At 34.0% G+C, this 225643-nt stretch overlaps 1 protein-coding gene across 3 annotated transcripts; it reads right to left on the bottom strand.

Annotated features, from left to right (window-relative positions):
• Nucleotides 1-50833: 50833 nt before the first annotated feature.
• Nucleotides 50834-195226, bottom strand: LOC118193236 (uncharacterized). Of its 3 annotated transcripts, none has more exons than XM_085808613.1 (9): nucleotides 194960-195226; nucleotides 146607-146672; nucleotides 145028-145206; nucleotides 123170-123335; nucleotides 108758-108870; nucleotides 108466-108652; nucleotides 85723-85859; nucleotides 72500-72657; nucleotides 50834-57548 (listed from the first exon to the last, which is right to left on the bottom strand). In XM_085808613.1, exons 2-9 carry the CDS (start codon nucleotides 146661-146663, stop codon nucleotides 56368-56370), a joined length of 2178 nt encoding a protein of 725 aa, XP_085664739.1. In that variant the 5' UTR covers nucleotides 146664-146672; nucleotides 194960-195226; the 3' UTR covers nucleotides 50834-56367. The 3 variants fall into 3 exon arrangements, with proteins under 3 accessions (XP_085664739.1, XP_085664738.1, XP_085664740.1); XM_085808612.1 differs by having other exon boundaries at nucleotides 194956-195226; XM_085808614.1 differs by having other exon boundaries at nucleotides 195142-195208.
• Between the last annotated feature and the right edge of the window lie 30417 nt (nucleotides 195227-225643).

Genomic DNA, 225643 nt, shown 5'->3' on the forward strand with positions numbered 1-225643 from the left:
TTGAAAATGTTATTTTCTAATGACCACTTCGAAATTCTTGGGAAAGCTGAATGTCAGCTGTAATGGTATAGCTCTCTCAAGTCTTTTCTTTCACTGTGATCCAAAGGAGAACATTGTTTTGTTAATGAGAAGAACTAGAATATGAGAATCATTCGCTCAAAATTTGCCTACATCTGGTTGTTGGTGTATTGTTATGTATCAACTGCCTCTCACCAACACCTAGATGCAGAGATCCCAAATCACATCTCCAAGTCGAAGCCTGAGAACTCTTGTGGAAATTTTCCCAGGCCTTTTACCATCATATCTGCAAACATTCAGGATGCTTCTACAAATTGAGAGACCTTCTGAAAGTTTCAGATGAATGAGAATTCAGAGTCTTCCCGACATGCTCAGGAAATTTTGAACAAAAACGGTGAATGCAGCTATGGAGGAAAAGTTAGTGAAAAAGAGAGAAGCTGTCTCTCTTGTGTTTTCAGCTCTGCCAAGAGCAGATTTTTTTTTTTTTTTCCCCCTGTTTGCTCTGCCAGTTTTTTTTTTTTTTTTTTTTTTTTTTTTTTTTTTTTTTCCTGTTTGCTCTGCCAGTTTAGCCTTCCCTGAATGGAATAACAAGTAGCTGGTATTTCTGCTGTTTAATTTGAGAACTAGTTACTTGGAATGGCCAGCTGAGGTCAAGAGAGGCAATAGGGCGGTTTTCCTTACATAAGAACTTTACCCTGCACTAAGAAACCCTCTTGAGAACTTTAATGCGCAGGAACTTTCGCAGACTTTGTACACCTTTTTTTTTTTTTTTCTCATTCTTACCCTTCTTCAATGAGAACCAACAAACACTATCTTGTAAATTATTTTTGCATAGCCTAAAATTTTAAATAAATTAAAGACACTAACTCCTTTATTTGTGTCAACTTGCTATAGTATTCTGACGGAAATGGCAGCAAGACAGTGGTTCTTGAATGCACATCAGCTTAGTGTTTGGCTTTTCTCAGATCTGATAAGTTTTCATTACTTTTTGATTTCCTGCATGCATAATGTAAAGAGGAGCCACTTTCCCTTGGAAAATCCAGTGTTTTTCGCTTAATGAAATGTCAGTAGCCAAATGAGTGTCAAAGTGCCTGTTTACATCACATCAGCAATGGATGTACAATGATGTTGCAAATAGGTGGAAATAATGAATTCAGTAATTTTCCATCCTAGATTTGCAGTTGTTTTTGCTGTTGAAGTTTTGTACATTGATAGAACAACAGTTTTTGTTCTACCCACATACACTGATATCTGTATTTAAGATACAATAACATGCCAAACAAACACTAATTCAGAAGTCAAACAACAAAAATCAGCGTTACATTTTCAAATTTCACAGGGCTAGTTTCGATGGTTTTTTACCGAACCATCAGCCTCAGCTGCAAAAGTGCAAATGAACCTAATGCAAAGCGCAAATATTTGCGCTTTGCATTAGCAAACGCGGGTCGAAGCATAAGGCATATGGTCTATTTAAGGCATCCTGTCATTTGAAGAAATACAGAGATAAAGTTCAGAGGCAGCTAAAAAGTCCACTAAGGCAGCCGGATAAGCACAGTCGATAATTGTGAGTCCAGTCAGAAATCAGAGGCATAAGCAATGGCATTCTGAATATTCTTATGGCATTATTTATAAGCATTGGCGATAATCAGCTCAGCGTCCTTCCTCCTGACTGACTGACTGATTAGGTATCGCTGGAATACCGCACAAAGTGAGATTTCTCTGGCTCAAGCAATTTATTGCCACATGGGCGCATCAGGTTAGACTGTGAGTACATTAAACCCGTAGGTAGGTGAAAGGGGACTGGAACATCGCACGGTCGAAAATCCAGCAAACATGAACAGACAAAACGTGGTGAGTATACCGTCATAATTCTGTGTGAGAAAGGAAAGCAAATACGAAAAAAAAAAAAAGAAAAAAGAAAAGAAAAATAATATGGGCCACTAATGGTCTAATATTACAGTCCTTCTCCAAAATCACATAATTGAGCGTGTTCAGATTTCACACATGTGCATAGTTAATGGCCTTCTGGTAAAAACTTCTATTCAGCTAATGAAGATGTTTTTCTGTGGTACTTAACTTCAGGTCCTTATGTAACATGGCATTACTTACAAAATAGTGAGCATTTGTGATCAGTCTAAGAATCTTATTTTGCAGTAGCTGCAGCTTATGTAAGTCATTCTTGGTGGCCGTATTCCAGGCGGGTGATACATGTTATAATCGGCCTTATGTTCATGATGTAAACAAGCCATTTTCTGCGTAGGTCTAATCTAGAATATTTGTTCAGCAGGGGCTTTAAGCTATTTATTACTGTGAAGGCCTTTCTTCTGACGTTTGTGAACCTTCCTCCTTCGCGTCTTCTCTGTATCTGAGTTGATCCGATCCGAACAATTATTGCTGGGGTAGCACGCTGTTTCCAGCTCTTGAAGAGTTGCCAAGAGGCACATGACTGTAGTAAGTCTGACGTAATAGTCTATTTGAGTACGGAGCGCAGTAGGCAGGAGGGTGTAGCGTCAGTCACATGATGTCTCTTAGCCACTGAAAAGTCAGAGCGCAGTACGAAAAGTGATTGGATCCTACAGTCATGTGAGTGCATTCGAAGTGAGAAATTGAACATGAAATTAAAAATAAATACTTGATTAAATAAAAATGAAAAGATCTTGATTAAATGATAGAAACTATGTACAAATATACAATAAATACACTAACCACTTCGAATTGTGGTGCACAGTCTTTGGTCTTTTGACCACATGTTCTAAAGTAGGATTATAGTCAATAATAGTTTTGAGAATGTTATACGGGCTATTAGCCATGCTTTCATAAACTTTATGAGCATTAATCAGCATCTGCATGAGCAGGGGATGAATGTCCCCGTTTCTCACGAACCAGAGAGCGTTCGTAATTTCTTTTAAAATTTTGTTTTGCAGGATATTCAGTTTCTTCCTCTCCGATTTTAATCCTCAAGCTGGGGCTGCATATAAAATGGGCCTAATGAGGGAGGTATAAAGTATTTTCTTAATTTTCAAATTCAATTTGGATTTTCTTCCTATAATAGGATAAATGGCCATGAAGGTGGCGTTTTCTTTATTCGCTGCATATTGACTGTGGTCTTTAAAGGTAAGACATTTATCTACTATAACTCTCAGGTATTTGTACATATCAGATTGCGGTATAGTTACATTACTGATGAGAATGTCCGCATTTACACGCATATTCTTTTTATATCTTGTATGAAGAACTGTGCAGCATTTATTTGCGTTAATATTTATTTTCCAAATTTGGCACCAATGGGCTATATTGCTAATATAGAGTTGGAGGTTATTTAAAGCATGTTGTGGATTTACTTATTCAACAAGGACAACAGTAGCATCAGCATATTTTTGAACTATTGAGTTCAATGGTTGAGGCAGATCATTTATATAAATACTAAATAGTTGTAGGGAGAAATTGCTACCTTGTGCTATTCCACAGAACATTCTCTTCTTAGTAGAAAGGGTATCTCTTATCCATACTTGGAAAGTTCTGTTCTTGAGGAATGAACTTATAATTTTCATGAATCCTTCAGGGAGTAGAAAATTAGAGAGTTTGAATATGAGACCAGCTTGCCACACTCGACAGCTTTCTCAAAATCAAGGTAGCATGCGGCAACTGCTTTTTACTTTTGAAATGCAAGGCCGATGATTTCAACTAAATTTAAGATATGGTGAGTAGTGCTATGACCTTGTCAAAATCCAAATTGAAATTTGTCTTTTAAGTTAAACTTTTCCAAGTGTTCGGTCAGGCGTTTGTTAAGTACTCATTCATAGATTTTCCCCATAGCGGGAAGCAGGTTGATCGGTCTGTAACTATTTATTTCTTTGGGGTTTTTTCCAGGTTTTAAGATGAATATTACAATAGATTGTTTCCATTGTTGTGGAAAATAATTATGTCTAATGCAAGCATTAATTATGTTAGTAATGTTTACAACGCATCTAGAAGGCAGAGCTTTAAGTGCTTCATTATTGATAGTATCAAAACCACTTGCCTTTCTTGTTTAAGACGTTTAATAATAGACTTGATCTCATTAGGTGTGGTAGGAGCAATATTAGCCGAGTTACTTCTATCAGTGACATTATTTTGTAGTAGTTTTGCACTTCTTCCTCATGCTCGGGGTCTGAAGACGCGAGTGGCCTGTAGATTTTAGCTTGTTCATTTGCCATAACTTCTGCAATTTCTTCCTCCGAGTGGTAAATAGTACCTGCATGCTTAATAGGATGTATTTTGATGTTTCTTGAGCCTTTTAGAAACTTGCGTATCTTCCAAACTGAGTTGTGACTAATTTCCATTTTCTCGATTTGTGTTCTTGTATTTCTTTTTTAATTCTTCTGTTTAAATAGTTAAGATGCGTTTTATCCCTGGGATGACAGGTGAGGTACCAGTTTTTAATGGCCCTGTTGCGTTGCTTGATGATTTCCTTAATATGGCTTGGAAGAGAGAGTAGGTCCTTATTTTTACACAGAAAAGAGGAATCTTTAATAGTGTTTTGAATTTCAGTAGTCATATTGTAGATTTCTTCTTCAATATTGAGACAGTAATGGTAATTATTTCTACATCTGTAATTATTGAGTTTTTGATTGAATTCTGTCCAATTAATGTTAGTGCGGTATTTGGAAAGAGGAGGGTAAAACCCATAGAAATCAAAGATAATCGGTAAATGATCTGAAGAGAGGTCTTCTATAACTTCAAGAAGGGGAGATTGATTAATGTTCTTTAGGAGTACTATATCCAGAATATCCCCAACACCTTTATTATCAATTCTGATTGGAGTGCAAGGGGCAGCAATTTTAAGATTCTGGGAGATAAGATAGTTATTAAGAATTTGTCCATTCCTGTTGTTCACTCTAGAGTTCCAGCATGTGTTTTTGGAATTAAAGTCACCAGCAATAACTGTAGGTAAATTAGTAGAAGTTAAATTATCCAAATCAATATCGTTAAGAGTATTAAGGGGGTTGTAAACTGATATGAAAAAAATGCTTCGTTAAGACTGCTATATATAATAGCAGCCGTTTTTTCGATATTGCCAGTATTTGGTAATTCATACTCATTAAATTTAATATGACTTTTGATGATTATGGCAGTGCCGCCTCCTCTATTGAGTATTCTATCCTGTCTTATGACAGAGTATCCCGGAATAAAAAAATTATTAGTTACGCAGATGTGTTTCATTAACTAACATGACATCAAAGCTGTATTTATGCAAGAAGTTAGAAGTTTTTGATTTTTTCTTTTTGTTTAGTGATGCCATTAACATTAAAATAAGCTACTTTGAGATAACAATTAGTAGCTGCAATCAAGTTTTTGCTGTCCACTGCAGTCTTAAAAGTCATAATCAATAGATGTGAAGTATTCTATCGCCGCCATTGCGACTTCAATCTTGGTCATTAAGTTCCTTGATTTCTTGAAACAATTTAGGAATTCTTTAGCCTTTTGAAGTTGTTGCCTGACCCACATAAAGAAGGACGTCGGATCTTCCTCTTTCTTTTCCCCTCCATCAGCGGATGCAGCCACCTGCTCACTGGTAGTTCCTGTGGGTACTTCTTTCCTGATCTTATCATCGGATTGTTCCGCTTGAGTACTGATAGATGGCTCTCTGACTGGTAGGGCCAGGAAATCTTCATTATTGAGTTGAGATTTCTTTTGCTCCTTTTGGGCACGTTCTTCTTTTCTTTTATTTATTTCTTTTTGTAGGTTCTCTGGGTGCATTTTGCACCCTTTATACGAACTTACGTGACCTTCTCTACAAAGGGCACAGCGAGTGGTAGGCTAATCTTATCTTGTTTGCATGTGTAACCTTCATGTGGCCCCGCACACTTCTGGCACCTCGGTTTGTAATGGCAGCGATCGTTAATATGCCCATATCTTTGGCACCTGTGGCATTGCACAGGGCCAGGGCGACTTTTGTACGTGCACATCATAATATCTAACCCTCTAAGGGTCTTAATATCAAAAATATTCTTCCCCTCCGGGGTACGTTTGGCTTCCGCCACAAACAATGGTAGTTTGACCACCTGGCCGTCTATGTATTTTTGCACTTGCTTCACCTTTAGAATAGGAATATCCATATCTGCTATTTCTTTACGGATTGATTCTACGTCCGAAGTCCTGGACAATTTTTTAATAATCGCTTTCAATGGCTTTTCTTTATTTAGTTTAAATGTGTCGTATGGAATTTCGCGCTTGGTAAGTATCTCAGTTGTGAGCCTATAATCTTCTTGATCAAACACTCTGATGGTAAAGTGTCACCTACAAAGTTTCCTTTAATTTTACTAACCCGTAAGGATTCAAACTCCTCTTTCATCTTATTCCAATTAGCCGTAAAATCTTGAAGCACAATTGGGGGGATGTGAGTTGTGGTTTTTTTTTAGGAAAGGTAAATCCTTCGATCCTTAGAATGATTATTCTAAATCTCAAAACAAAGCTATAGCACATTTCTTCAGAGACAATTTTGATTAAAAATCTGTGCAAAATAACATCAACAAGAGAAATTTTCTAGCTGTATCTAAGCAAATGTTCTGTGTAACATATTTATGTAGGTATAATATATTTATGATATATTTCATTCAGAGTTTTACTAAACATGCATCACTATTACCTGGCTCCATAATTAAAGCCACAAAACCTTTATACGCTGATCTCACGCAGGTCATGGCTGGCAACTCTAATTCATTTACTCAGGAAAACCATTCTATTAAGAAATTTTGTATTCTCATTATTAAGAAAAATATATTGCTTTTATATCACTTCATATATACTTCATTTTGCACAATATATTACTTTAAGAAGCCAAATGATAGATACGCAAAACTTAGTTGAATAGCAGTTGTGTAAATCATGTTTTGAAATTTTAATATATAATTAGGTCCTTTACTAATGTTGGAAACAAGATTTTGTAAGTAATTATTTTCTTTTCAGGAGACATGCTGTATTTTTGTCTTAAATCTGGCTAGTATTTTCTAGGGAAGATAATCTTTTAGAAGACTTTTGGTTACACTTTTGTTTGATTTATCCCTTAGAAAATGTCATGATGTTCTCTAAGCAATGCTACTAAGTCATTAAGTTTATATCATTATGCACAATGGCAAACGGTATGAGGACGACTAAAGGGATAGGCTATAAGACAGTGATTATTTCTGGGGCTTTTTATTAAATCAGATCTGTAGCTTTCATAAGTACAATAAAATAATATATTATTAACTCTATCTAATGCGTATGATTATATGCTTTATACAGTCAAAAGTCGTTAATCCGGACTCGTCGGGACTTCGGCGATTCCGGATTATCGATTTTTCCGGATTATAGATCATCAGTTTAAATCTCGTAAGATGGCATGCAGAAATTCTAAAATTAAAAATATGAAACCGTAATTTATGAAATAAAGAACAATTATGATCTAAAGGGTATCAAAATTTGCAAAAAGAAAAGCTTAATATTTGTTTGTTTACTTTATTAAACATTTCTTTCAATGTAAGTTGTTTTAAGTTTTGCTTCGTTTCATGTGATAATACTTTCTCTTTAATTCTATTAAACAGACATAACTTCTTGTTCAGTTACAAAGTTCCGCTGTTCAAGTCCTATAATTGCTGTGTCAAGAACACCGACTAATTTGTCAATCGAAATTTTTTCGTTTTCAACAACCTCTGTTACTTTTCTTCGCTATCGGAAGCGAATTATAATGATGAGGAACTTGTTTTAAATCATATCAAAGACGGAGCATATCGAGATGAAATACTACATATGGTAAGGAATTATAAGCCAAATAAAAACATCTGCGCAAGATAAGGATAGTGCTGACAAATCAACTTCCAATTCATTACGCGCGGCGTTCCCCCCGCCGAGCAGCGTGAAATTGATAAACAGATTTCGGATTTCAAAACATACTTTCGCTTTAAATCCTTTGCATGTTAACAAATATATATCGGAAATTCTATTTGATATAATCGAAAGTTTAAGCTTACTTTTATAAAATTGCTCTTACAGTCTGCAAAAAATAATAAGCCGGATCCAATTCGAAAATTAAGGAACAACGCAATCATCAACATTAACTGAAATAGATAATTTTAGCTTATACGTCCATTATACATAAAACGCGCACGCGAAAACGTATTCTGCACTTGCGCACACTCATATGCGCAGTCGTAAAAGGTCTTACGCGCACACGTAAACGCCTATGCGCATGTGTCAACGCGGCGCATGCGCAGAAAGTTTTTAGTTTTGAGGTCCGGATTATAGATCATTCCGAATTATGGGTGTCCGAATTAACGACTTTTGACTGTATAATCTTAAACATTGCTTGAGACCTATGGAAAAGCCACTTTAATAAGAAAGTACTGAGTGCCTTTCTAATTTTACAGCTGACATCACTCAAAACAGTTTTATGTATCTTATCATACACATGAAGTATGTCATGATGCAAAATTTTTTAACAGCATGATGATAATGTAAGTCAAACCTCCAACAACGGACACTTCACATTATCAGATATACCCCATTAATAGACAGTTCCTGATTTCACTGAAGCAGTGAACCATTATACAGATATTTAGCGAACCTGTAACTGTCTAGTAGCGGCTGGTTTTACTTTACCTCACTTTGTTGTAATGAGCATACATGATGTCATTAATTATATTGTAGAGTACCTCACTTTGGAATTAATAAGTTAATGTTGGAAGTGAGGAATCTAAGAACTGGTAAGCGAATAATCGCTTGCGTTCGGTGACAAGAAACAACAAGATAGAAGGGTAACTAACCCCTTATTATTCCAATAAGATTTAACAAAACTTCGCCTGGGAGTGTACAAGCAAAGCCCGCACTTGGACTTGAACTTAAAAGACTAAGAATTAAACTAAAACTAAGATTAACTAAACGAGTATAGCCGAAGCTATCAAGGTTCAATTTGAGTTGGCCCCTTAACTTACTTTACTACGAAGCTTAGCAAGGGCCTGAGTACGGCCGAGCGTAATAACAGCTTTGAGAAGGAGAGTGGCCAAAGAGGCAGACGCGCGTAAATCAGCAACTCTGATTCTCTCTGCCTCAGTAAGTAACTTCGTGATTTAACCCCTTCGAGCCGGGTAGCGAAAACGCGCGCTTATCGCTGAGGCCGGCAGTGTCTTACGCGAGCGTCTCTCCAGGGCCGGGGGCTTTTTTGCTACTAAGCCTAAATTCATGAAATTTCCGAAGTATCAACGCATTGTTTAATAATGCTCTATAGAGTATTTAAACGGCTTATGCTTTATAAATATTTATATATATATATATACTTTAATTACCTTATTTCTTGTTTAAATGCATGTTTTACACATTTTATTTTAATTACTCACCATTTTATGAATTTTAACATTATACATCTGAAAACTAAATATATTACTTAAAATTCTTTTTTCGTATGAAAAATTTGAAAACAGGGATCTACACACAGTCCTACGTTATATTCCTTGCACTCGTAATAACTCATTTGCCGTTTTGGAGGATTTTTCCGGGAATGTGAACAAACGAAGCATCGTCGTCTCATTTTCTTATCAGTCTCTTCTGAACAAAGTTTTGGAAAATGTCTTTCAGGTAATCTTTCAGAATCAATATCTGAAATATTTTGCATCATTTCTGCTATTTCATGCTCTGTTAAACATTTTCGACGCTTCGACATTGCAACGGTAAAAACAAAGAATTCACGTCTAACAAGATCTAATTATTTTCTAAAAACTGAACTGCAAACCGAAATACCCAACGCTTTAGAGCAAATAAAACTTCTCTACTTACAGTAAACAACTACCACGTGCGAATAAAGCGCGATTTAAAGAGACGTCATAAATCACACCATTCGGAAACATTTATTTCCCCGTTTGTTTATATAATCAAAAACACGTGTATGTGAGTCATGCTTCTCTCATTTCGTGTAGAAGGTCTAATTTACATGTATCTGAAATCATATGGACATACAGTGCCATCTTGTGGTAGAAATTATACTTTGAAAAACGTTCCAAAATACTGGTACAAATACGTGACAGTCGGTAGAGAATGGAACAATCCTCTGGCACGCCTGCGTGTCAGCCGGTAGGTAAATGCGTTCGTTGCTGGCACGTATACGTGACAGTCAGCGCGAAGGGGTTAAATACCGCTCCTCCTCATTAAATATTTAGCAAATTCCAAAACTACGTTCTAGCCGGAAGTAGTAAGTTGAAGTTAAGAATTTGACAGGAAAGGAACTTTAACTTAAAATTTAACTGTTAATAAAATTAACATAATCCTTACATAGCTTCCGACCAGACTTTAAATACTCGAAAAATAAGGTCTCAAAACGACCTTGTTTAAGACTTTAAAGTCTGAAAACTTACGTTAACTACACTCTTCCAACTTTTAAATTAACTAAATAACTTTAAAGTTTCGTTTTTAGGGCCAACTTTACAACAATTCTAAAAGCTAGACTAAACCTAGGAAAAAAAAAATTACAATTGATCCTTTCTGGACATTATATCTTGACATACATCTTCATGAATGGTCACTTCATTCTGCTATAATTATGTAAGGTCTTGATCCTTCCATATCTGGAAGGAAATGTCATTAGTAATGCAGTTTACCAAGCTTTTCTTTAAATCCTAGCTTTACGCTTTTATTTCATCCTTTGGCTCTCATGCACTCTCATTCATACTACAATTTTATTTCACCCATGCTCTCCAGCAAATGTACTGAAATGTACTTAAGGTCTTCTATGTTGTGTTACCGCGAACAAAACTACCGCTACACAACACCTAACTTTGTTAAATTTGACACACCAGACCTTACAAGACTACCTACACGAAAACTCTTTCCTAATGTAGTAAGCGAAAGCTTATATTTTACTTTTAAACGTGTTAACTGGAGAGCCTAACATTAAACACACATATATACAGTTCTTCCACAATTCAAATACACAGAGATCGAAATTTATTTTCTGTGTCATTTTACTTTACGATATTTCAACACAAAGATTAAACATTTCTACATTAACATGAACATTTAAATATTTACACATCACTTTTGAATTCATTTTACATCAACAATCATAGTTGCTTAATTACAATTTACCAATATTTACACGAAATCTTAACTTTACGTTAACAGATTTTAGTATTCCAATAGTCTTCCGACTAAACTTATTCACAATTTACTTCTCGCAACTTGCGAGTTCTTAACAAAAAGTATTTAACTCTAGTAGCTTCTCGCCAAATTACTAACATAAAATTCTATGATTACGAACATTTACAATCAAACTTTCGCTATCTGCGATTTAACTTTACTAAACATTCTTAGCAACTTATTACAAGATGATATAATTTGAACTTCAAAGAAAAATAAACCAAGAAATTTTCACTTATCTTTTTCTGTATTCCTGCATCCTGATGTTACAGAACTGTTCAAATGTAGGGAACCTAATGACCTCCAATCTTCTTCTCGAGCTTTGATGTTCCGCTCCGTTTGATTCCACTCTTTTCCTTTTTTTCCCCTTGCCTAGGAATCTGGGACTTTTGCGGGCGGGTTGCGGATTCTGGAATGCCAATTTCCTTTTTTGCTCCGGTGGGGATATCCGTCCTTCAGGGTCTTTGAATCTTCTCTTGGCCCTTCTAACTTGTTGGGCCGGCACGGTTGTGTTTACAGGTCTTTTCTGGCTTTTCGGTCTCCATGTTGGTCCTCCTTGGGCCTCCCTTGTAGTTGTTGATGCTGGAAACTGTGCTTTACGTCAAGTTTTCATTCGTCGTTGAATTTTCTCCTTTCCTGGAACCTTGTCAGCAGGCCTCCCTCTTGTCTGGCGGGCTTCTCTCCTTACTTCCAGAATCCTGTAATAAATCCTGCAATATTTTAAAGTCAGTGCGGCTGTAATAAGGTTTTAAATGATCGATATTTGCAACCAGTTGTTGGCCATTTTCGGCCTTTAAATAAAACGTGGCTTCTCTTATTCTTTCCACCATGTACGGCCCTTCAAACCTGGGCTCAAACTTCGCAACTCTGTTTTCTGGTGCCGATGATAACGAATATTTCAGCTTAAGAACTTTCTGTCACACTTTATATTCAAATTCCCTTCTATTTCTATCGTAATAAACTTTTTGTTTTTGTCTTGCTATATCAGAGCTTTTAATTGCTTCGTCGATAATTTTTTTGAATGTCTTTTAACTTGAATTCTTCTTGTCTCTGTTGTACAAAGAATAGCTTATCCAGAGGCGTTATGATTTTTCTTCGTAAAAATAACTCCGCGGGGGGTCTTCTGCGTAGTATCTTGATTTGCGGTTCTCAAGGCAAAACCTAACTCATTTACACAGCTGTCCCAACGGTCATGAAAATTTTTCACATATCCCCTGATAATTTTTACAATATTCTTATTTACGCGTTCCGCTATATTCGACTGCGGTCTATATGGTACCATTTTTAGATGGCGTATGCCAAGTCCTGTGCACAAATTTTTAAATATACTACTAACAAACTGTTTTCCGTTATCTGATATTACTTTTAGTGGGACCCCGTATTTTAATATATATTTATTTAAGAACGAATCTGCGACTATTTTAGCTGAAGCTCGTTTAAGTGGGACTACTTCTACCCATTTTGAAAAATGGTCAACGATTGTTAAAATATATCTGTTTTTATTTATTTTTGTCCTAGGGTAGGGTCCGAGCAAATCTATGCCAACTATTTCATTTGGAAAAATGGTCTTTATGTTTTTTAAATACCCGGCCGGGCTGTAATTAACATCGTTTATTAATTGGCACGTATGGAACGACTTAACATACGCCGTAACAACTTTCTGTAACTGCGGAAAATAAACCGCTTCGCATAAGCTCTTTAGTGTTTTTCGTATTCCGAAATGTTCGGCAGATGTTAGATCGTGCAACTCCTCTACTTAAACGTAGACTCGCTGAGATTACTGGTCGGTATTCCTGATTTTCATTCCTAACTTTTGTATAAAATAACAATTTGTCGATAATTTCGTAATGCTGTGCCCTATTGCGAATAGCCGTTAAATCTATATGTTCAAATTTTTCAGGGTCTTCTAGGTATGCGTAAATATCTTTAAATTCCGGGTCCTTTTTCAATTCTTCGACTATTGTTTCACGGGACTCAATAACTCCTGAGGTGAGCATAGCACACGTGTTTGTGTTTCCCTCTTCATTAATTTTTATTCGCGAAAGGGCATCGGCATTTAAGTTTTCTTTTCCTGGAGTGTGTTTTATGATTAAGTTGAACTCTTGTAATTTTAAAGTCCACCGTATCAAGCGAGGCGATAAATATTTTCCTGAATACAAGCGACCCACTGCCGCATGATCTGAGTAGACCGTTACCCGTGAACTTCTGAAGTAGACACGAAACTTCTGAACAGCTAATAACACAGCGAACGTTTCTCGCTCAGTAGCGGAATAGTTCCACTGAGTAGCATTCAAGGTTTTCGAAAAAAAAAAGCTATAGGTTGCCCATTTTGGGAGAGCACCGCTCCAGCTGCATAATCGGATGCATCCGCTGAAATCTCTAGACCTTGCTTGCCTTCCGGGAATTTAAGGACTGGGGCATTGATTAGGGCATTCTTTAGTTGTTCAAACGCGGTGTTCGCCTCGGCTGTCCAAGAAAATCTACTTTTCTTTCTTTTTAGCACTAGAAGAGGCTCAACTATTTTTGCAAAGTCCTTTAGGAACATAAGCCCAAAAATGAAGACAATTTCTTTGCCGTATTAGGGGGAGGATAACTTTTAATTGACTTAATTTTTGAATCATCAGTCTCTATGCCCTTATTAGACATTTTGTACCCGAGGTATAGCAATTCCTTCGCCGCGAACTTGAATTTTCTTGCATATATTTTGAAACCGGCCTCGTTAAGTAAGGCAAAAACTTCTTCCAAATGTTTCAAATTTTCGTTTAATGTTTCGCTGGTAACTATGATATCGTCAAGATGAATAATTGTACTTTTACCTAAAACTGGCTTCAAGCCTATGACTTCAAGACTATTTTTGAAAGGTAGCTGGCGCTCCTCTTAAACCAAAGGGCATTCTTAAAAAGGCATAGACGCCTGATTTTGTTATGAACGCGGTCTTCTGGACATCCTCCGGCTTAACAGCGATTTGGAAGTAACCCGAAGTGAGGTCTAGGCGAAAACGTCGTGCTACAAAACATCGTGGGAGAAAACATCGCAAAGAGAAAACATCGTGGGAGAAAACATCGCAGTTCTAAAACGTCGTGGTACAAAATATCGTCGTCGAAAATAAAGCGGTTCAAAAACTCCGCAGTTTAAAAGCATCGCGGTAAAAAATAAAGTATCGACAAATCATCGCAGGACGATAACATCGCAGAGCTGCTTTTTTCAGGCTTTAATAATTGTAAATGGATATTCCCATAATGATTTGTGATCGCGATATGGAAAGAAAGATAACTTTTACTTTCATATTTTTTTATTAACTAATAAATTTTTGCTGAAAAAGTAAGAAGGAAACTTAATACTTAAGAGTAAACTGAAGCAGAACAAGAAATAATTTTCATAATAAGAGTGTTAGATTGACAAAAGTGAAGAAAACTCATAATTGGCAATTTTTTATGGATAAGGTCATGCAGTTACGTAGCTTCCTTTTTCTAAACATTTTTAGATTATACCTTTAGTGAAAAAAATATAGTGAATAATATATTTAGTGAAAAAATACCAGTAAAAACTTTATAAAAATGATTTATTAATGACCTTTGTTAGTTAACTATGTCAGTTTAAAATTCTATTAAGTGCTATAAGTTGCCTTAATTTTCTATGCTTAAATTTCCTTCTTACTCTTTCAGCAAAAATTTATTAGTTAATAAAAAATACGAAAGTAAAGATTATCCTTCTTTCTATCTTGCGCTCACAAATCATTATGAAAATATCCATTTACAATTATTAAAGCCTGAAAAAAGCACGCCTACGATGTTATCATCATGCGATGGTTTATCGATACTTTATTTTTTACCGCGATATTTTCGACGACGATGTTTTTAAACTGCGGAGTTTTTGAACCGCTTTATTTTCGACGATGATATTTTGTATCACGATGTTTTCTCTTTGCGATGTTTTCTCCCACGATGTTTTGTATCACGGCGTTTTCGCCTTGCGTTGTTTTCTCCGCGACGTTTTCGTCCGCGATGTTTTTGCCACGATGTGTTCGGCTGTAACCAATAGGACAGTTTGAAAACATTATAAAGTAACCAGTAATTGATTTCCTATCTTGAGTATCTCCCCCCCCCAATCTGCATCTACATACAAATATAAATTTGCCCTTTCCAAATCACCCTTTTTGTATATCAATTTTAAATTTAAGGTGTTTTTCAAGTACCTAAGAATTCTTTTTAGAGCACACCAGGCAACATCAGTAGGACGCTCCCGCAGTTGGCTCAAGCAATTTACTGCAAAAATAATATCTGGCCGTGTGATATATGCTAAGTAAAGTAAAGATCCAATTAATTCTTTGTATGGGCCATGAAATGCATTTACTTTCTGAAAATCAGCTGCTGTAAATTTTGGTTCAATGGGAGTTTGGGCTGTTTTACAATCAATTTTAAATTTATCAAGTAATTTTTCAATATATGGTTTCTGATCTAAATATAAACAACCAGACTCAAATTTCAGTCTAATACCCAAAAATTCCGAGACACTTTCAGATTTTCACATTTTAAATTCATTTGATAACAATGATATTATAATATTTGTTTCTTTTACATCTGAACCTGCAATTAATAAGTCATCTACATAAAGAGCCACAATTACTTTCCTACAATTTAAATTTCTGATAAAAATACATGGTTCAGAGTCCAATTGCTTAAAATTTAATTTAATAACAAAATTAAGGAATTTCTGATACCATTTTCGAGGAGACTGTTTAAGACCATATAAACTCTTTTTAAGTTTACATTTCTTACCACTCATATCATCATATCCTTTTGGCTGGTCCATGTAGATGATTTCATCTAACTTACCGTTCAAGAAAGCTGTCTTGACATCTAAAGTAAAAGTTTGCAGACCTTCATTATTGATAATTACCAGGATTAAACGTAAAGAGCACATACTAATCACTGGAGAAAACGTTTCTGTATAATCTATGCCTTCGTTAAAGCCACGAGCAACAAGCCTCGCTTTGTAAGTTCCATCTCGTTTTTTACGTAGAACCCATTTGCAGGAAATGGCTCTTTTATCAGGGGGTAAACTTTGTAGGTCCCAGACGTCGTTATCTTCCATAGATTTCATTTCCTCGTCCATAGCTCTTTTCCATGGTTCTTGTTCTACTTGTGGTAGATTTGCAATATCTTCAAATGTCAGAGTGTCTTGTGCAAACATTACTTGGTAAATCTCAGGATCAGGATACCTAACTGGCTGTTTCTTTTCTCTTGAGGATTTTCTTTGTTCCTCCTTCTTATTTGCATCATTTAATTCGCCGTTATCAGTGTCTGAAATTGATTTGTCTTCATTTTTAATGTCATCATTGTCATTTTCACTCAAATCAGAACTATCGCAAGTATATTTTTGATTTTCTACTTTCTTCTTTTCTTCATTAAACTTAACATTTCTGGAAACAATGATGCGTTAAACATATCGTTTAACGCATCATTGTTTCTGGAATCGTTAAACGATATCCCATTGTGAAATAACCTACAAATATCATTCTGACAGAAATTTCATCTAGTTTCTTTCTTTGTGATGGTGGCACTAGATTATAAGCATCACAGCCGAATACACGCATGTTTCTTAAATCAGGATTTTCACCATACTTCAGAAAATAAGGAACATGATTGTCAATTGAACTATTTGGGAGTCGATTATTTATGCAAGCAGCCATAAGTACTGCTTCACCCCAAAGAAATTTTGGTAATTTTGCCTCAAGTATCATTGCTCTAGCTTTTTCCAGTACAGTTCTATTTGTTCGTTCAGCAACACCATTTAGAAAAGGTGTATAGGTAGGTGCAGGATCTATTTTTACACCTGCTCTTTTAGCAACTTCATGCAATTCTCCACTGACATATTCTTTGGCATTGTCACAGCGCAGTTTTGCAACAGTTGGATTCAATTTAAGGAATAGCTTGAATTCATCAGCAATGTCACTTTTTCTTTTGAGCAGTCTGATTTCAATAAATCTCGAATAGTCATCAATTATAGTCATGAAATACCTTTCCCCATGGAGCGTTTGAGGTTCTATTGGACCACATATATCAGTGTGTATAGTTATAAGCGGTTTGGATTCTTTTATGCGAGGACCCTTTCCTATAGGCAAAGCACTTTGTTTGGCACGAACACATACTTCACAAAAGGATTCTTTTGCAGGAAGATTCATCAGTTTCAATTTTTGATCACAGCAGTGTCCTAACCTTCTGTGCCATAAATCATCATTCTTTACTGCTAAAGCTGTAAATAAATTTGGTGAAAAATCACTAAAATATTGTCCGCACTTATCCAAGTATCCAAATCTAAAACGCTTGTTTTTGTTTTCAAGATAAACTATTTCATTTTTAAAAATTACGCTCAAACCTGCTGCTTCAACATTTTTAACAGAAATTAATTGTCCTTTTAATTTTGGAACGTAAAGAACATCGTTTAACATTATTTCAACACCATTCTTAGTTTTACCGCAAATATCACCAATTCCTTCCACTTCTAAAACCGCCGACTTAGACGCGCACTTAACAGTTCCAGTCTTAGGCTTAATTGAGGTGAACCATTCCTTGTGAGAAGACATATGAGAAGTTGCACCAGAATCAATGATAAATTGATCATGCACAAGATTTCCAGCCATAAAAGATATTGCAGGGGAAGCATACTTATTACTATTTGAATTTGCCTGCTTTTTAGAATTATCAAAACATTCACTTTTGAAATGACCACTTTTCCCACAGTTATGACAGACGCAGTTCTTTTTCCTACAAAATTTAACAGAATGTCCTTTTCTTTTACAATAAGTACAGAACAATTCTTTACGAGCACTAATAAAAACAGAGTTATCTGTATTTGGTTTAGAATACTTATTTTCATTTTTATAATCAAACATAAGAGATTCACAATCAATAAGTCTACTTGTAACAAAATCTAAACTCAAATTATTGCTTGGCTGATTCTCTAGAGATGCCTTAATATTTTCATATTCTTTTGGCAAAGACATTAAAATGTAAATAATAATATCAAAATCGCTTACTTCAGAGCCAGAGACGCGTAGACTACTCACCAAAAATTCTGTCGATATGCTGTCTCATTGACACATCCCTGGATTTCCATATGGTAGCTAGACGTTTACGCGTTAAAATTTGACTCACTGCACCTTTAGCGCTATACGTAGCTTGTAGTTTCTTCCATATTTTACATGCAGTGTCTTCACATTGAAGAGAAGCAATAACATCACTTAGAAGGGCAAGTATTAAGGCATAAGCCTTTTTTGATTTCAAAACATCTGCAACTCTGTCCGCAACTGCTTCTGTTTCCAAAAACGTATCCAATTCCCTTGCCGTAAGTACTGCTCGAACTCTTCGACACCAAACAGTAAAGTTATTAACACCGTCAAATGGCGCTACACCAAAAGCTTCCCTTTCACCTCCGGAAAAAGCCATCATTCACAATATACCAAATCAAAATCACGCGAACGATAAATTATTACACTGAAGGTTCAATTAGGGAACTATCAGCGAATTCTAACTTTTGAAGGAACCACGCTCTGCTGTTAAACATAGAAAATGCCGTGGTTCGCAAAGCAAATATTTATTACTGAGATATGCAGAGTAATACGCAGAGTTACATGCAAACAGAGATAAGCATAAGCAGAGTAATACAAGCACTAGCACAGATAAATAAGTACAAGCGGAATAATACAAGCACAGGCAGAATAATACTAAGCAGCGATAAACGGTTACAGAGGTCATATATATAACTTTATAACAGATCATGGTTTAACAAATCATAAACAAGACACAATAAATAACTAATCAAAAGAAACATACAGAATGGGATTTAGTTTCAGAATAACTCGGACCTGGCAGAAAGCTAATAAATGTATCGGACTTGACAGAAAGCTATACTTCCTTTTAACCAGTAAGAATGCGATTACAAATATCTCAACACTTTATCGGGCCTTTTCCCGTATAATAGATTAAAAATATGAACTTTTCTTAAAATGAACTCCGTCAAATCATCGAAACCGCCTTGGTATTTACTATACAATTCTAATTCAAGCTTCGCACGATCTTTAACGACTGGAAATGCTTTTAGTAATGCAGACTTGAAATTTTCCCAGTTATATGATTCAGATCCTGGGTCCCCCAACAAGAACGTTCCTATACTCTTCTGCCAGCTAAGGGCTTGAGCTTTTAAGGCTGTAGTAGTGATCATCACTTTTTGTAGCTGATTCAGAGGGTGTAAGGTGAAATGAAGGTCCAATTGCTCCAAAAATGTCAGGACTGAGCCCTTGCCGTCAAAAGTTGCTGTTGGTTTCATAGATGCATGCAACGTTTCCACGAGGAATCCAAACCCTTCTACTGGATTCATGGATGTTGTAGGAAACTGAAAGGTCGGAGGGGTCAACCTAAAATTTCCGGATTCTAACGACATGGTCCGTTAAAAAAAACTTTTCGGGCGCTAAATGTAGAGTACCTCACTTTGGAATTCTAAGTTAATGTTGGAAGTGAGGAATCTAAAAACTGATAAGCGAATAATCGCTTGCGTTCAGTGACAACAAAACTCCGCCTGGGAGTGTACAAGCAAAGCCCGCACTTGGACTTGAACTTAAAAGACTAAGAATTAAACTAAAACTAAGATTAACTAAACAAGTATAGCCGAAGCTATCAAGGTTCAATTTGAGTTGGCCCCTTAACTTATTTTACTACGCAGCTTAGCAAGGGCCTGAGTACGGCCGAGCGTAATAACAGCTTTGAGAGAGAGAGTGGCCAAAAAGGCAGACGCGCGTAAATCAGAAACTCTGATTCTCTCTGCCTCAGTAAGTAATTTCGTGGTTTAAATACCGCTCCTCCTCATTAAATATTCAGCAAATTCCAAAACTACGTTCTGGCCGGAAGTAGTAAGTTGAAGTTAAGAATTTGACAGGAAAGGAACTTTAACTTAAAATTTAACTGTTAATCAAATTAACAGTATCCTTACAATATCTTCAAAGATATCCCTGCCACTATGACAATGAAGAACTGCAGTTGCTTATTATAGTGTCGAACTTAATTTTCCATCTGTTAAAATATTAATTTGATCCAAGACACTGATATTTATTAGTAAAAAAGTCTCATGCACATATTTCATGCGAATATAATTATTTTTGCTTTGTATACATTGTTAGTGTTTACTTCAGGACAGTCTAGCTATGTTGTAATTGCAAATCACTTCGTTTTTTAATTGCAATCTACTGGTGGGTGGGAAAAGTATAAAAGAAAATCATCTAATATAAATGTGTTGTCAACTTCATTGATGGCTGCATGAAGTCTTTATGAGCTATCTATCCTGCATTAATATTTTTTATACAGAAAAATGCAATAGTCTTATGAACAATGTAAAGTACTTACTCTTGAAGTCTCTTAGATAAATGTTAATCAATAATACACTAACAGCCATTAAAATTGCAACGGCATGAAGCAAATACAAAAAAAATATTTATTGTATGTAAACAGTATGGCATCAAGACAAAATGATTGAATTTGTAAGCAGTTTGGGAGTTTACAGGGGTGTGAAATCACTCGGAAGAGCTGCCACGCCTGGCAGCTAAAACTGCCCTTATCCGGTTAGGCACTGAGTAGAATTTGGCTTGAATGACAGAAATGGGCATCTCATTCCATGCTGCTTCAAGTCTATGCCACACTTCATCAAACATATTAGATGGAGAAGGTTGCTAAGCCAGTCCTCAGCAAACCATGACCAGGTGTTTTCAATGGGTGACAGATCTGGAGACGATACAGACCAAAGCAGCAATCAAATACACTGCGCATCGAGGAAGTTCAGAACACAACATGCAACATGTGGTCTTATATTATCTTGTTGGAAGATTGCGTTTGGCAGGCTTCAAAGATAGGGCACAACCACTGAACGTAAGATGTCAGAAATGTGCCTATCTGCGTTCAAATTACCGTCGATCCGAAATAGAGATATGCGTGCCATGTGCCCATACTATCACACCAGGGTTCCTATGCAGATATTGAATGCAACCAGGCGATGTGCGGTCTCCTCGGAGCCTCTAGACACTTATACATCCATTAGAATACAGCACACAGAACCGGGACTCATATGAAAAGACAACATTGTGACCTATATTTAGCTTTGTCGTTGGACACACCAGAGTCGCCGTCTATCTCTGTGCTGCATTGTCAAGGAAAGCTAAAGTAATGGCCACCGTGCTGCTAGTCCACGCTGATGCAAACGTTGATGCACCGTATGAGCAGATACTTACTGGACGTGCTGCAAACATGCCGATTCTGTGTCTAATGGTCTGTGACGTGGTTGTGAATTTTGCAGTGCTGACCTCATAATATATCTGTCCTCTCGGGCATTAGTCATAAGAGGGCATTGAGATCGTGCATGCCGTTCAGTATAATCCTCAGCATTCCATTGACGCCATATTCGCATAACAATGGTCGGATGTCGACTAGTGAAACAGGCGATATCACAGAACGATAATCCACACTCTCTATAGGCAACAATCCTGGGTCTATCGAATTCCGACACTCGCTGGTAAGCATTTCTTATTATTATTCAAGCATTTCCAACTATTATTTCTTAGTATATGAAATTCTGAGCAAATTCCAACCTTACAAAGCGCTTTCCGAATGATAAATCCACTACACAACTTTTTGAAATTATTAATTCATCATGCCAAACTCTGCCCAGAAATATCATAATGACTGTTTCCAAGTTTTTGAATGTTTATTCTTTTCCTGTTATTCACATAACTTAGTACGCAATTAAATATCCACACCCAAAACTGAAACTATGTTTTTTGATACATTATTGGTGGCAATGACAAAGTAATGTTCTAGCTTGTCTTTTTGTACCTCTTTAAAAGATGAACATCATCAGAAGTAGCTCTTTATTTTTAAATAATCGAAAACAATATTCTTTTTTAGAATATCGGTTATTACTGTAAATATTAACAGTCCTCCATTTTACAATTTTAGTTCCAGAAAATATTAACATATCAATGAAATATTAAAAGATTAAACCGTTTTTCTGCCAAAAATTTTCAAAACCAGTCTTGTTTTATCGTAAAATAAATAAAAAAAATCCCTTCATGTCAAGCTCCAACTCCCTCAAAATTGAATCTCTTATGTTAAATCAAAAATCTCTTACGTTATTTCACAACTTCTGATATTTGAAAATCTAAAGTACAATAATTGATACTTTTATGCTCCGGTAACGAAATTTCCTTTTACATAATTATATATTTTGTTTGCCGAAATTTTTCTTCCTAGTAAACATATCTTATGCCGTCCAAATAAAATACTTCAAGCGTTATGTCTGAAGAAGTTTGTGTTCTATATTCTTTATCAGCTGTACCTTTTAGTGGTTTATTATTAATTCAGAATTGTATATGCGTACAAAATTTATTGAGTTTCATCCAGCAAAACTAAAAATTACATACAACACTTCAAAATACATGCAGTCGGCTTGTCACGTGACCAAACAAGTGACTTTTTCGCAGCAAGTTGATCAGCCAATAGTGATTCAGCATTTTCACAGCAGGGCGTACAGCGAGTACGTTTTATAGGAACATGCGTTCGTAATCAGAGCAGTGAAGTGACGTCAGTAGTCACTCGGACTTCTCATGAGAAAACTGTACTACGCGACGATGGCATGAACTGTGTCCAGAGCTCTACTTTGGTTTTTCTAATGTATTTTTGATTGTAATTTAGTATTTAATATATTCTTTAGTTATAGTTGAAATGTCTACTCTTATTTACCTTAATTATATTATGCAATAAGCACACAACCACCAAAAACGAAAGTGTCTGCGCTCATAGAAGGTCGGTTCGATTTTCCGAGGTGTTTGGTCATGCGTTTTTCGAATTTTGAGTTGTCAGGACAATAATTGTTATTTTTGTTTTGTAATTTATAACAACATTCACGAGTATGAACACTGCATTTACAAAAGGTACAAAATTTCTTTTGTCTATTATTATCATAATTTCTTGCCTTTATTGCAGATTTAAAAGCGGTTGAAGAATTAGAACTTCGATCTGCTTGATGTTCTAGTCTTCTGTTGTACTTGTCAGTGAGTTTCATTTTTACAAGATCCGTAGTTATAAGCTTTCTGTCTAGCTTCAATGGCAGTTATAAGATTATTGTATGAGTCGGGAATTGAAACTAGCAAAAGTACGGCTACATGCTGATCCGGAATGTCCTCACCGATAGCTTTTAGTCTGTCGACTAAATCCATCATATGAATGATGTGTGCGATCATATTACCATCTTGCGCCATTTTTATTGAATATAATTTTTTCAGAAGCTATAATTTGCTGCTCAAATTGGAGAGCTCGTGAACATTAATTTCTGCCATGTACCAGCGGTAGTCGTTTCGTATCTAACATGAATAATCTGAGAATCGTCAATGCATAGATTTATAGCTCGTGCTTGTTTATCCCTCTTTAAAAATTCATCATCAGGTTTAGAAGGTGGGGAAAATAAAGAAGATCATCTAACCCATCACGCATTAAAAGCATTTGAATCTTGAATTTCCAAGTAGCATAATTTTCGGAATTCAGTTTCATTATCTGCATGCAATCTTTAAGACTTGACTGTGCCATTATTAATTCTTATTTAAAAGTTTAAAAATGTTTACATATTATATGCACAGTTTAAGGTTTAGTTTCCGGATTTACAACGATATCAGTCTCAATAATCAATGAAGAATAAAGATAGCAAAATTCAGCTTACCTTTTTTTTTTTTTCACTCAGCAGCGCAGTGAGGTCTCGAAAACTTAAGTTGATATTATGAGGGATATATTAATAATACGATGCATATATATTAACTGATAACATATTTATTCTACTGCAACTAAAATAACATAAGTGACAAATACATTAATGTTAATGCAAGCACATACAGAAGCTTAAAAATAATAAAGAATAAGAGGATCATGGGATATAATATCATGTGGTTGAAGAGCACGCGTCTTGGCATTTGTATGGTTACCAGAAGTGAGTTAGAAAAAAAAACATTTTATTTATTTTCTGCTCAAATGCCTGATTAATTTACAACATTTTCTTTGTACCAAAACTTAACGTAGCCAGTCAGAATTACATTTTCAGTAATCACAGTTTCAATCTGGCAACGTTACACTGACGACTATTCCAAAGAATACAGAGGTGTAAAGTCTTTATGGATGATGCGCCAATAAGGTTGGTCTGATGATGATGCACATTTAAATACTTAAAAACATTTCTCCGAAAAATGTAAAACTCATGGAATAAAATTAAATATGAAGAAAAGTAAATTTTTTCAGGATAAGATACAATTTTAGGTCAATAAAATTGATGCTTGATCAATAAAATTGATGCTAATTTAATAGCATGATGCTATAAAACCGATGAAAACATATTGCTATTACAGCGATTGCTTAAGCTTCCAGACCCAGAAATGTCCAGGAAATTCAAAGTTTTTTGGGAAATTTTGTCCAAACTTAGCGACAATCGCAAATCTCTTTTAGGGAGGGGTAGCCCGTGTAGTACTGGCGGGTAGCACTGTTGACGACCAATCATAGCTCCAGGCATTCCGCCCATCCCATCGTGGTCTCTGATCGCTGGGACGGTGGTACTTTGGTTTCGTTCAATAGGAATCTAACATTATATTCGAAAACAGCATATCGTGTATAAATCTTCCCAGAAAAAAGGGAGCAGTTACACTAAACGCATCGAAGTAAAATATCACTAGGTATGTGATTTAGCAAAAAAAAAAAAAAAAAAAAACTATTAATCCATACTGGACCACTGTCCTAAGTATAGGACAGGTCCAGTTTTCATTAAATGGGGGAGGGAGTAAACAAACTTCTGCATAAAGACGCAAGTTACCTATACAGGCTTAAAAAACAGGGACTCTCGTAATAAATTTCAATAAAAAGTTACCATTTAAAATTCTTTATTTTTGAGCTGTTGTTTAGGATTAAAAATCTATATTTTTCTAAACAGATGTATATATTTCTGCTTGTATAGTGCTGTTTGTAGAAATAAAAATATCCATGAAAAAAAAATTGTTTAGATTTTATAGGTGTCCTGTAAATAGAACAATGGTCCGATCCCCAATTCTTTTTCTCTCATCACTCCCCCCATTCATAGATCACATTCCTTCAAACCAATTTTGAACAATAACTATTTATACAATGGCATTAGAGTGACATTTGGAGAGATTAGGGAATAGATTATTCTGGAATTTTGGGTTTCTTCTGTATTACTTTACAAAATGCCACACAATCTCCTAAGTAGGGTTCTCTGAGTAAATGTTTTTATCTATGTGATATTTCCGAATTATGTGATATTTCCGAAAATTGCCGAATAGTCGAGCGTAACTGATAAAAGAGGAAGGGGAGTAGATTGTAGCCGTTCTTTAGATTTTTCAGTTAAATAATGCTTTTGACATTTCGATATGTGCATCATATAAAAAATAGCCCAATGGAACTGAAAAATAATCTGCTTAGCAAGCACAGTAAAACTCTTTTTATCTCTGCAAAATATCGCAAAAGTCATTGCGTAATACGTGCGCCTTAATTCTTCCACACGATTCAATCGGAATCAACAGCTGCCGGTATTCGGAGAACAAATAACTAAATAAAGGAAAACACCCCTTTTCTTCGTTCGGTTTTCACAGTCAAGCCAAAGAATCTATAAGGAGAATCTACAGAATTCCCCTATAGATTCTTCGGTCAAGCGCCCATGTGGCATATTTATCATTGAGCAAGACACGTCGCGCTCCGCGCGATATCCCTGCCTACTCATATTGATTAATAAAGAGATTTACCAATCTGGGGTGTTTTTCATTCTAATTTTGAACAGCCTGCGTTAAATTTCCGGAATAGAATCATTCTTCGCTTGGGTTGGTAGACCGCAGAAATTTTAGTCCTATTCAATCCAGGTTGATATTTCCTTGGCAATAATGCAAACAGGCGTTACTTTTGTATAAACTAAAACAGTCTAAATAGAAATTAGCCTGTAAAGTTTCCTTTTGACCTTGAATCCTAGTAGTTCCCTTGTGGGCATTCAAAGCTGTGACGTCAGATGAAACCTTTCTATAGAATTGCACATGGCTTGCTCTTTTAGGAAAAATAATCCTCAGTATATTTTTTTCTTAAGTAGATCAGATACTTCCTTGTTTATCACCGGAGTGAATATTTTAATTGTCTCTAGAATATCAATATTTGAATAAGGCCAAGAAAATTTCTAACATCTCAAAACAGGGTTTATAGCCACTTTTTAGTTAAAAAAATAAGCACCTACAAGCACATTTTAAGAAAAAAAATAAGCACCTGTCTAATTACATTATACACAACTGCATAACCTTAAAAGAAAAATTAGACCTTGTAATTTAAAATATGCAAAATTCAGAATTTATTAAGAGATAATGAGCATTACTCAACCATGGAAAATAATTACATTCTTTTTTTTTTTTAAATTTTAAATAACAGTTTAATTTACAGAACTAGTTTACTATGAGAGGAAAAAAAAACTATGCAGAACTAAATTATATTATAAGGTTAAGTGATGAAATTTCAATTAAAAACAGAAAAAATAAATAAACCATATTTATTATATTCACTTGGCACCTAAAAATAAATACAATTTATTTTTCCACTCATATTAATATTTAAATAACTTAAATCAAAATTCTGAACATTTTCTAAATTTTCATTGTATAACAGTTCTCCCTTAACACATACTGCAAGCAAAGTAATTTAAGTAAAAATAAGTAAAAAAAGGAACTCTTCTGAAATCGGAAGACGGGAAATTGCTTCATGCAGTAAAAGCTTAACTAACCGGCATACTCGGAAATTGCCGAATAGTCGAGCGTAACTGATAAAAGAGGAAGGGGAGTAGATTGTACCTGTTCTCTAGATTTTTCAGTTAAATAATGCTTTTGACATTTCGATATGCGCATCCTATAAAAAATAGCCCAATGGAACTGAAAAATAATCTGCTTAGCAAGCACAGTAAAACTCTATCTCTGCAAAATATCGCAAACGTCATTGCGCAATACGTGTGTTAGCGGATGGAAAGTAGACAATAGATATACAGGTAGTTCGACGCTCGCATGCGCTTTCTTGCAGGGAACAAAATCAAAATTTACATAAGGCGCAAACATGCCGCCCACCTTGAAATATTATTTCAACATTCAGTGCTTAAAATTCAGTAAATTTAAAACACAATACAATATTAAAATCATGATATAATACTTAATTTATAATACATCAATTAAACTCAAATTGGTAATGGACACAATTTTGTAATATTTCTTTTAACCATGCCATTTGAAGTCTTAATAGTCGCAATCCTAACAATATTATCAAGACCAGGATGTAACTGAGTAATTCTACCCATTTCCATTTAGTTGGAGGTAAGTTATCCTCCTTTATGAGACACAGATCATTAACTTGAAGATTTTTAGTTGGCAAAAGCCATTTTGGTCTTTGTTGTAATCGACACAGATATTCTTTGTGCCAACGCTTCCAAAATTGTTGAACGATTTTTTGAATATGTTGCCATCTAGTGAGATGGGAAACTTCAATGTAATTTGGTTCAGGAATGCTTGTTAATGATCTACCAATAAGAAAATGACCAGGCGTTAATGCTGACAAGTCATTTGGATCATTAGACAAACTTGTTAAAGGTCGCGAATTAAGACAAGCTTCTATTTGTGTGAGAAATGTTTCAAATTCTTCATATGTCAATCTCGCCTCACCAACTACTCGTTTTAAATGGTATTTTGTTGATTTTATGCCAGCTTCCCAGAGTCCACCCATATGTGGCGCACCTGGAACGTTTAGATGCCATTTAATGCCATTATCAACCAAATATCTGCTAACATTTTGGTTATAAGTTGCAGACCTAGCAAGCCTTTCAAATTCCATCAGTTTGCGTTTTGCTCCAACAAAATTGGAACCACAATCGCTATATATATCACTGCTTTTGCCTTTGCGGGAAATGAACCTCTTAAGAGCTGCAATAAAAGCATCTGCTGAAAGATCAGTCACCAATTCTAGGTGAATAGCTCTTGTCGTAAAACAAACAAATAGAGCTATATATGCCTTGAATGACCTAGAGCCTCGACCCTTATTTGCTTTAATTTGAAAAGGACCTGCGTAATCCACTCCACAGCGCAAAAACGCAGGAGCAGGCGAAACGCGACTAGACGGCAAATCGCTCATCAATTGATTAGTGACAGATGCTCTAATTTTGCAACACTTTATACATTTCCTAACTAAATCTCTGATAACAGCTCTAATATTTATGATCCAATATTGTTCTTGAATGCAAGATTGCATAAGTTGTGGACCTGCACGCAAAAGTCTTTCATGGTAATGTCTAACAATGAGATGAGTTAAAATGTGCTTCTTTGGAAGCAAAATTGGATGCTTAAAACCATATGCAAGGTTTGCATGTCGCAAGCGACCGCCCACCCTGAGAATACCTAAATTATCTAAAAATGGATTTAAAGCTAAAATTTTGCTTGTACCAGATAATGATTGATTTCTGCCTAAAGTGTTAATTTCATTCTTAAATTCAACACATTGCATTAATTTAATTAACACATGCATAGCTTCAGTTAATTCACTTGTTTTTAAAAATCCACTTACCTGATCTTCTGAATATTTACAGTTATTTACAAACCTCAGACATAATGCTACAACACGTTTAAGTTTAGTGAGAGAAGAATATTTATTAAATAAATCATGAGCGTCTGTCAAGTGACTGGCACCAGTTGTTGACTGTAGAGCACATCTTTGCTCTGGCACAGAATCATTCAGTAGTGGTGCGGACAATGCTTGCTGAAAAGGAAATAAATTATACAATAAATCTGGACCACGTAACCACAATGAAGTAACCAGTGCAGATGATGACACACCATGCGTTGCAAGATCAGCAGGATTAGCATTTCCACTCACATGATGCAACTGAACAGGAGAAGATAAAGTCTGGATTTTTGCTGCTCTGTTGGCGACGAAGGTCTTCCATCGGCTTGCATGAGATCTTATCCAGGCTAATACAATAGTGGAATCAGTATGAAAATAAACTTGCGATATAGGAGTATTTAAAGCCCTACAGGAGAAATCCATTAATTTAGTCAACAGTAATGCTCCACAAAGTTCCAATCGGGGAACTGATATGTTTTTTAGTGGTGCAACTCTTGTCTTGGCTATCACCAACTGAACATTGATTTGTCCAGTATCTAACACAGAACGATAATAAATTGCAGCGGCGTACGCCTTCTCTGAGGCGTCACAAAACCCGTGCAGTTGAAACTGGTTATCTGATTCAACCAACAAGAATCGTGAAATTTTGATACTTTTAATGGATAACATATTTTCTGTAAGTTGTTTCCACTCACATTCAATATCTGGAGGAACCTTTTCATCCCACTGCAACTGATGTTTCCACAATCTTTGAATAATCAATTTATACCGAACCGTGATCGGTGCCAACCATCCAAGAGGGTCAAAGGTCTTTGCGATTATTGAAAGTAATGTTCGTTTGGTTAAGACTTCAGGATATGATGAATTGACTTTGAATAAAAACATATCTGAAGCTGGATGCCACAGGATACCTAACGTTTTTATAGTATCATCATTGTCTATGTTCAAAGAAACATTTGATAAGCACAAATCTGGATTAATTGAATTCAAGACTTCTTTGCTGTTAGAATCCCATTTTCTTAGAACAAATCCTGCACGTGACAACATCTGATTCAATTGCATTTGTAATTCTATAGCTTCAGTAACTGAATTGGCTCCGGACATCAAATCATCAACGTAGAAGTCCCTAAGACATGTCTTGGAAGCCAAAGGAAAATTAGTTGCTTCATCTATGGCTAACTGCTATAAACATCTTACCGCAAGGTACGGGGCTGATGCAGTACCGTAAGCAATCCTAGTTAATCGAAAATCCTGAATTGGTTTATAAAGTAAATCGCGCCAGACTATTCTCTGAAAGCCCGCTTCTTTTAGTATAATTTGTCTGTACATTTTCTCTATATCTACAGTTATAGCTATTCTGTGAATTCTGAAACGAATAATTAATGTTGTTCGATCAGTCTGCAACTGTGGACCAACCATCAATTTCTCATTAAGAGAAATACCGCTAGAAGATTTTGCAGAACCATAAAATACGACTCGAAATTTATCACCATTTTTATCCAGAACTGAATGGTGCGGAAGGTAAAAACTAGAATTAGCTGGAACATCAATTTCATTTTCTGGAATCAATTCCATATGACCAAGTTGTTGATAGTCCTCCATAAATTTGTGATATTGACTGGAAAGAGATTTATATAAATTAATAAATTGATGTTCAATGCTTTGTAAACGATGTACAGCAACATCCCTTGATGACCCAAGTTCATTTCCCGATCTACGAAATGGAAACTTAACAACAAATCTACCTATTGAATCACGAGAAAAATTCCGCTTGAAATGATTTTCACATTCAGTTTCCTCTTCTGTGTAATGCTTTATCTCCGAAATTTCTTCCAATTTCCAAAATTTTTCAAGCTGGAGCTGAACATTGGTACAACTAGCATGATTAGATACAATTGTCTGTGATACACGTTTAGTCTTTCCGATAATGACCCAGCCGAATATTGATTCCAAGGCTGTTAACGAATGACCCGGAACAGTTAAACGTCCATGAAGCATTATCTCGCCAAATACATCTGCGCCTAAAAGAATATCTATTGGGCCAGGCTGGAAACAATTTGTATCTGCCAACCACAAATGTTTGAAAGATGTCGAAACAGATCTATCAACTTGATATTGAGGAAGGTCACACGTGATCTTGGGTATGATTAATGCATTAACTGAAATGCTTGCGTTTTTATAAAATGGAGATGTTACTTGTAATTGAACTGAACCTGAAACCTTTGCAATTTTTTGCGAGCTCAGGCCATTTACACTTATGTTTGCACTAGTGCGCTTTAGCTGCAGTAAATTTACACAGTGCTCCCGAATAAATGAGCCCTGGCTACCTGAATCAATTAGCATCCTGCATTTTTGTAAATCGCCATTAATATCCTTAACATAAACAATCGCAGTAGGCAATAAAACTGCTTGCGTGACAGGCACCATGGCGTTATTGCTACTAATAGCAGAAGTTCCGTGTTCCATGGGTATATGACATTTTTCATCATTTGAATTTTTCGAACATAACACTGTATTATGTGGCTTCGAACAATATTTACACATTCCTGCACGACATTTAAAAATGGGATGCGTTTTACTATCTTTCAAACAATTAGCACATAATTTATTCCTTTTAATAATATCCCATTTTTCTTTGATAGGGAGTTCTAAAGAGCTATCACACTTAAATAACTGAGAATGAGAATTACTCTTACAATGAACGCACACATTAGCTACAAGTTGGGACGAAAAAGCGTATTTGCTACCTGAACCGCGAGTTTTAATTTCAGAAGGCAAAACTGCCTTCTTCCTCTGGCACTTCGCCAAAGAGGCAATAGCATTCGCTCTGTTTAAAATAAAACGCTTGAATTCAGCGAAAGCAGAAATTTTCTTGTTCGAATGCTTTATCGTCCACTCTTTTAGTGTTTCATGATCAAGTTTTCCTTTTAACAGAAAAATAATCATAGTATCCCAATGCTCTACCGGCTGTTTAAGGATTTTTAATGTATCAATACACTGTTGTGTTGTATCAATTAATCTCCGCAAACCTGAAGCTGATTCCTGTTTTAGAACAGGTTGTGAAGTTAATTTATTTAATGCTGCGTTTATTATTTCTATTTCGTTTTCATAACGTTCAGTAAGCGCTTCCCATGCCTTTTCATAATTCGCGTTTGAAATTTGAACTGATTGTAGTAAAACAGCAGCTTCACCTTTCACAGAAAGCTTAAGATATTGCAATTTTTGACTGTCACTTAATGTACTATTATTTCCAACACTGGCAAGAAATAAATCCCTAAATTATATCCAGTCAACATAATTAGAAGTAAACACTGGCATTTCCACGTGAGGAAGTTTCAAGCCGTTTGCATTAGCATTTATTATATCTTTGCCTGAATTTCTAAGTTTTCTTGATTCTTCCTTTAAAGTAATTTTTAATACATCTAATTTGGAAAATAGTTCATTCATTTCTATTTCATATTTACTAAACTCTGCGTCAGAACAAGTACCAAGAATGTTATCGTTTAAACAGTTCACTTCAACACTTAATGCACCAACATCATTTTCGTATACTTCAATGGCAGAAAAAGGATTTTCTAGATTTTGTAAACTATTTACTTGTGAAATTAAACGAGTCAACTTACCCTTAATGATTCGCTTTTGCTTTAAAATCGACTCCATATTCCTGCCGCTGTTTTCACAATCCAGACAAAATATAAATCCGTTTTCCTTGCACGAAATGTCCTCCTATACCAGAACGTTAAAAATTGTCTTGACACATCATCCAAAGAAATGCACTCGACGGACAAAGAAATGCTCACGTCGGACCATGTTAGCGGATGGAAAGTAGACACAAACGTTCGTTACTGCGTTTATTAGACTGTGTGAAGAACAAGTTCGTACAATAGATATACAGGTAGTTCGGCGCTCGCAGGCGCCCTCTTGCAGGGAACAAAATCAAAATTTACATAAGGCGCAAACAACGTGCGCCTTAATTCTTCCACATGATTCAATCGGAATCAACAGCTGCCGGTATTCGGAGAACAAATAACTAAATAAAGGAAAACACCCCTTTTCTTCGTTCGGTTTTCACAGTCAAGCCAAAGAATCTATAAGGAGAATCTACAGAATTCCCCTATAGATTCTTCGGTCAAGCGCCCATGTGGCATATTTATCATTGAGCAAGACACGTCGCGCTCCGCGCGATATCCCTGCCTACTCATATTGATTAATAAAGAGATTTACCAATCTGGGGTGTTTTTCATTCTAATTTTGAACAGCCTGCGTTAAATTTCCGGAATAGAATCATTCTTCGCTTGGGTTGGTAGACCGCAGAAATTTTAGTCCTATTCAATCCAGGTTGATATTTCCTTGGCAATAATGCAAACAGGCGTTACTTTTGTATAAACTAAAACTGTCTAAATAGAAATTAGCCTGTAAAGTTTCCTTTTGACCTTGAATCCTAGTAGTTCCCTTGTGGGCATTCAAAGCTGTGACGTCAGATGAAACCTTTCTATAGAATTGCACATGGCTTGCTCTTTTAGGAAAAATAATCCTCCGTATATTTTTTCTTAAGTAGATCAGATACTTCCTTGTTTATCACTGGAGTGAATATTTTAATTGTCTCTAGAATATCAATATTTGAATAAGGCCAAGAAAATTTCTAACATCTCAAGACAGGGTTTGTAGCCACATTTTAGTTAAAAAAAATAAGCACCTGTCTAATTACATTATACACAACTGCATAACCTCAAAAGGAAATTAGACCTTGTAATTTAAAATATGCGAAATTCAGAATTTATTAAGAGATAATGAGCATTACTCAACCATGGAAAATAATTACATTCTTTTTTTTTTTAAATTTTAAATAACAGTTTAATTTACAGAACTAGTTTACTATGAGAGGAAAAAAAAACTATGCAGAACTAAATTATATTATAAGGTTAATTGATGAAATTTCAATTAAAAACAGAGAAAATAAATAAACCATATTTATTATATTCACTTGGCACCTAAAAATAAATACAATTTATTTTTCCACTCATATTAATATTTAAATAACTTAAATCAAAATTCTGAACAATTTCTAAATTTTCATTGTATAACAGTTTTCCCTTAACAGATATTGCAAGCAAAGTAATTTAAGCAAAAATAAGTAAAAAAAGGAACTTTTCTGAAATCGGAAGACGGGAAATTGCTTCATGCAGTAAAAGCTTAACTAACCGGCATACTCGGAAGTTGCCGAATAGTCGAGCGTAACTGATAAAAGAGGAAGGTGGGTAGATTGTACCTGTTCTCTAGATTTTTCAGTTAAATAATGCTTTTGACATTTCGATATGCGCATCATATAAAAAATAGCCCAATGGAACTGAAAAATAATCTGCTTAGCAAGCACAGTAAAACTCTTTTTATCTCTGCAAAATATCGCAAACGTCATTGCGCAATACGTGCGCCTCAATTCTTCCACACGATTCAATCGGAATCAACGGCTGCCGGTATTCCGAGAACAAATAACTAAATAAAGGAAAACGCCCCTTTGCTTCGTTCGGTTTTCACCGTCAAGCCAAAGACTAGAATTCCCCTATAGATTCTTTGGTCAAGCGCCCATGTGGCATATTTATCATTGAGCAAGACACGTCGCGGTCTGCACGATATCCCTGCCTACTCATATTCATTAATAAAGAGATTTACCAATCTGGGATGTTTTTCATTCTAATTTTGAACAGACTGCGTTAAATTTCTGGAATAGAATCATTCTTCGCTTGGGTTGGTAGACCGCAGAAATTTTAGTCCTATTCAATCCAGGTTGGAAAGTTACCATAAAATAAATAAATAAATAAATAAATAAAGTCCGCTGCTTGCTTTGGTGCGAATTGTAACGGTTTCAATATTCGAGATTTTCTGGAGAAAGGGAAGAACCCGCAACTTCCGTACTGTATAATGCATTGGCAATATATATATATATATATATATATATGTAATAGGTGCGAATGTTCTAGCTGGTACTGGTTTAGGGGAAGATCCTGAATTGCAGAAAATTAATTAAAGGTTGCTGGTTCGCAAAGAGCAAAGCCATCGTATTTTTTTTATATTTTACATCTTGCCCCCGTCAAAAAGAGAGGCCGGGGTGGGAAAAGCATTAGTACAGGATTGAAGCAAAAGTATGAGAAAAGACATGAAAACATCCAGAACATAGCGTACAAGCTTTAACTATGGCTTATCATAGTTCATGACTTTCTCATATAAAATTTTGACTTTATAGCATATGAAATTTTGGATATTAAAACTATGAGTTATAAATAAATATACAATATATGACTAATTTTAAAACTATAACATAATAAATATGGAATATTGATAAATAAATAAGTTATAATTACAAAAGTCCTCAATTTTGTTAAAAATGTCTATTTTGTTCTTTGAAAGTCCTTTTCATAAAAAGAGTTCGAATAGAATGAAAATATCTGGTAAAATCTCTAAATGCCAGATAGTCCACAAATATGATGCATGTTGATAGTTCACAAATATGATGCATTTTTTTCCTCTCATCGTAGGCAATTAAATATTGACATGTTTTACACTTCAATACAAAATATTATAATTATTCAAAAAACAATTCAATATAAATAATACAATTATACACTAGAACATAAACACTTTGACTTTAAAACTATGGCATGTCCTCGCCAACAGATCAGCGTGATTACTTGCTGATGGTTGGGGGGTGCTAGGTACAAATATCGAAAAACCTCCGTTGCCTAATACCAGGTAACTGGTTTTTGGCATTGTACATTATCTCAAAGTGGTTTGAGAAAAATAAAAGATCATATAAAATCAAAATTATAAGACAGATAACTTGTATAATCAAGTTAAAGTATCAAGTTAATGTCTTTTTTATAATTTTGTAAATTAGAAATAAATATTATCCTACAATAAGAAGAAAATTTTTGCTACAAAAGAATTCAAATTATGTGAAAAATATAAAAGGTCAAGATCGGGAGAACAATTTGTCATAGTCGGGAAAATAACTTGTCATAATTAGGGTTTAAGTCTAAATCAGGTATTAAAAGTCATAATCAGGAAAGATTTTTAATAGAGAATTTTGAAAAAAATTAATTTTAATTTTGAACAGAGATAGGAATTCTACTATTTCTGACAGTTAACATAAACTCACTTGCTGGATTAAAAGGTCTTAATCTAGTTGAATGAACAATTTCTGATTTCTTTTTAGTTAAAGGATTAGGTTTATCTATTTCATAAGTAACTTCAAAATATTGTTTTAAAATTTTATAAGGTCCTGAGAATGGAGAAGATAATTTACGTGTATTAGGGTATTGAAATTCTTCATACATTACTTAATCACCAATTTTAAAATTACTAGGTTTAAAATGAATATCATATCTTTCTTTATTTACATTATGATAATCATCAGATCTCTTTTGAGCTATTTTTCTGGCTTCTTCTATTGACTGATACAATTCTTGATTTTGAATTAAGGAATCATAAGGTAATTTTCCATACATTAAATATGACGGAGGGAATTTTGTTACAGAATGAGGGGTATTATTATACTCTTCAGTTACTTGGGGTAATAATTTTGTCCATGCTATATTACCTTGATAAGAATTTAGTTTACATTTTAATCTAGTTATAATAGTTTGATTAACACGTTCAATTTTACCATTAGTTTGGGGCCTATTTGCAGTAGTTAGCAATTGTTTTACATTATGATTCCTTAAAAAGTGCTTAAATTTTGAAGATGTAAAAGCAGCGTTCCTATCACTTAAAATCTTTTTAGGGACCTGAATTTGGAAAATTTGTTTTAAGCAATTTATATAAGTATCTGTAGCTACACTTTTAGAAGCAAAAGTCCAGATATATCTAGTTGCATGATCAATGTGAATATACTTTTTAGTAGAATTATAATAATTTAAACCACCTACAGTATCAATAGATAATATTTCAAAAGGTTCACTAACTGATGGTAAATTTTGCACTAAACCAAATTTCTTTTGTTTACTTTTCTTATTAAAATGACATAATGTTTACAATAATTTCTAACATCTTGAACAGTTCCTGGCCAATAATATTGTGGAGATAACAAATTTAGAATAGATGATACACCAATATGACCAAATTGTATATGGGCCTTTTCAAGTAATTTCGTATGTAGAGACATGGGTATCACAATTTTGTACAATCCCTGTTTTTTGATAGTTAAGACATCATTCATTTTCCTATACTTAGTATTACAAACATTATCTAAATTTTGATATTCTTTTATTTCTTCTAATGATAATAAATTAACTTGCAATCTTAAATGTTGACACATAGGATTTCTAGAGAGCATGTCAGCTTCAACATTAGTAGATCCTTTTTTTTATATTTTATATCAAAATCATACATAGATAATTTTAAAGACCACCTAAATAGACGACCTGTAGGGTGTTTTATATTTTTAAGCCAAACTAAAGCAGATTGATCAGTATGTACAGTAAAATGGTTACCATGTAAATAATAATAAAATTTATCAATTGCATCAATAAAGATAAACATTCCAACTCAGTAATGGCATAATTTTGTTCATAAGATCTTAATTTTATAGAATGAAAAGCAATTGGATGTAAACTACCATCAGGATGTTCTTGTTTTTAAACAACACCAACAGCTTCTTTGGACGCATCAACAAATACATGGCAGGGATATTTAGGATTAAACAAAGTTAAAATAGGTCTAGAAATCAATGCATCTTTTAATTTTTGAAAAGCTTTTTGACATTCATCAGTCCAATTATAAGGAGTATCTTTCTTAAGTAAATTTGTTAATGGGGCTCTAATTTTAGCATAATTTTGAATAAATTTATGATAAACATTAATACTTCCTAAAAATCTTTGTAATTCTTTGATATTTTTAGGGGGTTGCAATTTCTTAATAACCTCTATATTTGCATTACTGGGCTGGTATTTACCTGCTTGAATTTCATATCCTAGAAAATTTATTTTTTCTTTAGCAAAATTACATTTAGATTGTTTTAATTTTATATTCTCTTTCTCACATATATCAAATATTATTTTAAGATGATTTAAATGTTCACCAAAATTTGGAGAGAATACTATAATATCATCAAAATAATTTAAAGCAAATTGAATCTGATATTTGTTTAAAATTTGTCTAAGAGCTCGTTGGAAAACAGCTGGGGAACTTTTCCAACCAAAAGGTAATCTAGTAAACTCATACAGTTCAAAATTTGTAGTGAATGCCAATTTTTCAGTATCCTTTTCATTTAATTTTATATGCCAATAGCCTGATGCCAAATCCAATGTAGAAAAGATTTTTGCATTTGTTAATTGATCTAATACAGCATCAATTCTAGGAATAGGTTCAGAATCAGTTTTAGTAATTTGGTTAAGTTTCCTGAAATCAATACACAATCTGCTTCTGGACTACTCGTCTCGCTTATAAGCTAAAGTTACAGGAGCAGCATAAGGACTATAAGAAGGTTTAATAATTCCAGCTTTTAACAATTCATCTATTTGTTTTTTAATTTCACTATTATCTTTAGGAGACGCTCTATATGGTCTATAGGCTATTGGTAATTCAGAAGTTAATATAACTTTGGGAGGTTCAACCCTTATACAACCAACATCATATTTACTTTTTGCAAATATATGATTATAATCATTCAACAATTTCTGTAATTTACTATCAGAATTTTTACTATTTTCAAAATAATTACCACAATTTTTAGTACTAAGATCATTTTTACATACAAAATTTTCGCTATTATCAAAATATTTACTAGATTATTCAGCACTGATATCATTTTTACATACATAATTATTTTGGAAATAGAACGATAGCTTGTTGAAGAAGTCGCCTGGTTTCGATAGCAACGTCTGTTGGGAAATGGAGAAGTATTGTAACCATTTTCTAAGAGCTAACCCCAAAATAACCTTGGGCCATCCTGGACAAATGAAATAATTCAAATTAATATTCTTCGAGTATATACAAGACACCGTCATTATGTCTTCAAGATGAAGCAAGGTATTTAGATTTGTCTACTTTAACACTTTTACTTACCTGTTTTCCAAGCTGATACACTTCGTAATTATGAAAATTAAATTGTAATTTAAATAATGAAACACATGGTGATGAAAGCAATAAATAATTTAAATTTGAATCTACTACATAAAATATCACATTATTTTCTATTTTACCTACTTTACACTTTACTTTGATTATTTTCTCTATATGAACTTGACTAGATATTGAAAATATTTTATCATGGGATTTCACTGAAATTTCTCTAAATTTATCACCAATTTTGTTAAAAATTTTTAACGGTAAAACGTTAATTTGCGATCCCGTATCAATAATACTGGGAATTTTTTCTTGTCCAATTTGGACATTCACTTAAGTAATAACATTTTTTAACTTCTCTTTTAGGAACCGTGTTATAATTAATAGCAGGTAATTGTGGATATCGAATTGGCCGATACGCATATTGTAGAAGTCGGTATTGCACTTGTTGATAATTAAAAGGTCTCGCACTACGAAAACTTTGATAAGGAGTGGCTTGCACTGGTCTGGGATAATAGCACCTCGGAACAGTTTGCCTTGGAGAAACAAATTGGTAATTACTATTTCCTAGACCATCCAACGACATCTGAACTGGAAACAGTTTCCTAGCAAGAGTAATCCAGTCTTTCGGTGTGTATATTTTTTGTACTGTTAACAGCATTCTTTGAGACTCAGGAAGTTCTTCCGTAACTGCTTCCACCATTGTGGAATCTGTTAGTTTCAAGCTGGCTCCTAATTTCAACTTATTACGAAAATAAACATCAATATTATTAAATTTCTCGTATTTTAAAGACACAAAATCACTAAAAGTAACAGATTCCGATGTTGTGAAATATGTCTCGAAAATATCCTTTATGTGGTCCCAGTCTTTATCTAAACAATCACGTAAATAGAGGGCTAAAGCCTCTCTTCTAATACACTCTGAGAAAACAAATTTCTTTTCCTTTTCTGGAATGTTCTTTGCGGTACATTTCTCTTCAAGCAATAGAAGATATTTGTCTATTGGAAAATTTGTACTTGTGCCGTCAAAAATAGGGAATTGAAATTTCACTGTATCCACAATAGCTACGGATTCTTGCTTATCAGTTGACCGTTTTTGAGCGTGTTAGCATTCCAATCACAAAATCTTGAATTTAAGAGTTCGCATACACATCAATTTGAACACTAAAATCAATCACTTTAGAAGCACTTGATAAAACGCATAACTTTGGAGACGAGGGAAAGCACTTAAGAATCGCCGGAAAAGAAGCAAAAGCATCAGACGATCACACACTGTCCTTGACCTACTGTTGAATTTAGAAGCGCGTTATAAATAAATCCAGGAGCTTTTTTCCCACGTAGAGGATAAATCCTGCCGGCTAATTAACAAATGTAATGTTTTCAGTTATTCCAACACATCGTGGACGAATGGTGAGGCTATTCCATTACACGTTCTGGCAGATGGTTGACGAAGCTGGGATGATTGAAGGACGGAGAAAAATGACGACTCAGGACTTTTCAGTTTTAACAACAAGCATATTTTTATTTTAATTTAGAACAGATGACTTTTTCCAGATGAAGTTATTCAAATAACTTATTCAGTAAGTGAACTATTAGATATGACTGACTTTAAACTTAATACGTAATAACGTTCTAACAAAGACAGAGGAGCATAGCGGAAGCGTTAGCAGGACGAAGGCGAGAAGGCATCTCTGTAGGAGAACTTATGACGCAGCATTTATATGAAAGATTTTGTAACAGAGTAGCTTCTAGAAAAATGTAGAAAAACTTATGACGCAGCATTTATAATGTTGGAGGCTATGTAATAGGTGCGAATGTTCCAGAAGGTACTGGTTTAGGGGAAGATCCTGAATTGCAGAAAATTAATTAAAGGTTGCTGGTTCGCAAAGAGCAAAGCCATCGTATTTTTTTTTTAAAATATTTTACATATATATGTATATATATATATATATTGACTATTCGATTACTTTATTTATGCCATTCCGAACATTATTTCGTAGAAAACGAACCTCAACCTTTTTAAAGGAACATGAATTAAAATAAAGTACAGCCGATTACAACTATAAATATAAGATCAAAAAGAGGCCATTAGAGGGACTCCAGGCGTCAGGTTAGAATCAGATTGACCCTATCAGTAACGTCTGAAGTTCCTCTATCGTTTCCTGCCCTGGCAGGGTGTATTCAAATGAGAAATAGAACGATAGCTTGTTGAAGAAGTCGCCTGGTTTCCATAGCAACGTCTGTTGGCAAATGGAGAAGTATTGTAACCATTTTCTAAGAGCTAACCCCAAAATAACCTTGGGCCATCCTGGACAAATGAAATAATTCAAATTAATATTCTTCGAGTATATACAAGACACCGTCATTATGTCTTCAAGATGAAACAAGGTATTTAGATTTTTTTGCAGCCATTCGGCAAATTAGGCTCGTCTTTGGTTTGCTTCGGAACAGTGGATCGCATTTTGGATTTATTATTTTTATGATGTCTTTTTAGTTTTCAGGTCTCTTCTGTACTTTTTTATCGGTCTTTTTTTTAGATATGCTTGCTTTTAATAGCCCGCACTATATTTAGCGAGAAGCGACCATTTATTTATTATTGTTTAGTGTAATTACGTCAATTCTTAGTTATTCTTATTAAGGCAATTCATAGCGAATTTCATTTAGATTAAAAGAAAACATCTGTGCACCGAAGGGAAGAAAAGCGGAATATAGAAAACGAGCCAAAGATAAGGCCAAACAGAGAAAACAAATTTCAGCTAAGATGAAAAAATAACTCCACGGAAGAAGTAAACCGTAAGATCCTGTCGCAATTCCGATTATGCTGAGATTCTAGAGGGTATTAATATTTCTTGCAATTTGCACGATCAAACATGTCTCCATATATCATCCTCAAACAATTGACAAGTCAGCATTTGAAAGAACAACCTTCTTCATCGACATCAAACGAATAGCTGGAGGACATGAAACCATGATATAAATATCTCTTCATTTACACTCATGTCCATAAATTAAGGATAATTCGGAGTCACGCGGAAATCGAACTCTAAAATAAATATGTCACATGTAAAATCACTACGCACATCTTCAAGAATCATATGCAAATTTCAGGAAGTAACCAGATGACACCGATGGTACGTCACAATGAATTATCGGCCGTCTGGAATGTGGGCGTACCCAACTGGAAGTATCAGACAAACTTGGAATTGCCCAGAGTGTCATCTCCAGGCTTTGGCAACGATTCCAAGATGATGGTAATGTGAGTAGACGTTACAGCACAGGTCGCCCCAGAGTTACAACGCCGAATGAGGACCGATATTTGGCCGTTACTGCCAAAAGAAACAGGCGGAGCACAGCCTCAGACCTGTCTCCTCAGCTCTCTTCAGCCACTGCTACGAGTCCCCACGAGCCACGAGTCAGCCACGAGTCCAGGTTTAGCTTGCAGTCTGATTCTCGCCGGACTTTCATATGGAGAGCTCCAGGTACCCGTTACCAGCAAGAAAACATCATTGAACGACACCGTTACGGTAGTGCAGGAGTGCTCGTTTGGGGTGGAATTATTCTGGGTTCCAGAACTGACCTGCATGTTCAAATTGGAACCATGACAAGCCAAATCTATCGGGACGTTATTCTGGAACAATATGTACGTTTGTTTCGGGGCGCCATGGGCGCACAATTTGTGTTTATGGATGACAACGCCCGTCCTCACCGTGCAAACATCGTAAGCGAATGCCTTCAATCGGAGGATATCACCCGTATGGACTAGCCAGCATTCGACTTGAATCCAGTAGAGCACGTGTGGGACATGCTTGGCCGATGAGTTGCAGCCCGTCAACCTCCTCCTACATGTCTACCGGAACTTTGGAGAGCATTGCTTTTTGAGTGGTGTAATATCTCCCAAGATCAGATCGATAATTTGATACTCAGCATGCCTGGGCGTTGTACGGACTGTATTGCATCGTCTGGGAGACATACAATGTATTAACAACTATACCAACAATGTAATATTGGTTTTTTGTAAATAGGTTTTTTTTTTGTAATTTGCTCCAGGGAAAAAATTCTCTAATTTTTTTAATAATATCAAACATATAGCATCTTTTTTTGCTATTTACCTTTTGTTTAATAAATAAGCTTTACAAATAAGTCAAATTTGTTTTGCTTCTAACTCTTCCTTTGCCTGATTTTGCATTATCCTTAATTTATGGACATGAGTGTAGATGGGGGCCGGCAGCAGAAAGACCAAAAACTAAAAATTTTTGATTTATTGGACCCATGCAGTCGGCTTTTCATAGAAAAAAAATGAACGATCACCAACAATCTTTCTGAAGCAGTCAATCAGAATTATTAGCCGGTAAACATCCAGAAAACGTAAACTTCAGTCCCATTGAAAGTGATGGCAGACATTGGACATATGATACAGAACATTAGTAAATAATGAAAAGCTTAAAAGATCTTGATTTACATATTCTAAAGAAATGCAATTTTTTGTACACCCTGCAAGATTTATCAGAAACATGGTGCTGCCGCTACACCATACTACAGGATTCATTAATTGAAAAACGTTTTAGCAAGATTAACTGAGCATGAAGCGTCTGGAATCCACAGAGGTGCATGATTAAGTGGAAAATTCGAGTACAACAAATGAAATCGTGCCAAGGCATCGATCACGACATTGAGCGACTCATTTACACAGAGAAAGAAAAATGGAGAGAAATTCTATATAGTCATGGATGCGGGACTGTATCTCTCAACAAACTGTCGTTCTTTTCTTGGGTCTGATGAAATCCCAAGTAGCCTGTTCACAAAGTGTCCTCGACCTAGCCAAGGAAAATTACTGAATTTAATTTCTCCACTTGCCAAACATACACTAGTGTGCAAAAATTAAGGTCGAAGTCGAAAAATTAGCATATCAGCTGAACGAAGAGGCAGAGCGGACACAAAGACCAATCAGGAGATTAAGTAAGGTGATGTACGTTAGCACATGCGCAGATATGCAGGTAGACGTAATGGGGGAGTGTCTGAGTAGTATAAAGCATGTTGTCGGTGTAAGATCAGTATTTCTTTCTCCGGCCCCTGCTTGGCGGATTCCATCCAAGATGCAGCCGTACAGGAGAAAAGTGCTTCTTTTTCTCTCTCCAGCACACTTCTACCTCCACGAGAGAAAATTTCTTTCAGGTTTCTACTCTGTCAGGCCCCACATGGGATCACATCAAGAACTGGCTAGAGCAGGACTTTAATTTCCTGCTGAAAGCCAGTATAACCGCAAAGTTCCAAAATTCCAAAGATCAGTATTTCTGGCAAAGAGATTGCACGCCGTATAGTATTTAAAATCACACCGAGTTGCTGCCTCAGCGAGAAATGGCGAATAATCAATCTGTTAGACGACATCTGGATGCTTTTACCCGAGGTCGAATCATTGGGAAGTTGGAGGAAGGCCGCAGTGTGACAAGTGTGGCTGCAGAGTTCGGAATTGCTCACAGCATCGTTTCACGACTTTGGAGACAATTTCAAACTACAGGAACAGCTATCCGGGGGTTTAGTAGTGGTCGTCCACGAGGAACCACACCCGCAGATGACCGGTATATTGCCTTACAGGCCAGAAGAAACAGGCGGCAGACAGCGGGAGAAATCGCTAGACACACGACATCGCGTTTTACCGTGGCCAGAAGACTGCACGGTGGTGGTATGTTTGCACGACGGCCTGTGCGGTGTGTACCTCTAACGCCGGGCGGAGAAGGCGTTCTCTGTGGTGCCGGGAACACCGGAATTGGAGAGACAATGAATGGGGACGAGTACTCTTTACAGATGAGAGCAGATTCAGTCTGAGTAGCGATTCTCATCGCATACTCATCTGGAGAGAGCGGGGAAGCCGCAATCACCCCTCGAACATCATTGAAAGGGACAGGTATGGAGGTGGCGGTGTTCTCGTTTGGGGAAGCATTATGCTTGGTAGTCGTACAGACCTTTACATCTTCGACGCAGGTTCAGTCAACGGGACTCGTTATTGTAACGAGATTCTTCTTCCATATGTACGTCTTTTTAGAGGCGCTATGGGTCCGCAGTTCCTTTTCATGGACGACAATGCACCATGTCATCGCACAGTAGCTGCCGAACAGTTCTTAGAGAGTGAGGATATTGAACGTATGGATTGGCCAGCACGATCTCTGGATCTCAATCCCATCGACCATGTATGGGATTTTCTAGGCAGACGCTTGGCAGCTCGTACCTTACCACCAGTAACGATTCCGGAGCTTCGATTGGCGCTGCAAGACGAATGGGCAGCAATGCCTCAACAACTCATTGCCACTCTCATTCTCAGCATGGGCAGATGCTGTGAAACCTGCCTAGCAGTCAGGGAAGATCATATCCCCTATTAAAGACCGGATGTTTCTTGCTGGACATCCATCACAGGGATGTTTCGGCCTTCAGTCGCATTGCGCTCCATGCTACTTTTTCAATAAAGCTTCTTTTTATCCCTCTGATTTCTCTTTTAGTAAGTGTTGCTTACATTACTCATGTCCTTACGTATTGTGGATCTTACGGTATTAAATGTGTTGATTTGGAAAGCTTTTGTACAAAGTTATATTGAAAAAACCGTCCCGTCCTTAATTTTTGCACACCATTGTAATTCAACTCTTAGATACCATTCAAAGCACCTAACAAAGGGACAGGAATCATATTTATCAAAGATAATTAAGTTATTAACGTAAAGGCAAAACAGTCTGAAGTAGCATTTTAAACGATATTAAAGAAGCCAAATGCTCGATTGCACTCCATATGCGTCTCATATAGAAAAAAATGAACCAGGTGATTCAATACGTAAGACGGCATGATGATGTGTGTGAGATAAAAGAAAATTTAATTGATTTCATAGAAGTTGGTGGAAAGACAGGAGAATGTATTTCTAAACGCGTTGTAGAAAATTAGTGTCTTAATTGACACTTGATGGTTTAGATATTGGACAATGTCCGTGTCAGTCTTATGACAACGGGTCTAATATGGATGGCATTTCTAAATCAGTACAAACTAGGATTACAGAAATGAATAAGCTGGAGGAATTTGTGCCATGTTTGGCTCCTTCTCGTATCTTGCCGGTGTGCATTCTGCTTCTTCGTGCACGAAAGCAGTTAATCTGTTTGGAATTACTCAGAAAAAAACTTCGCTTTTTTGTCGGATGCACTACTCGATCGATGGTGTATTATGAAACAATGTTCAAAATACAACTTAAAAGGAAGCAGCCAGACAAGATTGTCGGCAAAATATGCAGCTGTGAAAGTCCTTCTAATAAATTTACCGGAAATATAAAATATTTAAAAGAAATTAAAGCTATTTCTCTCGATGCTGAATCAAAGCACGAGGTAGGACATCTCGTACACGCTGTGAAACATTTTGAATTTACTATCAACCTGAAAATTTGAGCTAATATTTTTCCAGAATTCAATCGAGTAAATATAGATATTCAAAAGGAATTCCTCTTCCACATTCTGTGTAGTTAACGAAAGAACTGACCAAAACTGAGGATTTATAAAAAATGAGAGAAAAATCTTATGGAATATTGGATACAAGAGTCTAAAACAGTAGCCGAAAAAACTGCAGTTGAGCTTATTCTGACGCAGAAAAAATTCCAAAGCACAAAAAGCAATCTGATGAACTGTTTGAGGACGAATCACGAATACGTAAACCTGTTCAGATCGAAGTTTCAGCAAATTAAAATATATTAAAAACTATCTATGATCATCGGTGAGCCAGAAGCGTTTATCAAGTCTTGTGATTCTGGCAACCGAAAATCAAATCGCAGATCAAATTATGACGATTCCACGCATTTTTTTGCAGAACAAAAGGCTTACAGAGTAAAATTTTAATTTTCATTACTAATTCTGTGATATTTTAATAGCGTTAAGGTAAGAATTAAAATTACTTATGAAATAGGAAGTATGGAAAACAAGACAGGAAGCACGAATACTCTCGGTAATAACCCACATTCTGTATAATTTTTTCAGAATATTTCTTTTCGTCAATTTTCCCATTAGTGGCTGAGCAATAAAAGCTACTGAGCACTAGTAGTTCGGTCCGAGGGTCAAGTATATGTGAATGTGCTGGCGGTATGAGCATTTCCGTGATTTTCCCCGTAACAGAGATACGACGTAGTTTCTCTTTCAAATTTTTTCCACTGGGCATTCCTCCTTTCCCATGCAGTGCTTAATGGCGAAATACATAGTAAATAATCAGACAAATGTCCTCAGCAGTGGCTGAAGGATTAAGACCGCTGAATACTGGCAGTTCGACCTTGCCTGGGTTCAAACCCAGGCGAACGGGCAACAACAAATCGTGGATTTCCTCATGAATATGAGCCAGTTTCCTTTAAATGTTCCTCCACGAAAGCACCTTCCTCTAGCAGATACGAACCAATTTCCCTTAAACAATGTTTCCACGGACATTCCTCCCTTTCCATGCAATGCCTAATGGCGAAACATATAGTAAATAATCAAACAAATCTCCTCAGCATTGGTCGAGTGATTAAGACTCATGAATACTGGTAGTTCGCCCTTGCCTGGGTTTAAACCCAGGAAAACGGGCTGGCTGCATGGTTTGTTTTCATGGATTTCCTCATGTGTAACGTGAATACGTGCCAAGCCTTTTCTTTAAAAAGAAGTTTCTCCACGAAAACACCTCTAAGCTGATAGCTCTTCTGTCTTTGTCATATTCATATAATCTAACCTAACCTAATTTAACCAGTATGCAATAATATGGAGTAGTGAGAAACTTAGGAGATGCCCGTTTCCCCTAGAGCGGATGAACGAATGGTGGCGAGCACTGGAGAGTTAAAAGCACTCAGGATTAGAGTAAGGATTAGGATTGACTCCGAAAGTAAGCTTAACAGAAAGGCGATTCTCTAAGGAGGAGAGGATTTTCTAATTATGTAACTTTGGTACGCATTTTTCCTTTGTAACAAACAAACAAAAAAAAAAAAAAAAAAAAAAAAAAAGGGGGGGGAGGGGGCATGTAAAGAATTTAGTATAAAATGGAGCTTAGGTTTTTACCTCAAACCCTATCTATTTCTGTATTTATTAAACAAATTAAAATCTGTTACAGAAATTTAAAGGATGATGGGTGAGGGCGGCAGTTTTAGCTTTTGCCCCACATCAGAAAATCAAAGATCCGGTGCTGACCTGTCTGTACTCGCGTGCACCAAAGGTTATGTTAATGCAGAGGAAGGGGCGAAAAGCTACTTCTGAGAGTATGATTCACCATCTAGCGTTCCATATAAGGAAGAAAAGTTGTTTATTTAGCATCGGCTTTGGTACGGGGGAAAAGTGTGCGTTCGTTAAAAAAAAGCACTAAAAGCAAAAAATAAGCACTAAAAACAAAAAAATAAGTGCTTTAGAGAAAAAGTAAGCACCTATAAGGGCTTTTATATTTTAATTTCAAATATAACGACTTGTAAGGGCCGCTACGAATCCTGCAAGAGGATCTTGAATATATGAATTCTCTGTCTGATGAAGAACAGATAGATGATTCTGTCACAAACTGTAACACATCAGTAACATGTGGTGAATCTGAAACAGAAGATATCATAGGAGCTATAGAAATTCTATCAAAAAACATGTGAAGAACCTAATTTTGAAGTAAAAGCCTCGAAGTGGAAAAAATGTGTAATAAAATTCATGCTTTCACCAAGCTGTATTCCTTTTCAAGGCCATCAAAATATTCTACATGTGGTTTCAGAAAAACTACCATTGAACTTTTTCACATGATGACTCAAGACATATCACATACAGTTGCAGAGACTAACTGGTAAGGAAAACAAGCAAATGATCATTCTTTTAGTGTCATTGAAAGTGAATTCAAACAATTCCATTCTAATTTTGAAGGACATGCCTTGTAGATATCCCATTTTACCACATGAAAAAATGTATTCAGAAAATGCTCCCAACACAACTTTACTGAGGCAGGCTATGTCCAGGAATCAGTAGTGATATCAAATGTTATGTTCATTTGAATCACAGCTCTAAAATCATTAAAGATGACCGTTACTACAAAATTCGAACACTTTAAAAAAAACTGAATAGTGTTTTTGAAACAGTTTTGAGAATTTTCAGAAAATCTAACAATCAATGAGACTAGTGTGTTATTTTGGTATGCATGATTGTAAGATATTCATGAACAAGAAATTCTTGAAATTTGGATACAAATTATGGATGCTGACATCTTACAACAAATACCCTTCAATATCAAACAAAAAATCATTTTTCATTCAAGCTCAAGAAAATCATTTTTCTTGAGCCTTGGAACCTCTTTTCAACACATTTTGGAAAGCTTGCTTTTGATAATGTAAAACCTAAAATCTCACAGGATATACATGGACAATTTTTTTCACATCTTATGGGTTATTTGTTCATTTGAAAGAAAAATAATATTGTGCAACTGGAACTGTACAAGATAATCAAATGGCAAAATGTTAACTTGTGTTTTCGAAAACATTGAGTAAAATGGAGAAAGGATCTTCTGATGCACAGTTTGATGAAGCAATACAAAAATGTAGTGGGTTTTATTTTACTTCTATCCAAGGAAAAGTGGTGCTGGCTGGAAGATGACAGTAAAAAAAAAAAAAAAAAAAAAAAAAAAAAAAAAAAATTGCAAATGATGCAGTATTAGATTTTGTATCAACTATTTTCCCAAATTTCATTTCTAATTGCCTCTTGACTAAGTGGGCAAAATTTTTATGAAATTTAGTTGTGCACTAGACTGTCCTATTAATTACAGGTTGTAACTTATCAAAATCAAAACAATGTCTGAAAATTTTTGTTTAACATGTATTACTACCTCACATTATTGATGTCTCTAAATTGTTAAATTTTTCTGGTGAAAATTTTTTAGAGTAGTTCAGTATGGATTAAATTACAACACTGCAACAGCAAAATGATGCATGCAGACATGTTCACAAAACCTTTGCCCAGACAACTGGAATTTTTGCTGAAAAAAATTGGGTCTTGCTACAGATGGCACAGCTCATCAAGTGGGAGACTGTAGAATCACCGACAAAAACGGAAGCAAAGAAGCTGCCCAGCCAGTGTTACCCTCACCATCTAAACTTAAAACAGACTTAACACTACTGAAACTCTCTCTTGCATAACTTTTTACACTCCATTATACAGAGCTGATGGTGTTTGTGTTACAATGCACTATTTTTTCCTTTCTTACAGCTAATAAATGTTTCTATATTCTGCTTGCGTTTCTCATGATCCCAGTTTGGATTATTCCTCAATGAGGAAAGAAACTTTGATTCTACTTCAATATTTGCTTATCGGCAATTAACTGTATTTAGATGACAAATGAACAAAGCATTCCTTCAATAAATACTGCTGTATAGAGGAACTAGCAAATGATGCTACAAATAAACAACTTATGTTTTTTTCATGTCTTATTTTTTGTGACTGTGTCTCTTCTGCTCATGCAGACCTATTAAAAAAATGTTTGTGGCAATATGTTGTACCGCCTCTAAAAGTTTGTTGCAAAGTTCTGAATTATCTTGCGTAAAGCACGAATGGGCAGTAAGAAATCCACTTGAAAGTCTCCAAGGAGATAACGGATAAGTATCTTATCTCACACATGATCATAATTATTGCGCATTTAACAAGATTCTTGAAGTGTTATATTTGAGGACTAATAAGCCACTCAAATACACAAATAACATTCAGTCCGTTATTAAAACTAATGATCAGAATTTTAATTTTAAACAATAATTAAATGATTTTCATCAGAGATTTAAAAAAATGATACATTGTTGAAGAACATATTTTTAATTATATATAGTTTGTTTTGAACTATAATGCTGTATTTAATACTCCTGTAATTTCAAATCTGCTTTAAAAGAAACTAAACAACTACATATAAAAGATGCATAAAACATATTTATTAACGTAAAAGTAGTTTAAAATGTTAAGTTTGGTTAACATTCAAAAAACAAATTTGGCTTATTTCTCATTCAAGTGTTCAACACCAAAATCTTGTCACAATAACTGCGACAAATATTATTTGGAAAGAAAACAGCTTCACACATATGGAATGCCTTCATACAATGTCAGGATAAAATATGTTTTACAAAAACCCAGCTACATTCTTACATAAAAAATTAACTCCATAAAAGGCACAACATACTTTAGGAATAGACTTTCAAGACTGCCGAAAAGTATATACATAAGTGAAGGCTTTTCAAAACTTGTCTTTTACATATACTACAAGATACTTTAACATAGTCCTTTATGATAGAATAAAAATATTTTGCTACACAGACTTATATGAAAAAAAAATAATATATATATATATATATATATATATATATATATATATTAGAACAACACTTGAAAATTTACATCAGAAACAAAAACATTACATAAATAAAGATGCTTAAATTAAAACGCAAAAATTACTTATGATTAATTTATAAAGCCCAGTAAACTAATTTCCAGTTATTTACTAAAGACAGTACATATATAACAAATACTATTTTTAACAAGTTTGTGTTAACTAAGTTTTATAGGTAACATATATATAAAAATAACAGTTTTCATATAAATATTCACCATTAATAAAACTGAATTCCAAAAAGCAACCTTCATTTTCTCAACATGCAGATCTTTGATGCTTTGCTAAAGTTTGTTATAAACCAGAAAAAGTTTATTTGAAAACAATATAAAATTCAGCTATCTTATTCTCACATTTTTAATGACTTTTATTTCATTATCATTGACAATCGTTAGTACACATATTCTACTTAACTTTAAATCTTCATGTACTGAACGAATTAGCTTTAGCTTTAATCAGTCAACATGAAATAACACATGCATTCTATAATACATACCACACAGCATAAACCAATAATCATTCAAAATGATAAAAAATGCCATTTTATCAAGGAATTATTCAGAACCAATGTAGCAAAATTAAACAAGTGTAAACAAATAAAAAAGGCAAGATATATATACATACACAAAGTTATCATAAAAAAAGGGTACAGACTTCCAATCACACATTTTCTTTAAATTTTATACTTTTTCAGCATCAGGAGTAGATCAGTTTTAAGAAGTACAAAAGTTTTTAAATATTCTTCATACAGCAAGCACTTCAGATGTTCTACATAACAGAGTTAACTGACAAAGCGGTTTCTGTACTGCAGTCAGTTTGGGGAAAAAATTAAAAAAATACTCCACTTTGTTTCAAAATATGCATTGAAAAGTTATTTAACCCTCTCCCTGACTGACCTATGTTACCTTGGGATGAGAAAACTATCATGCAATGACCTGCCTGAGTATACTTAAGTGTCCTCAAATGCTTATTCATTGCAAAGCATATTTTCCTTCCCTCACTGAAGCAACTGCTAGCAATCAATGCTACAAAAGACAAAACAACAGGATTTTCCCTTCAGAGAGTTCAACAGAAGAATAAAACTGCACCTCTTTTCTTCAGCGAATAGTATTCTATGTGTATGCACTAAAAATCTACACTCATTTTCTTAATTAATTTATTTTTATTTCATTCTATTTGTACTAACCCCAGCAGTAACTGCAATGCTTTAGAAGTTAACTGGGTGTTGACACTGCACGATATGTAGTTTAACACAAAATGTTTCGTACTTCCCAGAGAAGGAGAATGCATTGTCAGATAGGGAAATCAACTACATTTGACTTGGATGACAAACTTTTTCAGAGCAGTTTTTTTCCAACTTCTTACCACTGGAGTAAGAAATTCATTTTATTAAGCTATCATTTAAGGTGTTAAGTCATACTACTTATTCAAATAATTTCATGAATTTTGCACATAAAAATGAGGAATTTTTTGCATTTAATCAATTAAAGCTGAATTATAATTTTCTAACAGGACTTTTTCCCCCCTATATGACAGTCATAAAAAAATTAAAATTTTGTACTTTAAAAATCATTCTACCACTAATGCTGAAATTTTGATAATCTTGCCTAAGATCTACAGGTAAGGAATAAAAAAAATTACAATGTTACATGCTATATTACACATTACAAAATGTGTGAAAAACTTAGAAATGTATGGCATTGCGTCTTTTTACATTTCAGAATAAAATTGACTGGAATACAGCTCTAATCGAAGTCATATTTATTTAGCCAATAATAATTCATTCTCATTCTTTCACAATATATTTCACATAATGAAATGGGAGATACGATATATGAAAATACATACACAAAAATACACTATTAATTTTTTTAACCATCACAGATCAATTTTACAATGCATTAAAATTTAAGTCACACCAAACAGAATATAGGAGAAAAGAAAGCATACACATTTCCCTCCAATCATAAGTAACTGTGAATTGTTGACCACATAGTTTGTTAAGTTCTCACAAGCTATTAAAAAATGTATTAACTTCAGAAACAATGGAAAACTGAATCATTCCTAAATTTGGTTACTTCTTTTCCCTTTGAGCAAAATGGTTAACTGACTTTAAAACTTCCTACAATTCAGTGATATTTTCAGCATTTAATAAAATCATCAATAGATTCTATCAAGAAAAAGGTGTTGTTGAATCAAACATTTAATAGCCCTTTAAAATCAACTTACATTGTTATGAAATAGGTTTTAAATGAAGTCTGTAAAAATCTCGAAAATTCATACAAATGAGCACTACCAAGCATGTTTTTGTGAAAAACAATTACCCAGGAGTTTTTCTTTGACTGGAGCAAGGAATTAATTCAAATTATGAACGATTAAGGATGATCCCCCACAGCAACCATAATGGCTGCCACAGCACTGAAAATGAGTAAATAACTGACGTAAAAAAATTATTGACATATTAATGTTCTGTAAGTGAATACATTACCTTTCTTCAGAAAGCAATATTTTTACAAAGTGAGCATTAAATGAGACCCCTTTTTTTTGTGCATGGTGTACAATATATAAACTGGTTCAGATGACCATAAATATTTTAGAAAATAAGGCTTGCATTATCTAATATTACAAGGTGAATTATTTGTGTTCGTGGGCGGGGAGGAATATTTGGTTCAAATATTTCTAATAGACACACTATATAATATTAACAATCATGGCCAGATTACACTGAAAAACCTTTTATTCATATGCATTACATGTCAGTTATTCACTCATTTTCAATGCTATAGCAGTCACAATAGTTGCTCCAAAGAAGACATAACATATTCTTTCGTGCACTTCACTGAGTTCTTTGGTGGAGATGTGCATTCGTTTCCTCTCGCGTCCTGGCCTTTACCAACAGCCTGTAGCCTGCCATTCCTTCACAATGTTGATATAGCTACCGCTGCTAGCTAGGACTCATCCTTGACTAGTTTCACATACACTCCTATTGTAAAGTTCTTTCATGGAGTGTGTTACCCTTCTGCAGACCATGCATGTAAGTTTGCTTTAAGGATGTTCTCCCACAGCAACCACAACGTCTGCTACAGTATTGAAAATGAGTGAATAACTGACCTAAAAACATTATTGAAATATAATGCACTGTACATGAATAAATTATTCCCAGTATAATCTATTATTATTAATATTATGTAGTGCCTCTATTAGAGAAAACTTACCAAATATCCCCCACAAAAGTAATTCAACTTGTAAATACTATATAATGCAAGCCACATTTTCTAATATTAATGCAGATTTTCATAAATTTCTAAAATATTTATGGTCATCTGGAACAATTTACATATCACACATACAAAGGGCTCTTTTAATGCTCAATAATTGCTTTCTTAACTTTAGTACAGTATCTGAGAGGAATAAGAAGTTTCTACTAGTTTCCAGAGAAATTTGAAGCATTTTGGGAATTTTATTAAAGATAAAAAATTTTGTCTTTCTAACTTAAGAGCATAATTTGTAAGTATGCAATAACTTAAAAATTGTAATTCAAGAAACACGGATTAAAAACAATTTTATTGAGATCCACTTCATATAAATGGGCTTTTTAAAAAAAATCTGTGATTAAAAAAGATTACTAGAGTAATGAAACCATAAATAACTCAAACAAAACTTTAAATGCATATATTTACTGGTATCTTGCTCAGAATCACCAAAACTAAGGACAATCTCACGTGAATAACTAGGTTATATGAAATGTCAAAATTGAATTCATTTTGAAAAGTAAAATCAAGTGAACTAAAATAACAACATCAACATATTAAAATAAATTTCTAGCATGCACCACAAAAGTGAAAAACGCAACCCTTTTAAACTTTTAACAGAAATCAAACACCAGTAATGAGAAACAAACACAAGACTAATTTCTGAAGAATGCAAGAATAATCCTATTTAAAAAAAAATACGGAATAATTTTTTTTATTAAACTATGAACTTTTGATTAAGTAAACTGATGAGAAAAGGATTATGAAACTAACATCATAATCTCTTTCTTAAGCAATAAATACAGCAAAAGATACACTTTTCAAAAGTTTGCTTTCAACAATGTTAACCTTTGGGACACAAAAACTAATTACATGTAATAATAATTTATTTTTTGAAACAGATTCAGAAACACAAAACATGTATGTCTTAATGAAGGCCTTTTCCCACATCTGTAGTATAACAATATGAAATGCTAAGCTACTCAGTAACTGAATAAATAAATCTCGGTGGGAAAGGAAATAAATAAAATTAAATTAAAAGTATGAAACTTAAAAGTTAGGTAAAATACCTATCAAAGATAATTTTTTACAGTAATTACCTAGATTTCAGATATATTACTGTAAGCATAATTTTTGATTGCTAATTTAAAAGATAAATTATGTACAGTGGCAAATACTCAAATGCACTTTTGACTAAGAAATTTTGATTGAAACAGTAGTGACAAAACACAAACGTGGATTATCAGTGCACACTCAAGTTAAATCCAAACAGCAAGATTCAGTAAAAGATGAATCCTTATATATAGTAAATAAAGTAAGTCAATAAAATGTTTCACAAGAGTGTATGAAATTAATAATGATTTCACCTTCACTCATCACATAATTCACTCTCTAAAACATCTCAAAAGATATGAAGAAACACTCAGTTTACTACACCAAAGAGAGAAATAAAGCCTTGCTACTCACTGAATTTTGTCACCAAGTCCTTTCCTTAAATTCCATGAGACAAAAATTTAAGTGTTTTTAAAGTTTACTTATGGCTTTCAGAACACTAATATCGTATACTGAAAACTGTATTTCATTTTTAAACATCTTCAAAAAATATATGAACCTTGAAGAAAGTGAAATTCTATAGTTAAGCATTTTCTGAAATGCAAATCTTGCTTATTTCACCTTCAACATAAAATAAAATATACTTTGGTCAGAAAACATACCCACACAAAAGAATATAAAATAAAAAATAATCATAAACTGGAAAGCAAAAACTGAGGTATTCGGCTATCTTTTTTGAAGATAGGGAAGCATACATTTCAGTATCTTCTGCTTTTAGATGGTGGAATATCAATGTCTATAGAATCACTACCTAATATAAGCCTTACTCTTTTTGTACCAGGTTTCATTGGAGAATTTAAAGACAACTCTGGCTTCTTCTCACTTACAGAATGTGAATAACAAGGAGAAGATATACGGATATTTACAGTATGGTCTGCAAGAGAAGAAAATGGAGTATTTTTCTTTGATTTTGGAGGCAATGTATTTAGTTTCCCTCCTTGTATGCTTTCATTCATATCATGATTACCATTACAATTAATAGGTATTATTTCATAAATCATGCTTTTGGACTGAAGACATGACTTATTAACATTTTCACAGAGATGCTGTTCAATAAGTGATGTATTTGTTGCTATGGAGTTACAATCATTAGAGCTGTTTCTAACTCTTACAGTCAATTTTAAACAACCTTGGGCACATGAATGGGAATTTGCTTGAACTTCCAAATTTGTAGCCGTTATTTCATCTGATAAAGTTGTTGACTCATCTGATTCAACCACATCTAGAACTGGAGCCTCAGACATGATAAACGAGCTTCTTTGGCAACTACTACTTGAAACTGAATTTGAGCAATGGCTGGAAAAGACTGATAATCTTGGTAATGTAGCAACATCTGAAATACTTGTATTCTTCTTAGTTAATATGCGACCAGCATCTTTCTTAGGTGTTTTATTAATAGAGACACTTGAAAATTCTCTTGAAACATTTTTGTTTCCCTGAAACTTTGATGTTTTCTCTATATGGCTGCGTAATGTTCTCTTTTGAAAATTAAGAGAATCCCTGAAACGACTCCTCGTCAATATCTGGTTTGATAAATCAGTTGAAGTACCAGAAAATTTCCTTTGGCAGTTTGAATTTCCTTTGGCAGTAGCTGAATTGCCTTTCCTTTTAAGCTTCTGAATGGATTTTGCAGAATTTCTAGGCTTGGCAATCACATTTTTGAGAGAAGAATTTAAAGTTTTATCATCTTTTTTTGGTTGAAATAAAGAGTCTGGAATTTCTTTTCTTCTAAGTGGTACACTCTCAGTTATCAGTGAATTAACCGAGTCTTGAATCGAATCTGTAGCACCTTTCGGCTCATCCAACCTATAACTCAAGCTTTCTAGTATATCATTAGGAAGACTCCTACAGTAAACCACCAGCTTCTTTTTCTCTTCAACTAAGAAAGAGATAAAATATGATTTAGCATCACAGAAAACATCATCACCTGAAAAATTTCCATTGAATGAAAACTAAAAAAATTTTGAAGCTACAAAAGATTTAAAGAATTTTTAGAAAACTAATTATAATACTGCATTTCTAAACATTTAATAAAAATAATGGTACTATTTAAGACCTATCTGTGTATTATATACAAATCCACAGTCCATACTAGGAAAAACATAAAAGAGTACATTAAAAAGTCCCAAATCCAGACCTCAACCCCAAAAGGAGGTATGCCGTAGTGATTTTTCTTTGGACTAAAATTCCCATGCTGTTACTTTTAAACATTGGCTAGCTAGGGAATCACACTGTGGTCGATGGCAAGACACTGACTGATGCTCAGGCTTGAGTTATTTCATATGTGTATGGGTGGTTAGCACATTTCGATCTAATCGAAACAATAATAGAATCTCCAAGACTTAATTATTTGGAAAAGGGATGTTGCTCATACTGGTTTTCTTTTGACACAGTAGTGAGGAAAAGAAAAGAATTAGATTCCAAGAACTCAGTTTGGTTAACCTAGCCAATTGTTCCCTTCTGATCGAGTTTACTGTTTTTTGCAGATTATAATAATTACAGCTATCTCACCAAAATTAAAGTTTGTATTTTTGATTATGTTGAAATGAGTTTCGGATTCTAGAGCCACAGCAGAATCTCAAAGTAAACACATATTTCAATGGCAATTCAGCAGAAAATAGATTTATTGCATAAAATGGATAATGGCATATCTAAAAAATGCAAGGAGTATAGCATTAGAAAGTAACCTTAATTTAAAAAAAAAAAAAAAAAAAAAAAAAGGAATTTTTTGACTGAATAAATAAATCTCTGTGGGAAAGGAAATAAATAAAATTAAATTAAAAAAGTATGAAACTTAAAAGTTAGGTAAAATACCTATCAAAGATAATTTTTTACAGTAATTACCTAGATTTCAGATATATTACAGTAAGCACAATTTTTGATTGTTAATTTAAAAGATAAATTATGTACAGTGGCAAATACTCAAATGCACTTTTGACTAAGAAATTTTGATTGAAACAATAGTGACAAAACACAAACGTGGATTATCAGTGCACACTGAAGTTAAATCCAAACAGCAAGATTCAGTAAGAGAAGATGAATCCTTATATATAGTAAATAAAGTAAGTCAATAAAATGTTTCACAAGAGTGTATGAAATTAATAATGATTTCACCTTCACTCATCACATAATTCACTCTCTAAAACATCTCAAAAGATACGAAGAAACACTCAGTTTACTACAACAAAGAGAGAAATAAAGCCTTGCTACTCACTGAATTTTGTCATCAAGTCCTTTCCTTAAATTCCATGAGACAAAAATTTAAGCGTTTTTAAAGTTTACTTATGGCTTTGAGAACTATCGTACCCCAGCTAGGGCATGCCATTTGATGAGTACAATGCTAATGTTTCAAGGTCAAATTAGCTAATAAATATTTAGTGAAGGAACAGACTAAAAAAATTGAGGGCACATATTCAACAGGTTGGTTATCCAAATTTAAAATTCACCATAGGGTAGTTATAAATGTCATTTAAAAAGTCTCAGCTGACATTGAAACCGTTGAAAAATTTGCAGATAAATTGACTGAATTAAGAGCAAAAAGTTATCCCCAGAAAAAATTTATAATGCTAATAAAACTGGTTTTTTCCACAATATGTGCCTCAAAGTATCTTGAAAATTTATAGCAATTTATAATCAGTTTGAAAATCATGTCCTACCGAGGGTGAGCAACATTTGAAATTGTATGGTTTATGGGAGGACGCAAAAGTTAATCTTGATTACAGACAACTGTGGCACTCATACTTCTCTTAACAGTTTCAGTGAAAAATAAAGTCTTTAACTTCTTTCCTTACTAACTGTACATTCATTCAGCCAATGAACACCGGAGCAATGCACATACCGAAATGCAGATATAAAGTAGCCTTTTTAAAATCTCGGCTAAAATTTCTGGACAAAAGCAAGACAATAAAAAAATATTTGATATACTTTAAAATAAACTTACTGTGTGAACCACTACAAAGTCATGAGAGGATGTGTGTGCCAACATATTTTAAAAATTGCCTGGCATAATTTATGCCCCTGCACCATACCTTTGTGTGGTGATGATGATGATAGCCACAAATTTGAAAATTTTTGGATTATCACATGCAAATGGTAAAATTTTCTAGTTAATTGAATTAGTAAAGAAATATGGGGAAGAGATAATAAATGAAAATGTAATAACTGAAGTTTTCTACTGAGAGGACAATATCCCAATCAACTAATGGTTGGAAAAATCTGTATTATGGTTTAAATGTTGCTACTGATAGTGAAGAAAGTGAAAAAGAAGTTGTTGAGAATGAAAAAAAAAATGTTGACTGCCAGTTTACTTGGAATTCTTAAAACAGCAGTTACACATTTTGAAGAATAGAACTTTGTAACTAGATATGAAATTACGCCTGTCTGTAGAATTAAAGAGAAATTATTAGCACAAAAGATGAAATAGCTTAATGAGCTTACTGTAGAAATGTTTAATAAAACAAAGAACTAATGACTTTTTTTTTTTTTTTTTTTTTTTTTGTAAATTGTGATTCCCTTAAAGGCACAAATGCTTCATATTACATAAACAATTATATCATGTTTTTAAATTTATAATTTACGCATCTCATCTTACTAGATTTACACTGATGATCTAACATCTGGAATCTCCAAAATCCTAGCAATTCTAGATATTGGACTTTGTTCTGTATATGCCTTAGATAGACATATCATTTGTGAGGGATGTTTCTGAAAACAGCAGGGCAATATTTATCTCATGCAAAGCATATATTATTTGGATAATTAGAAGTTGTATACAGTGGACAAATTATGACATGCACGACAGCTTATTTAATCTTTCTCAGCAAAATATTATTATCACTGATATACAGTAAAAGTGATCTTTATACAGAAAAAATATCTTTTGTCAATGACATCAAAGCAATAATAACAACAAAAAGCCAAACTGCATTTTGATATCAATACAGCCTAATGCATATACACAGGGTGGCTCAGAATTTATCATTCACATTCCATGGGGAGATAGGGAAAACACTAGGAAACCGATTTCACATAGGGAAGTATGTTTGTTCACAAACATCATCTACATGAATAAAAATGGACAAGTAAAGTTAACACAAGGAAACAGTACAGTTAAGTGGTAACGAATGCGACCTTTATTCCAACAAGGTAAAGCACAGGTTCACAGTAGGTGCTCAAAATTGAGACAATTTACATGAGCACAGGCTGCTGAACATTTACATGAGTTAGTGCTGTGGCAGTGACTGTTGAACATTTTCAAAAATACCCGACATCATATGGACAATTCCTGCGGTGGCTACTTCACGTAACAAGGTCCATTTCACTGTCGACGGAGGTCTTGTACACCGTCTTTTATGCCCCACCACAAAAAGAAATCCATGGGCAATAAATCAAGTGACCTAGGTGGCCAAACGAATGTTCCCACCTCTGCCGATTGATCAAGCTCCAAATTTCCGGTTCTGTAATCCCGGTCCGGTTCGGCACCAATCACGCACAATTGTGCTCATAATGTTGATACCACATTTATCTCGGAGGATATACACAGGAACAGCACCCAGAAAAGTCACTAACACTGTCTCGAGAAATATTAGGTATTTCCGACCATCCAGTCGGGGCGGCAATAAGTAAGATCCCAACAAACAGTCACCAATGACTCATTTTCATACATTTACGGCAAAACGATGTTGCATAGTGCGAGTTCTTGTTTGTAAACCTACACATGTGAACTGTGTGTATTGAAAACACCTTCACGAGTGAATGAAGAAGCTCCATATGTAAAAAGGGCAAAAGCTGGAAAACGGGTTCACAGCACCTTTCTGCATGAACAATTGTGCAAATTAGACACACACTTTGGATAACTGTTAGGATGTGGTAACTGCATCCTTTGCAGATGGTAAGCATGTACACGTTCCTCATGCAGTATCTGCCATAATGCTGACTGAGACCCGAAGCTGCTGAGCAATAGCTCGTGTGCTTGTATTCGAATTATCATTGATATGCTACTGAGAGTCTGCGTCAGTCGTCTTCTCCCCATATCCTACATATTGCTGTGCAGTGAACCATGTTCATACAGATTGCAATGCACACGTGCAAACATTTCAAACTCTTCTGTTGGGGTATCAGTCTTCGTAAACTTGCCCAGCTCGGCGGCCACTTTCGCCAACTGCCACATATACGAGATGCTCTTGATGCATAAAATGATTCATCTTATCACAAATAAGTCAGCTCGTGCTCTGATGACAGCAAGAGTGGTCGGCAATCAATATAATAGTTGGGTACAAACAGCGCCCTTGCATACATACTTTCCCATGTGAAATCAGTTTCCTGACATCTAAGTTTTGAACAACCCTGTATATATATATATATATATACAGGTTTGTTATATATGTGTGTGTACGTATACACATATGCATATGCATTCATGCAAACAGTTTAAAAGGAAAATAAATGTTATTGGACTTATTACAAAATTTACACAAGAACAATGCAATAATAAACATTCTTTAAATAAAGGAAATGGAAGTAAGAAATATGACTAGTTCTTACATCACCAGAAGAATATTCTGTATCAATTTAATGCTTATTTAAAATTATACAGAAAGCTTTTCTTGGTGTTAAACCAATGCTATACCTTTGCACTTAAAAATTTTCAATGACTCCGAAACATGAAAATATTAAGGAAGTTAAAAAAAAAAAAAAAAGCCAGCGAATAAATTGTATGCTTAATACTCTTATTTCTTCTTTCAGATTAACCTCATGAGAACTTTTGCCATCCAGATTCTACATCGGTTAGGGCTTTATAAGGGGCTCATTGAGGTTCTGGTAACAACAAGGAAAAGGGAAAATTCTAATTTCAAGGATTGTAAACACTTTCATGAGTGGAAGGCTGAATATGTCAGTGAAAAGGCATTGATGGACTGCAAAAAATTGTGGGCAGTTAGTAGAATGGAAGCAGGACAGAGACAGACACAGGCCTGTAAAGACCTAAATGTAGACAATATCATCATGTTGAGAGTTTGGAAATGATTTAAAGACTGTGTATCTGCATACATTATCAACCTGATGTGTACAACTAGATCAAGGTAAAATATGTGTCCCAACAGACTCTCAGGAATGATATTTGGCAGCAACTGTTATGAAAAATGCCAGCAGAGATTACAGGAGACAGCCATAAAAGATGGCTGTTTACAAAGAAAGATGCCCACGATCTGTGACTCATTTACTCAACGAAATGCACCTGGTTGCAATGGTACAGAGATCACAATAATTGTAGTACCATGGACTGGAGCTAAGTTCCTTTTGCTTAAAAGTCTTTTGTTTGGAGAACGATTCATGATGTGTTACAACGAAGGTAGCTTCCCCCTCCCCCGAAAAATTTGAAAGCTTTTAGATTTATATTATGCCCAAAGGGGCATGTTTTGTGTGTTCCCTTTATTTATTAAATATCATATTTTTTGCACTTAAAACCAAAAATTCAATTGAACAGCAACATTACAAAATATTTAAAAGAGCATATCTTTAGAATTTCCAATACAGTCATGTGCTAGAGATAAAATTTGTTCCCCAGTACAGGGACGCTATTGCTCGCTTTGAAATCATAGAGTTTCTTAATCAAAAACTCATAAATGCTTTACAAAATATGAAATAGATAATAAAACAAATTTCAAATTTCAGCTTCCAGATGCTTAAATTCGGGTGGAGACTTATGTTATTCAAAATTTAATGGCTCTAGGTACCGTTGCTTTATCATCATATGAGAAGCATACATACATTTGTTCAGATTCTTCATTATTTACTTTCTTTAAATATAATACAGGGCTCTAATATTTGGTGCAAATAATTTAGAAACTGATTCGCCGTTTATAGTGAATCAACACACAATGCCAAAATGAAATTAATAGCCCTCCTGGATAAATTGCTCCTTTGGGCTAAAAAAAAAAAAAAAAAACATAAAAGATATTGGTATGGTGGAGGAGTCATGGTATGGGGAGACAATTTTGAATGACGAGGTGACCTATACATTTTTACCAGTGGAATTATGAATGCTGATATACAGACGAAGTTCTTGATCCTTGTGTCAAGTCGCTTAGGAGTTCGATCAGTAATAACTTCATCTCAATGGAAAATAATGTTCGTATCCATCACTCTGCATTAGTGACAGATTAGCTTGAGGCCAAAGGAATCCAGCGGATGGAGTTATCCACACAGTCTCATGATTTAAACTCAACAGAACATGTACAGGATGCACTTGGACATCGACTTGCATTACAGCAGTTTCCATTTAAGCTTCTCCAAAAATTTCAACACGCTATTCATCACCACAGTTGGTTATAACACGAACTCCGGGACAATATAATATACAGCTTGAAAAATCACTGTAAGCTTGCATTTCAGTCAGAGGTCACTACATATCTTATTTTTTTTTTTCCCTATGTATCTCTAAAAGGTTGTAAAACCAGTTTTTCACTACCTGATTCCATATCACATTTCCTCAGCTTTCCACTACCTGCCTCATATCACATTTTCTATGGTCTTATCTAAATTTTTTTCACAAGATGGCTATTCTCCATTTTGTATATATGTCAGGCATGACAAAACGAGGATGTGCAAGCTCCACCTCTTATATGCAAAATTACATGAGGTTTTAAAATCATTTCGTTAAGACTCCCCAGTGTATTACAAAATGTTCATTGTTTTTTTGGGTTGAATGCCAGCACAGTCTCAATTTTTAAATGCATGGTAAATGCCACATTACAATTTTAGCATACACTCCACAGCTCTTACACTGCACAATTGTAAAATTAAATTTTATTATTCAAATGAGATTTTATCCATCTGCCTTATAACTGCAGTACCACATTTTTAAATGGAGAAATTTTAATCACATTATAGCACTTTACCATCACAAACCTCTTCATCATCTTTGCAACATGCATACATTGAAGTTCCACTGCAATATGGATACCTGGTTAGTTAATGAGTTGCTGCTCCTATGGCCTTAATAATAGCTGCCAAATGTAAAGAAATGGATTTTAACAAGTTTACGGAAGTTCAAAGGGTATAGCTTACCAAATGTTTCCTATAATTCCTCATAAATCAGTTAAGGGCACTGGTGGTGAATAGCACGCTTGCATACTTTTTCCAGAGTATTCCAAATGCGTTCAATGGGATTTAAGTCGGCTTCAGGGGGCACTACCTCAGAATGGAGAATTCAGCAGAATGGTATTTCAGCCAGGTACTAGACAAGTGGGAAAAACATCAGAAGCAGTTACCTTGCTGGAAAGCAAGAAGGCATGACAGTGATTGTTCAGCATATACCATAGATGCAGTGAGAGTGCTTCATGCAAGTAGCAAAGGTTCAAAATATTGCCAAAAGAAAACACTTCAGACTATCACTGAGTGACCATGGCCTTATGCCTTTTAACCTGGCATGTAAGATCCATAGCTTCATAGGGCTGGCATCATATTTTTAACCTAGCATTGGCAAAATGGAGTCAGAATCAAGACTCATCACTACAGTCACTTCCAGCTGTTGATGGTCCAATCCTAGCATAATGTGGCCTATGCAAGACATTGACTGGCAGCGTGCAGTGACGAGTGGTACACTTTTTAAGGTCCTCAGCTTCTGAAACCCACATGGTAAAGTAAGCATAGTGCTATTCATCATCTGACCAGACACATCTTACAGTTGAGCAATCATCTAAGCTCAAGATTTGGCTTCACTGGCTACATGGAAACCACTGGATTATTTATGGATGATATCAGATCACACACTTTATGCAAATATGAAAAGACTATTTGCAATTTATTCTTTTGATAAAGTAGTCATTGCTCATGCAGTACTTTGCGATAAATTTCAATATGACGTGCTATTCAAGTGCTATGAAACAAAACCAAGGATTTGGATGTGCCCAAACTGATTCTAGATTACAACATCAATGGATTATTCCTTGAAAGACGACTCAAGGCTGCTGAGCCACTGATGAACTATCACTTGAGTGCACTTTTTATGATGCTAAAAATTCCACAAATACTCAAATTGCTTTAGACTGCCTGAGAAATTTAGTATACATATGATATTGGATAACTATCATGTTACTCTTAATGGTACTAATGATGATGTTTCAGTTAATAATTGCATTAATGCTGCTAATTATAATGCAAATAAGAAGAATGCATAAATGCCAGTATTACAAATGTTATGAATGTTAAAACAAATGGTAATCCTAAGAAATCCAAATGTAAGTCATAATGATGGTGGTAATGGAAACATTTATTTCACCTAGAAAACCGGCCAAATCCACTTAAGATAGTTAAATTTAATATTAATGTCCCAATTCAAACAAATTTAGCTATCTACCCTTAGAAAATGAGAATAAAATGTCAATGTTATGGATACTCAGGTAAGTCACAATGTCATTCCTAGGACTGTTCAACCTTTTCAGATTAGGCCAACTTTGATCAAATAGATGTGAAGTATCCTGAATTCATAACAGTATTACAAAGTGATACAGAAACGGAACTCACTGGTCTCCTCTGTGGCGAATTACTCAAAATTAACCCACATAGTGAAGATTCTCACAAGGATGAAAAATGCATAAATCACTATGTAATAAACTCTAAATTCAAAAGACAGATTAAAGTTGTTATGAAAGGCCTTGCCAGTTGATTCTCCCACTGATGACATCAAAGATGAACTTAGGATTCAAAGTGTGAAAAGTTGCACTGATATGTAGGATAAAAACTAAGGTACCAATGTCAATGTTCAAAATCTAGTAACCAATGAATAGGGTGTTGAAAGGATCTATGAAATAAGACTTCTTGTATTTTAATGCAAAAATCTCTCAGCATAAAATAAAAGGCAGTATGGTGCAATGAGTAACTGCTAACATTTCAATCATTCACTGGACATATGGAAACTTAAGCCACATTGCATTAAATGTGTGTGTGTGTGGGGACACATAAAAGTTTCAAATGCTCTAGAAAGCATACTGATAATATTAAATGGTATGAACGTTTACGGAGACAAACCGCAATTATCATGGCTGTCCCTAAATTCCACTCCAACATACCAAAGAAAATGGAAAATAAAAATCCTGAAATCAGCATGGTTCAACCTGCTGCAATTTTGAAAAGTACTGGTTTGTGTATTAAATCTTCTGGCATCCTGCTAGGAGTCTCGTACATTAGTGTGGTTAAAAACAAATCTGCTAGAAAAAATAATATGGCACCAACTGGAGCTTTTGCTGATCTGAAATTAATTAAAGAATTAGATAATATATTTCAAAGGTTTTCCCTAGGTGATATGATGTTAAAAAATAAGATGAAAATGCCAGATCTGCAAGCCATGGATAAACCTCATAGATAACTTATTCATAATTTCTCTCTACCAAAAGAAAATTTTGGCTGTAATGCAATGAATAATGCTTCAAACTTTATACTAGGCATGAAATTACTATAATTAAAATGGCACTGGACATGCTATACAGTTTAGCCAATTCAAATGTTTCATGAATAGATCAAAACACCCCAACACAATACAACTCTGGGTCCACTACTCTTACTGATTTCTTCTTGAAAAACAACAGCAATCCTCTTCACATCTCAGTACTGGATGAATTTAATCAACCATAACCCAGTGAAAGCTATCCTAGAACATCACCTGCTGCAACACAGCAGACAACAGCCTTTGGTAATGACTGGAAAAAATTTGGGAAAGCTCTAAACAACATTTGATATACAATATCAACAGTACAGAGGCTGTTTGCACATTTTTTAGACAATTTTCATCGTAATTACAGAAATATTTTATCTAAATTTTTGTTTCAAATGTTCTATTTGATTACCCTTATTCTTCAGTATCTATATACAACAAAGACAAATAAAGCCTTTTATATAATTATAATATCGAATTATATTCAATATATAATATTAATTCGAAATTATAATATCGAAAGAGGTATTTTATCCCACTGCTCTCAAATAGCTTTCCAAGGTTGTGTGTGATGTTTAGGCAACCTGCTTTTTAGAAGTCCAGAAGCACAAAAAAAAAAAAAAAAAAAAAAAAAAAATTGGTGATAGATCATGAGATTTATTAGGTATGAGTAAACAATCTTGTCCCTTTTTTACCAAGAAATTAAGAGTAGATTTTGATGTGTTACTGCTTACTTTGTCTTGATGCAGCTCTACTGATTGATGACACTTTGGGTAAATAGAAGATATTTTACTTTTGCAAATTGGGTAAAAAACATGCTTTTGATAATACATGGAATTGATCTTAACATTTTTCTCCACACTCTTTATCGTTAACTTGAGATTGTATGAAAAATCCAGCAACAATCATAAATCCCTTAGAAATACTTTCTTTAGATTTCTTGAAATGAGTTTTAAGATATTTTTCTCTTTGATGATAATAAATGGATCTCTTTCTATTGCAGTCATTTCAGTATACCCAAGATTTATCTATTGGGACAACACTTTTCCATTTTTGTCTGGATAAATGTTTCTCATTAAGAATTCTGCAGCATGTTCTGCATTTGGCAATATGTCAAAAGAAAGACTGCACATTATATTTTTTTTGCCTTTTTAAGATTCATATCAGCATTAATCACTTTGTTTACAGTTGACATTGAGTATTTTAATGATTTTGCAATCGTCCTTTGACTTGGCAGATTTTTCTTCTAACATTATAGATCTTACTTTTGCAGCATTTGAAACATTCGGCTTTTCCTGGATATGTATTTGCAACAATTTTTTCACTTGAAGCTAAATTTTGACGTTTTTTCCTTTTGCTGTTGACAACATTACTTATCGCAGCTTTACGTATTAAAAAAATATGGCTTTAACGTTTTTTAATAACTAGATATGAATAATTTTGTTGAGAAAGAATACATACATAGCCTTCCAATGACTGCTTCTTTAAAAGTGACACTTTGGATGAAAACAAACTATCAAGAAGCAGACGATAATTTTTACTTTCAAAAAGTCTAGTCGCAATTAAAAAAAAAAAAAAAAACCTCAAGTGGAAATTTCTTCCAGCAAAGCAAAATCGTCTAAAAAGTGCGAGAACAGCCTCTGTATGTCTGGGCAATGAGAATGAAAGTCTAATCAAAGAATTGAGAGAATTCATCACTGGCCGCATAAGACAGCTCCAACAAAGAAGTTAGAAATCACACAACTGAAGGCTCCGAAGAAATGAAGAAACTTGTTAAGGAGAGAAATGCTATCAGGAGGAAATATCTAAAGACATCCAGACGACAAACATCTAAATCAGCTGTAAAACTCTGTCAGGTCTCAAACAGATGTTCAAGTAAACTAGAGAGGATTAACTACATCAATTTGCTTTCTGCTGATTGTTTCATCTGGAAAGCAATTTCTAGGCTCAAGAAAAGACACATTAAAATTTTATTCTTTAAAGGCTCATTATGATCCATTACACCAAAACTAGGAAAGCTGCTTTTTTAGCTCAGCACTTGGAATATCTATTGCGTATAAAAATTCGGGATACTACAACAGAACTCATTGTTTCAAATTTCACATACCAATACTCTACAGTGTGCATACAGCATTACTCCGGTCTTTCCATCTGAAGTCCCTGGCAAAGGAAAATGCCTACAAATTAAAAAGAGCTCTGGAATTGATAACATATACAATGAGATGATGAAGATGTTCCAAGCAAAGCATATTCAGGGTGATGAAAATATTCATCATCATTCTGGAACATCTGTATTTCCCTGACTTTCGCAAGATGATAATGGTAATAACAGTCCTGAAGGCGAATAAAGCACCTAGTGTGCCTGAATTTTAAAGACCAATCAGCATACTCCTTTCATTAAGCAAAATCATGGAAGCGGTCATTTTTAGGAGAATAAAAGACTACTTGGATTTAAAAAAAAAAAAAAAAAAATACTAATTCTACATACGTTTGGCATCAGACAATTATCAACTACCAACCCGCTCTACCATGTTGCAGAAATAATTTCTGAAGGCCTTCAAAAAATGTACTGCAGATCTTTTTCTTGATTTTGCCAAAGCTTTCAATCACATCTGGCTGGATGCACTCATATACAAAATATGCAGCCTGGGATTTCTTACATACGTTCAGAAACAAAATTAAATCCTACCTGGCAGGTAGACACATTTTTTTTTGTTGGCATGAATTCTACCCATTGAGCTACATTAGTGAACACTGCACAAGGGTACCCTTCTTGGACACACTTTATTTAATATCTACACAAATGACATTCCAGTCACCAAATACCACTTTTGCAATATATGCCATGACATAGCAAACATAGCATAAAATCCATTTCTTAGTCCAGTCATGAAACAGACTCACATTCAGATACTTGAGACCTGGTCAACAAAATGGAAAATTTAAATCAATTCTAAGAAATCAGTTGTGGTAATGTTCACCAAGAAGAAACTAAATAAAATCTCATTCTTAAGAACTCCTCTATCCTGAGATAAGCAAGTCACTTATGTTCGGGTGATCTTCACAAATTCAATCACATAGGCCGCACACATCACGTTTATTATCAATAATTCTTTTGAGTGTGTATAGATAAACACTTCTCCTTAATTTCTCAAAACAGTATTTTATCTATTGATAAGGTACTCATTTATAAATGCATTTTATATCCTATTCTATATGTTATATCTGCCCTGTCTGGGCATATTCATGTATAACTTGCAAACTGTATGGAACTATGTTCTGCGGAACCCTGTAAATGCACCACCACATTTAAGAAATAAAAGAATTCATGAAGAATTAAATACCAAGGAGCTCTGCATCTTTTATCACACGAAGTATAATTTTTACAATTAATGCACTATTAATAATGAAGCAATTAAAATTTGAAACTATAATATCAATGACCCTAGTGATAGCAAAATACCCAAATGCATTTTATGTACCAATGGTCTTCACTTAAATATATTATAATTACTTAAAAGATTATGTTTAATTTGGCACCATATAATCAAACTTTCTGTATTATCTATTAAACTTCTCATCACCATGCTCAAACATATTAAGATATATCCTAAAACTGGAATGAAGTTATCTGGCTGTAAACATTTGAAGACCATATTTATTTGATAAGGGTAGTGCTTCAGTCTTTGAGACTGCTCATCCTTTGCAGTTTGCCGGATTGCTTTTCTTTCTTTGTTATCCAAGTATTCTTGCAATCTTATTACTACTGCGAAAATCCTTAGACTACTTCTGAAACTGAATCATTCATGCATCATATACTACAACAGTGTTCCTCACATGTGTAGAAATGAGATAAATGTGTCAAGAACTTATTAACACTGAAAACAATGACAGCACCGGGGGTGGAGGGAAGCCTTCTACACATTTTTTTACTATTCTTTCTTTTCGTAATTTTATTAAGGACACAGCCAATAAAAAAAGGCCTCTCATTTGGCTTAAAAATAGCATTAGTGCAACATCCTAAACAATACATTCTGCAACATACGTGGTTCAGAACAGAGTATCATACAGATGTTCTCTAAGCTGCTAACAAAGCATACATACTTGTGTAACTAGTTGTGCAGAAGAAACTGCCATGTTTTTTAAAAACAAGTTACACAAAACCACAGTTAGCAAATAATATAAGAATTCATTTAGATACACTTTGCAGCACCAACGCATTTCAAGATGACATCAAAGTTTTACAATTTTGTTGCACACAAGTTAAACACAGAAAGATTTTCATAAAAATGTCCATGAACAGTACAATATGTACTGAATATTAAAATAAAGCTAGACATTACACTTTGCTTAGCTATCACATGAGAGCATATTTACTAATCTTGAAGTATGAAAAGCACAAGTTTTGGAGGTTTTAGCACTGGGGACAGATGTTACTTCAAATGAATGACAAACTGACTTAAATTAGCCTTACAATACATGATTCAGGTTACTGAAATATTTATAGTATGTATCAGGATGATATAAAATATTTTAATTAAGTATGCTAAACTTTTGCTTTTTTGTTCATTTCATTTTGTAATTTTCTTATTCTTTCCTGAGTAGGGAAGAAAAGTTATTATTTATCAAAGTACTTTACGATAATGAAAATAAAATTAATAATTAATGTACTAATAAAATAATACCATTGTGTGGTTTATCTTAGCAATGTATCATACTTTCATATTAAATAAAATTACACAAATATTAATGCTGATTAAGTATTAGTTGAATCTTCATAAAAAGTTCCACAGATGTCTAGAGTAGATTAAGAAAATTCACATTAAATAAAATTTAATCAGGAAAATTATGCTTAAAAACACTAGGGGAGTCAAAAGGAGTTTGTACAATTTAAGTTCCATTAGTTCCATTAATTTCATTCATTGCTGCAAAAAAATTTCCTTAGTAAAGTCCCAAAACACAAGTGTGGGAAATTTCATGACCTACTAGATATGATGAAATACCGTAAGAATTGTGATCTATCAGCAGCAATAATTTTAATATATAACCAATTTTTAAATGCTTATAAAGTTGTTCAAAATTCTGTTAAATATTAACTTTGAAGTCGTGTATCTGCTTCAAGTATGAAAGAAGTGAAATACTTTAAAATAAGCAAATCTATGCATCTTAGTCCAGAAAAAGTTTTTAAAGCACGAAAAAGATTAACTTCAGTCTAATACATCCCATTTTTTAGACAGGAAGGTAAAATATAAAAAGAAAATATACAGATATTATTACAAGGGGAACCACCAACACAACTTTTATAGTAAAATGATTCAGAACTTTAATATAGATAACGTAAGTGACATATTTAATGCATACACATTTTCATAAATTAGAAATGAAAGAAGGAAACATACTAGCAATGCTTTTTAAATTCTCTTTCATACTATTATTTTGATTACACTTTTTCAGTCTACTTAATCTATTATCTGTTTCCCGTAAACTATAAAAACTTGGTCCTTTCTCCAAAGAGCCCTCCTCATGAGTTTTCTGAGAAAACGCTCCCATTTGGCGCCTACATTATAAGAGGAAAAAACTCTTTTAATATGCATACAAAATTTAATTCCTGATATAAGGAAATGCAAATTATTTTAATTTGAATAATAATGAATATGAAACAATGTTTATTATATCAACAAATGCTTTGATATGGCAAAACTTCTATTAGTTAAGCAAATAAGTCACTTAAACCCTTGACATACAATGATGTCCGAGAGATGCCATTGATTTCATGTGCCACTGTGGACTTTGACATCTCCGAGATGTCAAGAACTGTCTTCAGCGAATGCCGCACAGTATATTATTGTTATACAGCAATGTAAATTTGAAAATAAGATGTTCTGTTTCTAAGCTTGCACATGAGTGCCTAAATTAAATGGGTATTCTTTGGACACATATTTTATTTGTATGTCAAGGGGGTTAAGCAATGGCCTGACTCATTTACGACAATAATTACAAAGGTTATTCACATATTAAAGGAAGAGCACAGTTACTCTTCTACCACATTACAGACATTAAACATTTATGAACACTTCATCAATGAAATTTCAGCTATACATCTGACATAATTCTCAGGTACAGTTGATCTGTTGTTGTAAGATAACTCTCAACTAATTGAGATAAATGTCTGAAGGAAAAAGGTTACACTTATTCTGGTACCTATGTGACCAAATTAGTGCTGCCAAACCTAATCTGAGACTGACAGCTTTTCGTCTCCATGGAGAAAAGTCATACATAAATTCGAGTCATTTTAAGTAATACTGCACAAATAAAATTTGAATATACTAATTTGTTGTTATTCTAATGCAGTCATGTGATAATAAAACCAATTGTTCAAAGGTGATTTATGAAACAGATCTCACAAATAAGATTCAAAATTTGGAATGTGTTATAAATATAATAAATCACTTTCCTAGAGAAGCTCAAATGAAGCTTTAATTGACTAAAATTGCACATAAAACAATTGTTACATTGTAAGAACATTATTTAAACTAACAATGACTGTTGGCATTCAATGTAGTATAATTTTAGTGCTGCCAACAATGTTAAATATTATACCACAGAATGGCACAAATTTCTGCTTTACCATGTATTAGAAAGTGCAGTCATGGTTGGAATTCAGTGAGCAAGTGCATCTTTTCAGAGAGTTCAATGCACTGAAAGTTTAGTGAAGCTACTTTTAAAACACGTGAAAATCATTTTTAATGATCGCTCCATCACATCACAATTTGGAATAAATACAAAGTCTTTTTCTCTCGTTCATGCCATAGTTATCAATGACACCTTTAGGATTACTGAAACTAAATTACTTTTTACTGACTAATGACTACTGCAATTCAAAGTACATCTATTGTAATTTTGAAAGGATAATGGATCTTATAACAATAGATTGTTTTGAAATCTTGTGGTCAGTTTATTATATTCTGGATATATTATAATATACAGATCTTGTTCCACTCTGGAATTTGAAATGATGTCATCTTACTTATGCTGCAAATAATACTTTTCTTCAAATCTTAATGTATTAGAGACTGCTATAAGCTAATAAAGTATGTATAATTTCATCATTTACAACTCAAAAACATTTTCCGGTCACAATAGACAAATTGCAGGAGAAAAAGAGTGGAGAAATTTCAAACGGAAAAATATGAGACTTGCAATGGTATGGTGATTCTGGTGACATAAAAAAGGAAACACCGAACGTAACTTTGCATGCTCCTGTTATGCATTTTGGACATCAGAGATCAAGGATGTCCCCACTGTGATGGCTGCATCTAGGTTTTTGCACAATGCCTATAAATCCACGACTTATCACTAGCTATCACAGTGAGTTATGATCTGTATATGCCAGCAGGTCTTGCACAACTTTCAGAGATCTACTTCAATTCTGCCATTAGTAGTTGTGGCAAAAATTTTGTAAATGATCACATCTTTTATGGACACAATTAACTACACTGATTCAAACCTCTTCAGCAAATATGAGCTAATGCCTCATTCACATAAAATAAAAGCATGATGTACTGATTAATCTCATTTAGACATAAAAAATATGCGATACTTTATACCATTGACCAAAAAGGTTTTCTCCAATTATGCACACAGCTCTAAGTGGCATAACCACATTTATCTTGATCATGAGATCACTAAACTTTACAAATGAATTTTCGTGAAGTTATTTTATCACATTTACCATTATGAGTTAGAAAATAAGGGAAAAAATCAATTTGATGGTGATTATGCATAATTACCAGTTATATATAATCACTGGATGAATCACATTTAAACTGCAAATAGATACTGCTAGGCCATATCAACTATTAAGCTTCTGCCCAAATTTTGAACAATACTGGGTGAAAAAGGGAACAATACAAGAATCTCCCACTATTAACCCCTACCACCATCCTCTCAAGAGGACTATCCTCTTCCTATCCAAGGTAAGCCAAAGATTACCCTGTATTTTGAGTGTACCCTTGTCAGACACTATAGACTTACAAACATCCATGGATCAGATATCTGATCAATTGGTAAGGGCATCAGCACCACCTATTACCAATAGTATTTTGAACACACAAGAAATGTTTCCAAATACACATTTCAAAATCCCTTTAGGTTGCAACATATTGTCATAATGGATTTCACAGCCAGCTGATGCGATCAATAGCATTTTTGACTTCGCATCCCACAGGCTGAGGGATCAAAACCTACTGGCAAAACAGAAGCTGTTTCCACTTCATATGCTCTAAGCATCTGTAGCAAATGTATATAATCAGGTGAAAAGTACGTACTATCATGCTTAAAGAATTAAACTTTTTTTAAATGAACTCTAGATAGTTAAATTTAGCAGAAAGTTTTCCTCCCACCTTTTGACACTATTATCTTGAACAGATGGGTTTTATGTATATGTATATATATATATATATAATTCTATGTTCTGTATTTTGAAAAAACAATTCTTAAATCTGTTTTAGATGCTGAACTAAAATGTAAATACTAATATCAGATGTTAAAAATTTTTTCTTTACTATTTTAATATTTAAAAAAAATGAATGGTAGTCTTCCAGGTGTTAAATTGGAAGTAAAAATTTCTGGAAAGCAAAAAGAGTAATTCCAGGTGTTAAATTGGAACTACTCTTTTTTGCTTTCCAGAAATGGGTCTTGTGTGGATGATTTAAAAAGCTATAAAAAGCCAGAGAGAACATTTCAGCTCAGTTGTTTACTTAGCTGCAGTAATTATTGTTGATTAGATTAGCTTTCACTGTGCTGTAGATTACATTCTATTTAACATTTTAGTAAAGTATAGTTACTGATTACATTGTGTGATACTGTACGACAGGGTTTCGTACACATTTCTGCACATGGAAATTAAGTACTTTTAAGGACCATTAATGAAAACAAATTAAGGATCTATCAGCAAATGGGGGCTGAATAAATTCAATTAAATTTCAATCAACTTATGCCTGAACTCCGTTTTTGTAATAACCTTCTAAGAATAAAATAGATCCGTAAGTAGGATGCATTCTTATTAAACATAATTTTAAAAACATAACTATAAAAAAATTGAGAATAAAATCCACTTTATAAAATTTATCAGGTAGCATTAAATATTTTACACGTTGGACATATTTGAAAGAAGATTTGGGACATTTTATTTACGTTTTACAAATGGTTAGCTTTATGTTGATTTTTCCTTTTATGTCTCATTTTGCCACATACTTAGTCTAGAGGTTTAGTAAACAGCAGGTAGATTTTATGTCAAATGGCATAGGTTAAAATCAGAAATAAAATCATAATCAGCATTATTTGTAACAGAAGATTGGCTGTTATCCGTGCTGCTGCTTGCCTACAGAGAGATATGTTGATCAGGATAAACCTGAAAGCCTGATGTAGTTTTGAAAGTTAGTTGTGCTCCATCTGTCTGACACAGTTAGTATTATAGCTTCATGTAGTTCTCAGCATTGTAACCTAGTTAATATATTTTAAGGTTCCAATAAGCCACTAATGCACCAGAGGTGATACGTTGTTTTGTATTATATTAAGTGCCATAGATGCAAAGAATAAGTTTTACATTAATTTTTACATCTTGTGACCACAGTAAGAATTAATGAAGGGCAATAATTTGCTTTAACATGCAGAGATAACTTTTAAAGGTAAGTGGTTAGTTACAAATAATTAAATTAGGCAGTTAAATACCCTTAATCATTACAGATTTACATGACCACTATTAAATTTTATTTATTTTTTTAAGAACATTTGTTGAAAAAGCACTATTAAAATCACTATCTAATAACATTTCACAGTTTAAAAAGCATGCAATTTTAAATTGTCTGTTTTAAATCAATGTCATATTCTGATAATTCTAAGACATGCGAAAAATTCTTACCATGAAATAATTAAAAGGAATTTTTTAAAAATTAATTATATAGCTATTTTGCTTTTGCTATGAACTGTTTTTTTGCAAACCGTGCTTTATAGCATTTATTACTTTTATATTTCAGATTCAAAATACTATATAATAAGTCAAAAAATGGAAAGTAATGCCACTTTAAGATATAATAGCAAAAGAAAATAAAAAAGTTTTATTTTAATGTTATTCCTTAAATGTAATTTAAATATATTTCCATTAAAATCGTAAAAACAACCTTCTATATAGCATAAGTATAATGAAACACTCAATCGATTTTGAGGGCAGCTAAAGGTCCCTCCTCATCAGGAGAAAGAAATACCTAGAAAGAAGAAAATAAAGGAGAAGGAATCTCAGAAACACATGGTCCTTATCAGCACTGGCCGCCTACTTTTACTGAGCCAGGCTATCTGATCAAGCATAAAGGACAAGAAAAATTAGCGAAGTTAAAATAGGGAGCGAGGGGCAAATGCACCTTCACGCTCAAAATCTGAACTTCAAATAATGGAAAGCAACCACTGAACGGATTTTTATACCCTCTGGTAGTACCAAACGCGAGGAGGTAATGCCATCTATCGGCAAAAATAACTGAATTAAGATAGTAGAATTTTAAAGGCATTAGGAAGGACTGGATTGGACTTCAAATCATTACCTAAACCTGCTAAATCTTTGTGAATGTGAAAAGCCTCAAGAAAATCCCATTCACCTATGGAAGAAGCCTTTTGGATAATTTTTGCAGACCCAAAGTCAAAATTATGGTTAAATGTCCAACTATGATACGCTATTGAAGACTTGTTAATTTTGCCTTTTCTTACATAAGATTCATGTTCCTTGATACGAAACTTCGCTCTTTTTGTTTGGCCAATATATCTTAAACCACACTGACACGATATACTATAAACTCCCCAAGAATTCAAGACAGAAACGCAATCTTTTAGAATCGAAGGGCGAATTTTATTAATAGGGGAGAAACCGACTTGAAAATTGAATTTCTGGAGAATCCGTGCAATTTTATAGCTAACAGAAGGATAAAATGGAAGCACGACAACGTCATTAATTCTAACAGTGGAATGTCTTCTTTGATGATCACGGGAGAAAATCCACGGTCAATCGCAACTGCTCTCAAATAATTAAGTTCATTGGTAAGCAAAGAATCAGAGGAACAAACTTTAAGCGCGCGGAATACATAATAGTAAAAAGAAGCCATTTTTTGCTTAACAGGGTGGCATGACTTGGCACGGGGTGAAAACAAACTGCAAAGGGTTTACGATATACAGTGGTGCTAAAATCAGTTTCATTGCGGATTGATTATAAGACATTTAACCATAATTTGACTTTGGGTCTGCAAAAATTATCCAAAAGGCTTCTTCCATAGGTGAATTGGATTTTCTTGAGGCTTTTCACATTCACAAAGATTTAGCAGGTTTAGTTAATGATTTGAAGTCCAATCCAGTCCTTCATAATGCCTTTAAAATTCTACTATCTTAATTCAGTTATTTTTGCCAATAGATGGCGTTACCTCCTCGCGTTTGGTACTACCAGAGGGTATATCCATTCAGTGGTTGCTTTCCATTATTTGAAGTTCAGATTTTGAGCGTGAAGCTGCATTTGCCCCTCGCTCCCTATTTTAACTTCGCTAATTTTTCTTGTCCTTTATGCTTGATCAGATAGCCTGGCTCAGTAAAAGTAGGCGGCCAGTGCAACTCTGATTAAAAATCCAGTTATAACCACGTGCAGTGCTGATAAGGACCATGTGTTTCTGAGATTCCTTCTCCCTTATTTTCTTCTTTCTAGGTATTTCTTTCTCCTGATGAGGAGGGACCTTTAGCTGCCCTCGAAATCGATTGAGTGTTTCATTATACTTACGCTATATACAAGGTTGTTTTTACGATTTTGATTGTCACATTAGCGTGTTTCTCTTCTAGTCTATATTTCCATTATTTTAGTTAAATTTATCTATGTTATAATGTTTAAAAAAAAAAAAAAGTTGAAAAATTACCAGATCTCCGAATTTAAAATTTTTGATAGAAATTAATCTTAAAATCGACAAATTTAGAGCCATTTAATAAAAGAATTTACATCTCCAAAAGCAGATAGTTGCTTAATTGCTCTTCACTAGAAAAAAATGAAATAATTTTGATATGCTTATGTTTGACTCCTTGCTCAGAAACTCCAGTAACCCACCCTTTATATTACAAATAGAAACAAATTATAACCCATGAACCCATTCAAAAGATAATCATATTTGTCAGTAAATTGTCAAAAATATTCCTCCATAATGATAATTCACACTCAAAACAGCAGTCGTAAAAATAAAACAAATTTCAGATGATTAAAATTAAGGACTTTCTGCTGATTTTGGCCAAAATTAAGGACTTTAAAGGAGCAAAAATCGATTCTAAAAAAACCTTAAGACTCAAGGACCGTATGAGCCCTGTACGAATATCTCAGAGGAAAATTCAAGCTTTGTTATATTTCTTGTAATGAAAATAAATTTTATTAATTGTTTTAATTGAACTTGCACATTCAATCCCATTACGGACCCGTACGTACACAACAATATAGATATATTTCAATGAGCAATTTTCTATAAATAATAATAAAACTACTGAAGAAACAGTTTTAAAATAATTGCTTGTGTGATATTAAATTAATATTAAAAATTATCAGAAACAAATTTTAATTCTCTAAACTTTACTCATTATAATCCTGCATTTGTCAATATATCCATTCAGTTTGTCAATATATTCTGTCAATATATCCATTCAGTTTGTCAATATATTCTGGTTTGAATGAACTTCTACATGTAGCATAACCAAAATTAAACCTTCATACACTTGAATTATATATAAACTCCAAAACTTTTAACATTTAAGACCTTACCGCACAAACACACTGGCTTCCAGAAGTAAAGCATGGAATGGTAAAACCAAGGAAAATGGAAAAGTAAAGGTTTGATTAACACTGAATTTTGTACATGAAAGTAGCAAATATGGGTATAGATGAAATAAAACTAGCATCACATACAAAAGAAGAAAACAGTATTTAATTTTCGTAAATAATATGATGCCACATTTGGGCCATTAACCAAGTTGATGTTTAAAGCTAAAAACAAGCACACACAAACAAACAAACAAAAAAAAAACTTGCATTAATAACCTATGTGACCATCCAGGATATCTACACAACTTTACAGCAAATGCCGATACGTTTAATGAGTTAATCAACCATCCCAGCAACAGCCATTCCTCCATTAGAGCAATTTCCAAATGTGCAGAGACAGCAGGCCCAAGGGCATAACAAAGATTTTTAATGGTATTAAAGTTGAGGAATAACGAAAGCCACTCTATACGAGAAATGTCTTCTCTTTCCAGGTATTCGCGAATGATGTTGGCTTGATAGGGATGAGCATTATTGCCCATACAGGAAATCGGGACAAGCTGCCACTGAGCAGATTTTCACAATGGCATGCAGGACTTTATCCTGATGCCATGCAGCTGTCACTGTGCAAAAGAGGGCAATATCCCATTGAAATTCGAGCCCACTCCGCATGTGTCGTTTTCGTTACTATGTTTATCTCATTTCACAGCAAATCTACGCTCGTGTGAATAGGACATTGCGCCAATCACAGATAGTCCAACTGAAATATTGTCACCACCACTTTAACTTTTTAAAGCCGGTGGTACAACTGTTGTATCAGCATTTCCTTCCTGTTTTAGAGTAACCACCCATCTTTAGAGGAGTGGTCCACCTTTGCCATTCAAAGCAGTCACTGGCTACACTCCGCTTCTCATCAGTTCTGCTACATTTGGGTGAACACAAGTTTCATCTAACACTTGAAAACCAAATAGATGCCATCTCTCTCTAAATATCAGAGCACAGTCTCATGAATTTATTTTGTACCATTCACTATTTTTTTTTTTTTTTTTGTCAAACAGAAGATTTCACAGTTTAAATAAAAAGATACATGAGAAGATACTTTATGAAAAATTTGTCATAAACAATTTTCTTCATTCTGCTTTGAAAATATTCCTGGATAATCATTTTGATCACTGTGATGATGAAAAAAAAAAAAAAAAAAAAAAAAAAAAAAAAAAAAAAACTGAGATTTACTACAATGTAAATGTAAATACCCAATTTGCCCTCTCTTTTGAAAATATGAAAGATTTTTTTAAAGTAGTTGACAAAATTTAATATGTAGAACATATGTACATCTATCTCAAAACTTAAAATCAAGCAAAATTCAGCCTTATATATATAAGGATATAACAATGGTTCTAGAAGAAAATTGCCTATGATAGCACACTGACACAGAATTCTTCTCAAACTATTCTGAAAATTACTTTTGATGAATTTTTTTTACAATCTTAAAACATAGATGAAAATCATCTTTAGCAAATATTAAAATGAAGCCTTACTCCCTGTCTAAAGGACACCATGAAAATGCAAAGATTAAAAAAATTATCTCATCAGATTGCAGACATCAGTCTATCACTGCATATATAAAACTGATTGCATGTATAGGTATTTCAAAATTATTTTTCACTGCTAATGTACATAAAAGCCAGTTTTACCCAGAAAATATTCTCTAAAGGTCTAACACTTTTGGCAAACGGCTCACCAGCAGCCGAGCAGTAAAGTCGCTGCACAATGGAAATTCAACCTGAGATCGAATAGTGGGAAACGGGCTCGCTGTGCATGGTTGGTTTTTCTCATGCTCAACATGGATGCTAGCTAGTTTCCCTTAAAAAGTTATCCATGAAGGCATCCATCCCTATAGGCAGTTAGCCTAGAGTTGCTTTACCTTAACCAATTAACCTAATCTAGCCTTTGGCCAATACTCCAATGAAATATTTGTTAAATAATCAAACAACCAACACATCTCATTTTTTTATATACGTAGGTCAGTCAGAAAGTTTGTTGCACTACTGTGTAAATATGTTCCATCTAAGACTACTTGGATGACACTGTGTGGCAACACTTCAGACATGTACCTTTAACGCATGACGTAGCGGCTTCCCTGAGGCAAGTTTAGTTTTTCTGATAATCAGTCGCAAGCATGTCTCGACAGCTGCAAACAGAATCCAAATTGGAAATGCATGCAGTGATTCGTTTTTTTGTCGGCAAAAAGGTGAAACTGGACTGAAATTTATGGGCAGTTGCATGAAGTGTATGGTGAAAATGCAATGTCATATCAAGCTATCACAAAATGGTGCAACATGTTTGAGAATGGACGTACAGATACTGACGACGCTGAGCGCGAGGAAAGATGATCAACTGCAACAAATTCAGAAATCACTGCTCATGTGAATGAATGCATTGATGCGAACAGACGCATAACGATAGACAAAAATCTTAAATGAACTGAATATTTCTCATGGAAGTGTGCAGAAAATTATTGCCGATCACCTTAAATTTCGTAAAGTTTGTGCTCGATGGGTGCTTTGTCTATTGACAGAGGAACATAAAGGAAAGCATTTTGAAAGTGCATTTGCATTTCCGCAACGTTACCAAAAAGAAGGAAATGAGTTTTGGGACAAATTTGTGACTGGAGATGAAACTTGGACTCACCACTTCTGACCTGAAACGAAACGCACTTAGCTCGAGTGGAAACATTGCAATTCCCCGACACAAACATAGTGACAAACTGTTCCATGTGCAGGAAAGGTTATGTTGACGCTGTTTTTCATCAGAGAAGGCGTGGTGCATACAGAGTTCATGCCGAATTCTGCCACAATTAATGCATCTTCTTATTGTGAAACACTAAAATGATTGCGACAATCACTTAAAAATTGACGGCGAGGTAAACTGTTCAACGACATTATGCTCCTGCATGACAATGCAAAACCACACTCAGCAAAAACAAACGTGTGACCTTCTTAAAAATTTTAGGTGGGAAGTGTGGAATCACCTCCTGACTTCCATGTGTTTGGTCCCATGTAACAAGAGCTTTCAAAGCAATGGTACCATTCAGATGCTGAAGTGAAAGCCGCAGCCCAACAATGGTTACCGGACATTGCACAGGATTTCTTTGCAGAAGGCATCGGAAAACTTGTACCATGCCTTGACAAATGCTTGAATAATGGAGGTAATTACGTTGAAAAGTAGATTTTGAATGGAACTTTAAGATATAAATAAAGTTCTTGTAAAATTTTGCTTCTGTTTTGTTTTCTTAGGCAGTGCAACTAACTTTTTGACTGACCCTCGTATAAATAACAAAACTAAGATTAAAAAAAAGGTTTACTTTATCAAGGACGTATTTACTATTTTGACAACTTCTACTCTCATTTCCTAATTTCTAATAAAAATATGAGGATATAAATGGAGTGTAAAAAATAAAGTCATAAAATTCCTTAAATGATTACCTGTTCAGAAACAGTAAATGTTCAATAAACATCTACATACATTCTGCACATTTGGTCTAAATAAATAATAAAGCTTAGTTTAAATTAAATCAAAATAAACATCTAAAAAATTGCAAACATAGCAACCCATTCTAGATTACTGAACAGCATCTAACAAAGCGGAGGGGACAAATAACTACTCTAATGACTTTTTTTCATTAGTGAACAGTAAAGAAGGGGGAGAAGTATTTTTGGATTGCAGAGCCATAGCTAGGGTTTTCAGTGCCCAGGAACAACTGAAGATTTTATGCCGCTTTTTGTATGCCAAGAATAGAAAAAATTTCATAAGATCAGTTTGGCATCCCCTGGATGGTTGCATCCGGTGACAGATGTCCCCCCCTTGAACTACCCTAGCTATGCCATTGTTGGATTGCACCATTTTAGAAATAACATTATGATAATTTCAGCCTGGTTTTAGGAGGTTAATCTTACCCCTCTGGACTGGCCAGTTAATAAAAGAAAGACACTTGGTACCAGGTCATACAGTACCTTCATGTGAAGCCTTCAGCACACAGTACCGACAGAAATTGTCTTACCAACTTACACTGCAATCATAGATATAACAGTTGTGGAAGGTCACTCTTCGATTCCACTTGGGTAATTTTGTAATATACTTAAGATTTACAGAAGGGGTGATATGCGTTGGTTGACTGGGTGTAGGTCACCAGACAATGTAATTTGACTTGTTAGTAATTGTTTTCATATTTGAGAAATGACCAAATGATCAATGCTGAAGAAAAATGTAACATCTATGATTAACTGTTTGCTTAAATGCATCTAACAGCATGCTAGTGCACACTACCTGCTGTTCATCTTTTTTAGCCACAGAAATATGATTTTTCTCAAAAATTATTTGACAAAAGTTATTAATGCTTCTTAAAAGCATTTAAATGAACTTCCTCAAACCCTTCAAAATACTGCTATCTTCAGAGACTGCTTAATTACCATACGTTTAGAGAGTCAGTCCTGAGTGGTTATAATACACGATATATGTATACTGCCACCTGTATTTGTAGTGATATCCAGCCACTAAAATTTAACTCTACTAATATGCTCTGCATGTTTAACTTTTGGAAGCTAGTGTACTTATGTAGCAAACGATTGTCTAAGATTACAGTTTCATAACATGAGTTTCCTTCTTTTGTCTTGAATTGCATATATAAAAATGATGATAATAAATGAATATTTGCAGCATTTTATACTCCCCTTAATGCTATTGTAACAATAAATATATTTTTTTTATTTCTGAAGTAGTTCATCACATACATTATATTTATGTGCAATATAAGGTGTTTCAACGAATTTTACCTAAAGAGAGTTATTGATTGTTTCTTGAATTAATTTTTATTCATATATCTATACATTATTTTTACTGAAATTCTACAAATATTTATCATTCTTTGACTAATATATCACTACTGACAAAGAGATTTTTGAGAACAAAAAAATTTAACTGACAGTCAGTACGAATTCTTGATGTGGCGTATAAAAGACAAAAGAACTTGACAACTGAAGAGGAAATTATGTCCATCTATAAAACTGAAAAGAAAACATTAGTGAAAAAAAAAGAGAGAAACAGCTCTTTGAAAGAAATGTTTGATAAATCAAATAAAAAAATATAGAGGATTTATTTATTTTTTTAAAATTTTGATTCATTTAAGATCATAAATGTTTCATTATTTCATATTTAATTTTATTATTTCTACATGCCATTTTACCGGATTTAAACAGGAGCCTTAAATCCAGAGGCATCTAAAATTGCAGAAATCCTGGACTTAGATCTTGGGACTTTATACAGTTCTATCTTTAATATACCACTCCATTTTTTTCAGTCTCCAGATAATGTAGTAACACGAGAAATGAAGATCAGTATACTCAAAGCCCTCCAAGTTTATTATAAGCATTAATCAAATATTTGTTATAAATAATTTTTTCAGCACTTTTGTAGAGGCACTATATATATAAATGCATGGTAAGATAAGGCTATAGAAGTCAAAGACCCAACTTGCCAAATATAGTTAGTTTATTAAGTGAACAAAATTAATATCTCATTATTAAGTCTGCTCTTTTCATGAATTAGCATCCTTAACTGAAAAACTATCCTTTCACTATATTTGATTTTGCAGCCAAAAATACACACTAACGTAGGACCAGAAATTAAGACTACAGAAATAAAACTGCATTAATAAAATCAGCTGTTCCAGTGCGAAAATATTCATAAGAAGTAATTCAATGAACAGAATTTTAAAAAATGGAAAGCATTGAAAATTCATACCTTTCACATGTTTCACATTCACAAAGTGAATTCTTATCACCAAAGAAGTTTTCTCCATAGAAACACGTTATCTCATCTCCAATATCAATATCTCGAAGCACCTCTACACAAGCACTATCTCTGCCAGTTGATACTAACTAAAAGATATATGAATAATTATTCCAAAAAATTATGTTTATCAACAAATTATATCAGCAATCAAAATGCATTTTTATATACTTAAACCTGAATCAAAAGTTTGTGGTAGTTAAAAAAGTTACAGCATGAAGCATTTTTACAACTTTGAAAGCATATCCATAATGGAAAGGGAAAACTACATAATATTTGACTATTAAAAGATATAAATATAAAAAAAAATAGTTATTTAATTTTAAATTACATTTGTGTGTTATAAAATTATATATATGTGTGTGTGTGTGTGTGTGTGTGTGTGTGTGTGTGTGTCTCTGTGTTCTATTATCTAAAATAGTGGAGCTGCCAACATCGAGATCTGAAAAACCAGGTTTTCATGTTTTATGGTGATGCCATTTCAAAGAACTCCAAACTGACTGAAATTCACAATGACTCAGGTTACTGAACTATTTGTAATACATTTCAGATGTAAAATGTATTAGCATTTAGTCAGATATTTTAAACCTTTATGCTCTTTGGCTAATTCTATTTTGTAATTTTCTTACTTTTATACTGACAAATCCTGAATAGGGAAGAAAATATTTTATTTATTGAAGTACCTCTTAAATATAATGAATTATTAATTAGTCCACATAATATTTATCTAGATAAACTTAGTAACTTTCTATATAATGAAGTGAAATAAATACAAATATTAACTAATTAAACATTGAAGTTCTTGTCCAGGCTTTCTTATCTTATCTAATCATTATTTCCTATCTTGTTCATTTGCGGTTTTGCAGCTGAAGATGATGGTTCGGTAAAACCATCGAAACTAGTCCTGTGAAAATTTTGTGAATATAACGCTGATTTTTGTTGTTTGACTTCTGGATTAGTATTGAGTTGAATCTTCATATAAAAATCTATATGTGGCTGTAGCAGATTAAAAGAACTCGGATAAAATGATATTTAATGAGGTCAATAAAATATAGTTCAGATGAAAGAAAATTTAGCATGAAAATTATTCTGAAAATCACTAGGGATGGAGGAATACAATTTGCACAATTTTTTAAAATTTCATTTATTGGTAGAAAACTCTTCCTTTCATAACGTCTAAGACTATGAAACCAGGTGATGCGATTATAAACTGAGACAGTTGGCAGCTATAAAATACAAATAATCTATTTGTCAGTTATTCACAAGTTATGGATGCATATATTTATAAATAGCATGCTTAGCAAGTTTGATAATTAAGATGGCTACAGTCATTGTTTTGACTTGAAATCTAACTTTGGTTAATATCCAATTCATTTTACTTTACAAACACAGATTAATGCGACTATTTACATGTAGAGTTTAGTATAATGATCAAATGAACCGTACATCTTAACGAAAAATATTCAATATTTTAGTAACGTAACTAAAGTGCTGATTACTTAAAATGAGAATTTTTCGATCACAACATTCCAAAATAAAACTGGTTGCCAGATCCATACATAAGAAAATTACAAAACAAACAGGAAATGCAAAACTTAATAGGAGTGGCAACAGTCATTTTGACAGGTTTAGATTTACTTTAGAGAGCTATGTTTTCATTTATGGGTTCAGGTTGGAAGGTCTGAGTTTTGATAGCATTATGGGAAAAAACAGGAATTTTTAAAACAATCTCTTTAAAATATTATTGTATAAATAAGTAATATACAACATGAAAGATAAATTTCTCAAAAACTGCCACGAGAGGGAGGTATTTTCTTGATTTTAATGGCAAAATGCTTCAGGTACTTTATACCTGGATTTATGTACTTTTAAATACATTGCTTTAATTTTTTTGACATATTTCAAGATGCATATATATATACACATTCTTATAGATATGGAAAATATTCTAATATATGCATACTTGCCAACCTATGACACTAAAAAAATCAGATTTTTCACAATGTTAAAAAGACTTTTTAAATGATAAAAATACAGTTTTTAATAATGAATTAACTTTAAATAGTAACTAATTCTTAAATGCAAGCAACACAAAAATACATTAAACATAAAAAAACATTTTCATTATTTGCATCCACATTGCGAAATCGAAAAAGCGCAAATACAGCCGGTACACATCGCAAATTTATTACATTTCCTTGAGGAAATAATGGAAGGAAAGTCAACTGTGCACGATTTTTGAAATGTACACGAGTATTTCATGTTTCTCGCAGACATAACAAAAGATTATAATTTCTAAAACTATTTCCCGAAGACACGTGCACTCACACAACTCGGGACAAATTGAACGAAATAACTAAAGAACATCCAAATAACAGCTTGCCTCGTCCTCATTGGCTAATATATGCCAGCTGACACGCAGTGGAGTTCGATGCCCATTGGAGAACGACGTTTCTGGGATACGTATAATGCTCTCACTCACAAAGCAGAAGTTATCTGATTCACAAGGTTTTGTTTTAGATATAATCTAGAGGAAATTCAATTGCTTTCAGACGTCCAAAATCACTTTTTTTTTTTTGGTTCATATAATAAAGTATTAAGCCAAGTTCCATAAAAATCATGAGAAATCTTAAGAATAAGAAAAAATCGGGAGAAATATATTGTGAATCGGGTTGGCGGGAGATCGGTCGAAAATAGGGAGTCTCCCGCTTAAATAGGGAGAGTTGGCAACTCTGTATATGGCTTTGCTGGTCAGAGTGTTAAATGAATATTTCATGTGACAAATAAAGACAAAGTTTTTAAAAAATAACAAATATAATTCAGTGGTAGATGAATGTAAGATTTTTTTTTTAAAAGCCTACGCTCATTCTTTTTCACCTTCCCTATTAGCTAATTAAATAGTTACCCCGCCAGGAAAAAAGAAAACTAATCAAAGCATCACACGGTTCCAAAATTCTCATCATCAACAGATTCCTTTAATTGGTTACTGAATATAATTGAACAAATCATTACCAAATGACTGAATATTTTATGAAATTGCATTCTGTCCTTTGTAGGGAACAGCTGAAGTTAGATTTTTTAGACAGAAAGAAAAAGGGGGGGGACTGACTGAAATGCAAACTTTACACCAATTTTTCATGCTGTGTATTAAATTATCCTGGCATTCTGAGGAAACAAAGTTTATTAACGTGGAGTTAGTGCCCTGAAGCTTGCAAGCCACATTTTTGCTCTTAAAATAAACGGTCACTAGTGCCACTCCATTGGGGTGAGCAATCAATTATCATCAATTAAAAGGAAATAACACTGCTGGCCATTAAAATTGGTACACCAGGAAGAACAGCAAATAGTGGAATATTATTTATTATACATAAACAGCAAAATGAGATGAAGATGACTAAATCTGCAGGTGGTTTGGGCGACACAGAGCTGCCATCTTATGAAGGATAAATAGTTGCAACCAAGATGTACTGAGCTTGGATGTCAAACACAGGTACTTAATTCTATGCCAGAGTTTATCAACTGTAGTAGCGTGTCAGTCTCTCGGTAACCGACGACTAGATATTCTCATAGGAAACATATGTTGAGAATGTGCTCGGCAGAACAGTCGAATGCCCTCTGTATTAAGGAAAGCCAGGACAGCACAACATGCAGTTGTCGAAGACAGGCCACATCCATGGGCCCTAACACATTAGAAATGCAATTGCAGCTGTCTACATTACTCAATGTGTGATCAAAGGTGACTGAGGTGTTTACTCAACAGCACCTACCAACCGAGTAAAGCCGAGAGGACACTATATCTGTCTTCTTAGATGTTAATAGCCTGGGACAAACCAAGTTCCTACCATGACATTAAGTATGACACTCTTTGAACCCATATTCGTCTGATCCTGACCAAAATCAGCATCAATGTCATAGAACAGTAAGCTGCTGTCCTGATAGACCACAATCCTGCCATGTGCTGACAGGAATTTCTCCTTATATGAAGCATAACACAGCCTTTACATAAACAACAACGTTCAAACACAATTTCAAAATGATAAACCTGCTGCGCAATCATTCCATTTATACACACTGTAGATGGTGTTACTCATATCTGCTTTGTGCACATGCACTGGAATGCAAATCATTTGCATATATATACAGTAGAATTCCAGAAATCCGCAAAGCTTGGGACCAGAGGTTGTGCGGATTTCAGGACAGAAAAGATAAAGCATAATATTCGGACTAAAAGTGCAAAATGAATAAGGCATATTAGATACATTTAATTAAATTATTATATACATTATTGCAATAATTTATTATATGCATTAAATTATTATTACATATATAAATTGATTATATTATTCATTGTATTATATGTACACAGCATCGAGGTTTGCCGATTTCGCCTCATGCAGAGATTTCCGGTTTCGGATGCCGGTGTTAGAATCACTGTTGCTGTAAAATTTCAACAGCTTTTCTTTATTTTTCCATATATCATACACAATTGTGTCGCAATTCCATACGATTCTGCTATAAATCAAGGAGTAGCACCTACTTCCATCTTTTGCAGAATTTGCACTTTTGCGTTACCGTCAATGCAACGTGTTTACGGTTTTCAACGTTGCAAGCAGTAAAATCACAAGTGCATTTCTCATCTATCATTGTATTAAAAAGGGCTGAAATTTAAAATATTTTAAATTTATCCACAAAATATCCGGATAAAAAAGGCAACACTAAACAATCTCGTGAAATGAAATAACAAAGCTCAGAAAATACGTGAATCGTGAACTTGAACAAAGAGTTGAGTGAATCGTCTCGATGAAAGCTATAAATGGATAAACATTCCTGGAATTAATTGGGGAGAACTATTTTATTTAGGAATTGAAAATTAAAGTTTTTTTACCATTAAAAAGACTTGACTCGTTAATTTTTAATGTAACACCAGCAAACCTAGGCGAAAAGAATGAAAGACTGTGGAATGAGAAAAACGCTGATGCCGTAGCATATATATAACTTTCACTGTCGGATCAACAGGCGTTCAGTTCGTCGCAGAGAAGAACACAAAATACTTCAGGAGAAAATAAAACAGAATATTGAAAAATAGATGGCAGTAACGAGCTAAAAAATTTAGAAATGAAGTTGCATGAGTCAGCTAATGATTATATAGCAAGAGCGAGAGGAATAGCAACCAAGTGCCAATCGCTAGGACTAGAAACATTTCCTCGAGAATTGTTGTTTTATACAGTCTGTGGACTTTGTGAAAATTTCTCTCGTATTAGGGAAATTTTAAAAACTCAGCATGAAACGAAGTACTCAAAATACTATGTGAGGAAGAGTCTACACACAGTTCAACGAATGGGAAATGACCTGACAGAACCAATGCTAAGGCATTCATATCAAGGAGAAATAAAAACTATAATCCAAGAATTTGTTACAATTACCAACAACCTGGTTACGCCTTTATGTGGCAATTTTGATGTTCTGCCTTCGAAAAAGTTCTGTGTCAAAGCCTGTCCTGCTTCCAATCATATGACATTCCTCACAGCCAGTGAAATGCCTTCTCAATATGTTCAACTAAATGCAAAATTTTTATTTAGCTACTCATGGAATCCTTGAAATCATAATTTTCGGCACCCACTAGCACTGCTTTCTATATATGTTGAAAGAAAGGGCACAAATACTTGCATATTTCTATGCAGTACGTGTGAAACCCATTGGAATAAATGATGACCTTAAGCTACCATGTTTCATTCAATTTAATAGATTAATACGAAGTACATTCTTATAGCTTTAATTTTTCCAGCTGACATATATCATAACATTAACAATTTTTCATAGCTATCATTAAAAAAAATATTTCAGCATTCTCAATGTAAAACTGTTGTCAGTATAAGAATGAATTTTGTTTAGTGTTTAATCCGTAACAGGAGAGGTTAAATACTGGGACATAACCGGGGTGTGCGGTCACAGAGACTGCATCTCATTATGGTTTAAAATGTTCTAATCAAAATATTAAAATTTTATTTTACCCATACATTCTTTATAGAATGTATGGGTAAAATAAAATTTCTTCAAACACTTATCTTCAAACAGAATTTTTTTTTTATTTTTTATTTTACAAAGAAATCAATCAACACTAGGAACATCTTTTCTGCAACATGAACTTTTTTACCAAAAACCATTTGCAAATGTAAATTATGCAAAACAGAACAGAATAACTATTCTTTTTTATGAATAATAATTATTTTCCATTAATTTAACATGTTACAGATACATTCAGATGAAAAATACAAATACTGTATGAAACATAAAAAAAATGACAGTACCTTACTACCAGTAATACCATTGTGTTCTTGCAAAAGATATAAACTTACTCAGCATATTCTTATGCACATTCGTGACATAATTTTTGTGTACATATCAAACAAACTGGCATTTTATTACTTGCGCAAAAATATGAAGTTTTAAGTTCTTTCTTTTTCTCTAATATTTTGTTTGTGAAAAGGACTTCCCAAACCCTTTTAGGATCCATATTTTCCATATGCTCTTAATCCTGGAAGATGAACTATATTATGCATGGGAGTTCTCACATTTCGTTGAGGTTCAATAGATGACCACTTGAAGCGGTTCCTCCCATAATAATATTTTATAGATGAAATGGATTCACTGCATTCATTGTCAAATTCAGAAAATTCTGATGTAGAATGTGAACTTTCATTTGCAAAATCTTCTTGGCATTCATCTTCATTGCTAAATTCACTTTCCACTTCATCAAGAATTCTTTACAGCACTTCTGCATAATGCAAATTAGAAGGATATATGATATTTCTCGGACCGAGTCTCAGAGCCATGTTTCCACCTGGGACAGAAATCATAACACTGAGCGGGAGGTGTGGTCTGACATACCGCTCTCAGACAATGGTGTAGAATTTCACAATGAAGCAGGTGCAAAAAATGTTAGTCAACATGTGAGAATTATCAAGATCACAAAAGGAGAAGCTAGCAAGAGAATTAACTCAATCAGACTAAATATAGAAAAGAATAGGGGTGATAGGAACAATACCTGTAGCGGTCTCCGAGACCGCACCTCCCCAGTTACGGGTTAATAACACTTTGTGAAAACATCTCTTGTTATTACTTCACTTAATAAAAAGAATAAAATAATGAAAAAATCTTTTAATGCAAAGGAAAGCTTTAATAAAAGAGCAAAAAGCAATGTTTAATTATACAATAATAATAAGATAATGTTTAATTATAAAATAGGACAGAGCTGATACAGTATACATACTATACATGCAAATTAATATAGTAAAACCATTATGTTTGAGTTCTCATTTAGATCACAATTTCTGATGTTGGGAACACTCTTAATGATTAATGAAATATCATACCAGATACTTTATAAAAGGAAAGGTCAACTAAATTACACAAACTTGAACATAATGACAGGCTGCATATTATATTACAAACATACATGGCAAACCAAATATTCTCCAGTCTTTGGTTGTTTATCAGTGGCAATAGATGCATCTACCAAAACCTACATCTCCCAAATTAACCCGATTACAGTGATACCAACTACTGAAAGAGGCTAATTATAACCAGCAGGAAAAATCCTACAAAAGCATGATGACTGGAGATGTGATATAAAGTTTCAGAAATTTGGTTTAAACATGCAAATGATTAGATTTGGCCTTTCTACAAGTATAAATGCTGTGACAGAGACAACATCTTGAAAGGAATAAAAAGAAGACTGTATTATTCAAATTTATAAGTTCTCTGGTATTTTTCCTTATTCTTCAAAATGCTTTCTGCCTGGGTACATATGGCATTACCAAAAAATGACACAAATGTGAGATAGGAGTACTGGCTTATACAGGCTGCTTATCAAACCCAAAAGAAATTTCTGAAATGCAAGCAATACTTACAGTTTTGTAAATATTGCCACTCATAAACACGCTCTAAAATATTTTAGAGTGAATGCTGTTGCATGTTTGCTTAGTTATCAGCTCAAACTAATATGGATTTGGTAGAGTTCAATCTACTACAGAATGAAGAGAAATGTCATAAATGTTTATTCTACTGCAGCATACATTCCGAAAGAATGGCCACATCTTTTAACATGAGTACTCTGCTATACACTTTCATGGTTTTTATTCATATCATGTCACCCAGTCCTTTCCAACAGAGTGGCCACATCTTTCAACAAGAAGTACTCTGCTATACACATAGACTCCAACCTGCAGCAGAACTTGTCAGTAGTCGACGCGAGAACGACATTTTTACAACTTTGAAAATGAGTGCGTAACACATGTTGTAATTAACCATTCATTAATTTTTAATTAATCATTAATTGTAATCATTTTTGTTACATTTAAAGTCCATATATACATATAAAACTGAATAATTAAAAATATGCCTTTCTAAACTTTATGCACATTTAATCAGAAATTTTCATTTAACTCCTCAAACCCATGTATATCACTAAATCTACTATTATATGACAAAAGGAAGTATTTTAAATCAAATCATTTTGATCAAAAAAGTATTTTAAATCAATCATTTAAAATAAAAGAGATCTACGATCTCTTTCCTTCATTCTCACTGTTAAGTTAGAATACAGCGCCACCTATTGGATAAGTAGAGAAACTGGCACTTGGCCATCTGGATTCGGCTAAGCAACATGCCAGAGCATGTATTAGATCTGAATAGTTAATTACTGTAAATAAATTAGTTAGTTCTTTTGCTATACAGTCCACTTATTAGTTTAGAATCATAGTACATGGTCAGCAGAACCGGAGAAATGAACAAAATGATGGCATTAGATAGAAACAAAACTTCGTTAAAAGTGAAACTAACTAGGTTAGAAAATGCAGTGAAGGAATATGATGATAGTTCGAATAAGAATGAAATTCAAATAAAGTATAGATCCCTTCAAAGCATTCAACTGGATATTAGAAACTTGAGGATTAGATATTTCGAAAGCGTTGATGAAAAAGATGTCACAGCCATCGATGAAGAAATCGCCGAAATGGAAGAAAGAACAGAAGTTCTAGAGGTAAGAATTATGGAAATTCTATCATCTATCACTCGTTCAGAAAATGAAAATGATTGTAGTAAATTTGATCCTAAAGTACAAATACGTTTGCCAGAATTACCAATTCCTAAGTTTTCTGGTAAATATACCGAATGGAATAATTTTAAGCTTCAATTCGAAAACATCATAGCGAATAACACGCAATTAACAGAAGTTCAGGAACTCTACTATTTAAAGGCTGCATTAACTGATGAAGCAAAAAATCTTGAAACTGTTGATGATACTTTTAGTTCTCTATTTAAAGCTCTTCAAGATAGGTATGAAAATAAAAGAATATTACCGTAATTTCGCACGTATAGTCCGCAGACACGATTTTATATAAAAAAAAAATTAAAAATTGTCAGATAGTCCGCGGACTATACGTCCGAAATTACGTTTTTTTAATACGGCAATATTCCCATGCTTTTTAAACACATCCTTTTGCGCAAATTTCTCACCGCTTTCTTGTCCACTTCAAAATAACGGAGTAAAATCCTAGTATACGGTGCAGCCTTGGCGCGACTTTGAAAATTATCGCCAACACCAAAAATGATCCAAAGAACGTCTATATATATACTATACACACATAGTATATATACTATATACTATGTTTAACTATATATTTTCTTTGAATGACCCGTTAACTACTCATCGTATATGTCCCGTTTTTACTGCTCATCATAAAGTCGCCAAAAGTAGTCAAATCCCGTGTGCACCGGATACTAGGATTAAACCAATAACGGCCCGCTTCTCTATTTCCATCTTTTTCAGTTTTCTCAAGTACCTCTCAGCAGTAAATCTCCGGCGATGTTTCATCAACGTTAGCGAAGATGAAAGACAAAATACGAAAACAAAATACTGTGCAACGTGCTATCTTCGTGATAAGTAGTAATGAAATGTGACCTTCGACCCCACTCACTCTGTGTTGCCAAACCACGCTATAAGTAAACGAATCACGCTTTTTTTTTCGTACTCCAGGTACTTTCTACTATGGCTCCTAAAAACTGAGCTGACGCATCAACTACTTTTCCCCCTCCCGGCAGTTGTGCTAAAGCAGTGCGAAGGACACTTGGAATCTTGCGGTTTTTTTATATTTGATCATCGGCAGTTCACGACAGCGTGTTTTTTTAAATTTCAACAATTTTAACCGTGAACAACCAGCGTATTATCCGCACTGGTGGATAGTCCGCAGCTTCAAAAATTCGCATTTTAAACAGTTAGTCCGTGGACTATACGCGCGAAATTACGGTAATTGAGATGCATATAAAGTCAATAATGGATTTACGTACTTTAACATTCGAATCGTCTAAAGGAATAAGGTATATAATAGATAATGTTACTAAAAACGTTAGGGCTTTGAATGTTTTAAAATATGAGAAAAATAATTTATCGGATATTCTGTTATTAAATATTGTACTTCAGAAACTAGATTTTGAAACGCGCAAACAGTTTGAACTAAGCATTAATGCTACGGAAGTTCCTACGTTTGATGAATTAATTTTGTTTTTAGAGAAAAGATGTCAGTTATTGGATAACATTAACCGTAATGCTAATAAAATGAAATATCCGTTAGAAAAAATTCAAAATCAAAGGTTCTGGTGGTCAAAACCGATAATGTTTCGATTTGTGTTATATATAAAAATAATAATCATCCACTGCATAAATGTGATTCATTTTTTAAATTAAATCCAAATCAAAGATATGAAATAGTACCCATAAATTGTGTCTAAACTGTCTCAGTAACGAGCATTTAATCGCAAAATGCAATTCTAAGTTCAGATGTTCAGAATGCCATAAAAAACACCATTCATTAATACATCGCCTGCTCAGAAATGGCGCCATTCAACATAAGTTAGACAAAACAAAAACGGAAGCAACGAGTGACGAAATTATATACAAGAACGCAGATGTCTCTAATAAAAATCAATCAAGTTGTCTTTTGACACGCAGAAAAAACGTGTTATTGGCGACTGCAATAATATATATTTGCAATTCCGAAGGAAAAAGAATCCCAGTTCGCGCAATACTTGATAACGGCAGCATGAGTTGTTTCTTGTGTGAAGGAGTTGCTAATTTGTTAAATATAAAGAAAGAAAGAATTTATGCATCTGTATCCGGAATTAATGAGAACGTTATAAGTATTAATTATCAACTAGATGTACAGATTTCTAATAAGGATTTAATATATGTAAGATCAGTTAATTGCTTGGTTATTTCTAAAATAACCAATGTAACTCCATCAAGGTGTTTAGATGTGCAGTCATTAAATATTCCCATTGATATTGAATTGGTGGATCCGCAATTTGGAACACCTAACAAAATAGATATGTTACTAGGGGCCGAATTGTTCTTTGAGATTTTAAAAGAAGGAAAATTTCAATTAGAAAATCAACCGTTGATATTTCAAGAAACAGTTTTTGGATATATCGCGTCTGGTGCATGCAAGAGTAACTCAGAAGTAAATTATTGTGGTTTAGTTCTAAATAGTGAAGAAAGAGCTGAAGAAATTTTGCAAAGATTTTGGGAAGTTGAATCCATTGAAAATATCGAGGATGCTTTGAGTGAAGAAGAAAAATACTGTGAAGAACATTTCAAGCGTACTCACTATAGACAAAATGATGGAAGATACATAGTTCAGTTACCCATAAGGGAAGGTGTAGAATTAGTAGAATCGAAAACGCTGGCTGAGAAAAGATTGCATCAAGTGTGGAATCGACTAGAAAGTGATTCGAATATGAAAACATTATATAAGAATTTTATTAAAGAATATAAGGATCTAAATCACATGGAAGAAGTGCAAGAAATTGAAACATCGACTTGCAATTATCTTAGTCATCATGGAGTTTATCGGCTAGAGAAAGCCTCTACCAAGCTTCGCGTTGTGTTTAATGCATCCGCGGCTACTAGCAATGGAAAGTCACTGAACTCAATATTAATGAAAGGGAGAATAAATACCTCAAGATTTATTTTCTATTATTATTAGATTTCGAAAGTACAACTATGCATTAGGAGCTGATGTTCAGAAGATGTACAGACAAATACTTATTGAACCATCTCAACGAAACCTGCAGTTGATCTTGTGGAAGGAATCAGTTGGTAGTCCTGTGCAGACTTACCGTCTAAGGACTGTAACATACGGAACAGCAAGTGCACCAATCCTTGCAACAAGGGTCCTGAAGCAGTTAGCAATGGATGAAGCGACAGACTTTCCTCATGCCTCAAGAGTCATACTGAAGGACTGTTACGTGGACGACATTATTACTGGAGCTAATACGATGCAAGAAGCCAAGGAGTTGCAGACACAGTTAACCTGTCTTCTAAAACATGGTGGAATGCAGTTACACAAATGGTGTTCAAACAATCCAGAACTATTGAAGAATAAAGAAAGTGCTACTCAGGATTACTCCTTTCAAGTTACGGATAAGCCTCAGATTACAAAAGCCTTAGGAATGTCATGTAATACGTCTACAGACTGTTTTTCTTACGATCTAAAGATACCTGACTTTGAAGAAACAGGCACGAAAAGAGATGTCTTATCAACGATAGGTCGTTTAATTGGACCTGTTACGACAAAAGCTAAAATATTTCTACAAAAATTTTGGCTTCTAAAATTAAATTGGAATACACCTCTTCCTAAAAATTACTCTGAAGAATGGAAGGCATTTCTGCATTGTCTCAAAATAGTCAATGATTATCGCATCCCTAGATTTGTTCTAACCAATGGATTACAACAAATAGAAATTATAGGATTCTGTGATGCTAGTCAGAAAGCCTATGGTGCTGCAATTTATGTGAAATGTATGTCATCTTCAAATGAATGTTCATCAAGACTTCTGTGCAGCAAGTCTCGTGTGTCACCTCTGAAGTCAATTACCATTCCTCGTTTGGAGCTTTGTGGTGCAGTTCTGTTGGTAAAACTAATGAAAAGAATATTAGAGGCCATTCAGCTACCTATTGTCAAGGTGTATTACTTCACTGATTCGTCAATAGTATTAGCATGGATTAAGAAGGAACCTTATCAACTAAAGACATTTGTTGCTAATAGAGTATCTGTTATTCGAAGCATGACTGCGGTTCATGAGTGGTACCATGTTAGCACTCACAATAATCCAGCTGATTTGATATCACGTGGAGCTGAACCTAAAGATCTTCTTCATAATGATTTATGGTGGTATGGACCAACTTTCTTGACTAAGGAGAGGTTTTTGACTAATCCTTGTGAATTAATTTCATCTGATATGGATAATGTGGAATACGTCAAAGAACTCAAACTTAAGGATAATGACTTAGTTAATCTAAATGTGAACTCTAATTCCCTTGTTTTAGATCATATTCTTAACATTAGTAATAACTATATTCGTATTATTCGTGTGTTAAGTTTTGTTTGTAGATTTATAGCCAATTGTAAGGGAAAAAATTTAATAGGTTCTCTAACAGTTAAAGAATTGGATGATGCTGAGAAAATCATGATCAGGTATGTACAGTTACAACATTTTAGCAAGGATATTCTATCTTTAAAAAATAAGAATTGTGTTTCTTCCAAAAGTAAGTTAAAATTTTTATGTCCATTTTTAGATAATGATTCTCTTCTGAGAGTAGGAGGCAGACTTCCCAATAGTAATCTTAATTACAACCAAAAGTTTCCTTATGTAATGCCAAAAGATCATGTATTTACTAGATTAATTTTTCAGTATTACCATGTTAAATATTTACATCTTGGTGCTCAAGCACTATTGCATCAGGTTCGTAGTAAATTTTGGGTTATTAATGGTCGAGATATAGCTCGAAAGGTTGTACATGAATGTGTATTATGTTTTAAGGTTAAACCAATTGTATGTGAGCAACTTATGGGAAATTTACCTGGTGAAAGAGTTAACCCAGGGTTTGTATTTAATACTTGTGGACTCGATTTTTCTAGTCCATTTCTCATTAAGTATAAAAATCAGAGAAAGGGTAATTATGCAAAAGTGTACGTTGCTATATTCATTTGTTTAGCTACTAAAGCAGTACATTTAGAGGTAGTAACTGATTTAACCACAGATTCATTACTTGCTACTATTAAAAGATTTATTGCTAGACGTGGAAAATGTAATACCATAATGTAAGATAACGGTACTAATATGGTTGGTGCAAACTCAGAACTGAAAAAATTGCATAGTTTAGTCCTTAAATCTAATTCTGATATAGCAGATTTCTTAACATCTGAAGGTATAAATTGGAAACTAATTCCACCTAGAGCACCAAATTTCGGTGGTTTATGGGAAGCAGGTATTAAGTCTTTTAAATATCATCTTCAGCGTACAATCAGCAGTTATAAATTAACTTTAGAAGAATTTTGGACTGTTGTCACAGATTGAATGTATTCTCAATTCTCGTCCAATTTTACCCTTATCAACAGATGCAAATGACTTTGAAGCCTTAACGCCGGGTCATTTTTTAATTGGACGTTCTATTACTTCAGATCCTGAACCAGATTCATCTCATCTTACAGATAATAGACTTTCTAAATGGCAAGTTATTACCAAATTCATTCAAGTTATTTGGAAACGTTGGCAAACTGATTATTTAAATCATGTACAACAACGCACCAAATGGTTTATTAATAAAGAAAATTTAAAGGCAGGTATGTTAGTTGTGTTAAAGGAAGATAATCTTCCACCATTTAAATGGTCTTTAGCTAGAATTCTAGAAGTTTTACCTGGTAAAGATAATAAGGCCAGAGTTGATAAAGTGAAAACATCAAATGGTGTGTATATTCGATGTATTAATAAAATTTGCTTATTACCTATCCAGGATAATAATGCTTAGCTTACATTATTATGTTCTTATTGAAAATTGTGCTTTACATTAAAATGGAACTGTTTAAAGAATAAGTTCGACTGTAGCATAGTGAATGTTTATGTTTTTAAAATGTTGCATTATTTTATATTATATTCATGATGAAATTATCTATTAGCTTTCATATTGTATTGTAGAATTAGTTATTCTTAGAATGTTATATTGTATGTTTGTAATTTACATGTTGAAATTTGTAATTTCAACGGGCGGCGGCATGTTAAGTTAGAATACAGCACCACCGATTGGATAAGTAGAGAAACTGGCACTTGGCCATCTGGATTCGGCTAAGCAACATGCCAGAGCATGTATTAGATCTGAATAGTTAATTACTGTAAATAAATTAGTTAGTTCTTTTGCTATACAGTCCACTTATTAGTTTAGAATCATAGTACACTCACTGTTATCTGGTTGATCTAAAAAAAAAAAAAATTATCACAGCATCCCACTGTTCCAAATTCCTTGTTATAGATTCTAAAAGAGACAACCATCTCGTACTGCAATATTTCAAAATTTTGTGAGATTTTGCATTCCGTCCCAAATTTATAGAGCAACGTTGAAGCTATGCTTCCATTTCGAACTTTTCTCCAAATAAAAATATATATCTATTAACATTTCGATTTCTGAGCCAATTAATTTTTCAATAGTCTTTTTTGCAGCTATATGCAAGAGGTGGCATGGACAACCTTGAATGATTATACTTGGTTGACGCATTTTGATAAACAGTGCTACACCTTTAAACTTTCCAATCATATTGCTAGCATTATGTGAAGAAAATAATAAGCAATTTTTCTAGTCTAAACCTTTGCTTTTAAAGTTTTCATTTATACAAATAAAAATACCTTCTCTGGTATTATTCGTGCACTCTAAAATATCCCTTTTCTTTACTGTAATATGTTATAATCAATGGATACAGCTTGTTATCACTATTATCATTACTTCCATCAGTACTCAGAGAAAATGATGTATTGCACACTGATTTTATAATATCGGCAACAGTACTTTCTGCACGCATTTTTACAATAGTGTCAGTTTTGGTATGACCGCAGCTAAATTTTTTTGCTATGGCAGAATCCGGAAACATTGTTTTGAAAAGCTCTTTGGAATGATCCGAAACAGAAAGTGGTAGATTGAGTTCCATTAAAAATCAAACAAATTAGCATTCGGCTTCTATAGGACCTGTTTCATCATCTTTCATTACAAAATTCGTTAATTCTTAAGATTTAACAGTGCCAAGTTCTATATGCTTTTGAGAAAGAACATGCTGTTTACAGTCATCTTTTCCACCGTGTGCAATTGAGAAGTCTTTGTTGTGCATACACTGCAGTGTGTGTGATTCACAGAAATTTCGGATGCTTTAATGCAATGGAAATTCTGAAGAATATGAATCTTTAAATTTCTGCTTTGATAATTTTGGCTTTTTCGTTCAAAGTAGCATCATCATAAAAAAAAAAAAAAAAAAAAAAAAAAAAAAAAAAAAAAAAAACTTCCAAACTTCCAATTCAACGATGAAAATTTCCTCAGAATAGCTTCAAATGTTAATATGCAAGAGGTTTTTTACCAATTTGGATTAAAATCTTTAACGCAAGACAAAAGTTCCTATCATATAAATTTCATTATAAATGCAATAATTATCAAAAAGTACTTATTATTAACATTGACACAATTAAAACTGACTCCCAGTTTTCAAGACACACGTTGAGCTCTCGCTGTAATCCAAACAATGGAGCCGAATGCAAGCTAAACGCGCAGCAGCGACGAACCTGTGAGACAGACACAGTAGTCACATGTTGCGGGAAACTATTGACAAGTCATTAACGATTGGAGTTACTGATCTACAACTGGCTATCTTCAAAACCAGCAATGAACTCAACACGTGATATATGATGACACTGGTATTCAGCCAATCATCGGATGAATTAGTTGGTTCCGTTTTGCGTACTGGTTCTCCTACTCTGTTTTTGTAAAATAGTTTTTTCTATACTTTTCGTAGCTCATAGTTTTTGATGAATTTCCGTAGAGAACTACGGAGAATCCGTAGTAGTTGGAGTCTATGTATACACTCTCATGGTTTCCATTCATATCATGTCACCCACTTCTAATTCATCTACTAACGATTCACAGAAAAATTATCTCTTCAGTCATCTAAGCCAGTGAAAAATGGTATGCAAGTAATGACAAGTCACATTGTTTAGCAATGAAATCTATTTTTACCATGGCTATGGATAGTATGATGTGGTAATTTGAGCATGGCACACAGCTAGCACAATGCTATCTCAGTGGGAGACTTTTCAGTACTAGTAGTATCCATTCACAACCCTAATCAGGATTGCTAGTCCAAGACACAAACTATATCCAGTTTCTCAAAAAAATGTCAATTATTCTGAGATGTCTTAAGACCCAGTGCATGAATAAATTTTAGAAGTTTCACATACAGCCACATCATCACCTCCAGTGAGATGGCACAGCAGAACATTCCACAACAAAATTTAACTACTATATTTTTATAGTGCCAAAGTGTTCATTAAGTCAATATATTATCGAGCTCAACATGCTCACCAGAATCTTCACCCACTGAACATATTTTCAACAGAATAATACGAATGACTTGTCTCTGTAATGTAACTGAAGTCATAAAAATTTGTGCGGCTGATTGATTTTGGCTTGACTAAAAGCCTTTTGAAACATGACAAGGCATATTAAAACAGAAGTCCTCTGTCAGTTTTCTAAATGATGGCCAGCTCTCAAATGTATATCAGAGAAGCTTGCAAGTTTTCTGAAGTCAACTTATTTCAAAAGCTTCCACTAAAAGCTGAAGTAACAGAAAGTGCATCACTAATATTTAGCGATTTAGACATCTGTATGTGTGCAGTTTCAACGATGAAAATTTCCTCAGAATAGCTTCAAATGTTAATATGCAAGAGGTTTTTTACCAATTTGGATTAAAATCTTTAACGCAAGACAAAAGTTCCTATCATATAAATTTCATTATAAATGCAATAATTATCAAAAAGTACTTATTATTAACATTGACACAATTAATGGCTTTCCATGATTATTAAATTTACTTAAAGATTAAAAAAAAAATTTTTTTTTGCGTGTCTGTGTGTTTTAAGCTTCCATGATTATATTCAACTAAAATATCAGAACAGATTACAAAACATCATTTAAATATATTCCTATATCTTTCACTAAATTTTACTTTCTCGTGTGTGTACTAATATTTCATTACAGAAGCATAATTTTAATTAAAAGATTTTATAATCCCAGTAATTGATACCAAAGAATACTTTTTGAACAATTTCAAATTTACGAAATGTAACAGTTTAGAGCAGTAAATTTTATGAAAATGGAGCAGCTTGTAGTAACAAATTAAGCCACACCAATCTCAGTATATACCAGATAAATGACTTTAAACAACTAAAATCTTCAATATTAAATTTAAGATTTTTATACCAAGTTGGAACCTTAGGTAATTTCAAGGTCAAGAAAGAATTTAGGTGGGAGAGGACTGGATAAGTGCAACAGAATAATCTGCATACAGTCTCATTTATCTCCTGGTATTCACATTAGTCACATTAATTTTGAATTTTCATTGATAAAATCCAATTTCTATAAGACTAGTTCAAAATTTCAAGCAGTTGGCAGGTGCGGAAATCTTACCACATTAAAAGAAAGAAAGGGACGGAACAAGTTATGAAAAAAAATTCTCTTTATAAATCATATTAAAAAGAAAGTCGAGAGGGGAGGAGGGCCCAACTTAGGATAAGACAGTTTCACTGTTTTATTAATTTTTTTAAAGATACTTTATAAACTAATATGTTAACAATACTTGAGTTATTGTGATTTTATATAAATGTTACCTATCTTCATTTTGCCCCTTTGCAATCTTTTTTTTTTTAAAAAAAAGAGAGAGAGATCACTTAGATCAGCAATTCTCAACCAGTGGTATGCGATAGAAAAATAGGTAGTACGCAAACAAAAGTACTTCTAACTATTAAATTCAAAAATTAAATACTCCAACATCCTGTTTAAATTTTTTCTCTAACACTCATAAATTTATGCGATCTGAGCTTTGTTCAAGGCCAATAGCTGCTCACAGATTTTAGCAAAATAATCAGTTTTATTTTCACAAATATTGTTTTAGCCTCAGACATAACAAAATTTATTCTAAATGATGTTTTTAAAAGGAGTAATAGAAATGGATGTTGTACTTAATAGGAAATAAAAATAAGTCCCTATAAAAAGATAATAGGATACCATTAATTGTTTTACTGTTGATCGATTTATTAGCAGGTATACATTTTATGTCACTACCATTTCCGTGCTCATATTGCTCTATTTTCAATCAGATTAATTTTTTTACGTCGAAGACAGCAAATCAGGTATATTGTGTTCTTGTTGCAAATCAGGTATATTGTGTATTCTTTATTGTTCTATGTGATTTGAGAATATCGTCGTGTGTCTTTGAAGAACTCATAATGTGAATTTAAATATTTGTGAAAAAATTACAAAACGAACCTAGATTTCCAAAATAAAAAAATGGCTAGGATTGATTAAGTGGAAAAAGGGATGATTTACAGGTGACGAATCCAGGACAATCTACTAGCACTAAGAATATTGAAAAGAAAAAATTGTTTATGAAAAATATAATGAAATTTATTTATCATTTGGGTTCACCTGGAATGGAGATGAAATGGATACTCAACCTGAATGTGTTGTTTGCGGTGAGCTATTACCCAGTCAAAGTATAAAACCATCGCTTCATAAAAGACATCTTGAATCTAAGCAATGCCAATTTAAAGGATAAATCTGAAAAATATTTTGAGAGAAAATTATCGGAGCTCAAAAACAGTAAACAAGTATTGAAAGGTTTTGTTACTTTAAATGAAAAAGCTTTGGATGCTAGTTAACTAGTAAGCCTAAGAATTGCTAAGACTGGGCAGGGTTACACTATTGGAGAAAATCTTACATTACTAGAAGTTAAGAGATATCGTTTTAACATTATTCAACGAAAAAGCGGCTAATGAACTTGTTAGGACATCTGTTCCTTCTAAGAGCTTTTGAAAACATCTGCAAATCCTGAATGGAAGCAGGGAGCTTACTGAAAATATGCTTGCGTGAGTAGAAGATATAACAAGGATGCAAAGGGTTAAATTACCCTCTCTTTCTCACAGTTTACAGCCATTCCCGCACTTCAGGATACAAAGACCAGCACTTATGGTATAAAAACAGAAAATAAGATGTAAAACTAACTTAATAAGAATTAAACTTAGATACTTTAGAAAGACTAGTAATGCGAAGATTGGCCTTTTATCTCCATGTATGTAAGTGAGCAGAATGCAGGAAACTACGATACGTCTTCACGTATCAAAGAGACTAAGTTCTGGCCTGGCAAGGCAGCGAGAAGTCTCTCTAATCTATCTCTTTTGGCTAAAAGCCATATCTTAAATACTTAACAGTTTGCAAGCTCACTTGCAGAAACAAAACTAATCGTGCTTATTCTGGCAAGAAATGGAAAATAAGAGAGGATAGCAAAGTTTTAAAATAAACGCTAGTAAAACTTAAAATCCTTACAAACTTAATAATATTCCGTAATCAAATAATACAGTAAGTTGAATTCATGAAATGATAAATTCCATGAAAGAGACACTTATTAAAAAAATAAAACACAGCGAGTATTTTCCATTGCAATAGGATGAAAGTACTGATATTACGAACTTTGTTGAATTATTAGTTTACATACGCTTAGAAGAAGATGAAAAAATTACCGAAGAGTATTTATGTTGTGAATCTCTTCGTGATAGAGTAAACTGTGGATGAAATTTTCAAAGTAATTGATGATTTTATGCCTCAAAATGATATTCCTTGGAATATGTGCATTGCTGTATGCAGTATTCGAGATTGGGCTTTAACAAGAAAATATTCCGGTGTTATATCTCAAATAAAGAATGTCGCACCTGAAACTAAATTTACTCACTGCTCCATTTATTGTGAAGCTTTAGTAGGCAAAACGATCCCCGAAAACCTGAAAATTGTTTTGAATCAAGCTGTGAAAATTGTTAATTTTATTAAAAGTCGAGTTTTAAATTAAAAAATATGTATGATTTTATACCAAGAGATGGGCAGTGAACATAAAACGCTTTTGTTACTTTCTAAAGTAAGGTGGCTATCCAGAGGCAAAGTTTTAAATCGTCTTTTTGAACTTCGAACAGAAATTAAATTTTTTTTCTATGATTTAAAATTTGAATTGCAAAATGTTTATTTAGTGAATGATGATTGGCACATTAGCATATTTAGCTGATATTTTTGGATAGAATGAAATTCAGGATTTGAAGGACAAAGTCTTAAATTGTTTAACATTACAGATAAAATAAATGCAATAATAAAAAACTCAAGCTAATAATCAAAGAACTAGATAATAACATTTTACCCTTTTACCTTAAGAAACTTTCCAAACGTGATTTCACCTTACTTATTTTATTTACATTTCAGCCCATTGTACTTATCTACTGCTGATGTGTTCGATCTTTAGAAATATAGGTCTTTTTGTTTACACCCTTTACCTTTGTTCCCTGCAATGTACCTCTAGAGAATTGAAATCAAGGCTGATTTATGTGAGGTGCCCCTGCGGCTTTATGAGGCAACTGAGCCAGACATGTCACACTCTGCGCGAGATATTTCGTTAATGGGGAAATTTCACATTTCTTGTGATATCCCCAAAACCTTCAAAATTTGCGACTCTCATCGACATAAAATTTACACTGTACTGTACAAATATTTAGAAAGTTTTCTAACCAGAAATAATTTGTAAATAAATGAAGAATTTGCACCCGACATTAAAAATCATTATTTTTCATTGATAAATAATTTGAACATGTATTTTCCAGAGGATTATGAAAAATTAGAAATACATTTTATTGAAATGTACTTGAAATCTTATTTTATGAAGAAAATGAACAATTGATCGAAATTTTATGTGATCGAACTATAACTGAAGATTTAAAAAATATAGTTCGACCGCCTCAGCCGCGGCCATGAGCGCAAAAACGCATGTGCCATTCGGACCGAATTATTCTCGAAATAGGGTGGAAGGATAGGCCAACATAGCTCTTTCAGAAGAGAAGACTTTTCATGTCGCAGCAAGTAATACCATCCCTTTTGAATGAGTCTATGTGTTTTGGCTGAATGCCAACTAGGGTTGCGGTTGAGATGGTCGAACTATAGCATACTTCTTAACTCTTGGCTGAATGGGGGAAAAACTAAAGGCATTTCAAATAAATCTGTTAAATTTTTATTGCACAGTACCTATTTGTGTGAACAAGGACTTTCTTTCATGTTACATTTGAAACATAAACCCAGAACAAAATTAAAAGCATATCCTAGTTTACTGTTAAAGTGAAATAAGACTGGACATACAGAAATTGATCTCTTAAATAAGCCCAAATTTCACACTACATTTTAGAATTAAAGTATAACTTAAATTTTGATAATTAAAATGGTAAACAATTTTTAATACAATATATTTGTGCATATTTAATACAAATAGCCAATAGGTTGTGCAAATGGCAAATATATATATTTAATATTTCTATTGAAAATTTGAAAAATAATCTAGTGATGGTAATAAACATTTTCAATTTTTGTTTGGATGGTACGTGTTAGTTAAAATGTTAAGAACCTATGATTTAGACTGAAAATTCACTAGCATGACATTTAGAAACAATTCCCAAATTTCTAATTAAAAATAAGCTGGTTATTTAAGGAATGAAATTTTGAAAGATTACAACAGACAACTTTACCTCACAATTTGCTCTACAGTCGTGATTTATGAAAGCAGCTGGTCCTAACCATAACTGAGCACAATTTTTTCGACATGAATACATTACACTAAAATCATTTCTACCAGGCTGAAGCAGGTGTGCTTCTTCTTCTTCTGTTAACTCTGCAATACAACCTACTAAAAATGGTATCCTGTCATTTTTGTACCTGAAATAAAATCAAAGTAAATCAGTTTATTACACAGAATACATAAATAAATGCCTAATTTTCATAAATATTATAGCCGTGCTGAAAACCTGAATCTCTACTTACCACTTTTTTGTGGCACAGATTTTGGCACCTATGTAATTTTCCATCGAGTATCTTTTACATGGCAGTACTTCATATCCTGCTCGTGAATCAAAAATTCGTAAATAACGATATACCTGTAAGTAAGCAAGAAATAAACACTTATAACTAGATATATGGAAGATTACTATACAGAAGCAAAAAGGAGGTCTTGGTCATAGGTGCTGTTGTAGTTTATGTAGAACACAGTACGAATTAACCCATGCAACAACAATAATAGCTCACTGATGGTGACAAAGCAAAATGAAGAAAATTTATTTAAAAAATCTTACACATCACAAAAATAATCATCATTAGTAAGAAAATGAGATTAGACATGAGTAACATTAAAAGCTAATAAAATGATATAAATTTTTGAAAAATGTGAAAGAACACAACTGTTCCAAAAAATATTCAACTACTTCAACTAATAATTTTCTTATTTATCGAGTATTTTCCCGTCTAGCTTTTCAGTGATAAATTCTGAAAATATTTGCATAATCTTCTCTTCTTCTATTGTACACAGATTTTCTCTTTGAGGAAGTTATTGGTGAACGGTATTTCCTTAATTATTATTATTCAATATATTTAATTTGCATTTGCAATTTTGTATTAGCATTTCATATGTTTTACTTTTTCTTGCATTTATTATTTGAAAAATATTTTGTGCAGATCTTTCATTTAATTACTTAATCACCACACTTAAGAAACTTTCCAAACATGTGATTTCACCTTACTTCTTTTATTAACATTTCAGCCCACTGTACTTATCTACAGATGAAGTGTTCGACCTTTAGAAATACAGGTCTTTTTGTTTGCACCCTTTACCTTTGTTCCCTGCAATGTACCTCTTGCTAATTGAAATCAAGGCTGATTTATGTGAGGTGCCCCTGCGGCTTTATGAGGCAACTGAGCCAGACATGTCACACTCTGCATGAGATATTTCATTAATCGGGAAATCCCCAAAACCTTCAAAATTTGCGACTCTCATCAACATAAAATGTATACTGTACTGTACAAATATTTCCCTCATTGAGTTCTCTGGCATTAGGAATGTGCCGTGATCTGCTTGCTTATTATGTATATATATATATATCACCCTCCAAAAAATCACTGGTTAAAATACATATGTAATAATTGCACCTGAAAAACTGAAATCTTTACCAAAATTTTTCACTTATCCACTCTCATCATTTTTTCATAACATCTATATTATTACATACAGTACATTATATTGCACAAATTAAGCTTGTTTTGACACAAGCTAAAGAATGTAATTAAACCTATTTTCATTTATATGGAAACTCTTTACGGCAGGCTCTTCTCTCTAAAAGATATGTATTTTAGTTCAAGCTTAGGAACTTTTCATTATTAAACTTTACTAGGTATATGCATTAAAGCAAAATTATATTAACTATTATCATATATATTGATAACTATATTATATTAATTATATTAAAAATAATAACAGTATTAAAAACACTGCTGCCATGTTAGTGTTTTGGTTGTTGCTGCTTGCACACCATGTGTACAGTACAGTACACTCCCGATTATCCGCACAATTGGGTGGTGCGGTCTCCGTGGATAACAAAAATTGTGCATAATCTGAAAAAAGCTAAAAACGGGTATAGCAAATAAGAAAACAGTCATTCAAACTTTGAAAAATCGTTTTACGTACAATAAAACGTAAAATAAACAGCAGGAAATGTTTTACTAACGCTTAATACTTTAGCTTATTATGCTTAATATATTCTCTAAATGAAGTCGAATTTCTCGAATTCCATGTCGCTGCTTGAAAAACGAGTCAACCAGCCAGAAGAAGCATCAAAATTCCCTTTCAGGACTAAAACTCAAAAAAGGTTTTTGCTTTCGCCGCAATGACAGGACCATTTACAGGATTTACTCTTTTTGAACTTGAACTTATTTTATTTGCTTTACGCTTGTAAAAAAAAACTTTTGTGCGGCAGGCGCGGATAATCGAGAGTCTACTGTACTGGTCATAAGTCATGGCTGGTAGTGAATTGTGTTACATAAATAGTATTTAGTAACTAATCACATGTCTGTGTAACATAAACAATAACACAGATAGCATGGTGTCAGGACTTATCAAACTCATGCATCTAAAAAAATAATTAGACTGGTGAACTTCCATGTGCTATTCATAGAGTGTAATATAGAGATTATATGAATTAAGCATTCTGATTGCCACAGAAAATGGAAGTGTTTCATTTCTAAGTGAAAAGAATTTACATGCAACTTAGCTGAAACATGGAAAAATGGATACAAAAGTTAAAAAGTTACTTGATTGCAGCAGAAGACGAGACAGTAAAAGCTGGACACAGTAAATGTAGCCATTTTGCTTATCACTTAAATAATGAATGTGTTGAGATATTCAACACTTTTAAGACAGAGAAACTATCTGGCATTTAACTAACCAGAAAGCTCAAGTAACCAGCATACTGTTTAAATTCCCTGCCCTCTCCTGCCAAAAGGTAAGCTAATAAGAGACATGTAAAGCTATTGCAAAGCATGTATTAATGTCACTGTCACCAAACAGTGTGATTTAGTGCCAATAATGGTAACACAATCATAGGGATTAGACCTTAGTTTCATTAGGGCCAGTATAATATGGAGTTGCTTCACCGGTCATTTTTATAAAAAAACACACATTCAGAGGTGTCAGTATCATGGTGTGGTCTGGAATTTTCATGGGATATTGACCCAGCTATATATTTTTGAAGATGGCTCTGCACAGTACACAGATGAACTCCTGCACCCCATTGTGAGGCATTATGCTGCAACGGTTGTTCCTGCTGTTTTCTTTATGAATGATTATGTCGATCACCACTGAGCCAAACATCATTATTAAGTACAGTCAAAAGTCGTTAATTCGGACACCCATAATCCGGACCTCAAAGCTACAAACTTTCTGCGCGTAAGACCTTTACGGCTGCGCATATGCGTGTGCACATGCGCATCATACGTTTATGCATGCACGTTTAATGTATAACGGACGGTATAAGCTAAAATTATCTAATTATCTATTTCAGTTAATGTTGCAGATTGCGTTGTTCCTTAATCTTCGAATTGGACCCTGCTTATTATTTTTTGCAGACTGTTAGAGCAGTTTTATAAAAGTAAGCTTAAACTTTCGATTATGTCAAATAGAATTTCTGATGCTGGAGCTCCCAAAGGATCTACAAAGCAAAAGTATGTTTCGATGTCCATCAAACAAAAAGTGGAATTGCTGCAAAAAATGGATAAAGGGATATCCTTTGTTTCTCTAACCATTCTGAAATCTGTTTATCAATTTCACGCTGCTCTGCGGCGGAGGGGGGGGGGAACGCCGCATCATGCAATGAATTGGAAGTTGATCTGTCAGCACTATACTTATCTTCAGAGCAGATGTTTTTATTTTATTTAGCTTATAATTCCTTACTAAACGTAGTATTTCATCTCGATGTACTCCGTCTTTGATATGATTTAAATCAAATTCCTCGTCATTATAATTTGCTTCCAATAGTGAAGAAAGTGACACAGAGGTTATTGAAAACGAAAACATTTCGATTGACAAATTAGTCGGTATTCTCGACACAGCAATTATAGGACTTGAACAGTAGAACCTTGTAATTGAACAAGAAATTATGTCTGTTTATAGAATTAAAGAGAAAGTATTATCACATAAAAAACGAAGCAACTTAAACAACTTACATTGTGAAAGAAATGTTTAATAAAGTAAACAAATATTAAGCTTTTTTTTGTTAAATTTTGATACCTATTATACCATAATTGTTCTTTTTTTCATAAATTACGGTTTCATATTTTTAATTTTAATTTCTGCATGCCATCTTACCAGATTTAAACTGATGATCTATAATCCGGAAAAATCGATAATTCGGAATCGCCGAAGTCCCGACGAGTCCGGATTAATGACTTTTGACTGTATTACATAGTGTTACTTTGGAACAAAGAATGTTTTGTAATTTTGTTATTAAAGTACAATTTGAATTTTTGCATTCTCAAAGAGGCTAGGTAAGCAGACTATAGTTACATTTATTTTAATTTCCATTCTTTAATTTAGACATGAACCGCATTTGTGTTGAGCATTTGCTACATACAAATGTAAAATTATTTAAAATTTTAAGCTTGATACTAAGCTAAAGTCTTTAACCATATCTGATACTGGAAAAAAGAGCAAGAATGAAATCAAATTACTAAATTTCAATAGCTTGCATTTTGTTTAATTATAAGCATCCCTTTTGTTTGTTAACAAGGCTGGTGATGCCAAAGTAGCAGTTTTATTAGAGAAAAGCATTATATCTTTTATCCAATGCATTATAGCTGAACTATAAATTATATGGCTATAAATGCAAAGTAAATAGTTAATCTATACATAAAATTAATTTAAAATTCTTTACTGTTAAACATCATATAAAATTCAGATTGTACATTTATAATATTTGTAGCACACCAGTCATCAAACTCAAAGGATAATGCCAGAAAAAAAGAAACTGATACTTAATGAAAAATTATTAACAGAAATTTGTACAAAAGCATTAGTTAGCATAAATTACAATGTTTGGCAGTTGATTATTCACAAAATATTGAAATTAAAACTGAATTTATGGAAATTGGGAAATGATGCAAAAATTAAGTCACCTCTCATGAGAAAAAATTTTTCCTTTAATATGATGTATGGTCATGATCAAATCTTCAGGAATTGCATGCCATTCTTTTGAAAGTTTCTGGAGTGTCTGGGGAGGAATTTGACACTCTGAAATTCAATGCCCTAAGGCATGCCACACATGCTCAATTGGGTTCAATTTATGCAAGTAAGGTGGCCAATCCATTTGACTGGTATCTTCTGTTTTGAAGTATTCCCAGACAATGTATGCTCAATGTCGCTGAAAACTGTCATACTAGAAAAACTCTGTGCCAACAGCCCCCCTAAATAGTTTCATTTGTGGTCTCAATATCCTGTCCACGTACCTTCGAGTGGTTACAGAGTCTCCTTGAGAGATATGCAACTAAGTGCAGCCATCTGTCATGATTCCTCCTTAAACCATCCAGCCACAGAAATGGGCTATTTCATGGACAAGGGAAGGCAAGTTGCATGTTCTTCCCTCTCTTCATATCAAAACACATATACGAGGGCTATTTTTTTCAACCTCCTATGGGCTGTAAAGAAAAGACGGGTGAATATACAAAAAAGATTTTATTACCAAAAGTAATGTACAATACAGGTTATTTCTCTACATAATCACCTTGACGATTGAGGCATTTGTCATATCTGTGAACAAGCTTTGCAACACCCTCTTTATAAAATGTCCCCGCCAATGATTGGAAGTGAGTTGTGATGGTTTCTTTCAGCTGCACGTCATTTTGGAAGCGCTTCCCGCCAAGCCACTACTTCAGTTCGGGGAAGAGATGAAAGTCACTCGGCACTAGGTCGGAACTATATGGTGGATGTTCGAAAATGTCCCATTGAAATTGCTGAAGGAGCCGTTGGGTTACGCGAGTGCTGTGAGGACGGGCATTGTCGTGGATCAGAACAATTCCAGAAGTCAGCATGCCTCTTCGTTTGTTTTGAATAGCTCTCTGTAAGCGTCACAAAATTTCACAATATGAATCTGCATTAATTGTTGTTCCAGGCTGCATAAACTCCACAAGCAACACACCTTTTTGGTCCCAAAAAACAGTTGCCATAACCTTACGGTTGTTAAAGGTTCGTTTGAATTTTGTGGGTCACTTAGGAGAATTTGTGTGCATCCATATTTGTGATTGTCGTTTTGTTTCGAGCGTGTCATATTGAACCGATGTCTCATCACCTGTCACAATAGATTTCAAAAACTCTTCTCCGTCAGTATTGTAATAGTAAAGAAACTCAAACGCTGCAACCATTCGGCGAGTTTTGTGGTCTTCAGTCAACATCTGTGGGACCCAGCGAGAGCAAACTTTTCTGTAGCGCAACTGTTCAGTAACGATAGAGTACAGGGAAGATCTTGAAATTTCATCGATAATTCACTAATGGTGAACCTTCGATTTTGCTTAATTGCTTGGTCAACTCATTGAACAATGTCGTCTGTAGCAACAGACTTGCGTCCTTGACCCCCTTCATCATGCACATCAGTTTGGCCATCTTTAAACTTTCAACACCATTCACGAACAACGCCACCACTCATAAAGCTGTTTCCATACACTCGACTCATTCTTCGATGAATTTCCACTGCACTGTTCCCTTCTGCCTACAAGAAACGAATAACAGCTCGCAATTCACATTTGGCGGGAGAATCAATAGAGACAGCCATGTTTACGTGACTGCAACTCAACAGAAAATGGCGTGTTGAATATGTCAGTGGCAGAGCATGTGGAGGGGGAGATGCGCAGTCGCCTACTACGCACACCAACCACCTGCCGCATACCTGGCCATCATACTGTGAGATTGGAGGTCGAAAAAAAAAAAAAAAAAAAAAAAAACCAACCGACGTAGAATCATTGTTTAAACTATATTTGGACTTGTCAGTAAAGAATAACTGGGCCTAGTCATCTCGACTTCACTGGTTTAAACGGGCCCATCTGGAAGCTGGAGTACATGAGACATAACGCATTGGTTTTCACACATAGAGTCCAACTTTGTTAAACATTCGTTCAGCAGTAGAATGGCTAATTCAAGTTCCTGTAAAGGCCCGTCTACACGAAGCGATTTTCTCGGCCGACTTTCTCGTAGAGCAACAATTTTAAGGATCTGCTCATGCGCCAAAAATTGATCATGTTCTCTGCCACGATTTCAGAACTGTTGTTCACTGCTCACTAGCATACGATAAAATCGGAGTCTCCAGCCAATAAGATTGCTTTGCGTGATGACGTGCTTTTTTCCTCATTTCGAATAATAAACGTGGCTGCCTTTCGTTGGAGTAAAACTAAAATTTTTCAACTAATACATTTCTACAGAGGAAATGTTGTGTTGTGGGACATGAGTAATGTGAATTTAAAAAGTAAAAAATTAAAGATTCTCTTATTTTGGTAAGCTTTGTCTTCCCCATTACTTCATATATTCAAATATTTTCTATTCGGAGTGAAAATTATTTTTACTACCCCAAGAAAAGTTCCAAAAAATTATTAATGATGCCATGTCATGGGTATTAGATGAAAATATTTATAAACTACTTGAAACTATGGTCGCACTTATTGAAAATATTCAGAAAGCAAAATCTCCCGTAGAGAAATTACGGGCCGATTTAAAACAGTGCAGAGACTCGTTGACTTTGCCGAAAATGGGAATTAATCAGGTGACGAAGTACATAGCTTTTCCGACACCTCTTATACGAGCGATCATAGCCCAGTGGTAAAGAGCAGAGCAGGTTTTCTCCGTACATGAAGATTGTGGGTTCGAACCCCTACCTTAATTTTGGGATTTCTGCGCCTGCAAGGACTTTTTAATTTCGTTTCTCCATCACTAAATTCAAACTGCATGACTTAAAAGTGACTTTATTTTTTCGCCTACGAGTGTGGTGCTCATTGAATTTTAACGCCTTTCTTTTTATTTTTCGAATGGCCGTTGGCACGTGTTTTAGATCTACTGGTGAAAACTTTAGTAGTTTACCAGCTCAAAAGTCACAAGTCACAAACTCAGTTTTGTGCTAATTGAGTTTTGTAAAAATAAATTACAGCCTAATTTAATACAATATTGCTAAATTTTATTAGCTGATTAACTGATAGTCATATGATCATAGTTTTCAGACTGTATTAGTTATTTAATTATGCTGATATTAGTTTTTTAATGTTTAATAAATATACTACTTAAGATTTTGCACCTTTATTACGAAGGCACCATTATTTGAAACCACCATATTTGAAATTTTTGCACTGAAATTACACTGTTGCTTTGTAATGTAGTAATCTTTATTCTTTATTACTCATACTGGTTTGATATTCATGACATTGTCTATTTATTCATTAATAAAGGTTCTGATTTAAAGCACAGTAGTTACTTATTCTTTTCTGAAACAGGGTTATTTTATTATTTCAAGATTTAAATGCACAAACAGGAGTGCCAGAAAATGAAATAAATAAATAAAATAAAATAAAGTAAAAAAGGGGTAATCTGTGTACTCAGTACATAAAGGAGAGGCATATGTATTTTTTTAAATTCTGCTGCAAACCAAATTTAGCAAAAAGTCAAAATCACGCCGCATCATTCGTAAATACTTTCCGAATTGTGCCGTGTCTTCAATACGCAACTCCCGGAGCAGGGTACGAAGGCACCATGAATTTCTCGTCGTTTGACCTAATTTCTGATCCAAACTCATTTTCTTTCTTTCTTTTTTTTTTTTTTATTCCTTCTGTAGCAGTAGCTAAGTTCAAAATTGTAGCTGTATCTATAGTAGCAATTTAAACTAAAATAGTCATTCATTATTTTGACTATTTCAGGGGTGTTTGTGGGACCCCAAAAAATCCCTTGAAACTTTTACGAACTTACTTTACCAACATTTTGGAGTTTCGAGAAGGGGAGGGAGAGAAATGAAAAATTACAATTATGAAGTATTGAATGACCTAATTATAAAAGTTCAATGAATTACTTTTTTTTGCAAAATTAATAACCATAAATTTTCAAACATATAAAACTACTACATTTTATGTAAATATTTTAAATTACCTGAATAAATTCTTAAAAACAAATTATCTAATTTCTGCTGCTTTTTTTTATTTTCTGATGTTTGTGGGCTTGTCATTCTTTTGTGGTGAACTTCATAATTGCAGGAAGGTTGACTTTTATTTTCCTCATTTACAGTTGAAGAAATTTCCTCGAGAACTGCACATGCAGAAGTAGAAGCAGTTTGCTTTTCTGCTAATGTAGAAGGTTTTTCAGAGACTTTTATAGGTGACTCATCTGAAATACATGTTTTAAGTCCTCTTGATATGTTTTCCAACTTCTGTTCATATTCAGTAAGAGATCTTTGTGAATTGGATCAGTCATTGGATTTTTTGAGCCGTATTTTTCACATGAGGTTTCTTTAGAAGCCATTTAATCATATTTAATAGTCTGCACTGCATCTAGGGAATCAATCTTAAGAGAGGTTCTATAGTCAGTGACAAGTGTATCCATTAAGTTAAATGCACTTTCCACTAATGGGCCATGGAAGCAGCTAAGGCAGGCTTTGACCAATTTAGCCAATGTAGGATACTTATAATCATTTGTGAAATCATCTTTTAAATTAAAAACTTTACACCAATATTTATCAATTGTACACTTGACTTGATTTCCACTTTCATCAGATGTGTAGAGCATTTCTTTGGTGATATCAATATCACTCTGGTATAACCTTATTTCAGCTTCTACTTTTGACTTTTCATTATCACTAAAAATATGGGACATAAAAGATGATAATTTTTCAAAAGCTAATATTGTACTAGTTTTACCTCTTAGCTCTGGATCTAATGCTGTAAAACTAATTAGATATGAATTTTTAAGGGATAATTTGTTTCATATGCTGTGCTGTATTAGTATAAGCTTTCATCAGAGAAATTTGGAATTCTTTTGCTATTGGATGATTTTTTGGTAATTTCTTCAGGAGAGTGGAAGCTTCTGCACCAGTAAATATTACTTTGGTAGGTAGATTGAATTCTGGATTTGTGACATCAACCTTTAATAAATCATTATAAGATGTGCACTCTACATTTTATGGCTTCATAAACAAAGAGTCAATTTATAAATACTGGAATGTATTAAATGAAGCATTGGTTTTTTTGTTTCAAATAATTTAATATATGTGTTGAACTCTGGTAATACTGCTGAATATAATGCCACATGCAATAAAGTTTTGTTTTGCATAACAAATGACCCATTTAGTATTCTTTTTTCCCGAGCTAAAGCATCCTTTGTGAGTTGTTGGGAATGCAAGCAAGAATACACCCCTTCAACAATTTTTTTCTGAGCTGCAGAAATATTTCTTTTATTGTATACAGTTTCAACATAAGAAAAATAATCCTCTTTATCAGTTTTATAAAAGTAGTGAAAATAAAATGCAATAAGAGCATCCCACAGATCTTTGATTTTTTCTAAAACACATAAAATGTACACCCACCTATGGTCTGGTCTCTTCAAGGGCTTAAGTTTTTTAATGGCAAGGGATTCACAGATTTCGAAAAAATTTTTTCTTTTACTACAGCTTTTCATATCAAAATAGATGTCATCAAACAAATCTTCTAAGTATCTATCAAAACATGAAGCAAATTTTTTTGCACAGTTATTAGCTGTGTGACATGTGTCACCATCAATATCTAATAAGTAGGGTGCTTTGTTTGATCGTAGTCTGGTTTCGACACCCTTTTTTTTTCCACGCATGGTGTTACATGAGTCCATTAATACACTAATTAAGTTTGCCCATGGAATATTATTATCTTCAATAGTATTAACAACTGCTTTAAAAACAGCTTCTGAATTGCAAGATTCCATCTTTAGAGATGCAAAATGATGAACTACAACTTCATTTTGATTGTTGTCATAAAACTGCACCAATATTGCCAGTATACTTTCATCCAAATTTAGAGAAAATGGAGTCTCCTTTAAAGTTTTAATGATATTTTCCTTAATAGTTTTTGCGAGTCCATATTTCATCTTATAACATGCAGTAGTCCTGGACATTTCCAACGAGTTTAGTGCCATCTGATCGCGGCTCAACTGTTTGCAGAGTTCAATTAAATTGGGAGCTACATTGAAAGAAAGAGAATTCTTGGCGATAAACGAAGTTATTAATACCTCTTGGCGTGCTTTTCTTGTCACTATATCCAATGGCCGTGTCATCAGTATTTTTTGAATTAGCATAATTACTTAAAGTCACTGAATGTCCAATGCACTTTGAATATTTTATGTGTGTCACAGTTTTAGAATGATTTGTGAAAGCCTTGAATCCTTCCCCATTATACTTCAGCAATGAGTTACAAAAAACACAATATGCTTGTCCAGCAACATTTATTTTCTTGCACCATGTGCCGATGGTATCCCCATTACCATCTCTCCGTTCAATCCAATTCCACCTAAATGCATTATGGACACCTTCTTCTAATTGTATAATATCACTATTTATATCGAGAAATTTCATAGTGAAATTCTCTTGTGTACAAAAATAAAAAAAATATTTTACTAAATGAAACGAAAATTTTACAGTGGCGAAAAAATAGTTGAGAAGCGATCAATGACAAATAGCTAATACGGTGAAAAATCCCCCTTCTCTACTTATTGGCGCCACGCCAGGAAAGATAAGACCTTTGAACCCAGAGTCACGTGATCGCACATCTGTCCTTTCTGCAGCGCCTACCTGCCGAAAAGAATCCAGAAGAGAATGTCCGAGAACCGGGGGAATGAGTCATAACTCGCAATAAGGAAAGAACAAAAAAGAAGTTTTTTCCCCCTTTTCACGCATTATCACTGTCTTTGGAGAAAGAAAGGAAAAGTTTTCACCACACACACTGACCTTGTGTTTTCTGCTTTCAAAGCAAACAAAATTACCCAGATCAAAATAATAATTCATTATTATTCCTACTTCCTTTTGAATGACGATCCCCGGAATTTCCAGGTATCGAAGTTCAAAATCCCCGGAGCACAAACACCCCTGCTATTTGACAACACCGTAAGCTTTGTTTACAAATCGTAGACAGTGTGTCTGTAGAGGGCGGGAACACTTCCTTTCAATGTGATTGGCTGAGTGAATTCCTGTACTAAAGAGAAAATCATTCCGTGTGGACAGGCAAGCTATCTCAGATATTGTCGGCCAGCTAAGTTGGCCGAAAAAAATCACTACGTGCAGACGGGCCTTAACAGCTTGAATGACTAAAACCAAATCTCTTGTAGTAAGTTTGTGGTTTTTTCGAGCTAGTAATGATACAAAAGAATCTTCTGAATGCACTTGCTGCTTTTGGTCACCTTTAACCAGGCTGTCTATCAACTGATCCAGTACTTAAAATGAGGCTTCCAAACTTTCGATATGACACTTTGAGAGATTTTTAAAATCTTGGGCAACCCCCATTTGTTTTTAACCGCCCTTTCATTATTTACCACTTTTGGCCTTCACTTAAATGATGCCTTTCAGCCCTAATTACTGAATACTGATCCCTCTAGGAAACCACATTCACTTCACACATTACTTACACAATGGAATTCCAACATGCATCCATTGAGCCTCCACAATGTCAATCACCGAATTTGAATATATCTGCCGCTAACGTATATGTGGAACTGCAATTTTGTCTTCAATTGCATTTCTTTAACATCAATCATTGCAACATTAACTTAGCGACATATGTTTTCTCATTATCCTTTAATTTTGATGAGCACTGTACATTAGCTATGTCATCAGTTATGTTTAAAAAAAAAATACAATTATTTCTATGAAAATTATGTGTCATTACTTAAAAACCCAATGATGCAACGTGATAATAACATTTTTAGCAGTTTGTAGATATGTGTTGATCTTGCAAACATGGCTGCCAATTGGTAGATGTTTCTTTTTCAGGTACTGGGAAATGTTGGAAACACTTACACATTCTACACTGGTGAAATAAATTAAGAGAATTTGCATGCACTGAACTGAAGGAAAAAACACTGCTTCTAGATAAAAATGCAAATCTTGTATGGCAAACATGAAGCCTACACGTGTGTGTAGGCGGAGCCAGCCGAAAAACAGGCTTTATAAGCACGTGGAGGGCAAGATGAATTGCATTCGCTAGCACACCTCAGCGAATTTCTTGGTGTTGTCTTGCAGCAATCAGAATTCTTGAATCAAATTCACATCAGAACAGTAAAAATGAGTAACCACCAACGTTTAGATGATGGAATGAGGTGGCGAATTGTGGGGAGGCTAGAGGCGGGCCAATTGCAAGTCCAAATATGCAGAAAGTTTAATGTCCAGCGTCGTTTGTACCCTATGGAAACAGTTCCAGGATACTGGATCCATCGAGAGAAAGCCTGTGCAAGGCCGTCCAAGAGTGACAATAGCCAGAGAAGATCGCTATTTGTCCATTTTAGCGATGCATAACAGAAGGGTTCTCCCGGGACCTGTAGGCAGCCACAAGAACCTGTATAACAAGGATGACTGTTTCTAAAAGACTGAATGGTTGGTTGGTTGGTTGGTTTGTCCATATTCTGGCACAAAACCTAAGAGGTTATACGTGCCGAACCACATGTCAGACACATAAAACACAGAAGACTGAATGAGAGAGGGTTGTTTGTCAGAAGACCGACTGTGCATCCCGCTCACATCTACGAACAGGAGAGTCCTATTAGCATGGTGCAGGCAGCATAGCGATTGGAGTAAGGAGCAATGGGCGGCCATTCTGTTCACCGACAAGTCCTGTTTTAGCCTAAACACCGATTCTTGCTGTACTTTCATATGGAGAGAGCCAGGGAACCGCTACCTACCGATCAATGTCCGCAAAATCAACAATTAAGGCGGTGGCGGTGTATGGTTTGGGCCAGCATCATGTTGGATGGCCGCACACTCTCCACATCTTTGACACAGGCTCTGTGATTGGTGTGACATCATGTATGCAGGGCCTGTATGGCTGTAAGATGAGACCATACCCACTATTAACCCATTTCTTTTGTGTCTTCTGCAAGCAGTGTTTCAGACCTTCAGACTCCCATGAGTATTACACACAAATGTTTATTTTGTTTGTATTATATCAACCTATGTTCACACCAATTAAAATCTGTCCAGTAGTTCGGGGGCTCGTAGATCAAGTATGAAAATCCTCTAAATTTATTTCATCAGTGTATAATAATCTGCCTCACACAAGATGCAGTTGTAATAGTCGATATAACTTGCAGCTTAAAAATAGTGGCATACTTTGGCCGCACTCTTAGGCTGCTATCACACATCCGTTTGTTTCGGAGGAACAACTGTTTGGAACAATATTTTGTGCTTTGTCACAACAGCCAATCACCACAGATCACTTTCAGTTTAACACAGGGGTTCTTCATTACAAAGAAGCTGATAGCATTCCAAGCTGACAGCCGATTGGTTGAAAACAATTTTGCAATTTTTTTTAAAAAGAAGGAAAATATCGTGCATCCTTCTTTCAATAGTAAACTAGGCAGAAAATTGTCTGAAAGAGCTGTTTGTGTGAAACAAATGCTTGTATGACATGGGCCTTATTGAAGTTTTAGACTTTATGTATAATGGAGTACTTTCAAAGTTGCAGGTCCGTGTCTTGGAGACTTTAATTTTTACAAAATTGAATTTTTTAAATTTTAAGATGCAAAATCATTAGCATTTGTCTTATTTAAAACATTTTTCCAACTGGAAGTTTATGTCTACGGCCAAGAGTTACAAAAATGAAGGATGCATAATGTCTGCAAGTATGAAAATCAAGGAAATGAAAAATAAAAAAATTTCTTACATGTTCTTTAAAAGTTTTTTGTTGACTTTTAGATTTGACATGAAAATATGCAGTAGCCCAGTCTCCAGAAATGAGCTGATCATAGGCCTTCTCATAATCTTGATGAACTATGAAATTGGTAATTATTTGGCGTAATTCTTCTCTATTGACTTTTGGGGGTTGAAACCTGTAAATATTTACATATGAAATAAATAAATTTTCCCACATTAAGGCATTACAAACACACATATTAAAGATTTATATAACTCTTCTAAAAACAAAAAGTCTGGAAGTGAAATATATGTTGTCTTATTTAAAGCAAGACAAGGGTGGGAAAAATATTCAAAATTGAAAATAAATAAATAAATAAGAACTTTAAAAACTTTGAAACAGAGTTAATAAATAAATTCACGAAAATAAAAATATCTCTCATCCTGCAAAAACACTTTAGGTCCTGTGTAACAAAAATCAGACATGCACTGAAACTGCACGTATAGTAGGAATGCTAAATGCCTGGAACATACAAGAAAAAAATACATTTTCCTTCACTGTATCCAATTTTTAACATTACTGCTACTATAAATACAAAATTTGTTCAAACAATCTGCATAAACCTATCATGACGTATACTACTTATGTTCTAGTGGGAGGTTGGTCATAAATAGCAGTACTGTTTAGCTCCTTAATATAGAGAGCCGTTCGGTTATGTATAGCTATTCTTAAAAACAATTCCATGGCCTGAGGACCTTAATCACATAGTCATAAATAGCAGTAATCTTTAGCTCCTTAATATAATAACCGTTTGTTACATATAGCTAATCTTAAAAACAATTTCATGGCTTGAGGATCTTAATCACAATTTAGTACTTTTTTAAGTCTTCAGTACAACTAAACACATATTTGATATGTTAAAACCATTAGCTTACATTCTATCTTTAATTCACTAGAATGAATTTCCCTAATTTGGAGTTAATATTCCCATATTTTTACAGAGCAATATAAGCAGCATATGATAGTAGTTCAGAAATCAAACAACAAAAATCAGCGTTATATTTACAAAGTTTTCACAGGACTAGTTTCAATGGTTTTACCGAACCACCATCTTCAGCTGCAAAACCGCAAATGAACAAGATAGGAAATAATGATTAGATAAGATAAGAAAGCCTGGACAAGAATAAGCAAGTGGCGCCATCTGTTAGTAAAACCAGAACTAAAACACAATTTCTTTAAAGGCCGAAGGCAAATTTGGATTGGAATTAGGATCGTTAACTAGAACAGAAAGATTTTTATGAATGTGAAATGCCTCTAGAAAATCCAGTTCTCCAATGGAAGATGTTTTTTGAATAATTTTGGCAGCAGAAAAACTGAAAGTGTGGTTTTCGGACCAACAATGTTGAGCAACAGAAGACTTCTGTGTTTCCTTTTTTCTAACATATGCCTCATGTTCCTTGACGCGAAATTTTAAGGCTCTCTTAGTTTGGCCAATGTAAATTAAACCACACTGGCAAGGAATCCTATAAATACCCCAGGAATTCATATCCGGAATGGGGTCCTTGAGTATGGAACTCGGAATTTTATTGATGGGAGAATAAACAACCCGAAAGTTAAATTTCTGCAAAATATGTGCAACTTTATAGCTAATTGATGGAAAGAAGGGAATGACAACAGAATTTTTATAATCTCCTAAAACAAGATTGTGCCTTTTAGTGTGTTGAGATGAGAATTTTTTAACTGCTTGATTAATAATGTTGGGTGAATAGCCCCTGTCAATAGCTATTGCTTTTAAATAATTTAGTTCTTCATCAAGGGCTAGTTTGGAGGAGCAAACTTGAAGAGCACGGAAAACATAGGAATAAAATGAAGCTAACTTTTGTTTAGTCGGATGACATGATTTAAAGTGTGGTGGAAGGCAAACCGATGAAGGTTTAGGGTAAACCGTAGTACTGAAGTTGGATGTGTTATGTGTGACCAGAATGTCGAGAAACGGAAGAGAATTGCAGGATCAATAGAATTCATTGTTGAAAGAACTTTATTTAAATCATCTTTATTACCTTCAAACAGAGTAAAAGTATCGTCTACGTAGCGGAACCATGCCGGGAAGTTTAAAGTTTCAAACAATTTTGATTCATAATAATGCATGTAGATATCAGCCAGGATGGGACTGAGAGGGCTTCCCATGGCTAATCCCTCAGTTTGCTTGTAATATTTATTTTGGAAAACAAAATGTGTTTGTTTCAAACAGAGTTGAGTGAGAGAAATTAGCTCATCAATTTCGATGCAAGAGAAATGAAATTCGCGAAGTCTGGTTTCTAGACATCTTAATGCACCCTCCACTGGGACATTGGTGAATAATGATTTTACATCAAAAGAAACCATGAGTAAATTACTAGGAGAAATGTTTTTAACTTTTTTTACAAACTCTATTGAATTTTTTATGGTGTAAATGTTATTGTCTAATAGAGTTGAAAATCTAGAAACTAAATATTTAGCTAATGGATACGAGGCAGTACCTAAATTTGATACAATAGGGCGGAAAGGAATACCACTTTTATGAATTTTGGGAAGAGCATATAATCTGGCACAATTCGCAACAGATGGGATAAGTGAATGTTTTAAGTTGGCTGAAATGATTTGCGAAGATTTGATCGCAGTTTTTATTTTTGACAAATCCGAAGGCGAAGGATCTTTAGGGATCGGATTATATGGTCCTTCGTTTAAGAGTTTAGTGACACCATCGATGTAAGTGTTCCTATCCATGATGACTATCTGGCCACCTTTGTCGGCCTTTGAAATAATAATATCCGGGCTAGAATGAATTTCACGTAATGTAGCTCTTTCTCTCGCAGTTAGATTTGGTTTCAAAGGTTTATTATTGAATTTCACATTATGAGCGATAAGATGCCTAATCATTTCTTTCTGTGAATCTGAAACTTTACTGAACTTGAAAGCTTTTTCGATAGGAGCTAAAATCTTTGGAATCGAGGGTTTACAGGTTTGTGAGAAGTTAAAATTATATTTTAGAATTCTCTCTTGTTCTTCTGAAAGACTAACATTAGAAATATTAACTATTGGCTTGATGTTTACAATGGGAAGATTTTTTAAACTACTTGAACTGGAAGATTGTAAAAGAAGTTTTTCGAATTTAACTGCAAGGGTGTTTTCATGACGGTTAACTGCATTCTCCTTTCTAGACCAAGACTTTTGTTCAAGGGCAGTGAATTTTGGATATGATTTAGCGAGTTCCAGATGAAGCTTATAGAGTTCATGTTCAATTTTGGACAATTGTTGACGTATATCCCTTATGACGGACCGAAGTAAGGCAAGCTTGCAATTTAACAGAATTCTTGAAACGCGACTCGAAGGTTTTTGATTAGATTTGATTTGAATAAAATTGGGGATCAATTTTCTACATTTACATTTAAGTAAAAAGTCAAGATGATTCAGGAATTTTTGCCGTTTCAGGCGTAATTTAGTGAAACGATTAACGGATGAAGGCATGATAAACAATACAGAAAATCAAACTAAATTAACTAAACAATAATAAAGCACACACAAAACACCAGAAAAATCCCTCACTGAAATTAATAGAAAACAAAACGTTTGTAAGCAAAATGCATGAAATCAGACAAGCAAAGCACAATATCCAAATATACAAAATATAAACATAACTTGAAAATTGCAAAAAAGTACTTACCGAAACTCATGCAATCACAAAATGGCGGCCACACCACGTGCAAAAAAGAAAGCAAAAAGTAAGCCTGTTTGGGGCTTCTATAATTAAGACACAATAACACGCCGAATAAATACTAGCATAAATACTAGAATAAATTCTTGCATCGAAATTGATGAGCTAATTTCTCTCACTCAACTCTGTTTGAAACAAACACATTTTGTTTTCCAAAATAAATATTACAAGCAAACTGAGGGATTAGCCATGGGAAGCCCCCTCAGTCCCATCCTGGCTGATATCTACATGCATTATTATGAATCAAAATTGTTTGAAACTTTAAACTTCCCGGCATGGTTCCGCTACGTAGACGATACTTTTACTCTGTTTGAAGGTAATAAAGATGATTTAAATAAAGTTCTTTCAACAATGAATTCTATTGATCCTGCAATTCTCTTCCGTTTCTCGACATTCTGGTCACACGTAACACATCCAACTTCAGTACTACGGTTTACCGTAAACCTTCATCGGTTTGCCTTCCACCACACTTTAAATCATGTCATCCGACTAAACAAAAGTTAGCTTCATTTTATTCTTATGTTTTCCGTGCTCTTCAAGTTTGCTCCTCCAAACTAGCCCTTGATGAAGAACTAAGGTATTTAAAAGCAATAGCTATGGACAGGGGCTTTCCACCCAACATTATTAATCAAGCAGTTAAAAAATTCTCATCTCAACACACTAAAAGGCACAATCTTGTTTTAGGAGATTATAAAAATTCTGTTGTCATTCCCTTCTTTCCATCAATTAGCTATAAAGTTGCACATATTTTGCAGAAATTTAACTTTCGGGTTGTTTATTCTCCCATCAATAAAATTCCGAGTTCCATACTCAAGGACCCCATTCCGGATATGAATTCCTGGGGTATTTATAGGATTCCTTGCCAGTGTGGTTTAATTTACATTGGCCAAACTAAGAGAGCCTTAAAATTTCGCGTCAAGGAACATGAGGCATATGTTAGAAAAAAGGAAACACAGAAGTCTTCTGTTGCTCAACATTGTTGGTCCGAAAACCACACTTTCAGTTTTTCTGCTGCCAAAATTATTCAAAAAACATCTTCCATTGGAGAACTGGATTTTCTAGAGGCATTTCACATTCATAAAAATCTTTCTGTTCTAGTTAACGATCCTAATTCCAATCCAAATTTGCCTTCGGCCTTTAAAGAAATTGTGTTTTAGTTCTGGTTTTACCAACAGATGGCGCCACTTGCTTATTCTTGTCCAGGCTTTCTTATCTTATCTAATCATTATTTCCTATCTTGTTCATTTGCGGTTTTGCAGCTGAAGATGGTGGTTCGGTAAAACCATCGAAACTAGTCCTGTGAAAACTTTGTAAATATAACGCTGATTTTTGTTGTTTGATTTCTGAACTAGTATTTATTCGGCGTGTTATTGTGTCTTAAGCATATGATAGTGTTATACTATGCTGCTAGCACATTTGTTCAAATTTTATTTGTTATTAAGACTGTATGACCTTTTTTGTTTATGGCATTTTTTACTTTTACATAGTAACTGCTTTCATTTTTTTTATGCCAGGAAAAATCAGAACTTACTTTACCATCTTAACTCCTTCCATTTGCTCCTGATATTACAGAATCAATTTGTTTCTTGTACCTGCAACACTTACGTGAAAAACCTTAGCGAAATTAAACACTGAATAATGTAAACTAGTGCTTGTGACACTAACCGGCTACGCCATTTCAAAGAGATGGCACTACTGGGCTTGAAATCATCCTGATCGTTGCACTAGTAATCTAGGCAGTTAGGCCACCTATTACTGTTTTGTGTGGACTTACTGTCCTTTATTTAATATAACAATACCATACAAAACACGTTGCATACATCTAGATGGGTTAGTATAAGACTTTGTCAACTGTGTCCGTTGTTTGAGGGTTAGTTATTACATTAGTTTGGACACTATTTGCAATACTATTTACATTATGGTGTAGGTCATGTCCTACTGCTTGGCCTTGAACAGGTTCACAGACCTGTTACATCATGCTTCAACTATGACGTCCATCCTTGTGTTCACACTGATGATTATGTTAATGAACCCCTTTGCCAGGTAGAAGTCTGCGACTAAGGTGGCTAACGGGAGATCTCTGATGTTGTTAGGAAAGTGTCTTCTCCAGTGGTCTTTCATCAGCTGACAATTAAAGATGTAATGAAGCGCGTCTGCTTGAGGTCCTGGAGTACCGCAGGTGCATTTTACTTGGCGGTTCAGAAATCTCTGGTCGTAGGCTGGGAATTTCCCATGATTAGATAAGGCTTGGACCAAGTAATGGTTAGAGCGTATCCTTCTTAGGCTCACTTTGTCGAAGATATGGTAGGTGTACCGTCCTGAATAATGTAAAATTCCCCTTATGCACTGAATTTATTCTCATATTCCTATCCTCTTTTATTAATTATACCTGTTGAAACTCATGAAAGTAAAACTATGCAATAGATACCATTGCTGAATGGGAGGGCTTGGAAAAGAACTGATAAATGAATAAGTATACTAATATTATTTCTAGTTACCGCCTTAAAAACTTTTTTTCTTTTATTCACACACAGTATAAAATAACCTTACCTTATACTCTGATAAAATAATTAAAATGCCATTACATATATTTAACAATTTGCCAAAGTACATGAATACCTTGCTGACGACATGCTGCCTTTGGCCTGGATGAAATGTAAACAAACATAACGATAAACAAAATGTTAACTGTAGTGCAAAATTTTGCTACTGAATATAACTTTGCAACTACCTTCTGCAAATAGCAAAGTGCATGCTTAAAATAATTCACGACAACTTCCACCTTCTGCCTAAACAATTCATCAATTCAGAAACTGAGCAAATTTAGAGCAGCATGATCTGTAGTTCTCAATTTTCACATACTCAGCATTTTATTGCAAACTTTGAATAATATAATAATTCAAATATGAAGCACACTGCCTATTTATACTGTCGAGTTTATATTATACAACTTAAACTGTAAATAGATTTGGAGGCTTCTGTAATTCAGCAAAAAAATTACTTCTTAACACATTAAAGGCGGGAGTCATAGTATTATGATTTACCTCAACTGTAGCTTACAGGCGGGAGTCATAGTACTACGATTCATCTCGACTGTAGCTTAAAGGCGCGAGTCGTAGTACTACGATTTATCTCGACTGTAGCTTAAAGGCGGGAGTCGTAGTACTACGATTATGTTGACTGTAGCTTAAAGGCGAGAGTCGTATTCGTACGGTTTGCAACCACATTGAGCAATCCATGCGCCACTTTACATTTGTATTTAGTATGTTTTGAGGTTTGAAGCTGTTCGGTTGTTCAAATTCTACTTACAGTAAATTTTGAAATCTTTCAATATGGTTTCACGTGAAAACAAAGATATATATGCAGACGATTTGATAGACATTGAAGAGCCACAACCTGGTACACTGCTCAATAAAAAAAAAAAAAAAAAAAAAAAAAAAATGGCACAGTGTTATATCTCCTGTTCTACTGGGCTGATTGACAAAATTCAAACTGCTTTTTTCATGTCTCGAAAGCACAACATAGGATATATATTAGATATATATATATAGCACTATTCTAACATAGGTATTTCGACACAAAATCGGACTTTTTCTGAAATAACATACCAATTTTTTTCCATATTTCAATTCTACGACTCAAATTATGCCAGAATACAAAGTTTTGTAAAAATCGTACGAGTAGTTTTTAAAATATTAGCTCCTTAATGTTAATTGAATTTGGCAAATATTTATTCATATCTCTCTTTTTATTAAACTTTTATTATTTTCCCTTTCACATTTCGAAATTTATTTTCATTCCAAATAAAATTTACCTATTTTTTGTGTTTTATTTTTTAAATTCATTAAAATAATTTTTATAAATTTTTCTAAAAAAATTTTGAATTATAACACATAAAATTTTTACCTTAAAGTAGGTTTATTTCTAAGCATACCTGCAAAAAATTAGACTTTTTTATTCAAAATTTACTAAGATACACACGAATTTACATATTTTTGCATTTTGAAATTTGACTTTTTTTTTTTTTTTTTTTTGAACGATAATAACGCCAAATGTGGTTTATGGATTTTTGTTACCGTGAATTGCCACAGCTATTTTTAACCTTAAATTTCAAGTAAAATTTTACGGAGAATTAATTATATGAAATTTTTTCCCTCAATGATGCGTAACAAATATTTATTAATACTATATGAAAAGCTTTTTTTTTTTAATTATAGATGATATTATTCAAATTTTTACCTATTTTTTTAAATTTCTCTCTTTTTTCCTTTTTTAAAAAAAAATATTTGTAAGAGTAAATTTTTATCTTCAGCATTTTATCGTCTGCTACTTTACTTTAACTTAGTTTAAATTGAATTGTCTAAAACTGAGAACTTTTGTTTGATGTCTATTTGAATTTTACGAAAATATTTTATGACATTAACTGCATAATTTATTTCTAAACAAGCTATTGCTTATGAAGTGGCTGAAAGAGCGGCTGATACTATCATCCATATTTTTAAAATACAGTATATTTTTATAGAAACATAAGATTTAGAATAATCATTTTTATAAAAGTCAAATTATGATATAAACATACAACCCTCTAGAGACCGAATTAATGGCAGTTCAATGGTTATGTAGAAATGATCTGCAGCTACTTAATGGCTGGATAAGTCAGCAGGTTCTGTGGACAAGTAAGAATAATTAAATTAACAACGTTGGTACGATGTTTATTAAATGATTTTAAGAAGTTTTTAAACATAAAAAATCAACTCATTTTTTATCCTAAAATGCATTTTTATGTGTAGCATATTTTCATTATATCCTTAAAATTCTAATTTAGAATGTAATTGTCAAGAACTGAATTCTAATCGTCAGTAATATAATAAGTAATTATTACGGTTATTAATAAAGTAATTGCAAATATTTCAAAAAACTTTGAATGCAAATATTTCTAATTTTATATTAACCCATTAACCGCCAAAACTACAAGGAATGTTTCTTTTCTCATGAAAATAATAAATATTAAATTAAGCATTTATAACATAACTTTACATTGAAAATAAAAAAATGCTCTTACCTGTGGAAAAAGCGAGTGTTGCGTTCGCGCAACGTCAGCGGAATAAGACTACGGATGTTTAGTGAATAGGATTGTACTCGTGTGATGTTTCTTTTGAGTGGAGCGCAGGATTACTTTTTAGCTGTATAACGTTTTATAAACCTACAAATCACTTTACTTGTAATTAATTTAATATTAAAATATACATTGTATTTCTTTTACAAATACAGATTATCTCATTTGAAAGATTCAAGCATGAAAAGCTTGTTTACAGTCATGATGTAAAGCTTCATTACATATTCTGCATCTATAAACAGTCTGGCTATGGTACTCTTTAAAACAAAGTCTTTTATTATCAACGGACTTTACGATAAAATGTCTACCATCTCCATGCAATGGCTTTTGAATGCTGAATTTACTACTAGATCTTCCTGTTGCTGATCTATTTCTGGCTAATTCTACACTCTCAATAGAAGTTTGAAAAAAGAATAATGCATTCTTGCGTCTGGAATCTAAAAGTTTCAGTAGTAAAAAGTGGTGATATTTAGTAAGTTTAGATACAATCTCACCTCATATAATTTATCAGTATTGTCAAATGCAAATTCTGCTTCATATTCCTGTACTGCAAACGTGATATCGATTCTCGTACATCAGAAACAGAAATGTCCTTATCAAAAGACCAATACATTTTTTCTTGAGGTAAAGAATGATACCTGTAGCAATAATATTCCAATAAATCTTCTCATATAGGCTTCAGATGCAATAAATTCTGGGCATTTTTTTTCTGAGCGTATATATTTGTCTGTTCAACGAGAAGAGAGTAAATGTCTAAACCAAAAAGAAAATCGAAAATGTGTGCACTAATTTTACCTTGTGTTTTGTCTTTTATAATTTCTCTTCTATCTCTTTCTTCATGTTCTTCCTGAGACATAACTAACAGTTCCTTTTTTATCCACTTCAAGATTTCAGTCTTCTGCTTTTTAAGCTTTTTAGTATGACTATAACTGCTTTTAACAACAATATCAGTTTCATTTTGGTCATTAGTAATATTATCATCATGTGTTTCTTCATCAAAAAATCTTTGAAGGGCTTCTTCTAATGTAAGGGCTTCTTCTCATTATAGGCATTTTTAAACAACCAGAACATTGAAAGGAATGAGTGAAAAAGGAGGTTGACTACCCGTTTCCTGCTGACATTGCGTCAACGCAACGCCTGTTTTCCCTCCCTTCCCAACACAAATATAGACATGTGATTGATGTAATGTTCTGATAAATGGTGACCTTGACTAAACATAGATCACTCATAAAGACGGCAATTCTTTCGTTAAATATTTTCAGCAAAAATACGCGGTTGAAAATCTTGCTTAAAGTATGAGATTAATTATTATAAACAAAATGATTGTTGAAGGCAAATATTTTTTTACAGAAATAATCATAATATTCCCTACACAAAATCATCTGATGGTATAAAATATCTTAAGTAATTATATTTATATATGCATTTATTTTGACCATTGCGTTAATGCAACACCAGCGGCTAATGGGTTAATCAAGATAAGCTATTATTTATTTGCGCTCAAATTCTTACCATCAGCTCTAGTAGAAGTTACAAATCAATTATATTTAATTAAAGAATGATCATCTAAGTTTAGAAACAGCGTACCGTAACAGCAATTCAATTATTGGCGCCTTATCTTTCATGTTACTTCGGCAAGCTATACGATTTTTAATGAATATTCGGGTTTTGCTAGTAACTTCACTTGGAAATCGCGCTTAAACTAGGTTAGTTGGTTATTTGAACATAGAAAGAACATGGCAGCTATTTGGTTAAAAAGCTTTCATAGAGAACCTTTGTAAAGAGAACCTAGAAAACTATGAAAACCAACCATGCAGTCTGGGTTAGACTTCACAACAAACAATTAGTATTTAACAATCTTCAAATGCTAGGCAACTGGTTAGGCTTCAGTTAAATCTCCAATTTAATATTTTACTTGTAAATATTTAAAATACTGCTGTATTCTTAGACACAAAAAGCAGAATTTAAGTTTTGTTAACTCGTTAGTAAACTACCAAGCCGTAGTGCAAATTAATATTCAATTTCTTTTGCAGTAATTGTATTCACTTAATATTCGTGGAATATGAGCAAAGAAGGAATGTTCTAGGAAGATTAAAGAATTGTTTAAATCCAGTGACATTAGGTTTGTTTTACAAGCTCAAAATCAAAACGATTCTGCAATTGCCCGAGTAGTTGACTTGTAAATGGCTGTGAATTAAGCAGATGGCTTTTAATCTTACATTAATCAATCAGAAAACGTACTCCAAATGTTTTGTATTGCATGACAATGCATCTTTTCATTATTCAATAACCAATCCGAGAACCGCTTGTATTCCGAAAATAAGTATGTGTACTCAATCGTCCTGCATGTTCTTCAAATTTGTCTTCTTGTAATTTTTTTCTTTCATAAATACTAAAGTTGCCTCTCAAAGGAAAGTTTTTTGACATTGAAGAGACAAAAGGAATATGGCATCTACTTTTAAAGGCATGTCAAAAACAGATCTCTACAAGCCTTCTCTTCCATTACATGCTGTGCATTCAGACAAAAAGTTGGATCAGCGTAAATTCTATAATATATTTTTATTACACTCTGATTACTTTATTAACATACAGTGAACATATACTAAACCTTTTACTTCAGCTTCAGTAATTCGGAATTTTTGATGCAATAGTTGTCGGAACTAAGACTTAAAAGATAAGTCAAATTGAATATTTCAATAATCCAATAAATTCAAGGTCGAAGTTTCAATATTTTATTTTCGGAAGGAGGGGAAATTTTTTCAGTTTTGGTCCATTATCCTAAGTATATTTGCTTAGATTTATTTTTTCCATAAAAGCGAAACTCTTACACATGGTATACATAAAACGCAAAGCTTCAAATTAAAATTTAATAATATACAGGGTGGTTATAATTACAGTTTCACTTTGAAACGGTCATAAAAGGAAAACTACTGGATCCAATGTTATCAAACTTTGTAACCGTGTAAACAAGGTCATGGGAATTTATTTTCCGCGAAAAAAGAAAGTTCAAAACCTCACCACCGGAGGGGGAAAGGGCGCTTATGCAATATTGTTAAACGAAATATGGGTTAGAATCTAACTTAACCTTTTGTACACAGGTTTAATATGTTGTATACCCTTAGGCCCCGTTCAGACGGGGGCGTAAAGGGCATAAGTGGTTAAAGCCGAGCTCCGTTGCCAAGGCAACCAGTCACTGCGACGTCACAGAATCTGGTTTAGGGCTCGTGGCATAGGGTTCCAAGTTTTCAACTTTACACCGAGTTCGGGATAAGCGTCGACCAATCAGAGCGAAGCTAAAATGAAGCAGCTTTCTTTAGACGATTTCGTTGTCACATCAGAGGCGATGTTTCTTTTAATATGGAACACATCGTATCCGAACGAAATAAAGAGTTGATCTCGCAAGAAATCTACAATGATGACATGCATTTTTAAATGAGTTTTTAATGCATTTTTTAATGAGTTTTTTATATTGAAAAATATGGATGAAACTCGTAAAGCGAAAGTTAAGCTCATGATTATGCACGCTGTGTATGATCCTGTAGATGACTGATCCCATCCAATATTTTTCATTCTATTATGAAAATTCTTTAAAAAATGCATGCTTGCAAAAATTTTATTTTTTCTGTGTAAATTATTATTATTACTTGCTTTCTGTCTATAATATTTTTTTAAATTATTGCTATAATTTTTTTTTCCTGTTTAATTATTTTTGTATTTAAGAATAAATTTATTAAAAAAGCTGGAAATATTGTATTGCTATTTGCTTCAAATGCTAATTTTCTTTCCAAACAAACTTCATGAATTAATTTTACTAAAACATCAAATCAATATCAAGAATCTGCTGTTCTTTTTTAACAGTAAAAATATAACTTAAAAAAAAAAAAAGAAAAATTATTTTCACTTATTTAAGAATAGTCACAATAGTCAATTCAATGGTGTAAGCTTTGTATAAGTAATAAAAGATTAATCTTTTGAGAAAATGCTCTTATGAATTCCAAGAAAGAAAAAATGTAGTGAAATATCCTTAAAACAACAGTCTAGACAGTTTTGTCTCCTGTTGAAGTTCTGTTCTGTTTTTTTTTAATTACGTTCTCCATGAAAAGAATTTACTTTTAATGAAACTAAATAGCACACATAATTCATAACATGGACTATAATTTAATGAATAGTATTTGTTATTATTATCCACTCTTTATTACTATCATTTGAATGGAGTTTTGATCATTAAATTCATGCTATTTCTCTGGTAGAAATTCCTGGATAAGGTATGAATGTTTATAATTTTGATGTATTTGAAGACTTGGGTACCTAAAATTTGTCAATGTGAAATTACTTTTGAGATTTGGTCGTAAATAGAAATCAGTGACGTAGCTAGGGTGGGGCAAGGGGGAACATCTGTCCCCACGTGCAGCATTCAGGGAGTACGAAATTGATTTTACGAAATTTTAGAATGAAATGTTTTCAGTTCTTGGCACAGAAAAAGGGGCGCAAAATCTTCAGTTGTCCCCGGGCACCGAAAACCCTAGCTACACCTCTGATAGAAATGACAGCATATCTTGAAATTAAATTCAGGGGTGTGGTTTATACATGTAAATTATTAAAAATAGATGTATACAAACAGCTGGAAAGACAGCAAAATGTATTTAATGATTGAGCATAAAATACATTGTTGGGTGAACGTTTCCTAGTATTGTACACTAGTTGTGTTTGCTGGTCATTGTGATCAGTTGTGGGATACTAGTACTAGTGATAATTGATACTGGTAGTGCAGCAAACTACTATAGTGATTGACAGGGACAGTGAATAAGGAGTGCTAAGCACACATGTTTCACTGTCAGAGAAACATGTTCCTTTTGATTGAAAATTTAAAATAATAATGTATTGTAAGTACTGTTTTTAGCTTAACTGCTTTCATACCTGCAAAATGGAAAAATGTCATATACAGGCTATCTGTCAGTTATCCTCAAGATTTTTTTTAATTAGGCACCTTTAGAATATCATATTTCTCCTAAGAGAAATTATGTATAAAAATCGAAGGTTGGTTTTATATAGTATATAAATATGCATGTTTATAGTATAGAGAGTACTACAGTACAATGCAGAAATATTCCATACTGCTTTGTACAGAAATATATGTGCCAACCAAGTATTGGTCTTTCAAAAAAAATATCTCTAGACCATTTCGTTATTTTTGTTTTTTTACCTTCTTCCGTTGCCTCTTGGCTAATGAGAAGGGCAGATAAAAGATCATTCTGTTGAGCCAGTAAAACTTTGTGGCGAGCAGAAAAAGCCATGACAACGAAAAAAAGCAGAGCGAACGCGGGAAATCAATCAAGCGGGAGAACAGCGTGGGAAAGTTGTAGACATTCCACGCATCCTCGAATTTAGCTTCTCTCATTGGCCATAGCTTACACCTCGTTCTTGCAGGTGTGAATGGATCTCCCGTATTTTATGCCCTTATGACTATGCCTCTATGCGCTTTACGCCCATGTCTGAACGCACCTTTAAGAAACTTTGAAGTGAGCAAATTACCATTGCATTAAATTCCATAAAAGTCGAGTGCGCCATCGTGCAAGGGAGAAATTCATCCGTGAAAACCACGAATTAGCGATTAGAAAATATGAGATCGCAAATCACTCGCACAAGTGCGTGCAATCAGGAAATCGATTTCTTATAAACCACTAATTTGTAATTTTTTCAGCCCTAAAACATGAAGATACTGATTCAAAACTCTTTTAATCGATTTGGGCCAAAAAAAAATCCCTCATGTTATCTACCTTGTTCCATTGCATTCTCCTACTGCATTCGATTGCATAGCAGTCATTCCACACTGCTTGGTGAGGAATGACAGCTAGTTTCATAACTGAAAAATTTTTCTCTGAATAGCAGTCAACAGCTGGACCACTGTGATTGCAGATCGCTTAGAGTCAATGTTAAAATGTTTCATGATACATGAACTGCAGTAACGTGGCATTTTAGATACTATGATTTTTATGCAGGGCTGGGCACCACCTCACGTGTGTCGCACAGTTATTTAGGCAACATTTCACGAATGAACGTCTTATAGGCCGACACTTCCCCTCTTCCCGCCTCAACCTATGTTACTTTTAGCTATGGGGTTATCTCAAAAGCACTATTTATGGTGATAATCTAAACAATTTGGCAGAAATGAAAAATGTTATACACCGACTGGTCTGTAATATTCCTCCTGATATGCTAAGAGCTGCTGTTGAGAATTCAGAACAGGATATAACTTGCTTTCGGAAAATGCTAGACGCTACATTAAACATGCTTTGTAACATGTTTTGGAAACAATTAAACACATGTTAAACCGATGTTTTCATGTCTTATTTCATTTAACAATATTGCATACAGCGCCATTTTTCCCTGGTGCTGAGTTTTTGAACTCTTTTTTTTTTTTTCCCCCCGCGGAAAATAAAATTCCCATAACCTCCTTTACACAATTCCCAAGTGTGATAACATTTGGTCTGGTAGTTTTCCTTTTATGACTTCAAAGTGCAACTTTAATTATAACCCCCATGTAAATTAAACTTTAAAAGTTTGACAGTTTGGTTCAAGTCCCAGCTTTAAAAATATATATATAAATATGAATTTTTATATTAATCTTCTTAGAAAGAATGTTTTAAGAAGCTAATTTTTCTCTCGCATTATAGATTGTATAAAAAACCATGATCTTTAATATGATTTAGATTGTTTCAGTCGATATAACAATCGGGTCAGAATTCCTCAGAATAAATACTGCTGGACAGTTTTATTTCTTTGTCATTTAGCAAAAAATCTTTTAATTAAAATATTTATCCTTTGGACTTCGCTTTAAACTTTATTTACAGTTAAAATGACTAGAATATGAAAAGCTATTTTCAGCTGAAATGCAATTCATGTAATTGATATTTTTTAAAAATTGACAAGAATGCAAAATTATGGAAATCTAGCAATCGAAAAATCTTAATTTTCTTGTGTGAGTACTGAAAATAACTAGGAAGAAAAGTAAGCAAAAATTTGCAGGGACATTTGGCTGTCAGACATACCAAGATGTTTAAAAAAGTTGGACGCTTTTGAAGATTTTTTCAGGACACTTCAAAGAATTTAGGTGTTCAAAGAGAAAACACTTGGACATGTACACCAGCAAATACCATCAATTGAGCTTGTGTTAACAGAAGACAAAAACGATATCATTGCAGATTAAAGTTAAGAGCGACTGGTTTTAGACTATATGGTTGTATAAATTTAAATTATGTTATAGAACATCATATCGTATCATAAACGGAGAATCCCAAGATTTCTCAGTCGAATTATTTGAAGATTCAGGAGTTTATACAGTTATGTATGTGGATATCACCTAAAGACGTTTTTCCCCCCTCCTGATGAAACAGCGGGCGAGCGGTAACGTCGCTGAACACTGGTAGTTCGGTCCGAGGTTCAAATCCCGCGAACAGGCTGGCTGCATGGGCATTTTCGTGGTTTTCCCCAGGTGTAACGTGTATACGAGCCAGTTTTCCTTAGAAAGTTCTCCACGAAGGCATCCCTTCCCTTAGGCAGATAGCCCCAATGTGCTTTGTCATGATTAAATAAACCAAAAGCTCTTGATGAAACCAGTCTTTCCTTTTATCTCATACCTTCAAAATGCTTAGCCTCTAAAGACTGATAAAGGCTCTGATGAAATGGATTGAATTGGATTATTAAGTTACAGCAAAGCAGCGCTATCTGCCTAAAAGGAAGGATGGCTTTGTTAAGAAATTTCTAAGGGAAACCAGCTGGCATACACGCTACACATGAGAAAATCCACGAAAACACCTATGCAACCAGCCCATTTACTTTGATTCGCACCCCGAAGTCAACTACCAGTTGACTTTTCAGCGACTTTACAGCTTGGCCATTTGTAGGCCTTTATGAAATGGAAGGCGATAAACTTTATTTAAAATGATTGTCAGAAATACCAAGATATTTGAAAAGTTGGATACTTTTTAATATACTTGCAGAATGCCTAAAGAAAAAGAGCAAGACTGAAGCAGAATGCCTGAAGAAAAAAACAAATTTTTGCGTAAAATTTAGTATTTGTACTTTTTTTAATTTGAAACTTTTTAATCTTATGATATTTGATTCTTGCGATTTCAAAAATAAAATATTTGACTAAAATATGAATAACATTTTAAGAAACCAAATGTAGGATAAAATTGTGTAAAGCAATGGGCGCAATGATAAAACTGTTTAAAGCAGTGTATGCAAGTCATCCTAAGTTAAAATGTCGGTTATACATCTCTCTTATTTATATATATATATATTTTCTGAACGGAACATTGAAAGGCGTGTTAAGTGTGCTTTACTGTATTTTCTCTTTTAATATATGCAGTTTTCAAATGCATCATAATCTGGGTTACAAAGTATTCTTCCTAAAGAAACGCTATTCAAATAAATAAAATCAAATTCTGGAAAATTTATATTAATAAATATACTTAAAATGCTCAGTTCGAATGAATAAATAGAAAATTTTAAAATAATTATTTGAAGAGACAATGCAACACTAACAATTAAAATAAAAGTCTAAAAATTTAAAAATTACCTAAAACGGTAACTATGACTAAAAATATAGTATAAAGAAAACTATTTAAAAAAAATAAACGGTGCGCCTTTGATTTAAACTACGCAGTTCGAATGAGTAAATAGAAATTTTTAAAACAGTTATTCGAAACAAACTATGCAACGTAACCAATTAAAATAAATTCGAAAAAGAAAAACAAATTGCTTAAAATTAATAACAATTATAATTAAAAATATAAGATAAAGAACATTATTTGAAAGAAGGAACAATTGAGTCTTTTTTCCTCTCACGCACTACGTAAAAATAGAAATGAAAATAGGTTGCCACATATTAAGAAGTTCGCCAAGTGAACTAATTTTGGCGCGAACTGAATAAAAAGCGCCAAGATAAATTGTTGAATTTCTTCGTAAATTTCGCACCAAATTTTACAAAATTTAATATTTAGGCATAATTTGAATCGTAGAATCGAAATATGTAAAAAATTGGTATGTTATTTCAGAAAAAGTCCAATTTTGTGTCAAAATACCTATGTTAGAATAGTGCTATATATAAATCTAATATATATCCTAAGTCGCGCTTTCGAGACATGAAGAGCGCAATTTGAATTTCGTGAATCGGCCCAGTAGAATGGGAGATATAGAACTGCCTCATTTTTTTTTTAGCAATGTACATTGAACTCGGCACCAAGTACTCCATGATATAAAATTAATCCACCTGAACGTCTTTTGATACACGTCAAAAAGCACAAATTAATTCGGATAGAAAATAAAGGCAAAAAGCTTATATGCTCGACGAAACTGCACAGTTTGCGTGGCACATTAAAAAAGAAAGTTGACTTGCTTCAAATGCGAGTTTTGCAATGCACCTCTTCATCGTGGCGAGTGTTATCAACGTTATCACACTAATAAAAATTACTAGATTCTTCTTATAAATATGTACTTTAAAACATTTTTTTTTGTAATTAGTGTTTAGTTCTTTTTTAATATTTCTTGTAGTTTTAAGAGTTTAAATAAAATTTTTTAAGTCTAATTTTTTTTACGATTACACAAAATATCGTCTGCTCTAAGACGATAAACGAGGCGGGGTGGTCGCCGTTTTACCTAGCATACTTTCGTCAAGATCTCCCGCCTTTAATGTGTTAATGAAGTAATTTTTTAGATGCATATCTGCATCATTATTAGGGGTCATTACACATCATTATTACAGTTGCAATATGCACCTCATCTTCGTACCATTCTTTGAAATTTACATCTTAAGACATAAAATGGATACTAGACAAAGAGGTACGTGAACAGCATCCTACCACGGAGCAAGTAAAGTAGAAGCGTGACTATGCATTCATCAGAAGTGAGGGGAAAATCAAAGGACCTTCAGTTACTTAATCGAAATCTTGAAATGAATGGATAAAAGGTGTCTGCATTGCAGGTTATGTAAGGAAACATGATATGGATTAATTTTGAAATGATCCACTGGTTAGATTGACATATTATAAATAGCCACTATTTTTAGGACAGAAAGAGGACGTATCCAAATTAAAATGAGGAATAAAAAGGATTATGTGAAACTTTGCTTTACATATTCTATACCTTACATATATACATACATGCTGGCCACTGAAGTCTGGTATCAGCCATTTAACTGCCTAACTGCTGCAGTTATGTGCTGCTTAGATGAGACCACTTACAGTGCTACTTGGTGCAAAATGAAGGAGTTACTGTTCCTATCTAAAAAGCAGCACAAGATAGGAGGAAAAAGGAATCACAAAGTTGTAGACAGTCATAGATTTAGTATGAAAAGATACCACGTGAGCATGAACGTTAAACTTTTCAAGACAGTGTGTCTTTGTTTAAGACACTCCCTCAGGACGGATGGGAGACAAAAGAAGTCCTCCCACAGGACGAGGGTTTTGCGTCCACTAAACCTAACTTTAGGGGGGAAATAACAAAAAAAGTTTTTATATCTTAATGCCATAATGTTTCGTATTATTTTAGATTATTACTTATGCTATCACATATATTAAAATTAGTGTTTAATTATCTTGCCCCTTTACATGAAAAAATATATAAAAATTTGCTTACTTTGAGAAATAATTTTCAGAAGCACTATTCAAATTATTTCGAAGTTTTAATTCCTTAATTGCCGCGGGTGTGTGTGTATATATATATATATATATATATATATATAAGCCCTTCTGGAATACTATCATTTGCTTTGTGCTGCTACTAGTAAAATTATTTGCAAAGGTTTGGAATGCAACACTACAATGACCTTGACAAAGTATGCAAAGGAGGATACTATTTTAAAGAAGGGGGAAGAATTGGAGAGGGGGATGTTTTTGAAATGGTGAAAGTAATGACTGCATGGTTATTGAATCTGAATGGCGAAATTCTGTGCAGTTTTTAAATTTAATGTTTGGTGTTTCCTTTAGACATTTTTCCAGTACATTTAAAAGCCAGAAAAAGGCTTAAAAGGCTAGCTGCATAGTGGCTAGTAAAGAATAAAAAAGGAAAGCGATATAGAAAGGAGAATGTTTATACCATGTGGTGAGTTAAAGAGGAGCTCTTTATGCTTACATTACAGCACATCCCCTGCAACAGCTGACACCAACAATACACTGAATGCGATCAAACTGAAAGTCAGAATGCTTAAACTATTTTCAGTTCAAAATTAATGAATACAAGACATCTTCAAAATGTTTCAGGATGCTGGCACAAATATATGACAGTCAGGAAATAAGTGTATTTCTTGCTGGCACGTATGCATGATATTCGGTGCGAAAGGATTAACATAATGTTTTAAATGCACATTTGTTTGTTCATAATTTTCTACACTGTGATGTGACAAAGCAATCTTAGAAAGAAAAAACAGACTAGTTATCATACGATAACTTTTATTTTTGATGTTAAAATTTCCCATCTAGACCCTTGTTAGAACTTCATGCAGCACACATTGAAACATAGCCAGTGACGCGTGTGCACAAATATCTGTAATACATCGTTGAAAGTGGTGCAGTATTTATGGAGGGGTTACACTATACCTGATTATTTGTTCTCCGAATTCCTCCATCAAGTACTGTTTCATTGGTGATGGCTTGTGTGCAGAGCCACTGTCATGTTGGAACCATCCATTCCAGACTTGAAGCAATGGCTGGCTCTCAAAATCGGGTGTTGCATCTGGAAGAAGTTCTAAATATCGTGCAGCAGTTAATGTACCCTGGTAAAATATTGGGCCGATCAGCTTATTATTGTAAATTCCATATAAAATATTAATCGAAAACCATGCTTGATGTCGGACGTTGGCAGAACATGATGGATTTTCCATGCCCAGTAATGGATATTCTGCCTATTCTACATTTCATTCCACAAAAAGCATGCCTCTCTGGTTAACGCTATATCTGTAAAGAATGCTGGCTGGGCCTCTACCTAGTTCATAATGAAGTTGCATTGTGAAAACGTGCCTGATTAGATGCTGGCTAGTATGGAGATGAGCACCTAATTCATTTAGGATTTTCCAAACGTGACTTTTTAAAAGGCCATGCTTTTCACTTATCACTCTTGTGCTGTTGTTCAGATATGTGAGGGCATATGATAATACATCTTCCAGTTATACTTTTCACCCTACCTTAGCCGATCTGAAGTCGGCTAGTCACACAACATGTCTTCCTTAAATGTTTCACAACTTGTAGGACAATTTTTGCCAAGGAATTGGGCCTACAGTAAACAGTTGCTGATACAACCACACTGCTGATTGTGCCTTGAGCCCACATAAATCATAAAGTAAAACTCTCACAACAATCATTTTTTGAAAATCGCTCCACAACCATGAACTTCAATACTGAGTCCCCCAGAAGACATCTTTTAGAACTGTCTCAGGTTTGCATAATGCGCACCAAGGTCAATTCGCTTTGAGTTGATGCATTTTACGATACGACTGTGCACAATCTCCATATAAAGACTATCAGTACAAGGATGTACCCTGTGGGGTTTGAATCACAGTCCTCTCAATTGTGCTGTGAAAGGCTCGCTTTTTCCCCCAAAAGTTAATCTTCACTCCTTTCATTCAAGTTTTGTGACATCACAGTTTTGGAAATCACGAAGAAACAAAAATGTCTATTTCCAGCATTCTGTTTTTAACATTCATATCCATAAGATGTTTTTTGTACTTAATTTGCGATGTTCTAGAACTTGGTAATTCAATTTTTCCTCCCATCTCGTACCATTTTCGAGACTAGAATGCTAACTCTACCATTTTCCACAGGGCAGTGCTGTAAGCAGTCTCATTTAGTAGAGCACAGCTACTTATATTACACTTAGTCACTATTTTTATGACTGAATATAGCTGCAGCTGTTTGCCAGTTAAATGGATGGCACCTGACTTTAGTGGGCACCCTGTTTATACACATTATGACAGCATGCCCTGTTTTCTAAACTTTAAAAGAATTGTAAAATAAATACATACCTAGTATTCATCTTATGAGTCGAAAAATTCAAATATGGATCTAAAACTAAACTTGAAACCAAGTCATCATTTTCACTTAGTTCTCTTGCACTTGTGCTCAAAGAAACATTAGATTTACTTGATCCTCTAGTAGAATTGTCAATCGACTCACTCACAATCAGAGTTTCTGTGGGTGGTAGCTTCAGTAAGAAAAACAAAAAATTAACAACTCAAAAAATTCTCAGATTCATAAAAATATTTAAAAACTCTTTTATAAGAAAAATTCTAAAAAAGTATTACATTTTTTACTTCACTATGTTAGATATATTTTGTGCCTGATTAGAGAGTACTATAGTCTTAGCTGTCAACTAGAAGGGAACTGTTTTCCAAAATCACAGTAATCACTTCAGTTGATCAGAAGAAACCATTCTGAAATTTCTTTCATTAAAACTTATATTTTTTAGCAAGAATCATTTAGGAAGTAAATTTCATTTTTAAATAATTAATTATTTTTCTAAAAAACTATTCCTATGACTTAACATAAAATAACAATGAAAAGTAAAATCTAAAGAACAAGATCATAAAGTAGATGCAAATCTCATTAAATAAAAGCAGCCATATATCATTTACAACATTAAAGTTGCATAAGAAATAAGAATAAAGAAAGAGAATAAGAATAAATGCCAGTTGAATAATTTGTTACAGAGACTTCAAATTATTTCTACAGATATAAAAACAGCTATATCAAAGAACTACACCTAAAAATTTACTTTACCTGGCGGCTTAGGTATAGAAAATAAACTAATGACAATAATAATAAAACCTACTGCAAACAGAAAACCCCCCAGAAAAATTCCTAAGTTTGAATATGACATACGTGACAGCATGCTAATGATCCTTAATTATTTTATGCCTGCACAACTCCTTTATTACTAACTGGATCTTTGATTACCAACTACTTTTTAAAACTTGCAATTTTATAAGAAAAATTATTAGTTTTACACCCTTCAATAATCCCTCTATAGACATTTACTTGATAGATTAAGGCAAATGATAGAACAATTTACCTAAGAGAAGGGATACCTCTGTGGAAAACTTTCTAGGAAAAACTGACTTGTATTCAAAAAACACATATCGTAAACAACATCATGTCAGATCACCTTCAACACTGAAAAAGCTCTATTCAATATATACACCAAAGCAAAAGCTTCCTTTTTCCTTTCTTTTTTAGTCAAATTTTTAATTTCAGACTGACACATTTCCCTTACAATTAGCCATTTTGTGATCAGACGATTTTCAAGAAATTTCTAGCTGTTTTGTACTTTGCTTCCTTTGGAAATTTTATTTGAGGTTTGATTTTAATTGTGGATACTTCCATTCTTAAAAGTTCGGAAGGTTTTATTTTCCGATTTCAAAGTTCTCTTATTTATTGGAATACAATTAAAATGCTTCACGTGCATTTGCCTCTAACAAGCTATCCACAAAGAGCTGAAACAAAGTTTAATATGCCTTTTTCACCTTGATTTTACAAAGATGTGCCATTCTGCAACATGAATTAATCATTTTTGAATGTAAAAATTGTAGAAAGAAATTAAATTACCTGTTTTTCCAGAACCACAGCTAAAGTTCTTTTTTTCAAAAGTGGATATTGTTCCATTTTTATAGGCTGGAAGAAAGAATACGATTTAGCTAAAATTTCATAAGGTAATGAATAATTAAAAAATAAGGCAATATATTGAAATGCATAGAAAATTAGAATAGTACTTCAGTACTGTTTAGCATGATTGTGGTTAACGTTATCATTTGGATATCGTTATCAAATTGCTGAAGTATGGACATGTACACACGGAAAATACACTGCTTAATGTTTAGTTAATATGATCAAAATATTATAAAATGTATTTTTTATCTCAATAAAGTTGCCAAATGAGATATTTGAATTTATAAATTGTCAAAAGATAGAGAAATGTCATCAAGTAAGGAATTAAGTTGCTAGCTTTCTTTTGATTTTAGCCAACTTCAGTAAAAGAGTAATTTTAAGGTGGCACTGATTTTGATTAACTTTATCAAATTAGAGTTGATACTTCTTTAGGAGCAAAAAAACTTCTGTGGGGAGGGGAGGAAGCCCTGAAAAAGATTTATACAGTCGAAAGTCGTTAATTCGGGCACCCATAATCCGGAATGATCTATAATCCGGACCTCAAAGCTAAAATCTTTCTGCGCATGCGCCGTGTTGACACATACTCACTCATAGGCGCTTTACGTGTGCGCGCAAGACATTTACGACTGCGCATATGCGTCTGCGCAAGCGCAGAATACATTTTCTCGTGCGCGTTTAATGTATAACGGATGGCATAAGCTAAAATTATCTAATTATCTATTTCAGTTAACGTTGACAATTGCGTTGTTCCTTAATCTTCGAATTGGATCCGGCTTATTATTTTTTGCAGACTGTAAGAGCAATTTTATAAAAGTAAGCTTGAACTTTTGATTATGTCAAATAGAATTTCCGATGCTGGAGCTCCCAAAGGATCTAGAAAACGAAAGTATGTTTCGATATCCATCAAACAAAAAACGAATTGCTACAAAAAATGGATAAAGGTATATCCTTTGTTTATCTAACCGTTCCGAAATCTGTTTATCAATTTCACGCTGCTCTGTGCGGGGACGTCGCGCCGCACGATGAACTGGAAGTTGATCTGTCAGCACTATCGTTATCTTCAGAGCAGATGTTTTTATTTTATTCGGCTTATAATTCCTTACAAAATGTAGTATTTAATCTCGATGTACTCCGTCTTTGATATGATTTAAATCAAATTCCTCATCATTATAAATATCACGAATACAAATCAAATAGTTTTCTGGTTGCAATTTTCTAATTTCGGCTATGCATAAGGTATGCATGCGCATGTTGAAAGAAATGTTTAATAAAGCAAACAAATAAATATTAAGCTTCTTTTTGTGTAAATTTTGATACCCTTTAGATCATAATTGCTCATTATTTTATAAATTACGGTTTCATATTTTTTATTTTATAATTTCTGCATGCCATCTTACCGGATTTAAACTGATGATCTATAATCCGGAAAAATCGATAATCCGGAATCGCCGAAGTCCCGACGAGTCCGGATTAAAGACTTTTGACTGTACTATAGTTGCCAAACTTGAAATCTTAAAAAACTGGAAGATTTTTGCCAGAAAACTAGATTTTCACACTGAACAATGACCATTTCAAATTAACTCTAATTCAATATTTATAATGCATGATTGAGGTTATTAACTTACAGTAAGACCCCACTTAATGCTCTTTTATTTGAATTGTGGGATTCCCCGAAATCGCATGCAGCGTTAGGCTTCCCGATATCCGAAGCAGTTTATCTGTGTTTCTTCTTTCCTGCGGTGTGATATGAATGTATTTTTATCGTTTCAAACATTTATTGACGTTATTGTAAGTATAAATTTATATAATGATTGATATGGTGAGAAATATTATGATTTTTAGTTTTTATCATGGGCCATGAATAAAGAAAAAATATTGTCATTGGCAACTGCGACAAGCTCTGCAACTAGAATTACCCGTTCTAGAAAAAATACAATAGAGGAAATGGAAAAACAACTTTCTACATGAAATGACAAGGAAACTGAACGCAATATGCCATTAAGCCAACCTATTTTAATGGAAAAAGCAAGAATTTTTAATTACATTCAGGTTGAGGCCAAGTGACACAAGTGAAACTTTCCTTACAAGTCGAGGATGGTTTAATACAGGGTTTCTTTAACTGTGGGTTGCCAAAAATTTTAGCAGTTTTGATATTTCTTTAACTTATTATAATAATTTTACAATTACCAAATATTTTTACACAGTGTATCTGAAAATAGATAAAGATAAGCCAACAAAGACAAAGAAAAAACTAAAAGGTTTTGACGCATTTTTTTTATAATATAAACGTTCATTTTCCTTGCTTTGCATGTGACGCTGTCATTTCGTCTGTTACTTATTTAAAATTTTCACATTGTTCTATGTCTTAAAATTAGAAATTAATGGCCTAAAACTGCAATAGTATATTACAGTGCAAGTGAAAAAATTGACAGTTTCACTCACGCATGTGTCAAATTCGCACAGTGCTTATGGGGTCCCACAAAAGTTTTGTAAATATTGTGGGGTCCTGGGGGATCACGAGTGAAAAAAGTTTAAGAAACCCTGGTACAAATTACAGGAGAAGCACAAATGGTGATACAAAAGCGGTGGCTGAATTCCCAGTGACATTAAAAACAATAATTGAATGAGGAAACTATCCTTCAGAATTGGTTTTTAATGTTGATGAAACAGGCCTATTTTACGAAAAAAAAAAATAGCCAAAATGAACATTTCTATCCCATGAAGAAAAACGTGCACCAGTATTTAAAGCTGCGAAAGAACGCTTAACGCTTCTACTAGGTGGTAATGCAAGCGGAGATTTCAAAATTTGGGAATCTAATAAAAAGTCATGGATAACTACGAAAATTTTTCTGAACACTGAACATTTTTGCCCGTCTTTTAAACACTACTGTAAAATGTAAAACCTTGAATCAAGAGCACTACTTTTGATTGATAATGCTCCAAGCCATCCAACGAATTTATCTGATTTAATAACATGCATTCAAGTCGAAGTGGTTTTCTTGCTGCCTAACACAACTGCCTTAATCCAACCAATGAATCAAGACATTATATCAAATTTTACGGCTCATTACCAGCAGCGAACATTTGGACAGATGTTTGAAAAAAATAGATGGAGAAGAGAAACAATGAATAAGAGAGTTTTTGAAAAACTGCAATATCATGAATGCTGTAGAAAACATAAACCTTTGTTGGAATGAGGTAACAGAAAAATGTCTGAAAGGGGTGTGGAAGAACATTTCGGCAGATCTAAGCAAGGGCGGTGACACTGGACATTTTTGTTTTATTGTTATAAAAAACATAATAAATGTAATGGTAAAATGCCTTAGAATTTTATTAATTTTTATATGTATATTCTCATTTATTATGTTTCTATATTTGTAAGAAATAAATTTTTGTTTTATTGTTATAAAAAAACATAATAAATTTAATGATAAAATGCCTGACAAATTTTCTACTCATCTTCCCCTAACCCCATTATTTACCTGATGAGATAACCCCGTTTAAAGCTGTTTCATATTTTGCTCTACTTTGAAGGAACATTTACCCCGCATTAAGCGGGGTCTTACTGTATTTGTAATAAATTTCTGAAGTAAAATATTTTGGCATTTAATTAGATTTTCTAAATTTTGCATTCTTACTCTAATTTTTTTCATACTTTTATACTGAGAAAAATCCCAAACTGTAAAGCTTTATTTATCAACTGCACTTTTAAATGCAAGTAAAATATAATTAATAATTAATGTACATAGTACTTGCGTGGATAAAATTAGTAATAGCTTATATGTTGAAGTAAACAAATTTTAATACAACTATTAACTGATGAATGAACCTAAAATGGTAGGAGGGAGTTCTCTTAGAATAGAATTTATTTTTAAACTAAAAAGTGCAACCATTAAAATCACTGCCTTGAGGCACACCTTGACAAAATCTATCTGATACTACAGAGACAATCCTTATTTGAAAATCCCAGCCTTCCATGAAATTAGGTCAATTACCATGCAAGCCAGTAGCCTGATGTTCATGAAAAATACCGTATGTCCATGCATTATATTATATGCGTGCATTATATGTCTTTTCCATGTCAAAAAACATAAGCTAGATGATTTCTTTTCACAAAGGCTCTGTGAATGGAGGTTCCCAAATAAAGCATATTACCAATGGCTGTTCTCCCTTTCCAAAAGCCACTCTGATAAGGCAGGATTATGTTTTTTTTTTTTTTTTTTTTTTTCTAAATAATAAATTTGGCAGCAATTTACCATTTTTCAAAATGCTCACAGATACAGCTCGTAAGTGCAATGGGCCATTAGTTTGAAGGACTCTTTGGGTTTTTTCCCTGCTATAGGAAACCTTCTTCCATGCATTGGGAAACCTATGTTCCTTCCACAGTTATAATAAGAAAGGAGGGCAGTTAAGGCTCGTCCACACGAGGACGCTCCTGACGTAGTTGACGTAACTTTTTTGACGCCGGCGTAAATTCGCAGGCCGCAGAAGACGTAAAACTGAGTACGCTCCTGTTCAGCTTTTTCGCCCGCGACGCGCGCGTATAGCCAATAGCCGACCGAGTTCTTATCACGTGTCATAATCAGAAAACCTTCTTGCTTACCCGTTTCAATATGGCATCAGAGCCACACGGAGATGAGTTTTTGCTTAGAAATATAACTGTATACAGCAATAAAATAATCAGCATTGTTCACGCCATTTTCAGATTTCTCAAACCGTACATATTAGTATACATTTAAAATTCTCATTAAAGGGGAAAACTGTATTCTTATAAAGCAATGATCCGACCAGTATATCCATATGCTTCACCTATTTATAACACCGTAAGTAATAGGAACCTAAATAAATTACAGTTTCTACGAAATCAAAGTTTCTGCCTTACAAAATTCTCCTTAATTATTATAAATATTGGCTATATCATGTGTAATAAAAAGCTCTATAAATATCCCAATATTAAATACACCAAAAACTAACTTCAGCAATATAATAACTTCTAAAAAAAAGCAGTTGACTGTGAAAGAGTATTCAATAAAATACAATTACGAAATTTTGGAGGAAAGTTACAACTTGCGTCATACAGCAATCATTTATTGAAGTTTAATTAAATTACCTTTGCAGCGACTTCTACTTGTTACGTTATTTTTCACAATCACTGCTATCACAGATAGCTGAGCAGCGCGCTGCTTTGGTAGCGGAGGAATGGAAAGGTGGGAATTTTGAACTCAACCGTAGACGGTATAATTCAGTTAACTTTTCTCATTTCGAAATGTGTTTCTTATATTTAATCATGAATCATTATATTCTTATTTTACCTATTATTATTGTTTTCATTTCTTATTTTATTCATTATTATTATTGTTTTTAATTTAGTTTAAAAATGTGCAATGCAAATAGAAATCCTTACGTAAAATATATCTGCATCTCTTTATCATATATCATCTATAAATTCTCTCTTTATTTTTACTTTATTGCATATTTTATCATGCACATAATTTCTCATAAACTGTCCAAAGTTTGAACCGCATTCTAAATTCAAAAATAAATAAAAAGAAAAACAATAAACCAAGGGAGAGCGAGTTAAAAAAATATAAAGTTGGTTTTATTATATGATGGATGGTGTATATAAAGAGAATTAAGTAATTTAATTCTCTTTATATACCGTATTCCAAACCAATTTTATAAATCCTAATTTTCATACGATATAGAATCTGCAAGTCTGTCAAACTGGTCGATACTCATCCTGAAGGAATTAAAGAACAAGTAATATACCCCCCCCCCCAAAAAAAATTAAGTCAATTCCTACTTAGGTCCACAAAGAAAAGTTTAAAAACGCAAAAATAAATAAATAAATAAATAAAAATACAAACATAATTTTTTTTAATTAAAAATTTAAAAAAAGTTAATATGTGAAAAAGCTGTACTAACATCAAGTGTCATTCACTGCAAGTTTAAAAAATTGTATTTGAACTTGAGTGGATGAATAAAAAGCATTTTATGTACTGAAAATTTGAACAGGATATAGGGAGAGTGTGAACTAATAGTAGAAATTTAATAATTCCAGATATTCCTTTCGCAAACAAGGCAGTAAAAAAAAAAAAAAATCTCTTTGAACAGGTCACTCTATATAAATCTTTCGGACCCATTCTTGCCCATTTTTTGCGGTTTTGCCTCTGCTTAATAATTGCACATAATAGTAAAGTTTCAGCTATAAAAAAATCATCTGATTCGGACAACTTTCCACAAAACATACAGAAGAACAGCGAAGTAATAAGATACAGCTCTGTTGACGCTATATTACAGCGTCACGTGATTTTTGCGCAAAATAATTCTATTGGTTAAACGCACTCTTCGCAAGCGTACTCGTTTGGACACTTTTACGCTGGTAACGTAAAAGCGCGTTCGTCAGCTACGTTTCGAGCGTACTCGTGTGGACGGGCCTTTACAGGAAAGATGCTTAAGTATTTCATAATTGATGCCATCTGGACCTTGGGCAGATTTATGTCTGTAACATAGTTCTTTTTAGTTCAGTCATGGAAAACTCACCATTATATGGCTCCAAGTTCAAAGAATCAAATGTGATGGGAATATTTTCTGAGTCATGCTTTTCAAAAAGAAATACTGGTAGGTAATTCACTTGGGAAGAAACAGCAGCAAATGTCTCACCAAGAGTGTTTACAATTTCTTGTGTGGTGGTGGTGGTAATGGTTTAGCCATTTTTTTCCAGAGAGAAAAGCAAATGGTCTGTATATGGTCTGCATGTTTTTCTAACGCTTTCCCAATTTTTTTTTACTTATTTTAGAGGATGTTATTGATGACACATATGAGATCTACGAATCTGGCTATGACGTCTCGATTTTCTAGCATGTGCTTTTGCTTTTTTGAAGGTTACACAAGATTAGAAAAAGTGAGGTACCAACAAAACATTCCCCCAAGATTTTCTCTGTTGTCTCAGTGTCTCTTCACATTCACTATTCCACCATGGTTTTGAATACTTTGGTAGCCTTGCAGGTATCACAGGAATTGCGAGTCTAGCCGCCTGAACTACAGTGTTACTATAGTTCCAATTCAACAGCTTTTACTGCACTTAATAATAACACACCGAGCAAGTATTAATTTAGAAGTCAAACAACAAAAATCAGCGTTATATTTTCGATGGTTTTACCAAACCATCATCCTCAGCTGCAAAAGCGCAAATGTACGAGATATGATATAGTGATTAGATAAGAAAGACTGGACAGGAGTCAAGCTACAGGTGCCATCTGTTGATGAAACCAGAACTAAAACATAATTTCTTTAAAGGCTGAAGGCAAAGATGAATTAGAATTAGGGTTGTTAACCAGAACAGAAAGGTTTTTTTTTTTTTTTTTTAAAATGTAAAATGCCTCTAGAAAATCTAATTCACCAATGGAAGATGTTTTTTGAATAATTTTAGCTGCAGAAAAATTTAAAGTGTGATTTTCAGAGCAACAAAATACTTCTATACCCCAGGAATACATACCCAAAATGGGGTCTTTGAGTATGGAACTCGGAATTTTATTGATGGGAGAATAAACGACCCGAAATTTAAATTTCTGTAAAATACGTGCAACTTTATAGCTAATTGATGGAAAGAAGGGAATGACAACAGAATTTTTATAATGTAAAATAAGAGTGTGCCTTATGGTGTGTTGAGATGAGAATTTTTTAACTGCTAGATTAATTCGGTGAAAAGCCCCTATCAATAGCTACTGCTTTTAAATAATTTAGTTCATCAAGAGATAGTTTGGAGGAGCAAACTGGAAGAGCATGGAAAACATAGGAATAAAATGAAGCTAACTTTTGTTTAGTCAGATGACATGATTTGAAGTGTGGTGGAAGGCAAACAGATGAAGGTTTACTGTAAACTGTAGTACTGAAGTTGGATGTGTGACCAGAATGTCAAGGAACGGAAGAGAATTGCAAGTCTCAAGTTCAAAAGTGAACTGAATAGCATGATCAATGGAATTCGTTGTTGAAAAAACTTCATTTAAATCATCCTTATTACCTTCAAACAAGGTTAAGTATCGTATACGTAGCAGAACCATACCGGGAAGTTAAAAAGTTTCAAACAATTTTGACTCATAATGGTGCATCAGCCAGGATAGGACTGAGGGGGCTTCCCATGGCTAATCCCTCAGTTTGCATGTAATATTTATTTTGGAAAACAAAATGTGTTTGTTTCAAACAGAGTGAGGGAAATTAGCTAATCAATTTCGATGCAAGATAAATGAAATTTGTGAAGTCTGGTTTCTAAACATCTTCACTGGAACATTGCGAATGATGATTTTACATCAAAAGAAACCATGAGTAAATTTCTAGGAGAAATGCTTTTAACTTTTTTTACAAACTCTATTGAATTTTTAATGGTGTAAATGAATTTGAATATGGTGTATTGAATTTTTTATGATAAAATCTTATTGTTGTTGAAAATCTAGAAACTAAATATTTTTATGGTATTGTTGATCGGCACATCGTTTGCCATCCCTTTTGCTAGCTCTGCGAGAGATGAGGAGAGTTCCCAGTATGCCTTATTAAGTATAAAATGAGGGGTTCATGACGTGGAATTTAATCCTTCTCATTTGAAAAATACAAATATGGGAAAATGATTGCTGTTGTAAGTATCATTCCAATACTAATAGCAAAATAGATAGTGAACAGATAGCAAGATTAATAACATGAAAGGTATGTGTAGGCTTGTGGAAGTAGGTATTCTGTCCATTAATGAAGAGACAAAGGTTTAAGTGATGAGAAATTCCTTCAATCATTTGCTCAATTTATCAACTTCGAGGATTTTTGTCCTTACACCCCAGAACGGACTGTGACCATATAAGTCTCCTATTATGATAAAAGGTTCAGGCTCAATTAGGTCATCAAAATTTCGCTGATCAATGTGATAATTTGGTGGCAAATAAACAGAAACAACTGTAACCAAAATGTGAAAATTTGTTTGTAAAGCCATAGCTTGGAGGCACATTGTCAAATGAACAGTATTTATGGATAGAAATGAATAAAGGTTTGGGTCTGACTGCCCCATCAATATGGAGCCCAACAACGGAACACAGATTTTTGTGTTAGGGCTATAGCCAGATCTATATGCAAACGGAAACCCCATAGTCAGATTTCCTAAAAGCAGGAAGGTACTCGCGAAAACTTATACCCAAGTCGTCGATACGTAGATCAGGAGATCAGCTGATGACACTCACAAGGACAGCAAAGTGCCTCCTGTTTAACTGAAGCAGAGGCCACAGCAGTGTGTTGGGCACAATGCTTCACCCCTCAACACCTAGGACCCTTCCTTTCCAACAACATGGGTCTCAACAAACAGCAAACATATGGGTGAATTTCTCATCACTTAAAGCTAGAGACAAGATCTGTAATAGCATCTCGTGATGAGCCTGAACCTCTGAAGAGGAAAACCACAAGGGAGAAATATAGGAAAAAGTAGCAGCTAAGAGGATGGGTAAAAGAGCCTAAATAATGGGGCCTCTGACACCGATCTCTGCCACACGCATACTTACAAAAGGTGAGCTCTTGAGTGCTTAATTATTAGAAGAAAACACAGCCTACAAACACATTAATAATAAAGATGCTGATTTACTTATTGCAGGAACATGGTTCTCAAATACATGGCTTAAACTGACTACAAAATAGTATGCTGAAAACATTTATAATGTCTGACTTTTTTTTTTAATTATTTTTTATGCTGCATCAATATGTGTGGTTTTTTTTAAAAAGAAATCTTACTACTTGGTAAAAGAAAATTCACGATACTTTAAATTAGTAAAGCGTTACTAATGGCATGGATGACGTCAGTAATTTTAATGAAAGGGCTTTTGAAATGGAATAACAAATAAAAAAAAGAGGCATTTCCTCTCAATGACAAACCAACAGCTCATAATGTAAATGTCTCTCTCAAGCATATTGTCAAAGCCCTAATTCAACCATGTGATCAATGGATTATTATTAAAGTGATGCAAAAAATTATTTCCGTGAGATGAGTACTAAGAGTTCTACACTGCATGGACAATATGCTTGTGAATTTTACAAGGCACGGTTGATATACAGTAAGTGTAAATGAATTAGCAAAGCAAACTTACTATCTTGAAGTGCTACATTTGCTCCTATCTTAGAGACATGTTGCAAGGAAGATAATAAAGAACTGTTTTCAAAAAGCCAGCCTCTTAATAAATGATGAAATAGAGGAAGTTGAAGAAAAAAAGGCAATATCTCCAACTAACATGAATTGTGAGGAATTTAATATACGAGTAGATATTGATGACAACATTCTAGCTGAAACACTAATGACAGAAGATATCTGCCAGTTGCTTTCTGAAACAAATCCAGCCATATCATGTGGTTACATACTTTCTAAAGATGAGGCTGATGAAATAGGTAAATTCCCTACAAATACTGAGATGAGGCATGCCCTCTGCATATTAAAATTAGGGGTACAATATCAATCAAATAATTTCCTGAAACATTACAAACAGTTGATAAATTAACTTACACATCAAAGACATATGAACATGTAACTATAAGACATTAATTCATGTAGAAAATTTTGGTCTTTTCTAATTATAATGCCTTCTAATTAAAAGTATGTATTTATATGTTTCTACTTATGTTAGTTAAATTGCATCACCATTTTGAAGGATGTCGTTTATCATTGTTTAATGTTAAAAAGGATGCATTTAGTTAATGCTATTACAACAGTAAACAAATTTGAGTAGTAACAGTAGACACATTAAGCAGCACCTACTGTTTACATAATTCTAGGCAGATTGCCTTTGTCTGTTTTGTCATATTCGAATAACCTAACCCACACACAAATTTATTAATATTACATTTTGCATAATAATATACTAATTGTAATAATGAGTTGTTATATTAAAAAAAAAAAAAAAAAACCTAAGACATTGGCTAAAAACTAAAAGCTAAGGAATGAAACCATGTTTCCATGAAAACTATGCTTAAATAGATCCCACTTTTGGGTGATAATGGGGGTTTTGGGGTCAGATTTCTGGGGGTCTGTTGACCATTTTCAGCAAACGAAAATTGTCACCAAACAGTGCGACATAGTGCCAAAAACAGGCGAGACTGACATTACAACACACTAAGATCTTTGCCTGCATTTAATGTTATCTCCCATTAATATTTGATAAATCAGTTTATCTATTAATTATTTAAGAAAATACTGAGCAATTCACTCCTCCCAAACTTCTGGTATGTTTGGTACAAATTTGTACTCATATTTAAGTTTTTTATAAGTGATATCAGCAGATTATATACGTTGATTATTTAACTGAATAAAAACGTATTAACTTTCAAACTTTCATCAGAAAGACTGGTGGCTAGTTTAGAAAGGTCTTTGCCAAATTCCATGACCAGCAGAAAAATATACAAGTACAAACTTTTGAAAAAATGCCTCAATAATCTAAAAAATAAAAAAAAGAATAATAATATTCCTTTTATCCCCCCTTTCCTTGAGATGAAATTTGGCAAATAAATAAACAACTTATCATACACTTAAGCATAAGCAAATATAGGAAACCATGCTTATTATTAATGTATACAAAAGAATATGGAAAAGCCGGCTGCTTCAAGAAGAGTGACATTTACTTAGATTAAAAAATTCAAAATTACTTTAGTAACATTTTGCTTTAAAAGGAAAACACTTATTAAAAAAAAAGAAAAAATAGGAACATCTTTTGCAGCACAAACTGCATGTCAGTTTCACATATAATTTGGAATTCACAGAATAATATTGGTGAAGCAAGATAACACGTAATTAAAAAAGTGGTTTTAATGACCAAATATTATAATGACTTGCAGCATACCATGTTTTACCTATTTAACAAATATAGTTGACTCATGTTAGCATGAATCTCAAGGTAAAAGTCCATACTAAATGGCTGATATTCCACTAAAATTACCATTACCACATAATAACAACCAATTCACAGTCAAAATCCCATTACAAATATTTTTTTTTTTTTTTTCTTAATACAAAAATACAACAAAATATATAATCGTCCCTTCTCCCCCCCCAGAGAAATAATCAATTTCTTTTTTCCAAAGGCCATAACAAAAAAATTACACGCAATCAAAATATATTTTACAGTTCTAATTTAAAACGTTCTTGCACTGCACTGAAACCACTACTTTCTTAGAAGTTTAAACATCAGTAAGAAGAATCATAACAGCTTACCTTTTGACTTTTTTTTGCAACGAATAAAAAATCTTTATTAAATATATGGTTCTACTGCACATATAGATGCATTTTGTGGTGGCTGTGTTCAAAGTTGAAGAGCACGAACTTTAAGGCTTCAAACTAAAGACATTTCAGTTCCTTTAATTCATCTCTAAACACAAAAAATTACCTTCTAAATGTTTTAAACTGCATGGATTTCTTAAAGCCCTCCTTCCCCCAAAAAACTCTCAGTTGTAAAAGCTATAACAAAACACCTACATTTATAGCATTTATAAATTTTCTTGTGAATGCACACATTGTGTATGGAAAATGAACCCACAAATATTTATAACAGAGGATAAAGGAAAAGGGAGTGAAAAGATAGTAACAATACCTCACTACATGAATAAGAAACACAACTTCTGTTAACTTTGTTATCTTGTTACAAAACTAACACTAATTTGAACTTCAGTTAAGATTTCTTTGAAGCTTTTGAAAGTTCCACACACAGCAATCATGCTAATGACTAAATTTTACTGGATGCTACGGAAAGCATCCCTGCTTTTCTTTCTACGTAGGACAACTTCTACTGCATTTGCCATAGCAGCAATACTTCAGTAAAGTTGGGCTACCAATGAAACTGCAGTCAATGGAATTTTTTTACTTTTGCACTCATCTTTATGTTGAAATTCATCTGTTCACAAGTAAATTACAGAAAATTCTTTTCCTCCAGTATTCGGTTTTACATTAGATTACACTCTTTAAAAAAAAAAAAAAAAAACTTTTTAAAAATAATCCGATCATCTTGAAATACCATGTATGCGAATGATTAAATTTACAAGACCAATGAGTGTTAACTTCAATAATAGCACACATTTATACTGCACAACAAGTATCATTTAAAACAGGTAACAACTGCAGATGGTTCATCTTTTCTGTCGGCACTACAATTTCCTGGAGACAAAACCAATAATGACAGCATTGTCAAGATTTGGATAACTATGAACATGGTCGCATAGTAGAGTTGCATGAAGGGGGCTGATCATACCGATCAATAGACTGATCATACCGAGCAATAGACTACTAGCTGAAATACATGACTGTGCAAAGACAACAACAATGCTTCCCTCAGGGTAGTTATCAGTAGATCAGTAGAATCAAAGTTCTAGAAGGCAAAGGTGCTCGAATGGAATACAAGGCAAGATTGCACGATTATGTAACAAGCCCAACCTGCCCCAATGGCATCACTGTCCACTATCCATCATGCTACAGCTTTTCCATATAACCTGTGGCACCTTCCACTTGGCTGAGGAGAGGCTGTGCTCACAGTGGTCTTCAACCTCAGAGCATTGACACAGTCATAGTGTGTATGCAAACATTGACACAGTCATAGCTGAGTGGAATGGTGCTGCAGCCAACCATCATAGCTGCCAAGCTAACAGCCAACTGGCATCACAAAGTGTTCAGTAATGAATCCCACTTCAGTCTTAGAGCAGATGGCCATTGGGGCTGCGTGCATGGATGGATCAGGGCCAATGGCCCCTATCACCATCAGTTTTACAGAAGAATGCAGCCATTACCCCTAGTGTGGGTTGCTATCCCTTATAATAGCAGGTTGACCATAGTCATCTTTCATACAACTTTATCAACTCAACAATATATTGATGACATCCTGTAGCTGTTTATGCTACCCTTGAAGGCACACAATCCTGGAGCTGTTTTTCAACAAGATAATGCTAAATTCCATGTGGCTCACATACCCATGGCTGTCTCCGAGCTGTCGATACTCTTCCTTGGCTAGCAAGTTCACCAGACCCTTTACCAACCGAACATGTAAAGGATGATAGCCCCCCATATTGGGCACTCCATAGCTGCAGATCAGGAGCAACAACTCAGGACTGCCAGGCAGAATATATCACAGGATGGGATTAGGAATTTATTACTTCTTACCTCAACATTTACAAGCATACATAACTGCCAGGGAGAGTTTCATCAGTCACTGATTTGAACATTCAATGTGCAATTGCTAACCACTGATAGGTCCTATGGCCTTGAATTTTTAATAATTTCAATGCTTGTGTATGAGCTTTATGGACGTTTAATTTCAATAAAAATAGTCTTCCTTCATGGTGCTTCTCCCCCCCCCCCAAAATAGCAAATTATTCTAAGATAAGTACTGTTAGGAATTTTGTAAATATATAAATAATCTTAGCGAAATTATATGTAAAACTGTACGATCTCTTGTATAATGTAACATGAAATGCCTCAACAGTGTGAAGCTCTGCCAGAGAAAAGGGGGTCAAGTGCATTTAACACTGAGGTAAATGGCTATTTTGCCAAATTGGTGACACAGAACCAAACAGGCAATGATCTTTGCATGTAATGTTTCACCAAATTTGGAGAGAAGTTGCTAAACTTGGTGACCATTTGGTTACATTATGGTCCGATCCCTGTATAACTGTTACTGGCCCGAAGCATATCTAACTGTAACTGTGTATGCCTTCCAGCAATTTTGAAAAATCGAAGGTATTGGAAATTTCTTAGCGGCTGCGAGAAAACTATATAAGACCAGACACATCATTTCTAATACACCTGGATGAGACCATTTTCAGAAAAAGTTTTGAGAAGAGCATTTAGAAAATATTACAAAGGAGTTACAAAAAAGCCCTGCAGACAAGAAGTGACTTGCTTCGGACATGTCATTTCTGCTGAGGGTGTATGTGCACAGATCCAGGTGTTGGCAGTTAGATTGAAGATGCCGAGAAAATGCCCATTAGCTTAGAAGTTTTCTGGGCCTTTGCACCTACTACATGAGATCTGTGATGGATCTTTTCTTAAATCACAAAATCCCTTCAATGACTGACATAAAGACCCCTTCACAAACTGACAGAGAACAAGCAAAATTCCTTGTGGACAAAAGAATGTGAGGATGCGTTTAATAAACTGAAGGAGGTTTTAAGATCCGAGACTACAACGACACATCCTCAGCTGTATAGACCTGTTACGAAGCGATTAACGATACTAATGCGTAGTTCGAAAGGCTAGTAATAACTTGACGATTCTTGTTCGAACGCTAATTTTGTTTCGACGAATATGCATCAGTGGTAAATTTGATCTTGATTTGGATACAAAAAATTCATGACGATATCTTTCATTTATATTTAATGAAAACACCAAAATATATCACAGCAATACACATACATCGCAATAGCGAACCACAGTTACATAATGTAAAAAAAAAAACAGAATTCCTTTGGCCCAACAGCGCCCTCTATCCTATGAAAAGTTCTAACACACCCCACCTGTGCTCTTTTAAGAGCACATTAAATTTACATATGAATAATATATTTAGATATAATCAAAATCAATATGCACAAATTAATACTGAAAACTACATTGCAAATTAAATACAATACATGAAACAAACATATATATATAACTTTAAACTTCAAAAGGATAGATTAATTGGACGGGTCTTCGATAAAGTCCTTGAGAAGTACGAATCAAACATGAACGCACGCACATACCCATCCCTACCTTTATAAACTTCTTCTATAATTCCAATAGGCCATAAAAATTTTGATTTCGTCGACCCCTCCAGCAATACAACCTCACCCTTTTTAAGATTCGTTTCAGGAGATGGATTTAGAAAAATATGCGCAGACCGTAATTCGAGGAGATAATTCTCCTTCCACTTTTTCCAAATTTGTTTCAAAAGATTAGTTTGATACAGTTTTCTCCTAGTCAAAGTCTGCCTGTTCAATGGTTCATTCCTGAAAAGGTCGGCGAAATGTACAGGATAAGAAATATTTTCTTGCCCTGGAAACAAGAAATGGGCAGGTGTAAGAGCTTCTGGCTCTTTTATTTCATTATGGACATAAGTAAGAGGTCTATGATTTAAAACTAACTCAATTTCTGATAGAATAGTCATCATTTCCTCAAAGTTAAGAAGAGCCCTTCCGAGAACCTTTCTCAAAGGATCTTTGATACTTTTCATAAGCCTTTCATAAAAACCACCCCACCAAGGCGCGTGAGGCGCAATATATTGCCAAGTTATGCCATTTATTGAAATGAAATCTTTCAATTTTGAATCTATTATAATTTTTGCTAGTTCTTTAAGAATTTCATTAGTGGCTCTAAAGCTCTTAGCATTGTCGGAAATGATAACTTTACAATTTCCTCTCCTAGCTAAAAATCTCCTTAATGACAAAATAAAATTTTTTGTTGACATATTTGTGATTAATTCTATGTGCACAGCTCTAGTAACACTGCATGTAAATAATGTTATGTAAGCCTTTTGAGGCGTATCCTTTCCTGATTTTATTAAAACTGGGCCAGTGAAATCTATGCCAGTTACAGTAAAAGGAGGGTTTTCAGTAATTCTACATTTAGGTAGTTGACTGGTTATTTGTTTAGCTGGTTTCAACTTATACTTTCGACAAATTAGGCAGTTACCTAATACTCTTTTTATAATTTGTCTACCTCGTGGAATCCAAAATCTAGACCTAATTTTGGCTAGCGTAAATGTAACTCCACCATGAAAAATTTTATTATGTTCTCGAATAATAATTAACTCTGTAAATTTAGACTGCTTAGGAAGAAGTATAGGATGAGCTTCATCCTTTGTAAACGCTCCTTGTTCTAACCTTCCTTTTATGCGCAATACACCACAACTGTCGAGAAATGGGGCTAAATTCGAAAGTGGAGTTTTTAGGAATCGATTTACCATTTTTAAGGTTCTGCAACTCTAAGTTGAACTCTATGTTTTGCTCATGTTTTATCCAGTCTATTTCAGCATTTTGAAGTTCTTCTGCTGTGAGGGGACCTGCAATCGTTTGTCGTTTTTGAAGTTTATTAACAAACCGTTTAACTAGTGCAGTTACTCTTAGTACTTTTAACAAACAACTATATTTCCTTAAATCTAAAATAAATTTCGAATTTTCTACCAAACAGTTATTTTGCACTGTACCTTCAAATTCTTTTTTTAGCTCTAAGTCTACGTCTGTAGATTTTAAGTTCTCTCTTTCAGTAGGCCAGTATTCAGGTGATTGGCTTAGCCACGGTGGACCGTTCCACCAAAGATGGTTTGTAGCTAAATTTGCTGCAGAAATTCCTCTGGACAAGATATCTGCAGGGTTATCCTTACCAGGACAATGAGCCCAATTATTGGTATCTGATAAAGATTGAATTTCTTCTATTCTATTTTTTACGAAAGTTTTGTATTTACTAGCTTGTCCCTTAATCCAACATAATGTAATCATCGAGTCGGTCCAAAAATAACTAGAAGTATTAAATTTAAGACATTTACTTACTTGATGGACTAATCTTGCGGACAATAAAGCTCCCATTAATTCCAGTCTTGGTAATGTAAGACCTTTCAGAGGAGCTACACGACTTTTAGAACAAATAAAACTGATACTTATCCTCCCATCTTCAGATATAGCTCTTAAATACAATACAGTTCCATAGGCTAAAAGAGATGAATCTGAAAAAGAATGAATTTCAAATGAAATAAATTTACAGTTCAAATTTGAAAAATAACATCGAGGAATCTGAAGATCTTCTAAGTGTTCGATTTCACTGCACCACTGCCACTTGTGATCCAGTGACGATGGAAGTTTATCATCCCAGTCTATGTCATGACTCCACAGTTCCTGTAGAATGCACTTCAGCTTTATGATGAAAGGCCCAAGAAATCCGATCGGATCATAAATACGACCTACTACTCGAAGAATAAACCTTTTCGAAGCAGTTCCGTTCTTGACAAACTTTGATAATTCTTTCACGTTAAAAGATATACTGTCCGCATCTGGATCCCAAACTAGACCCAACACCTTGGATGGTGAGTCAAGTCCTGTACTTGAGCTCTTTTCCTCATCGATTTCGAACTCAGCATCTTTCCACAGCTTACGCAGTTCCATGGAATTGGTTTTCCATTTTCGTAATATCATGCCACATCTTTTGAGAATTTCTACACTTACAGTCGTAATTTTCAAAGCCGCTTGCAAGTCTTCTTCGCCTCCAATCAAATCGTCGACATAAAACCATTCTGACAGTAATTTGCAAGTATCAGGAAATTCTTCTTTACATTTATCAAAATGATATTTCAGAGTTGCAGCTAACAAATATGGACTTGGTTTTAGTCCAAATAAAACTCTACTAAAGTTAATTTCTTGATATGAATTAGAACCGATATCATCAGTCCAGAAGAATCTAGTAAATTTTCTATCACTAGGATCGATCAAAATTTGTAGATACGCTTGCTTTATATCCGCTGTGAAGGCGATTGTATTTTGTCGAAACTTTAAAATCATTTCAAATAGATTCGGATACAAGTTTAGTCCTTTAAATAAACAGTCATTAATTGAAAGTTGTCCTCCTTCATGAGAAGAACCATCAAACACGATTCGAAGTCGACTAGTAGATTTGTCCTCGCGAATGACAGCGTGGTGGGGTAAGTAGAATGACTGCTCAGAATATGACACTTCAGTATCTGACGACGAATTCTCAATGATACCTTCCCTACGATAATCATCAATTACCTTTTTATAATCCTCATAAAAAGCTGTATCATTTCTAAATCTCCTAACCAGACCATCGAAACGTTTCCGAGACACTTCTCTATTATTTGCTAATTTCTCCTGCATACCTGGTTTCCACGGCAACTTTACACAATATCTTCCATCTACGAACCCAACAGAATTATTAAATTCATCAAGTATCTCCTGTTCCACTAAAGTCAAACACTCTGCTTCCTTGTTTTCAATACCTAAACTTTCCAGTTCCCAGAAACGCCTGAGTTCAGCTGATACAGTGCTTTGATCACCTAAAACTAAATTCACAGCAGCCGCTTTACTCATATCACCACAATTTCCCTGCAAGGACCATCCAAGTTCTGTGTTTACAGCTACCAAAGACGTATTTAACCTTTCAAAACCTTTTGTCAACTTCCAATAAAAATCTATACCTATTAACAAGGAAATTTCATTATCATCTGACGCTTGATTATATCCCCACGTTAAAGTTAATCCCTTGGCTTCCATTTCAGCTCTTGTACGTTCATTCGGCAAATTAATCGCCGCCCTCGAAATTTCATCTGTTTCCAACGCCTGTATTACAACTTCATTTCCATCTAAAATATTTCGCAATCTCACTTCAACTCTGCGACATGTTTGCAACCTAGGATCCTTTGCTCCAAATGGTGTTGGTGTATTTAATTATGGCAAAGCACACGAGGGCTATCTGCCTAAGGGGAGGGATGCCTTTCGTGGAGGACTTTCTAAGGGAAACTGGCTCGTATATTTTTGCTCCAAATGAATAAATCTTTAATGTTTCTGACCCTAGACATTTTAATCCCAACTTCATAGATACATTTCTTTTAATAAAACTCTTCTCACTACCGTTATCAAACATTGCAATAACTGTACCTGACGATTTACGACCAACAATTTCTGTCGTAACACACTGCAATAAAATCACATTCCTATCATTTACAACTGAATTCGAAATAGTAGGCTGAATTTCCAATTCCTTTGGTTTTTCTTCTTCCGGTTTTGAATTAGATTTACACTTGCTAGAATTTTCAAATTTAAAACAAATAGCTTTGGCGTGTCTACCAAAGCAGAATGAACACTGTTTAGCATTACATTTTTTCACATAACAGTTTGTGTTACAACATAACAGACATCTCCTTTCCTTAATTAATTTATCCCTTTTTTGCTGTACATTCATGTTCTCACATTCAGTCTTACAGTGACCTTGACCACAGAATAAACAAACTTCGGAAGTTTTCGCCATAAATTCTGTTACTGACGCGTGTTGATTATTGCGACTCGGATGAAAGTTTCGTTTCTGATTTCGAAAATTGTTTTGTTTGTGTTGGTTAGAATGAAAATTATTATATGAAGATACATTATTAGAATTAATACGGAATGCCTTTTCTCTTGCACTAATAGCATTGTGTAAAAACTTCATCAATTCCTGTAAATCATGACAATTATTTATATTTTGCTTCGAAAATTCAAGAGTCAATTCTCCTGGCAGATTTTTTAGTATTATGTTAGTCAGTATTGTTGTGTATGTTTCCGATTTGACATTTAATTCCTCTAAACATCTAATTTGAGTTTGGGCTTCAAAATAAAGGTTACGAAGGACCTGAATGTTAGAAGCATTTTTTACAGGTGCCAGATTTAATAAATTTGACAAGTGAGCATTTATTAAAATGTCTCTTTGGCCAAATGTTTCCGAAATTAATTTAACAGCCTGTTTATAATTCTCTGGAGTAATTGAGAATCCTTTAATGCTAGCTAGGGCTTTACCACCTAATAACGACTTCAAATAGCAAAATTTGTCAACCTCAGTTAAATTAGAATTATTATGTACAGAATTCTCAAACTGATTCCAAAAATCTAAATATTCTGAAGGCTCACCATAGAATCGAGGAAGCGAAAGTTTAGGAAGTTTAGTTCTGTTTCCTAAAGTTTTATTTTCTACATGAACATTTTCTGGATTTACTGTTTGTTCACCTGACTGATATGGAACTTTTCCAATTGATTTAATTTTGTTTTGCAACTTTACTTTAACTGGTATTATTTTTTCGTTATATTCATCTACTGTGTTAATTTCATCCTTAATTTCTTGTTCTTCTTTCAACAATTCATCAATGTCACTATTTAGTATGTTAATAATTTCAATTTTACTATTCAACTGTTCTAAATATGAATCACATACATCTATGTCAATATCTGATTCATTCAAATATATGTTTATTTTTTCTACTAACTTTAATGTTTGTTCACGATGTGTGTCACGCTTAGTTCGAAGCTTTAACAATTTAGCCATTTTCAGTTTCTAGCAACAAATTTTACCCCTCAAATACTTTAACAATAAATTCTAATTCTAGAATTCTAAGAAAACAAACTGTAATTTTCAACAACAAATCACACTTCAAGCATTAACAACAAATTCTAATTCTAAGAAAGCACAACATTTTCTTATTTTCAAATACCAATGCAAATATTCAGTAAATGCGAAACCTAAAGTTGTAAATTTTTACCAAACAAAATCAACAACATCAAACAACCCTACTACTTCAACAATTACAAAATATTCTATTCAACCAAATTTTCAACAAAACTATTTACTCACCCCACCATTACGATAATTCCCGGCGACAGCACCACATGTTACGAAGCGATTAACGATACTAATGCGTAGTTCGAAAGGCTAGTAATAACTTGACGATTCTTGTTCGAATGCTAATTTTGTTTCGACGAATATGCATCAGTGGTAAATTTGATCTTGATTTGGATACAAAAAATTCATGACGATATCTTTCATTTATATTTAATGAAAGCACCAAAATATATCACAGCAATACACATACATCGCAATGGCGAACCACAGTTACATAATGTAAAAAAAAAAAACAGAATTCCTTTGGCCCAACAGCGCCCTCTATCCTATGAAAAGTTCTAACAAGACCCTTCATTTTTGGCATTGATACAAGCAATGAAAGTGTTAGCACTATTCTGTACCAAGAAATAAACGGTCATGAACAAGTCGTGGCATAGTGGAGCAAGTGTCTATGTAAACCGGAGAGGAATTACTGTGTCACCAGGAAAGAGTTGTTCACCACAGATAAAGTTGTAGAATATTTCCACCATTATCTGTAAGGCAGAAAATCCTGCTCTGCACAGATCTGGCTTTTAAATTTCACGAATCCCGAAGGCCACATGGCACGATGGATAGACACTCCAGGAATATGACATCACTATCCATCATTGGAAGGGATAATCACACGGAAACACTGATGCTCTGCCTAGAAGACCCTGCCGGAAAGCAGCCGATAATGTTCCAGGGTTGAAGGAAAATACAAGCTGCTTAATCCGGTTGCACGATAAGTGGCCACTTCAGCATAATGAAGACTGCATATAGTTTAACAGAGTTTCTATTAGAGTAATGCAAGGGTTGACATGCAAAAGTGGTGCCAATCATGCGATGCCTTGTGTGAGTGGTAAAGACAGAAGAAACACAGCCTGTAATATTACAATGTAGGAGTGCCTTTTGAACATTATGGCCTTTAACATCCTGGACCTCTGCCATGAACTACTGATGGCAAGAATTACATCCTTGTTGTCACCTCACCTGTCTTACTTCACCAAGTGGCCTGAAATGTATCCTATTCCTGATCAAGAGGCTGTTACAGTAGCAGAAATAATGATACAGCAATGAACTTTTAAGTTTGGAGTACCTCTTCATGTAAGTTCCAATCTAGGATGGAAGTTTATCTTGATTGTAATTAAAGAACTGTTTAAACTACTTGGCATAGACAAAATGCAAATGACATCTTTATATCCACTAACAGAAGGCATGATAGAGGGGTTTAATCAAACCACCCTTAAGAACCTCTCGCTGATGATCTCTAGAAACCAAGACTGGGAGCAGAAGTAACCTTCGTTATTATTGGCCTGTCTCAGTGCTGCCTAAGAGACTATTGGCTATTCCCCATCCCAGATGCTCTTCCTTGAGACCTTCGTCTGCCTTGTGATTTGCTGTTTTGGCTGCCCTCTAAATGGGCCTTTCATTGCTTAAAGAGCACAATTAGAATCTCCAGGCATGGTTTGAAGTAATGCACAGATTTGCACAAGAGCAAGTCAACTTGGCGATGAAGACCCAATACAACATAAGAGCTACAGGACATTGATTCAACGAAGATGACAGGATGTGGTTATGGAATCTGATTCGATGGAAAGGACTCTCTCCTAAACTACAGTCACCATGGGATGGTTCTTACACAGTTATGCTATTACATTCCAGTCGCTCTCCCTTGGAACCTTTGTCTGCCTTGTAATCAGCTCTATGGCTGCCCTCTGAATGGGCCTTTCATCACCTAAGGAGCACAATCAGAATCTCCAGGCATGGTTTAAAGTGATGCACAAATTTGCACGAGAGCAAGTCAACTTGCCGATGCAGATCCAATACAACCTGAGAGCTACAGGGCATTGATTCAAAGGTGACAAGGTGTGGGTACGGAATCCGACTCGCAGGAAAGGACTTTCTCCTAAACTACAGTCACCATGGGATGGTCTTCACACACTTATAAACAAGCTGAACGACATCATATTTCAGATCCATAAGTCATCAAATTCTAAGCCTAAAGTTGTTCATTATGATAAGCTAGCCCCTTACTATGGCCATAGTATGTAGTCCCCATTGTGTATATAATATACAGTACAAAGTCTTTAATCTGGACTTGTCGGGACTTTGGCGATTCCGGATTATAGATCATCAATTTAAATCTGGTAAGATGGCATGCAGAAATTATACAATTAAAAATATGAAACCGTAATTTATGAAATAAAGAGCAATTATGATCTAAAGGGCATCAAAATTTACAAAAAAAAAAAAAAGCTTAATATTTATTTGTTTACTTTATTAAACATTTCTTTCAATGAGCGCATGCATAAAGCATACATTACGCATAGTCAAAATTAGAAAATTTCAACCAGAAAATTATTTGATGTGTATTCGTGATATTTATAATGACGAGGAAATTGATTTAAATCATATCGGAGTACATCGAGATGAAACACTACATTTAGTAAGGAATTATAAGCCGAATAAAAAATATCTGCCCTGTAGATGAGGATAGTGCTGACGGATCAACTTCCAGTTCATTGCGTGCTGCGATGTCCCCCCTCCCGGCAGAGCAGCGTGAAATTCTTAAACAGATTTCGAAATGGTTAGAGAAACAAATCACCTCTCTGTCACTTTCTTTATGCCTTTATCCATTTTTTGCAGCAATTCCACTTTTTGTTTAATGGACATCGAAACGCATTTTCGCTTTGTAGATCCTTTGCCAGCTCCAGAATTGGAAGCTCTTTTTGACATAATCGAAAGTTCAAGCTTACTTTTTATAAAATTATTAAGACTTTATACTGTACTAAGACCATGGTCCTATTTATTTCTAAATTCTTAAGTTTGTGCATTCATTTACTGATTTAGTATTTGATTTCTTTTATGCTATTTACTGAAATCACTATTTAAGTACTACATTGATTTTCCATAGTTGTAAACATAAAAATTTGTAATTTCATGCATTTAGTTATTGATTTGGCATCTGATTTGTTGTAAGTTATTCATTGAAAGTACTTTAGTATTGTATTGATTTTCCTTAGCTGTAAATACGGCTCCCTGACCAGAGATTGTACTGTCTGGGACGTTCAGTCCTTGGGAAGGACTTACGTAACTAGATAATTTTAGTGAAATTTAAAGATCTCTTGTATAATGTAACATGAAAGGCCTCAAGAGTGTGAAGTGCCACCGGAAAACTAGGGTTTCAGGGAAAAGTCTGTTTAACCCCCGAGCACACACGCCGGAAATGGTCGAAACCTTTTGTAGATGAATTCAAGGACACATTCTTGAAGCTGGGAAGTCCGTGGAATGATAATTCGAATACTTTTCTAGGAATAGTACCGCTGGGCTATGCGACACCCTGGCGTCTAAGATTTTCATCTTCACTCCCTTAGTTAGTCAGCATGGTGCTGCATCTAAATTATGATAAAGAAATTGAAAAATATGTTAGAAACCATTTCAACAGACGACAAATTGTTTAGAAAAGCGGAAGAATACAACAGCAATCATAATTCATCAGCAGACAGTGATACAGACACTGAATTAGAAAATGAATCAAATGATGAAAATTATGTTGGTAAAAATGGCCTGATATGGAAGAAAAACAAATTCTGAATGAATGTTAGGAGTTAGGACTAATTCTAAAAACATTATCTTCAAAATTCCAGGAAATACAGATTATTCAAAAGATGCATCAACAACGTTGGATTCCTGGTCTCCGCTCATCGACAAAGACATAATAGAAATGATGTATGTTAGAAACATCATTTCTAACATACATCACTCCTGAATAGAATCAATGTACAAATATTTACACTGATTCTATTCAGGAGCATTTTGTACATGGGTGCGATGCAAAGAAAACAGATGAATGCGAAATCAAAGCACTTTTGGGATTATTGTATATATATGGTATTTGTTCACAAATCCTCTCATGTCAATGTAAAAGATCTGTGGGCAACAGATGGAACTGGAATGGACATTTTCCACAAAACAATGTCTATGAGCGATTCCTTTTCCTACTAAAATGCCTTCAGTTTCATGATATCCGAGATTGTCCAAGTAGAAGAGCTGTGGATAAACTTACTCTCATAAGAGATTTTTTGAAAAATTCATTGAGAACTAAACTGTAGGTAAATATATAACAACTGCAGAAAAATTAGAACAATTCAGGGGACAATGTTTATTTAGGCAATACATACTTAACACACCTGCATAAAAATATTTGCACTGGCTGATTCCAGCGTGTTTTATACATGGAAAATGGAAATATATGCCGGCTAACAGCCAATGGGGCAGTTTCAGTTTGATAACAATGCAAGTAAAGCATTTGATAGAACTATTGTACAATTCTGGACAGAATTTGACTGTAGATAATTGGTATATGAAATAGTAGCTATCTTAGGACTTACTACGGAAGAAAATAACTATAGTTGGAACTTTGAAAAAGAATAAGAGAGAAATTCCATCGGATTTTCTAACGAAGAAGTGGCAAGAATATTCGATACTTTTCCGTTTTGCCAGCGCAGGCGATAAAATCGCCAAAAATGGTACAAACGATGCCAAACGGAATATCCTCGCTGATAACCTTTTACACCTCATTTTCAAAACAAGTTGCAAACATTTCTTATTGTTTCTTTCAATACTGGCATAAAAATACATAGAATTTTTATCAGATAGTTCAATTTTATGCCCTATGGCCATTCACGGTAATTAAGTCAATTAGGATGCAATCATACCACTCATCCGAAGGCGAAAATACAAAAAAAAAAAAAAAAAAAAAAAGCAAAGGGGTTGAATTCATCAATTCTAATGCGAATGCACTACCGAAGTAAAGCACTGCGGTTTTACATAATTTCTGAATAAGCTATTCGTACGAATAAAAATTATTCTTGCATTTAAATTTCTATTCCATATTAAGATTTAACTTGAAATTAATGTAGAATAAACTAATAACTGGATAACTTGAATTTAATGAGAGAATTAGATTCCTGTAGCATAGTTTACATGAGATGAGATCACTTGGAGTCTTTGGAGTCGTGATATGAAACGACAAATCAGAATACTGTACCATGAAAGCATAGTAAATTCTTAAATTAATTTCGTTTTACAAATTTATTGTCTTTATGTATTGCCTTTTTATAAATTTTAAACAATATTAAAATGTTTATGCCTTCAAAATAAAAAATCCTTAGAATTAACATTTGTTAACATGTTTTATGTGTATACCATGTGTTGTCGCCAATAAAGACTGCTTGGCGAGATTTGCGCCGGTGAAATGGAAAAGTACCGCTTATTCTTCAATTTTTTGTTTCCAGAAAGAAACATGTTTCTTATGTACCAAGGAAAAAAGAAGTGTTGTTCAATTATCAACTATGCACAACGATAATAAAATTGACAAAAGCACTGGAGTACTAAAAAAGCTGAAGATTATTTCATTTTATAATCTAAGAGGAGGAGCAGATGTTGTAGATGAAATGGGAGCAGCATATTCTACAGCTAGAGTATCGAAATGGTGGCTTATGGCAATTTTTTCCTCACTTTTAAATGTTCCAGCAATTAACGCACAAATAATCTTACTTTCTAAAAATAAACCACTGTTTAGAAACAGGGGTTCTTTTCTCAAATCATTAGGACTGAAGTTAGTGGAAGATTACACAAATCAATGGTGGCAGCAAATCATGCTTTCTTTGAAACTAGAAGGAAAAATAATTCAGGAGATTGCAACATGGAACCACCATCTAAAAACACAAAGCATATTCATAGAAGATGCGCCGAGTGCCCTAAAAACAAGGACAGAAAGACACAGTTTCTGTGTGAGAAATGTAATAGCAGTATTTGTATGAAGCATATGTGTTCAATCTGCCAGAGATGTGCAAAATAATCGTATTTCATTTATTATATTCTTTAAAATATTCTAAGGTCCATTCTTTTTTATGTTAATCTATATTTATATAATTAATGCAATTAAAAATGTGTTAATTGCTTTCGGGTATAACATACCCAGCACACCTTCTCGTGTTCGGAATTCTGGCGAGCGTGCGCGCAGGTTAACTTTGAGGGAAATGGCTAACTCATCATAATGGAGAGAGCACTAAGCTGGTGGTGATTTTGGAGACTTTGTGTTACCAAATTTGCCAAGATATCCCCAAAGTCACCAAACTTGATGACCATTTGGCAACATTATGATCTGGTTACTGTATAACTAACTGGAAAAATGCATATGTAACTATGTGTGCCTTCCAACAATTTCAATTAATCGAAGATAACAGAAATTTCTCGGGGGGCAGAGAAAAACTGTATAAGGCTGAGGAGAGTATCATTTTTGTTTTTAGTCCAGAATACACAGAGAGAACTGTGCAAGCTTCGCATTTGATACTTCCTTTTATATTGTTTTGAATTTAACATTCTTAGTAATTTTAAGTGGTAACTACTGACTGTGCTCAATCATACTGAGAACAGCTGTACTAATACTTTAGGGAAAACTTCCAGAACTGTAAAGCGATTCTTTTGAGGAATTCAATTTCATCAATCTATCATCAGTTCAGCATTCATTCAAACCATTACAAAACCATATGTATGCAACAATATTTTAATATAAAAAAAAAAATCTGATGTGTACACCATATCAATTCTTTATACCGAACATTAAATTATATGCATTTTTTATTGCATTTCATTTAAACTTATTGAATTGAATTAAATCTACTTCGTCGATAGAGCATAAAGCACAATAGAATAAATGCACTCTTTAAAATTCACTATATTTGTTTATCATAGTGACACTATGGCACTAGGTTCACTTAATATCGTTACAATTCGTTCATATTGTATCTCAGAATGCACAAAATTTAAATCATTTGAAGAATTATCTAATCATTGTCATATTTCTATTCAAATACTATAATAAATTTTAAAATGATGGGTAAAGGAAATTAAACAAATGAAACAAAAAAGAAACAATTTTTCACAGACGATTCAGTATTTCTCATTCAATTAATTCAGTTCTCACTTCACGACAAGGCAAAAATACATAAAAACTCAAAATATTTATATTAAAAATTACAAAGTAAATCTTACTTATCTAACACTTATTTCGTCGAATAAATTCTAGAATGGATTAAGCACGATTTAATTCACAATAATAAAAGAAGGCATTATCTTTGTTGTTACGAAGCTTAGTTTCTCTAGATTGGCAACAAATCTGCTATTCTGTCAAGTTTCAAATGTAAACAAACATGGCGGTCATAGCAAAAGTAATTAGGCTTAGCCGCATTTAAAGAACTTTTAAATTGTTGATAATTCTACAAATATTGCATGCAGATTTACTAAAGGTATAAAAATCTTAGCTGGAAGATAAGAACAACATAATTCAATCATTTTTAAAGCAAAAAATGAACAATTTACAAACATATTAGAGTATAGAAACTGAGAGGAATAACAGAGTGGATATATATATATATATATATACACAGTACAAAGTCTAAAATCCGGACTTTAAAACCACCACCAACGTTTTCTCATAGGCTTTACGCATGCGCATTTGATTCCCCCCTACGCATAATAAAACATCTGAAGAGTCCTGATTCTTAATTTCACTTCGACACTAAATAAAATACCTTGTTATTGAAGAACCAATCGTTTAAGCCTAAATTTGTATGATCAGTAATTTGGCTCTGTTGCTGCATATCTGCTTGGCATACATCTCAAATCAAAACATTCCACACAGATACATCGTTGATCTGACACCAACCTGACGAATCATTATTTATTATACTTTCTTTTCTTTTCATTACCGCATGTTTATCAAAATATGACAAATTGAGTAATGACTCGTGTAACGATGCCTACACAATTTTTTATGCTAGTAATTGAATAATAAAGGAGTGGGGTAACCTTTTATCTTGACATTACGCTTGGTGATGATTACAGATTAAAGATAAATACGCTAAAAAGTGTTGACGAGGAAACATTTACCAAAAATTTCTTTGCATATGCTAAAAATAGATTTTGTTAATGATGCTCATAGGCCCAAAGATTACATTTAGGGCTATTTGAAATAAGAATAACTAATTTGCTATTATTCACATAAACCCAGAACCAGCGCCAGGGCTTGTATGGCCGCATTCAATCGCAGAATTTAGGACCCACAGAGACTACAACAGGTGGATCTAGCGCCAGATATCTAGCGCCGGCGCTCAATAAGGCTTAAACATATGGTGAGAATTTATTTATTCAGAACTCTGATAAGCCTTAACCCTTTGACGCGCGGTCGTCGCACCCTGAAACCACCAACTTTCGAATTTTTTTCTCCTCTTCTTACCGAAATTATTGAGTGAAAATCGATTGCTTACTGATCTTTTACCTTTAAATAACACAAAATGACTGCAGAATCATACATGTTTTAGGTCTTAGTACTGCAAATTGGATGCCTTTTAAAATGCATTTTCAATGAGACAAAATAACTTCCTTTTATTAATATAAACAACTTTAAATTTCAAAAGTTATTCATCGCACATTATGATTTCTATCATTAACAATAAAAAATAGCAATAATTAAACTGCATATATAAAAAAAGTCCTCTATATGTATGGCATTTGCTTTGTGGTTTCAGGGCGCGACCACTGCGCCACTAGAGCATTGTGATACATTCTTTTCCGGAGACTTTTTGCTGACCTCAACACACTTGCACCCCAAGCTAGTATTGTGATTTTATAAATTATTTCCTGTGGTTTAAATTTAATATAAATATACTTTGCTATAATTAAAAATAGAAATCACGTAAAGTTTTATTTAAATTAAAAATATTTTGGGACGAAATACGAACAAAGTATGAATGGGAAATGAATGATCTGTACCAAAGCCAAAAAGATGGAGCCCCCCCTCATTAACATAAAAAACAACAATTTCCATGTGCCAAATGAAAAGAAACTAAATAACGCTGGACATATACCAGTGAAATTTAGATTCAGGCAGTGTAAATTTTGTAGCTCAAGGAAGAAACCTCATAGAAGATACATGTACCAAAAAGACAAAACATGCTTTGAACAGTGTCACAAAAAAAATTTGTTCTTTGAGAAAAAAAAAAAAAAAAAAAAAAAAAAAGGATTTTTTTTCCCCCCTTATTAAGTAAGTACTTATATTTTCACTGCTATAGAAATATGACATAAATGTTAATTTTTCTGACGATTTACTATGTAAAATAATGTAAAAAAATTATATATTATGCAATTCTTGCATACATTTTTTTTTCAAAATTCGTAAATTTCGTCATTTATTGGAAACGCGCACGGAGAAAGGAAAGTTTTTTTCCCTACTACCTCAGTAAGTTCAAAGTCCTAGACGCGCGGTGGTTTCACAGTGCGACCACCACCCACAGAACAATGGGCAAGATTAGAATTTTTTAAACTCATATATTATTTGTCTCTAGGATCATAATATTCAATTTCAAGAATTTTTAGTTAAAAAATTATAAAAATAATATAGCGCGTGTCAAAGGGTTAAGCATGTGCAAGAAATAGACATAAATATAACAAATAACTAAACTAATACAATTCAGGCTTGATTGTCTCAGTGCGCGATAGAACAAGATAAAATTTAACGGAACAACTTGTCGTTAGTCGTAAAGCTCATGATGCATAGCCAAATATGTATAGTGAAGGATAGCTAAATTTGATGATGATAGCCACTAATTTTAAAGGTTTTCGGATATCGCAAAACAATGGTTAAATTTTCCAATTAACGGATGTTGTAAAGAAACGTGAAGAAGCGGTAATAAATGAAGATAATGTAAAAGAAGTTTTTATATCATGAATGGCAAAATCTGTAGTATGGTTCTAAACCCAGAAAATACCGCTACCAGTTGTGAAGGAAGTGACACAGAAGTACTGAAAACCAGAAAATTTCAATTGACAAGTTATTCGGAATTCTCGAAACAGCAGTTAAAGGACTTCAACAATGTAACTAAACAAGAAATTATGTCTGTCTACAGAATAATAGAGAAAGAATTAGCACAAAAAAAACGGAGCAACGTAAAACAACTTAAAATGAAAGAAATGTTTAATAAGGTAAATAAATAAATATTAAGCTTTTTTATAAAGTTTGATACTCTTTAGATCATAAATACTTTATTATTTCATAAATCATGATTTTATATTTTTAATTTTATAATTTCTACATGCCATGTTACTAGATTTAAAATGATGATCTATTATCTGGAAAAATCCCAAATCCGGAATCACCGAAGTCCCGAGAAGTCTGGATTTCAGACTTTGTACTGTATTAACCCTTTGATGTGTGGTGGTCGCACCCTGAAACCACCAATTTTCGAATTTTTTTCCTCATCTTCTTTTCGAAATGTTTTAGAAAAAACCAATTGATTACTGATCTTTTACCACCAAACAACAGAAAATAACTGCAGAATCATACATTTTTTAGGTTTTAGTAACTTCAAATTGGATACCTTTTAAAATTTGTTTTCAAAGAGACAATATAACTGCTTTTTATAAATACACTGCTTGACATTGAAAATGCAACATAAAAAAGGAGTGGTCAGAAAGTGATGAAATTTGGAAAAAAAGAGATAGCAAGCAGCAATAAGTGATCTTTATTTCAAAATGATAGTCAGGATACAGAGCGAGAACGGCGTCGGCTCAGTAGCATGTAAGACCACCACGGACAGCGATGCACAAAGGAACACGTCTAGGCTTAGAGTCAATAAGACTGTGGATGGTGTCCTGAGGGATGGCTCTCCATTCCCTTTCAACCATTTGTCACAGTTTGTCTTCTGAACAAGGCAGGGCCAGAGTCTGCAAACGGCATCCGATCACATCCCACCCATGTTCGATTGATGGACAGGTCAGGAGAGTACGATAGCCAGGGAAGCATCTGTATACCTTGCAGAGCATGTTGGTTGATACGAGCACTATGTGGTCAGGCGTTATCCTGCTGAAAAATTGCATTAGGCAGCCCCTAAATGTAGAGGATTCCCACCGGCCATAGTACATTATCCAAGTGTCGTTGGGCCGTCATAGTCCACTGAATACGAACTAGAGGTGACCTGGAATCGTAGGCAATAGCATCCCAAACCATTATGCCCCGTTGTCGCGTTGTGGGGCGTTCTACAGTTATTGCTGGATTAGATCTGTATCCATGTTGACACCACACACGTATGAGGTGACTGTCGCTGGATAAACAGAAGCGTGACTCATCTGAGAACACGACATTTCGTCATTCTGTCATCCACATTGCTCCATTCCGGCACCATTCTAAACGTTGGTGTCTATGCTGTAGTGTCAAAGCAGTCTTCTTAACAGAAACCGTAAGTGCAGGCCACGTCTAACCAATCAACGGGAAATGGTTTTGGTTGACACGGGAACATCCAAGATATCTTGCACATGCAGCAGAATCGCGGTACAAGTGACTTGCGGGACCACCAGACCTTGTCGGCGGATGCGTCGATCCACGCGTGCTGACGTCACTCTGGCTGCACCTGCACCCTCCTTCTTCTCACATTTCCTTGTTCCAACCATGTTCGCCATAGCCAATGCACCATGCTCGCATCCATGTGGGTATCAGATGCGATTTGACGTAAGGACCAATCCGCCCTTCTCAGTCCAATCACCATACCGCTCGTAAAATCGTCTATCTGCTGGAAGTGCCTTCGTTGACGACGGCCTGGCATTCTCTCCTATTACACATATCCTCCGGGACAAACACCAACTTTCTTCGATAATTCATCTGGCACAAATAACGACACGAATATTGCCCATTCTGCACGTTCCTTCCCTTATATCATACTTCACGTGCGTCGGAGAGCTGCGCATTTCTCATCATTCGCATAACTCAGTGACGTGCGTCTACTCTAAAATTTGTATAAATTTCTGACCACTCCTTCTTGGTGTTGCATTTTCAATGTCGAGCAGTGTGTTATATACAGATTACAGGACATCTAGTTGACACCTCTCAACTCTCTCTGGTGAAACTCTTAATTAGCTTAACTTAGGGCAGCGCAGCGCCTCTATCTCTTTTTCTACAAGGGAAAGCGTCTACTCTAAAATTTGCATAAATTTCTGACCATCCCTTCTTCGTGTTGCATTTTCAATGTCGAGCGGTGTATAAACAACATTAAATTGCAAAAGTTATTCATCGCACATCATTATTTCTATCATAAACAATGAAAAAATAGCAATAATTAAGCTGTACATATATAAGAAACCTATGTATATTTATGACATTTGCTTTGTGGTTTCAGGGCACGACCACTACAGCACTGTGTCTCAATGTTCACAATCCTCTAGATGTTAATAATCCATTACTTATTTTGTTAGTATAATTTAGCAATTTGTGTATGGAAACAGTACTAGATATTCAAGTTTGAGAACGATGGCATACTAGATATTCAAGTTTGAGAATGACTTTTTTCTTGTAAGCTTTAACACTAGAGCATACTTGGCAACCTATGACACTCGAAAATCTGATTTTTCACAATGTTAAAAAGACCTTTTTAAATGATAAAAATATAGTTTTTAGTAATCAATTAACTTTAAACAGTTACTAATTCTTAAATGCAAGCAACACAAAAATACCTTACACATAAAAACATTTTTATTACTTGCATCGTTTAACAAAAAAAAAAAAAAAAAAGGCACTTTAATAACTTTTCGTACAAATGTTATGAGCAGTGGCAGATTTTGCTTTCGTTAAGAAAGAAACTTTATAATTTTGTTCATAGCAATTGCCACGTAGGCCTGCTTTCGCTAATAAAAGTTTTTCTAATGTGTCACCACTAATAAATATTAAATCTAAATTCAGTCCTCGTTTTTGCAACAACACTGAAAATCTTCTCACACTCTGCATTACTATGGGGAACTGTCAAGATGGCCAACATTATTCTAGACAGTTCACTGTATTTTAAAATACCAACAGCACCTTTCAGTTTTCCAATTAAACTCCACTGGGTGTCAATCCTGGCTCATTTTATAACTTCATCCAAGTTCTCTAATTGTAAACTGCAAAACTGCGACTGCAATATTTATCAGTGGCAACATCAATATCATCATCTCTCATGACTAAATGAAGTAACACAGGAAATCTGTTCAAAAAGTCCCTTATATCAGAAAAAGATGCATTTGCTACAGCAGAAACATCAGGAACTTTAGCATCCAAAATTACTTCATCGTTGACTGGAAATCTATGTAGTATGTAATCACATACTCGACAGAAGTAACTTCTAACATGAAGATAAAACTTATTTTTGTCTTCTGAAAATTCTTCCCCTCCTTTTGTAGTTGCAGCTCCTATTACCAAATCTTCATCTTTCTTTTGATTTTCTATTTCACCATAAATCACATCATATTTAGAATTACAAAACAAAACACAGACTGGTTTTACAAACTTTGATAAAATGTCTTTAAACAGATCATAAATCAATGAATGCAAAACATGAATTAATGGAATTCTGCTTTGTAGAACTGTGTTAAAAACATAGAATGATGGCAAAATGAATTGTAAAAAAAAAAAAAAAAAAAAAAACTTTGTTAAGGTCCGAAGAAAAAAACATAAATATTCGTTCTTCACAAGATAAACTTACAGTAATCAAAAAATGTTTCGTGTGTTTAGCAATTTTTTTTTTATTTTGAGAGAAATTTGTATCAGCTTTACGCTTATATTTTGCAGTATTATTTTGAGAAAATCCAGTTGAATTGCTGAATGGTGCAGAAATTATTTTTCTCAAACCTATATTTAACAATGGAAGTAGTAACTACATCTCCATTTACTTTAGGTATTTTATAACTTTCAATAGAATCTTTTATCTTAATTCTGGAAGCATTTACTTCTTTAAAAAAATGCAAGTGGGTCCATTGATCGAGGATTCTAGATAAGCATTTTTTTAAAGACAGCCAGCGTGTACACACGTTTCAAAATTTGTTTCATTTCAGTATTATGCAGCTGTTAGAACTGTTTCAATTTTTCCTTCCTTTTAGAACTCCTTTCAAGATAATAAATATCAACAATGTGTTCATCCACATTTAACAGTAAAGAAGTTGCAACTTTTTCAGCTGCTAAATTTAAGAGGTGACAGGTGCACCTCATAATCTGCAAATCTGAATTTTCCTTTCTTAAGATGCCTGCAACACCAGTCTTCAAGCCTACCATTACTAGTGCATTATCGGCACCAAGTGCTAAGCAATTATCCAGAGGGACTGTATTTTCTTTAAAAGTTTTAATAATTAGCTGTGCTCTATTAAAGCCTGTCGAATTTCCTTTTAAAATGGGAACAGAAAGTAAACTGCACTCAATTTTTGAAGAATATGGATTAAAAAAAGAAACAACAATTGGATACAGTTTTGAATTGGTATTATTGCTTCCATCCGTAGAGAGGCAGAACAAAGCTGTTTTAATGCAATCAATAACTGAAGATTTATTTTTCAAACCCACTTCTTTAACAATTGCACCTGTTTTGGTCCTTGTACTTGAGCATTTCTTAGCGATTTCACTATCGGGAAACATTTTTCTAAATAAAGCTGTAGCGTGATCCGATTCATTCAGTGGCAGGTTGTGCTCCAGTAAAAAAACAGAGAACAGGCATTCTGCATTAATAACTTTTTGGTCCTTTGTTTCCGAAGAAAAATTTAATTTTTCGTTTTTTTTTTTTTTTTTTTTTTTTCCCCTCAAAACAACTCACATTGTCCTTGTGTTTTTGTGTACACACATGTTTGAGAACATCCGCCCTTCCACCATGCGAAATCGAAAAATCGCAAAGACAGATGGTACACATCGCAAATTTATTACATTTCCTTGAGGAAATAATGGAAGGAAAGTCAACTGTTTACGATTTTTGAAACGCAAACGAGTATTTCACCTTTCTCACACACATAACAAAAGATGATAATTTCTAAAACTATTTTGCGAAGGCACGTGTACTCACACAGACACAACTCAGGACAAGATGAACAAAATAACTAAAGAACATGCAAATAACAGTCTTGAGCTTGCTTTGTGCTCATTGGCTAATATATGCCAGATGACACGCAGTGGAGCTCGATACCCATTGGAGAACTGGAGAACAACGTTTCTGGATATGTATGCTCTAACTCACACAGCAAAAATTCTCATCTGATTCGCAAGGTTTTGTTTTAGATATAATCTAGAGAAAATTCAACTGCTTTCAGACATCCAAAATCACTTTTTGTTGTTCATATAACGAAATATTAAGCCAAGTTCCATAAAAATTGTGAGAAATTTTAAGAATGAGAAAAAGTCAGGAGAAATATATTGTAAATCGGGTTGGCGGGAGAGCGGTCCAAAATCAGGAGCCTCCCGCCTAAATTGGGAGAGTTGGCAACTCTGCTAGAGGCTCAGTGGTCATGCCTTGAAGCCACTGCTCTTCATAATGGCGTTCACTGCTTTTGAAATAGGAATGTTTATATTACCCAGATATAGATAAGAGGCTTTGAAACCACAGGGTTATTTTATTACTAAACAATACATGTACCTGCCCAGTGAAAAGGTATTTCTTTTCCAGAAATTTTTCTCCGACTTCAACATGCTTAATTTTTTTAAAGCCTGGAGGTAAAGATGGACTCGAATTAAGGTCATTAAATAGAACAGAAAAAGTGTGATTTTTAGACGAACAGTGCTATGCACCAGAGGACTTCTGTGATCCTTTTTCCTAATATATGCTTAGTGTTCTTTAACACAAATTTTTAAGGCTCTCTTAGATTGACCAATCTAAATTAAATCACGCTGGCAAGGAATCCAGTAAACATCCCAGGAATTCATATCTGGAATGGTATCCATAAGTATGGAACTGGGAATTTTATATGTAAGAGAATAAACTACTTGAAAGTTAAATTTCAGTAAAATAAGTGCATTTTTATAGCTAATTTATGGAAACAAAAGAATGACAAGAGAATTCATATAATCTCCTAAAACAAACCATATAGAGGATTTTGTGGGTTAAAAGTTGGGTATATCAGTAAAAAATCTAAACCATTATCCAAAGCATGAGCAAAAGTTTTTTAATTTTTTCACAAAAAGTGTTAATTAAATTTGTATCTTCAAATCTTTGAATAAGATTTATATTTATACATTTTTCTGACGTGTTACTCATTTTCATGTTTAATCTGTTAACTGGGTATGACGAAATTTTTCGTCATGCTGGGAAGACTATTTCAATGGGCATGACGAAATGTTTCGTCATGCTGGGAAGACTATTTCAATGGGCATGACGAAATGTTTCGTCATGCTGGGTAGACTGTTTCAATGGGCATGACGAAATTTTTCTTAATTTTTTTGCAATCTGTCACTTGACCGTTGTTCAAGAAAAATCGATCAATAGAAACACTTGTCCGCTCATAAACTGTGATAACATTCCTAATTTGCACAACTTAATTTCATTTTAGTCTGCATTTCAGTATTTTACATATTAGTAATAACTTGTTGATTTGAGTAATTGTTAGTTTTTTATAAATATGGCTAAAAATTATTGTGAAGCAGAAAATATTTTTGAATTGTCTGAAAGTGACGATGAAATATTGCCCGGGAGGTTTGGTAAACGACATCGAATTCTAAGAATAAGTACCAGTTCGGAAGAAAGAGATAACGACTTCTTTACTGATGGTCCGGACATTGAATCAAAGGATGATGATGATGTTACAGACCAAAATACTCAACCGACATCAGCTGACTGGAAATGTGAAAGAATATTGCGATCGCCGGTACAACTCTGATATACACCCTAATTTCACCAAATGTGGCGATATGTGTTCTGCGCTGGTTTTTGGAGCGATTGTGTGTTCGATGGCAACCCTGTTGACGTTGAACAATCTTTCGCTGGAGCTCGTTGATTCGCGTCTGTGTCTGAAAAGATGGGAGGGAAAGATAAAATGGTAGAAGTTGTTGAATTGAAGTTCGGCAAAAGGAAATATCATTGTGGCCATCCTGTTGAGGGATAGTGGGTATTTGGAGGTGTGGAAAGAGGGTCTGGGAGATTATTTTTAATGGCTGTGCATGATAGAAGTAGGGATTTGTGATTTTATTTATTTGTGAACCATAGTATGAATTTTCTGGAGTGTGTCTGGCTGTCATGTAAATACGATAGTGATTGCGTGGCGGCATGTTAAAGGAGGTATGAAATTGGTATTTCTGCTGCTCGAATTCATGGTAAGTGCATTTTATTTTATTCTTGTTCTTATTTTGTAGAATGTTATGTTCATTGGTTATTTAGTATGAATTTCTGTCGTTATTGTTGTTTTTGAAACAGAACAATGTGTACATGGTATTATTTGAAATTTATTGTTATTATGTTATTTTAATAAAGCGAGGTGTGCGTAGATTGTAGATTCGTTCCTTGCCTAAATTGTGCAATTCGTAGATTTTTTTTAAGTTTAAACAGGATGCTATGTACATGGTATTCTTTGAAATTTATTGTTATGTTAATTTATTAAAGCAAGGTGTGCGTAGTTTGTAAATTCGTTCGTTGCCTACATTGTGCCATACGTTTTTTTAAGTTAAAACATGTCGCTGTGTACATGGATTCTTGTCAAATATTTTTGGTTAGAAACTTTACGTTTTTGCCATCTAAATTTTTTGTTTCGGATTTTTAGCTTAAATCGTGTGTTCAAAACGTAGTTTTTGCATGTGCGAAAACCGCGTTTTTGGAGACATTTTAGGCTTAAAGTTCGAAATATAGACAAAAAATTTAGATAGTGATATGGCAGTGTAAAGTTTCTAGCCAAAAATGTTTGGCGAGAAATTTGGCGACTTGAGGGCGCATATCAGAGTAGTTCCCGATCGCCTTTCCCGTTTTTATCTCAATCTAGACTTACATTTGAAGGACCTGAAGAAAAGGATTGCCTTTTTTATTTCGAGAAATTTATTGATGAGAATTTTGTAGAACTTATTGTGGAACAATCAAACAAATACCCCTGACAGTTTTTTGAAAAAAATACTTCCACGAAACCGAGTTCAAGATGTCTCTCGTGGGTTGACACAGATGACCGAGAGATGAGAGTTTATTTTTTTAATAATTTTGCGAGGAATAATAGGAAAACCTTCTTATCAGCTTTATTTCACAAAGCGAGAAAGTCTGGAGAGTCCATTTTTTTATAAAACTATGTCAGAAAAAAGATTCCAACTGTTAGTAAAATTTTTACATTTTAGTGATAACAATGCTTTTGATCTAAAAGTCTGCAACAAAAAAACCTACAAAATCGATTCCATTTTGAACTATTTGAGAAACAAATTCACGTACCAGATAAGAAAATATCTGTAGATGAGTCTCTTTTGCTATGGCAAGGAAGACTGTCTTGGAAACAGTACATTCCATCGAAAAGAAGTCGATTTGGTGTTACATTGTATAAGATATGCGAAAGTAAATCCGGATACGTAAGTGATTTCATTATATATACAGGTAAAGACACGCAGTATGATTTGAACTATCCAGAAGAACAGGGACCAAATCGTATTGTTCTTGAATTGTGCCACGATTTGTTGAATAAGGGATATACGCTATATCTCGATAATTGGTATACTAGTACTGATCTAGCTGAGAAGATGTGCAGAAGAAAAACCGATGTTGTAGGAACAATGCGAAAAAATAGAAAGGGAATACCATCTGATATCAAAAATTGTGTTTTGAAAAAAGAACATATTGCTAGGTACAGAGACAAAATAATGATTATGAAGTAGAAAGACAAAAAGGATGTAATTATATTGAGTACTATTATATTGAGGACAATAAATTTGTAGAAATAGAAAAACGAAGGAAAACGATATCAAAACCGGAAGTTATCGCTGACTACAACAAAAATATGGGAGGAGTTGATCTTGCCGACGGACAAATGAACACTTATGAAATCGCTTGAAACCAAGTAAAAAAAGTATTACTATAAGATATTTTTACATGCACTAGACATGGTGTGTTTGAATGCATATCTTTTATACAAGAAAGATGGCAGTCACCTAGATAGGTTTCATTTCCTTATCGAAACTGTAGGAAAAGGTGTTGAAAAATATAGAGACGGATCGCAGTTGCCATCTACTAGTACAGGGCGATCATCTTTGACACCAAAACCATCACGACTCTTTGAAAGACATTTTGCAGACTATATACCTTCCGACTCTTCAAGAGTAAATGTAACGAGGAGATGCAAATTATGCTATTCCAAAAGTCTTAGGAAAGAATCGAGATTTTGGTGTCCAGACTGCAGTGTTGCTTTGTGTATGCCGCATTGCTTTAGGGAATATCATACAAAATAATTGTTTAAATTCATTCAATTAATTTGTTTTCCGGATTAAAAATGTTTAATTTTAATATTTAATATCATTAAATATTTTTAAACGATTTTCTTTTATTTATTCCTTGCGATGTGCTGAAATTACTGCAAAAGAAAAAGTCCCCATTGTGAAACGATTTTACTGAAAGCTTATTCCCCAGTTAACAGGTTAATAGTAATGAATGTAATGTAAACTCAAACTTCAAATAAGAGAAACACAGAAATCTTTGCATTACTGTACTTGCAACAAATGCGTAACTAAAATGCATTCGCCGACCGTATAAAATTGTTTCGGAGGCCACCAGTTTGAAATCACAGTTGTTGTGTGCTGAAGTGTACCTGTTGGTGTGTTGAAATGAGAATTCATTAACTGTTTGGTTAATATGACATGTTCGTTTAGCATTTCTTCTTATAGTGAATCAAATCAAAGAAAAACCTTCATATTTGCAACTTCAAAAACGCCCCAGTCAATAACAACTGCTTTTAAACAATTTAGTTCCCGATTAAGAGCCAATTTGGAGGAACAAACTTGAAGTGCATGGAAAACAAAGGAATAAAATGAAGCTAACTTCCATTTAGTTGGATGACATGATTTGAAGTGAGGTGGAAGGCAAACCAATGAAGGTTTATGGTAAACAGTAGTACTGAAGTTGGATGTGTTACTTCTTAATAAGCTCCACAGCCTGTTACAGGCCAAGGCTGTCTCTTCAAGTTTCCTCCACCTGACCCCATTCGGCATAACAGCCCTCCATCGGTTAACTTCAATAACCTTAAATCTTTCTCAAAATCATTTACCCATCTAGTGGTTGGTCTTCCTTCCTCAATTTTCGAAATGGCTATCATTTTGGTTGGAAATGCATCATCATATCTCAACATATGGCCTAGCCATCTGATACCAGATGCCTTTACAATTCTGACAATATCAATTTCACCATATTTTCTATATTTTCCATATAGCATTCTCTGCTCTATTAAGTATCCAACATTCATTTCCGTAAAGGGAAACAGACCTTATTAAAGTTTTTATATAAATTCAATTTAGTATTTATGTTGATTAGTTTAGATTTAAGTTGTTTTTTAAGGCTGTAGTGACATCTATTAGCCATAAATATTCTATTTTTTATTTCAATTTTTTACCGTTGCAACTTGTGATCAATGTGCCCAGATATTTCAATTTTTTTATGGTTTCAAAGGTATATCTGTTTATCTTCAAGGGGAATAAATCAACAGTTTTATTAGATGCAATCATAAATTTAGTTTTGTCTTCACTGGATGTGTTACATGTAACCAAAATGTTGAGGAACGGAAGAGAATAGCATGTCTCAAGTTAAAAAAAAAAAAAAAAAAAAAAAAGAGAGAGAACTGAACAGCAGGATCAATAGAATTCATTATTAAAACGCTTTGGTAAGTGTTTTCCAATTTGATTTATGGTTTATATATTTTAATTTTTCTTATTTGATTTTGTGCTTTGCTTATCTGATTTCATGCTTGCTAGTTGCAAATATTTTGTATTAATTTACAGTGCGAAATTTTTCCAATGTTTTTAGCTTTATTATTGGTTAGTTAAGTTAGTTTTTCTTCATTGTTTATCATGCCTTCATTCATTAATCATTTCGCTAAATTCCACCTGAAATTATCCCAAGACGAACTACCAGTGTGCAATAGTTTTACCCTTAGGCCACTGAAAGACATCCTGTATCATAAAAGCAGTTTTTAAACCCCTCATAATCAAATTTATATTAAAATATACTTATTAAAATGCAATAAATTGATACTCAGACTTTGAAATGCTAACAAGTTAGTATAAAATATTAAACAAACATTATTCTGCTATTTTTCAATGTAAAGCCTTTTCACTGATTTCCTTATATAGAGGATTAAAAGTTGGGTATATCAGTAAAAAAATCTAAACATTAGCCAAAACATGAGCAAAAGTTTCTTTATTTTTTCACACACACACACACACAAAAAAAAAAAAAAAAAAAAAAAAAAAAAAAGAATAAAAGTTAATTAAATTTGTATCTTCAATTCTTTGAATAAGATTTATATTTATACTCATTTTCCCATTTAATAGTAATGAATGTAATGTAAACTCAAACTTCAAATAAGAAAAACATAGAAATCTTTGCATCACTGTATTTGCAACAAATGCGTAACTAAAATGCATTCACCGACTGCATTAAATTGCTTCGGGAGCCACCAGTTTGAAACCACTGTTATAGACAATGTTCAAATTGCACAAAAATAATATTTTATGATTTAATGTTTCATGGAATAAATAGACAAATTCAATTAACCTTATCTTATTCTTTTTGATTGGTATTTTCCTGAAATTTAAACAATTGCATAATGTTATCTTATCTATTGGATTTACAAATCTTGTTTTCCTGCAATAATGCAATTCAAGAACGATTACATTTTTTCCTTTACCTACATGAAAACTATTTTCGCACTTAAACAAGAAAAAGAATTAAAAAAAAAAAAAAACACTCTTAAACTTATTAAGCGAAATTATGTGTATAAAAGAATCTGGAATATCCAATATAAACTGGAATAGATGACAATTGAATAGCCTGCAAAACCTTTTGAGGATGTAATATCGTTATGGAAATATATGCACATTTTAATTTTTAAAACTTTCATCTTTAACTAAGTCATATATACAGTCAAAAGTCTTTAATCCAGACGTCCGTAATCCGGAATGATCTATAATCCGGACCTCAAAGCTAAAGACTTTCTGCACATGCGTAAACGCATGCGCGTTTAATGTATAACGGACGGTAAAAGCTAAGCTAAAATTATCTAATTATCTATTTCAGTTAATGTTGCAGATTGCATTGTTCCTTAATCTTCTAAGTAGATCCGGCTTATTATTTTTTGCAGACTGTTAAGAGCAATTTTATAAAAGTAAGCTTGAACTTTCGATTATGTCAAGAAGAGTTTCTGATTCTGGAGCTGCCAAAGGATCTACAAAGCGAAAGCATATTTTGATATCCATCAAACAAAAAGTGGAATTGCTGCAAAAAATGGACAAAGGCATATCCTTTGTTTCTCCAACTATTCCAAAATCTGTTTATCAATTTTACGCTGCTCTGCGGGGGGGGGGACGTTGCGGCGCGCTGAACTGGAAGTTCATCTCTCAACACTATCCTTATCTTCAGAGCAGATGTTTTAATTTTATTCAGTTTATAATTCTTTACTAAATGTAGTATTTCATCTCAATGTACTCCATCTTTGATATGATTTAAATCAAATTCTTTGTCATTACAAATATCACAAATACACGAGTTTTCTGGTTGCAATTTTCCAATTTTGACTAATTTGCGTAATTTGCGTAATGTATGCTTTACGCATGTGCGCATTGAAAGAAATGTTTAATAAAGTAAACAAATTAAGCTTTTTTTTTTTTTTTGTAAATTTTTTAGATCATAATTGCTCTTTATTTCATAAATTACGGTTTCATATTTTTAATTTTATAATTTCTGCATGCCATCTTACCAGATTTAAACTGATGATCTATAATCCAGAAAAAACGATAATCCGGAATCGCCGAAGTCCCGACGAGTCCGGATTAAAGACTTGACTGTATTGCATTTTCGTGATCATTACTTCATTTATATAAAGAACATGTTTTCGAACATACACTCAATAACAAAAAAAAAAAAATCCAATGCACCAAGAAGGAGTTGTCCGATGGGGACAAAAATGGGTAGATAAGAAGATTATGTACAGAATTAGAAAATGATTAAAATTTCAGAATAATTGAATGATTTATTTCAGAGTTATATAGCTACAAAGTAACGAGCTCAATAAGGCATTGACACAACTCTAGCCTGGATGCAGGCTGCCATGCAGCATAGCATAGACTGATAAAGCTCCCAGATGGTCTCCTGCTGTATTTCTTGCCAAATTTGCTCCAATTGCTGGGCTAGGTCATCAACATTCCCTGGTAGATGCAGTCGCCTTTCCATCATATCCAAGACATGCTTGACGGACGAGAGGCCTGGCTGGCCAAGGAAAAGGAAGCGTTGGGCAAGCTGTAGGACAGTTCATAGCAACACGTACCATATGTGGTCTGGCATTATCTTGCTGAAAAATAAGGTCAGGGTGTTGCAAAACGAATGCCAGCAAAACAGGTCTCGGAATGTTGTCGACGTACTGCTGTGCTGTAAGTGTGCCTCTAATGACAGAAACAGGGGTCCGGCTATCAAGGGAAATGGTACCCCAGACCATAACTCCTGGTTGAGGTCCTGTGTGACGCGCAACAATGAAAGCAGAATTGGCATGTTGCTCTGGGTGTCTCCAGACAAGTCTTCAATACCCATCACAATAAAGTTGGAAGCAGGATTCGTTGCTAAAGACTAAGTGTCCCCAGTCAGCATCATTCCACCCTGATCAAGCCAAGCACAACTGTAATCTGGCTTGACAGTGTGCAGGCGCTAGTGGCAGGTGGCATAACGGTCAGTACGAGCGTAAATTTTGCTCTATCAGCCGTCTGTGAATGGTCATGGTGAAAGTTCGTGTGCAGGTTGCACGTCTAATGGTTGAGAGCGATGAATCAGGTGTTGTGACAGCTAATCTGACAATCACTCTGTACTTCCGATCTGCTGTGCCCCTAGGTCGACCGCTACCATCATGACGCTGAAATCTGCCATTGTACATCCATTCCTGCCAGCATCTTCTAATTGCCATATCGCTTCAATTTACATGACGAGCAATTCTCCGATTTGCCCAACATGCCTTTTTCAAACTCTGACAGCTGCTCGTAATGAGCTCGAATCCTGTGGCAAGGCATTTTCTCAGTCGTTGAAAGGTATCCTAAATCGTAATGCAATAGAAATTTTTAACAATAGTTCAAGAACAGCTCCTTATATACATCTGCTGGATGTGCAGTTCCAATACGCTGGAGATCCCACTATTTCTTCATTGGACTCCAAATTTTAATGATTTGCATATTAAAAAATACAATTAAAAAAGAGAAATATAAAAGTTAATGCTGGAGTTATATATATCATAATCTAAAACACTAAAATGAAAAAAAGTACCCTAATTTACTTAATCACAATAACTAATCGTTTACCATTTCTTCTGTGCCCAGCAGAGCTCCCCCTTCCCATACTGGGTTGAATAGGGAATTTTTGGAAAGCGCCTCCGACGCCATTTCCCTCTTGGCGTCAAAAAATTCCTCCCGAAGAAATGACGATTTTTCGCGGGGTGAAGTGCAAAATGTTCATAGATACCAAGTTTGTGCAATTCTTAAAAATGCACCAAGTAGTGGGTAATTTTGCACTTTCCCCCTTTTCACGATTCAAGATAGCAGAAAAAATTGTGTCAAGACCAAGTAAAAAGAAAAAAAACTACATTTAAAGAAACTATGCCTTAAAAAATGGACAGACAGACATGACTCTATAATGATTTTAATGAACTACTGGATGCTGTATATGAATGCTTTGATGAACTTAGTGATTTACTACGACGCATCGACTAATGACAAAGGTTAATCAATAATGTGAAATTCGTGGTTTTCCTTTGTGAATTCGTATTTTTATTAAGCTTTTGTTAAGTAGATACTTACAAAGAGGCGATGGGGATTTGACTGTCACGGTAAAACACACCCAGATACTTCAAGATCAATCGTTGGAAAATTTTTTTTAAAAAAAATGTAAATTATCATTTCATACACTTTTTTTCTCGAGGAAGAGCAATGTGTAAGAAAAAAGTGACATGAATCATTATTACAAGAACAAATACACAACAATCTGTCAGTCCAGCATAGACATTACTGATCCCAAAGATCAATATTTTATTTATGACTTTTCTCATTTTCAGAGGCCATGATTACAGAAATTCAAAATAGGTTCTTAGTTCATAAAGATACTCTATCTTTCTTTTCCTATTTGGTATCTGGCTTAGGAAACATCAAAGATTTTGACATTGGTCAAATTTTATGAGGATTACTTCTTGAAAATGGTGCCTTCAACAACAACGAACAAGTACATGCTTAATATCTGCAATGGGAAAAAATTATTGGTTATCGAAATGTGAAGAGGATGTTTCCCAACATGCACAAGCATTTGAGAATAGTTGCAGTAATAACAGTAACAATAGCAACTCCAGAGAGGAGCTACAGCCCTTAAGAAGATGAAGGCATGTTTATGCAGTACAACAGGTACAAGCCAGTACCTCTGTAATACCACAGGGAAAAATAGACATAAAGAATACATATTACAATAAAGACATAAATGTTAATGAAGTTCCCAATAAGTTAGGCTAAAACAGCAGTGGTGTATTTTGCTGTCATTTTCTTATTTAATATTTTATGTCAATGTATTTTACTGTAATATTTAATAACAAAAAATTTGATACTATTACTTATAACTATATCATCATCATCAGGTCTTAAAAAAGATATCACTTTTTTTTACGTTTGCTTAAGCACCTGATATATGAATTTATGATAAAAGATTAATAAAGCCCCTTTGTTCACTCCAGTAAAATTTTGAAACATCACAATATAAAATTTTCATGACATCAGCTCCCTGACCAAAGTTTTGGATTCATCACCGAGAGTAGGTTTTGTATTTAGTAGCATATGACTATTATGAATAAGCAGAGTCACATAGATTTTAGTCACTCTTTGACTACTTATCTTTCTCATTTTTAATACTGCATAAATGACAATTTTTTTCATTTTTAATGCACATATTAAAATTTACATATGTTAAGACTAGTAGACCTTTTTTTTAGTTTAACTGTAACTGGAAACCACATCCATATGTAGTAAATGGTTTCTGAGGACACATTTTAAATTTACCCTCAACACTTCACTTCTTTAATAACTAGTAAGGCTAGATAAAATATATATGGCAAATTTGTCTCTCCCTTACCAAAATATTTAATGATTATGATATTACAAATACTTTACAAGTAAAAAAAAATATTAATTCATTATTAAAAAATCAGCTAAATATGTTTTTCATCAATGTTACAATCTGTAATTTTGATCGACAAACATTCATTAAACACTTCACGGCAATTACAAATATACGCTTATTTACAGGAAGGAAACACTTTTTGCATATATTTATAAAGAGAATACAGTTTACTAAAAATCTTACATCACTAATGCAAATTACAGCAGTGTCGCAAATGTTTCAATCTATTTGAAAAAGTTCTATTTTTAGAGTGGGAAAAAACATAGAACAAAATTCTTTTGCTACCAAATAAAAAACTAAAAAGAAACCAGATATGAAAAGACCGCCATTCGATTACAAATTTAGTTTGCAGTTGAATTAAATAAAAATGAAATCTAATAGAAATTAAAAAAATATATACCGCGATTTCGATCCCATGCATTTTTTTTTTTTTTTTTTTTTTTTTTTTTTTTTTTTTACGGTACATACGTTTTGAAGCAACAAAACAGCAACATGTGGCTCACTACCTTAAAAAAGACAGAAAAACATACTGCAACAAATATATATATGTACTTACATTGTTATTTATAATAAACATCACGATTTCTCTTTCTCTTTACGCACAAATTCGTTTACCTTACGTTAATAACATGAAAAATATTTCGAAAACTACAAACGCATACGGCACAGGCAAATACTATTTGCATAATTACGACGACAAACATTATCTTAAGTATAACCAAATACTTACATACTGCAATTATAATTCAGAAAGAGTTTTTTTTCCCCCTCTGCAGATATTAAAACGTTAGATGCATGTCAAACTGCTAAAAACGTAGACATAATAATAGCAACTGAAAAAGTACATGAACTATCAAAAATGAAAACGTTAACTGCGAAATAATGCCGATATGAAAGTGCTAAGAATCACACTCACTGCACGATACTACGGAATGTCTAAAATTCAGGCACTCTTAGGTCCGGCGTTCTAAGATCATACCCAGACAGACACAACCACAAAAGACAAATAAAATAGATGTCTTGTTTTGCACCTACTAAATCTTTCTACATGCAGGGCGAAAAATCAAGCTTATGCAGGAAGGAAAAGAAAATAGACGAAGACCACTTTTATTTGAGAGAAAAATAATTTGCAGCATTTGATGCGAAATTTTTTCAAGTCCAGATAAAAGAAGTGGGTTAAAAAAAGAAAAACGTAAGGCCAAGAGAACATTAAGACAAAAATTATGGTCCTAAGTAAGACAGGAAGAGCGAAATAAACACTTGAATGTAGTGAACAATGTGAGAAATGTGAAGCGCAAAGGAAAACCCTGAATGCGACGAACAATGTGAGAAATGCGTCCTAGAGTGCAATGAACAATGTGAGAAATAACGAAGAAATCCATGTGACCTATCACCTAATAATAATACTCCTAATATTATATTGTGCAAATGTAGTCGGTCAGTGAGATGTAGGAAATACTAACCTAATGTAAATGATAAAGAAAAGAAGCCGGATGCTTCGTTCCTGTAATTGAGTACTTCTGAACATTTGTTCCTCATAACAGGAAAAAACAAAGCTAAAAAAACTGTGATCAAGACTGCGGCTCTTTTGAAAATTCTTAAAGCGTGGCTGGGTTAGTTAAAAGCTGTTACAAGAAAAATATCACCGATTTTTCTAGCTTTCAATACTTAGAAGTAAAAAGCAATCTTGAGCATGAAGTAGCCTTTAATTAAAGATACGCATCATAGTTTTGAAACAGTGAGTATCCTTAAAAAAGTGTAACTGCGGTGATTATTCACATAATAGAATCAGTTTCAACGAAAACAAACTTTATTATCAGGAAGGAAACAACAATGAAAATTACATCGTTCTAGCGCTTGAACAAGAAGAGAATGAGGGAGGGTTCGTAGTTTCCTCCACTATCGGGGAATGAAACTCCACCGGACAAGCGGCGTCCCTGTTTGTAACTTCAAAACATTGCATTACGGCAGTGAAACGTACGTGTTTTGAAGCTGTTCCGTGCATGCATTTTCCAGTAAAAATATGTTTAAGTTATAATGAAATGCTTCGCTATTGTTAGTTTTTTGTTTTAAAGTTATAAAGATGATATCCGTAATTTACTACGTACAGAAAATCATTAAGAAATAGTTCGAAATCTAAATGCATGTGCATAACATTACAGCCTTTAAAAATGATGTTTCTGCATATTTGAAGAATTTGTTTAGGTTTTATTAGCAACCTGTTGGGTGTACTTTCCAATTTCTCCTTTAAGAAGTGATATTTCTGATTTATTCAGAATATTATAATTTATTAAATAATCATTTAAAATAATTTTAACCTGAAATTAATAGCAGATAATTATCTAAAAAAATAGTCACAGGTTGCATTTTTTTTTAAATGAAAGTTTTAAATAGATTCTTTTCACAACCAACAAATTTATAACAACAAGAAATAAATATTAATAAAATAAAACAGATTTGTGTGAATTCAGTGATTTCAGTTTATGCGCGTTTCATATTTATGAATCTCAAAGAAATTGCCTTTAATTAAGCTGAATTACAGAAATATACCTATATAAATTTTTCTATTCATTTTTCCACATGTTCAGTTGTGTAAATATTTTACTTACTTTTATCGCTATACTGCTCACAAATTTGTAAATTTAGGCAAAAAAATTTTAACAACAGAATAGTCAGTTTATCTTGATCAAATGCACAAATTATATTCCTAACAGTTCCCAAAACTTAAAAATGAATAATAATTAATACATGAAGAAAAGCATTGCTTTATTTAACACCTTTACAATTCATAAAAACAGTAACAATTGATTTCTTACTTTTAATGAAAATTATAAAACGAATTACCTAAAACATTCAAATTATAGAGTTTAAATCCTAGCATATATCATTGTATGTTAAGGAACGAAGATACCAGCAACAAACAGAAACATTAAAATGTATTTAAGGTATTTTGATTATTATCAAGTACTTTTTTTTCACATATGGAAAGAAAACAACATTACATTGTGATATTTTTTAACATATTTATCAAATTACATAGAAAAAGAAAATCAATACTTACTAATGAAAAGTAATCTTAGAAATCTTTTTCGAAAATCTGTTTGTGCATTCATATGCAACACAAGCTGACATGCTTCAAAAAGAAAAGCAGACTTCTTGCACAAGTCACAACGATAATAGGAACATGGCCGCCAAGCTTCACCGTTTGAGTTGAACCTTCCCTCCTTCTATTCTAACCTCCTTGCACTTGAATATCTGACACAGTTGCCATACACAAATTACTGAACTATACTAACAAAATCTAAATGAGATTTGCTCATGAGCCGGGAAATATAAAATGCAAAATAATAAACATTAATATAAGTAACAGACATATAATTAACGTATTCTTAATATCCTCCCACCTTTTGAAAACTTAAAATTACCACTTTAAGTAATTTTAACTTAGTATTAAAAATATATGTATATCTTGTATCAATCAAATAAACCACAGAAATATTCCCAAGTATAAGTAATAATAATAACAACCAATAAAAATGTATTTGACTAAAGGACATATTTAAATTATAAGTCCACTTTTTCTAGAATCTTAATTTTTTTCCAGTCCTACTAAATTTTGGCTTGTTGTCAAATACACCATTATCCTGTCTGACACTCTGATCTGAGAACTTGGTCAAACTATTGGATTCCACAGGTTTAGGGCAGTTAGAAGGAGATGCTATCTCAAGAGGATATATTCTCTGAATAGGAAGAGGAAGTTCTTGGTGTAAAGTCTGCCCCTTTACGAGCCCGCACATTACCGCCTTTACGTGGAACAAGCTCAGTAATACAACATAAAGGCCAGTTAATTGTCTTTTTGTTGTCAGTTCCCACTAGAATAATATCATCCACAGCCACTGTGTGTCTCAAGTTTTACCGTTCATTCGTTGAGAGAGAACAACTAAGTATTCCGACCGAAAACGATTCCTCAGATCTTTAAGTACGATTTGTCTCTACTTGAGTCTCTTTGATAAAGAATTTTGTTCCACAGTATCAATATCTGGAACACTGCATTCATGAATGTCTTGAAGAAACATCCATGAAGAAATGGGCTTTATGAAACTGTTGGGGCTTGACCTTATACAGAAACTTTAAATACTGATTAATATTGTTTCATTTGTTTTTGTTGTTTTGAGAATGGCAGTAAAAGATGATTAAATTTTTGTTGTTCTTGGAATGGCAACAAAAGATTGCTAATGATGTTGGTCTAAAGGATTGTTTACATTTGCTAAAAACAAAATAAAGATTATTTTAAAGATTTTTTGATTTAAAAACGTGGATTAACCTTTTTTTGATGACCCGGAGTTCTAAGTATAAGGATTAATTTGGAGCCAATAACTGGTGACTTGGAGTTTTGATTTTTAACTGAATATGTCTGAAAACGATAAAACTGTGGAAGATCCTGCACACGACGAACTGTAGAAGGTAAGTGTCAAAATTCTTCCATTTTGGTTGGATCGCCCAGAAATATGGTTTTTTTTTTTTTTCAAGCTGAGGCTCATTTTAAAATAAATGGAATTGTTTTGGAAGAAACGAAATTTAACTATTTCACAGTTAGAACCCAAATATGTTGAGAACATCTGGGATATCGTAACTAGTAATTCCGCTACTAAATATACAGAATCCTAAACAAGGCTTCTGGATTTATTTAAAGAAAGCGAAAGTACTAGAACTAAAAAACTTTTTACAGGAATCGGTTTAGGCTACTTGAAACCCAGTCAATTATTACAAAATTTAAACCTGTTGCAATATCGGATGTGTCCGAAAATTTAATTAGAACTTTATAGTTAGAGAAATTGCCGGATTCTATGCTTAATATAATAATTGTTAGTGACGAAGAATTACCCAAGTTGTCGATCATGGCTGATAAAATTTCAGATATGACGCCTTTTAAAGAGAAATGTGCTGTATCAACAGCTAGTAATTGCTCGAATACAGAACTGTTAATGAAAATTCAATCCCTTGAACAGCGAATTGCCGACATGACTGTTTATCATATATAGAGACCACGATTTAGAAATAACTCTCAGTCCTGCAGACGATCTCGCAGTACTTCTAGGAAAAGATTTAATCCTAAAGGAAAATATTGTTTTTATCATTTTCGTTTCGGTAACAAATGTCATCAGGATAAATGTACTCCCGTGCAGTTGGTCAAGTGATAGATCATCCAATCAGGGAAACCACAATGCGCAGCAGAAGAGGCGGCAAGCTCTACTACCGATAATGTTCCAGAATGTCACCAATTTTGCCTATTTAGCAGAGATGAAAAATCGAAGGGCGTTTCTTAGTGGATAGCGGTGCAGACTTTAGCATTTTACCTGTATCAGCACAAGACAAACAATCCGCGGATTTCAAGTTGTATGCAGCGAAGGGTACCGAAATCGAAACATATGGTATAAAAAGGTTAACACTTGATTTGCGACTTAGGCGTGAATTCCAAATTTCCATTTATAGTAGCCAAAATTAATAAAGGAGTTTTAGGAGCTGATTTCCTTACTAAATTTAAGTTAATAATTGATTTACATGGCAAGAAACTGATTGATGTAGTAACTCAACTAAAGGTAACTGGTGAAATTGCTTCCATCAGTGAAAATACTGATATCGTTACAGTAACCCATTCAATAAAATTTAATACTCTTCTAAAACAATACCCAGACTTATGCAAACCAAATTTATTCTTATCGGATTTAGAACATAATGTTCAACATCATATCATAACACATGGTCAACCTGTACATTCTAAAGCAAGATAGTTGGATCCTCGAAAGCTTACAGTAGTTAAGCAAGAGTTCGAATTCATGTTGGACAATAACATAATAAGACCCTCAAGTTCTCAATGGGCAAATCCTCTGCATGTGGCGCTAAAAAAAGATGGTACTCTTCGCCCATGTGGAGATTATAGACAGCTAAACGATAGAACAGTTCCTGATAGATATCCTATTCCTAGGATAGAGGACTTCCATCATATTTTAGAAGGTACGAATATTTGTTCCAAAATAGGTATATTTGAAGCCTACTATCAAGTTCCCATTGCGCGAAGAAGACAGATGTAAAACTGCTGATATTACTCCTTTTGGATTATACGAATTTAATGTTATGAGTTTTGGTTTGAAGAATGCACCAGCAACGTTTCAAAGATTTAGAAATACAGTTCTTTCTGGTCTAAATTTCGCTTTTGCATACTTAGATGACATTCTGATAGCATCTGCTAGTGAGGAACAGCACAGAATCCATTTGAAGCTAGTGTTTGAACGATTAAATGCCTATGGACACCGCATTAAAGTTTCCAAATCCATCTTTGGCACACATGAAATAGAATTCTTAGGTTATTTAATTATTTCTCAAGGATCACGATATTTACCTAAGAAGGTCCAAACTATTGTTAATTACAAGCTTTTAACAACCATTCGCGAACTCAGAACATTCTTAGGCCTTATTAATTTTTATCGGCGATATTTAAAAAACTCATCAAAAACCAATCTCTCCTACACGACAACCTTAAAGGAGCCCGGAAAAAAGATAAACGGAAAATTCAGTGGACAGATGAAGCTAAGGAACAATTTCAGCGATGCAAAGATGATTTAGTCAATACAACACTCTTATCATTCCCGAATCATGAACTAACTCTGTCATTATATACAGATGCTTCAGACTCGGCGATTGGAGAGGTACTTCAGCAATTTGAAGATAACAGATGGAAACCTATTGCATTTTATTCCAAAAAACTAAAGAAGCACCAAAACATTACAGTACTTACGATAGAGAGTTATCTCTCCATCAAACATTTCAAATTTTTGCTGAAAGGAAGAACAGTTAAAATATTCACAGACCATAAACCTATAATATTTGCATTTAAACAGAAGCCAGAAAAAGCTCACATCGTCAACTTTGACATTTGCAATAAATCTCTCAATTTTCAACTGATATACAGCACATAGATCAAAACAACGTCGTTGCAGATACTTTATCTAGAATTGAAGAAATTTCTTTAATCGACTATGAAAAAATTGCAGATGAACAAATTATGGATATAGAATTGCAAAATCCGAAGACATCAGCAATTTCCCTGAACTTCAAGCAGTATCCGCTACCTTCTGGGAAGTCTTTGTGGTGTGAAACTTCAACGAATAATATCAGACCATATCCCTGACAGTTATCGCAAGAAAATATTTCATCAAATGCATAACGCAGCCCATCCAGGCATTAAGTCATCTGTAAAGCCTTATCGTCTAAATTTATTTGGCCAAGTAATCCGTAAAGATGTACAGCTTTGGACTCGATCTTGCATGGCTTGCCAAAGAAGTAAAATTAATCGACACACAAAATCAAGTTTCGGTGATTTTCAACTGCCTTCAGGAAGATTTTGTGACGTGCATATTGATCTCATTGGACTACCACCACCAAATGGGAATATTTACTGTCTCACTTGCATTGACCGTTACTCTGACTGGATGGAAGTGATTACACTTAACAACATTTCAGCAGATACAGTTGCTAAAGCATTTTATTCTAATTGTTCAAGATTTGGGACGTCGTGTCGCCTAGTCACAGATCGTGGAGCACAGTCTAGTTCAGAGTTGTTCAACAGCCTATCGAAAATGTGTGGAATAAAATTGCAACATACAACGGCTTACCACCCCCTAGCAAATAGTAAGGTCGAGCGCCTCCATAGATCTCTCAAGACCGAACTTATGGCACACAACAGCCTGGCCTGGATTGAAACACTTCCAACTGTTCTTCTTGGCTTACGCACAGCTATGCAGGAAGACTGCATACACCATTGCTCAAATGGTTTAGGGACAAAATATACGATTACCTGGAGAATTTTCCGCGATAGCCCAACTCCTACACTACCTGATATTTTTCTCAAGCAGCTAAAAATGTCCATGAAACAAATTGGACCAAGAACAATATCCGATAAATATGTCCAAAAGATATTCGTCCCTAAAGACTTGAAAACAACATCACATGTGTTTATTCGCAAAGATAGAGTTAAAAAAGCAATTAGAACCCCCTTACGATGGTCCTTTTTAAGTGGTTGACAGAAAAGAAAAATATTTTACAGTAAAAATCAATCACAAAGATGTTACAGAGTCTATAGATAGATTAAAGCCTGCATATTTCTTGCAAACACCAGACGTCACTATGAAGCAACCAACAACGTAACTAAGACAACCTGTCAAACCTCCAATAGACTTACCTCCTAAAATTAACAAGTTTCCTACAAAACAGTCGCGTACCGGACGGACAATAAAAACCCTGTGTGATTTCAGGATTAGCATTTACATGTATCAATAATATATTTTTTTGTAAAAAGTGTGCTTTAAAGGTAATAATATGCTCAACCGTAACTTAGTTAGTGGGAAGGGAGTACTATTGTGGCTTGAATTTATACAGAAACTTTAAATACTGACTAATATTGTTTTATTTGTTTTTTGCTATTTTGAGAATGGCAACAAAAAGACATTCCGAAAAGGCGCTTCTGGGTGTTTGATGGAGTATTCGCGGAATTGTTCATTTTGAATAGCTGAAACCTAGACAAACTGTTATTGCATACCTTTATTGGGAACAATTGGATGGAGTGAACCAATCTTTAATCGAAAAATATCAATTGTCAACAGAAAAGGCGTCATTCTGCAACACGACAGTGCAAGACCGCACTGTACAAGACGAACACTGGAAAAAAAAATGAATTGGGGTAGGAAGTACTGCCATACTCACCCACCATACTCGGCCGATATCGAAGCATTGGATTTCCATTTATTCGGATCCCTACAACATTTTTTTAGTGGCAAAAAATTTGAAAATTTGGATGATGTCCAAAATGTCCTCTCGAGATATTTTACTCAAAAACCAATTGATTTTTATCGGTCCTGGATTGAAAATCTGCACATTAGATGGCAAAAGGTTGTTCATAACGAAGGTGATATTATTGATTGAAAAGAAAAACTTGTTAAAAATGTATTCAGTTGAATTTAATGTAAGAAAGCGACATTACTTTTCGCTCCCCCTATTAATATTGGAATGTAAATCGCAAATTTCGTAAATGGATATTTAGTACATATATGATAACAAAACTATTTTAGAAGCATGTGCAGGGGGTTTAATATGATAAGTAGCATCCTGCGCTGAGAAAGATGTACAAAGCTATACTTGGTCCAGTACTACTACTTTAGTCTTAACAGAAATTTGCGTGTTATTGCTTATGTCTGAGATAGTACGACAAAGTCTTACGAAGGTTTTAAAACAAACATTTTAGGTAACCAGAGCTTTGGACATAAGAGCACACGTTTGTGCTACAAACAACGACAGCTGGTGGTGATGAAAATAAATAAGAACAGTCAAATAAATTTAAACTTTGATCAGTGGACTAAACACAAATGAATAGTAAGCTATAAGCTGGCTCAAATTACCGAGGCGTCTGATTTCAGTATCGTTGGCAAGAGAACGTAAAGCCTAGACAGTTACATTTAACTAGAGTTGACAGAATCTAACCATGCGGGGCCCATGCCAGAAGCCTCCCTCACAAGATCCCCAACCAACAGCTTAAATAGGCAAACAAATAATTTACAATGTTGGAGATGAATACGGAAAGAAAAATTTGAAGATCCAAATCATAATAACGGGTATATTTAAAATAATAACTTTGTAAGATTCCAAACGTTGAATGTACTGCAATGTGTCTGGAACGTTGAGAACTGATAAGCGAATAATGGCTTAGTTCAGAGAGATAGAAACGTAAACGTACGAAGGGTTAAATTACCCTTTATTATTCAAAATAAAGTTTAACAGATGACTCCTTTCTTGGAGTTTACGATAAAGCCTCCACTCGGGCTTGAACTCCACTCGGAAACTAAGAAATAAAACTTAACTAATCTTAACTAAAAAGATATAGCCGAAGCTATCAAAATTCTAACAGAGTTGGCCTTTTAACGCCAACTAACGGCGAGGCTATCAAGGGCCTAAAGTATGGGCGAGCGTAATAATAGCTTGTAAGAGAGTATCACGAAAAGGCTAACTTGCGCTGATCAGAATCTCAGGCTCTCTAACGAAGTCAGTAGAATTTCACAGTTAAATACTTCTTCTCCTCATTTGCATTGAAACACGATTCTGAAATACGTTCTGTCCGGAAGTTGTAAGCTGAAATTAAGGCAAGACAGGAAGGTGACTTTAACTCAAAATTAACTGTTAGAAAATTAAGACAAACCTTACAACCTTACCGGTGCTTTACGTTTACACTGTATCTAAGAAGAAACCCCAGAAAGTATCCATACAGCTGATATGTTTTATCATAAATAATGTCAATATTTTGGAAATCCATTCATTTGGCCACTAAAAGATTAAGTTTAGAAAGCGAAAGATAATAAATTAATAGCTATGTTATTAAAAAAAATAGCATTTTTTTCTGTTTTTCGCTCAGAAAATTTCAACCTTAGTGCAAGGTATTACTATAAATTATACAGCTGGTTATACATACATTGAATGTTTTGAAAATATTGTTGCGTGCGTACGGGTTCGTAATGGATTGAATGCATAAGTCGGTAAAAAAAGAAATTATGAAATTTATTCTTTATCCCAAGAAATAAAACAAAATGGTGAAATTTCCTCAGAGATATTCGTACAACATCACAATGTCTCTCAGTAGTTATATTTTAAACAACTAAAACGTTTAATAGAACACAATTCAAAGCAGAGAAGTCTAATCCGATCTCACCGCGAATTCGCTACAATCAACAAGAACTAAACTGAATTGAGATGTTTTGATCCGGCTTTTATAAGCTTTTTAATCATGCACGAGAACATTCTGGCAATTTTGATTTCTCGAGTTTTCTGGAAAGCAAAAGAAATTACGATATATCTATTTATTAAATTTTAAAATGCGCGTGCTCCTGTATTTTAACTTTTCTGGCGTAGCTATCTCTTCAAATAGGTCTCGTGCTGCATTGCACTAGAATATAAAACAATTTTAATTAATAATTTAATAATTTTAATTTTAATTAATTATATTAAAAATAGCTAAATAAATACAAAATCCGTAACACTGCCCCTTTCCCAAGGACTGCACTTCCCTGGACAAGAAGCCAAACTTACAACTAAGGCATCAATGCAACAATAAATGTTACAATAACACACAACATAAAGAATAACTGCAATAAGTAACTTAAATCAAATACTATCAAATATTAAAAACAAATCAAATAAAATACAAATTTAGAAACAAACAGAACCGTGGTTTTTTACTATTTACAATTATATACACTACGCACTATGGCCATGATAAGGAGCTAACCTGTCGTAACAAACGACTTTAGGTTTAGAGTTCGATGACTTACGGATCCGAAACACGACGTCGTTCAGCCTGTTTAGGACTGTATACGGACCATCCCAAGGTGGCTAATTAATTAAGGTTAACTAACTAAGGTTAACAAGATGGCTAATTAACTAAGGTTAACAAGGTGGCTAATTAACTAACTAAAGTTATTGTAATTTCGGACAGAGTTCTTTCCGTCGAGTCGGATTCCACAACCACACTTTGTCGCTTTCGTTGAGTCGATGTCCAACAGCTCTCGTGTCGTATCATGTCTTCCCTTGTTCCGTTGTTAAGCTGACTCGCTCTTGCATCATTTCAAACTGGGTCCGGAGATCTGGGATGCATTCTTCAGGCGATGAAGGTGCATCCGGAGCGCGAACAAACAGAAGGTCACAAGGCAGACGAAGGTCACGACCAAAGAGCATCTGCAATAGAGAATAGGCGGCAGTTTGGTGTTTCTCTTCCACCCTAGTATGATTTCGGCAGCTTTCTGAGCAGTGTCTTTCAGACAAGACCGGTCGGTGTTTCCAGGTAAGGATCCCTTTTGATGATGGATATTTTTGTCATCTAATGCTGAAAGCAGTCTGTTGTTTTTGATGTCTAATGAAAAATTATATTTCCTTAAAAAGTCCAATCCGAGTATGCAAGGATCTGTAATCTCTACCACATATGTCATGTGATGGTAGGCGGCATTTCCAAACGTGATGTTCTTGTTTAACTTCGCAGCTATGTCGATTTTATCACCAGACACATTCTGGAGGGCAACACAGGACTGCATCCAAATGAGTTTACCTTTAAATTGTTGAGCTAAATCTTTCCGAATGAATGTAACATTAGCTCCTGTGTCAATGATCATATTGCAAGGAACTCCATCGATATGCCCATTGATGTCCATTACTGCTGCCACCCACTGCAGAAATCTTGAGCACTTTAAAACTGGGGGTTTAAAACAGGGATTTTCACTATCTTTCACACTCTGCTCCGCGCGATATGGTCATTAATTTGTTTTCTGCGTCGTTGCTGGGAAATGCTCTTATTTCCCGTACTATGGGGTGTTCTGTAGTTTCCTTCGTAAGTGACCTTCAGCTCCACAGTTCCAGCAATTCGGTTTCTTGTCACTCCTTTTTTTCCGTCTCATGGCATTTAATTGTCTGTTTAAATCGTTTGTCCTGTTTTCCGTGCTCTGGGGTGTTCTGCAGCTTCTTCGTGTGGCCTTCAACACCGCAGTTCCAGCATTCAGTATTAGTTTCTTTTCATTCCTGTGTTGTCTCAAGGCACCGGCTTGTCTGGAAAAATCAGCTCTTTTATTTTAAGTGCCCTTGGGTGTTCTGCAATGCCGTCGTATGTGGCCTTCAGCACCACATCTCCAACACCTTAAAGTCAGTCCGTTCTCACTCCTACTCCGTATCAAAACGTCGACTTGTCTGGATAAATCATCTAAACGAGCCATCAATTGATTCACTGTCTCGAGGACTCGCACAGCTCTGACTGGGTAGCGATCTCTACGAGTTGCTTTCTGCGCTACCTCGAATTTCATGGCGTACACTAGAGTGCTTTTTTACGTCCTTGACATCCGGCATTCGTAGAGCTTTCTGTATTTCGCGATCCCAGATGCCATTGATAAAGTACTGCAAAGGCAGGATTTCTCTTGTTTCTCTCGGCACTCAGTGAGATGGGACAGACTTTCAACACTCGTGGAAATCTCCTGGAGTGTTTCCGTGGGCTTCTGTTGACGGGATTTTAATTGTAGCCTATTGGAGTCTTTCAAACATTTCTCCCCAAAGCGCAGCTCCAGTGCGCCGGATGGAGCTTCGAAATCTAGCCTTTTTGTTTTCGGAGAGAGTCTGAAGGATACTCCGCTGCGTCTGCTCTCAGAGAAGCAGCGAGATGACAGCCTTAGCTTGGGAATCCCATCCGTTCACTTCCGCCACTATTGCAAATTGTGTCTTACGCACTTGCCAAGAGGTCTTCCCATCATATTTGGATAGCTTCAGTGAGGGACGAGCAGGCACGGGTAAAAATTTAAAACCACCCAAATTGCTCTCTGCCGTCGCTACAAATTTCTTTAAATTATCAATTTCTTTGGAAACTGCAGAAACCCTGTCATTAATTTCTTGTTCGATATGTGCTTGGACGACAGAAACGTGTTCTTCAATTTGTTGTTCGATTTGCTGTTGGACGGCTGAAACTCTTCCTCTGATTCGTTGCTTCACAGCAGAAACTCTCGCTTCTATTTGTTCTTCCGCAGAAGAAACTCTTTCTTGAATTTCTCCAACTTTATTTTCAAGTGTCTATTCTGCCTTCCACAGCCTTAAATTTGTTTTCTATTATACAGGTAATCTGCCCTTTAACAGCTTCCATCTTTGCTTTAACGAATTCAGTGCCATTTTTCATCTCTTTTTGAGGCACTTTCATCCTTCCTTTAACGAATGCTTGGCAAACATTCATCACTTCTTTAATTGAGTTGACGACCCCTCCCATCTTTTCTTGGAATGCAGTAAATGCAGTCATCGACTGCCTCATTTGTTCTTCCATCGCTCTTGTCATTGGCATTCAAATCCGACTTCTGATACCAAACAGTGTTGCGTGCGTACGGGTGTTCGTAAGGGATTAAATGCACAAGTCAGTTAAAAAATGAAGAAAATTTATTCTTATCCCAACAAATAAAACCAAATGTTGAAATTTTCTCAAAGATATTCGTACAATATCGCAATATCTCTCAGTAGTTATATCTTAAACTACTAAAACGTTTAATAGAACGCAATTCAAAGCAGAGAAAGCTAATCCGATCGCATTGCGAATTTACCACAATCAACAACAAGAGCTAAGTAAACAACTGAATTGAGATGTTTTGATCCGACTTTTATAAACTTTTTAATCATGCACGAGAACATTCTGGTAATTTTGATGTCTCGAGTTTTCTGGAAAGCAAAAGAAATTATGAGATATCTATTTATTAAATGTTAAAATGCGCGCGCTCCTGTATTTGAACTTTTCCGGCGTAGCTTTCTCTTCAAATAAGTCTCATGCTGCATTGCACGGGGATATAAAACAATTTTAATTAATTCTACTAAAATTAGCTAAACAAATGCAAAAAATATTATCCATTTTCTTAATATTATCCCATAATATATATTTCAAAATATTATCCCATAATATTATCCATTTTCTCAATAATTTTCTATTGAGAGGAGCAGTATCACGAGAAATTGCTCTGCTAGGAGTAAGCTGACTGACTAGCAAGCAAATTTCATTTGTTATGGACTGCTGATATGAACCAAAAGCAAAAAACCGTAAATTATAAGGTACCTGAAGATTATTTATTACTTACGAAATTGTATATAAAAATATTTACGAAACTTTATACATAACGGCTTTACTTACGAAACTGTATATATGATTTTAAGCTATATTAATCTTCGATTGTTTTATGTATTTATAAATCCAATGAGATAATATACGGAATTGACTTTTATACTTCAAGGAAATTTTTTGTACGACATATTGTTCATGTGAATATATATATTAATAGATCCAAGGAATTATTATATTATTGCATTCCATACGCATATATAAGTAATTATCATATCCAGCTGGCAACTGGAATATCCGTGGTTTTAATTCCGGCATAAGCTCATTGATTTCTCGCATTATGCATATGACACGAAATATATCTTAATGGTACCACCTAAATTAAAATGGGAGTCAGATTTGATTGAATAACGCTAATGGCTTTCCCTTGTATAAAAAGAGATAGAGGCGCTGCGCTGCCCTAAGTTAAGCTAATTAAGAGTTTCACCAGAGAGAGTTGAGAGGTTGATGAGAGTGGTATAAACTAGATGTCCTGTAATCTGTATATAATACACTGCTCGACATTGAAAATGCAACACCAAGAAGGATTGGTCAGAAATTTATACAAATTTTAGAGTAGACGCACGTCACGGAGTTATGCGAATGATGAGAAATGCGCAGCTCTCCGACGCACGTGAAGTATGATATAAAGGAAGAAACGTGCAGAATGGGCAATATTCGTGTCGTTATTTGTGCCAGATGAATTATCGAAGAAAGTTGGTGTTTGTCCCGGAGGATACGTGTAATAGGAGAGAATGCCAGGCCGTCGTCAACGAAGGCACTTCCAGCAGATAGACGATTTTACGAGCGGTATGGTGATTGGACTGAGAAGGGCGGATTGGTCCTTACGTCAAATCGCATCTGATACCCACATGGATGCGAGCATGGTGCATCGGCTATGGCGAACATGGTTGAAACAAGGAAATGTGAGAAGAAGGAGGGTGCAGGTGCAGCCAGAGTGACGTCAGCACGCGTGGATCGACGCATCCGCCGACAAGGTCTGGTGGTCCCGCAAGTCACTTGTACCGCGATTCTGCTGCATGTGCAAGATATCTTGGATGTTCCCGTGTCAACCAAAACCATTTCCCGTCGATTGGTTAGACGTGGCCTGCACTTACGGTTTCTGTTAAGAAGACTGCCTTTGACCCTACAGCATAGACACCAACGTTTAGAATGGTGCCGGAATGGAGCAATGGGGATGACAGAATGACGAAATGTCGTGTTCTCAGATGAGTCACGCTTCTGTTTATCCAGCGACAGTCACCTCATACGTGTGTGGTGTCAACATGGATACAGATCTAATCCAGCAGTAACTGTGGAACGCCCCACAGCGCGACAACGGGGCATAATGGTTTGGGATGCTATTGCCTACGATTCCAGGTCACCTCTAGTTCGTATTCAGGGCACTATGACGGTCCAACGACACTTGGATAATGTACCGTGGCCGGTGGCAATCCTCTACATTCAGGGGCTGCCTAATACAATTTTTTCAGCAGGATAACGCCCGACCACATAGTGCTCGTATCTACCAACCTGCTCTGCAAGGTATACAGATGCTTCCCTGGCTAACGTACTCTCCTGACTTGTCACCAATCGAACATGGGTGGGATGTGATCCGACGCCGTTTGCAGACTCTGCCCTTGCCTGAATTGCAAAACGAGAATACGAACCTAGAAGTGTTCAGAAGACGAACTGTGGCAAATGGTTGAAAGGGAATGGAGAGCCATCCCTCAGGACACCATCCGCACTCTTATTGACTCTATGCCAGGACGTGTTCCTTCGTGCATCGCTGTCCGCAGTGGTCCTACATCCTACTGAGCCGACGCCGTTCTCGCTCTGTATTCTGACTAATAATTTGGAAATAAAGATCACTTATTGCTGCTTGCTGTCTCTGTCGTTTTTCCGAATTTCAGCACTTTCTGACCACTAATTCTTGGTGTTGCATTTTCAATGTCGAGCAGTGTATTTGTACATAGTCTTCTATTCATTAAATAGATTTAGTTAAAGGAAAGTGTCTTTGTTTGGGCCAATAGAACACAAGAACCACCGATAATGGAAGATTAAGTAAGTTATTACATACAAGAAAAGGTTTTAGTAGCATAAGGCCAGAAGGTGAGTCATTTCATTTTTATCTGCATGCAATTTATCTTTGAAAATGAGTTTTGAAGAAACTATAGAGAGAAATAGAATAAATAGAGGTTCGGTTCGTACAAGTGTAACAAAATTAATAAGAAAATTGGAAGAGGAATTGCAAAACGAGAATCCGAACCTAGAAGTGTTGCAAGAATCGATTTCAGTGTTAATCGAGAGAGAAACTTGCTTGTTAAAATATGATGAAGTTATTAATGCTCAAAGCACTTTTCAAGAATTAGAAACAGAGGTAGAACATTGTTTAGAATACAGCGAAGCAATCATTAGATGTAAAGCGAAAGTCAATAGATATATTCAAAATGTGGGTAAAACCGGAACAACTTCATAAGTTTCGGTAATCAAAACTAATTATAATACTAAATTACCTCGCATTACCTTAGAAACTTTCAGCGGCGATTTATGTAAATTTACTGAATTTTGGGCTCAATATAAAGCTCCCATTCACGAAAACAGTACTCTTCAAGATGTTGAGAAATTTAACTATTTAAGATCTTTACTCACCGGTTCAGCTGCGAAAGCTATAAGCGGATTGCCATTAATAAGAGAAAACTATAAAAAGGCCATCGAAATCTTGACTGACAGATTTGGGAAAAAAGAAATATTAGTTATCGCACATACGAGTATGAACGTTCTCCTAGCTTTGGAGCCAGTGCGTCGTTCAAGTGATGTATCCAGTTTAAGAAAACTATATAATGTAATAACGGTTCAAACAAGAAGTTTAGAGACATTAGATATCAATTTTAATTCTTATGGCAATCTATTACTTCCTATTTTATATAAGTGTATACCGCAAGATTTAGTGTTACAGTTTAGTAGGGAGCAAAAGGTCGGCACAGAGTCAACAGTGCCAGAATTTTTGTTGTTTCTAAAGAGAGAAGTAGAAGCGCGCGAAAAGTCATTAACTCTGAGTTTTAATCAACAAACACTTTCGATAACAAGCGAAAGAATTACTGACAACTGTCGTAAGAGTGTTGCTCCAATTAAAAAGAAAATGGTATCAGCGGCGACGCTTAATACATCAGTTGAAAATTATATGTGCGACTTTTGTCTTAAATCTCACCTTTCGAAAAACTGTGACTTAAGTATTTCAGAGAAACACAAAGCGTTATACGATCAATTTAAGTGCAAGCGCTGTTTAAAAAAAGGTCACAAAAAACCATTTTGTAAGGCGAAGTGGGTTAAATATAATATTTGCAAATCTATGTCGCATTTAGAGAGCCTGTGTGATGTAAATGTGCAAGAAAATAAATCCATAAAAAATGCTGCGAGCACAGCAAAAGAGACAAATGCTAGTTCACTATTTCTTGAAACACTGAGCAAGCAAATTCCTAATGACTTGATTTATTATCAAACATTGAGAGGCCAACTGATCGGAAATAAGTCCATATTTAATGTTAGGTTTTTATGCGACTCAGCTTCCGAAAGATCTTATGCTTGACAGTCTATTTCCACTGTTGGTAAAGAAAGATTAAGAATTCATACATTTGCATCTTCGAATCCCCCAGTAAGAGAATTTAAAAGGAAAAGACTTTCTTTAAAAAATAAAACCGTGTTCACTCTAATCATCGAAGCACTCGAAGTAAAAACCATAAGTTCCAATGCATTACCCAGGCCATCTACAAAAATTATAAACAAGCTCCGCGAAGAAGGATTTGACTTATCTGACAGGGCCCACCAGCGGCCGAGCGGTAAAGTCGCTGAACACTGGTAGTTCGGTCCGAGGTTCGAATCACGCGAACGGGCTGGCTGCATGGGCGTTTTCGTGGTTTTCCCCATGTGTAACGTGTATACGAGCCAGTTTCCCTTAGAAAGTCCTCCACGAAAGGCATTCCTCCCCTTAGGCAGATAGCCCTCGTGTGCTTTGCCATAATTAAATACACCAACACCACACCACGACTTATCTGACAGCGGCGATAGTGAAGTGGCAGGGTACAAATTTTAATTGGGAATGATTATTTGAACTGCATTTTAACGGAGAAAACACATCGTGTAACAGACTATTTAGTATTGCATAAAAGTTTATTCGGTTGGGCGTTGAGTGGTAGAGTAGGGGGGAGAGAGTAAGAAGTTAAATTCAGGGTCAAACTCCACCGGTTTGTTTATACACATCCATTCGGAAGAGGAATTAAAAATATCAGAAGAGATTCGTCAGCTTTGGAAGATTGAAAGTCTAGGAATTTCTAAGTGCGCGTCGGAAAGGAGTGCTAACGATGAGCGAATAATTAAACAATTTGAAGAGGATTTGAAATATGTAGACGGGTGGTATGAGACTCGGTTGTTGTGGAATAGGAGTCCAGAACATTTGAAAAATAATTTTGGTTTAGCGAAAAGGCAGTTCGAAAGGGTGCGGCGAGAGTTAAAAGTAACAGCTTTGTGAGGGAACAGTTTATGGAAATAATTAAATTTCAGACACAAAACAACATTATTCAAGAGTGTGAGGATACGAGAGAGGGTTACTTTATGCCATTCCGAGCAGTGGTCCGTAAATATAAAAAAAGCACTCAAGTTCGAATGGTATTTAATTGCAGCAGTTGTGAAAGAAGAAAACTATCGTTAAACGATTGCTTAGAAAAGTGCCGAAACCTAAATACAAATCTTTTTTATATCATTCTTGCTTTTCGAAAATTTAAAATTGGATTCTGCGGTGACATAGAAAAGGCGTTTTTGCTGATTGGGATAGCAAAAAAGGGAAGATAGGCAATATTTAAAATTTCTGTGGTATCCTGATAATGACAGTGAGGACATTCAAATTACGCAAATGAACAGATTATTATTTGGATGTAATTGTTCACCGTTTTTATTGAGTGCAACTATCATGCAACTATCAAATATCATTTAAAGAAATACACGGAAACAGACAAAAACTGTGTAGAGATGTTAAATAGCTCACTGTATGCAGACGATTTGTGTTATGGAGGGGAAAGTGTAGAATCAGCTTTCAGTCTTTCATCAGAGGCGATATCTATTCTGAGAAACGCGGGTTTCAATTTGAGAAAGCTAAACACTAATTCTAAAGAGTTGCATGACTTGTGGCTTGAGAAAGGGTTGCGTGAAGAAAGTAGGTTTGAGAGAGATAGTAAGTTGAAAGTGTTAGGCTTGGTGTGGAACTTAAAAGAGGATGTTTTGAGAGTAGATGTTGCATCATTGTTGAGTAGTTTAGAATCGTTGAGAAATAGTAAAAAATCGGTGTTAAGCACAGCAGTTAAGGTATTTGACCCAATGGGATTTATTTCTCCATATGTGGTGTGAATTAAGAGACTTATGCAGGAAGTTTGGAGTGGGATTCAGAGTTGCCAAAGGAGTTACCGTGCAAATGGATAAAGTGGTGCGCTGAAATTGAGGAATTAAACGCGTTGAAAATAGAGAGGTACTACTTTCCAGAAGTTCTAAGTAAATGTCAATCGATTGCAATTTATGTTTACAGTGATGCGTCAGTAGTGGCATATAGAGTGGTAGCATATTTTAGATATAAGAATGAGAGAGGAGAGGTATGTAAGTCGTTTATAATGTCGAAGAGTAGGATAGCTCTGTTAAAAAAGTTGTCCCTTCCTAGGTTGGAATTGATGAGGGCTGTAGTTGCAGCTAGGTTAGGGAAATATTTATTGAAAATGTTTCAAGAGTTGGTAAATAGGTTAGTTCTGTGGACGGACTCAGAAATTTGCTTGTGATGGATAAAGGGGTCAGCGCGTGAGTGGAAGTAGTTCGTGTCGAATAGAAATTCAGAAATACAAGACTGTACTTCGCCTGATAAGTGGAAATATTGTCTAGGGTCGGAAAACCCAGCAGATAAATTAACTCGTGGTGAAACAGCAAATGTATTGGTGAAAGATAATAACTGGTAACATGGTTCATCATGGTTGAAAGATTCTGAAGATCTATAGCCTGAGCAGAAGTTTTAAGTAGAAACTGATACTCAAAATTTGGAACGTTTAGGCATAAGTTGAGGCGAAGGCCATTGAGATCTTCACGATTTTATTTCAAAATTTTGGGATATTGTGCATTAATTTGTGCCCCCGACTTTAAGATAGCCAGTTAGAAGAGCATGTATTTAATTTTCAACGCTGATTTCATTAAGATATCAAAATTAGTCTCTTTGCTGAACTGGTAAGTGATCTGATTTATTACAATTCTAAAATGAATTTTTAACTCTGTCACACATTTCATTTTTCACTGTGAAATATTCCTATATAAGCTTCTTGAAGCTGCAAAACGTGTTTTAATATGCACATTTAACATTGTTGACAAAGTGAGATCCTTTCCGCATATAAAAAGGCTACTCAGTTTTCAAAATCATGTCTATTAACCTCTGGAATAACAAAATATTATATACATAATTCACAAACTGAAATAAATAAGAAGTGAAAAAAGCCAATTTAAAAACTATTTAAAAACTAAAAATAGATTTACGACAATTTAAAAACTAAAAAGTAGAAAAAAATATTTCCACAATTATATTTTGCACAATAAAGTTTACTTTTATAGTGAAATGTTGAAGTTATGGGGCTTTAGACCGTTTAGTGTTTTTTCTATTATTTGTTAAAATGAACAGTTTTTAATTTTAACAGTTAATATAAATTATTTTCAAATAAAGTAATTACACAATGATTTTCTTATATCATGCATAAAGGCTTCACCATAATCATTACCAGGGTCCGCAGGTTATATTTACAACACTGGGAACGGAGATTTGATGAACTGGACAGGCATGATATTGAACGAGCGCACAGACCTTTTTGTCTTTGAGTGAATCCCTGTGACTGCTGTTAGGTATAAGGAATATTATTTTAGTCTTCTTTTTGCCTTTTCACGGTCAGTTGGCCTTCGGCTTAATTTTATGGACGACAACGTTCATCAGTTTAGGGCTAATCTTCTGGATGATTTTCAGGAAGGTGAAGATACTAATCAGATGGATTTGACACCTAGATCCACGGTCATAAATCCTATAAAACATATACGTGACGCTATTGAATTGGAGGGCATATGTTCCAGGACTTGAAAACAACGTTGCTGCAGGAGTTCCACAGGGATTCCTAAGCTTCCTCAGTTCCAATATGAAGTCACTTTTTGAGAGCTGTTTCATTACCAGAGGGTTATCCCCCAACTAACTCCTTTTCTTGCTTGATCATATAACCTCTGTTTTAAACCTTTCTGCATTGATGAGACTTAAGCACGAATATGAATGTATACCATAACTATTGAACAGAAAACATTTTGTATTACACCAAACTATGACCACACAAAATTTCATTAAAATTGGTCCATTAGTTCAGGAAACAAAGTGAAATTGTGAATATGAAAGTTTGCTTTATTTTTAACATTAGTGTAATTTTACCATCGTCTCGCATTAAGCAAATTTAATTCTTTTTTTTAGGCAGGGCCAGGATAACTGCAACACTGCAACCGAGTCAATCTGCTCCAGATAACAGGGAGTTGGCTGTAGTCCCTTTGTTCGTGCATTATAAGAATTCTGCTCTGTAAATATGAGAACATAGATATCATCATAACTCATCTTCAGTTATGCATTCCCTAATAAACTGTAAAGTTTTTCGTAATTGTGTTCTTTATAGCAGGATTAAAAAAAGTACCTTCTTACAGTGTTGAAATAAAAATATACCATACTTACAAAATAATAAGACTATATGTCAGTAGAAGAGAGATACATGTTAAATTGTCACTTCCTTTAGCACATTTTGAAACACGTGTTTTTCATTTACAATCTGGCAAAAAATATGTTAAAGAAATTGGTAATTAACGACCATGGAAAATTAACTCCAACTGATTATTGGCAACTATTTCCTCTTACATATCTTTGTAATGCATTACATTTTACATCAAACTTTGCATATGGCCTTTCACAATTTGATAACTAACTCGGAAAGAAGCCTTAAGATATATTATTAAAGTATTTGTTAAAAAATACTTTTTTTTTCCAAATTACTAACATCAGCGTCGAAATTATTTATTAATTTTATCGCATAACTATGGATGAATAGCTGCAAATGTCTTTTCCGTTTCACAGGCTTGAAGTTATTATTATTAAATAACTTTGTCACTTTCAGCGCAATACCTGTTTTGTCGGTTCTTCCTGTCTAAATAGTAATGGTGCTAGATAGCTTTTATCATGTATTTTATGTTGAAAAAATCTTCATATGATATTGAAAAAATGCCCTTATATTATTTATTACTGATGGTTATAGTTCATTTTCATTTACTGTTATAAAATTGTTGGCCTCGATTTCTCTTGAATGCTTCAATCACTCGTCCATTCGAACAGGTGAATTTATAGAATTAAAAAAAATCTTGAATTTTTGCATGCAGCTAGTTAAAATCAGCTTCGAATTCACTGCAAAATGGTTGGATTTCTAGTGATAATAATAGGGAAAATGTATTTACATTATTTATTACTGATGGTTACAGTTCATTTTCATTTACTGTCATTGATTGGTGACCTCGTTTTCTCTTGAATGCTTCAGTCGCTCGTCCATTCAAACAGTTGAATTTATATATTTAAAAAGAATCTCGAAATTTTGCATACAATTCGTTAAAATCAGCTGCAAATTCACTGCAAAATGGTTAGATTTCTAGTAATAACAATACTTTAACATTAGGACAAAAAGAATAAGGATACTCAGTTATTTTCTATAGAAAAATTTCTGAATATAAGAAACTACAAATTAGATGCTTAAGCAACAATTTATAATCTTGCATCCAGTACATAAAAGCATATTATAGAAAAAAAAGCTTTAACCGCATAAACAGGCAGCGCATAAGGGTTCAATTCAACCCTGATTATTTCTTTTTCTAAGCCACTTTCAGGGAGCCTAATAAACAAAGATAGATATGACTAATAAAGAATTTTTAATTCTCTTTGGTTTTGAGCTGCTGACTGAATTCAGTTATCTAATTGCTCAACCACAATTCCAAAAATATCCCAGCTAACTTAAAAATTCCCGCAGACTTTTTCGCTTGCAATCTGGTAATAACTTTACACGTTAGACAGAGATGTATTTCGAATATTTTTAGGTTACAGATTACGGCAGGCCAAGCTGGCGAAAGCGTCGAATAGATGGGCGCACTCGCTTATGCAAAAAATGAAGTCAATTAGAACCCGAAATTTACATATCCGTATATTATGTAGCTTATAGAAACTAGAAATGCATGGAATACTACGCTAAAAACTGCTGAATAATTCTTCTTTGTTTTAAATTATTTTATTTATGCCTAGTTGATTAGGATATTTACTTCACGTTATTTTAAGAAACAGTAGCAACAGAAATAAAATAAAAAACATTCCAAAATTAAACTAGTTTAAATATTTAAGTTTGCAGTGAATACGGTATTTAAAAATTCTTCCGAAAGGTGATTTTGATTTGTTGAACCCATTAGTTGAGTTGCATGGACACAGTTTGGAAACACTGTTTGAAAACTACTGATCTAATTTTTACATTTTCAGTTATAGGAATCATACTTGTACTATCAGTAATTAGTGATTTATGTCTAGTTTGTACTCAGTTTTGTGTTTCCAGAATTTTGCTATATTACTCCTGCATATGTTTTCAAAGCACAAGATTTACAAAATAATCTATACGTAGTTTTACTGTTTTACGTTCATTTAAAGGAACAATAACAGGAACTCATTTTAACACTAAACTGCAGCAAAGTGCGAAGCCTCTAAGGCCTTGCTCTATCGAACACATGTAGACTTAATTACTTGTGAAACAAATGCTTAGACTTGCTGCTTTTTCTTTTCGTTTATGCTAGCTTATGAGTGGTACCGTAATCGGGAAGAACTCTCTTTCGTAAACAAATAATCATTCCAAATGAATAATAGTTTTCAGATGGCTTTTCTTCTGATTAATGTATACGTTTAGGTATTAGTATGTATTTTTACTCAAAAGCAATATGACAGCGAATATGTTCTGTGAAAGCTTCTGAAATGGATTGTTTTCCTTCGTTTTTGTGCCCGCCTCCCTTTAAAAAAAACTCAGAAGTGTTATGATTTGAAATACCTACTTAAAGATGCGCTAAAATTTTAAAAAAATAACTTGATTGATTAACCATAGCAAGTATTGTACGCACCTAACCTCACATTAACTATGAACGGAATGAGCTTTCCAGTTTATTCTGTAAGTTCTTCAGCCCACCTGTGGCCAAGTTGCTGAACAGCGGTAGTTCAACCTGAGCCCGATTCTAGGCTAAAGGCCTGGTTGCAAGGTGGTTTACGTGGTTTTTACCATGAGTAACGTGGGTAGAAGCCAGTTTCCCTTAGAAAGTTCTGCACGAAGACATCCCTCTCCTCAGGTAGATAGCCATCATATGTTTTGCCATAATCTAATAAACTAAACCATAAATCTTTCTTTCAAAATAATGTTATCCAAAATAAGATTAAAAAAAAAATTCAGTTCCGTTTTCATATGTCTTGTAATAATGCTGGTTTTAGTAGCGCTTTTTCATAAAATACTATCTTCTGAATAATGAATTAATAATTTTGTCCTACTAGTGTATTTTATCATTTTAATAGCTCTTGATATAATTAGAAATAAAGCAGAAATATTTTCATTCGTCGACTATTCCAAAAATAATTTAATTTAAAGGTCGGTCATAAATTTGTGGAGTCATTAGGTTTATTTCGGAAGCAGGAGAGATGAAAAATATGCAACACCTTCGCCGGGAATTGAACCGTAAACCTCTGGAATACACGCCCAGCGTGCAGAACACCATACCACGAAGGCATACCAAGAAAGCGGGAGAAATACCTTATAAATTTAGTCCCCCCCTCATGATCACTCTTTCTAAAGTTGTAAAATAAGTTAATAATAATAATATTATTTTAGGACTGTATATATCGATACGGCAAATTTGTGTGTATGCTTTCTCAAGGTAAAAGAAGTTTCAGCTAAACAAATATACTGTAATATCTTTTCTCGGTCTGAAATAAAAAAAAAAAACTTTTAGAAAAATAATATCAGTTTGTTTAAGTGTTTAGAGAAGCACTTTCATTCGTTATTGGTTTCGTTTATCATTAACAAAAAAGAAAAGAAAAGAAAAGACATTTATTATTTTTTTCTTATTGAAATCTTAGTTAATTAAAAATTGATTAGAAACAATTAACTGAATTTTAAAACGTAGCATTCTCACTCATTCGCGCTCACCAGAGATTGACAGATAAGATCACGGAATATTTGTAATTCATATTAAATTCCAACTTCAAAAAAGAGCTGATTGCATGGGTCTTCTTTGTTTTCCCCATATGTAACGTGAACCCAACCAGTTCCCCTTAGACGATTCTCCACGAAAGCCGTGCTCTGGGACTAGCTAGCCCTAGTGTGCATTCTTGTAATCCAATCCAATTTAGTCCAGTCATGGGACTCGCGTTAAAATCTCTAATACATTTATATTAAATTTTTAATTGCATTTAACTCGATCTAAAGCAGCAGAAATTAAATCCAGGCATCTGGATGTTTCCTGGTTTATGACAACATTCCTTTGATTACATTCATAATCGGAGATAGTTCCTAGAAAAGGATTTTAGCTTTCTCGAATGCTTTAATAAAATTTTATTCTAAAGACCAAGTGATTTAATACTAATTGTATGAAAATTAAGAGATTATTGTTTGCGCTTCGTATTTATGATTTGCATAAAGAAGAAACCAAAATATTTTTGAATCATTTTAAACTCTGCTCGACCGAAATCCGGATAGACATAAAGGCAGAAAATAGGAGCAAATACTAAATCATAAATCAGTTCATCCAAAAACCAGTCATCTCCAAGCAGATTAGAAGCAATCATTTTTTAATTAGATTTATTCTGTTCAGGTATATACTATGTTACTATTTTAAAACGAAAATAAATAATTTTAGCCTCCTTAATAGAAACAGTGAATATGAAATGAATTTCTGTTTAAAACATGACTTAAAAACTCTATTTAATGTTTAAACTCTATTTAATGAATTATTATGAAATATCTGCTTAAAACATCCAATATCTATGTTAGAGATATTTATTTGTTAAATGTTAGTTACATTGGCCGTTAGGCCATTAAACTCCTTGCTTGTCAATAGCGCTGAAATCTACAAGAATAATTTGTCAGTGCTTCACACTCGTCCAAATGTTCCGCCGTCATTGGCCGTCCACTATTACATAAAACACACAACGGCGAATCAGCTAGTCCAAAGCGAAATAAATGATTCTGTAGATAGTCATGTCCCGTCAGTGTTAGAGATATAGAAATGTATTAATTTTTTTTTATTATTACAAAATTTTCGCATAGCCGAAATTGGTTCAAAAAAGATGAATCGTTAGAAATATTTTAATGTGTGAAATAAAGAAGAAGTACTGAAGTGCGAGCTTTTATTTTGCCCAACTGAGACATAATTGTGCATTGCGGGTTATTTGTTTGCATATATAAAAGTTCGCTGAGAGTTTTGGCTTGAATGAAAAACTAAACATGATAATATGGTAATTAGAGATTAGAATCTCATATTAGAAAAGAAGGGAAAAAAAAATCTGAAAGGTTTCAGATTTTAAATTACGTCCAAAGGGGCGTTTTATTAACGTTTTGTGTGTTACCTTTATTTATTAAATATCATGTTTTTTGCACTTAAACCATAAAATTCAGTTGGAGATAAAAAGTTTTTTCCCCACGTCGTAGAGTGTTGCCATTGCTCGCTTTTAAATCGTTGAGTTATTCTTACTCAAAAATTCGTTAAAGTTTTACAAAATATGAAATCGATAATAAAACAAATTCCAAATTTCAAATTTGGTCTTCCACATATATTCGTAAGAGGATTACGTCATTCATTACGTTTTATCACAATGTGAGAAATATACATACATTTATGCAGATTTTTCATTATTTAAATTCTTCAAATATAATGCAAGACTCTAACTTTTGGTGGCAACAGTTTGAAAAGTGAAATGGACATTTATAGTGATTCAATGCAAAATCGCAAAACGAAAACAATAGTCCTTCAGGAACAAAGCCTCTTTGGACTAAAAATGTCTTTGCCATGGATGCACTTAGCTCATCTTAGAAGGTCATAAGGAAAAATAAGTCTCCCTACTACGGTCCTCCCGCAACATCAAAGAGCGGCCAAATTTGTTCCTGTCTGCCTGTACTGCGTTTATCTCATCAGGGGCGTGCGAGGGGCATGCAGCACACTATTATCGCATTCTTTATCGCCAAGTCTAAAAAGTGTATATACAGCTTTACCGTTGGATTTATTCCTTGCTCTTTGATTCTCCCATTATTATTCCCACGCAGTTCAGACAGTAGCTAATTTCACACATTTGCTTGTTCAGTTCGTCAGAGAATCGGAGTTTACTAGACCAATTGAAATGACCAATATTTTTCACATGGGCCAACCAAAAACTAAGTATGGGCCCGCCTTACATAAGGAAGTTGGGAAGACGTGAATATATTAATCATGCTCAACTGTAATCAACTGTAAACTAATTTTCCTGTACTCTTACAATCTAATCTTCCAGAAGTGTTATCTAACAAAGAAAATTTCTCTTTTACATTATTGAGAAAAATCGATGAGATGAAAATCTTTTTCTTTTAAATTCTGCGAAATACTAGTTTATGCACCGCTTTTAAATGGATGCTGAATTTTTTAGGTTATTAATGATAAAGAATATATTCAATTTCATTTCAGTAGACAAAGCGGCAATCAAAAATTTATTTGATTTTGGCATTTCTATTTTTTTAGCGTAAAATATTCTTATATTTTAACATTTTGACAATCAAAATATATTTTCACTTTCTTATATCAATATTCTTTGAAATAGGAATCCAACGAAAAAAAAGGCTTTAAAGGCTATATCCCTAAAAAAAAAAAAAAAAAAAAAAATCTGAAATTTTTCAGATTTTAAATTACGTCCAAAGGGGCGTTTTTTTAACGTTTTGAGTGTTACCTTTATTTATTAAATATCATGTTCTTTGCACTTAAACCATAAAATTCAGTTCAAGAGCAATATCGCAAAATAATGTTAAATTAAGCATATCTTTAGAATTTCCGATATACACAGTCTCGCGAGCTGGAGATAAAGTATTTTTTTTCTATATAACGTTGCCATTTCTCGCTTTTAAAGCATTGAGTTTGTAAATCAAAAATTCGTTAAAGTTTTACAAAATATAAAATCTATAATAAAACAAATTCCAAATTTGGGATTTCAGATGCCCATATTCGCAGTAGGATTTCGTCATTCAAAATTCGATGGCTCTATGTACCATTGTTTTATCACAATGCAAGAAATAGACAATCATTTATGCAGATTTTTCATTATTTAATTTCTTCAAATGTAATGCAGGACTCTAACATTTTGTGGCAACAGTTTGAAAAGTGAACCGACGTTTATGATTCCGACGCAAAATGCCAAAACGAAAGCAATAGTCCTTCGGGACTGAAATCCCTTTGGACTAAAAAAAAATTTTTTTTTTTGAAAAACGGACTAAGATTCTCAACATCAAAGATTTTGAAAAATAAAAACACTTTTCTTGCATAGAGCAGGGACAAGTGAGACACTTATCTCACATATTCGACTAGCAGAAGCGGCAAATAAACTGCGAAAATTAATAAATACTTTTAAAAATTAAATTGCTTTTGTTAATATTTCAAGTCTAAAAAACATTCAGAAACACCCTCTAAAATATATTAAAAGAACAAAAAAGTTGGGCGGTACATTCTTGACTCTGCGTTTCATTCTTGTTTGGTATGCAATCGATTGTCTGATTTCCATAATCCACTTTCCTAGCCAACTGTTATGTCAGACTGTGCCTTCTCTGTTTAGATTTCATTGACTGTATTGCCAATAAAATAATCAGCAAACTTACAGAACTATGAATAAGCTCATTAAAATTATCGCCTTATTAATTTCCCCGAACTGTTAAGTTCGGTATACAAGCTGTTATTGCTCAATATTTAGCAAATTGACATTGTAATTTCATTTTCTATTAAGAGTCTGTTAAGAAATTATTATAATCTCTTAAGACATGGTTTCTCCCCTTCTGAATTGTTTTATTATTTGGAATAAGAAAAAAAATGGTTAGATAAAAAATAATAAATAAATAAATAAAATAGAATAAAAATAAGATTTAAAATTTATTTCGGAAAGGTTAGTTTAAATGTTTCCACTAACTCTAAAATAACTGATATAAAATAAGAACAAAAGATACTTCTCTGATTCCACTTATCCATTAAAATTTCGTTTCTCTGATTTTTAGGTAGCTGTATAGAAAAATGCAATTAGATAATACTTAATTTTTTCCATAGAGATATTAACATCTATAATGACAGAATTATACGATAAAAAGAAACAGATGATCGTAGATGTTCGTTATTATAACTGAATCCTTAAATAAAAATTTAGCCACTAGGTACTAATCAAATTCCAAAAAATTAATACGCATATTTTCCTACAAATTGATAACTAATGGTGTGAGACAAATGGAAGTACGGGAAAATTTTCAGGCACATTAATAGTAATGCTTTGTTTTAAAAATATTACTAGATGTTCGCTATTTACCACAAAATGTTTCGAAATCGATTGCATAAAATACAAACTCGTGGAGTACTTTCAAAGAAAAACAAGCTCATATTCATATTACACGTAGGCAAAATGACTAAATTCGGCCGAAGCCAAAGCGGGTTGATACAGTTTCGTTGTCTTGGGGAAGGAGTTGGAAATATAATGTTGTTATTTTTCGAATAATCAGTAAGTCTGGTTTTTTCCATTTGGTCACATGTGGTAGAGGAACCACACAGACTGCATGGTTCCAAATGATTCTTATCTTCTGTAGAGGTAATCACCTTAGACTATATAACTAGTTAAGATACTGAAAGCCAATGTCTCAGAAATAATTTTTTTCCGCGAGCAGTTTCGATCTATTATTTATTACGGAAATACACTGTGTTTTTGTAATTTTTCCTGTCAGCGGAGTTCGGTTAGAAGTTTGAAGAATGCTCTGATTATAGAAAAAGTTTCGTTTAATATGTGTTTTATTCTTGAGTAATTCTTTAATTATTTTGGGTATTTCGTACTTTTCGAAAAAAACTGAATAACGTGTCATCAGATAAATATTTGTCACCAAAATATTAACTTTCAGATGTTAACAGATTTAAGTCATCTTCCACGCGTTTACATTTAGCAGTATTTTCGGTTACGGAATCCATTGAAATTATTTCGAATGATTTAATTTCATTGTTCATTTCCGAAGGATCAAACGCACCTGAAATATAAGTTCAAAATATTTTTTCACAAATTAGCTTTTATGTGCATGTCGCAAGTTTTCTAACATCTAAAAAGTACGATTATTTGATCATTGGTTATATTTCTAATTCTACAAAAGTATCGAGTATATAGGGTTGCATTAACAAAAATCAAGTCAACTTTATTTGCAAAATCTGGGAATACTTACAGTGAAGGACAGTCTTATACAATCCGGGATGTCTGATCATTTTATCCATCTTCTGCACTTTGCTTGTTCATAAGGAACTGAACCTAGGCCTAGCTACCGGTTTTCAGTGGTGTTACCCATTCGGTCACAGTCGAGTATGAAAATTA

Source organism: Stegodyphus dumicola, chromosome X1, assembly GCF_044657685.1.
Source record: "Stegodyphus dumicola isolate Sdum_Otavi_A_Nest chromosome X1, ASM4465768v1".
Classification (NCBI taxonomy): Eukaryota; Metazoa; Arthropoda; class Arachnida; order Araneae; family Eresidae; genus Stegodyphus; species Stegodyphus dumicola.

Coding starts and splice junctions, on each gene's coding strand:
- LOC118193236 (XM_085808613.1), bottom strand. CDS start 146,663: ATGGAACAATATCCACTTTTGAAAAAAAGAACTTTAGCTGTGGTTCTG. Junction 145,207..146,606: donor CTGTGGTTCTGGAAAAACAG/GTAATTTAATTT, acceptor TTCTTACTGAAG/CTACCACCCACAGAAACTCT. Junction 108,653..108,757: donor ATCTGTGCCACAAAAAAGTG/GTAAGTAGAGAT, acceptor ATTTTATTTCAG/GTACAAAAATGACAGGATAC.